Source organism: Astatotilapia calliptera, chromosome 9 (assembly GCF_900246225.1).
Source record: "Astatotilapia calliptera chromosome 9, fAstCal1.2, whole genome shotgun sequence".
Taxonomy (NCBI): domain Eukaryota; kingdom Metazoa; phylum Chordata; class Actinopteri; order Cichliformes; family Cichlidae; genus Astatotilapia; species Astatotilapia calliptera.
This window is the reverse complement of record NC_039310.1, coordinates 31,648,260-31,890,759: the sequence shown is the minus strand read 5'-3', so window position 1 is coordinate 31,890,759 and position 242,500 is coordinate 31,648,260. Positions and strand designations below refer to the sequence as shown.

The 242,500-nt window shown below is 43.6% G+C and overlaps 11 protein-coding genes and 2 long non-coding RNA genes across 23 annotated transcripts in view; 8 read left to right on the top strand and 5 right to left on the bottom strand.

Annotated features, from left to right (window-relative positions):
- dipk1c (divergent protein kinase domain 1C) overlaps positions 1-2,377 on the bottom strand; it is a 49,301-nt gene extending 46,924 nt beyond the window's left edge. Inside the window, exons 1-3 of one of the 2 annotated variants that reach the window (XM_026180518.1) lie at positions 2,020-2,377; positions 1,642-1,712; positions 1,294-1,550 (exon numbers count right to left, since the gene is read on the bottom strand). The gene's annotated coding sequence lies outside the window, so the exon portion shown is untranslated. Of the gene's footprint in view, positions 1-1,293; positions 1,551-1,597; positions 1,948-2,019 lie in introns of those variants that run through there. The other variant, XM_026180519.1, reaches the window with a different exon arrangement.
- A 2,442-nt stretch (positions 2,378-4,819) lies between these two features.
- tubb6 (tubulin, beta 6 class V) lies at positions 4,820-10,257 on the bottom strand. Its single transcript, XM_026180535.1, has 7 exons — positions 10,004-10,257; positions 9,760-9,923; positions 7,347-7,455; positions 7,131-7,241; positions 6,593-6,708; positions 5,848-5,976; positions 4,820-5,728 (listed from the first exon to the last, which is right to left on the bottom strand). The coding sequence occupies exons 2-7, from the start codon at positions 9,814-9,816 to the stop codon at positions 4,910-4,912; spliced, it is 1,341 nt and encodes a 446-aa protein (XP_026036320.1). The 5' UTR covers positions 9,817-9,923; positions 10,004-10,257; the 3' UTR covers positions 4,820-4,909.
- Positions 10,258-10,336: 79 nt separating this feature from the next.
- Positions 10,337-19,756, bottom strand: hus1 (HUS1 checkpoint clamp component). The gene is made up of 10 exons (XM_026180556.1): positions 19,537-19,756; positions 18,812-18,939; positions 18,526-18,702; positions 17,995-18,102; positions 17,846-17,920; positions 16,707-16,806; positions 16,353-16,487; positions 15,984-16,258; positions 14,446-15,848; positions 10,337-10,815 (listed from the first exon to the last, which is right to left on the bottom strand). The coding sequence occupies exons 1-8, from the start codon at positions 19,586-19,588 to the stop codon at positions 16,176-16,178; spliced, it is 858 nt and encodes a 285-aa protein (XP_026036341.1). The 5' UTR covers positions 19,589-19,756; the 3' UTR covers positions 10,337-10,815; positions 14,446-15,848; positions 15,984-16,175.
- A 6,018-nt stretch (positions 19,757-25,774) lies between these two features.
- Positions 25,775-32,438, top strand: cidea (cell death inducing DFFA like effector a). The gene is made up of 5 exons (XM_026180563.1): positions 25,775-25,934; positions 26,272-26,407; positions 29,632-29,784; positions 30,064-30,236; positions 31,411-32,438. The coding sequence occupies exons 1-5, from the start codon at positions 25,867-25,869 to the stop codon at positions 31,511-31,513; spliced, it is 633 nt and encodes a 210-aa protein (XP_026036348.1). The 5' UTR covers positions 25,775-25,866; the 3' UTR covers positions 31,514-32,438.
- A 19,249-nt stretch (positions 32,439-51,687) lies between these two features.
- LOC113029565 (uncharacterized) lies at positions 51,688-58,349 on the top strand. Its single transcript, XM_026180491.1, has 14 exons — positions 51,688-51,825; positions 52,415-52,620; positions 52,804-52,947; positions 53,520-53,658; positions 53,738-53,996; positions 54,340-54,481; positions 54,606-54,749; positions 54,832-54,894; positions 55,132-55,190; positions 56,213-56,403; positions 56,490-56,890; positions 57,164-57,263; positions 57,447-57,642; positions 57,735-58,349. Exons 1-14 carry the CDS (start codon positions 51,703-51,705, stop codon positions 57,875-57,877), a joined length of 2,310 nt encoding a protein of 769 aa, XP_026036276.1. The 5' UTR covers positions 51,688-51,702; the 3' UTR covers positions 57,878-58,349.
- Positions 58,350-68,091: 9,742 nt separating this feature from the next.
- LOC113029604 (uncharacterized) lies at positions 68,092-68,516 on the bottom strand. Its single transcript, XR_003273446.1, has 3 exons — positions 68,455-68,516; positions 68,319-68,384; positions 68,092-68,180 (listed from the first exon to the last, which is right to left on the bottom strand). It is a non-coding gene; the product is annotated as an uncharacterized LOC113029604 (long non-coding RNA).
- An 8,474-nt stretch (positions 68,517-76,990) lies between these two features.
- LOC113029603 (uncharacterized) lies at positions 76,991-77,996 on the top strand. The gene is made up of 3 exons (XR_003273445.1): positions 76,991-77,076; positions 77,649-77,787; positions 77,867-77,996. It is a non-coding gene; the product is annotated as an uncharacterized LOC113029603 (long non-coding RNA).
- Positions 77,997-78,033: 37 nt separating this feature from the next.
- Positions 78,034-82,152, top strand: LOC113028844 (ZP domain-containing protein-like). Its single transcript, XM_026179283.1, has 11 exons — positions 78,034-78,229; positions 78,273-78,497; positions 78,841-78,982; positions 79,107-79,250; positions 79,333-79,395; positions 79,633-79,691; positions 80,021-80,211; positions 80,298-80,698; positions 80,972-81,071; positions 81,255-81,450; positions 81,543-82,152. The coding sequence occupies exons 1-11, from the start codon at positions 78,034-78,036 to the stop codon at positions 81,677-81,679; spliced, it is 1,854 nt and encodes a 617-aa protein (XP_026035068.1). The 3' UTR covers positions 81,680-82,152.
- Positions 82,153-83,178: 1,026 nt separating this feature from the next.
- LOC113029590 (ribonuclease inhibitor-like) lies at positions 83,179-96,329 on the top strand. Of its 3 annotated transcripts, none has more exons than XM_026180557.1 (6): positions 83,179-83,245; positions 87,273-87,453; positions 93,375-93,548; positions 94,266-94,442; positions 95,128-95,295; positions 96,115-96,329. In XM_026180557.1, exons 2-6 carry the CDS (start codon positions 87,332-87,334, stop codon positions 96,299-96,301), a joined length of 828 nt encoding a protein of 275 aa, XP_026036342.1. In that variant the 5' UTR covers positions 83,179-83,245; positions 87,273-87,331; the 3' UTR covers positions 96,302-96,329. The 3 variants fall into 3 exon arrangements, with proteins under 3 accessions (XP_026036342.1, XP_026036343.1, XP_026036344.1); XM_026180558.1 differs by having other exon boundaries at positions 83,189-83,245; positions 87,270-87,453; XM_026180559.1 differs by lacking the exon at positions 83,179-83,245 and adding an exon at positions 84,794-84,817.
- A 3,695-nt stretch (positions 96,330-100,024) lies between these two features.
- Positions 100,025-161,583, top strand: LOC113029557 (NACHT, LRR and PYD domains-containing protein 12-like). Of its 4 annotated transcripts, XM_026180467.1 has the most exons (20): positions 100,025-100,045; positions 111,249-111,392; positions 112,023-112,130; positions 121,151-121,386; positions 121,755-123,546; positions 128,471-128,644; positions 131,174-131,347; positions 133,611-133,787; positions 135,470-135,649; positions 136,588-136,764; positions 138,937-139,113; positions 139,369-139,542; positions 140,617-140,654; positions 158,091-158,161; positions 158,526-158,581; positions 159,377-159,591; positions 159,801-160,060; positions 160,413-160,532; positions 160,640-160,769; positions 160,870-161,583. In XM_026180467.1, the coding sequence occupies exons 2-20, from the start codon at positions 111,268-111,270 to the stop codon at positions 161,241-161,243; spliced, it is 4,758 nt and encodes a 1,585-aa protein (XP_026036252.1). In that variant the 5' UTR covers positions 100,025-100,045; positions 111,249-111,267; the 3' UTR covers positions 161,244-161,583. The 4 variants fall into 4 exon arrangements, with proteins under 4 accessions (XP_026036252.1, XP_026036248.1, XP_026036249.1 ...); XM_026180463.1 differs by lacking the exons at positions 100,025-100,045; positions 133,611-133,787 and having other exon boundaries at positions 121,758-123,546; XM_026180464.1 differs by lacking the exons at positions 100,025-100,045; positions 133,611-133,787; positions 159,377-159,591; ... (2 more) ...; positions 160,640-160,769; positions 160,870-161,583 and adding an exon at positions 158,797-158,827 and having other exon boundaries at positions 111,253-111,392.
- A 5,424-nt stretch (positions 161,584-167,007) lies between these two features.
- Positions 167,008-187,320, top strand: LOC113029562 (NACHT, LRR and PYD domains-containing protein 14-like). Of its 3 annotated transcripts, XM_026180480.1 has the most exons (10): positions 170,242-170,490; positions 173,557-173,798; positions 173,903-175,688; positions 177,758-177,931; positions 178,924-179,100; positions 180,238-180,414; positions 181,360-181,533; positions 184,254-184,430; positions 184,768-184,935; positions 186,470-187,320. In XM_026180480.1, the coding sequence occupies exons 1-10, from the start codon at positions 170,375-170,377 to the stop codon at positions 186,477-186,479; spliced, it is 3,201 nt and encodes a 1,066-aa protein (XP_026036265.1). In that variant the 5' UTR covers positions 170,242-170,374; the 3' UTR covers positions 186,480-187,320. The 3 variants fall into 3 exon arrangements, with proteins under 3 accessions (XP_026036264.1, XP_026036263.1, XP_026036265.1); XM_026180479.1 differs by lacking the exons at positions 181,360-181,533; positions 184,254-184,430; positions 184,768-184,935; positions 186,470-187,320 and adding an exon at positions 167,008-167,143 and having other exon boundaries at positions 173,906-175,688; positions 180,238-180,462; XM_026180478.1 differs by lacking the exons at positions 181,360-181,533; positions 184,254-184,430; positions 184,768-184,935; positions 186,470-187,320 and adding an exon at positions 167,008-167,143 and having other exon boundaries at positions 180,238-180,462.
- A 1,423-nt stretch (positions 187,321-188,743) lies between these two features.
- Positions 188,744-228,663, bottom strand: LOC113029559 (melanoma receptor tyrosine-protein kinase-like). Its single transcript, XM_026180470.1, has 28 exons — positions 228,287-228,663; positions 207,564-207,715; positions 206,280-206,487; positions 203,365-203,499; positions 202,979-203,047; positions 202,768-202,886; positions 201,681-201,822; positions 201,415-201,528; positions 201,217-201,343; positions 200,908-200,981; positions 200,693-200,783; positions 200,092-200,291; positions 199,874-200,006; positions 198,975-199,065; positions 198,331-198,488; positions 198,190-198,222; positions 196,919-197,063; positions 196,642-196,764; positions 196,372-196,470; positions 195,937-196,122; positions 195,076-195,231; positions 194,856-194,931; positions 194,086-194,232; positions 193,699-193,796; positions 192,318-192,452; positions 191,949-192,039; positions 189,047-191,810; positions 188,744-188,967 (listed from the first exon to the last, which is right to left on the bottom strand). The coding sequence occupies exons 1-27, from the start codon at positions 228,366-228,368 to the stop codon at positions 191,467-191,469; spliced, it is 3,528 nt and encodes a 1,175-aa protein (XP_026036255.1). The 5' UTR covers positions 228,369-228,663; the 3' UTR covers positions 188,744-188,967; positions 189,047-191,466.
- Positions 228,664-241,475: 12,812 nt separating this feature from the next.
- Positions 241,476-242,500, top strand: part of LOC113029583 (tomoregulin-1-like) — a 15,486-nt gene continuing 14,461 nt past the window's right edge. The window contains exon 1 of one of the 3 annotated variants that reach the window (XM_026180543.1): positions 241,476-242,158. In XM_026180543.1, the coding sequence (XP_026036328.1) occupies positions 242,032-242,158 (127 nt within the window). In that variant the 5' untranslated portion in view covers positions 241,476-242,031. Of the gene's footprint in view, positions 242,159-242,191 lie in introns of those variants that run through there. The other 2 variants (XM_026180544.1, XM_026180545.1) reach the window with 2 other exon arrangements.

The window sequence follows — 242,500 nt, the reverse complement described above, 5'->3', positions numbered from 1 at the left end:
GGCCACGACCGTGGGAGGCTGCTGGAGCGCTGCTGGTGTTCAGAGGCCAGAACTATCTGTTATAAACTTAACAGAGCTGCAGCAGACTCAGCATCATCCCTGTGACTGGTCATCAAACTCTCACCTGCACCATAAGGAGCTGGTGACAGAGCTGACGTAGAAGTTAAATAGTCTTTTTATTCCATTTACACTTATTCATATTTTCCAGGTTCACTTCCTGCCCCGCTCAGAGCAAAGCGAGCGTCACTAACAGCAGGAGATCAGAAAGCATTAAAGGGGAGGTGGGTGGAGGTGGACGTGGTTGCAGAGCAGCAGCACCTGTATACAGGCTGAAGAAGGTTAAATAATCTGAGATTAGCAAACCTGAAACACACAATAAAGAAAGCTGAGCTGCTGTAAGACGGCACCGAGAGGCTCCGGTGATTTATGTTTCATATTTTTATAAAGCACAACCACCACTAACTGAGCTGTCCCTCTGAGTCCATCAGAGGGACAGCTCAGAGTCAGACAGGCTGAGATGGAGGAGGGAGGATGGTGAAGATGGAGCTGCCAGGCAGGAGGAAACATCTGAGATCATCTACTGGAAATGCTGTCAAACCTAAACGACGACTGTTCTCAGCGAGTGACAAAGTAAATCTGTGATGTTTGTGCTGTTGCTCCTTTAACTGAACCATCATATATCTCCTGAACTGAGTTTGCAAACTAACCTGAAGTGTTACTGAGATCTTCATCATTCCTTTAAATAATCGCTGATGCGCAATCTGAATGTGAGGAAGATCTGAGCTATTTAAACCAGGTGACACATTACATCAGGTAAATCCTCCAATCAGGACACAGAAAGCGTTCTGATATCAGACTGAATGATCGGCTCACTGCAGTCTGACTCAGAGGGGAGGCTTAAATGGGTCCTAGCAGTGTAAACTCACTACACTTCTATCAGAAACTGATGCTGAAAGCTGAAAATTGGTGCCAGGTGTGGAAAGTGCAGCTCGTCACGCTCAGAGGAAATCCGACAAAACAAAAACTAAACTTTGTCCCAACTAAACCTGCAGGAGAAGCCCAGCAGAGCTCCGCGTCGCTCTAATTGCCAATTAGACCTGCAGGCTGTGCAGCCTCTGGCACTCCATCTCAGCTGAGCCTCCTTAATAACTGCAGCAATTACCCGAGGCCTGCTCATTAGGCCCAGCTTCTTAACTCACAGGTACGTCCTCAAAAAGTTCATGTCTCAGCACATTTTAACCTTCAGGTTCAGGTTTTGTTTTGCAGGAGAGAAGAAAAAGAGAAAGTACCCACGCTGTTTAAACCAGGAGGGACGTGGAATAATCGGCTTCACCTCCTGCAGCCGCCCTTCAAACGCTCCCTGAATGCATCACTGAGATCATCTCCGTCTACACCTTGGACAGGTCGCCTGCTGATTACTGGAGATACAGATGTTGTGTTGCAGCACCTCCTATTGGTCAGATACGACAGTCACAGGGAGTCTGCGTCCATATTCAGAACGATTCTCCCAGTTCACCTAAAAATATCATCAAAGAGCTCGAAACCTTTCCCTGTGTGAGAGTGTCAGAATTAAAATGCTGTTTAATAATAAATAAACCTGTGATATGTCTGAACGCGGTGATTCACCCAGTGCTGGGTCACCTGAGCAGCAGTTTGTTCCTCAGGTGTGATTGGATCTTCGTCTGGAGAGGAGGAGGATCCTGCAGATGGACCTGAAATCTGCTGTCTGTTATAACCAGGCTAAACTTTAACCTGAAATGGTTGAAAGCACCTGAAATATCTAAAAATACTAGAAGATTCTGACCTTACAAAGCAAAAATACAAACAGATGAACGTCTTTTCTTAGCTGGATCATCCGTTTGCTCAGACTCTGGGTGTCTCCATCACTGTGAGTCAGCTGCTCTCACAGCCTGTTCTTATCATGAGAACTTATCCCAACAACCCCCCTCCTCCTCCTTCTCCTCCTCATGATTTAAAAGTAACAAAAACTAAACAAAACCAGCTCTTACATTCATTTACCTTCTGCAGGCAGTAACAGAGGAAACCGCTCAGCTTTTATAGATGAAGAAACCGCCGTCACTCTTATTTATTAGATCCCTCTGCTGGTGAAGGTCAGACTCATCACTGCTGCCAAACACCTGCACTGTTATTGGACCGGAGACGTCCTGTGACCACGTTTAAAGTTTCCACGTTAAACAAATAGAAAGAAAAAACTAAAGTGTTGGATTTCAGCTGCAGCAGCAGAAATATTCCACACGATCAAAGACCCACAAACAACACATCACGTTTACATTTACTCTCATTATAAACAAACACAGATGCAAAGGCACGTCTTTAAAAATGTTCATGAGAGAAATCAAAGTCCACGGAGGTGTGAGGAGCTCCTCCCCCTCACGGACAGGCACAGGTAGGTGGAGGAGGGCGGTCCCTACAGTCTCCTGGGTGATGTCATGATATGAATAACTGAGCAGAGCCAGGCTCAGTGCAAAACTGCTCACGGATGATCTGAGGACTCAGCACGCTGATGTTTCAGGTGACGCGCCGACTCTGCTGAAACCCGGTGCAGACAAAGAGCCGCAGATCCACAGACACGAAGCCTCTTTGTGCCCGAGCGCACACGGGCGCGGCGGCTCTGCGAGCACAAACAGAAGTGCTGGGAAATCAAGTCTCGCACACAGAGCGCCGGCCCCGGAGATTAAGCGGCTCATCGGTGTTTGTCTGCACGGCGAGGCCCGCTCAGGTCCTGAAACAGCGACGCGCACAGTTTTGGAAACAACAGCTGAGCGAACCATCGCTGATGCATTACAAGTCTCACACTTTAAAACAGGCACCGGCGCCGTTCTGCACTTCTTAAATCGACAAATGTTCATATTTTTATGTAGAAATGTGTAAAATGTCATTTTTTGGAGAAAAGATAAACTCTGAACGCCCTTCACTTCCCCCTGGGCCTGTTCAGGTTCAGCTCTGCTCCTGGATCCAGGACCTTCAGCAGAGAAGCCAACAGTGACGGGATTTGGGAGTCTTCGTTCTCGTTTAGCCACCACTAGTGAGCCCACTGAAACTATTAGAATTTAAAAATACGCTCATGTAAAGTGTTAAAAATAAGTCGTGTAAAATGGTGATTTGGTGCTTTATAAATATTTCAAATAGGACAAAATGCTGATTTTACAGCAGCAACATTATTGTATCTCTAAAGTTTAAACATTTAATAAACTTTGTGTCTGCACAGAGTGGATCAAACAAATTGAATCATCATAAATACTTCATTTTATATTGATTACTTTATTATTATAGCACCAGGAATACATGACAAGGGGAGTATTCTGATGCAAACTCGTGGCTGTAGTATAAACAGTATTCTGGAGATGGTACAAAACGATTACTCATAACATTGTGCTGTAAGGACACGAGGAGGAAACAGGAGCTGTGTGAGGCTGGATTAAAAAGAGCACAGGCCTCAGTGACACAGGTTGTGGCGTTGCAGAGGTGTTCAAGGATAACAACAACACAGCTACAATGTTCTAACATTTTTCTCTTATAACTTTATTATGGATTAGGTGCAAGAATTTTTAAGTGTGGATGATTAAATAATACTTTAACGCAACAGTAAACTGTGCCTTGTTCTCAGACGGGCAGCAAGTGGAGAGTGACAGATGAGATGAGGAGACGAAGGAGGAAGAGAGGCACAGAGTGAGGCACAGAGTGAGGCACAGGGTGAGGCACAGAGTGAGGCACAGAGTGAGGCACAGAGTGAGGCACAGAGTGAGGCACAGGGTGAGGCACAGAGTGAGTCACAGAGTGAGGCACAGAGTGAGTCACAGAGTGAGGCACAGGGTGAGGCACAGAGTGAGGCACAGGGTGAGGCACAGAGTGAGTCACAGGGTGAGGCACAGAGTGAGGCACAGAGTGAGGCACAGGGTGAGGCACAGAGTGAGTCACAGAGTGAGTCACAGAGTGAGGCACAGGGTGAGTCACAGGGTGAGTCACAGAGTGAGGCACAGAGTGAGGCACAGGCAGAGCCCAGTTTATTTTCTACAGTTTTTTGGTTTTTAAAATTGGTGAAACCACAAGGCAACAAATCTTTGCATTTTATTATTGTTCAATCAGCTCCTATTTTAATGTCTGCAGTCTCAGATCAGCACAGCCCCGCCCTGCAGCACCATCAGCAGCAGCAGCAACATTGTACCCATCAGGTGAAACACAGGCTCCGCCCACACTCGCCTGGATACGTCTGAAAACGCTCCGCGTCCACACTGGTGTTTTCAGTCGTTTTCACAGAGTTGTGCGTCCACGTCGCACTGCACTCTGTCCTCCTGCGACATAAAACTTTCATGAACTAAGATGAGCTTTAAACAACGGGGCTACGTGCGGTGATGCTAGCGTTAGCCACGTTACCTTCACAGGTGGTCAGGCAGGTGCACACTGGGAGGTCCAGCTCTACGTTTCACTGCACCTTCATTCTTCACATGTCCGCGTGGAGCCCAGTGTAAATCCCGGGGCTGAACGGCCTTTGTACAAACACAATGAGTGGAATCGCCCTTTTAAGTGCCAGAAACCATTTAACTCGTTTCTCTTTTCGTGTTTTAACAAACATCTGTTTTTAATATGTAATTCAAAAACGGTGTTTGAGACGAGGTTTTCAATGTTTAATTCTTCTTTTGTGAAATTCATTTTCAATTTGAAGTATTAATTAATGGATTAATAATTCATTTTAAAAATATATTTAAAAATAATGTTTTTATTTAAAATAAAATTATTAAATAAGAAATTACTTTAGTAATGTTGGAATAAATAATGTAAAAATGAATTCATGAATGAATTTACAAATGCAGAATTTATTGTACAATTCATTATTTAAGCACAGATTTCTTTATTTCGATACGTGTGGCTCTTGTGGTCCTCCATACTCTTACTCGTTGATCTCATCCTCCTCGTCCTCAAAGTTCTCCTCGCCGTCGTTGGCGGTGGCTTCCTGGTACTGCTGGTACTCGGACACCAGGTCGTTCATGTTGCTTTCCGCCTCCGTGAACTCCATCTCGTCCATGCCCTCGCCGGTGAACCAGTGCAGAAACGCCTTTCGGCGGAACATGGCCGAGAACTGCTCAGAGATCCGCTTGAACAGCTCCTGGATGGCGGTGCTGTTGCCGATGAAGGTGGCGGCCATCTTGAGCCCTCGGGGAGCGATGTCGCAGACGGCCACCTTCACGTTGTTGGGGATCCACTCCACAAAGTAGCTGCTGTTCTTGTTCTGGATATTCAGCATCTGCTCGTCCACCTCCTTCATGGACATGGGCCCCCGGAAGACGGTGGCCACGGTCAGATAGCGTCCGTGGCGAGGGTCGCAAGCCGCCATCATGTTCCTGGCGTCAAACATCTGCTGGGTGAGCTCGGGAACAGTGAGCGCTCGATACTGCTGGCTGCCCCGCGCTGTCAGAGGAGCAAACCCCGGCATGAAGAAGTGCAGCCTGGGGAAAGGAACCATGTTCACGGCCAGCTTGCGGAGATCTGCGTTGAGCTGTCCGGGGAAACGGAGCGAGGTCGTCACGCCGCTCATGGTGGCTGACACCAGGTGGTTGAGGTCGCCGTAGGTGGGGGTGGTGAGTTTAAGAGTGCGGAAGCAGATGTCGTAAAGGGCCTCGTTGTCGATGCAGTAGGTCTCATCTGTGTTTTCTACCAGCTGGTGCACCGACAGGGTGGCGTTGTAAGGCTCCACCACTGTGTCCGACACCTGACGGACCAAAGACAGACGGGACGTGAGAAGAGGCGAGTCGGTATTTATGTTTATTAAGCATCCGAACAAACACGTTGGGAAATGTGGGACAGACGGACAAAATTTCCTCCTCCTACCTTCGGTGAGGGCATGACGCTGAAGGTGTTCATGATCCGGTCGGGGTACTCCTCCCGGATCTTGCTGATCAGCAGGGTGCCCATCCCCGAGCCAGTGCCCCCTCCCAGAGAGTGAGTCAGCTGGAAGCCCTGCAAGAGAAGTTTCGTCTTACAGTAAACGGTGAGGAGACAGACAACCGGTGCAAGGATGGAGCTCAGTGTCATGAACAAACATGCTGTTCACAGTTTATCCTAAAGGCACCATCACTAGAAAACTGACATTCTTGAACAACCCCAGAAGTCAGTCCACGTTACCAAAATTTCACTAATGAGACAACGGATGGTGTCCTGGGGGGCGTCCTCGCAGATCAGAGCATCGCTGAACTCCTGCACAGTCTGAGGTGTGACCTGGCAGCGTTGCAACGACCGAAACATAACGTCCCAACGGTCTATACGTTATATTTATGATGAAGAACTGAGACTGGATAAAATATTTCCAACATCATACAACATGAGTCCAAATAGATTTGTTAGCATGTAGCGCTAACGTGAACTAAATTCAGCTGAAATTTGAGTCCAAATCATAAACGTGAATCTGCCGGTGAGGAAAAACACAGTCTCGAGAAAACTTTAATGATCCTGCATCTTGTTGTTCAATGAATCGTAAAAACTAAAGCAGGAACGCTGAAGAAGAAAAGGTTTAGCTCCACCCACTGAGGTTAAACTCAGCCAATAAGGCTGCGTCGGTCACATAAAGATGACTCACCTGGAGACAGTCGCAGTGCTCGCACTCCTTCCTCACTATGTCCAGGACAGAGTCCACAAGCTCCGCCCCTTCCGTGTAGTGACCTTTGGCCCAGTTGTTCCCTGCACCTGTCTGACCTGCAGACAGCCAATCAGAAAGGGGAAAATGCATCTGTGAAATGTAAACTGATCACTGCGACAGATGGACACACACACAGTTGCTGGTGGTGACCCATTTCTCAGCTAGTGGACAGTAGGAGTGTGTGTGTGTGTGTGTGTGTGTGTGTGTGTCTGAAACCTCTGCTTCATCTTCTGCTCAGACATAGTTTATATAAGAGACGCTGCAGACGTGTCAGTCTGTTTACTCGGACGATTTAATGCTGGAAAGTTTCGCTGCAGCTCGCCGAGCAGGAATTCTGTGCTCGGCCTCGTCAGGTGGGTCAAACACTGCTGCTAAATAAAGACCCGCAGCTCTGCAGGATCAGGATAAAGGATGAGACTAAACTACTTCATAAGTTTAGAGCTGATTGGCGTGTTCTGATCGTGTCTGCTGAGGTTACCAAAGATGAAGTTATCTGGTCTGAAGAGTTGTCCGAAGGCTCCCGAGCGCACGCTGTCCATGGTTCCCGGTTCCAGGTCGACCAGCACGGCCCGGGGGACGTATTTATGCGCTGCACACAGAGGGGAGTGGTTACCTTTGTGCACCAAAGTTGAGCAGGAGTCTAAGTGATCTCATCACCCTGAACGGAAGGTGACTCACTCTCCTCTGCACTTACAGGAGGCCTCGTTGTAGTAGACGTTGACTCTGTCCAGCTGCAGACTTGAGTCACCCACATAGTTCCCTGCGGGGTCGATGCCGTGCTCGTCACTGATCACTTCCCAGAACTGAGCGAGTCACAGAGAGAGAGAGAAGCATTGGTGATTCAGCAACTTCCTGCCTCTGTGGTGCGTTCACTGACTCACCGATGTCCAAGGTTAAATGTTTGCTCTAAAACCTTCACAGCTTCCTCCTGAAGGCCAAAAAGTTTAGTTTATAAGAACATAAAAGCTGTAAGAAACAGACTCTCCCACATTTTACTGAAGCCTGAATGCAGCACGCGTCACCCCCTGATTTTAACCATTTCTGTAAATTAAACGGACTTGATCTGACACCTCATACTGCAGCGTGTGAAAACCACCGCAGCTAACTCAGAGCTCTGTTCAATGGGAAGAGGGCGGCTAAAGATGTGTCAAGGACTTCAATTTAATTTATACAGCATCAAATCACAACAACAGTCGCCTCAAGGCGCTTTATATTGTAAGGTAGACCCTCCAATAATACATACAGAGAAAAACCCAACAATCATATGACCCCCTATGAGCAGCACTTTGGCGACAGTGGGAAGGAAAAACTCCCTTTTAACAGGAAGAAACCTCCGACAGAACCAGGCTCAGGGAGGGGCGGGGCCATCTGCTGTGATTGGTTAGGGTGAGAGAAGGAAGACAGGATAAAGACATGCTGTGGAAGAGAGACAGAGGTTAATAACAGATATGATTCAATGCAGAGAGGTCTGTTAACACATAGTGAGTGAAGAAGAAACACCCAGTGCATCATGGGAATCCCCAGCAGCCTACATCTATTGCAGCATAACTAAGGGAGGATTCAGGGTCAGCTGGTCCAGCACTAAAAAGGAAAGTTTGAGGCCTAATCTTGAAATTACAAATAAAATTAAAATAAATCTTTACTTATAAATGAGCACAGGCTGTGATACCTCTCACCTAATGAGCTTTGTTTAATCAGTCTGAGGTTCTTCGTAGGTTTTTTTTTAGCTTTCTATGCACTAAAAACCCAAAACAAAACAAAAGAAAGAAGAAAAACACTAAAAAAAACCCACTAACTCAATCTGAGGGACGAGTTAGTCCCTCAGATTGAGTTAGTGGGTCTGATGGAGATTCTGATGGAGGCTAAAAGCTCGGATGGCAACAGGGAAGGAAAGTGTGAGAAAATGAAAGAACAAGCCAGTAAATTCTAAGGAAACTGGGAGATTTTAGAGAGTTGAGTGGCTGCACTGAGGTGAGAGCCTCACGCCTTTAATCTGTTGTTTTCAGTGATTATTTTTGAAAGATTTTCTGAGGTTGCTGTCAGAGCTGCAATCGTTGAATTGAAACTAGTTCAGAGTGCTGTAATCCTGCTGTACTCCACTGGGTACCAATCCAACTGGGACAGTTTATCTTGTTCAAAGTGTCAGACACGTTCTAGCGTCTCCGACTCGATGAACGAAGCTGCCGTTCTTTGAGTTACAACCTAACCTGGACACCTTGTCAGTAAGCTTACACAGAGGTGGAGGCTTTGCTCCGTTATTGCACCAACACCACCCTGTTACACATCAGTGTCTGTGCTAACAGGAAGGAGGCACCGGCTTGTTGCAATAAACGAACAAAATCAACCAAGAAGAACCACAAAAACTCCACAATTTACCCTTCACAGTTTTAACGAACTCAAAAAGATTAACAATCTGTGCGTGTTCATCTCTGACTTCCAGCCGAGAGAAGAGTGTGTGTCTGTGTGTAAGTGTGTGTCTGTGTGTGTCTGTGGGTAAGTGTGTGTAAGTGTGTGTCTGTGTGTGTCTGTGGGTAAGTGTGTGTAAGTGTGTGTCTGTGTGTGTCTGTGTGTGTAAGTGTGTGTCTGTGTGTGTAAGTGTGTGTCTGTGTGTGTCTGTGTGTGTAAGTGTGTGTCTGTGTGTGTAAGTGTGTGTCTGTGTGTGTAAGTGTGTGTCTGTGTGTAAGTGTGTGTGTAAGTGTGTGTAAGTGTGTGTCTGTGTGTGGATTCCTTGAATAGTCTCTGGGTGGCTCACAGAGTTCACTTCTCTCTCCCTCACCACATGTACTCTAGATGAACTTTTATTATTCCCTCTGTATTCTACTCTGTACTCTACTCTGTACTCTACTCTGTACTCTACTCTGTACTCTACTCTGCACTCTACTGCAGCGGGTTCCAGAGGCGCATCCCACTCGCTGCTACGTTTGAAACATTTTACTTAAATAAAAAGTAACGAGTGTGATTCACGTCTCCTCTGCTGTTCCCGCACTAACCCCACGGTAGTGATAATGTACGTGAAGCCCTCGCGGTGTCTCTGATTGGTTTGTTCACAGTCGTTTCATGACGCCCCGCAGGTGCGAAGCTGTGAATCAGCGTGGCGCGGTCCCTACCTTGGTCCCGATCTGGTTCCCGCACTGTCCCGCTTGGATGTGAACGATCTCCCTCATGGTTCCTCCGCGTGTGTCCGCTGAAGCTCTGCTGTGAGTCTGCGGAGCGGGAGCGCGCGTCCTGCTTCATCTTCTCCTCCTGTCAGGCGCGTTCACGTCACCACGCCCTGGGGGGGAGGAGTGGGGGTCACGGTCCAGTTTGTCCCAGTCAGCATGAACCTGTGTCCAGCAATGAGCTCACACTCACAGCAGAGCCCACTGCGTTTAAAACACCACCTGTCAGGTAAAACACGCGGACGCTCTCGGGCAGGCTGTGATCACTGTGGACAGTCTGCGTGAAACAGCTGGAGTGACGGAGGCTCCTCGTGGTTGTTCAGAAGAACAGCTGATAAAGGGGAAAGAATTTAAACTTACTACGAAATAAATGGCAGGAATTTATTTTGAAAATCTGACACTTTAACGCATCCTTGCGCATCTCTGTAAACTGCGGCTTTTATTTTGTAACTCCTACAATCTGATCACGCCGGTGAAGTACGTGGAGGATTTCATCCGGATATCCTGACATTTAAAATCATTTTTTAAATTCTTTTTATTGTGAAACTCTGACACGGCTGCGCAGATGAATTATCGTATAATTATTTTGAAAATCTGATACATGTTCAACTTTAACATATATCAGGTTTTCAAAATAATTGCTTTGACAGTTAAAGCAAACACTCATGAGTAAACAGGTGTCCGCGGAGCTGGAAGCTGATTGAGCATGCGCAGACCGTCTCTCAGAGTGGGATGATGATGATGAAGCACGGTCAGCTGTTGCTGAGGCCAGCAGCAGTGTCAGTTTACAGCAAAGGCTGTAAAACAGGAGCTTTGCTCCGTGACCGATCCTCCTTCAGACACAGTGGCGGGGAGGAAGAGGAGGCGTGACCTACGTCACTCAGGAACCTGCAGCCGCATATGAAACAAAGAAAAGTGTCTGCACCACAGCCTCCACACATCCAACTCTGAAGGTCTCCTCCAGCCAACATGAAGCGCTGAGAGGTTTGGGTGTGCTGCCCCCTGCTGGAAGACTCGGAGAAACACAGGGAGCAGAATTAGCAACAGGAGACATTTTCTACATCCTGTCTGAAAAAACCAAAGTAAAGCTGTAAAAATGAACATAAAGCCAAGACAAAAACGGGAGTTCCTCTGATGTCCAGCAGAGGCAGCAGTGAGCCAGTCCTCAGACTGCCACGTTAAAACTTTACAGCAGAATTAAACATGTTTACAGCCTGATACACAAACTGTCCCCTTTTCAATTCAATTCAATTCAATCTTTATTGGCAGACTACATGTCCATAAAAACAAGACAAGAAACACACACACACACACAACTCCCCCCCCCCCCCCCCCAAACACAACACAAGGTATACCATTAAATATATATATATATATATATATATATATATATATATATATATATATATATATATATATATATATATATAAAGCATTTGTAAAAATATAAAACCATAATATACATAAAACACAATTACTTAAAATAAATCAATAAATACACAAACACTTTAACCAGTGCTTTCTGAAACTGGATGAGTAACGGGAACCACTCACTGTCGGATCTGTAAGTGCTAAAATTATACTGTTACTCGAACCATCCAGTCGTTCTCTAAAACTGAACATTAACTTTCTTAAAAGTGCTTTAAAAGTCCAGACACCCACAGCTACAAACATCTGGCTGGCACTACCACTTCTAGGTATCCTGCAAAGGATTCTCATCGCATCATTATATGCAACATGCAGCTTCTGCATGCTACATTGTTTGTAGGATGACCACGAGGGGGCAGTATATAGCGGTGTGCAATACGCTTTAAACAAAGCCACTTTAACTGGAAGTGAACAAAAGCTGAATTTGCGAGCAATAGTATTTGCCTGCACATAGAGCTTACATCGCTGTCTGTATATGTCATCATCATCATTCATTTGCTCAGTAATAAAGTGACCGAGGTATTTCACCTTTTTAAGAACTTCAAGAGTTTTTTGTGCCAGTTTAAACAAAGGGAAATTTAGCTGTTTATCCTGCTTGGTTCTACATATCAAAACAGCACTTTTAGCAGCATTGTACTCAATGTCATATTGCACACCATATTCAGTACAGACATTGAGAAGATCCTGTAACCCAGCACTGCTTGGACTAAAAACAACCAGGTCATCTGCATACATGAGATGATTTATCAGTGCTTTACCTAATATACACCCAGTGTTACAGGCTCTCAGCTGTATGGACAAATCATCGACATATAAATTAAATAAAATTGAAGACAAAATCCCACCCTGTCTGACACCATTGCTGACACCAAAGGGGGCAGAAATACTGCTTCCCCATTTAACCTGCATGTTCTGATGAGCGTACCAGTAAGAGAGAATCCTCACGATGTATTGAGGAACTCCCCGTGTCTTCAATTTATCAAAAAGTTTTCTGTGGTTCACTCGATCAAAAGCCTTAGAGGCATCAATGAAACACATGAGGACAGATGAATTTTTAGCCCTGTACAAACTGACTATTTCCTTGAGTGCATATATGCACATGTCAGTGCCGTGCTTTGAAGCCAAACTGATTATCCAGAGAAGAGATGAACACACTAACTCTATCAAACAAGATTCTAACGCCTTAGATAAAATACTGGCTAGTGCAATCGGCCTGTAATTATCCAAGCAGCTCACTTTTGCAGCTTTGTCCTTCATAACTGGTACCAGTAAAATACACAGCATTGAGTCTGGTAATATGCCATGAATCATAAACCCAGTGAAACAGAGTGCTAGAAGAGGAGCTAGCCTTAAACTAGCATGTTTTAAATGTTCTGCAGTGATGTGATCCAAACCAGAGGATTTATTATCAGACAACCTATGAATGGCTTCATATACTTCATGTGTCCTTACACTTATTGTGTCATTACTCATGTCAAGATTGTCCTCATATGGATCACTTTTTATACAGTTAAACAACGCACTGTAATGCTGTCTCCATAACGCTGCAATGTTATCTGCCCCAGAAACACCTTCAACAGTTGATGGTAGAGATGGTTTACAGTTATTAAGAGCTTTCACCTCTTTCCAAAAATCTGCCATATTATTACACAACATTTTCCTGGCCAAAGAATCTGCTCTCAGCATTTGCTCATTTTTAGTTATAAAGCGAACAGCGTACTTATATCTGGCATTCGCACATTTTTTCTGTTCAAATTCTGGGCCTTGTTTAGGTCTTCCAGCCATGGCCCAACATTTATAAGCTATGCGAGCTTCATCATGGTACATGGATACATGTTCTTTCCAGCCAGGTCTGATGTTAGGTTTCTTATGCTTATATTGTTTATCAAGCAGTGTACCACTTTCATGCAGAGCAGTCACTATATCATCATACATGGAGCAGAGTAAATGTTTATGCACAGCATTCTTACAGTTGACATCTTTGCACAAAATAGCTTCTTTGGGCAAAGAAATGTTGTTCAGATGTATATCGGTATTACTATGATAAGCTAAGAAATCATCTTCATTACAAGCTGACCAGTCTAATTTTACACTGGTAGCAATATTAGCAATATTGTTTCCAGTTGTTGCTGGCATTTGTTCCACATTCACAGTAAAACCAAAAGGTATATGATCTGACACAGTTACCTCATACCTAATAGTCATGTTTGCTAAAGCTGCATGTCCATCAGCTGTACAGATACAGTGGTCCAGCCATGATGTACTATGCCAGGCTTCACTTATGTATGTATAGCTGTCTGCAGGCAGTAACACTTTGGTAGACAAGATAAGATTATTAACTTGACAAAAACGAGTTAAGTGGTCAGCAAACTGAGAACTGCTGTCTGTGAGATCAGCATTAAAATCACCCAAAACATATATGCTGTAAGTATCGTTGTCTTGAATAAATGCATTAATAAAAGCCAACCTACTGAGGTATTCTTGCTCATTTTGACAAGATTCATAGGGAGTATAAATATTAAGAATGATAAAACTACTATTGTATACCAATACACCAGTCTACATCCAGTCTAATGGGCTTTATCACAGGGTCTATTTTTTTGTCCCAAAGCACAGCAACCCCTCCAGGTATTCTGCCTCTGACTATAGCTGTGCTGAGATCAGTTGTTGATTCCCCCACTCCCAAAAAACTTGCATTTAGACAGTTAAGTTTTCCCAGGTCCTGTTTGGACAACCATGTCTCCTGCAAGCATAAAATGTCACATTCTGCAAGCAGACTGTCCACAACAATCCGTCGAGCTTTGTCCCCTGCACTCTGTCCCAAACGTAGACCATGACAGTTGTAAGATAATACCCGAATAGACATCTTCATGTTGATACGTTGGTACCAAAAGGCGCAGTTATCTCCCCTGCTGGATCCACTGAGCTTGGCACCACCGTACCGGGCTTACGAGGTTCATAAAAACGCCGGACCAGAGCCCCTTCAGGCCAGAGTTCAGGATTGTACATTTCACCCACATCATTACATTCAGCAGTAACCTTGAAAGAGCTGAACCTGCTACGTTTACTAGCAATTTTTTGACAGGTCACATCTCTTTTAAGTTTCTCTCTCAAATACAGAGCAAGAGTTTCTGCATCTACATCCAGGGCAAATATAGTGGCAAACACGCTCACCAATTTAGTTTTCACAGTTCTGATTGTACTCACAGCTCCAGTGCCGATAATCGATACAGGTCCAGGCCTCTTATTGTGTCCAGTGGTAGCAGCATGCATTCCTGAACCTGAATTAACCTTCTCCAGCTTGAGACGAGGCTTGCCATTTTTCACAACTTTACTCCATTGTGGAGAGCATGTAGAAAGCACTGTCTCAACGGGATCCTCCGTTGTTGCTGTAGTTTCCATATTACGGCCTCGGGCTGTCGTCGGAGCCCGATCTTGACCACATAGCAACATCTCCGGACAAAACGCTGACACTGTGCTTGTTGTCCCAGTCCTTGAAGCAGCCAAAGCTCTGGCTTCCTGCCTTTCACGCGGGCCGCCTTTACTTCGACTCCCCCACCGCTCCTCTGCGTGTTTCCCCAGGGGAAAGTGGGAAGCGGTCCCCGACCCCTGAGCATTCAGCATAACAGGCTCAGCCGGTACCTCAGGCTGACACTCAAGAACAGTCACACGTTGGTCGACCTCCACAGCATTGGTCATAACTTGCTCGCAGACATCCGCCTGTAGTTTAACTACATGTTTTAAAGCACCCACCTCAGCACACAGCTGGTCCATTCGCCGTAGTAGACAACACACATCCATGCTGGAGTATGTAACAGGCGGCAGATCATCCAGGTGATGAGAGACAAATCTTGGGATATTCTCCCCACACTCATTCAGCACTTTAAGACAGAGTTTAATATTGTTGGCGTCTTTATGCTGTCCTTTATATCCAACGCACCGCTGTGAGGTAGTGGGGCAGAGCTCAAACAAAACTTTCTTGGAGGCTTCAATCCCCTCGGATTCAAATGTGTTCGTGGCCAACAACACAATTTCATCCTGACTTAAAGTTTTGATTTTTACAGCAAGGAAATTAAGTAGTTCATCCTCTACAATTACCCTTCCATCAGTTGTTTTATATATCTCTGGTTTTAATCGTGACCGTTTGAAAGTCGGAGCTACGTCTGCACCACCACCTGCTACATCCGCCATATTAATATTAAGCTGTTTGAGTTTTAGCCTAAGGTAAGAGAGGATACCCAGTTTGCGTGATTATCTTCTCATTAATTTGAACCTTTATAACACCTGTGCAGCACGAATGCTTTAATAACTCACCTGTTTCAATTGGAGTTTGCATTATTAGGGGCGTGGCAGCTTGATAACCAGGTTCACCAGTGTTGCCATCACCTCGGAGTCTTTGTGGAGGGTAAAGTTCTCCTTCTGAAATGCGTCTGGTGAGATTCGAGGCTCTGTGGACTTTGGAACAAACCTGATCAGGGACAAGCAGATTTCTCCTGGACCCACTGATACACTTAAAACAAGCCAAACTGTGACAGAATGATGGAGGGTGGTTTCAGAAACCGTCCCATCCATCACAGCTTCAGAGGGTTTCAGGACATCCAGACCTGCAGCTGCAGCAGACAAAATGTTTATACTTCAGTTTTTATTTTATTGTCACTTTTTAAAAAAGGAACTTACATATTCAAACGTTTTTATTTTCAAACACTTTTAATCAAAAACTGTCGAAACGTCTCACAAACACAGACTCTTTATCTCAGCGGTCCAAAGCTCCTCCGTCCTGCGTCGCCTCCAACACCATCACAGGTCAGAGAGGAGAGCTCCACTCTGAGCCTCCGTCAGACAGAGCACAGGCGCGCTCAGCTTTGTGTCCATGTGATGAAACACCTGAAACCGTTTAGTCCAGCTTTACTTCCTCAGACTGGCGCCGAGCAGAGCGTCTACGCCACGGCGGGGATAAAGTACTGCAGCGACATGTCTTCATGCAGCAGAATCAGGTGGAGGACGCTCTGATGGACGATGTCTGAGGAGGACGAGAGAGAAATGTGTTAAACTGTGACGTGGATTAGACCCCGGTGGGTTTTGTCCTGAGTGCGAACATGTGAGGGGAGACTCACTGCACATGGCCTTGCTGGGGTTGACCTGCTGCCCCACGAGGAACTGCTGCAGCCTCCTGATGTCCACCCTGGCCTCCACCATGCTCTCCGGGTCCCTGCTCTGAGACGGGCCGCCATCCTGGGAGGCGTCATCGCCTGGAGGGACGGAGGAGCAATGTATGAAAAGTATGGCCCACAGCTGATACACTGACAATCAGTAATTATTAAATATAAACGAGGCTCTCAGCAGCAGGTGGAGGGTGAGACTTTAGGCCCCGCCCCCCAGAATTAACTGGTTATCAGGGATGTGACGTGATGACTGAGCTCATCCGTCAGCAGGTCTGAGCTGCTCGTGGAGCTAAAGCGTGTTTTTACCCCACGGAGGGTTTCCCAGGTCTCTGAAGTGAGTCGTCACGGAAACAAGATCGGTCTCAATCTTCAGGTTCATCTCGCCGTTCAGGTTGGCTTCGATTACCTGACACACACACACACACACACGCACACACACAGACACACACACACACACACACACACACACACACACACACACACACACACACACACACACACACACACACACACACACACACACACACAGGAAGATTCAGACGTTAAGGTCTCTTTAAAGTTGATTTTTCATGTCTTTGAAGGTCATCCAGTTTTGGAAGAAAGAAAGTGACTCTGTTGATCTGATTGATTTGGTTTCATTCTATAATGATGGACTTAGTTTTCTATGAAGGTTTGAACTTTGTTTAAACAAGAGAGAAAATGTTGATGCCTGCTGGAGAAAAGTGTATAAAGTGTGCAGTGAAACATCTATAATAATTCACTGCTACTTCACGGATTTCACCTGTCACGGGTTATTTTTAGATCGTAACTCCCACGATAAACGAGGGGCTGCTGTATTTCACTAATTCAGCGCACAAACACTAGGTGGCAGTGTTTTCCTCTTGGAGTTGACTCAGTGTCAGAGTCACTGCTGGAGGTGTTTATGAAAGCTGAAATGAGGCTTCTTGAAAAGTTCCCATTGGTCACAGCGAGGATTTAACACAGAGCTGTAACGCCTGCTGACGTCTTAACACCTTCACTTCCTGTCCGACTGCAGGTAAAGAGATGAAAACGCTCCAAATATTTCAGCATATTTCATCTAAACATCTAAAGCGACATAAGGCTTCAGGTTCTGTGTGATCACCTGTCGCAGGTAACACGAGGTTTAAATATGTAATTATTTTCATCTGACATCTTGGCTTCTCGGGAAAAGATGACATAAACATCGTGTTCACATTCAGTTCAATATTTCTACATCGAGCCGGGCGGAGGGCTGACATACAGGAAGACGCCTTTTCACGTATTTCAAAATAAAGGAGTTTACCGTTATGCTAAAAACATGCCGGACAGTTTGTTACACAAACGCGGCGACAAACGTGACTGAAATGACCCAAATCCAGAGAAATAAAGCTGCAGCTCCTCTCTGCATGAGTCCGTGTTTGATCTGAACATGTTTAACCTCCTACCAGGAAGTTGGAGAGGTTCTTCATCCTGTCCACGATGTTCTTCATGGTCTTCAGGGGAGGGAGGTAGATGCTGACCTGCAGTGACACAACCGTGATGAAAAGGCAGCTCTCATAAAAAGGATGATTTGGTGTTCGGCAGCTTCACTTACATCAAAGTCCGGCATGCTCGGCTCTTTGAACTCGTGCCACAGTCTCCGGGGGATGACGTCAACGGGGACGTCGTGAGTGACGACTCGACTGACGCTGGACAGGGTGGGCTGGGCGGCACAGAGGAAGAGGGCTCAAGTTTCTCAGATTAAAGGTTCAAATGAGTTTTAAAAGCAGCTAAAGATGAGCCAGTATGAGCTGTCTTCAGCTCTGCTTTTGGCTTCTATATTTGACTCGTGTTTAGTTTCCTCTCAGGGTTTGGGCGACACCTCGGCTTTATTGTTTTCTGGCCTTGGTTCACACTGGAGTGCCACGTTTCTTCATGACTGAATGATTAATCTAACTTTGATAAACCTGTGGCTGGATTCTGGTTCGGAGAGCCGACTGTAGATGAATGTATCCCCAGACGCAGCGCATCTCCTGATGTTATGAATAATAGGCTAAAATTAAACGTATGATTCGAGCTGTGGCAGAGACAAAGACGTCTCAGGTGAACTTGTTGCTGACTGTGAGTTGTTCTCAGGTGCTCTCACCAGCTCGGCGGCGATGGTGAGGCAGGGGCAGTGCTTCTTGGTCAGTTTGACTTTGACCGCCTTGGCGTTCTGGACCGTCTTCAGGGCTCTGGACAGATTCTCCGGAGTCACCTCCAGACAGATCTCGTTGTCCTCGGAGGACACGCCCTCCATCTGGTACTCGTCGAAGAAGTTGGCCTGCGCGAGGAAGGACGGGATCAGGGTCATTTATTACGGTCCTGATCATCTCAGACTCGTTCCTGAGTTTATTTTCTTAGCAGCTGGAAGCCGAAGCGTCGGCTCTCACCTGTGACAGCTCACACCACATGCTGACGCCGCCGTTGGCCACTTTACCGGACAGAACGAAGAACAGGTTGTCCGGCGTCAGCCGCAGGACGCACATCTTTGTCAGCTTTGAGATGGTGGTGACGACTCCTGGTGAGAAAGATCAGAGGTGTGAATCGGGAGAAATATTTAATCAGTCACACGCAGACTCGGTTAGTTTTAATAATAGTTTACTTCAATCAGATCTCTGATCTGCACTTCTGAAAAACTTGATCGCGATAAACACACTAAAAACAATAAATCTACAGTTAATATTACAACTGTTGAAAACTAAGTAAAACTAAACATTTCAACAGTAAAACTGACTTTAAACAACAAAAATTAGCTGAAAACTTGAAGTGGAAAACTTTTTACAGAGCCGGTAAATAACAGATTACTCACGCAGCATAAACATATAGCTGATATTTTTGTGGTAATTAATCATGACTCATTAGGCCTGCACCAGACTCCATGTAGATTTTGTTAAATTTAGATAACAGTAACCAGTCTGCGGCTCTTTGAGCACATGCTGTAAGCCGAACTACAGACTTTTCCTATTATGTCAGAAACGCTAAAGAAAGCACAAAGTCCCGCATCGGGAACTTTTAATTAGATGTAATTTTATTTTTTACAGTTTGTGTGCAGCATTTGGAGGGAAGCTAACAGCTTAGCTTCGGCTCTCGGCACAAACAGATGTTTCACACTCACGGGTGAAGTGGTTCAAACAGGCGATGTCGATGATTTTCCCCCGAAACTTCATTTTTTCGTCCCGACAGCAGAATTTAATCTTCCGTTTTGACTTCAGGCGGGGAACTTTTTGATTTGTTTGGTCCGTCTGTGTCTACGGTCCGGCGGAAACAATAGCCACCTGGAAGCTGTTAATTGTTCCGCCCAACGAAAGAAGAAAACAACCAGCAGTGGCCCGGGGACCACAACAGGACCCCTTAAATGGTCTGTACAGAGGCAGAAAACTGTAGCAGAGTCACCGGTTCCTGGTGCGCTTTATATTTTTACTTACATACTGAAATCAGACATTTTACGCTGTTCATCATCTTTTTGTAACTGAGCTACAAAATAACTTCACAGGCATGTTTGGCAGCTTTCACTTAATTTCAGCTTTTTGGTGAAAACTTTCAGAATGTTTTTCACACAAAGATATGATGTCTCGTTTTTATATGTAACATTTATACACCCTCGTTGTAGACCAAATAAAACACAAAAAACCTTCAGAAATAGCAGCCTGTGCATGCTGCGGCTCCTTTTTACTTTGTGATGTAATATTAGGATCTTATCAAAAAATTATACTCAGACAATCCTGTAAAAAACAGGCTTTAGAAGTTTAGGTTCCAGAGAAAAAAGTCAACAACTTTTAAAAACCTTATTGTGGGCCAAAAAAACAAAACAAACATTATATATATATGGAGTGCTGCCAGACACTCCACGAGCGTCTGGCAGCACAAATGAACCAGCTGCTAGTTAACGAGAGACACCCGGAATGGCTAACCGAAGGTCGAACGGTCCTGATCCCCAAGGACCCCAAGAAGGGACCGGTCCCCTCCAACTACCGACCAATAACCTGCCTCAGTACTACATGGAAGCTCCTGTCAGGCATCATATCGGCTAAGATGAACAGGCACATGGGTCAATACATGAGCGGGACACAGAAAGGAATTGGCAAGAACACCAGAGGCGCAAAACACCAGCTACTGGTAGACAGAACAATCAGCCGAGACTGCAAGACCAGACTGACCAACCTGTGCACTGCCTGGATTGATTACAAGAAGGCCTATGACTCAATGCCCCACAGCTGGATACTGGAATGCCTAGAATTGTACAAGATCAATGGGACCCTAAGAGCCTTCATCAGGAACTCAATGGGGATGTGGCGGACAACACTAGAGGCCAACTCCAAGCCCATAGCACAAGTCACCATCAAGTGCGGGATCTACCAAGGAGATGCTCTGTCCCCACTGCTGTTCTGCATAGGCCTGAACCCCCTCAGTGAGATCATTAACAAGACTGGCTACGGATACCGACTACGGAACGGAGCAGTTGTCAGCCATAGGGATGGGTATCGAAAACCGGTTCTTGTTGAGAACCGGTTCCCACTGTTTCACTTCCTTGGAATTGTTTGCCATTTTTGCAAATGATTCCCTTATCGATTCCAGTCGCCCCGAATGACGTCACCACGTTGCGGAGCGTCATTTACCTGGCAGGAAACACGGCGCCTAAGCGGCTCAAACGCTCAAAAGTTTGGTTATACTTTACGAAATCGGATGACAACAGGGCAACTTGCAATACTTGCAAAGTAGATACTTCATTTAAGGGAGGAAACACTACGAATATGCAAAAGCATTCGCTCACAAAACGCGTGATAACCTTAAATGAATGTCGTGTTTTTAATTCCGCTCCGGACTCGTGAATCTCAACCCAGCAGCAGCGGTAACGTTTGCACGTCCTCTCCCGTTAATGCGGCAGGTAAATAAGATAAGATAGATAAGATAAGATAAGATAAGATAACCTTTATTAGTCCCACAGGTGGGAAATTTGTTTTGTCACAGCAGGAAGTGGACAGTGCAAAAGTTATGACGCAAAAATTAGAATACAATAAGAATAAATACAGTACACAGCTGTACAGAATAGAATAAAATAATATACTATATACAGTAGAATAAAATAGAATAAAAATATACAATAAGATAAAAATAGAATACGAATGCTATATACAACTGAGTAAAAATACAATGATGCCAGAAAGGATTATTGCACTTAGTGTTATTGCACATGTGTGGATGTGTGTGTTTGTTCAGTTAAAGTCTTTGTTGTGGAGTCTGACAGCAGTGGGGAGGAAAGACCTGCGAAATCTCTCCGTCCCACACCGTGGGTGCCGCAGTCTCCCACTGAAGGAGCTGCTCAGTGCTGTCACAGTCTGCTGCATGGGGTGGGAGATGTTGTCCAACAGGGATGACAGCTTAGCCGCCATTCTCCTGTCACTCACCACCTCCACTGGGTCCAGAGGGCATCCTAGAACACAGCTGGCCCTTCGGATCACCTAATCAACTAACAGTGCATATTATGTTAGCGCAATCTGCCTTATTACAAACCTGCCATTACTGTGCATTTAGTGACCATGATGAGAGAGGCAGACAGAGTCTGGCTCAGATGCTGGCAGTTCTCGCTGCAGTCTACCGTTAGCGTCTCCTTTCAGGCCAGGATAGACGAACGTCACCGAGCAGTGACTCAGTTTGTGGTAAAAGGCTTGAACCCATTTGCCACAGCAGATGCCCCCGATTTTAGGTAAGTGAATGTGTTAAATTGTAGGCAGGGAAATTACTGGATATTCTTGTGTAATTGCTACAGAATAATTTATGTTATACTTTGTTATTGCTACAGAAGAATATTTATTTTATTATTTTACATTTACAATGTTTTTTCCCGGGGACCCTGTGACACCCCATTGAAGAGCCGTAGGCTGGATCTCTTAAGATCTCACTGTTGGGTTTGTAAGGCCATGTTACTCCTAAATTTCTATCTTGTTCAAAGAGAAGATATAAAACAAAGTTCTAAGCTAATCGACCTTAGTGTTCTCCTTTTTTAAAAAGAATCGATAAAGAATCGAATCGTTAAACAGAATCGAAAATGGAATCGGAATCGTGAAAATCTTATCAATACCCATCCCTAGTCAGCCACCTCCTGTACATGGATGACATCAAGCTGTATGCCAAGAGTGAACGAGACATCGATTCACTGATCCACACTACCAGGCTATACAGCAATGACATTGGAATGTCGTTCGGACTGGAGAAGTGTAGTCGGATGGTAACAAAGAGAGGGAAGGTAGTCAGAACGGAGGGGATTGAACTACCAGAAGGCAACATTGCAGACATAGAGGACAGTTACAAGTACCTGGGGATCCCGCAGGCAAATGGGAACCATGAAGAGGCCGCTAGAAAGGCTGCAACCACCAAGTACCTGCAGAGGGTCAGGCAAGTCCTGAGGAGTCAACTGAACGGTAAGAACAAGATCCGGGCCATCAACACGTACGCCCTGCCCGTGATCAGGTACCCTGCTGGGGTAATAGGCTGGCCAAAGGAGGAGATAGAAGCCACTGACATAAAGACAAGAAAGCTCCTTACCATGCATGGAGGGTTTCACCCCAAGTCCAGCACCCTGAGGCTGTACGCTAAGCGGAAGGAAGGGGGCCGGGGACTGGTGAGTGTCAGCACCACAGTCCAGGATGAGACAACGAACATCCAAGAATACATTGGGAAGATGGCCCCAACTGACCGAGTGCTCAGTGAATACCTCAGGCAGCAGAAACCCAAGAAAGAGGAGGGAGACGAGGAACCATCATGGAAGGACAGGCCCCTGCATGGTATGTACCACCGGCAGATAGAGGAGGTGGCTGATATCCAGAAATCCTACCAGTGGCTGGACAAAGCTGGACTGAAAGATAGCACAGAGGCACTAATCATGGCAGCACAAGAACAAGCTCTGAGCACAAGATCCATAGAGGCTGGGGTCTATCACACCAGGCAAGACCCCAGGTGCAGGCTGTGTAAAGATGCCCCAGAGACAATCCAGCACATAACAGCAGGGTGCAAGATGAAAAAAAAAAAAAAAAATTGACAGCGTCTCTACCACCTCAGACGCTTGAGAGACTTCCAACTGCCCTCCAAGGTGCTCAGGAACTTTTACTCGTGCACCATAGAGAGCATCCTGGCGGGAAACATCTTAACCTGGTTCGGGAACAGCACCATGCAGGACAGACGAGCTCTACAGAGGGTTGTGCGGTCAGCTGAGCGCACCATCCGCTCCGAGCTCCCTGACCTGCACTCAATCTACAGCAGGCGGTGCTGGACCAAGGCCAGGAAGATGGTGAAGGACCTCAGCCATCCCAACAACAGACTGTTCTCTCTGTTGAGGTCAGGAAAGCGATTCCGCTCCCTGAAGACCAACACAGAGAGACTGAGGAGGAGCTTCTTCCCGCAGGCGATACGGTCTCTCAATCACACCACCACACAGTACTGACCCACACATATGGTTCTTACACACACACTGGACTTTCTGGACTTTGGTTTTGCACAACACTGGTCACTATATTCTTCATTTCCAGTTAATACTTGTACAGCTGCTGTTATTGTGTATATATTTATTTATATTTCTTCATACATTCTTATATAGTTCTGTATTGTGTATTTTGTTGTACAGTTATTTTATTTTCAACTTTAATTTATATATTTTATCTTATTCTTCCCAGTTAAATTTACCCTTCATTCTAATTTGTGTTGTACAGTTATTTCATTTTTAACCTTAATTTATATTTTATTCCTTCCTAGTTAAATTACCCTTTTTAATTTTTCATATTTATTTCCTATCTTATTCATAGCCTTTTCCTTTTTTGTTTTCTTTAGGTCACGAGCAGTTGTCCAAGCATTTCACTACATATCGTACTGTGTATGACTGTGTACATGACAAATAAAATTTGAATTTGAATTTGAATTTGATGCTAGCAGGCAAGGCATACATGGAACGCCATAACCAAGTGGCCGGCATAGTGTGCAGGAACATCTGTGCCGAGTATAACCTGGAAGTCCCGAGGTCAAAATGGGAGATGCCCCCAAGTGTGGTGGAGAATGACCGAGCTAAGATCCTGTGGGACTTCCAGATACAGACGGACAAAATGGTGGTGGCTAACCAACCGGACATAGTGGTGGTAGACAAACAGAAGAAGACGGCCGTAGTGATCGATGTAGTGGTTCCGAATGTTTCTAAAAATAAGCAACTAAAATATTTGTGTCTCTTTACCAGCTGAGAAAAAAACACCTCAGTCAATCACAGTCGGCTGCAAACACACTTCCTTCCTTCCGTCCTGTGTGTTTGCTGACCTTTCTTTGTGTCAAAGTTCATTTGTTTCTGTTAGAAAAATAAAGGCTTGATTCTTATTTATTCTCTCACCAAATTAAAACGATCTCCTGTAATCTGCAGGCTCATTTGTTGTGAAACAAAAGCATTCCAGCTCTACAAGCTGCTTACGGATCTGGATTGGAGTCAGTTTGGAGATTTTCTCTGAGCACAGACGCTGAGAGGGCAGAAGCACTTCAGGTCATCTCATAGAAGTGTGAATAAAACAACTGATTTTCACTCCAAATGTTGTTTAAATGAATCAGCAATTGAAGGGCCAACAGAGACAGCGATGCGTAATAGGAGGAAAACCCATCAGACTTGCATTTAAGAACTGGCTTCGTATTTTACACAGGTTGCTATTTGCCCTTTTTAAAAAACAAAACAAAGCTTTAACCCCGACTTGTCCCTTCCTCATCACTTTAGACCAATTTAAAAATTTCCTTTTATCTCCAAAATTTTAGAAAAAGTGTTGGCCAACCAGCTTCCAGTGTTTCTACCTGCTTACTGCATTTGAGATGAGTTTCTGTCAGTTACTCAAACAGCCCTGCTCAGAGTTTATGATCATAATTTAATTCACAGATATGCAGGTGAATATTTGGTTCTTGCTCTGTTGGGTCTTTCTGTTGTCTTTAAGCAATGGCTTGCGTATCTCTTGACCCATTTAAGGGGCCCAAGCCCCAGTTTAGGAACCCGCTGACTCTACATAAAGTACGTAAATCTTCTCTGAAATGTGGCTGAGGTTTCACAGTAACGTTCACACTTGATCTTGATTTGCATACCCTTGGTATGTTGTTCTTTGTTTGTAATTATGGGTCAGATGTGAAGCTAAAACCCTTCTTGTCTCATTGATATCAATTTTGTTTTGAGAATAAAGTTATTCCATCTGATCCCTGCTATTTATTCGTCTCTGTCTATCTTTTTTTTTACCCTTTTTAAATTATTTTTGCAGCATTCATTCGTTTTAATTGGATGCCTACATGATCCTTCATCCTATTGGCTCTCTGCTCTTTATTGGTGACCAATCACAGGCTGTCATTCTTCATGGATTCTCCGTAGTTCCTCTCAGCTGCCTCTGGCTGCAGCAGCTTTGCTTCAGCGTGCTGTCTGACTGTTTGAATCTTTGACTTCACGATGGCACCGCTGTCCATCCAGGCCGGAGTGAAATACGCCAAAACGCTGCTGCCAGAGACTCTGATGAGGTGAGTTTTTTAAATGTTATCAAAACTTAAAGTTGAGTTTTATAAATTCAGTTTAGTTATTGTAAATCTGGGGATTAGACAAATATTGGCAATTTCACTCAAACCAGCTGTGCGTCAAATTGTATCCAGGACATTTTTAGACTTTGCAGAGGAAGCTGTGTGTGTGCAGAACTGCAGAAGAACAATGGAAGCCACTCAGTAAATAGGATTGCTGAACCTTTGAAATAGTGAAAGCAGCTGAGAGGGTTTTTATAGATGTAAGTCTGAGGTTATTAAAACCTCCGACTTGACTATAAGATTTCAAACTGTAATGCAGTGAACTTTGAATGACCTGCAGGTCCGTGTCCACAGTCCAGACCATCTCTCGACACATGCTGCCCCTAAATCAGCCTCGCTGTTTCAGAGTGTGCACATACAGCCGGATGCGGCGGCGAAGTTTGACTGCGTCTTCTCTAGATGAGCTCCTGGAGCAGGTAAAAACAACCTGTAAACTCTCTTAGACAATAAGCAGTAGTGTGCATAAGTCTTGAGCCAGCTCTCATTTCTTCATATTTTGTTAAGAAAAGGAGAAACAGGTGCAAACATGGAAAAATATTAAATAAGGCAAAAACAGTTTGTACAATTTAAACACACTTTAAATTCAATATTTGGTATGATTACCTTTATTCGTCATTACAACCTGAACCCCTTTGGTCACCTTTTTAGTTTCTTTAAGCAGTCTTTAGGAACAGTGCAGCGTTCGATACTATTGACCTTAATATTTTACTACGGAGATTAAACAGGATGTAGGTATTAAAAGGTGTTTGAATAACTTTGATCATGAAAATCTTCTTCAAACACCAAAGTTATTTTTAACTTACACGCTTGGACCAGTTCTGTTCACATTATACATCCTTCCCTTGGGCACTATTATTAGAAGGCATAGCGTACATTCTCACTGCTATCCAGAAATATCCTGTCTCAGAGTGACGCGGAAAAACTAGTTCATGCATTTATTACTTCCAGGCTGGACGACTGTAATTCATTATTATCAGGAAGTCCTAAAAACTCCCTGAAAAGCCTTCAGCTGATCCAAAATGCTGCAGCAAGAGTCCTGACTAGAAACTAGAAACTAGGGACTAGAAACAGCAGATTTCTCCTGTAGTGGCTTCCCTTCATTGGCTTCCTGTTTATTAAAGAATAAAATTTAAAATCATTATTCTTACATACAAGGTCTTGAATAAGCAGGCCCTTGAACACCTCACAGCTTATTTATGAATCTGTACCATCAACATCGTCCTGATGCATGCTTTTTTTTTTTTTTTTTTGCCTGTCCCGTTTGGATCTTTAGCCGTCAGAATTGGTGTCTGAAGGCCAAGAAAGATGGCAAGCGGATTTACTTTACCAAGTGGATCATCATGGCCATATTGGTCCATTTGATTGACCTTTATTATAATTATGTATTTATTTTATTTTCATTTTTTAAAGACGGGACAGACATGACTGGGGGATAGGACAGGGAGAAAGAATGAAAGAAAGAGAGGGAGAGAAAGAAAAATAGAGGAGAGAGAAGAGACGGTGAGAAAGGGGGGAAGAAAGAAAAACAAACAAAACACCTGGATCACCTGTATGGAGAAAAAAACCCAGAAGAGAAAACAAACAACAAAGAGCAACATAATAAAAACAGCACCATCACAATAAACTAGCTAACAATAGATAACAGTAGATACTTTAATAATTTCACCTGTTGAGAAAGAAAAAAGAAAACAAGCAGAAGAGAACAAGAGTAATAGAATAAACAACATCACAATGATATATGGGAATATGACAGTAAATACTAAATGTTAAACATTATTGTGCAGCACATAAGATCAACAGAACACAGTGTGCTTTGAGGTAGGAGCCAAAAAGGGTGTAGTTTGTGGGTGTGATCACCCGTGTGTACACCTGTGAGCATGGACGCGCTTGTTTTTTTAAAAGGTTCCTTCATGTAATGATCTGCTAGAGGGTGTGGGGGGGCCACAGCCCCGTCCTCCAGTGGTTGTTGATCAGTGGTCATGAGAATTTGCATAATTAAGATTAAGGAACTGACCTCACAGCCCATTGTTCCTTCAGTGGGCTGGTTTCAGTCATTATGCAAATGTCCTGTTTATAAGAATGAAACCTGCAGTCAGCTGAGACTGAAGACGTCACCTGATGATGACAAAACGTTTCTCCCACTAAAAACGCTACGTCCAGATGAACAGATTTAATTTTTTGCGATACCATCAACATCTGTATAATGAGTGAATTGCTAAAAGAGATGACATACCATGCATCCAAAAGAGAAAGTGGGAGGGTAGGTAAGGGAATTTTGAGGACTTCAAATTCTACTACAAGGCATGAGTTCAGGTTGAAATGGCACTGGAATTATAGTGGAAAGCCTAATGATCAATGGTAACTTTATTTTTCTCAGTGGGAAACTTCAGTATGTCCACACAGCAAACAACATAAAGATTAAGAGCAGCCAAACCTTTAAACAGATCTGTTTACCCTAACCTCCTAACCCTAACACCTTCAGACAAATTACCATGTTATCATGTATTGTAGTGGCGTAATGGCAATGCAGATTGTTTATTTACTTGGGAGTTCACCTTGTAATCGGAAGGTTGCCGGTTCGAGCCCCGGCTCGGACAGTCTCGGTCGTTGTGCCCTTGGGCAAGACACTTCACCAGTTGCCTACTGGTGGTGGTCAGAGGGCCCGGTGGCGCCAGTGTCCAGCAGCCTCGCCTCTGTCAGTGCGCCCCAGGGTGGCTGTGGCTACAATGTAGCTCCATCACCAGTATGTGAATGTGTGGACGACTGGTTGTGTAAAGCGCTTTGGGGGTCTTTAGGGACTAGTAAAGCTATACAAATACAGGCCATTTACTTGTCTGGAGATTGAACAAGTAACACAAAAAATGATTCTGTCCTACACCTCCAGCCTCCAACATCTCCTTCTCATAATGGACGTGTGTCTTGATCTGGAAGAGAAGAGAAGACCCTACTTGACCCAGGGTTTTCAAATCAAGTGGTGGTCTAAGGAGCTTGGAAAGAAAAGTGTGAATACGTTTCACCTGTCATCCGAAAAGCTTCTTCAGTTCTGAAGATGCTTGAATTGAGGAAGCTGAAGAAGCTTCTGGAATGAGAGGTGAAACATCTTCAAGCAACTTAAAGAAGTTCAGACGCTTTTCTTTTCAAGCTCCTTAGACTGCGATGACCTGGATGACTGAAGACCTTCACAGACATATTAAGTGGTGGCAGTTACTAAGTATAAAGAGCAGCTTGTAAACATTGTCATTATAATAGAAGTGGGTAAGAATAAATCAGCAGAAGATATATGGAATGATGTGGTCACCCAGATTCATAAAGCCCTCCAAAGAACAAAACCAGGTAGAAAGTTTATGGACAAGCAAGGTAGTGAGTGACACTGAGAGAAGAACATAGCATTCCTGGAGACAGGAAATCATTCAACAAAGTGCCTCACGAACTCATCTGACCTGCACCTTGTCCCTGACATGTGTCACCATGCACCTGTTAATCAAAGTGGCCACAACCCTACTAATGGTAGCTTTAGGCCTTAATTGAATTTGAACAGGTGAATCATAAAAACATTGTCATCCTGTACAGTTGTTATGAAGAGACGAAGAAATCATCAGATTCTGACTCTTTGAATTGATTCTCCTGTTTTGTGTCCCAGGCAGCGAGGGTGTTCATGATGTCCTACCAGTTCCTGACTCTGGTCCTGGAGGAGGATGGGACTGTGGTGGACTCAGAGGAGTTCTTCCAGTCACTGCCCAATAGCACACTGCTGATGGTGCTGGAGAAGGGGGAGATGTGGACAGAGAGCAAGGTGAGAGCAGAGATGATGTTCATCACTGCGGCTGAGTGTCTGTGTGCATTTATGAAGTGAGATGATCTCTCTTCACTGAGCCCAGGAGGGAAGTTCACACACTTCAGCAGCATGAAGAACAGACAGGAAACAGACAGGAAATGGATCAGAACTTAAATAAATAATTCTTCTTAAATACGTGTTTTGTTGCCCAGAATAATGTAGCTTGTTTTTAAAAACACATAAAGTTAAAAAGCCGTTTACCCAAATCAAAATTTTCTGAACATGTTGGTGTTTCAGATTATTCCATGCTTTCGTCAGCCAAAGAAGAGTGGGATTGCCAAAGTGACCTTTGACCTCTACAAACTGCAGCCTAAAGACTTCCTGTGCTGCCTCGCCATCAGGGCCACAGTGTATGAGATGTACACACTCTCATACGACTTCAGATTCACCAGGATCAAACGCATCCTCAAGTAAGCCGAGCCTGATCACAGTAACAGTCTCAGCAGTGTTGTGCAAAGCCTGACTTTTTTCGTCTTTTCTAGTTATATGTAGTTCATATTTTCAGTTTCCAGTCTGAATTGTTCAAAGCTTTCAAATTCATAACTGGCTAAGTTAACTTCTTGTGTACGTTTATATTTCTTACCTTTTCTCCAATTTTGACACAGAACTTTATGAACACTTTGCAGAAACTATCCAGTTATTACGAGGTACTTGCAAATAAAATTTGACATGGAAAATGTTAGGGTGTGCAGAACTTCTAATCCAGCTCCAACACAGGAGAACAGTTAGTGTCAGCACCACCTCCACAAGTGACTGTGGAGGTCTATTGTGTGGGGTGGAAGTCCTCTGCATCGCTGCTGCAGATCAAGGAAGATGGTGGTTCCTTTTTCTTTGTTTATTGGCCCTCCTGACTCTTCTTAACTCGCTGGTCATGCCTGGTACATAGACTTAAACTAATAACGCACTCAGGAACAATCCAGAATGGCACTCTGGCAGCTTCAGTGCAGATAAATCTGTTTCATGCATATAACTATGCATGGAGTTCATGTTTAATGTGGTGCACTCTGGCGGTGCTTCCAGATACTTGCTGTGTAGCAACACAATAATGACTTCACACAGCTTGCGTGAAGTCAAAAAAAGCTGTGGTTACGGCACTTCAGCATGTAGCCAGTGATTTCAAATCCAACAATTCATAGAAAGATGTAAAAAAAGAGAACGAAAAGTAGATGAGTTAATTTTCAAAAGTAAGGACTGATCAGTCAGTGACATTTAATAAAGTGGAAATGTATCTTTAATATTGTCTTGAAAATTAATTAAAGTATAAATACTTCAATAAGTACTACATAGTTTAGTGCAGTCTACTTTAAGGTAAACTGGTCAGTGTGCAGTGATGTGTTAAAATATACAGTAATAAGCAATGTTGGACTGGTACAGAGCAGCTGTGGCGTTCATGGTCAGTGTTTGGTTACATCAAGGGTAGCAGACCTCACTTTAAATTTAAGGTGATGATGCTGATCAGAGTCACTGAATTCCAACTTTATGCTAGCTTTATTCAGTGTAGGCACTGGAAAACAGCCATAGTACCTCATGTAACATTGCTTATTATGAGTTTATTTGACTAAATTTTTCTGTCTCTATCTTCAGCTCGCTGTTGTGCTGCGTCACCTCTCTGACCAGACTAGCCGGACAACTGCTGCTCTGCACATCCTCCTCACTACTGCAGTTCACCGGAAATGCCTGCCGCTAAAGCCATGTCTCTTTGTGTTCAGCTGTTCATTCAGGCGGGTGTACTACAAAGGTGTTTAACACGCCCAGGCTTTCTTTGCGTTACCTCCCTCGACAAATCTTAGGGCCAAGACGCGGGGCAGCCCAAGCAGAGGAGCCTAGACATCCCTCTCTCCAGCCTCCAGTCTGGGGTGAGATTCAGGCATGTCCCCCAAGAAGGACATGCCTGGAATACCTCACTTAGGAGGTGCCCAGGAGGCATCCTAGTGAGATGTCCAAACCACCTCAATTGGATCCTTTCGTTGTGGTGAAGTAGCAGCTCTACTCAGAGCCCCCCCCCAGAATGACCGAAATCCTCTCCCTATCTCTAAGGCCTGCTATATTCAAAACATATTTTCCCAGAACAGAATCTAAAATGACTTTAAACATGTAAATAAAATAATCAGTGAAAATGTAGCCATCCAGCTGAATTTGAAACCAATGCTCTGAGCATAACCTGCTCCCAACCAGGGTACGTGTTCATCATCAGTTACCATGGTGATTTAGCCAGGTAAAAAAAGAGCCAATTTCATGACACAGGAAACTCTGACTTTTGAGCTCCAGATAGCTCAAAAGAACATTAATCTGGCTTTGTAGTACACCCCTCTGCTGAGGTGGGACTGACTGTAATAAATGATCAGACCCTCAGTTTGTGTGTTTGAGACAAACTAGAGAAAACTTGTGTTTGATTTCCTCTGCCTGAATAAAGATCATGTTTGAATTGTCTACATATGGATCACTTATGTGTGTGTTTCCATGGAAAGCTGAGAGCATTTCTAGTCTTTCTATCAGATCAGCGTTTTTTAAGAATGTTTCGTCTGATTTCAGCTGGAAAGATTTTTGTATTGAATGAGATTAAATTTGTTTTTGTAAATCAAATATCTGACTAATAAATCAACAACTCTGTGCCTGTTTGTGTTTTTCCATAGCACTTCATCCCCACAGACTGGAGTTCTGTATAGTGCCTCATCACTAAAGGGACAACTCCACTAGAGTTTAAATATCTGGGACGCTCCACTCTTTAATTTTAGAACTGAAGACGTTTCTTGGATGAAATCAACTGGTCCTAGCTAAAGATCCAACTGCTGTATTTCACAGGGAGGGAGAAGACGGAGTTCCTGTTCCCATTTAGAGGCAGAGTCGCCCTCTACAATGTACGCAACAGACAATAGAGACATTTTTTTATTTTCTATCTTTTTCTCTACTCTTGTTCTGCTTAACTGATTCAAGCTGAGTGCAAACAGGAGATGTATCACTGCTGTAACACCTGTAACATTCAGAAGTTGCCTCATTGTTCTGACACACACAACAAAACTATTAACTACACCACACACTAACTACACAAGATTTGCGCTAAACGTCGCAAATCTCTCACATCTCAAACACGCTGTCACTCCTAAAATTTCCCCCCATTTCTTAACAACTAGATGCCACGTTGCCATACCATTTTTTGATTGGTCGACATGGTACTTTTTTGGACGAATAGGAAAGGAAGAGGGGGGTGGGGGTTTGTTTTTGCTCACATACGGGGAGCGCTTTCGAGTCTTTATTTCTTATAAAACGCTGTTTTTACCGTTTCTTCCCACAGTAAATATAAACAACGACAGTATTCAGGAAGAAAACCAAATACTGCAGATATTTTTATCATAACTCTGGTTTTACGTGGCCGATCAACACAATTTAAAAACTGGTATAAATTCCACACTTTTTCCGTCAATTGTTCCGTCTGTCCTGCTCACATCTCCAGTGGTTGTACACGTTGTCATTAACGTGGCTTCACTCCACATCAGCCGCTTTGCTAGCTAAAACACCGGTGTCGGCACATAAGGACACTGTCATAGCCTGTCAATGACGTTGATTGGCTGCGTACACGAATGTGAATTGCATTTTTGGCTGGACTATGGGATAAGGTGGCATCGTTCTAATCCCATACGGGAGCAGCCAGTCACTCACTGAGTAACACTGCAGAACAGAATTGTTAAAGTATTAATTTTAATTTCAATTCAGGTTAGATTTTTTTTTGTGCGCAGAGACCTGCCAGCAGTGCGCATTTGCACACGTGCGCAGTTTAGAGGGAACATTGGTGACAAGGCGTCTGGTTTCGTGTTCCAGGACCCGGGCCTGTAGGTAATGGTTAGGTTAAACCGTGCAAAAAACAATGCCCACCTGGCCTGTCTGACGTTCAGGCGCTTAGCCGCTTGGAGGTAGGCCAGGTTCTTGTGGTCCATCCACACGACAACAGGATGTTCGCTCCCCTCCAACCAGTGCCGCCACGCCTCCAGCCCCAACTTGATGGCAAGAAGCTCCCGGTCGCCCACGTCATAATTCCTTTCGGCCTGAGTGAGACGATGGGAGAAAAAGGCACAGGGGTGTAATTTACATTCCTGGCGTTGAGAGAGAACCGCCCCAACTCCCGAATCAGAAGCGTCCACTTCCACCACGAATGGCAGGGCGAGGTCAGCCTGGGCCAGGATGGGGGCCGAGGCGAACAGGCTCTTGAGACGGTCGAATGCTTGCTGAGCTGCCGGAGACCACAGGTACACTGCAAAAACTCAAAATCTTACCAAGTATATTTGTCTTATTTCTAGTCAAAATTATCTCATTACACTTAAAATAAGACACAATCAGCTACAGGGCAACATTTCAGTAAGCTAAAGGAACTTGTTTCAAGACAGTGAATCTTGAAACTAGAGAAAAACTAGAGATTTTTCACTTGTTCCATTGGCAGATTTTTTCACTTAATACAAGATATTTTAGCTTAAAATAAGTGAAAAAATCTGCCAATGGAACAAGTGAAAAATCTCTAGTTTTTCTCTAGTTTCAAGATTCACTGTCTTGAAACAAGTTCCTTTAGCTTACTGAAATGTTGCCCTGTAGCTGATTGTGTCTTATTTTAAGTGTAATGAGATAATTTTGACTAGAAATAAGACAAATATACTTGGTAAGATTTTGAGTTTTTGCAGTGTACGGTTGTTTGGGCAATGTGAGTTGTGTGAGAGGCAATGCTACCTTATTGAAGTCCCGGATGAAACGTCTGCAGAAGTTGCTGAATCCCAGAAAACTTTGCAACTTCTTACGGGTGCCGGGAACAGGCCACTCCAACACAGCTTTGACCTTAGCCGGGTCCGCTCGCAACCGGCCCTGTTCAGTGATAAAACCCAGAAAAGAGACAGTTGAGGCATGAAATTCACATTTCTCCGCTTTACAAAACAGCCGATTCTCCAGCAGGCGGCGCAACACCAGTCTTACATGCTTAACATGCTCAGCTCTGGATCTGCAGAAAATCAGAATGTCGTCAAGATAAACAAACACGAAGTGGTTCAAAAAATCTCGTAGAACATCATTTACCAGGCCTTGGAAGACGGCAGGGGCGTTAGTGAGTCCAAACGGCATTACCAGGTACTCGAAGTGGCCCAGATGGGTGTTGAAGGCCGTCTTCCACTCGTCCCCCTCGCGGATGCGGACCAGGTGATAAGCATTGCGGAAATCAAGTTTGGTGAAATGGGTGGCCCCTTTAAGGAGTTCAAAAGCTGAGGCGTTCAGAGGTAGGGGATATTTGTTTTTGATAGTGATTTTGTTTAGTCCCCGATAGTCAATGCAGGGGCATAGGGTCTTATCCCTTTTTGTCAACAAAAAAGAAGCCTGCGCCCAAGGGAGCAGTGGAGGGGCGGATGATGCCAGCTGCCAGGGAGTCCGTAATGTAGCGCTCCATAGACTCGCACTCAGGTTTCGAGATACTATAGAGTCGGCTAGTGGGCAAGGGGGTGCCTGGGAGCAAATCAATCCCACAGTCGTACGGACGAGGGGGGGGGGGGGGGGGGGCAGCGATTGGGCCCCGTCTTTGCTAAAGACTTGTCCTAGATCGTGATATTCGGCGGGCACGGTTGACAAGTCGGGGTGAGTGGGCGGCCCCGCAGGATCGTCTGACATGCAACCCGGCACCGCAGAGCGTAAACACTGCTCATGGCAACGGGTGCTCCACCCCACGATACATCCCTTGGCCCAATCAATCTGTGGATTGTGTCGCTGGAGCTGGGGGAATCCCAAAACTAAGGGTGTGTCAGGTGCCTTGAAGAGAAACAGGAACATCTGCTCAGTGTGATTGCCGGAGAGAGTGAGTGTGATTTCTTGAGTGCGGTGAGTGAGAGCAGCTAAGGGTCTGCCATTAAGCACTGACACTTGGAGCGCTTCAGGGAGAAGAACAACAGGCAAACCCATTTTGTGGGCAAAGCCTCATCCAAAAAACTTTGTTCAGGTCCTGAGTCTATTAGTGCATCACAAGAACGGGTGTGGGAAAGAAACCGTAATTTAGCGGGGCAGCTGAGGTGGAGGAATGTATTAACCGGTGCACCCGTCAGTATCCCCACCTTTACTGACGGGCTGAGTCTTTTAGCTGTGAGGGACAGGCGTCCGCGAAATGCCCCTTCTTCCCGCACGCAAAACACTCACCCACCAGTTGTCTTCTGCTCTGGGTGAATTTAGTCCGTCCCAGCTGCGGTTCCTCCTCTCTCCACTCGAGAGACGGGAGTCCAGTCGGAACTCCTACGCCCCCTACTGACCATCGCCCATCTCCAGTCCGCCTGCCAAACTCCCGCATATGGTCGTCTAGACTGATACACATGTTAACCAGGGCGCTTAACAATTTAGGAAGCTCTTTAGTGGCCAACTCACGTTTGACATTCTCATTTAAGCTGTTTAGGAATGCTCCTCGGAGCGCCCTCTCCGCCCAGCCAGTCTCCTCGGCCAAGATCCAAAAGTAATAATAATAATATCCATCCATCCATTCGCTTCCGCTTATCCTTTTTCAGGGTCGCGGGGGGCGCTGGAGCCTATCCCAGCTGTCATAGGGCGAAAGGCGGGGTACACCCTGGACAGGTCGCCAGTCTGTCGCAGGGCTAACACATAGGGACAGACAACCATTCACACTCACATTCACACCTAGTGGCAATTTGGATTATCCAATTAACCTATCCCCACAAGCTGCATGTCTTTGGACATAATAATGGATTGGATTTATATAGCGCTTTTCAAGGCACCCAAAGCACTTTACAATTCCACTATTCATTCACTCTCACATTCACACACTGGTGGAGGCAGCTACAGTTGTAGCCACAGCTGCCCTGGGGCAGACTGACAGAAGCGAGGCTGCCATGTCGCGCCATCGGCTCCACTGGCCAACACCAGTAGGCGGTAGGTGAAGTGTCTTGCCCAAGGACACAACGACCAGTACAGAGAGCCCAGGGATCGAACCAGCGACCTTCCGGTTACAGATATGCTTCCCAACCCCTTGAGCCACGGTCGCCCAAAAAGTCCACAGAGAAGTCTGCCACGCTCCACCGGCCCTGCTTTAAAGTAAACATGCGATGAGCAGCGCTGTCAGGGTTAGATCCTTTGTCAAACACACACCAAAATTTGCTCAAAAAAATCACTATATGAGATGGAGGGCTGGGCACTCAGGGCTGCTTGAGCCCACAGCAGAGCTCGTCTGGTCATGAGCTCAACCATGAGGGTGATTTTGGCAATATCAGAGGCATAAGCTCGAGTCTGCTGCCTAAAAATCAGAGAGCATTGAGTCAAAAATCCCCGGCTTTTGTCCAAATCTCCACTGAATTTTTCAGGTACAGGTAATGTGTGTACCTACATTTAGAAGCTCTACTGGTGGTTGTGGTTGTGTAGGGGGCTCTGGTGGTTGAACGGGTGCTCTAGGTGTAGCAAGCAACATACCTTTCAGTTCAGATACCACTTGTAGTAGCGCGGACTGCTCCTCGGCAACATGCTGCAGCATCTTTTCATGTTGTTCCAACCGTACAGTTTGAAGCACGAGCTCGCGCTGGATGGGAATTGAGTCCGCTGAGTCCATTGCTGGCTGGATTGTTCTGTCACGGGTAATGGGAAAATACGGACTCAGTCACGGAGCTCTGGATGCGAAGCACACAGTGCGTTTATTTACAGTGCCCAAAAACAGTCTCAAAACACAAAGTGAAGTGCAAACTCCAACAGTGATCCTCTCCAAACTTCCAGTGGTGCGCAGGTGAGTTTCCAAAGTGATTATCCGAATGCGTGTCCTCCTCCGAGAGCTTAATTCCACGGGCTCCTCCTCTCCAACCTCCTGCTCTGTGTCTCTTCCTCCTATAAACGAGCGACAACAACATGTGAGAAGGCTAGCCAGCTAAAGCTAAGTTGCAAGTAACAAACACTTTTAACTACCGAGCTTCAAGTACAATCCAGCGTCAACTGCCGTCTGCACACACAGTTAAATGCCTCAGCCCACGACGAAGGATGATTAGTGACAGCTGGGTGGCAAATTAGGTGCAGGTGTGTCAGCCGCTGGGTGGAGACTGTCGTGTTATTCAATTATACGCGGGTCCACTGTACGATTGATAACCACACTTTATTTTCTTGTTCTTGCTCTGCCCCCACATAACATAACATTCTATACAAAAACACACTGGTCTCGCCCTCTAGCTGCCATCAGCCTAACTACACTGACCGGCTGCATTAACATCTACTGTACAATGCAATTACACCACATCTCCCCTTTCTAGAATCAATGGGTAGACTACCATTGACTCACCAGAACTTAGAGGGTTATTCTGCCTCTGTGGCTGGAAGGTCTGGTCCTGCGCTTACCTGTAAGGAATACTATATAACAAAAATCTTAACTCTAATTAACCCGTTAAGTAACACAAAGTCTTACATGCTAACACGTCACACCACCTGCATTTCCCAACTTCTGAACATGCATATTTGAAAATGACAACCTTTTAGCTTTTACACTTTTACCCATATTGTGCAAACAATACTACGAAAGAGGGGTATTCTTGTGTAAAACTGTCCTTTCCATCTTATCCGTCACAAGTCCAATCTGGTTGGTCTCACAACCACTCTTCCGGATCTGGTTCTGGGTGTAGATGGAAGCTCTGGAGAAACTGTCTCTGGCATGTCCGTGGAGCACTGCTCCCCGGCTTCTGCAGATTCTGGCTCCCCATTATTGCTCTCAGTTTGGTCTGGAGAGTGTTTCATGGGAACAAGATGCCGACGATTCCGCCTAATTGTCCCACGAGGTCCCTCCACGAGATATGATCGTGGTGTGGAGTGGCTGCCAATAACTGTGCCGCTGGCTCTCTGGTCTGTTATCCACACTTCTTGGCCTGGAGTGAGCCTATCGAGGCTGCGTGCGCGATGATGAAGGTTATATGACTGTGCCTCTTTAGTCCTCCTCTCCTTTTCCCTCCGGGCGACAACCACACTATCAGGAAGTGCGGGGTCAAGCAGAGATGGCAGTATTGGCACTGTGGTGCGAAGCCGTCTCCCCATCAAGAGTTGGGCTGGACTATAGTCATTCTGCAGTGGGGTGGCTCTGTAAGCGAGCAGAGCCAAGTGTGGATCAGCAGCTTTCCGCAATAGATTCTTGACAGTCTTAACTGCTCGTTCGGCTTCACCATTGCTTTGGGGATATTTCGGGCTGCTTGTGATGTGACGGAAGCCATACACTTTTGCAAATGTCTCAAAAGCTGCCCCCGAAAACTGTGGCCCATTATCTGTTACCAGCTGCTCGGGGATCCCGTGACGAGCAAAAATCCCTTTGAGATGATGGATCGCGTCCTCTGACCTTGAAGGTGTGAGAGGGGCAATCTCAACAAATCTTGAGGCATAATCCACGACAAGAAGGTAGGTTTTCCCTCTCAGCATAAACAGATCGGCTCCTAGCTTTTGCCACGGCCGCCCCGGATACTGTGATGGCATCAGCGGTTTTGTGTGGTTTTCTCTCACTTGGCAACATGTCCGACAGTTAAGGACAAGCTCATTTATCTGCTGGCTTAGCCCTGGCCACCAAACCGACTGTCGTGCTCGCTGTCTGCACTTAACCACTCCCTGGTGACCTTCGTGCAGTCTGGTGAGCACATCATTTCTCATAGTTGCAGGTATAACCAACCTGTCCCCTTTGATTAGCAGACCATCATGTACGATGAGGAATGCCCGTTCTGCCAAGTACAGTCTTAGCGCTGGTTCGCTGTTGAAATGTGTGGGCCATCCTTCCTCACACAGCTGCATCATGCGAGCACATACGCTGTCCCTCTTCAGCTCTTCTCTCAGCTGCTCCAAGAAATTGTTGCTAGCTGGCAGATTGTCCATCAACATGTCCACGTAAATATTTGTGCTCTCCAACAACTCCTTGTCTTGAAGTGTTTCTTTTGCTTTCACTGGAGATCGTGAGAGCGTGTCAGCTGTCCACAGGTGTTTGCCTGGTACATGCGAAATCGAGTAGGAATATCGCATGAGGCGCATCCTAAAGCGTTGAATTCTGGGAGGGAGCGCATCCAGAGTTTGTGCCCCCAGCAGACTTAGCAGCGGCTTATGGTCTGTCTCCATTTGAAAGTGTTTGCCAATAAGAAAGTTGCGGAACCGCTCACAAGCCCAGGTCAGACCTAAAGCCTCCTTTTCAACCTGGGCGTATCTCTGTTCTGTTGCAGTGAGGGAGCGTGACGCGTAGGCAACAGGTCTCCACTCCTCATCCCATCTTTGAAGCAACACACCCCCTAAGCCATACGATGATGCGTCTGCTGACACCTTGCAGTCACGGCTTGGGTCATACATGGCCAACACTGGCGGTGATGTGAGCGCATCTTTCAGGTTCTGAAATGCTCTAGCCTGGTCAATGTCCCATCTCCAGCAGTTTTTCTTAGACAGTAAGTCTCTTAGAGGTTTGTCTCTCTCTGCGAGCTGTGGGATAAACTTTCCAAGCTGGTTAACCATTCCCAGAAAGCTCCTTAACTCACTCACACTTTGTGGCTCCTTCATCTCCCTCACAGCCTGGGTCTTGCTTGGGTCAGGGCTGATACCGCTGGCTGAGAGAACATGCCCTAAAAACGTCACCTGCTGTTTCGCGATGTCGCACTTGTTATTGTTTAGGGTGATGCCAGCTTTTTGGATCCTGCCCAGCACAGCGTGTTGGCAAGAGTCATGCTCCTCCTGCGTTCTGCCCCAGACCAGCACGTCGTCCATGTGGCAAACTACCCCTTCCATACCATCTGTGACCTCTGTGACCATCCTGTTCTGGAAATGCTCCGGTGCTGAAGCAATCCCGAAGGGCAGTCTCTTGAAGTAATAACGCCCAAACGGTGTGATGAAAGTGGTGTATTTGGCTGAGCTTTCCATCAGAGGTATCTGCCAAAACCCCATGTTAGCGTCCAGCTTGCTGAATATGCTGGCACCAGCCAATCTGCCCAGTGTTTCGTCCATCGATGGCAGTATGTACTTCTCTCGACACACAGACTCATTGAGGTGTGTAAGGTCGACACATATGCGTACATCTTCTGTCTTCTTTGGTACCACCACCTGTCATGGTCCTGGGTCGGTGACCCAGCGCTTTTAGTTTGTTATCATTTTCTAGTTGATGATGATGGTTTGAGTTCTATGTTATATTCGGTCTGCCCTTGAGTCTGCGTCTGTGTCTCTGTCTGTCTATGATGTCACCCCGTCTGTTTGTGAAGCTGTCTGTTTAGTTCTGTGTCTTGTTTGGTTCCCCGTGTCTGAGTTTCCTGTTTTATTGTGAAGGTCTCTGTCTGATGTGAGTGTGTTCAGTTTACATTTCCCCTGTCCCGTCAGCTCTGATTCCTCCCAGCTGTGTTGCCCTCCTGTCTCTCATCCCCTGATTACTGGTGTGTGTATTTAAGCCCTGTGTGTTCTCCTGCCTGTTGCCGGTTCGTCTGTGTTACTTCGTGTCAGTCTGTGTCCCACAGTGTCCCACAGTGTCCCACAGTGTCCCACAGTGTCCCACAGTGTCCCACAGTGTCCCACAGTGTCCCACAGTGTCCCACAGTGTCCCACAGTGTCCCACAGTGTCCTGTTCCTCGTCTGCGTCTCTCTGCTTCTCATCCCCTTTGTCGTATGCTCCCAGGTCTGTTATTTTTTAGTTCTCCCAGTTTAGGTGTCTTCAGTTATTTGTTATGCCCCACTGCTTGTTTGCCACTACACCTCTGTAAATAAACCTCACCAGCATCTCATCCACTGCCTGCATCTTGGGCCCTTCTTCTAACTCCACACAGCTTGCCTCGGCAGCCGTGACAGTACAAACCGGCCAAACATGGACCCAGCGGCATTCGCACCTTCCAAGGAGCTTCGGGAGGAATTAATCGATTCAGTTTCAAGATGGACTAATCTGTGGCTAGAGCATGAGGGGGAGGAATTTCGTCATGCTCTGGAGGCCCGACTACAGCGGCTAGTTTCCAATCACCCCTGGCTGCTGGATTCAGTTCACCCACTCCTACAGGACTTCATCCTCAACACGCTTCACCTTAACCCCCCAACTGCGACAGCTGACCTGTCTGGCTTACCGGAAGATTCTCTCCCCAGTCCACCAGAGGACTCTCAGTCGGACAAAATGCCGCCCGATCAGTCGGCTTCTCCCTCCTTCCGGGCTAAACGGCGGTCACGCCGCCGTCATCCTTCGCTCGCCAAGCAAGCTCTCGGGGTCAGTGAGAGTGACGGTTTCATGTACATGCAGCCCCCCAGTGGCCAGCTCACACCAGCCCAGGCTTTTTACAAAGCACTGGGAATCATCCTCATTCCACCCAGCCCATCCACCCCACAGCAGGAGCAGCCACTTCAGAGCTGCCTCATATCACCGCCCGCTTCCCCTGCCGCTCTCGCCCCTTCTCCCAGGCGGAAGCGACGTCCACGCGGCCGGCAGTTACCGACAGATTCTGTGAGTCAGGAACGCAGTGTTTTTTCTGCTCCATCTGAGCCTGCATTCATGAACACTCTGTCAGTTATTCCTGAGTCTAGTAATTCAATGCCAGTTAACTCAGGGTTATTCAAATGTGAAAAGAGTAATTCAGAAACGGTTAATTATTTGTCAGATACTCCAAGGTCCGTTAACACCTGCTCTGAGGATTTAAAGGACTGCTTTCATTCTGCCTCTTCCAAGTCCTGTGTTATGCTAACCAGGGCTTTTAATCTGAAAGCCCTAGCCCTGCATTGTACAGTAGATGTTAATGCAGCCGGTCAGTGTAGTTAGGCTGATGGCAGCTAGAGGGCGAGACCGGTGTGTTTTTGTATAGAATGTTATGTTATGTGGGGGCAGAGACAACAAGGGTGGGGAGGAGGAGAGAGAGAGAAACACACACACAGGCAGGTCGCCCGGGAAGGACCGTCCGACCATGACACTATTTCTCCAGGCTAAATGATGAACTTCTAAATTTGTGGCACGCCATTTCCTCTCCAGCTTACGAGTCATCTGCTTTAGGCTACGTGTTTGAGAATTATACCACAGAGTCAGGTACTTCTGATTTGAGACCTTATTTTTCACAGGAGCTACAGTATCCAGAGTCGTACGTAGTGAGGAGGTGAAATTATTAACAAGACAATCGACCTCTGTTGGAGTAGCGTTCAGATAGCTGCTCTGCTCTGCGTTGGTACAGGGCATTGAAGATGATAACAGTGGGTGGATTATATTCTTAAACTTAGTTACAGCGCTTTCAGAAAGACATCTACTGTGATAAAGTCTACTCTCCACCGCTGTGTAATCAATTATTGTAAATGTAAATGTTATCAGGAAATGATCAGACAGGAGAGGGTTTTCAGGAAACACTGTTAAATGTTCAGGTTCGATGCCAGATGTTAAAACAAGATCTAGAGTGTGATTAAAGTGGTGGGTGGGTTCTTTTACATTTGAGAGAAGCCAATTGAGTCTAATAACAGATTAAATGCCATGTTGAGGCTGTCATTTTCAGCATCTACATGGATGTTAAAATCACCCACAATAATTATTTTATCTGAGCTCAGAACGAAATCAGATAAAAAGTCTGAGAAATCAGACAGAAACTCTGTGTAAGGCCCAGGTGGACGATAGATGATAACAAGTAAGACTGGTTTCTGAGTTTTACAGCTGGGGTGGACAATGTTAAGCATCAGGCTTTCAAATGAATTAAAAGTCTGTCTGGGTCTTTCATTAATTAATAGGCTGGTGTGAAAAATTGCTGCCACACCTCCCCCTCGGCCTGTGCTTCGAGGTTTCTGGTAGTTAGAATGACTCGGGGGTGTTGATTCATTTAAACTAACATAATCATCCTGCTGCAACCAGGTTTCTGTAAGGCAGAGTAAATCGATTTGTTGATCAATTATTAAGTCATGTACTAACAGAGACTTGGAGGAGAGAGACCTAATATTTAATAATCCACATTTCACTGTTTTACTCTTTGGTTCAGATGTGGATACTGTATTGTTCTTTCTTTGTAATTGTTTATATTTAAGTTGTTTGTTGCTGGTTTTTAGTTTGTTTTTTGTCTGTTTGGGAGCTGACACAGTCTCTGTGGAGATGTTTTGTTTTTTTTCGGGGGGGGGGGGGGGGGGTAGCAGGAGGAGAGAAGCTGCAGAGAGGCGTGTAAGACTGCAACTCTGCTTCCTGGTCCCAACTCTGGATAGTCATATTTTGGGGGGTTTAATAAATTTGTCCATATTTCTAGAAATGAGAGCTGCTCCATCCAAAGTGGGATGGATGCCGTCTCTCCTAGCAAGACCAGGTTTCCTCCAGAAGGTTTGCCAATTATCTATCACCACAAAGAGGTTGTGTGGCTACATCATCTTTCAGATATGGTCTATTTTTGGACACACCTTTGTTTCTTGCTCTATGTAGTTGTTTGTTTTATACCAAGCACAGTGAAGTATTTCAAAAAGCAGTTCAAACCAGTCATGCATCTCTGTCATGCTGCTGACTGTGGAAAATAACTACAGTCACGCTGGCAGCATGTTTGTACCATCTGCCTGCCAACTGACAGTCAACCGAGACATTAACAGTAATTAACAAAGGAAAGAACCAAGAAGAAGGCAAGATAGCAGACCTGCTGTAAATGATGTTAGAGATAAAATTTGCTGTAGAAAGAAAGAACGAGGAGGACTGTGAGACAAGCATCAACATTTTTGCATTAAAACTTCACACGCCACCTTAAAAACTCAAAGTGATCTGACCTAAATTTCTACTGAGTTCAAGATCTTTGAATGAGAACAGGGCTTACACCGATCACTTTACATAAAACTGCTGACAACTTGAGACTAAACCAACTCAGATCTTTATCAAGAGGTGCACATCTCATTATTCTAATTTGTTTTTTTACAAACTGATAATCTTACTTCATCATTAAAATAACATTTGTGGTCTCTGCTTCTCTTTTTAATCTATAATATACTTTTTAAATTATATTTCCAAAGATAAGAAAACATTTATTATTAGATGAAAGATAGACTCTTTCATTTTCGCTCTTTGCTATCTAAGCAGAAGCATTACTCGTCTTCACCCAGCCACACAGATGTTTTACATTTCTCATGTCTATCAAAAGACTAAATCACTGTTAAAGCATCAGTGGCATGTAAGCAAATAATTCTTTGTTGACACGTCTGTTGTTCTAAGTGTTCACTTCATCAGTGTCAGTGTTACCTGAGAATTTCCCATTTAAAGACTGAAAGAGCTTGGCCGACTTCGAATCTCTGTGATGAATGCACTGAAAAGAAACAAAGAAGTTTGTGCAGATATTGGTGTATGTCTTGATCCATGCTGCATCAGGTATGGAAAGGACTCTGTTCATGTTTTCAGTGGGAGAAATGTTTCGTCATCATCCTGGTGACTTCTTCAGTCTCAGCTGACTGCAGGTTTCCCCAACCTTATACACAGTACTTTTGCACAATGACTGAAACCAGCGCCACTGACTAACGATAAACTGTGAGCTCAGTTTCATCATCATTAATATTTAAATTTTTCATGGCCATTGATCAGTGGCCATGAGTACCATTCACACAGAGGTGAAGAATTGCTGCAATCACAGCATTGTAAGATCCAAGGTGTTCTGGAGAACACCTTGGATCTTATTGAGAAGGTGAGAGATTGGAACTGTGTCTTCATTCCACCTACTTCACATACAAGGGTCAGTACTACAGGCAGAAACATGGGTGTGCCATGGGCTCCCCAGTTTCACTCAATTTGTACATGGAAGAAGTGGAAAAGAATGCTTTGCTATCCTACCCTGGAACAACACCAAGTCATTGGTTCAGGTATGTGGATGACACCTGGGTGAAAATCAAATCTCAGGACGTGCCACATTTCACGGATCACATTAACTCAGTGGACCGACACATCAAATTCACCAGGGAGGATATGAACAGTGGCAGGTTAGCCTTCTTAGACCGTGAGATTGCCATCAGTAATGGGGGACATCTAAAAGCTGACGTGTACCGTAAACCTACACATACGGATCAGTATTTAAGGTTTGACTCTCATCATCCACTGGAGCACAAACTGGGTGTTATCAGGATGCTACAACACAGAGCGAACACCATCCCCACAGACACAGCGGCCAGGGAAGCATCCATCCATTTTCTGCTGTTTAACCAGGGCTGGGTCATGCAGTCAGCAGTTAAGGCAGACAAGCCCAGACGTCCCTCTTCCTGGCCATTTCCTACTGGGAGCACACCAGACGATTTACTCTATCTAGTGTGTCCTGTGTCTGCTCTGGAGCCTCTTCCCCTTTGGGACATGCTGAGAACACCTCAGCTTGGAGATACTCAGGAGAAATCCTGATCAGATGCCCAAACCGCCTCACCGGCTCCTAGTGATGCCCACGAGTAGCAGCTCAACAATGAGCCCCTCATGCTGTCAGCCCAGCCATGGTTTTTGTGAGGTTTCTGGTTATTTTATGAGAGTGTTTAGTTCTTGGCTTTCTACTGTCAGTGTAGAGCTTTAGTCTCATTATTGTTTCTATGATGTTTTTCCTGCCACTCTGAAGTCTCTTGAGTTTTTTCATGTTTTGATATTTATTAGTCTGGCCTCCTTAGTGTCCACTAAATATTGATTAATTATTCCACCAGGCATTCATTATTATTATTATTAGTAGTATTAGTATTATTATCATCAGTTTTTGTTTATTTAAAGACATTTATACCTTGTTCCCTGCTTTTTAGAAACTTGCTTCTATGAGCCTGGCCTGTATTATCTGATTTTAAACTGATCTACATGAATGCATATGAACAAAAACAAAAAAAGAGTAAACAATAGAAAATGAAACTATTCAATGCCACTGATCCAGACAGATGAACTCACAGCAACTGAAACAAACACACACAGGATAAGAGAGAAACAAAAAGTTAAATACCTGCTTTATTTGCACAGCACCATTATGTCATGAGAGCATTACACAATGTACAAAAAGAGCCGTGTTGTTTCCAAATACCATTTGACTGAAGGAACCAAATTGAGTTGTCGAGGGCAGTGAGAAGCTACAAATGCCTTGACCAGTGTTGTCTGCAGGTGGAACCTTTGGCCTGACTTGGTGGAGAGGAGAACAAAGACGAAGGGGGGGGGGGGCGGGTGAAAGAAGTCCAGGCCCTTGTAGCAGAGGTCAGGGGCACCTGAAGGGTGAGGTGCATGAGTTCAAAATTTACAGCAACTTCTTGGAAAAGCAAGACATTCTGGTAAGAGAAAGAGAGGATCAAAAAGCGAAATACCTCTGCTTTGTTTGCACGGCACCATTGTGCAATGAAGCGGTGCCAAAAAGAGCCGTGCTGTTTTTCTGAATGCCATTTGACTGAAGAAACAAAACTATTAAATGTCTGACAACTGATATCACAATAAAAAAAATCTAAAAACTGAAATAAAATCCCACAGTCCACATATTGTTTGAATGTTGGTGTATTGTCCAGTGATACATGGTTGAAGTCACCCGAGATCACAATAAAGGCACTCGGGTGCTGAGTCTGTAGCCGAGCTATGGCAGAGTGGATAGTGTCACATGCAGCTGTGGGGTTAGCAGAGGGGGGTACATAAACAGCCACCAAGATGACGTGAGAGAATTCCCTGGGTAAATAATACGGCCTGAGTCCAACAGCACACAGTTCAGTGTCGGGGCAACAAATCCTTTCTTTTATTGTTATGTTGGCAGGGTTACACCACCGGTTGTTAACTAAAACAGCAAGCCCACCTCCTTTACGCTTACCGCTAGCGATGCTGTCCCTGTCCGCCCGAACAGTGTGGAAGCCTTCCACGGAAGCATTCTCATCGGGAATGACCTGGTGCATCCATGATTCGGTGAAACACATCAGGCTACACTCTCGGTATTCCCTCTGACTCCGTACCAGTGCTGAGAGCTCGTCGATTTTACTTGCCAACGATCGCACATTTCCCATCACGATAGACGGCAGACACGGTTTAAACCTCCTCCTCGCTTTGAGCCTCCGCTGTCTCACCGTCACCTTTTTTCTTCTCTTCTGTCCTTGACCTCTGCATCCCCGATGTGTTTTCCTCCAAATTTCAGCTGGTACTTCTGCGGGCCTGGCCAGCGAGCCGGCCGGCATCAGGGCGATCAGCTGATCTCTGGAGTAAACAGTCCGTGCGTGTAGGAGATGTGCCGCGGTCCTTGATAAAAGTAAGAGTTCCACGGCCACCAGAAGAACAAAAACTCTCTCAATCCACATGATTGAGTAAGAGATAGAAAACGGAGGAAAATACAAGTCAGAAAAAAAAAGAATACGTAAGAAAAAAGAGCTAAACTAAGAGAAAAGCAGGAGCGACTGTAACAGGCTGCACGCTGGTTGGCGCATGCGCACTAACTCAAAGGAACTACTTCCTCTTCCGCCTTTCATAGTCATGTGCGAAATACGGCTGTGCAAATGTCTCGCAGCCCCTTGACGTGCGCACTCACAACAATGGCTGAATGTAATTGTGCAGACATATTTTACCTCCACAAACAGCTGAGACGTGGTTTGCGATACATGTGGCAAAAACGTGAGGTGTTGTAGCCATACTTGCCAACCTTGAGACATCAGAATTAGGGAGACATTAAAAAGGGCTGTTGGGGGGGGTGATAAATACATTTTACAGTGTTTATTTATCGGAAAAAATACGTTAAATGCCACCGTTATTATTGGCCGGCCCGGAAACAGCGGGGGTGTCCAAATTCAGAGGCTGCTTCCACCTGAGGACCCGGCCTTCACGGTCTAAAGAAAGCCGGGTAGTACGTCACAAGCTCCCTCAGTGGAGTGAAACTCTGCCGTCTGCTCCTTGCTATCTAAAATATAACAGGACACTGACGTAAACTCTCGACCGTCTCACACTTTGCTTAATTCATTTTCTGTTTGATATTTATTCAGCTGTGTGAATCCCTCGGGAACCCTCCCTCGGGATTAATAAAGTTAAATTTAATCTAATCTAATAACTTTAATCTCAGCCAAACAGATCTACTCAAGAACAAATAAAACACTGAAAAAGCCAAACAATAACATTTTTAAGTTATCAAAGTGGCTTATATATCATGTTTAACCCGAGTAGCGAAAGACTGCGGGGGTTTGAAGACGATGTGTCAGTGTCATGAATCGCTGTGCGGCAGGCAGGAGTTGGACCCAAAATGCAGGCACTCAGGTACAAGGTTTAAACACAACGAACTCAGCTTTAGTGCTGGCAGGGGAAAGTCATACAGAAGCAAACTAAAGTAAACTGGAAAATGCCAAACTAAACACACAGGGAGACCCAGACAGCATGAGAGACAACACTGACTCAGAGAAACGCAGGGTTTAAATACACTGGGAAGTAACGCGGGGAATGAGACACAGAAGGAGGGCACAGCTGGGAGAAATCAGGACTGACGAGACAAGGAAGCAAAGCAGGACACATTCACATAAGACACAGACCTTCAAAGTAAAACAGGAAGTATAACACAGAGACGCAAACTTGACTCGGTGGAGACAGCAACTAAGAAACACAGACATAAACCATAAGGCAGAGGACTCTAAGAACCAAAATACACAGAGGGAAATACTAAGCTTGGAACACAAGAAACTAGACTCGAGGGAGTAACAAAAGACCAACCATGAGAACATAATGCACAATACAGAGTGACAGAAAACAAGAAACTCAAACATGCAAAGACACAGACGTACACAGAACAGAGTGTACGTCTGTACAAAATACAAGAATCACAAAGAACTAAAAACGCTGGGTCAGGAGACCCAGGACCCTGACAGTCGGTCGGCTCAGATATTTGAAGTTCACACTTCAAACATTCTTCAAGCATTTTCACCTGAAAATATGTTAAAAGTTATTTTGCGACCCAGAAAGAGAAATAAGACTAATATTAAAACTAAGTAGCTGCCGCCATTGTTGGAAACTGGAATTGGTTGGGCCGCGCTATGAATTCTGCGATATGGTTTTTCAATTTTGTTGTCCAGGTGGAAATTCGGGAGAATGGTGGCTCCGGGATTCTCCCGGAAAAATCGGGAGGGTTGGCATGTATGGTTGTGGCAACATCACTAACCTTGTCAAAAACCTCAGAGTAAATCACATCACAGAATATGAGGCGCGTATGTTGACTGAAGAGGAGGGGGGATAGGTGCTGCTAGGGCGAGACAGACGTCTCTCACGGAGTCCTTTAGTGCTGCAGGCAGGCAAGGTGTTCAAATAATGCACAACTTCAGGTTTTTTTATTTCTATATGATGAACTCTGCATTATTAAGTGATAAGAACAAGAAACAAGAGAGACGATCAGCTGATCATTGATCAGTTTCATGATTGAAGTAGCAACAGGAGAGGGAGGGGAGAGAAGAAGAGGCAGCTGTTCAATGTAAAGACAGAATAACTCCAGCTTTGTGTCTTTTTCATTGTAGCTGAAGTCTGGGACGAATCGCGTTCCTTTCCCCCTCAATACGGATGTGTTGTAATTGGTCCAGCCCAGAGTTGATTGTGACCAACTGGCTAATCCACCACCTTTCATTGTTTATACCGTTACAAAGACAAACAAACATAAAAATGAAAAATCATCATCGGCCCACCGGGCAAATGTCCGGTATGCCCATCGGCAGGTCCAGCTATGCGGTCAGCTGGTGGGTAACAGGCATCTCCGAAAACGTCAGAGCACTTATGCAAATATGTGATGTCTTGATGAATCGAGCAGATACTTGAAGTTTACACAGCACCATTCTTGCATGAAAATATCTTTAAAGTTTATGTTGTGACCCAGACAGAGTAATATTTCAAACTCCGCCACTCTGTGTTCCTCTGCCACTGCCTCGTTTCGTCATTTCGAGCTGATTGGAGACCAAAACAGCCAATCAGATAATTTTGCATCCAGGTCTGTGATTGGCTGGTTTTGTGGCACAAATATAACAGTGTAGAGAAAGAGTTGAGTGCGCACGGGCAGAAATGTTGAGAGCGCGAGCAACATATTGCGAGCGCAAATGAAAAACTGAGCGAGAGGGGCTGCTGTTGTGTGTGTGGATAATAGCAAACACTGAAATAAATTTTTTGCACGCAGCAATGAATTTTTTTCACTCAAATTTAGCTTTTCTTCGCTCAAAATAAATTTCTCCTCAAAATACAACACTTGTACCTGCAAACTTTTTTTACGTGCGCTCAGAATAGTGGCACAAAAATAACACCATACGGGTCTAAGAGTCGTTTCGTTTGCGACCGACACATCACTAATAAGGACACTGTCATAGCCTGTCAACGACGTTGATTAGCTGCGTATATATGAATGTGAATCGCGTGATTGGCTGGACTATGGGATAAGGTGGCATCGTTCTAATCCCATACAGGAGCATCCAGTCACTCACTGACTGACACTGCAAAACAGAATTGTTAAAGTTTTAATGTTAATTTCAATTCAGGTTAGATTTTTTTTCTGTGCGCAGAGACCTGCCAGCAGCTTAGAGGGAACATTGCTGAGAACACATATGTATTTAACTTTACATCGTCAAACGAAAGGAGAACATTCAAGCTATGCAGAAGGACTCTGCCCAGATTCATGTACTGTGATCACTGTGGAAATTCTCTACATAGGAAATTCTGTAGTGTTAGAACAGATGTATTTGTGCTTTACTGAAACCTGGTGTCATGTGAAACTATCACATGGATTAAACTGGTTTTCAGGCGTAACCCTGTGTTTACGAGATAACAATAACACGGTCTGTGTGCCAGGAATCAGATAAGTTAGGTTTCATTTACTCATTTACAGTATCTATTTTTTTAAACAGGTGTGTTTTCCTGCTCAGACCAGTTTTGCAGCTCTTATTGTTCTCTCACATAGCGTGCATGCCACTAGACTTGGCAGGACTGTGCCCTGCTTCGTATATAAAGATGCTGCAGGTGGATGTGAGCAGCATCTCTGGAGACAGAGGTGGGTTTGGAGGATCATGGCGTCCACACTGATGCTCCTGCTTCAGCTGCTCCTGGTCTCACTGGTGTCTGCTTCTCATTTTTTTGGGGGAACCACGACCTACACCTACAAAGGAAGAAACCCTGATGGCTCTTTTAATGTGAGATACACAACGTTTAACTGTACTTAATAATAATGACAGATAATAAGTGAAGCTGTGACAGAACAGGAATCTCCTCTTTTCACACTGATTATTCTGACTTTTATTTCCTTCTGTGCACAGGTCTGATTATTCTGATAGAAGAAACAGAAAATGAAGTTAAAAATGTAAAAGGTGTCGCTTCTTAACTTATCCATTGAAACACATTATTATTTTTAAACGCACGAGTGCACACATGTTGTCTTTTATAAAAGTTTAAACAAATAGTTAACTTTTTAAAAAAACTGAATAAAACTAATAAAAGTCCGTTGTCACATAGTTGTTACTGAAAAATGTTCCTCAAAAATGTACTATAGTAGTAGTATTAGTAGTTGTAGTAGTTGTAGTAGTATGTCTCACTTTCTTCACCTCTAAATCCAGAGTGCTTTGACTAATCAATGGCTGCAGACGTGGCTTCCATGACCTACACTTGTTATTGATTGTGTTAAAATTGTGATCACATGATCAAACACAGATACAGAACCTTCTTCTTGCAGATAACATGGAGTGACAAACTAAAATCTGACTGAGTTGCTTGTATGTTTTAAAGGTGGAAATTCGGGACAGAGACACCTATGATGGATGTTACTACTCCCTCTACTGGTATTGTTCCAGTGGATACTGTGGCTACACCTCCACAAGTCAGAGAGGCACACTGGACAGCAGCACCAGTGCTCCACTCTATAACAGACAATGGTGTGAAACTGAAACCGTCACCACGCGGGTCGTCCAGAGCAACAGACCTTTTGAAATGCGGTGAGCATTTTTCATTTAAAGTATGAAGATGTTGTTGATGTGCTTTATTATGTGTGACTATTGGTTATTAATTTTTATTAATTATTATTCATCTAAAGCCACCACAGTCATTAAATCTGTCTGATATTATGATAACACAAGAGCTTGGTGGGTGGATGACTTTGTTATTTCCAAACAAACCAGGGCAGCCAGCTGCTGCTGGATCCCCACACGTACCTCTTACTGGGGCCATTATTGGTACTTGAACACTCTTGTGGATTTGGGAGAAAGATCCGACACTGGAAAACCAAACAGAGCACCAGAAGTTGCCATCCTACCTTTCCTCAGGTAAGCTTCCTGAAGTTTGATTTCTCTCACTGGGCCCACGTCCTCATTTCAGATTTGACAGCATTTTTAGTAGATAAAGGCGAAAACATGAGCTGAGCTGCGGTTTGGGGAAGGCCTCGAAGGGGACTGGTGGCGGCTACCAGGCCTGGCAGATCCCCGTGTACTAAGCAGAAGTGAAGAATGGAAAGAATTGAAAGAATTAAAAAAGGAGAGGTAGGGTGGGGCACAAAAACAAACATGCATTAGAACTGGAAGGGGTGTGTTTGGAGGCGAGGTCCAGCTCCTGAAATTCAGATAATTTATCTCCAATTAAACTATGAGCCTCTGAACAGCAGAATTTGAAAATGTCATCATGTGGTAAAACCTGCTTCTCTCAAAAAGGGAAACAAGAAGTTCTTGTTTTTTATCAACTAGCAGACAAATTAATTTTAGTTTTCATTCTATTGTCTACATATTTTTCTTTCTACCTTCTTGATCAGTTTTACAAGATAATACAAGATAATCATACCAGTGAATGGTTCATGTTACTGTGTGAGACACTGAGAGAGACTTTGCTAATGTGTTTATTGAAGAGTTCCTGAAAACTGCCCACGGACATACAAGCTGATGTCCTTTGATCCTGATGGAGACAAAGTCAGATGCAGATATGGAAATCCAGGAAGTGCAGAGTGCTACGGCTGCACCCAACATTCAGGCTTCCACTTACACCAGGTTAGCTGATGTTCTAATGCACTGTACAATAACTCACTTGTGGTTTTTCCCTTTTAACTCCAAAATGTCCCACTGTCAGGACTCCTGCACGTTACATTACCAATACACTAATGCTGACCCGTTAGTGAATTCATTTGAGTTGGTGGTGGAGGATTTCCCACAAGGACACATCAGTCTGAGATACTCCGATGGATCCCAGTCCTCCAGGTCTCCTCTGTCCGCTCCTACTACAACTACAACAGCCCGCACTACCACACCATGGTGGTGGACTACGGGCAGACCGCTGCAGGCGACCTCTCCTCCCCTCAGTAAACTACCGTTGCAGTTCTCTTTCCTTGGTAAGGCCCATTGTTGTCTCAGTGTTTGATGATGTGATGATGCAGCACACTCCGCTGTGCTCCGTTCTCAGCATGTTGCTGCTTTCATGACTCTGCACATGAAGACAGTGGCAACTGTGGTAGAAACAGCTGATTGCAGCAGACCTATTTACTCATGTGACGCACAGTTTATCTTAAAAACTTAATATTAGTTTTACCTGTTTGCACTGAATTCTTCAGCAGCCCAAGAACCAAACTCCACTTCACGTGTTTGTTTAAAGCCTTAAACTTTTGCTATGCAGACAGCTGCTCCTTCCTGTTTGGTAATGGATGCTTATTTGTTACTACTCTAACTGTACTCCAGTGGATCCACCTGCTCCTTCATGCCAGGAGGGACTATACTTGCCCCAGTTTGTGCACCCAACACCTGCACACGGACAGCGCATTCATGCAGAGGTCAACAAAGAGGTGGAGATCAGAATCAAAGCACAGGCTTCATATGCAGCGTGAGTGAGACAAAGCTTGATTAAGGAGGCCTGATGGCAGCGAAACATTATTATCACTTCAGCAGGAAAGCTCAGCTCAGCATTAATGAGCTAATCCTTGCTTCCTTCTGTGGTTTTCTTACAGAATACAAGATATCATCATGAGCGGGCCAATGAATATGACCAAGCACAGAACCACACATAATGAGTTTGTGCTTCGGTGGACGCCGTTCTCCAGCGATCTGGGAAATTATTTCCCAGTGTGCTTTGCTGTTGAATCGGCGACAGGGTTAGCCTCAGTTTCATTCCTTTAAACACAGAAATAGTTTGGGAGAGCAAAGTCATGATTGGACTCTTTGTGGGTTTTTCAGGTCAGCAGTGACCAGTTTTCCAGGCAATACCCACTCTCATAACCACGGCACCCCGACTTCACAGTAAGTGACTTTTTGTTGTTTTTAGTGCTTTAAAAAAATGGATTTTCTGTCTAGGTGTGAGAAGTTTAAATAAATGTGCTTTTGGAATAAATAATGCCACTATGAACAAATTATAAAATGAAGCTCTCCTCATTTGACCTTAAGCTTTACAATTTCAAGAGTATTTGAAGAAATAATAAAAAGGAAAATTATTTAAGTCACACATTAAGTCAACTTATCATTGTTCTGTCTCTTCAGGTCCGGCGTCTATCAGTCCGAGATGAGGTGTGTCATCTTGAAAGTTGGAACAGAGGAAAGTGAGTCTAAAGTTGTCTTTGATATCAAAATTAAAAAAAAAATAAAAAAAATAAAAAACAAATAAATAACTAAAAATAAAAATAGAAAATATGTCAACTTTTTGGACATATTCTCAATTTTCTATTGTCAATATTTTTTTTTTTAGACTTAACTCATTCTTTTTATAGTTAATATTCTAACTTTTTGACAATTGAAGTTGGAGAATTTTGACATATTTCTGGCAACATTAAAATAAACTGAAATTGTAAATCTTTAAATCTGTTGTGTTGGATTGCATTAGGTTTAGCTTAATGAAGTGTCATGGTCTGCGAGGGCAGACCGTGTGGAGTGAGTTGAGGACCCAAGAGCAGACAGAGGCGAGGAGACAAAACTGAACTTAACAAAAAGCGAGCCTTTATTTAGGGCCAAAAACTCACGGAAAAAACAACAAGAAAGTAACTGAGGGAAAACCTGAACATATACTAGGAAACTATGACTCTTACTGAGAATTTAGACTATGACTAAACAATATACAAACTATGACAAGGGGTAGGGGAGATACACAGACAACACAACGGCAAACAAAGGAAGACTGAGGACTTAAATACACACATGAGGTGATCAGGGGAAGTGGAGACACATGAGGACACAGCTGACTCGAATGAAACATAATGACAATACAGAGGAGAGCAACATTAACTACAATGAACAAAGGACACCAGACTCTTCCAAAATAAAACAGGAAACACGGAGACATAGACATGAACTTAACATAACCGACAAGAAACATGACACGTAGACGCAGGAACCAGGGAGACTGAGGACAGGGGGAGATGACAGAAACAACTAAGAAATAAGGACTAACCAGCAACCTAGAAATTAACTAGATCGAAAATGAATACAAAAATACCTAAAACTCAAACACTGGGTCACACGACCCAGTACCGTGACATGAAGAGTCCTTTGAATGGGTATCATAAGGTAAATTCTAAGTCTGTATGTTTTCTTACATCATATTTTATATGTTTTTAACTTGTTTCAGTTAAAACCAACGTGATCTGCACTGAGTCTGAAATGAGAGTCGAGGTGGAGAAATCGTCCCTCCGTGGACTCCGTGAGGATCACCTGCGTCTCAGTGAGCCCAGCAACACCCTCTGCAGCCTGGAGAGATACTCCAACAGCACTCACATCATCGGCGTCATCCCTCTCAATGCTTGTGGCACTCAGATCGAGGTAACCAGAGCTCCTTTGTATCTATTCTGTTGTTGTTGGTTTAGATACCAGAACGAGGACTGACAGAGTGATGTTTGACTCTGCAGGAGGACGAGGAACATCTCATTTTCAAGAATGAAATCACCACAGTGGATGACAGCGGAGCTCTGATCACCAGGAAACATAACCTGGAAGTAGAGTTCTACTGTCAGTACCCCAAAAAGGGGAACGTGTCACTGGGCTTCACAGCACACAGGACGATGGTGGAAGTGTTTGATAAAGGCTTCGGCACGTTCACCTACCAGTTTGAGTTTTACCCCGACAACCAGTTCAGAAGCATCATTGATCCCAGTTCGTACCCTCTGGAGTACGACGTAGGGCAGAAGATTTACATGGAGATAGATGCGTCCTCCATAGTCAACGACACCGAGATGTTTGTGGAGTCCTGCAGAGCCTCACCGTACGACAACCCCAATTCCCAGCCAACCTACTCCATCATTGAAGACGGGTACGCATGTGCTGATGGAAGTGAAGTGTATATTATTTAGGGCACATCAGTTACCTCAACATTTGATAATTTGGCCAAGTTTGATACGAAAACCCACCATTGGATCAATATATAAAAGAAAAGAAGGAAACCCAGAGTTTTACCAAAGTTTTCTCTTTTCTTTGATTCTGAAATGCTGTAGAAACCCTGTGATGTCTCTGCTTCTGTAGCAGCTTTGATTGTAAGACATGGAGTTACAGCAGCTGTGTCGTCTTTGTGCTCGGCTCTGATTAGGTGCCCCGTGGACCCAACTGTGATGATCCATGAGACCGACAACAAGAGACAGTTTAGATTCTGCATCGAGGCCTTCAAGTTCATCGGTTTGCACGATCAGGTAAAGATCTGTAGATATCTAGAAGCTACAATTTCTAAAAGCACTAATAAATATGCCCAATTTGTGTTTTCTCCTTGTCTGGGACGGAGAAGCAAAGGTTTGACTGCAGCTCTGCTCTTGTTCCACTAGAGGGGGCAACTGTACGTCTGCTGATATACTGACAGTGTGTCCTGTTTCACTCAGGTATACATCAGCTGTTCAGTAATGATGTGTGAAGCAGGGAATCCCAACAGCAGGTGCTCACAGGGATGCATCAACTCAAACAATCACCACCACTCCCACCGCCGAAAGAGGGACTCTGCCATCCAGACTGCAGCGCACTTCGTTTCCCAGGGTCCTCTGCGCTTGAAGAGGTCAGCAGACATCAGCATGAGTGCAGGTATGGAAACACAAAGTGCTTCTTAACATTAGCTTCTTTGTTTGACTTTCACTAAAGTGTGAACAATGCTGAGGTTCTATTGTGGTCTTCAGGGAACAACCTGAACCTGAACCTGAACCTGGTCTTCATCGCTGGATGTCTTCTTGCTGCTGTTGCCATGATCTGTGGAGTGCTCCTGTACAGGGCCAAAATGTCAAAGGTCAAATACCAGCGTTTGGCCTCGAGTGAAAATTAAGACAGCAGTGTAATCAGAATACCAGTTCCTGCATTACTTTTCAATGAACCTCATTTTGCTGTCAGAGTTTCGGTGTTTGTGTATCTGCTCATGTTTAAATCAATCATGAATTTAATTCTTTATAATTCAGCTTCATTTGTGTAGCGTGAACTCACAACAACAGTCACCTCAATTAGCTTTATGATGTAGGGCACAGTCCCAGCTGTTACAGCTGTGTTTGTGTTTGCCAGCTTTAAGAGAAAACAGACATAAAACAGACTTTGAAAGATGAATCTTTGGATTGTTGTTCAGTCGTGCAGCTTTACAACAGCTTTTCTTTTTATATGTTAGAGTGTGATTCACAGAAAGTGTTACTGTTGATGTGTGCTCCTCTATAATCATTTTTGCTTTGAATATCTATGGCTATCATTGGACTGGTTACTATACATCTTTGTTATTAATCAATAAAAACATACGTGTTAGTGCTTCCTCAGTCAAAGTGTTACTCTTCATCACATCATATGGCGCATATACAGTGCCTTGAAAAAGTATTCATACCCTTTAAACTTTGACACATTTTGTCACCTTACATCCACAAACTTTGATGTTTTTTATTGAGGTTTTCTGTGACAAACCAACACAAAGAGCACAAAATTGTGAAGTGGTACCAAAACGATACATGGTTTTCAAAATTTTAAGCAAATAAAAATTTGAAAAGTGTGGCGTGCAATTGCACTCAGATCCCCCTGCGTCAATATTTTCACTGCAATTCACTGCGAGTCTTTTGGGGTATGTCTCTACCAGCGTTGCAAATGTAGAGACCAAAGTTTTTGCCTATTTTTCGTTGCAAAATAGCTCAAGCTCAGCCAGATTGGATGCAGAGCGTCTGTGAATAGCAATTTTCGAGTCTTGCCACAGATGCTCAGTGGGATTTCTGGACTTTTAATGGGCCATTTTAACACATTAATATTCTTTATATTTCCACACCATGTTTCACAGTGGGAATTGTGTGTTCAGGGTGATGAGCAGTGTTACTTTCCCGCCTCATGTAGCGCTTGGCATTTAGGCTCAAAAGCTCAACTCTGGTCTTGTCTTACCAGAACATCTTCCACCTGATTGCTGTGTCCCCTTCATGGCTCCTGCCAAATTGCATGTGGCATACTTTTTCCATTTTTGGATGATGGATTGAACTAGTGATGGCCTGCTTGAAGCTTGAAGCTTCGTTCAGTGTGACTGTCCGACTGATATATTGTAGGAATGAGTTAGAGTGCAGAGTGGGATTGCAAACATGCTTACATACAAGGATAATGGTTAGAATAAGTCTCTGGGTCAGAGAGTCCCGAACATGATATTCTAAATCAACTTTGAATCACTAGAAGAACAATGGATAATAACATTAGATTATCAAGGCTAGGCAGGGAAGTGTTTTCCTTTTCTGTGTCTTACAGAGGAAGGGGCAGACACCAGACCCCTTGTGGGGGTTTGAAACAGCCGATTCCGCTTTCTTAATTCTTCGATAAGCCAGGGCCTAGCCAGCTCCAATCAGCAAGAACCCTGTTATCATGGTTCCGAATAGGTAGATATCTTCAGCGTCCTCGATCGACAGTCCCGCCAGGCACACGACCCTCCAGTTATACCACCCGTCCATCGTGTATCCGGCAGGGAAAGTACCTCCAGGACACTCAGGCTCTCCCGAGCCCAGACTTCTCATTAAGAAAAGGGTGTCAATTGCATTCAGAGACCAGTTGATCAAATCCATAATTCCTCTTTTAGGTTTTAGAGAACAGACTGTGAGAGAGTGTTCCAGGGAAAAGTACTACAAAAAAACCCCACGAGACTAGACAAGGACACAAGAGGCTAAGCAGGGAAACTAAGGGAGAGGAGGAGGAGGAGAGGAGCCAAGAGCCAGAACAGTAACAGTAGCAGAAACAGGAAAAGCACTCTCGTGACTCACCGAATTTCTCTGTAATCCCGGAAAAGGGCTGAGGAGAGGATTGGCGAGGGCGACGTTTCCTTCTGGAAGAGGGAACCAGTGGAGAAATGGAGTCGACCTCCTCATCCTCCGACCGCATAGCCGTTGGCGTGGTGAGAGACAGGGCAAGCTCACGTGCCCTGACCTGCCCCCTCCGAAGCAAACTGCTGAAGCCAGGGGCTGGTTTTCACCATTGCTTCCACTGTGCTCAGTCCCACAGACATAGCCCATAAGCTGTTGGACTGGGATATGCGGTCCAGCAATTTAACCAGTCCTTCCATCTCAGCGTCCAACTCTGAAGTGAAAAAGTGCGATCTTCTGTCATGTGAAGGCTGCGTGCAGGCAGGAGTGGTGAAATGGAGAACCCAAAGTGCAGACTCCGGAGACAAACATGAACTCAAACAGAACAAAACTAAGAATCCAAATAACTTAAAAGGGCACAGACCACACAGCATATATGAGGGTAGATCGCAACACTGACACAGAGAAACACAGGGCTTAAATACACAGAGGGAGCTATCAGGGAATGGGAAACAGGAGGGAAACACAGTTGGGACAAATCAGGGCTCACGAGACAAAGGAAGCAAAATCACACACATTAACATGAGACACAGACTTTTAAAGTAAAACAGGAAACATAACACAGAGACGCAGACTTGACAAGGGGAGACAGCAACTATGGATCATAGACAGAAAACCAGAACACTAAAACTCTAACAAAACCCACACAGAAAACCTAAGCTAAGAATAAACCTATAACCCATAAGGCACAGCTAGAATATAATGAAATAATCAAAATCAAAGAACCAAAAACACAAAACACTGGGTCGACGACCCAGGCACCATAACAACAGTGGAACAAATTCTCTTCTAAAATAAAAACAGGATGACCTTAAAGCTGCCTTTCCTTCACATTTCTCTGTTTATGTGTGTTTGTGTGCATTTTATTTTTACCTTTGTTGCGATCTTACGGACTCTTTCTCAAATCTCCACAAGACAGTCGGCCACAGTTTTCCAATGTAATTTTCATGTGCTCTCACATTATCAACAACAGCCTTCATTTCTCCTCCATGCTCCCACTTCTCACAGCTTCTGTCTCTCATTTGTACATGCTGCTGAACACTTTACGGTTTAAGGTTTAGGGCAGCGTTGCTGTCTGTTCACCTTGTTGACTCTTGAAGTCGACGCCGTTGCTCTCGAACAGCATTTTGTCTTCAGGGAGAGATTGATTGTCCTCGAAGCTTGTTCTTCATTGTGAGGTGTACATGAAGGTGAAGCTGTGAAATATTCAGCCAAAACACGGCTGGTGTGGTTCCAATTGTGTTAAGCTATCATTTTGTTGTGTGCTTGTGGAGGACGTTGATCCAGTTCCGTAGCCACCTGTACAAACACACTAAGACATATATTTGATATCATTTTCATCACTGCTCATTAACACTTTCCCTCTCTTATTCTTCTACATTGTAACACATCTCTTTCCATCACTCTTTGTTATACACACACCCACAGCACTTCTTACCAGAGGTGTGGACTCGAGTCATTAATTTTATGACTTTAGACTTGACTTGAAAAAATGTTGTAAGACTTGTGACTTGACTTGGACTTTTACACCAATGACTTGGGGCTTGAATTGGACTTGAACCTGTTTACATGAAAAGACTTGATATTTTACCCAAATCTAAAATTTAACGTACATATTTTATAAAAAGTGCGGACCATTAATTCATTTTATTCATTCATTCTTACCTCCATGTGTATGTGAGCGTGAGCTGTAGCACAGCCAATCAAATTAACCAGATTTTAAAAACAAAAAACAAAAACGCTCAAACCAAAAATGCTGCCAAGAGTAATTTCTTTCGGTACATAAACTATGAAGTAGTCAACAAAAAACGTGCAAGAAGAGAATCACAGACGGAGATGGAACAACTTCCAACTTTGTCCGACATTTGAAGTTGCATAAAGAACCGTAGGTGGTGCTTTTTTTTGCTACGATGACATAGCTGACTTAGCTAACTTCACCTTATTAGCAAATGTTCTCCGGGCTACGTTGATTAAACTGTTTGGCTTTAACGTGTATTATATTATTGTCAGGCTATTTTAAATCCGGTCCTGGCCCACCTTGGTGTGTAACTGAGTAGTCATGCTATACATGGCCTTTTTCTTCTGTCATTTATGTCCATACATCACATAAAATACTTTGATCTCATCTTATTAGCTGTTGTTTATTTGCAAAGGTCAGTTATTCTTAACGGGGATGCTAAACATTGCTTAATGGATCCAGTGTGTGCGTCTGATGCCCCAAAGCTGACTCAGAACCGTAACACCATCCACAGCTGCAGTATGGAACAGATGTGGGTGTGTCCTCATCTCCCAGAGGAGTCCAAATCGCCATCAAACAGCCCTACAGACACAAAAACATGTGAAAATATAAACAACCTCAGCAGACCTCTGTGAAAATCATTTACAGTATATATCACAGAATTCAAGGCCTTTATAATCACAGAATATACAGAGTACTGAATCAAATTCAGCTTTTGTTTTTCATGATGTATATCGTATTAATAATTAAATTTCATTATCTGTGTCTTTACCACACATTTGCCACACAGGTGTAGATACTGTGGGTTCAGTGAATGCTGAAATTGCACCGTTGCCAGTTCACAAAATGTAACACTGAACACTCCTTAACTGAAAATAAATTGTGTAATCTCTAATTATCCAGCCAGAGGCAAAGGCTTTATCACGTTGACCTGAACTTCCTGAAGTAAGTCATAGAACAAAGCAGATGAAAGAAGCACAGCATCGTCTCAGTCTCTTGGAATGAGGCACTCCCCATATCGTCGACTAATTACAGTTCCATTATTCAATAAAGAAAGTGGAAAATTATACATTATACAGGCATTGTTTTACATGAAACTGCCTTCAACGTGACACCAATTCAGATCTTTATAAAGAGGAATGTAGGTCGTTATGTGATTTTTTTTCTTACAGCCTGACCTTACTCTTAAATCTCATCTTACATCTTACACTGTGGTTCCTGCTTCCTCCTTTTTTAAAATGAATCCTTCTTTTTATCTTTTCATCTATCTTAATTTTAAATTATATTTCTAAACATAAGAAAACATGTATTATTAGATGAACGATAGACTCTTTCACTTTCCCTCTCTGGTGCTTAAGCAGAAGCACTCGGCCTCACCCAGCCTAACAGATGTTGAGATTTCTTGTGGCTTTCAAAACACACACTAAATCACTGTTAAAGCCACAGCGGTATGTAAGCAGATACTTCCTTGTTGACACATCTGACAGTGATGAAGTGAACACTTAGAACAACAGTGTTACCTGATGCTTTGTATTTAAAGGCTGAAAGAGCTCAGCAGACTTCAAATCTCCGTGATGAATGCACTGAAAAGAAACAAAGATCTTTTGTCAACGTAAAGACTTGTTCTTCATTTTCTCACAGGTTCAATGAAGCATCTAGTTTGTCTTGAATTTACCTTTAAACTCTGACCCAGACTCAAGAAATGAACAAAGAGAAAATGTGACTGTATTTCATCGATAAAATATATGTTAGAATTGTAAAAAAGCTAAAGAAAATTTGTTTTCATAGTCTTCACTACTTTCCAGAAAGGTACGCCATGCAGTGATAAACACAGATTTAACCAATAGCAAAGTTCATGCATAATCCTCAGCATTTTTTTCTGTATAGTACAAATAACACACCAGTACAGTGTGTACAGTTTTGCAGTACTTTACTTTGAAGTTTTTGATTTGAGGACAGTTCTCCTTCAAAATAACAACTTTTCACTTCAGAAATCATTCAGAGCTTCACAGACTGTCCTGTTTTCAAAGGTTGTTCTGCATGAAATCTAAACAATGAAAGCTATGACGTGTTTTTATTATGAAGCGATTCAGACGTCATACACAATTTTCAAGTCTTTTTCTTTCAGCTGTTCCCTTTATGCTGTTGTATTAGCCTGTGGTGGACTGGTCACATGCCCAGGGTCCACCCAGCCTATTGCTCTCTCACTGCTTTTATCTGAAACTACGTAGTGCCACTGCCCCAGCTGAACAAGTTGAAGTGAACTATAGCAATGGTTTAGAAAAACAAATAGTATTCTGGTAAGAGTAAGAGAGAAACGAAAAGTAAAACACCTCAGCTTTGTTTGCACAGCACCATTGTGCTGTAAAACTTTGACTGTTAACTGTTAAAATCTAGCTATTAACAGAATTAGATCAGTAATGTGCACAATGAAACGCGATGCACACATTTACCCACATGGTCCAACAGTAACTGGGACATCTGTGATCTGACGGTAAATAACATTTTGTGCACATTGTGCATGTCAGCTGTTCCACATGGAGTTCAGTTTTATACAGCAGAGCAGTTTGTAGTAACAGAGAGAGAATAATTTGAGCTGCTCTGAGCAGAACGCTGATTTTTACTAAAGTGAACCGACTGTGTTTTTGTAAATAAATGAAAGCGCCCTCTTAGTAGATCACCCTGTCATTGCAACATCACGATAATTTCCCCTGGTTAATAAATTGATATCATAGCCTATAAAATCCATCTTATTTAGGTAAAATTTCCTCCATCCATTACCCTTTCCAGCTGTCAACATTGATTCATGATAATCCTGAAGACTGCAATACAACAGTGAACCTTATAGATTTAATTATACAAACAAAAGCAAACTTCAATAACTGATGCAGATCATAATCTTTACATAAATCTGTGCTCTTCATGCAGCGACAACACTGATTCTCCTTTCTTTAGGATTTAGAATTTATTATGGCAGCCATGCAGGTACTTCACATCATGTCTCTCAGCGAAATGGAATATAGGAGCACGCTCTTTATCTCCCCAGAGTCCTTAGTCATGCCTGTTCCCTTCACATGTTTTTCCTTTTTCTGTAGTTCCTACCTCCCTGTGTTTCCCCCACGAGCTTCTATGTTTTATGGATTCTGTTTTCCCTTAAAAACAAGATCGCTTCATTGGACATCTGTCTGCACATGAGTCTGCATTCACTGTCCAACTGGACACAGTTTAAGATCTGTAACCTCCAGACTTTGATATCACATCATTTGAAGACCTGGGGCATAAATTCTGTCTGAATAGAAAACATTTACAAATATCAATTGTAAAAATGTAAAGTTTTGTAAAAGCATTGTAAACTACAGGAAGATTTAGGACATCATATGGCATTAATACAAGCTTTAAGTGATTGTAGTGATAAAACCTAACAGTTCTCTTCTGTTAAGATTCTGTCAGAATATGTTTGCATCTGAATATACTGAATGAATCTTAATACGATTCTTTGTTGTAAACATATACTGTTAATGTGAATTTAAGTACTGTGAGACTTCAAAACTGTCTTTAAAGGACTGTTTTTTCAGGTGTAACCTTACATTTAATGAATAATAATAATTCAATTAAATTCAATTTTATTTACACAGCGCCAAATCACAACCACAGTCGCCTCAAGGTGCTTTGTATTGTACAGTAGACCGTACAATAATAGATACAGAGAAAAACCCAACAATCATATGACCCCCTATGAGCAAGCACTTTGGCGACAGTGGGAAGGAAAAACTCCCTTTTAACAGGAAGAAACCTCCAGCAGAACCAGGCTCAGGGAGGGGCGGGGCCATCTGCTGTGATTGGTTGAGGTGAGAGAAGGAAGACAGGATAAAGACATGCTGTGGAAGAGAGACAGAGGTTAATAACAGATATGATTCAATGCAGAGAGGTCTGTTAACACTCAAATAATTCATTGGTTGAACATAATTTTATCCTCCCACTTATATTCCATCTAAGCAAATCATGTCATATTAATCCATCTTGATTTTGTTGCTTCAACATGATATATGTTTGTAAGTATAACATAATATTCACATTAACATTCAATTAATTTGACTTTTATTCAGTTAACATGTTTGTACCAATTCATGTTATATTGTTTGAACACTTTGGCACGTCAAAAGTCAGTCTTGATACATGAACTAGTAAATATTTGTTTGTTACACCAATGTTAATCTTGTTGAATTAACAAATGTAAAGTATGTCTGTGGTACTCACACCAATTGTGTTTCAGTTAGTGTTTGTATTGCTCATGGAAACATTACTTTTAACTCAATTAATGAAACGTACATAAACGATAACTTGCAAAACCAACTCTTTTATTTTGCTTGGACATTCTTAAAACAGTTGGCAGGATCTCAGCTCAGCCCAGCTTTCTCCCCTTCAACCGTCTCATACTAACCTTATTAGCTACCTTCATAGGAAGTTAAAAAAAAAAAAAAATGCGCCCACATTTGGAGTGGCTCAAAGCTAACAGATCACTGAGCTCACTAGCTGAGTAAATAACGGGTACATTTAGAATCATTCTTTAACAGAAACGCATGTAGGAGACCACAGAACAATCAAGACATGCTGACTGAAAGAAAAATAGTCTGTAGAATAGTTTGCCAACAAAGAATAATATCCCCAAAGCAACTCTGGTAAAATGTAGTAAAATATGCATTGCAAGCAAAAGCATGAATTTTAACACAATTTAACATTCAGCATTACTATGTTTCTTGCATACATCCATTAGTGCTCCATGTAATCAGGCTGTATCCATTAATGGTAACTTTAGTCTGTTTAACGTGTGGAGAAAACATTTAATAAGTTTGAGAACAACTGCTCCACTCAAACAATTTGGGAAAACCTGTGGGTACATTTCCTTTGTAACAATTGCCCATCTTGCACAAATCAGTGTTTAAACTGCAAGTGTATGAGACTTTAACTTATGAACTAACAATCTTTGTCTAATGTCCACTGAGCAAACCACAAAGTCCTTATGAACATTTTATAACTTACAATTTTGAACCCTAACCCTAAACACAAATTTGCATTGCAGAAATATGGAAAAATATCTGGCTTCCCTGAATCTGAAACCTCTGCCCATCCAGCTTCATGATAATCTTTTGCAAGACTTCAAAAATGCATTTGAGCTCCGGTGGGTAGCTTAGGTTCAGGCAGTATATCAGTCCAAATAAAAGAGCACAAGCAATTGCAATGCTCCTCAAACCAGTGAGAATCTCCACACCTCCAATCCTGACACCGATGTTCTCTGGGTCATCTCCAGGCTCCACACCCTCCTGCTGTAGGACATACACTCCCATCACAGTTTGTTCCATGGCTTCAGCGTAGCCTCAGTGTTCTGTGATGTGAAATATAATGAGTCTAGATATGCAAAAAAAAGAAAGGAAAAAAAATGCTGATATGTTTAAATTTGACATTAAACAAAACAATAATGACAATATTTAGCTTTTAGGCAGCAGTTCGAAAAAGGAATACTTTGTTTGGAAAGACCAAAAGGCAAGTACTCATCTATCTCAACAAAATCAGACACAAAATGAGGCAACCAAACAGGTTTGTCTCTTTATTTTGATCAAGATTAGCCATGCGACTTCATCAACTAATATAAGACTGACGCTTATATAATTTGTATAACTGTCACGGGGTGCCGAGGCAGGCCGTGTGGATTAATAACGGACCCAAGATGCAGACTGCTTAAGTGGAGGGTGAGCTTTATTAACAACAGGTGAAGTACAACAAAAAAGGGTGGCGAGAAACAGAACGGTAAAAACTCTAAACTGGGAAAACTAAAACTAAACACAAAGCCAGAACACGAACGAGGGTACCTTGCAGGGAGAATGCCCAGGAAGCCGGCGGAATAAACACAGAATGACGGAGGGGAATAACGCAGACGAACCAGCAACTAACAGAGGCAGACACGAGGTTAAAATACACAGAAGGATAACGAGGGGATGAGACACAAAAGGAGGGCACAGCTGGGAGTAATCCGACCTGATGAGACAGGGGAAAAGTAAACTGAACACACTGAGAACAGACACGGACCTTCAAAGTAAAATAGGAAACACATACACGTAATGACATAACACACCAACTTAACACAGACTGGGGGACACAGAACATAAGAACATGAACCATGAAACAGAAGAGTACAAACACCCAAGGTACCCAAAACCACAGAATACCAATGAACTAAACATAAACACGGAGTCACAGACTCCGGACCATGACAATAACAATATGAAAACAACTTAGGACTTTTGCCTACCATATGTATAGATATTTTTGCTCATAAAATTGGCATGTTATGGGCATAAAAAGTTCTTAAACACAGGTCTAACCATTTTAGCACACACCTTGGAGATGGTCCCCATGATGTGTCTCATTTTTCTTCCAGCCCTCCACCTTTGCCTCTAAAGATCTCCATCATCTAGCTCAGAAAAGAATGTGGATAGCAGCGGTACTGTCAATATGTGCAGGAGTTCCTTGTCAATCTGAAAAACATGAACATGATGCCAAAAACCAAAGAAAAAAACAGATTAATAATAACAACAACAATACTACTACTACTGCTAATAATAATAATAATAATAATAATAATAATAATAATAAGTCAAACATATGAAACTTACTGTTATTGTTGAGGAGGTGTAAGAATCTCAGAGCATGGGAATGTGGCTTTATTTTGCGACATATTTCTGAGGAGAGAAATTATTTAATTAAAATAAAATTATTACTCTTGATGAATTTGTGTTAATATCTACATACTGTGAAATGTGAAGACTGTTAGTCAGCCTTAATGAAGAGCACCAGAGAGCAGAGAAACTAGGACCCGAACAAAGATCCACCTGAATCATTCTGAATTCAAAACAAAAAGAAAATGCACATGCAATTATTGTGACAGTTTGGCTCCACACACTCCCTGATATATAAAGCTCCTCTAAGTTACCACACTACATGGGTAAAACATTTAACAAATAGTATTTATCTCTCACACTCCTAACCTAAATAAATATATGAAGAGATATGTGAGCAACTTACCTTACTGTCAAGTATACCAAAGGAGGAACTCCACGTGCGCTCGTTAGCGTCTCAACAGACTCATCTGGTGGGCGTGGAGCATGCGCAATGCATGACACTATCATAGTCGTTGGTTTGATGGACCTCATTCTCATTGGACTGCCATGAATGAATTTAACTCATCAGAATTTTCTTTGACTCATATTCAACAAAAAACAATGAATCATTTAATACCCATAAAAATGATTTCTTCATGCAATGTAAACATATTACTGCTTTGCTAATCAAACACATGCCCTAGTTGATTTTTTTTTTGAGTGCACATAGTGAGTGAGGAAGGTGACTGGAAAGGAAAAACTCAATGCATCATGGTAATCCACGGCAGCCTACGTCTATTGCAGCATAACTAAGGGAGGATTCAGGGTCACCTGGTCCAGCCCTAACTATATGCTTTAGCAAAAAGGAAAGTTTGAAGCCTAATCTTGAAAGTAGAGATAGTGTCTGTCTCCTGAATCCAAACTGGAAGCTGGTTCCACAGAAGAGGGGCCTGAAAACTGAAGGCTCTGCCTCCCATTCTACTTTTAAATACTCTAGGAACAACAAGTAGGCCTGCAGAGCGAGAGCGAAGTGCTCTAATAGGGTGATATGGTACTACAAGGTCATTAAGATAAGATGGGGTCTGATTATTTAAGACCTTGTATGTGAGGAGCAGGATTTTGAATCAATTCTGGATTTAACAGGAAGCCAAAACAGGAGAAATCTGCTCTCTTTCTAGTCCCTGTCAGGACTCTTGCTGCAGCATTTTGGATCAGCTGAAGGCTTTTCAGGGAGTTTTTAGGACTTCCTGATAATAATGAATTACAGTCGTCCAGCCTGGAAGTAATAAATGCATGAACTAGTTTTTCAGCGTCACTCTGAGACAGGATATTTCTCTCCCTTAGAGATAGGGTGAGAGTTTCTGCCATCCGGGAGGGGCTCAGAGTAGAGCCGCTGCTGCTCCACATCGAAAGGAGCCAGCTGAGGTGGTTCAGGCACAAGGATGCCCCCTGGGCGCCTCCTGGGTGAGGTGTTCCAGGCATGTCCCACCGGGAGGAGGCCCTGGGGCAGACCCAGGACACGCTGGAGAGATTATATCTCTCGGCTGGCCTGGGAACGCCTTGGTGTTCCCCCGGATAAGCTGGAGGAGGTGGCTGGGGAGAGGGAGGTCTGGACCTCTCTGCTTAGGCTGCTGCCCCCGCGACCCGACCCTGGATAAAGCAGAAGAAGACGGATGGATGGATGGAATGATAAAAAAGGAAACATCACAAAAAACACTTAAGGTCATGAAAATTTATTGTTTATTGAAAAGTATGGGTATTGGTACCAGCGATACTGGCCCGTATTTACTTGGTATTGGATCGATACCAAAATATGCAGTATCGCACTCCGCTACTGTTTGTGGTTCAAGCTGCAGCTGGAACATTTGGCTTGACTTGGAGGAGAGGAAAACGAGGACTGAAATGCACGCTTGTGGGGAGAATGAGAGAGGTCCAGGCCTTTGTAGCAGAGGTCAAGGGCACCTGAAGGGGAGGTGCATGAGTTCACCATTTATAGCAACTTCTTGGAAAAACATACGATATTCTAGTGAGACAAAGAGAGGAACAAAAAGCGAAATACCTCTGCTTTGTTTGCACGGCACCATTGTGCAATGAAGCGGTGCCAAAAAGAGCCGTGCTGTTTTTCTGAATGCCATTTGACTGAAGAAACAAAACTATTAAATGTCTGACAACTGATATCACAATAAAAAAAATCTAAAAACTGAAATAAAATCCCCACGGAGAACTTACAAACATAGAAAGGCGCTGCAGAGACTGAAATGCTGTGAGGCAGAGCTAATTACTGAGCCAGGATTCTACACCTATTATTATTACATCCACATGACTGTGAGTTAGTCACCTTCACAAAGCACAGTGTTTTATCCTGAGGTCATTGTCCATCTGGACTCGCTGATTCTTTATTCTGTTGTGTTTCTATGTAAAACACACAAAGATTCAGAGACCAAACTCTAAATGTAAAACATTTAATTTAAAATTGTAAAACAAAAGAGCAAACAGTTTAACAGTTTTTAAGAACCCATGAAAATGCAAATCAGAATAACTCTGACTATTATCCTCACACTGCAATAATGTGAGTTTGATACACATGAAATCCTGTCATCTAAAAATATAAGAATATGTACTGTGACACAATAAAAAAATAAGCTGTAGCAACACTGGCCAGTGCAATGGCAGTCTTCATATCCCTGTATGTGATGGTACAGTTAGTATACGACCTAGGCAGAGGAACAGGAAGTAGCTCAGACTGGAAGGAAAACCAGATGCAGTGTGTGACCTTTGCTGTGGGTGGCACTTGAACATGCTGTGTGGAACTGAGACGGTCCAACGGTTATAAGAATTTGCTGGCAAACCATGAATGATGAATAATGAAGTGGGTGAAGTAAGAGAATGGATGGAGACATGGAGCAGGTAAAAGTGAGAAGCCTAGACAGCTCCCGCATGAAGGCAGTAGACAGGACAAGCTGAGAAAATTAAACTGGGCAGAGCCTCTGTTCACATTAATTTTTGGTCCCAGCATTAAAAGTTATTAATGTATTAATGTACTAACTTAAACCAAACATTAAAACACTTTCTAAGGCATCTTAAATATTAATTATTAAATATTCCACCAGGTGTTTCTTTTATTTGCTAATTTTATCATTTCTTTTTACATTAAGACCCTGTTCCCTCTTTGTTTAGAAGCTGGGCTGTGCGCCACCCTGTATTTTGGTCATCTGATTTTAAACCGTTCTACATGTATGCATATGATTGAAAAATGAAACTAAAACTATGCAGTGCAACTGCAAACAAAAAGCAAAATACCTCTGCTTTGTTTGCACAGAGCATTGTGTGATCGAAAGAGTTGCAAAAAAAGAGCCGTGTTGTTTACCTGAAGGCCATTTGACTGATCAAACCAAATTATTAAATGTCTGAGAACGCACATGTCTTTAGCTTTACATTTTCAAGCACATGGAGAACATCCAAACTACACAGAAGGCCTCTGCAGCGCTAATAACTGAGCCAAAATACTGCACCTATTACTATTGAATTATGTAGTGTCAGTTTAATTCTGGGGTTATTGTTCTTTGTTCTCTCGTTTATTTATGTAAAAGAAACCAAAGAATGAGACAAAACTCTAAATTAAAATGAAAAAAAGAGCGAACCCACTCTGGACATGCTCTGAAAAGGAAAATATAAATCAGAATAGCTGATTTATTATCCTCACACTCCATTGATGTGAGTCTGTAATGTAAAAATACATGTATTTGTGCTGCACTAAAACCTGGTGTGATGTGAGAAAATTCTGAAAGTGAACTTTTCAACTTTTTCTTGAAAGAAGTGTTACGAATGAAATGCAGGCTTGCAGTTATATGTGTGATTTGACAGAATCTAAATATAATTCTTTGTTGTAAACATGTACTGTTTATGTGAATTTAAGTACGTGAATTTGCTACCCCCCCAAAAACCCATCTCCATAGAGACTGTGTCAGCTTCCAAAAAGACAAAAAACAAACTAAAAACCAGCAACAAACAACTTAAACATAAACAATCACAAAGAAAGAACAATACAGTATCCACATCTGAACCAAAGAGTAAAACAGTGAAATGTGGATTATTAAATATTAGGTCTCTCTCCTCCAAGTCTCTGTTAGTACATGACTTAATAATTGATCAACAAATTGATTTACTCTGCCTTACAGAAACCTGGTTGCAGCAGGATGATTATGTTAGTTTCAATGAATCAACACCCCCGAGTCATTCTAACTACCAGAAACCTCGAAGCACAGGCCGAGGGGGAGGTGTGGCAGCAATTTTTCACACCAGCCTGTTAATCAACGAAAGACCCAAGACAGACGTTTAATTCATTTGAAAGCCTGATGCTTAGCCTCGTCCACCCCAGCTGTGAAACTCAGAAACCAGTCTTACTTGTTATCATCTATCGCCCACCTGGGCCTTACACAGAGTTTCTGTCTGATTTCTCAGACTTTTTATCTGATTTAGTTCTGAGCTCAGATAAAATAATTATTGTGGGTGATTTCAACATCCATGTAGATGCTAAGAATGACAGCCTCAACATGGCATTTAATCTGTTATTAGACTCAATTGGTTTCTCTCAAAATGTAAAAGAACCCACCCACCACTTTAATCACACTCTAGATCTTGTGTTAACATATGGCATAGAAACTGAACATTTAACAGTGTTTCCTGAAAACCCTCTCCTGTCTGATCATTTCCTGATAACATTTACATTTACAATAATTGATTACACAGCGGTGGAGAGTAGACTTTATCAAAGTAGATGTCTTTCTGAAAGCGCTGTAACTAAGTTTAAGAATATAATCCACCCACTGTTATCATCTCCAATGCCCTGTACCAACACAGAGCAGAGCAGCTATCTGAACGCTACCACAACAGAGGTCGATCATCTTGTTAATAATTTCACCTCCTCACTACGTACGACTCTGGATACTGTAGCTCCTGTGAAAACTAAGGTCTCTAATCAGAAGTACCTGACTCCGTGGTATAATTCTCAAACACGTAGCCTAAAGCAGATGACTCGTAAGCTGGAGAGGAAATGGCGTGTCACAAATTTAGAGGATCATCATTTAGCCTGGAGAAATAGTTTGCTGCTTTATAAGAAAGCCCTCCGCAAAGCCAGAACATCTTACTATTCATCACTGATTGAAGAAAATAAGAACAACCCAGGTTTCTCTTCAGCACTGTAGCCAGGCTGACAAACAGTCAGAGCTCTTTTGAGCCAACAATCCCTTTAACGTTAACTAGTAATGACTTCATGAACTTCTTCAGAAATAAAATTTTTATCATTAGAGAAAAAAATACCAATAATCATCCCACAGATGTAATATTATCTACAGCTACTCTTAGTACCATTGATGTTAAGTTAGACTCTTTTTCTCCAATTGATCTTTCTGAGTTAACTTCAATAATTACTTCCTCCAAACCATCAACGTGTCTTTTAGACCCCATTCCTACAAAACTGCTCAAAGAAGTCCTGCCATTAATTAATGCTTCGATCTTAAATATGATCAACCTATCTCTAATGATCGGCTATGTACCACAGGCCTTCAAGCTGGCTGTAGTTAAACCTTTACTCAAAAAGCATCTCTAGACCCAGCAGTCTTAGCTAATTATAGGCCAATCTCCAACCTTCCTTTATATCAAACATCCTTGAAAGAGTAGTTGTCAAACAGCTAACAGATCATCTGCAGAGGTTTATTTGAAGAGTTTCAGTCAGGTTTCAGAGCTCATCACAGCACAGAAACAGCTTTAGTGAAGGTTACAAATGATCTTCTTATGGCCTCTGACAGTGGACTCATCTCTGTGCTTGTCCTGCTAGACCTTAGTGCAGCGTTCGATACTGTCGACCATAATATCCTATTAGAGCGATTAGAACATGCTGTAGGTATTACAGGTACTGCACTGCAGTGGTTTGTATCATATCTATCTAATAGACTCCAATGTGTACATGTAAATGGAGAGTCCTCTTCACACACTGAGGTTAATTATGGAGTTCCACAGGGTTCAGTGCTAGGACCAATTCTGTTTACATTATACATGCTTCCCTTAGGCAGCATCATTAGAAGACATAGCATACACTTTCACTGCTATGCTGATGACACCCAGCTCTATCTGTCCATGAAGCCAGATAACACACACCAATGAGTTAAACTGCAGGAATGTCTTAAAGACATAAAGACCTGGATGGCCGCTAACTTTCTGCTTCTTAATTCAGATAAAACTGAGGTTATTGTACTCGGCCCTGAAAAGCCTAGAAATATGGTATCTAACCAGATTCTTACTCTGGATGGCATTACCTTGGCCTCCAGTAACACTGTGAGGAACCTTGGAGTCATTTTTGACCAGGACATGTCCTTCAACGCACATATTAAACAAATATGTAAGACTGTTTTCTTCCATTTGTGCAACATCTCTAAAGTTAGAAATATCCTGTCTCAGAGTGACGCTGAAAAACTAGTTCATGCATTTATTACTTCCAGGCTGGACGACTGTAATTCATTATTATCAGGAAGTCCTAAAAACTCGCTGAAAAGCCTTCAGCTAATCCAAAATGCTGCAGCAAGAGTCCTGACAGGGACTAGAAAGAGAGAGCAGATTTCTCCTGTACCATATCACCCTATTAGAGCACTTGGCTCTCGCTCTGCAGGCCTACTTGTTGTTCCTAGAGTATTTAAAAGTAGAATGGGAGGCAGAGCCTTCAGTTTTCAGGCCCCTCTTCTGTGGAACCAGCTTCCAGTTTGGATTCAGGAGACAGACACTATCTCTACTTTTAAGATTAGGCTTCAAACTTTCCTTTTTGCTAAAACATATAGTTAGGGCTGGACCAGGTGACCCTGAATCCTCCCTTAGTTATGCTGCAATAGACGTAGGCTGCCGTGGATTCCCATGATGCATTGAGTTTTTCCTTTCCAGTCACCTTTCTCACTCACTATGTGTTAACAGACCTCTCTGCATTGATTCATATCTGTTATTAACCTCTGTCTCTCTTCCACAGCATGTCTTTATCCTGTCTTCCTTCTCTCACCCCAACCGGTCGCAGCAGATGGCCCCGCCCCTCCCTGAGCCTGGTTCTGCCGGAGGTTTCTTCCTGTTAAAAGGGAGTTTTTCCTTCCCACTGTCGCCAAAGTGCTGCTCATAGGGGGTCATATGATTGTTGGGTTTTTCTCTGTATCTATGAGGCGACTTTTGTTGTGATTTGGCGCTATATAAATAAAATTGAATTGAATTGAATTGAAGTACTGTCAGATTTTAAAACTGTCTTTAAAAGAATCAAAGTAGAAACTATCACGTGGATTAAACTGGTTTTCAGGCGTAACCCTGTGTTTACAGGATAACAATAACACGGTCTGTGTGCCAGGAATCAGATAAGTTAGGTTTCATTTACTCATTTACAGTATATATATTTTTTTAAACAGGTGTGTTTTCCTGCTCAGACCAGTTTTGCAGCTCCTATTGTTCTCTCACATAGCGTGCATGCCACTAGACTTGGCAGGACTGTGCCCTGCTTCGTATATAAAGATGCTGCAGGTGGATGTGAGCAGCATCTCTGGAGACAGAGTTGGGTTTGGAGGATCATGGCGTCCACACTGATGCTCCTGCTTCAGCTGCTCCTGGTCTCACTGGTGTCTGCTTCTCATTACTTTGGGGGAACCACGACCTACACCTACAAAGGAAGAAACCCTGATGGCTCTTTTAATGTGAGATACACAACGTTTAACTGTACTTAATGTTAATGACAGATAATAAGTGAAGCTGTTGTCCCGACTGTGGCAGGTCTGATTATTCTGATAGAATAAACTTTCACTTTTCAGCCTTTTCCTTGAATTCCTTAATTTTTGCTTCTTAACTTATGCATGCATTTTTAAACACTTTGTCTTTTATTAAAGTTTAAACAAATACTAAACTTTATTTTTTTAAACTATTGAGAACAACTAATAAATGTTCATCAATGAAAATATTATGAAAAACACAATAATAATAATAATTATGATGAAGATGAAGATGATTATTATTGTGTTTCACTTTCTTCACCTCTAAATCCAGAGTGCCTTGACTAATCAATGGCTGCAGACGTGGCTTCCATGACCTACATTTGTTATTGATTGTGTTAAAATTGTGATCACATGATCAAACACAGATACAGAACCTTCTTCATACTGATAACGTGGAGTAAAACTGAAATAACTGGTGAGAATCTGACTGAGTTGATTATATGATATTTGCTATAGGTTCAAATTCGGGACAGGGACACCTATGATGGATGTTACTACTCCCTCTACTGGTATTGTTCCAGTGGATACTGTGGCTACACCTCCACAAGTCAGAGAGGCACACTGGACAGCAGCACCAGTGCTCCACTCTATAACAGACAATGGTGTGAAACTGAAACCGTCACCACGCGGGTCGTCCAGAGCAACAGACCTTTTGAAATGCGGTGAGCATTTTTCATTTAAAGTATGAAGATACTGTTGATGTGCTTCATTGTGTGTAATTATTGGTTATTAATTTTTATTAATTATTATTCATCTAAAGCCACCACAGTCATTAAATCTGTCTGATATTATGATAACACAAGAGCTTGGTGGGTGGATGACTTTGTTATTTCCAAACAAACCAGGGCAGTGAGCTGCTGCTGGATATACAGACGTGACAACAATTATGATTGGTACTTGAACACTCTTGTGGATTTGGGAGAAAGATCCGACACTGGAAAACCAAACAGAGCACCAGAAGTTGCCATCCTACCTTTCCTCAGGTAAGCTTCCTGAAGTTTGATTTCTCTCACTGGGCCCACGTCCTCATTTCAGATTTGACAGCATTTTTAGTAGATAAAGGCGAAAACATGAGCTGAGCTGCGGTTTGGGGAAGGCCTCGAAGGGGACTGGTGGCGGCTACCAGGCCTGGCAGATCCCCGTGTACTAAGCAGAAGTGAAGAATGGAAAGAATTGAAAGAATTAAAAAAGGAGAGGTAGGGTGGGGCACAAAAACAAACATGCATTAGAACTGGAAGGGGTGTGTTTGGAGGCGAGGTCCAGCTCCTGAAATTCAGATAATTTATCTCCAATTAAACTATGAGCCTCTGAACAGCAGAATTTGAAAATGTCATCATGTGGTAAAACCTGCTTCTCTGAAAAAGGAAAACAAGAAGTTCTTGTTTTTTATCAACTAGCAGACAAATTAATTTTAGTTTTCATTCTATTGTCTACATATTTTTCTTTCTACCTTCTTGATCAGTTTTACAAGATAATACAAGATAATCATGCCAGTGCTTGACTCATGTTACTGTGTGAGACACTGAGAGAGACTTTGCTAATGTGTTTATTGAAGAGTTCCTGAAAACTGCCCACGGACATACAAGCTGATGTCCTTTGATCCTGATGGAGACAAAGTCAGATGCAGATATGGAAATCCAGGAAGTGCAGAGTGCTACGGCTGCACCCAACATTCAGGCTTCCACTTACACCAGGTTAGCTGATGTTCTAATGCACTGTACAATAACTCACTTGTGGTTTTTCCCTTTTAACTCCAAAATGTCCCACTGTCAGGACTCCTGCACGTTACATTACCAATACACTAATGCTGACCCCAGGGTGAATGCATTTGAGTTGGTGGTGGAGGATTTCCCACAAGGACACATCAGTCTGAGATACTCCGATGGATCCCAGTCCTCCAGGTCTCCTCTGTCTGCTCCTACTACAACTACAGCTGCACCATGGTGGTGGTGGGGGTCAACGACAGCAGCCCCCACTACCACATCATGGTGGTGGTGGACAACTACAGCCGCTCCTACTACAACTACAGCTGCACCCACTACAACTACAGCCGCTCCTACTACAACTACAGCCGCACCCACAACAACTACAGCCGCTCCTACTACAACTACAGCTGCACCCACTACAACTACAACAGCCGCTCCCACTACAACTACAACAGCCCCCACTACAACTACAGCTGCACCCACAACAACTACAGCCGTTCCTACTACAACTACAGCCGTTCCTACTACAACTACAGCCGTACCCACAACAACTACAGCCGCACCCACTACAACTACAGCTGCGCACACTACAACTACAACAGCCCGCACTACCACACCATGGTGGTGGACTACGGGCAGACCGCTGCAGGCGACCTCTCCTCCCCTCAGTAAACTACCGTTGCAGTTCTCTTTCCTTGGTAAGGCCCATTGTTGTCTCAGTGTTTGATGATGTGATGATGCAGCACACTCCGCTGTGCTCCGTTCTCAGCATGTTGCTGCTTTCATGACTCTGCACATGAAGACAGTGGCAACTGTGGTAGAAACAGCTGATTGCAGCAGACCTATTTACTCATGTGACCCACAGTTTATCTTAAAAACTTAATATTCATTTTACCTGTTTGCACTGAATTCTTCAGCAGCCCAAGAACCAAACTCCACTTCACGTGTTTGTTTAAAGCCTTAAACTTTTGCTATGCAGACAGCTGCTCCTTCCTGTTTGGTAATGGATGCTTATTTGTTACTACTCTAACTGTACTCCAGTGGATCCACCTGCTCCTTCATGCCAGGAGGGACTATACTTGCCCCAGTTTGTGCACCCAACACCTGCACACGGACAGCGCATTCATGCAGAGGTCAACAAAGAGGTGGAGATCAGAATCAAAGCACAGGCTTCATATGCAGCGTGAGTGAGACAAAGCTTGATTAAGGAGGCCTGATGGCAGCGAAACATTATTATCACTTCAGCAGGAAAGCTCAGCTCAGCATTAATGAGCTAATCCTTGTTTCCTTCTGTGGTTTTCTTACAGAATACAAGATATCATCATGAGCGGGCCAATGAATATGACCAAGCACAGAACCACACATAATGAGTTTGTGCTTCGGTGGACGCCGTTCTCCAGCGATCTGGGAGATTATTTCCCAGTGTGCTTTGCTGTTGAATCGGCGACAGGGTTAGCCTCGGTTTCATTCCTTTAAACACAGAAATAGTTTGGGAGAGCAAAGTCATGATTGGACTCTTTGTGGGTTTTTCAGGTCAGCAGTGACCAGTTTTCCAGGCAATACCCACTCTCATAACCACGGCACCCCGACTTCACAGTAAGTGACTTTTTGTTGTTTTTAGTGCTTTAAAAAAATGGATTTTCTGCCTAGGTGTGAGAAGTTTAAATAAATGTGCTTTTGGAATAAATAATGCCACTATGAACAAATTATAAAATGAAGCTCTCCTCATTTGACCTTAAGCTTTACAATTTCAAGAGTATTTGAAGAAATAATAAAAAGGAAAATTATTTAAGTCACACATTAAGTCAACTTATCATCGTTCTGTCTCTTCAGGTCCGGCGTCTATCAGTCCGAGATGAGGTGTGTCATCTTGAAAGTTGGAACAGAGGAAAGTGAGTCTAAAGTTGTCTTTGATACCAAAATGTGTGCATTTTATTTTATAAGGTGCTGTGTGTGTTCAAATATGTGACATATTTTCTATTTTCTTCACTGAATTCGTTTTATAGTTTTATAACTTTTTGACAATTGGAGTTGGAGGATTTTGACATATTTCTGGCAACATTAAAATAAACTGAAATTGTAAATCTTTAAATCTGTTGTGTTGGATTGCATTAGGTTTAGCTTAATGAAGAGTCCTTTGAATGGGTATCATAAGGTAAATTCTAAGTCTGTATGTTTTTTTACATCATAACATATTTTATATGTTTTTAACTTGTTTCAGTTAAAACCAACGTGATCTGCACTGAGTCTGAAATGAGAGTAGAGGTGGAGAAATCGTCCCTCCGTGGACTCCGTGAGGATCACCTGCGTCTCAGTGAGCCCAGCAACACCCTCTGCAGCCTGGAGAGATACTCCAACAGCACTCACATCATCGGCGTCATCCCTCTCAATGCTTGTGGCACTCAGATCGAGGTAACCAGAGCTCCTTTGTATCTATTCTGTTGTTGTTGGTTTAGATATCAGAACGAGGACTGACAGAGTGATGTTTGACTCTGCAGGAGGACGAGGAACATCTCATTTTCAAGAATGAAATCACCACAGTGGATGACAGCGGAGCTCTGATCACCAGGAAACATAACCTGGAAGTAGAGTTCTACTGTCAGTACCCCAAAAAGGGGAACGTGTCACTGGGCTTCACAGCACACAGGACGATTGTGGAAGTGTTTGATAAAGGCTTCGGCACGTTCACCTACCAGTTTGAGTTTTACCCCGACAACCAGTTCAGAAGCATCATTGATCCCAGTTCGTACCCTCTGGAGTACGACGTAGGGCAGAAGATTTACATGGAGATAGATGCGTCCTCCATAGTCAACGACACCGAGATGTTTGTGGAGTCCTGCAGAGCCTCACCGTACGACAACCCCAATTCCCAGCCAACCTACTCCATCATTGAAGACGGGTACGCATGTGCTGAAGAAAGTGAAGTGTATATTATTTAGGGCACATCAGTTACCTCAACATTTGATCATTTGGCCAAGTTTGATACAAAAACCCACCATTGGATCAATATATAAAAGAAAAGAAGGAAACCCAGAGTTTTACCAAAGTTTTCTCTTTTCTTTGATTCTGAAATGCTGTAGAAACCCTGTGATGTCTCTGCTTCTGTAGCAGCTTTGATTGTAAGACATGGAGTTACAGCAGCTGTGTCGTCTTTGTGCTCGGCTCTGATTAGGTGCCCCGTGGACCCAACTGTGATGATCCATGAGACCGACAACAAGAGACAGTTTAGATTCTGCATCGAGGCCTTCAAGTTCATCGGTTTGCACGATCAGGTAAAGATCTGTAGATATCTAGAAGCTACAATTTCTAAAAGCACTAATAAATATGCCCAATTTGTGTTTTCTCCTTGTCTGGGACGGAGAAGCAAAGGTTTGACTGCAGCTCTGCTCTTGTTCCACTAGAGGGGGCAACTGTACGTCTGCTGATATACTGACAGTGTGTCCTGTTTCACTCAGGTATACATCAGCTGTTCAGTAATGATGTGTGAAGCAGGGAATCCCAACAGCAGGTGCTCACAGGGATGCATCAACTCAAACAATCACCACCACTCCCACCGCCGAAAGAGGGACTCTGCCATCCAGACTGCAGCGCACTTCGTTTCCCAGGGTCCTCTGCGCTTGAAGAGGTCAGCAGACATCAGCATGAGTGCAGGTATGGAAACACAAAGTGCTTCTTAACATTAGCTTCTTTGTTTGACTTTCACTAAAGTGTGAACAATGCTGAGGTTCTATTGTGGTCTTCAGGGAACAACCTGAACCTGAACCTGGTCTTCATCGCTGGATGTCTTCTTGCTGCTGTTGCCATGATCTGTGGAGTGCTCCTGTACAGGGCCAAAATGTCAAAGGTCAAATACCAGCGTTTGGCCTCGAGTGAAAATTAAGACAGCAGTGTAATCAGAATACCAGTTCCTGCATTACTTTTCAATGAACCTCATTTTGCTGTCAGAGTTTCGGTGTTTGTGTATCTGCTCATGTTTAAATCAATCATGAATTTAATTCTTTATAATTCAGCTTCATTTGTGTAGCGTGAACTCACAACAACAGTCACCTCAATTAGCTTTATGATGTAGGGCACAGTCCCAGCTGTTACAGCTGTGTTTGTGTTTGCCAGCTTTAAGAGAAAACAGACATAAAACAGACTTTGAAAGATGAATCTTTGGATTGTTGTTCAGTCGTGCAGCTTTACAGCAGCTTTTCTTTTTATATGTTAGAGTGTGATTCACAGAAAGCGTGAATTAACCTGTGCTCCTCTATAATCATTTCTATGCACATTTGAATAAATTTGACACCAACATTAAAGCGGTTATTATGAACTTTTCTTCAATAAAAATCATTAAAGGCGCTCTCACGTGTTAGTGCTTTTCTTTCATTCTCTGCTCTACTGCATTTCATTAGCCTGCATGTTCACACGTGAATCGGCAATAAAGTTAAATTCTAATCAGTACTCTTCATCAGCTGGTTACCAGGCAACCTGAAATGCTCAAGAAGCCGTTTTTTGTGGCTCCCGCCCTGACATGTAAAATGAGGAAAACACTACATGTGTGTTAAAAAGTATAGTGTGCTGCATTTATGAAATCAATGGGCTGCTGCAGAGAAAACTACAATTTTCTGCGTGCAATAAAAACAAAAAGTTGAAGGTTGCGTTCAAATAAAACACATTTCTATTTGAGTCCTGCTGGTATTTATGAAGGAAACAGCCAAACTTAAATCGTGCAGCGTGCCGTCATCATGCTGTCGCAGGCGTGCAGTCGGCCTGAAGAAAAAAGAGAGTATTTCACTGAATGATGTAAAACATAAATGTGCTGAATGACAACCAACTGAAACATTTATTGTGCCTGGTTAATGTCAGCGTTGTTCCTGAACCTCAGCGCACATCGGTCAGACACCACCTTCATCTTTATTCTGGAAATCGATTTCAACCTTTAACTTTCTGTGTTTTGAGAGGTTCTCTCCTCATATTTGCCATCAAACGTTCAGTTTTCTTCAGGAACATTTTTTATTTCTTGGATTTGTCCTTGTTCAACCGAGGAAAAGCTCACAATCCTAATCTTCAAATTTTGAATGACATTTAAAACAAAACAAAACTGAAGAACTGAGATGAAAATGAATTGGAACAGCCGTTAGTCTCGGGGAGCAGCGGGAAGAAGGAGCCACACAGAAAGCTCGCTCCAGACAAAGACCTGCAGGTGAAGAGCTCACCTGTGAAACGTCACAGTGTCTCCCGCCCCGCGTGACTCCTGAACAGCTGCTGTCCGTGCAGATCGTTCAATAACCCAAGCGACTGTTTTCATAAACTGTACACGCTGAATATCAGTGACACACACACACAGACACACACTCCTGATTTACTGAGTTTGGAGAAGGGAGGGGCGATTCTGATCACGTGATTACACAAGCACAGGAAGGCGGAAGGAGCAGAGTTGGTGGTGCGCTGGAGGTGGAGGCGGGTGAGTGTTGGCACAGCGTGGTTGTAGCTTTGCTGTCGGAGTGTGTGCGTGTCTGTGGACTGCAGAGGGGAGAAGGACCGTCACGGTGAACTCTGTGATCAGTGACTCAAAGCCAGCTCAAAGAAAACTGTCTGCGCTGTTTCACTTCCGGGTTCGTCATCCATGCGACGCTGTAGGCGCTGCTGTTAAATGTGCGTTTAACGGAACCGCTGTGAATAACACGTTGGCTGTAACGTGTGAACATGTGTCAGGTGTGTCCCTCATCCTGAACCACTAACAGTGTCCGGCTAGGGTTGCCAACCGTCCCTTAAAAGACGGAATCGTCCCGTATTTAGAAACACAAGTACAAGTCCCGTATTGAGCTGATAAGGGACGCACTTTGTCCCGTAATACAGTGAGAATCAAAAGTAGTCTATAAATGTTAATGGATTTAACGCTTTGTTTGAAAACATAATTCCCAGCCCCTCTCCTGCTTTGTGACCAATGAGCTGACAGCACACTTATGACAATTCAGATTACCGCTCATCTCATTGGTCGAGGAAAGGTCGCTTACAGAGAAAATACCGGAAGACAACAGATGACCACAACAAGAAGCATGGCCAACAGGGAAACAAACGCCGACACTGCGGTGCAAGTCTCGGACGACAGTACACCTAAAGCTGGGCAAACACTGTGCGATTTTTTCAGTCACGTTATTCAGCTCCTGCTCAAACTGTACGATTGACTCGCAGGGGTTAGAAGTTGGTAGGTCACGATGCAGGTCTCACACTATACCGCCCGATGCTCTGATGCGACCTGAGTGCTCACACTGTGCCTCCATAACATGAAGGTTATAACAGAAAGTCTGTCGCTCGCTCTCTCTGTCTTTCACTCACACAGACACACACCACCACCATCAACTTTGCTAAATTGCTAAATAAAAACATGATCAGGCAGCTGTGAATGAGCAGCAGTGTAAATCCAACTGTTTTCACGGTTGTTGTGGTCGTGATAATTTTGTGAGGCCACATCGAAAAGGCTCGGATGAGCTTTCCAAAGTTCTACAAGTTGTGCCTCCATCGCTTGTGTCCAGATCACACGCTGCACAGCCGTGCTGCTCCGTCTTTTTCACCGACGTTTACGTGTTTGCGCATGAGCAGTGTGAGCGGCTGTGGTGACACGTCACGAGCGATTGATGATCGGGAGCTGGTCGTGAGGTATTAATCGCTTCTCGTTACCCCACGTATACTACACGACGCACGATGAAGGCCAAAATCGGGCTGATCACCAAAACGGTCGCACGACTCAAAAATCGGCTCAAAATGGGCCTAAAATCGCACAGTGTGAGCCCAGCATTAGAGCAGCAATGTTTGTTCCCCTCAGAGAAAGAAAAATAGGAGGACTGGGAAAAGGGAAACACCTGGCTGGGAAAGTGCACGATAACACCTATAAAGCGCACTGCACTGTGTGCCGGCGCACTTTTTCCATAGGCATGCTTCTAGTGGTGGGCACATGAAGAACATGAGGGGCGTGAAAGCTCGGGGAACCCTTAACCAATTTGTTGTCCACCAGGTCACGGCAGAAGCAGATATGGTATGTAAACACTGGTTTGTTGTTTAAACCCTCTGGTTAAGGTTAATATGGGCATGTGCGGTGAATATCAGCGCTATGTGGCCAGAAGTGTGATAATTTATTTTGTGTAATAAACAACTGCAAGGATAGATGATTACAACAAATAGATGACTAATACATAAAAGTAATACATAGATGAATAATGATGATGAGTTAAGATGCGTAATCATGTGAACAAGCGGGTTTACAAACAGGAGCAGCTGATTAGCATTAGAAAAGCTGAAATAATACCTCAACTGGAGCCAATTGTACTAAATGCACTAAATGTGCACAGTTACAAGAATATTTTTGTTCTATTGTTTTCTATTAATTTATATAATTTTAAGTTAAGCAGGACAGAGTTCTTTTAAAGAAAGATTTACTTATATTCTCAAAAGTTAAGCATGACAGGCTTCTGTTTAAGAAAGAGACCTGTTTTACTGTGTTAATGTTGTCATTTTGAGCTAAAAATAAACGGCTAAATGATCATTTGTTTCCCATACGGTCATATCACAAAGAATATGCATCTGCTTAAATCAAATTCAAGTCAAATGGTTAAAAAATAATTTTACACACAAAAAAGAGCTACCACACTGGGAAGGGTGAAGACAACTGGGTCGCCCGGCCCTGGCCACGAGGTGTCCCTTATTTATTTTTCAGGGAGTTGGCAACCCTACTTCGATAAATCCTGCAGTTTGAAAGTGTCTTTGACATGAAACATGTCGTCTTTGACAGGAGCAGGAAGGACAACAACACTGCACTTTTAGAAAGACTTTTAAACTAGTATACAGACTACGGTTGGGCGACGTTACTCAGTCCAGAAACCGACGACAGGTGATCTATTCGCGCAGGTGACTTTTTGATGGGCGGGACGATGCAATCATGCACGGACTGATTTGCGCGTTTAGAAAATCCCTCAGAACCAGCCAATAACTGCCTCCCTGAGCCTGGTCCTGGTGGATGTTTCTTCCTGTTTTTCTCTCCCACATTTCATTGTTTCTTTGGTCTGAAGGATCCAGATTGTTTGACTGATGAAGCGTCAACATCAATGATACCTGACACAGGTCACGTTAACAGCCAGTTTTCATCATGCCAAAGCTGATATGTTCCACAGGCTGTTAAAGCTGCAGCTGAACACTGAACAAAAACTGTTTCTAATCAGCTTGTTTCTTTGTGTGAAGCTGATTTGAATATAAAAACTCAGCTCACACAGTTCAGTTTGCATCCGTTCGGTCTGTCTGTGAGGAAATATGAGGACCTGATCTCATGTCACTTCATTACAGCCTCAGTAATGCAGAATGACCTGTTTGTAGTCCATCTGCAGGTGTGTGTAGTTTGGCTGCAGCGCGCCCACAGTGTCCTCCTTCCACCCTGCACAAACAGACGGGTTTCAGACTTTATTTGGAGGAACAAGTTTTTAAATTGAGTCCTTTTTTAAAATGGTCTGAGGTTATTAATAAATTCATTATTAAGGCTTTAAGTCTCTTAATAATTCATTTATTATGCAATAATTGGAGTATTTTAAAAAATGTTCAGATAGTTGTGACTTTGTCTTCATAAATTTCCCTTTGAACTGACAGCAGCTTATTAGCTTACAGACGTGATTTCTCCCCAGTGTAATGAGTCTGTTGTTTGTCATGTGAACATTCTTGATAAATTAAAAAGCAGAAGTTTCTGATAGTGTTGGAGCTCTGCTGTTAACACAGCTGTCTGTAATTTAATCCTCAGGGATATATTGGGCTCTTGTTACTGTTTAAATCCAGGACTTCCTCTGTGCTCTAACAAACAGTTTGGTGAATAATCTCGAGACGTTTCTAAAGAAAATCAAACTGGGATGTAAAATGTGTCAGGTCGAAGCTGAAGCTGCTGTTTTCTTCTCAGACTTGTCTGTGTTCACTCTAGGATGGAGCTGTGTGTTTGTCCCTGTAGAAGTCACCTCCATCCTACATGGACACAGCGTCAGTGTGCCGTGGGACAGGAAGCTGTAATGCTTAAATGGAGCCACTTTAAAGTTGTGCAGCCATCTCCTTAGAAATAACCGGCAATTTGCACAATTTCCTGCAGCATTAATCTCGTAGTATGTGCAGATTTGGATTTTGCGGTTATATTTTATAGTTTTTAATAGATTTTTATCACCATTTTATTACTGTCTGATAATCTCTCTGACTGGAGCAAGCAGATCTCACAGGGGTCACAGAAGAAGAGTCACATGACCTGTGACATGACGCTCATGTGAGTGCACTTGGGGTTTTAGGTTTTGTTTAGCTAACACAAAAAGAGCTTGGCTGTGTTGAACATTCTGGTCCTCCATAACTCCGAAGACAACTCTGTGAAGATTAAGACGTCACACAGAAAATCCTTTAAATGAATCGTGAGTCTCGTGTGTTCATCTGGTGAAAGTGCTTCCCTTTGATCTTTTGCTGTTCCTGTTCAGCAGATTAAAGCTGAACATCATCCCTGAGGCTGAAGCCGTCAGTGCTTCTCAACGGCAGAACTATGGACTACATGATGGACGAGGCGGAGGAGATCGTGGATGAGTTTGACATCGAGGACTACAACATAGCAGAGCAGGGACGACACAGAGTGATTGCACTTGTGAAGAGCTGCAAAAAGGCTCGGTGGGTCCAGATGTGCTAACAGTATTCACCTTAGTAGTTTCAGTTTCTTTTTTTCTTTTTTTTTGTCTGTCCCGTTTGGATCTTTAGCCGTCAGAATTGGTGTCTGAAGGCCAAGAAAGATGCCAAGTGGATTTATTTTACCAAGTAGATCATCATGGCCTTGCCATATGGGTCCATTTGATTGACCATTATTATTATTATGTATTTATTTGATTTGATTTTTTGGTCATTACAGACGGGACAGACATGACTGGGGGATAGGACAGGGAGACAAAATGAAAGAAAGAGAGGGAGAGAAAAAAACATGTTCTGCCCGGTGGTGTAGGGTCCTGATTACTCCAAGTTTGTGTTCCAGAGGGTGATGGGAGTCAAAGAGGAGGTACTGGTCCGTATGTGTGGGCTTCCGGTAAACTTCGATGTTGAGGTTGCCGTTCTCTTCAATGTGCACAGCGCAGTCCAGGAAACTGCGCTGCGCTACACCACCGGGCAGAACATGTTCCCTCTAAGCCTGAAGGGAAAAAGAAGGAACACACACATGTAAAGGAAGCACTCAAAACGTGCGGCTATCCTAAAAGGGCGTTCTTAAAGTCAGCAAAGAGGCACAGAAAAGAAGACCAGACACCAGCGAGGGAGGATAAGAAGGACAGACGCAACAACATTGTCATCCCCTATGTAGCCGGTGTATCAGAGAAACTCAGGAGAGTTTTCTCCAAGCATGACATCCCGGTGCATTTCAGACCCAGCAACACGCTCAGACACAAACTGGTTCACCCGAAAGACAAAACGCCAAAACACAGACTTAACAATGTGGTGTATGCTGTACAGTGCAGCGAGGAATGCCCAGACCTCTACATTGGAGAGACCAAACAGCCACTTCACAAGCGCATGGCACAACACAGAAGAGCCACCTCCACAGGACAAGACTCAGCAGTCCATCTGCATCTAAAGGTCAAAGGTCACTCTTTCGAGGATGCCAATGTTCACATTTTGGACAGAGAGGACAGATGGTTTGAAAGAGGAGTGAAAGAAGCCATCTATGTCCACTGTGAGCGACCATCTTTGAACAGAGGCGGGGTTTACGACACCAACTCTCTGCCATCTATAATCCAGTTTTGAGATCCCTCCCAGACGCCTTAACGCCCACTCACATCCTGGGCCATCTGACCTCAGGAATGCGCATGATAAGGTGGGGCCAGGTTTCACAATGAACACACCCGAAACTCTGGCTGATTGGAACCCACACCCAGTTTCCCACCTTGGCTCAGGCGATTAGAGGATCATCAGGGGGTCCTTTTGTCCCTCTGTGGGGGGAAACTCCCACTAGGTTTATATCTGGGACTCTCCACCATTTGACCTTAGAACTGAAGAAGCTTCTCGGATGAGAGGTGAAACGTCTTCAAGTAACTTAAAGAAGTCCAGACGCTTTTCTTTGCAAGCTCCTTTGACTACGATGACCTGGATGACTGAGAACCTTCACAGACACTTTGAGGTAGCAGCCAAGAAAGGTGTAGTTTGTGTATATTAATAATGGATTGCATTTACATAGCACTTTTCTAGAGACTCAAAGCGCTTTACAATTCCACTATTCCTTCATTCACACACTGGTGGAGGCAGCCACAGCTGCCCTGGGACAGGCTGATAGAAACGAGGCTGCCATATCGCGCCATCGGCCCCTCTGGCCAACACCAGCAGGCGGTAGGGTAAAGTGTCTTGCCCAGGGACAGACAGAGCTGGGGATCGAACTGGCAACCTTCCAGTTACAAGATGAGCTTCCCAACCCCCTGAACCACAGTCAGGGGGTTGGGAAGGGGGTAATATAAAATGAATCCACACTCATAAGTCATTGTGACCAGGACTGCACAGAGCTCCTCTGGTTATCACCCGTTTTTATTGCTCTGGTTGTTTGAAGATTTTAATGATTCGAAGAAAAAAGGAAAATCAGTTGACTGGTTTAATCATACATGAATGTAACACAGCTACTGCGTTTGTACAGAGGTGTAGAGCAGCTGCCTTCACCTTTTGGCTTATTTTATTTGAGTCTCACAGGTGGTGTCACAGAGAGTGTAGAGAGCTCCATGAACTGCCCCAGCCAAAAAAAACTCTAGACTCTCTTCTCCACCTTGTGGTACAGACTGGTACTACAGACTGTAGAATCAGAATCAGAAAGGGGTTTATTGCCAAATGTTGAGCAGGTTTACAACATTAGGAAATTGCTGCGGTGCTTCAGTGCAAACATAGTGTCATAAATAGCACTTAAATAGACATGAAAAATAAAGTAGGAAATAAGAATTAAAAGTGCTACGTAGAAAGAATATACATGATATATACATGAGTGGGTGTGATCAGTGCAAACATGAATATGCAAGTGAAAATAAGTATTTGGTCAATAACAAAAATACAACTCAATACTTTGTAACATAACCTTTGTTGGCAATAACAGAGGTCAAAGTTTACTATAGGTCTTTACCAGGTTTGCACACACAGTAGCTGGTATTTTGGCCCATTCCTCCATGCAGATCTTCTCGAGAGCAGTGATGTTTTGGGGCTGTCGCCGAGCAACATGGACTTTCAACTCCCGCCACAGATTTTCTATGGGGTTGAGGTCTGGAGACTGGCTAGGCCACTCCAGGACTTTCAAATGCTTCTTACGGAGCCACTCCTTTGTTGCCTGGGCGGTGTGTTTTGGATCATTGTCATGTTGGAAGACCCAGCCTCGTTTCATCTTCAAAGTTCTCACTGATGGAAGGAGGTTTTGGCTCAAAATCTCACGATACATGGCCCCATTCATTCTGTCCTTAACACAGATCAGTCGTCCTGTCCCCTTGGCAGAAAAACAGCCCCATAGCATGATGTTTCCACCCCCATGCTTCACAGTAGGTATGGTGTTCTTGGGATGCAACTCAGTATTCTTCTTCCTCCAAACACGACGAGTTGAGTTTATACCAAAAAGTTCTACTTTGGTTTCATCTGACCACATGACATTCTCCCAATCCTCTGCTGTATCATCCATGTGCTCTCTGGCAAACTTCAGACGGGCCTGGACATGCACTGGCTTCAGCAGCGGAACACGTCTGGCACTGCGGGATTTGATTCCCTGCCGTTGTAGTGTGTTACTGATGGTGACCTTTGTTACTTTGGTCCCAGCTCTGTGCAGGTCATTCACCAGGTCCCCCCGTGTGGTTCTGGGATCTTTGCTCACCGTTCTCATGATCATTTTGACCCCACGGGATGAGATCTTGCGTGGAGCCCCAGATCGAGGGAGATTATCAGTGGTCTTGTATGTCTTCCATTTTCTGATGATTGCTCCCACAGTTGATTTTTTCACACCAAGCTGCTTGCCTATTGTAGATTCACTCTTCCCAGTCTGGTGCAGGTCTACAATACTTTTCCTGGTGTCCTTCGAAAGCTCTTTGGTCTTGGCCATGGCGGAGTTTGGAGTCTGACTGTTTGAGGCTGTGGACAGGTGTCTTTTATACAGATGATGAGTTCCAAACAGGTGCCATTCATACAGGTAACGAGTGGGGGAACAGAAAGCTTCTTGCAGAAGACGTTACAGGTCTGTGAGAGCCAGAGATTTTCCTTGTTTGAGGTGACCAAATACTTATTTTCCACCCTGATTTACGAATAAATTCTTTACAAATCCTACCATGTGAATTCATGGATTTTTTTTTCACATTCTGTCTCTCACAGTTGAAGTGTACCTCTGGTGCAAATTACTGACCTCTGTCATCATTTTAAGTGGGGGAACTTGCACAATCGGTGGCTGACTAAATACTTTTTTGCCCCACTGTAAATAGCACTTAAATAGACATGAAAAAATAAAAGCAGGAATAAGAATTAAAAGTGCTACGTAGAAAGATATGTGCATGAGATATACATGAGATATATACATGAGAATAAGAATTAAGAGTGCTACGTAGAAAGATATATACATGAGTGCAGGTGGTGATCAGTGCCAAACATGGAATGATGCAGTGAACACAGCGTAGGGTCATGTGTTAGTGGCGGGTACAGTCATATGGTTATTGTTCATGTGTCCAACAGCAGAGGGGAAGAAACTGTTCTTATGGCGAGAGGTTCTGGTGTGAATGGACCGGAGCCTCCTGCCTGAGGGGAGCAGGTCAAACAGACTGTGTCCAGGGTGAGAAGGGTCAGCTGAGATCCGAGCTGCACGCCCCAGTGTCCTGGAGGTGTACAGGTCCTGCAGAGATGGGAGTCTGCAGCCAATCACCTTCTCAGCAGAGCACACAACACGCTGCAGTCTCTGTTTGCCCCTGATAGTGGCTCCAGCGTACCACACGGTGATGGAGGAGGTGAGGATGGACTCGATGATTGCAGTGTAGAACTGCATCATCGTCCGTGTTGGCAGGTTGAATTTCTTCAGCTGCCTCAGGAAGTACATCCTCTGCTGGGCTTTCTTGATGACGGAGGTGATGGTGGGCTCCCACTTCAGGTCCTGAGTGATCGTGGTACCCAGGAACCGGAACGAGTCCACAGAGGTGATGGGGGTGTCAGTCAGGATGATGGGGGGGAGTGGAGCTGTGTGCTTCCTGAAGTCCACAATAATCTCCACTGTCTTCTGGGCATTCAGCACCAGGTTGTTGTGGCTGCACCAGGACACCAGACGTTCAACCTCCCTCCTGTAGGCAGACTCATCCCCGTCAGAGATGAGTCCAATAACGGTGGTGTCATCTGCAAACTTGATTAGCTTGACAGACTGGTGGGTGGAGGTGCAGCAGTTGGTGTACAGGGAGAAGAGCAGAGGAGAAAGAACACAGCCCTGAGGGGAGCCGGTGCTGATGGTCCGGGAGTCCGAGACATTCTTTCCCAGCCTCACATGCTGCTTCCTGTCCGTCAGGAAGTCAGTGATCCACCGGCAGATGGGATCAGGCACATTCATCTGGGAAAGCTTGCCTCGGAGATGGTCTGGAAGGATGGTGTTGAAGGCAGAGCTGAAGTCCACAAACAGGATCCTGGCATAGGTTCCTGGGGAGTCCAGATGCTGCAGGATGAAGTGTAGGGCCATGTTGATGGCGTCGTCTACAGACCTGTTGGCTCTGTATGCAAACTGCAGGGGGTCCAGGAGGGGGGCCGTGAGGGTCTTGAGATGGGAGAGAACTAGGCGCTCAAATGACTTCATGACCACAGATGTCAGATGTAGCTGATTAAATTCACTTCATGGATGATTTGGATCACGTTATGTTAGAGTTTGTCGATCTTTCATAAACTGCTAAAAACACTGCTTTTTTTCTTTGAATTCGGGGACATCACTGACTTTAAAGCATGAACTAACACGCCGCTGTGAGTCCTCCCTAAAACTGTAAGTGATGTCACATTAATGTATCCGTGCGTCAGCCTCACACTGGAACTTCACCGAAAGCTTCTGGATTTATGCTCACTGAACAATTCCTCAAACCCATGTCGAGTAAAATCTGATGCTGTAGTGTGTAACACTATTTTTCATTTTCAAGACCTGGGTGGCTCCCAAATTATTACATTTTTAGAATAATTTCTGCTCCATCATCATCAAAAAATGTTATGGGCCAAAGTTTGAATGTACAGTATATAACGATTGCTGTTAATTTTAGCTTCATATGTCACATACCTTAATTAAATATGTGTTTTTGTTCTTTAAATAAAGGCATTTTTATGTAAAATCTGTGGCAATGGTTGATTAGCTCAGAAATTATGAAACATAAATTAAACAAAAAAAAAGTTGCAGTTCGTTTTCTTTTCTTTTTTTTTTTAACAATCAAAATAAACAAAGATCTATAATTTTGGGGCTGATAGATCAAAAATGTCTGCATATTGGGTCAATAAAATGTAAAAAAAAAAATTGAATCTCTCTTGTAAAGAAAAATGAAGAAAATGCTTTTTTCATGTAACTTTCTTGAAACCTTTCATATTTTCTCTGATCACAGACTGATCGGTTGTGGGCTCTCAGATACTGACTGTGAAGTTGTGGCCTCAGCTCTGATGTCCAACCCCTCCCATCTGACAGAGCTGGACATGAGTCTGAACAAACTGCAGGATTCAGCAGTGAAGCTTCTGTGTGCTGGACTGGAGAGTCCAAACTGTCAGCTGGAGACTCTGAGGTGGGTTCACTGACAGCAGCTGTTGTTGTTTTTCTATATTTCAGATCTGTGGTGTTTGATACTTTCTGGAGGAGACGTCTCTGATATGACCTCCTCTGGTAAATGGTTAACATGTCAGAGGTACACATAGAGCAACATCAAGCACATCATCGGATGTAACTGAAAGGAATTATTGAAATGTTCAAATATTTTCTAAAACACACAGGAGTCAGGTGAAGCCTCACTGGTATTACATAAACTCTTGATGATTATTCATGACGAGGAAAGACAACGCCACTGTACTCTGTAAAGTCTGTGTAAAGCAGTAATAAATGCTTGTCCTGAGTTTGTCAAACAACATTTAAATTATTATAAAATGACCACATGAATAAAATGATCTTTCCAAATAATCCAGAGAATTTGACCACCAAATATCTGCAAAGGGTCAGGCAAGTCCTGAGGAGTCCGCTGAATGGGAAGAACAAGATCTGGGCTATCAACACCTGGGGAGGAAGAGGGGAGGGGAGGAAGAAACGACCAAAGACAAAGCCATCAATAATAACTTGATTAAATGTAGAGTGGTGTATAAACACAAATAAGAGTAAAAAAAAAAAAAGTAAAAGCACAGAGGGTGTCTGTGTCCTGAATCCACTCCACTAAGTCTGACAGCTCAGCACACAGAGAAGAACTGATGTGTTCACAATTATGACTTTATCTCCATTTTTATTTTTTATTTAGATTGGAGCGCTGCTGGTTGTCAGATATCAGGGTATCTGATATGGGTTCAGCTCTGAAGTCCAACCCATCCCACCTTAAACATCTGGACCTGAGTCACAACATGAACCTGCAGGATTCAGGATTGAAGCAGCTGTGTGGTTTTCTGCAGGGTTCACTGTGTATACTGGAGACGCTGATGTAAGTCATCGTGCTTGATTTGTTCTGACATGAATATGATGTGAAAGTTGTCCTGACAATGAAGACGTAAAGCTGATATTATACTGATCCACAATGAGGATCTTCATGTTAAAGTTTGTTTTATTCTAAGGTTTAAACCAGGGGTGTTAAACATAAGGCCCAGGGGCCAGAATCAGCCTGGCAAAGACTCCAGTCCCACCCACTGGTCGTCTTTGGAGTGCATGAACCATAAATGTTGGACTTTTAAAAGTATTTTCATACGTTTACTGACAAGATACACAAAGTAAAAAAGGAAGCAACAAACACTGAGACCGGGACCAAGACTTGTAAACTGTACAGAACTAAACAGGGAACACGGAGACAGGACACAGAGAGACGGGGTCATGACTGACTTCCACTCTGGGGACGAGAGCCAGAACCATGCTGAACTCAAGACTAAATAATAGAGAGCTTGAACATAAAATTCCACATGAGACATAGAATGAGTCCAGAACGAAACACTGGGTCGAAGACCCAGGCTCATGACGTAGAAAGATGGAGGCCTTTTATTTATCAGTTTTATTTTGGGCTCATATTGAATCGACATCGTAACGACCGTCTTCAGCTCTGAACAGATTATGAAACACTGAATGATTTCAGGCAAAAACACTGTCTAATAAACCTGCATCTTTTATTCTTCATTCAGATTGGATGACTGCAGTTTGTCAGATATCAGTTCTCTCGCCATCGCTCTGAAGTCCAACCCCTCCCATCTTAAAGATCTGGGTCTGAGCTGGAACAGTCTACAGGATTCAGGAGTGAGAAAGCTGTGTGGTTTCCTAGAGAGGCCAGACTGTAAGCTGGAGTCTTTGAGGTCAGTCACCATGTTGTTCTTGTAGTGATATGAATATGATGTAAAAGCTGTGCTGACAGTAAACAGAAAGCTTTTAATAAAATGATGTGCAGTGAGGATTAGGCCAATGACTGTAGCAGAGCAACGTTCTCATTTCTGGATAATACACAGTAAATTTAACTCGTCCATCCTGATACGCTTGTTTTCTTCGGAAACATGTTTGTGTCCCCTCCCTCATGGACATGTTTCAGTGATTTACTAATCCAAGGCTGGTTATTGTGGAAAATAATTCCTGTTTTCAATGTAATCCCCATTTTCCCCAGAAAGAAGTAGAAATACACGACACACCTTGTGATTTAATGGTTGATGGTTTTTGTGACTGCACTTGGGGACACATTCAAAGTTTTAGTGATTTTCCTTAAAGAAATGATGGACTGTTGTTTTATTTTTACTTAGCTGATTGGTTCTAATATGAATTCTAACAGTTGTCAAATAGGGCTAACAGCTATGTACCAACCTGACTTCTGCACAACACAATTGATGGTCCCAAGCAATAAATGAGAAGGTGTGTCCAAACCTTTGACTGAAGTGTGGATGATCTAAGTGAGAACATGAGCCTTTAAAAAGTCCCAGTGGGAGCAGTCAAAGCAGTCCCTCAGTCCCAGTATAGAGTCTTTGGTCCAGACTGGAACAACTGTGTGCCCAGTTTGAGCTCTCTTCAGTCCTGTGACCTGACAGACCCAGAGGGGCCATCACATCACATTTAGAAGCTCCCCTAATGGAGCCACAACACATGTCCAACACTTAGTCTGTCTTGTTGGACTTTCATTCTTTATACAGATTGGAGGGCTGTGGTTTGTCAGAGATCAGCTGTGATTATCTGGCAGCAGCGCTGAAGTCCAACTCTTCTGCTATGAGAGAGCTGATCTTACGGGGAAACGATCTGCAGGAATCGGACATGAAGCGGCTGTTCGAGCTGGTGGAGAGTCCAGACTGCAGACTGGAGAAACTGAGGTCAGTAGAGTGATGGAGTGAGTGGGTGGTGCTGTCAGCAGTATTGTACTAAACACAGTCAGTATGAAACAAAGATCCAGTGTTTCCTGTAAAGCTGCAGCTTCTCAGTGAAGCTGTGAGAGGAGAACGGTGACAGGCTTCGGGATTGGACAGAGAAATTGATAACAGCCAATCAGAAGCTGACATGTTCAGTGTCCTCTGTATTTATTAGTCACACCCTCTAGCAGATCATTACATGAAGGAACCTTTTAAAAAACAAAAAACAAGCGCGTCCATGCTCACAGGTGTACACACGGGTGATCACACCCACAAACTACACCCTTTTTGGCTCCTACCTCAAAGCACACTGTGTTCTGTTGATCTTATGTGCTGCACAATAATGTTTAACATTTAGTATTTACTGTCATATTCCCATATATCATTGTGATGTTGTTTATTCTATTACTCTTGTTCTCTTCTGCTTGCTTTCTTTTTTCTTTCTCAGCAGGTGATCCAGGTGATTGATATATGCATTTTTTTTCTCTGCCCATTCTGTTGGTTTTTGTCTTTTGCCCTTCTCCCCCGTCCCTCTTCTCAGCTGTTTCTCTTTCCCTCTCTCTTTCTCCCCTTCTTTCCCCCAGTCAAGTCTGTCCCGTATTCAGTAAGTGAAAATAAAATAAACAATAAAAGGTGAATCAAATGGACCATTACGGCAAGGCTGGGATGGTCAATTTGGTAAAGTAAATCCGTTGGGCATCTTTCTTTGCCTTTAGACAACAATTCTGATGCAAAAGAGCCAAACGGGACAGGCAAAAAAAAAGAGAAAGAAAAAAAAATGGATGTTCTTCAACAACTCTGTGGTTTAGTGGAACAGCATGAAATCGTTCAGGTCTCTCAGCAGTTTATTTCTACTGTGAGCTGGATTGAAATCAAAGACAGAATTAATGATAAAAGACTGCAGGTGTGTGAGCTTCATGAGAGCTTACAGTCTCTGGAAACACTCGTTTATCTCCTCTGCTCTTCCTCCTTCTCTCTGCAGGTGGTGATGATGGTAAACAGGACGGTGTGTGTGCTGAGAGAGGAGCAGCTGTGTCCTGATGATCCAGAGAGGTTGAAGCAGCAGCAGCTTGTGTGTAGAGACGCTCTGACTGGGCCATGTTACTGGGAGGTGGAGAGGAGAGCTTCATCCAGCAGTGACTGACAGAGGAATGAAGTGCAGATGACTGTCAGTGCTGCAGAGTGAACTGCTCTGAGAACAGCTCCACTGTCAGACACAATGTAGAGTCCAGCATCAGCCCTGTGTGTCCCTCTGGATCTGACAGGATCATCAGTGTATCTGGACTGACACGTTGCACCGGATTGTTGGGAAAAAATATTTTGTGATGTAAAAAATGTTTCACGTGGAAATGTTCAGTGATTGTTTCGTGGTTAAACATAAACACATATACAGATAGATGCCTCTGCACTCCCGGCTGTCTAGTTTCTGTTCAGTACAGTTAACTCTACTGGAACTCTACTGCTCCTCATATTCCAGTCAGAGTCCTGTTGTCTGTTAGCGGATATAAAGAGAGTGGTCAAGGTGCAAGAGACATTTGTTTGTATTTTCTATTTCTATACTTTTGCCCTGTGTGGATTACACAACATCTAAATAAATTCCATCCTGTGCTGACCCAGTTATTAATTTTACAGTCATTAAAGCTCATGTCTGATCATTCAGCCTTGGAAAACAGCATCCAAGCCCATGATAACTGAACAGGTGCAACAGTGTAAAGTTTGGTAATCTCTTCATTGTGTTTACAATTTTTTTCTAGTTAGTTTCAAGCTGTTTAATTTTAAATAACCTTCTGAGAGTGATGAGCCTGCGGTCTGCTGCGTGTCACTGATGAAGCTGTGCCTCATCCTCTCTGCCTCAGGGTCTGCTAATGTTAACAGAGGATCTCAGGAACCGCTTGTTTGTTTAAAGGAATGAAAAAAAACATTCAACTTCAGTGAGAGATTGATGTTCCAGTTGGGACAAAGACAAGAGGCTTCCACCAAATCTGCAAACTTTTACAATTAGAAGCTTTAAATGTTAGGATGCAAGCGAACATCAGCACACAGTCAGTGAAACGGCTGGAGGAGTCACCATGGAAACTAAAGTGTGCAGACGTTTCATATTGAAACAGTACCGCCACGTCCTGCAGACTAAAGCTGCAACTTACATGATCGTATGAGCAAAGTCAGCTGTTTTAGAAAGGAGAAAATGATATATGCGAGTAGCTTTGTTTATCATGCGTGTGTGTTATTGATGTATGTAATTATCGATGTGACAGAGCCTGCTTTTCATGTCTCTGGACTTCTGCAGCACTCGAGTCATGTGAGTAACACCTGCTTTATCGAGGCGGTGCACGTTTGTAACTAAACGAGACTCCCGTTCAAAGAAACGTGTGTGATGCAGGAACTTTCACGTTAGTTGTTTAAAATAATAATTCTGAGCAGTTTATACAAATTGAAAGAAGCCAAATTTCAGCCATGGAAAAAGTACCAATTAAAACTGAAGTTTTAATATGAACTTGTGAAAATGCAATAATCTCTCGTATGTGGTATTTTCATGGTCTGATTTTATCTTTCAGTTTAAATTAAATTCTTATATTTACCCTTTTAAATCTTACTTTTTCAGTTTAAATGTTGGGGGCTTGCTTTCACTTGGTGAGTGTTGAAAAAAATAATATTAAAATAAAAAATACTACTAATCTGTTACTTTGTGATTTTTACCCGCAGATTAGAACTGTCAGTGGGAAGCTAACAGCAGTGATGAAGTGTTTATTGAGCTGTTTTGTCCGTCCGTGACTCTTATCACAACATTTTACATGTCTGCAGAGGGAGCTTGAAGTCTTTGTGGTGGGATTGGATCGTCAGCCTCTAAGAAACTGTCCCCACAGCAGCTGTGGACTCCACCTGTCCCACTGATGTTCCACACCTGCCACAGCTGCTAGTGTTGTTTCGCAGGTATACATGTTTTTGACTGATATCATTACTGCCAACTCCAACGTTAGTATCCAACAAAGCTGGGACACTAGAGAACATCTGGTCATGCTTTGCCTCTCCTGAAGTACCAGCAGGGGGCGATCGTCCTTTAAAGCCAGCAGCTCTGATCCACAGCGGTTTATGAAGACTGCAGCGCCATCAACAGAATCTATTCATCACACCAAACTGCATAATTGTAATATTTATTTCCTCCATATTGTGATGTTGTTGGGCATCAATGCAGTTAAAACAGAGCACGAATAAATAAAACGTCCTTGAACAGTCCTGTCATTCTAAGAGCATCCTGATAAATTTCAGCACTGCTTATGACGTGTCACAAAACATCTGACAGACCAAAAGAGTTCAGAAGCTACAACTGCATCCACCAACCACAACTAAAAACCAGTAATAAACACCATTAAACTGAGGCCTGCGATAATAAGGCGCTGTGCTGTCACAGAATCGAGTCCTCTCGCTGCTCAGACATTCAACAGCTTCAGAAACATGACGTCTCTGTGCTGACAAAAAACTACAGAAGTTTAGTTCCCGCTGTTACAGAGAAGCTCTCTGTTAGGTTTTCTCCAAACCTTTTAAGGCAAAGCGGTTACAGCTGTCACCTGAACGCTGCTTTTTCATGGTGTGCGGTTTCTGCCCGCGAGGGTTCACCCCGGGGTTACACAGCAGCATCGATTTCCTGCAGAGAGGAAGGTAAGAAGACTCGCAAGTTCGAGTCCGTTAGTTTGGAGAGAACAGAGGGAAGAGGCTGAGGCTGGTGAGTGTTCACGCAACGTGCTGCTTGTTTTGCTGTGTTTGTCTCCGTGTTTGACTGCGGAGACGCGAACAGCCGCTGTGCACCTGCTCTATGGCGAGAACATCCTCCCACAGAGCCCGCGGGCTGTGGAGTCATCCCTGCCAGCACAGACTTTACACCGAACGAAGGTTCCCGTGTTACAGGTTTTTATCTTTGATGAAGAAAGAGCGCAGAGCGCGTCAGAGCTGCTTGGGCCTGATTTATTCAGCAGTACGCGCACAAAGCTCCCAAACTCGGAGACTTTTCCTTCGTTTCCTCGGCTCCTCTCGCTCATCTTCTCTGGAACATCACGTTGATCTGAGATGATAAGTTTAGCACGTGTGACAGTGACGTCTCTCACTGGATGTCCCCCACAGACATCCGGTGTCCAGTTTGTTCGCGCTGCTGTGAGCTCGTAAAGATGCGCGTGACACATGCTGTGCGTCCTTAAACACATCAGCGAGTGAGCTTCAGGTGAGCTTCAGGTGAGCTTCAGGTGCACAGGGCTCGTTTTCTGACCCGTTCATCTGAACCCGGCGGCTCGCGCTCCTTTCTCAGCACATCAGTCGTCTGTGTTTCCGCTGTCTTGCTCGACAGCTGCCGTTTCCTGAGAAAACAGGTCATCCGAGCTGCGGTTGTTCTCTGGCGTTTATTAGATGCAGCAGCAGTGAAACACCTGCGCGCTCAGCAGATCTCAGACACTCAGGGACAGTCAAACATTCAGAGACTGGAACTGGGTCTAAAACTGACGATGAATGAGATGGATGAGAAGCCCTTAGAGCTGAGACTTTTTCAGAGAAATACTTTAAGAATTTATCACAAAGAGCAGGGGAGGCATCCCTATAAGTGATAGTGCAAGGGTTTATCACAGAGTTAAAAGTATTAAAAAGGTTGGGTGTGGCTATTAGTCATAATAATGATAGACTAAAGGCAGATTTGGCAGCTTTAACAGGGCTCTAGACTAACTTTTTGCCATGGGCGTACCGCCGTTAGGCGTACCGGCACAAAAGTTAGGCGCACACAAATTTTCTAATAATTGATATAATATAATGTGTTTTTCTGGATACACTGTGCTTTTTCAGCATTCAAAGATTGATGACACCGTGTCAGAGCTGGCTATGAATTTCAGAAGGATCAGGCCTTAACAGAAAAGTGATCAATAGTTCTTTTCCTATTACAGCTACATCCACTTCTGTCGTGCCTAGGCTGCTCATAGGGCTGGGTATCATCACTGATTTCTAAAATCCATTCGATTCCGGTTTTCAAAGTCCCGATTCGATTCAACTTAGCCAGAAGAGTCAGAAATATTATAATTCTGATCATTTATCAGCACTGACTTCATCAGAATTGTGAACATCACAGCAGATTCCTTTGTGTGAAAGTAGCTGAGAATAAAACAGAAAAACATGAAGGAGATTTTCCTGGTCTGGCTTTTTATAGCAGATAACCTTAAAAATATTCTACAATGTTCTGCATATCAAGTTCAAATTTCTTCAGTATTGAACAACAGAAAAAACAGGCTTTCTTGTCTGAGGTCATTTAAGTGAAAAAGAAAAAGACAGCAGCCGACAGCGCTGTAAACAGCGGTAGACTGGTGGGTAATAAGCCAATGAATAATACAGAAAACAGAGATTGGAGACGGAAACTGTTCTTGAAGCACAGAGAGAGAGAGAGAGAGCTAGCAGTGCATGAAGTGTGATTTTAATAGTCGTGGAAGCAAAACAGCAAAATTCATGACGACATTGATCAAATGTGAAGCGCAGTTTGCTGCTTCTTTTGCTGCTGGCTCCGTGAATTTTGGTTGGAGAGACAAAACCTGCAGCTCAGAATCAGCACAAAAAGACGTAAACACAGCGCGGACCGGACGCATCAGGACCGCTGAGCTCCGACAGCGTGTCCGTCTGCGGGCCGGCGGGTGAGAAAGCCGAGAAAGACAAAGCTGATTCTGATGCGTCGGGTCTGTGTTTACGTCTTTGTGTGGAGTCCGTGTACCTGCTCTCATTTGCTGTTTGGTTGTTGTTGAAATGGTTTTGTGAGCTTTAATCTGAGAATCTGGCGTTTCTGGCAAAACACAGTTATATTTAAAAGTCAGGATTTAATGAATTGATATCGCTTTATTCAAGCTACTCACCTCCCACTTCCACCTGCACTTTCAACTGGACCACGGCCAATCAGAGAGGTCCCGCCCCTGACTATCTCTGATTGGTTTAGTCCACGATAGGGGCAAAATGTGTGTCTGTTGTTGACCACAGGGAAGGTTGCAGATTTTTTTATTTTTTTTTTGCTACCCGAACAGTTGGTCGCACAGGTGCAACCAAATATTTTTTTTTAGTCGCACCATTGGTCGCACTCTAGAGCCCTGATTTAACTTTTGATACTTAGATAAACAATTATGAAGGATGTCCAGAGAGACGTGGAGTTTGTCTTTCTTCTGTTTTCTCTCAGCGCGACGACATTCACGCCTAAGGGCGCGAGTAGTATCATTTAGCCAGGGTTGTGAGGATTTGGCACGTTTAACCCTCAGAGGGAAAAGAGCAAGCTCGTCCGCTGATAAACCCCCGTTACAGCTAGCATCAGAGAGGGGAGAGTCAAGGAAACCATCAGTGAAGGGAGCGATTGACTGGGAGTTAATCGTGCGCGTTTGCCACACAGGACCATCACTGTTCAATTCCACATTACTCACTACACTGTAAACCCGAATAAGTTACCAGAACTCAAAAAATTGAGGCAATTGATTGCCTCAATTTTTTTGAGTTGATTAACTCAAAAGTCAAATTTTTCCAGAACATAAAAGTTTGGATTACATGGCACTTGTATCTTTTGAGAACAGTCAACTCAAATATTTGCAGTTAATATGACTTAAAGTTTCAAGTTTACAAATTCAAAGAAATAAGTTCACAGAACTTATAAAACATAAGTACACAACCACAACATTTTTATGTTAACAAAACTCAAATGTTTATTAGTTTGTGTTGTCATTATTTTAAGTACACGTTAGTCAAATATGTTGACTACTTGATACTTAAAAACATGTGACCCAAAACTTAAAATTTTTGAGGCAATTGATTCATCATGGTCACTAAATGCAACGCACAGTAATAGCAGGTTTTGTAATAAGGTAAATCGCGCTAACATAATATGCAATGCTAATTGATTAGTTACCTGCAGTATTAACGGGAGAGGACGTGGAAACGCTACCGCTGCTGCTGGGTTGAGCTTCGCTAGTCCGGAGCGGATCAAAAACACGACATTCGTTGAAAGCAATCGCGTGTTTTTTGAGCAAATGCTTTTGCATGTTCGTAGTGTTTCCTCCCTCTGATGAAATCTCTACTTTGCAAGTATTGCACGTTGCCCTGTTGTCATCCTTTCTCATAAGTTGTAACCAAACTTTTGATCGTTTGCGCCGCTCAGGCGCCGTGTTTCCTACTGGGTAAAAGACGCTACTCAACGTGATGACGTCATTCGGGGCGACTGGAATCGATAAGGGAATCGTTTTTAAAAGTGGCAAACGATTCCAAGGAATTGAAACAGTGGGAACCGGTTCTCAACAAGAACCGGTTTTCGATACCCATCCCTATTGAACAGTATCTTGCCTGCTCCCTTTTAGCACTATGTTGAAATTAAATACATTTAAAAAAATAAAAAATTAAATGAATTAAAAATAATTAACAAAAACCTTTATAAATTAAAATAAGTAGACCAAAATTTGTTTAGTCAGGAAAACTGTCAGAGTAATGAAAAATAATGCCAAATAATAATTAATAATATCAAAATGTGCTGTTGGCTCTCTGGCTAATATCTGAATAAGGCAACAGGGCAGCAATTTGAGTGGATTACAATGCTATTTGTTTTACATTAACCAGTATCAAACAGTGAAATTTAGGTCATCTTGCGCAGCCCACAATGTTTTGGAAATAGTATTACGAAAAACATTAAAACATACAAAACATTAGTGTTGCTTTGCATTATGTTAATGAGAACAAAGGCACGTTGTATAGTTTGGACCTATTGGCTGAACACCTGTAGAGTAATTCAATAACGTTTTGAGGCATTATTTAGATAAAAGGAGAGAACTTTGAACTAGCCTTTTATAATGCTTCACCCTGCATCCTTCTTTCAGATGAGTTCCTACATAGACACGTCATTCTTGAGGGTCTGTAACCTGGGTGACAGTTTACCACTTTCTAGACCAAGTAAAATCTTTTGAGTAAATTCTAAAGGTCAGGGCTTTGGGGTAGCTGAGGTGCATAGATCAGTCCAAACATTACCAGGAAGGCTTCACCAAATCTGGGGAGACTGAACACGGCATCACTTTCAATGACGACAGAGATTTTCACAGGTTGGTAGTAGGGCTGCCACAAACGATTATTTTGATAGTCGACTAGTCACCGATTATTTTTGCGATTAGTCGACTAATCAGATCATCATCCATTGGACATAAAACGTACAGCTTATTGCACCAGCAGCATCTGCTCTTATATAACTATCATTAGCTTACAGCTTTAAGTGTTTCAGGTCTGTGCTAACTAAAAATAAAGACAAGATGATAGTTTATTAAATTTGAATGAAATCTGCAGATTGTTTCGGTGAAGTTTAATAAACTCCTTGCTTTCTAAAATATAACAGGACACCGGAGTAAATTCTGGAGCATCTCACACTTCTGATAATCAGCTGTCTGCTTGACGTTTATTCAGCTGTGTAAAAACTATAACTTTAATCTCAGCCAAACCGATTTACTCAGGAACAAATAAAATACAAAAAAAGCCAAACAATAACAGTTTTAAGTTATCTAAGTGACTTATATATCATGTTTAACCTGAGCAGCGAAAGACGGCGGTGGGTTTGAAGACGATCTGCCGGGAGTCCGCTGTTCTCACGGCTCTAGTTAGCCTAGCCCCCGGCTAGCTATCGAGCTAGTGGGTAACAGACGTCTCCGAAAACGTCGGAGCGCTTTTGAAAATATGTGGTGTCCTGATAAACTGAGCAGATATTTGAGGTTTACACAGCTACATTCTCGCCTGAAAATATGTTAAACGTTTATTTTGTGACCCAGAAAGAATAATAAGAGTAATATTAAAACTAACTAGCTGCCGCCATTGTTGGAAACTGAGCTGGGCCGCGCTATGAATTCTGGGACACAGCTTCTTCTTCTTCTTCGGGGTTTAACGGCAGCTGACATCCTTGGACATGCAGTGCTGCCATCTTCTGTTTCAGTCTGTTATTACACTCTTAAATCCTGCTGCTTATTCCTGCGTCTTTTGGGATCTTACAAAGCTTCAAACGAGGCGTCGACTATTAAATCAGTCGTCGACGATTTTGATAGTCGACGTAATCGTGACTAGTCGACTAATCGTGGCAGCCCTAGTTGGTAGTGAACTGGACTTGTCGTGTCATGGTCACTGATGACAGTGAAGAGGGCCACTTCAACACCATCAAGCTCTAACTCATCAGATTCGTCCTGAATTAATGAAAAAGAGATACTAATCACAATCTAACCCAAGAAATACAACAGACGACATATAATTTCTCATTTTACCAACTCCCATTGAGATCCAATACCTCTTTTACAAGGGAGACCTGAGTCTCACTGTAAGAGGTGAAAAACAGAAGATCCATGTTCTGCACACATAAATCAGCTAATTCACCAGAGAATCAAGTGGTGTGAGATAGAGTGAAACTAAGCTAAAGGAAATACACAGGAAAATGTTTTACTAAACATCTTATCACTTTCAACAAAACACCAATTCAGTTCATTCGTAGTGAGGAGACAGAAAAGACCATATATGGAAACCGTATGGGTAGACTAAACAAAGGTAAGTCCAAACAGTGCATCAAAATACATGTTTGTACTTTGATGCACTGTTTATATACACAGTAGTATCTGTTAGATACTTAAGGACACTCACAGTGCAGGTTCTGAAAAATCCAGAGACATCCTCACGCAGATAGACAGGAAGGGCGTGGAGAACGGTAGTGCGCTTGGTGTGGATATCATGGATTTCCTATTTCCAGATAAAAACAGAATTGTATATACTGGTGAGTTTACTGAACAACAACAACAACAGTCAAATCAGAACATATGTCCACAAATAACCTGTTCACAGTCAGACAAATAGCAAACACAAAGTGGAGTAATAGCAAAATTCAAAAAGCTCATTTAAATCATTGAACCTGTCCAATGTTCCACTGGTTCAACCTATGAAATGTGTAACAATCTATTATTACCTGTTCATTGTGAATTCTTAGACTTTCAGCCAGGGCATCTGCTGTCTTCCCAGTTTTTGATGCCTTCTGTCTGAATAAGGTCATCAGTCGAGGAAGATGGCGGTCAAGTTCAGCGTAGAATGTATTGGGCAGGTTCTGATTTGTAATCCGCTGAAACTCTGCATACAACTACAGCAGAAGGACAATACAGTTCAATTTGAAGAATCTCGCACACCTTTATAAAGCAGCAAAAAGCTGCCACATGAGTAAGAATTACAATTTTCATTTTAAAGAGAGCTGATCCATATTACCTCAGACTCCATTTTTAGAGCAGGCCAGAGGTCCAAGAGCTCCTTCACTCCTTCACAACCCTAACCCTGCACATATAGTTTAAAATATAGCGTTTCTAACAAGCAAACGGCTTGAAAGCACTCTCACTGCAGACAGGCATCTCCGTTGTGTAACTGCAGGGACAACGGGCTTGTTTGGACCCAACTATTCTGAGTCATGAGAGGGGGTTTAAAAATTTAGAGAGATTAAAATACTTTGTTTCATACTAGGCGACCGGGCGCCACCTCTAGAGCAAGTAGTATCTAACTTTTTAAACAGCCTGCCACCCTCATTACAACAACTTAATGCTAGCTCTGCAAGCGCAAAGTTTCATTCAGGGAGAGCAGCAAAGCACATAAAAAACACGGACCCGACATTTCTGCTATTCTTTTCGACACGCACCCAAAATACAACTAAATATTCGTATTTTAACAATAAACTAATATCAACATTGAAAACTTACTGTAAGTCCAGTGATGGTAGTTGCTGCCGTTAGGTCCAACTTTCTCCAGTTGTCCATGTTGCCTCTTTGGTGCTGTTCCCGCCCATATACCTTTACTTCTTCTGTGTTTCGTATTAATGCTCATTAGCGCCGCCTTCCGCTTCTGAGGGTGAATCAGAAATTAACTCAGAATAAAAATTGATTCCTGCAGCTGCTCAACACTTACGGAAAAAATTAAAAATATATATGTAGGATACAGTGATAAAACAATGAATATTAAAATAAATACATTTTGTCTTCCACTAATGCATTTAAGACAATTTGATTTTACTTATTTGGTGAAACACTTTGAGATTTTATTGTATTTTAGCATGTGCTACATAAATTAAGTTTATTATTAAATCCTACCTACTTGAAACAACAAAAATAACAGGACTTTACCATTCTTATATGTCCTAACTTATCTGTGTTATGTTGTGCTTAAGTTATGATTTTAAGTGATGCTTACTTAATATAGAAATAGTTCAATTCAATCAAATATTATTAGTTTCATTTACTCAAAAAGAAGAACATGTTACACGAACTTGACATATTTAAGTTAACAGAACTTTTAAAGACTTTGAGTATACACTACTTAATCTATTTAATTACTTTGAACATTCGGGTTTACAGTGTACAGTATTAAACAAAACTGGGAAGTGATCTGAAATCTCAGAATCCTCAATGTCCGTGATGCAAATGTCCAGACCATAAGATCACGTATATGACCTTTTGTCTGAGTTGGTTTACACACAAGCCCTGCACCTCTGCCAGTGGTGGTATTATAAGACACCTCAATAGTTTTGATCTGCAGCCCACGACCCCCACGACCCCCACACAGGTTCAGCTCTCTCACCTCATTTTTAACCTACTGGACGTCAGGTCTTCTTAGACAACATTAACATCAAATCACTCGATCTGATCGTCTCTATCTAACTAATGTTTTCCACATTTATGATTTAATACAGGATTTAAACTTTAAAATCACATTTTCTTCTTTCCTGTAAAAGTGAAAACTCCATCACATGTGAACATTCAGTCACATATGATTACACTTCCTGTTTCATTTAGTGTATGTAACTCTCCTTCCATTAGATTTCATCAGCACATTTTCCCTATTAATCCAGTTATTTACAAGTACTTTGTTTTTCTCTTTAAAGCTCTCTTGATCACAGTTTACTCAAAACTGTTTATTTTTATTAAACAATAGATTTTATAAGTCAGACATTCAGAGATCAGTAGCTCCTGTGTGTTGCTCACTGCCTCCATCCAACAGTACATGACAAGTGTGACCCACGGTTCATTTACACCAAACATTCAAAGTGACTTAGTGCTAACTGCTATAATGAATGTCATATACAGACTAAACAACAAAATAAACCAACATAAAATGTATTTACTGTCATATAAACATATTATGTATATATATAAATATATATGATGTCACTGGATCACGACAGGAAAACATAAGAAAATAAGAGATTTGATTTGTTACAATATGGAATATATTTACTAAATGAGGAAAATCACTGCGATGCTGCAATCAAAGGTGATCTACTTTCATTTATACACAAAGATGCAGTTCAGTAAGAGCCTGTGTGAGCTCAGGTGTCCTGCATGAGTTTCTCTTTGAAAACGGAGGCTCTCCAGATAAAGGAAAGGTGCATGAATTAAAACCAATGTCCTTTTAATATATGAAATAACTCTGGTGACAGAAATCATCCAGCACTGAGAAAAAGGCTTCTGAACACTGAGACCTGCATTATCAGTTTCGGGGCTTTTGCAACATTCACAGCAGCTCAGGTGAAAAAATACAGTCACCACCCAGACAGGATGTGAACTTTAACACTTAAATACTCCAAGACAAGGCCGTGGGTGGCAATGTGTGGTTTGTTTAGAGCGCACTTCCAACTCAGTTCTCTGAAAAATACACGCTGTTTATTTCTTGTAAAAATATAAAACAAAAGTTAACCAAATATTTTCTTAGAACTAGACTCTCAGATGGAAATATTCACACATTTCATCAGACCAGCTTTAACATCACAAGTTCTTTTAACATCTTATATTTGCAAATGAAAACACAGCCACATAGAAGATATTTGTCTTTATTCATGTTGCTGCAGCCAAGTTGTAATTATTCTCTGATTTTATGGTCAAACTATGAGATTTTCCAAATGTGTGTGGAGTGACATGACCTTTCTCTGATGATCTAAATGTCGTGACCAAGAATCATTCAGGATGAACAACGTGAACAGTCTGCCTCATAGTTCTCACAGGTGAGCGTCAGAATTACAGACACATTCTCATGTCTGTGGTCTCTGGCTAACTTTTCATGCTCTCCATAAATGCAGGAATCTGCAGGTTTTATTAAAACTGTCACATCTCAACACTCAGTGCCAAAAACAGGGCTGATCCCTGTTTCATTTGATAACTGCTTCATGTTAACAAATCCCGTTTTTTAAACCGTGATGTAGAACATGATCTCTCTCACTCTCTCGTTCTCTAAATAAAACCCAGCAAACTGGCAATCACTTCTGAAAGATGGGAGTAGTTCACTCTTTATCAGCTGCAAGACCTTTAACCCTTGCTGCAATGTGTCCCTCTGAGGGCCTAGTGCAGTAGTAGTAGTAATAGTAGTAGTATTGTGCGACACACATGCACACAGGCTTAAAGAGACGTCACTCTTATGGCTTGAAAATTGTGAAAATTTTTCAGATACTCACATCACAGTCCTGCTGCGAATTAGAAACACTGAAAGGTCAAAGGTCATTATTAAAAGAGTTTACACTTGAGTTTCAGCCTAGACACAGACTTGAAAGTGAATCAGAGATATATTTGGGGGAAAAAAACAGAAAAATAAATAATTAGAAAGAATAGTGCACAAATAGAAAAGCCCAAAAACCAAACCTGTACAAGAGTGATTACTACTAATCTACAAATGGCTGCAATATGCAGAAAATACACTTAGACAATTTTGCATTGATGCAATACTTAAATTAAGGCCGTCTGCACTTCAGTTAACTCTCTTTTTTCTAAAAAAAAAAAAAAAGAAAATGTAATTGTGGGGACATGGAGGGAAAAAATGATATTAATGTGTTGTTGTGGTCCTGGGTCTTGGACCCCAAGACTTTTAAGTTCTGTCAAATATTTTCAGCTTAACTTTTGGGTTGTTTAGTTGTTTGTGGTGTTTTGAGTCTTGATTTCTTAGATGCTAATCCTCCTTTGGGTTGTCCATGTTTATGTTTTCAGGTTTTCTTAGTTCTAGTTTCATCACTTTTACTTCCCTTTACCTTTTTATCATTCAATTAGTTTCACTTGTTCCTTATTGTACTCCAGCTGTGTTCTTTCCCCCCCAGTAGCCTCCAGTATATTTAAAGCCTCCATTTGCATGCGTTCACTGTTGTGTTGCACTGCTTGTTTCCTGCATGCCTGTGAGCTTTTCCCCATTTGATGCCACTTGGTGGATGATTTTTTTTCTCTGTTATGTGACTCTGCATTTTGGGTTTCCACTTTCCACCAAACACAGGATATAAAGGCCTATCCACAAATTTGATCAAATCTATATAATAAATCATGTTGGCACACAGTATTTAGATTTCACATGAATTATTAGAAACCTGTATTATAAGTAAAGATGGGTGGGTTCAAATAGTCCCACCAACATAAATTGAATTGAATTGAAAGCCTTTATTGTCACTATACATAGTGCAACGAGATTAGAAACAGCTCTATAAAAGTGCACATGTGCTTATAGCACATTATAAAAACTATACAATAATGTAACTATGCATTTACTATAAATATAAATACATAGTACAGTGCTGACAGAGACAGACAGTCAGAGAATTGATGATATTTCAGATATTTTGAGTTGAGTATGGTGATGGCTTTTGGGGAGGAAGCTAAAGCGCCTGCCAGAGGGCAGTAGGTTGAAAAGATTGTAGCCGGGGTGGGTAGTGTCCTTTAAAATGTTTCTGGCCCTACTAAGACAACGGGAGTTGTAGACGGCAGACAAGGAGGGCAGCGGGCAGCCAATGATTTAAATGATAAAGCAGACAGTATGAGCATGTGGTGTGAAATATCAGTTTAATGTGGTCATGTCAGAGCTACAATACAAAGAAAATCCAAAACTCAATTACTGTGAACTCACTGCGTGTCTGTGCCTCTCAGACTGATTGAAGTCCATAAGATGATGATCGAGGAAGAGGAGGACAAAGCGAAGTCTGCAGGACTCTGCCGTCTGCCTGTGAAGAGTGACCGGTCCAAACAACAACCTACAGACTTCACCGATGAAGCTGGACCCTCAGACACAGAGTAAAATTACTGCTAGTAACTCGTCTCCAGGAATATCCAATCCATCCAGTTCTTAACTGCTCATCCAGTTTAGTCACAGATTGGCTGAGCCTCTATCAGCTGACTTGGATTTAAAAAATGAGCTATTCAGTGTGTTTCACAGAGCAGCTCATTGTTCTGCTTTATTTTAGCATAACTAATAATGCACGTTATCCATGTTATCATTTTAACTTCTACAGTATTTGAATTACTGAGATGTGTTGGGTATTGTGTTGTTTCTTGTTACATTTTGCTTATTAGTAGACTTCGCACTATATTATACCTTTACATTAATGTCACCTTTATGTAATGAATGATTGAAATAGTTTGTAAAATAAATAAAATTTAATCTTAAATGCTTGTATTTTTATATCTGATGTAGAACTGGTAAAAAGAGTTGACAATTAAAAACTTCACCTTTTCAAGAAATTACTTCTTTGCCATGAGCTATGCACACTGCCCCAGTGGTATCTAAAGTATTTTACTGGGTATTGGTATTAAGTTAAAAATTCAAGTATGGTGAGAACTGCAATTTAGACCAATTTAAATGACTTTCAACTGAGAATTTATTAATGTCTGATGACATATGAATAAACATATCTTTGTTTGCAGAAGTCAGAGGTCACAGGCTTCAGGGATCAACTTTCTGTCTCAGAAGAGTGACCGGTCCATTGGTAAACCCCCAGACTTCAGAGAAGAACCTGGACCACTACACACAAAGTAAGAACCTGACCTGAACATTTAATCAAATCTGTAGTGATGAAGAGGCATACATTATACTAATAGTAGCAATGCACTGATTGCAATTCCCATTTTCAGTTTTGTGTAAGTGTGACCTGCTGACATCAACTAACAAGTAAAAATCAAGGTTTGTTCATCCAGTAAGGGTTCCCAAAGCTAGTCCCCATCCCCCGGATTAACAAGGTCTGCATCAGCTGCCGCTCCTCGACTGTGCAAAATAGAGAGAGAAAAACATTATATACAGTAAGTAAGTAGATATATACAAAGAGGACATTATGCGCAATAAGTGAGTAAATTATATACATTAAGTTAAATAGAATAAAAAAATCTGGAAATTTACAGTTCAAAATGTACATTGTGTGAGTGGGGTGTTAAAGTGGCTTGTGCCGCAATGAAGTCAGAAGGATCAGGCATGAAATGGTCTTGCCAACGTTCAGCTGGAGGTGGTTGTCCTGGCACCACGATGCCAAATTCTTCACTTCATCCATGTAGGCCGCCTCATCGTTGGTGGAGATGGCACCCAACACCACTGTGTCGTCAGCAAACTTCACAATGGTGTTGGAGCCGTGGGTGGCCACACAGTCTGAAGTGTAGAGGGAGTAGAGCAGTGGCGAGAGGACAGAGCCCTGTGGCGCTCCCATGTTGATGGCGATGCTGTCAGAGACACACCTACCCACCCTCACCACCTGAGTTCTGCCAGTGAGGAAGTCCAACACCCATGCACACAGACGGCTGTTAAGTCCCAGATCCCTCAGCTTTGTGAACAGTCTGCAGGGCACTATTGTGTTAAACGCTGAACTGTAATCAACAAACAGCATTCGCACATAGTTACCCTGTTTCTTGTCCACGTGGCTGAGGGTGGTGTGCAGGATGTGGCGTCCTCCGTGGATTTGTTGGGTTGGTAGGCGAACTGGAGCAGATCTGTGGTGTCTGGGATGGAGGAGGAGATGATGTTCTTCAACAGCCTCTCGAACACCTTCATTACTACTGAGGTCAGTGCAACTGGCCGGTAGTCGTTCAGGCATGAGGGCTTGCTGTTCTTGGGCACAGGGATGATGGTGGATCTCTTGAAGCATATGGGGACCACAGACTTCGCCAGGGACTCGTTAAAAATCAAAGTGAACACACCTGCTAGCTGGTCAGCACAGCAGCGCAGCAGACGGCCGGTGATGCCATCTGGTCCTGCTGCTTTCCTTGCGCTCACTCTCCTCAGCACAGCTCTGACGTCATGCTCTGCGATGCTGATTGCTGGTCTCTATTGTCAGGCAGTTGTTAGCAATTGCGTAGCAATTGTCCAAGATTCTGTCTTCCCTCATCGGACACATGACATGTTGATAAAAGTTCGGCATGAGATGTCCAAGGTTTGCTTTATTAAAGTCTCCTGCGGGTCCTTGTTTTGAAACGCACTCAGCACATCATGTACTTCAGACAGAGCCATACCTGTGTTCACCTGGGGTGGGATGTAGACCACTGTGGCGATTAACGAGGTGAACTCGCGGGACAGGTAAAAAGGGCGACAGTTCATGCTCAGGTATTCCAGATGTGGCGAGCAGCCGCTGAAGAGAGTAGATATGCTCCTGACGTCGCACCACTTTCTGTTTACCATGAAACACACTTCTCCACCTTTGGTTTTGTTTGACTCTGCCGTTCTGTCCGCGCGGAGCACAGAGAGTGACTCCGATGGAATTTCTGCCCGATCCACCACGTTGGGGGTCAGCCATGTCTCAGTGAAGCACAGAATGTTGCAGTCCCTCATGTCTCGTTGGAAGGTGACTCTTGCCCTCAGATCATCTAGTTTGTTCTCCAACAATTCAACGTTAGCTAGCAGGATACTGGGCAGTGGTGCGCAGTGAGTAAATATGTCGATTTATTCATAGTTTCATGCAACTGTCAAATTCTGTTTCTTTGAAAAATATTAAAATGCCATCTGCTTGTCTGTTCCAGCAGTCTGGCTCTATTCCATTTGAATGCAATAGGGACATAGTCTCTAGACTCTGAAATATTAGATATGATTTAATGTCTTGCAACAGCGTCTGTGTTTCATAGTGCAACATGTGTTGCTATAGTGGACAATCAGGCATTTAGACAAGAAAAGCATGTAAGTTACTAAGAGAAAGTGTCACGATCTGGTACAGGGAGATCTGAGGCAGACGAGAAGGCAGGTCACCAACTAATCACAAATCACGAATATGAAGCACAAGAGCTGTGAGAACACTAACGTTAGGGGTACAATCATCCAGCGACGAGAGGATCTGTGTTCCAGCCTCAAATAGTGCTCCCGGTGATGATGGGTGAGTGTTGTCAGGTGTGTGCGTGGGCCAAGGGCAGGAGCCCACAGTGAGCTCCGCCCAGGCAGAGAGGGAGAGAACAGAAACAGCAATTGTAGCCTTGTGGGGCCGACCGGGCAGGCACGGAGACCATGACAGTACCCCCCCCTCAACGGGAGCCTCCCGGTGACCCACCAGGCTTACCTGGATGCCTGCGGTGGAAGTCCCGGAGCATGGCCCCATCCAGGACAGCAGCTCGAGGCACCCAGGAGCGTTCCTCTATCCCGTAGCCCTCCCAGTCAACCAGGTACTGAAAACCCCGACCCCGGCGCCGGGAGTCCATGATGCGGGTGATATTGTAGACCAGCTGACCATCCACGAGCCGGGGGGGTGGCGGGGCCCTGGAGGGAGGGCACAACGGGCTGGAGAGCACCGGCTTGACCTGAGACACATGGAAGACATTGTGAATGCGCATGTTGCGCGGCAGCTTGAGGCGGACAGACACAGGGTTCACAACGGTTTCCACGGGAAAAGGGCCAATAAACTGAGGAGACAGCTTCTTTGACTCAGTCCGTAGCGGCACAAAACGGGTAGCCAGCCATACCTGTTGACCGATGGTGTACACGGGGGCCGGTGTCCGGCGACGGTCAGCGAGGGTCTTGTTCCGCTCCTTAGTACGGAGTAGGGCAGCCCGAGTCGCCCGCCAGGCACGACGGCACCCGCGGAGGTGAGCCTGTACAGAAGGAACGGAGTGCTCACCTTCGATGGCCGGGAGCAAAGGCGGTTGATAGCCCAGGGACGCTTCGAAGGGAGACTTGCCCGTGGCGGAGGACGTGTGGCTGTTGTGGGCGTATTCGATCCATGGAAGCTGTTCACTCCAGGTCGATTGGTTGTGCGAAGCGACACAGCGGAGGGCAGCTTCCAGCTCCTGGTTGGCCCGCTCCGATTGCCCGTTACTCTGTGGATGGAAACCGGAAGACAGACTGACCTTGGCCCCCAGTGCGGAGCAGAACTCCCTCCAAACACGGGACGTGAATTGCGGCCCTCTATCCGAGACGATGTCCTCGGGGATCCCGTGAAGACGGAACACATGGGAGGTGAGGAGCCGGGCCATCTCCAAGGCAGAGGGGAGCTTCGGGAGGGCGACGAAGTGTGCAGCTTTGGAGAAACGATCGATAATGGTAAGTATGGCGGTGTTACCAGCGGAGGGCGGCAGCCCCGTGACAAAGTCCAAAGAAACATGGGACCACGGTCGGGCTGGTGTAGGGAGAGGCTGCAGAAGACCCAGTGGAGGGCGGTTCGAAAGCTTATTCCGGGCGCAGGTCGAACAGGCCGCTACGTACTCCTTGGCATCCCTAGCCATAGCAGGCCACCAGAAGTAACGTCGGAGGAACGAGCAGGTGCGGAGGACCCCAGGATGGCATGAAAAGCGGGCGGTGTGAGCCCACTGGAGAACCTGAGAGCGGACGGCTGAAGGAACGAAGAGGCGACCAGGTGGACCAGTGCCAGGATCCGGTTCGGTCTCCTGCGCCTCTTGGATGAGCCCCTCGATCTCCCAGGAGATGGCTCCAATTACGCAGGCGGCCGGGAGGACAGGCTCAGGGTCCGAGTCCTCCCCAGTGATGGAGAATTGCCTGGACAGGGCGTCTGGCTTTACGTTCCGTGTTCCTGGCCTGTAGGTGATAGTGAAGTCAAAACGAGCAAAAAACAGCGCCCACCTGGCTTGCCGGGAATTGAGACGTCTAGCCGAGCGCAGGTACTCCAGATTCTTGTGATCCGTCCAGACGATGAATGGTTAATGATAATAATGATAATAATGGATTGGATTTATATAGCGCTTTTCAAGGCACCCAAAGCGCTTTACAATACCACTATTCATTCACTCTCACATTCATACACTGGTGGAAGCAAGCTACAGTTGTAGCCACAGCTGCCCTGGGGCAGACTGACAGAAGCGAGGCTGCCATATCGCGCCATCGGCCCCTCTGGCCAACACCAGTAGGCAAGTAGGGTAAAGTGTCTTGCCCAGGGACACAACGACCAGGACAGAGAGCCCAGGGATCGAACCGGCGACCTTCCGGTTACAGATGCGATTCCCAACCCCCTGAGCCACGGTCGCCCCACGGTCTGCCGCTCCCTCCAACCAATGTCTCCACTCCTCCAGGGCCAGCTTGACGGCCAGAAGCTCCTGGTCCCCGATGTCATAGTTACACTCTGCTGGGGAGAGACGGCGAGAATAAAAGGCACACGGGTGCAGCTTACCGTCCAGCTGTTGAGACAGAACTGCCCCAACCCCGGAGTCCGACGCGTCCACCTCCACAACGAACTGCCGTGTAAGGTCCGGTTGCCGGAGTATGGGAGCAGTGGTGAACCTGTCCTTGAGCAGGGCGAAGGCTCGCTGAGCGGCAGAATCCCACTGGAAGGGAACTTTGGGAGAGGTGAGTTTAGTGAGAGGGAGAGCGATTCTGCTGAAATCGCGAATGAACCGTCTGTAAAAGTTGGCGAATCCCAAAAAACGTTGCACTTGGCGGCGATCAGGAGGAGTAGGCCATTCCACCACAGCCCGCACTTTCTCCGGATCAGTCCGCAAGTCCCCCTTCTCGATAATGTGGCCCAGAAAACTCACTGACGCCATGTGGAAATCGCACTTCTCCCCCTTCACAAAGAGCCGGTTCTCCAGAAGGCGTAGCAGGACCTGCCGGACATGGACCTTGTGCTCCTCGAATGTCTTAGAAAAGATCAAGATGTCATCCAAGTACACAAATACACAACGGTTAACAAAATCACGAAGGACATCATTAACCATCGCCTGAAACACTGCGGGGGCGTTAGTCAGCCCAAACGGCATCACGAGATACTCAAAGTGGCCCCGATGCGTATTGAACGCAGTCTTCCACTCATCCCCCTCTCTGATGCGCACCAGGTGGTAAGCGTTGCGCAGATCCAGCTTGGTAAAGTTGGTCATGCCTTGAAGCAGTTCAAAGGCGGAGGAAAGCAACGGCAAAGGGTATTTGCTCTTAACAGTGATCTGATTAAGGCCCCGAAAGTCAATACACGGCCGCAGCGAACCATCCTTCTTATCCACGAAAAAAAACCCAGCCGCGACAGGGGAAGAGGAGGGGCGAATCAACCCTGCCGCCAGCGACTCCGAGATGTAGCGCTCCATAGCATCCCTCTCAGGCCGGGAGAGGCTGTACAGGCGGCTAGATGGCAGCGGAGCTCCAGGAAGAAGATCGACGGCACAATCGTACGGGCGGTGCGGGGGAAGGGACCGCGCCCGATCCTTACAAAAAACATCCTGCAGATCATGATAAACCCGCGGAACCATCGAGAGGTCCGGGGCGTCCGACGGCGAGGCCGTGGGTGGGAGCGAAACAGGGGAAGCCGCAGCCCGGAGGCAGTTCATATGGCAGGCCACACTCCAACCTAGTACGGCACCCTTCTCCCAGTCGATATGCGGGTTGTGGAGGACAAGCCAGGGGTGACCCAGAACCAGCGGAGTGAGAGGAGCCTTAAACGAAAAAAAACAAATCCTTTCTGCGTGATTGCCAGAGAGAGATAATGAAAGGAATTCAGAAACATGAGTGATGTCAGGCAGGCGCTGGCCCGACAGTGCGTGAATGCGGAGGGGGCGTGACAGAGGCTCCAAGGCGATGTTCAGTTTGGCGGCGAGTGAGGTGTCAATAAAGTTCTGCTCAGCCCCAGAGTCAATGAGAACGGAGAGAGAATGAGAAACAGTCCGAACACGCAGAGTAGCCGGCAAAAGAAGTCTGGGGAGAGGGCTTTCACTCGACAGATCGCCCACCAGCACCCTCACGATCACTGGTGAGCGCGCCCTTTTGCCAGCGTTGGGCAGGAGGAGACAGAGTGGCCTTTACGGCTGCAATAAACGCACTCACCGGAGGCAAGACGGCGCTGGCGCTCCGCGGGCGACAGCCGTGAGCGCCCAAGCTGCATGGGCTCTTCCCCATCCCCGGTGTCGGCGTCACACGACCCATGGGCTGCAGTAGGGGTCCCACAAAAGTCCAGCGGGGCATGCCCCGAACGCGCGCGTGCGCTCCGATGTGCGCGCACCTGATCGTCCACCCGCGTACACAAAACCAGAAGCGCATCCAGGGAGGAAGGCAGTTCACGGAGCATTAGTTCATTCTTTATTTCCTCATTATTAGTGAGCAATGCACTTTTAAGGGCCTCTTCCCCCCATTTCGCCTGTTCAGCCAAGGTAGAAAAGTCAATAGAAAAATCAGCCATGCTGCGTTTACCTTGTTTAAGCGCAAGCAAGCGCTGGCCGGCGGTGGCAGTTGTGGCTTTCCTGTCAAACACACCTTTAAACTTAGTAAGAAAGTCAGAAAAGGTGATGTCCGGCTCCGCCTGAAGCGCAGCTTGAGCCCAGGTTAGAGCACGGTCCTGGAGTAACTGGACGATATAAGCGATTTTCGCACCATCAGTAGAAAAGGCTTGCGGTTGCTGGCGAAACTGAAGGGCACACTGAGTGAGGAAACCAGCACATTTATCAATCTCTCCCGTGAAAGCCCTGGGAGTGGGGAGGAATCTGTCAACGTGAACAGGTGGCGCGACACTTACAGCTGGAGCTGGCGCCTCCGACGGAGGAGCGGCGACCAGTGGAGCGGCTGGTAGCAGTGTTAGCCGGGCCACGGCCTGTGTGAGGTTCGCGAGCTCTGCTCGAAGGTGAATGAACATCTGCTCGTGGCGTGCCAGCATCGCGGCCAAAGTGGCGAGGGTGGGAGTCGAGACCGCTGGATCTGCTGAATCCATTTCCGTGGCTGGATGATTCTGTCATGATCTGGTACAGGGATTCAAACGCAGAGCGATAAGGTATCTCCAAGGTGTAGTTTATTTACAGTGCCAGTGCAATATATGTACAGTGAAGGGATCCAAAACTCCGGGGGAATCACAGGGTAACTCGCTCACGTCTTCTTCGCTCACACTCACACACGTTCCCGCAGCAGGGAGGTCGCAGGTCCCGGGGGGGGGGGGGAGATCTGAGGCAGACGAGAAGGCAGGTCACCAACTAATCACAAATCACGAATATGAAGCACAAGAGCTGTGAGAACACTAACGTTAGGGGTACAATCATCCAGCGACGAGAGGATCTGTGTTCCAGCCTCAAATAGTGCTCCCGGTGATGATGGGTGAGTGTTGTCAGGTGTGTGTGTGGGCCAAGGGCAGGAGCCCACAGTGAGCTCTGCCCAGGCAGAGAGGGAGAGAACAGAAACAGCAATTGTAGCCTTGTGGGGCCGACCGGGCAGGCACGGAGATCATGACAGAAAGAGACCGGCCCAGTCTAGACCCAGTCTAGACTGTATGGATAAGTGGGTTGGGGGGTGGGAGCTGTAGTGATTATGTATTTATCAAATCTGTCCATTGAGAAAATCCAACAGTTATGTCTTTGTCCCAACTGCCCACCATGGTGTCTGCTGAGAGGTTTCCCCCCTCCTGCACCATTATTTTCTATAATAGCAACAGCTGTGTTCATGTATTGCTTGTTCAGTCCATTACTTTTCCTTAAAGCTTTCTTGAGATAGTTCTTGTAGTTTAAGATATTTTTACTTTGCAATGGTTGTCTGTGGTTGGTTATTATTATGCTTTAATACTAAACAGTCTGTGCAGTAGAATGTGAAGTTTACGGTTTTTGTAGGTAGTTTAAGCTGAGTAGTTATGTGGAGTTCTTCCATTGGGGCAATTCTAGCCTTGAGTAAGTCTGCTTTTTATGGAAGAGATTTCTTAACAAAAATGGAATAGAAGATTTTTCCAGGATGGAGCAGGAGTAGCAGATTATAAAATGCTCTGTTTAAAACAAGGCAAGGCAAGGCAAATTTATTTGTATAGCACAATTCAACAACAAGGTGATTCAAAGTGCTTTACAGAGACATTAGAAACAAAAACAAATAAAAAGCATGATTTAAAATTGATTAAAACAAGCAAACAAACAAACTAACTAAACACACACATAACTGTGCCACTCTATCTATGACAAATCTCTTTAAATGTCTTCATGGTCTTCTACTGGTGATCCCCACCAGTTTTGGTGGCCTAATGACAGGAAGTAAGAGAACTGCTACTATCAGGTACTATTAGGCGAACTAAAATGTATATGTAAAACAGTAAAGACTATATACTGAATTCAAAATCCTGCTCCTCACATACAAGGTCTTAAATAATCAGGCCCCATCTTATCTTAATGACCTTGTAGTACCATATCACCCTATTAGAGCACTTCGCTCTCGCTCTGCAGGCCTACTTGTTGTTCCTAGAGTATTTAAAAGTAGAATGGGAGGCAGAGCCTTCAGTTTTCAGGACCCTCTTCTGTGGAACCAGCTTCCAGTTTGGATTCAGGAGACAGACACTATCTCTACTTTTAAGATTAGCCTTCAAACTTTCCTTTTTGCTAAAGCATATAGTTAGGGCTGGACCAGGTGACCCTGAATCCTCCCTTAGTTATGCTGCAATAGGTGTAGACTGCCGGGGGATTCCCATGATGCATTGAGTTTCTTCTTCAGTCACCTTTCTCACTCACTATGTGTTAACAGACCTCTCTGCACTGAATCATACTTGTTATTAATCTCTGTCTCTTTTCCACAGCATGTCTTTATCCTGTCTTGGCACTGTATAACCAAAAATCAGCTTGATGAATACTCTGTTGTGAAAAGTAGCTCAATTTTTATTATTCTCTGTGACCATAATTTTAGTGATAAAGAAATGTGTTCACAGAGAGAGGAAGAGGAGCGGTGTTTGTGAGGAGGAGCAGCTGTCCTGCTGTGCTTTGTGTCAGGACGTCCTGAAGGATCCAGTCTCTACCAGCTGTGGACACTGGTTCTGCAGACAGTGCATCTCCTCATACTGGGACCAGTCTGCTTCATCAGGAGACTCGTCCTGTCCCCAGTGTGGAGAAAGATCCAGAACCAGAGCTGGACTGCAGACAGCCAGTCAGAGCAGCTGTGTACAAAGTAAGACTGAACATCTGTCTGCTGTTTCCCTTTCCTTCTCTCACCCCAACCAATCACAGCAGATGGCCCCGCCCCTCCCTGAGCCTGGTTCTGTCGGAGGTTTCTTCCTGTTAAAAGGGAGTTTTTCCTTCCCACTGTCGCCAAAGCGCTTGCTCATAAGGGGTCATATGGTGTTGGGTTTTTCTCTGTATCTATTATTGCAGGATCTACTGTACAATATAAAGCGCCTTGAGGTGACTGTTGTTGGGATTTGGCGCTGTATAAATAAAATAAAATTTAATTGAATTGATGAACTCAATTCTGAAAACTGGACTTCTGGTTGTTGTTCAGACATTGAAGAGTTTTCTTTCTGTTTTTCTTTCTGTCAGCAGATGTTGGTCTGCAGGAGGTTTTAGATGAACATAAGATCAGTCTGAGGAGGAGATGTGAACGTGTGACTGAAGGAAGTGATGAAACAGGAAGTAGAACTCTCCTCAACAGGATCTACACTGAGCTCTACATCACAGAGGGACAGAGTGAAGAGGTTCATACCCAACATGAGGTGAGGCAGCTGGAGACAGCTTCCAAGATGGACGCCCTCCATGACGCTCCAATCAGGTGCCAGGACATCTTTAAAGCCTTACCTGACCAACAGAGACCCATCAGAGTGGTTCTGACCAACGGCGTGGCTGGTGTTGGAAAAACCTTCTCAGTGCAGAAGTTCACTCTGGACTGGGCAGAGGGCTTGGAGAACCAACATGTCAGTGTGGTGGTTCTGCTTTCATTCAGGGAGCTGAACCTGATCAGAGATGAGCAGTACAGTCTTCTGGAGCTGCTCCATGTTTTCCATCCAACATTACAGAAGGTCTCAGCAGAGACGCTGGCTGTCTCTCAGCTTTTGTTCATCTTTGACGGCCTGGATGAAAGCAGACTTTCATTGGATTTCACCAACAGGAAGCTGCTGTCTGATGTCACACAGAAGTCATCAGTCAGCCAGCTGCTGACAAACCTCATCCACGGGAATCTGCTTCCCTCGGCTCTCGTCTGGATAACTTCCCGACCCGCAGCAGCCAATCAGATCCCTCCTACATGTGTTGACAGGCTAACAGAAGTACGAGGCTTCACTGACGCCCAGAAGGAGGAGTACTTCAGGAAGAGATTCAGTGATGAAGAGCTGTCCAGCAGAATCATCTCCCACATGAAGACATCCAGGAGCCTCCACATCATGTGTAGAATCCCAGTCTTCTGCTGGATCACTGCTACAGTTCTGGAGCACATGTTGACTACAGAGCAGAGAGGAGAGCTGCCCAAGACCCTGACTGACATGTACTCACACTTCCTGCTGGTTCAGACAAAGAGGAAGAAGAACAAGTACCATGAGGGACATGAGACGAGTCCACAGGAGCTGACGGAGGCTGACAGGGAAGTTCTTCTGAAGCTGGGGAGGCTGGCGTTTGAACATCTGGAGAAAGGAAACATCATGTTCTACCAAGAAGACCTGGAGCAGTGTGGTCTTGATGTCACGGAGGCCTCTGTGTACTCAGGAGTTTGTACAGAGATCTTCAAAAGAGACTGTGTGATCTTCCAGAAACCAGTCTACTGCTTTGTTCATCTGAGCATTCAGGAGTTTCTGGCTGCAGTATACATGTTCCACTGTTTCACCAACAGGAAGACAGAGGTGCTGGAAGCCTTCCTTGGAGAAAAGTACAGTGGGTCATCTCTGGATGATTTCCTTAAACGAGCCATGGAAAAATCCCTCCAGAGTAAAAATGGCCACCTGGACCTGTTTGTCCGCTTCCTTCATGGCCTCTCTCTGGAGTCCAACCAGAGACTCTTAGGAGGTCTGCTGGGTCAGACAGAGAGCAGTCCAGGAACCATTCAGAGAGTCATTAACAATCTTAAGGAGATGAACAGTGATGAAATTTCTCCTGACAGAAGCATCAACATCTTCCACTGTCTGGTAGAGATGAACGACCTCTCAGTACATCAGGAGATCCAAGTATTCTTGAAGTCAGCTAACAGATCAGAAAAGAGACTCTCTGAGATCCACTGCTCAGCTCTGGCCTTCATGCTGCAGATGTCAGAGGAGGTTCTGGATGAGTTAGACCTAAACAAGTTCAAAGCATCATTGGATGGGCGACTGAGACTTTTTCCAGTTGTGAGGAATTGCAGAAAGGCTCGGTGAGACCAAGTCATTATTCAGTATTATTCTTCATTGTTGATTTGTGGTTTTAGTTTTTCATGTAACACGAAATTATTCTTCTTATTATTTTTAGCTTTGTATTTTAGATATTGGTCATTAATTATTTTATATACTTTTGTATTTGGACACTGAAAAAGTTCTATCACGCCATTTAAAAAACAATGGGGTCAGAGTTATGGAACACTACAACTAGACCTACTACACCTTGTACCTTGGTAATGGAAATTAATGATGGCTGTGCTGCTCAGTTTACAGGAGATAATTTTAACTTAAATGCAAAAGTTTCCATAAGCTCTGCCTGTAGACTAAATATCCATCCATCCATCCATCCATTCATTTTCTTCCGCTTATCCAGGGTCGGGTCGCGGGGGCAGCAGCCCAAGCAGAGAAGCCCAGACCTCCCTCTCCCCAGCCACCTCCTCCAGCTTATCCAGGGGAACACCAAGGCGTTCCTAGGCCAGCCGAGAGACATAATCTCTCCAGCGTGTCCTGGGTCTGCCCCAGGGCCTCCTCCCGGTGGGACATGCCCGGAAATCATCGCCCAAGAGGTGGCCAGGAGGCATCCTTGTCAGATGCCCGAACCACCTCAACTGGCTCCTTTCGATGTGGAGGAGCAGTGGCTCTACTCTGAGCCCCTCCCGAATGGCTGAACTTCTCACCCTATCTCTAAGGGAGAGGCCAGCCACCCTTCGGAGGAAGCCCATTTCCGTCGCTTGTATTCGCGATCTCGTTCTTTCGGTCACTACCCACAGCTCGTGGTCATGGGTGAGGGTAGGGACGTAGATAGACCGGTAAATTGAGAGCTCTGCTTTTACACCCAGCTCTCTCTTCACCACAGCGTCCGCATCACTGCAGCTGCTGCACCAATCCGTCTGTCAATCTCCTGCTCCCTTCTCCCGTCACTTGTGAACAAGACCCCGAGATACTTAAACTCCTCCACTTGGGGCAGGGTCTCGTCCTTGACCCGGAGTGGGCACTCCAACCTTTTCTGGCTGAGGACCATGGCCTCAGATTTGGAGGTGCTGATTCTCGTTCCCACCGCTTCACACTCGGCTGTGAACCGTTTCAAGGCGAGCTGGAGGCCATCACCTGATGAAGCCAACAGGACCACATCATCTGCAAAAAGCAGAGAAGTGAAAGTCTTCCGCCACTTGGCTATGCCTAGAAAGTCTGTCCATACAAATTATGAACAGAATCGGTGACAAAGGGCAGCCCTGGCGGAGCCCATCACCCACCAGGAACAAGTCCGACTTATTGCCGGCTATGCAGACCAAGCTCTTGCAAAGGTCGTATAAGGACTGAATGGCCCGTAGCAATGGGCCAGACACCCCATGCTCCCAGAGCACCCCCCCACAGGACCCCCCGAATGCTTTCTCCAAGTTCACAAAGCACACGTAGACTGGTTGGGCAAACTCCCATGCAGACTAAATACCTGATGATTAATTTCTGCTAGTTTTTTTTTTTGATCCACCAATTGCCATTTGCTAGATGTGTACATTCTATCACCATTTGCTAGTTCATAAAAATATGCCCATAATTTTAAAAAAAAAGCCTTCCTTTAGCTTCACAAATCAACAAATGAATGAAACATCTTTACTGACACCGCACATGTTATAGCTTTACCATCTCAAAGACTAATTGCAGACACACACTAAGGGATGACTGACATGTATGTGTTTAATACTTTAGTGCTCTTGAAGTGCAACTTTTCATGTGCTAGCCAATCGAGTGATGTTGTACAATAAATTATTCCAGGAGAGTTGGAAAGTTCAGCATCAAAATAAAGATGAGTTTTTCTTTTTAGTGATATACATGAACAAGCTAGTAACATGCACTAGCTTGAACCTCACTTGAGATAGCTTGGTTCATGTCAGTCGACTTAATTGTAAGTAAGTAATTGGTTGACCCAATATTCTCAAAGACAGTGAACGGTTATTAAATTTCTACTGACAGAAGCATTAACATATTGCACTGTCCGGTGGAGATGAACAAATTCTAAGTGTATTTGGAGAGTCAAGTGTTCTTGAAATCAGCTAACAGATCAGAGAAGAAACTCTCTGAGATCCACTCCTTACAGTTTGTGGATCACAATATGATAGCTAATATTATTTATCATAAAATTAGTTCATAGCCAGAGCTTGTGCCTGTATGTATGTATGCCTTGAAAAGCGCTATATAAATCCAATCCATTATTATTATTATTATTATTATTATTATTATTATTATTATTATTATTATACTATATTGCCAAAAGTATTCACTTCAAATGCATATGAACTTGACTGGCATCCTTAACCCATAGCGTTTAATATAATGTCAGCAAGACCTTTGCAGGTATAATTGCTTTAACTCTTCTAAGAAGGCTTTCCACAAGGCTTAGCAGTGTGTTTATGGGAATTTTTGACCATTCTTCCACAGAAGCACATTTGTTAGACACTGATGTTGGACAAGAAGGCCTGGCTCCCAGTCTGCACTCTAATTCATCCCAAACATGTTCTTTAAGGTTAAGGTCAGAAATTTGTGCAGGCCAGTCAATGTCTTCCATACCAAACTTGCTCATTCATGTCTTTATGGACCTTACTTTGTGCACTGGCGTGCACTGTGAGTACAGAATGGGGCCATTACCAAACTGTTCCCACAATGCTGGAAGAATGAAATTCTCCAAAATGTCTTGGCATGCTTAAGCTTACTGGAACTAAGGCTCTGAGCCCATAACCCCCCTCCACCAAACTTTAAACTTGGCACATTGTAGTCAGACAAGTACTGTTTACCTGGCAACCACCAAACCCAGACTTATCCATTGGACTGCCGGATGGATACGCGTGATTCGTCTATATTGCTTGAGAGTCCAATAGCAGAGTACTTTACAACACTGCATCTTAGATGCATTTGCTCAGCCATGAAAAACAATTCCATGAAGCTCTCTTAGCTGTGTTTTTGAGCTATTTTGAAGGCCACATGAAGTTTGGAGGTCTGCAGTGATTGACTGCAGAAAGTTGGCGACCTGCACTATGCGTTTCAGCATTCCTTAACCCTGCTCTTGGATTTTATGTAGTCTATACTCTGTGACTGATTTGACTACATTCCCAAATGCTTTCACTTAGTGAGAAATTTTCACAATTGGACTTGCTCATCAGGTGGCATTCAATCACCACACATTGGAATTATAATCACAATACCTGGAATTCACAGAGCTCCTGAGAAGAACCTATTCTTTCACAAATATTTGTAGTAGCAGTACGCATGCCTGGGTGCTGGACTTTATACACCTGTGGCCATTAGTGATGGGTCAGTCGTGAACGAAATGGCTCTTAGAACCGGCTCTTTGACGTGAACAACGCGAGCTGGCTCCTTATCGCGTCACATTAGAAAGGTATAGTAATCATCCACAACTATTTTCAGTTGTGGATGATAAAGGATTCAGAAAGTTTATTCATGCAGGTCCATATGACAGAGAATATGCATGTTCTTTTTGTTTTCATATTATAATTTTTATTTAATTGTGTTGTGGTTTGCAGTGTTTTGTGTTGTTTCACTTTAAATTTGTAAAAGGAAAAAGCTGAAAATTTAAATAGTTAAAAGTTGAAATATGAATAGTTGATTTTTGTATTATATGATTTATTTATTACATTTTATGTGGAGTGAATAAATAAAAGTATATTTACAGTGGCCCCTACAGACAAAGCACATACAAACTTCGAAGCACGTAAAAACACGTAAAAACTCCAAAACACGTAAAAACTCCAAAACACGTAAAAACACGTGCAAACTCCGAAGCACGCACAAACTCCAAAACACGTGAAAACTCAGAATCACATAAAAACTCAAAACACGTACAAAAGACAACAGAAGTGCTCCAGGATGCTAGGGGGCAGTGTTGAACTTTTGTTACCTAGTGGCTACACAAGTCAGCAAGTACCAATGACCGGATTTGGTGTGTGGTAATAACGGGTAAATGAACGAAAAATTTTTTTAAATTATTTGACTATATATGAATGCTTGTGTATATATACACAAACAATACACATATGCTTTCATGCTTTCAATTGTGTAATTTAAGTGATCTAGGTAGCTCTGTTTTGGAAGTTCAGTTCATGCTAGAAATGTGTTTTGGAGTTTGTATGTGCTTTTTGGAGTTTGTACGTGTTTTGTCTCTAGGGGCCACCGCATATATTTATATATAAACATATATAAATAAAACCACTTTTTTGTTACATTAGTAATTCCTTTTGTGCATAATTTTATATTGTTGTTAATAATAAATAAATTAAAGCAACAAAACAACCTGAAGAGCCGGTTCGGAGCCGAAAGAGCCGGCTCTTTTTAGTGAGCCGAGCCGAAAGAGCCAGTTCTCTAAAAAGAGCCGGAAATCCCATCACTAGTGGCCATGGAAGTAATTGGAATACTTGAAGTCAATGATTTGGATGGATGAGTGAATACTTTTAGCAATATGGTGTATGTTAAATTATCTTCTGCTTTGAAATTTGTGTATTTACAACTTTGTGTGGAAAGAAAATGCACTGTACTTACAGAGAGATAGTAGTGTTTATGCATTTAACCAGGACAGCTAAGCACAAATAGTACCAGCATCGGAATAGCAGTCATGATATACCGATCTGCTGAAAAAGAAAGGGAGTTGAATTCAATGTACCCTTACTTATTCCTGAACTAACTGGCAGTGAGCAAACTCTGAAAACATTAGACAATATTGGACTCTTGCTTTGTATAAACATTAGAAAATAACAGAATCATTCTTGTGTCTCGTGTCAAACACCTGAACATGATCAGAGTTGAACCATAGATGTAAAGAGCAGATGTTCATTAGATTATGGTGGCAGAAAGTTTTGTTGTCATATGTCTTGTGCGTTTACAATAACTCATTTATATATTCTCTAATCACAGACTGACTCATTGTGTACTCTCAGACGCTCACTGTGAGGTTGTGGCCTCAGCTCTGAAGTCTAACCCCTCTCATCTAACAGAGCTGGACATGAGTAAAAACAACCTGGAGGATTCAGGGGTGAAACTGCTCTCAGCTGGACTGGAGAGTCCAAACTGTCAGCTGAAGACTCTGAGGTCAGTTCACTGACTTCAGCTGTTTTTTGTTTGTTTGTATATTTCAGATAATATGAAACAATATTTATTTTTAAAATGTTCATGATTTTCCGTAACACAAATCTGAAGACATTTCAGTGCATCTAAAAAATTTTATGTCTTTCTTAGTGACCAAACATATGTTTTTCCTTTTGGCTCCAAGTAGAACTTAAAGATATGAAAAGAGATTAACTAACCACTGACACAAGTTGAAATGTTTGACGGGACAGTTTTTAAGCCTCCAAAGGTTTATGTTGTGCTCCATCAGTTAGTGAAGATGAAGTCAGGATGTGAATGAGGCTTTTGACAATCTAATGATAGCAGATAAAGGCAGGCTGCTTAGACTGCGCATCTGTATAAATATATATTTAGAGACATGGCTCAAATAGAATGTAAAAAAGATGAATGCAAAAGCTAATAAAGGTACAGTTAGGAGCTCTTTCTCAGATGACTGTGTTTGAGTTGTGAAATTGTGCATATATTGCATGAAGAAATATTTGATGAGTAAGAAATATGAAAGTTTAAACAGCACCGCAAACATATACAGTGGGGCAAAAAAGTATTTAGTCAGCCACCGATTGTGCAAGTTCCCCCACTTAAAATGATGACAGAGGTCAGTAATTTGCACCAGAGGTACACTTCAACTGTGAGAGACAGAATGTGAAAAAAAAAAATCCATGAATTCACATGGTAGGATTTGTAAAGAATTTATTCGTAAATCAGGGTGGAAAATAAGTATTTGGTCACCTCAAACATGGAAAATCTCTGGCTCTCACAGACCTGTAACGTCTTCTGTAAGAAGCTTTTCTGTCCCCCACTCGTTACCTGTATGAATGGCACCTGTTTGAACTCATCATCTGTATAAAAGACACCTGTCCACAGCCTCAAACAGTCAGACTCCAAACTCCGCCATGGCCAAGCCCAAAGAGCTTTCGAAGGACACCAGGAAAAGTATTGTAGACCTGCACCAGACTGGGAAGAGTGAATCTACAATAGGCAAGCAGCTTGGTGTGAAAAAATCAACTGTGGGAGCAATCATCAGAAAATGGAAGACATACAAGACCACTGATAATCTCCCTCGATCTGGGGCTCCACGCAAGATCTCATCCCGTGGGGTCAAAATGATCATGAGAACGGTGAGCAAAGATCCCAGAACCACACGGGGGGACCTGGTGAATGACCTGCAGAGAGCTGGGACCAAAGTAACAAAGGTCACCATCAGTAACACACTACAACGGCAGGGAATCAAATCCCGCAGTGCCAGACGTGTTCCGCTGCTGAAGCCAGTGCATGTCCAGGCCCGTCTGAAGTTTGCCAGAGAGCACATGGATGATACAGCAGAGGATTGGGAGAATGTCATGTGGTCAGATGAAACCAAAGTAGAACTTTTTGGTATAAACTCAACTCGTCGTGTTTGGAGGAAGAAGAATACTGAGTTGCATCCCAAGAACACCATACCTACTGTGAAGCATGGGGGTGGAAACATCATGCTATGGGGCTGTTTTTCTGCCAAGGGGACAGGACGACTGATCCGTGTTAAGGACAGAATGAATGGGGCCATGTATCGTGAGATTTTGAGCCAAAACCTCCTTCCATCAGTGAGAACTTTGAAGATGAAACGAGACTGGGTCTTCCAACATGACAATGATCCAAAACACACCGCCCGGGCAACAAAGGAGTGGCTCCGTAAGAAGCATTTGAAAGTCCTGGAGTGGCCTAACCAGTCTCCAGACCTCAACCCCATAGAAAATCTGTGGCGGGAGTTGAAAGTCCGTGTTGCTCGGCGACAGCCCCAAAACATCACTGCTCTCGAGAAGATCTGCATGGAGGAATGGGCCAAGATACCAGCTACTGTGTGTGCAAACCTGGTAAAGACCTATAGTAAACGTTTGACCTCTGTTATTGCCAACAAAGGTTATGTTACAAAGTATTGAGTTGTATTTTTGTTATTGACCAAATACTTATTTGCCACCCTGATTTACGAATAAATTCTTTACAAATCCTACCATGTGGATTCATGGATTTTTTTTTCACATTCTGTCTCTCACAGTTGACGTGTACCTCTGGTGCAAATTACTGACCTCTGTCATCATTTTAAGTGGGGGAACTTGCACAATTGGTGGCTGACTAAATACTTTTTTGCCCCACTGTATATATGTTGTGTTACTGCTGCTCATTTAAAACTGACAAGATGTACAAGTCATTTACAAAGCCAGCAGGCTCTGACAACAAAGATTTGAGAAAGTCAAGTATTAAATCAAATATGACTGAAAGTACTCATTGAGATGTTCAAATGTATTGTAAATGTATTGTATCTATAACTAGTGAGTCCTGGCAGTCTGACCTACCTGCTGTTTGTGTCTAAGAAGGAGACAAGTGGAATGGTGATTGGTAATAGCAGAATGATTTACGATGCGTGCATTGTTTGTTGGAAATAATAAGAACATTTGATAAGAACATATAAGAATGAATCACAAATTATTTTGTCTATATGTTTTGTTCTTTATTCAGATTGAAGGACTGCTGGTTGTCAGTTAACAGCTGTGAGTCTCTGCTGTCTGCTCTGGATTCCAGTCCTTCCCATCTGAGAGAACTTGACCTGAGTAAAAACCATCTGCATGATTTACATGTGAAACAACTGTGTGGTTTTCTGGAGAGTCCACACTGTAGACTGGAGACTCTGAGGTTAATCACCATGTTTAACTTTTTGTGCTAGGATGAATATAATGTGAAAGCTGTGGTCACACTAAATTCAAAATCCACCCTGGGGATCTTCATGTTAAAGTCCATTCTCTTCTTTAGTTGTTTAGTTCATTCACTGAAGCAAAAACCTAAAATAATTGTTCTCAACTTATGACCCAACTTAGCCTGCTATGGCTCCTGAACTTTATTAATTCAGAGAGGGCTCCCTGATTAACTGTATACTGTTCTTTCAGTTCTAAGTGCATAACAGGTTTGACATTAACCACTGAATTATTCATTGTATAGTTCATATAATTATGATTGACAGAAAACTATTTTGAATAGTTAAAGATTTTGATTATTTTCAGCAAAGAAAATACGAAAAATGCCATTGGCTTAAGCTTCAGTTTGAAAATATGTTATGTTGGTATCTTAATTGAACAGTAAACTCCATATCTTTGGCTTTGGAGAGATGGCCATGCAAAACAGCACATTTAAGGCAAGAGGACAGACAAAAAAACACCTGTTCTGTGAATTCAGCTATCAAGGTTAAGTCACAGAGTATTTCTCCTAGCTTATTTCTTCCACTGAGGAAGCTATCAGTCTGAGCACTGCAACATGCTTTAAACAGAGAGGTTGGAGCTTATATAACATAAGACACTGACATAATTTTTTTAATTCGGTTTGGATTTATTTAGCATCATGAGATATGTAAAACAACAAAACAGAATCCTCTTTATCATCTACAATACAAAGCTGTTCTGACATGAAATAGTAAATATATTATAAATATACAATAAATATAAAACAGCGGGGAAGAGGAACAGTGATGAAGGGCAAAAAACAAAAACCAACAAAAGCAGACAATAAATACATATATCAATCACCTGGATCACCTGTTGAGAAAGAAAAAAGAGAAAACAACCAAAAAAGACAGAACAATACAATAAAGAACGTCATTGCAATGATCTATGTGAATATAACAGTAAATACTAAATGTTAAACATTGTTGTGCAACACGTAAGATCGACAGAACACAGTGTGCTTTGAGGTAGCAGCCAAAAAGGGTGTAGTTTGTGTCTGTGAGCAACCGTGTGTAACCTGTGAGCATGAGCGCCCTTGTATTTAAAAGGTTCCTTCATGTAACGATCTCTTAGAGGGTGTGTGTGTGTGTGGGGGGGGGGGGGGGGGGGGCATAGCCCCGTCCTCCAGGGCATGAAGCAGGTATGGAGGAGATCCAGGCTCCAGACATCCAGAGGCCCTCAGAGCACAAGAGAACAAGGAAGACCAATGGACGGGCAACCTTGCCACTCTCCCGGAAAGAGCTGAGGAGAGCCCCAGATGAGGGGTTACTCAGCATCCCCGGAGCAGAAGCCAGGGGGGGTTGCAGTGACGCGCCCGTGAGCTTCGCCGGCAGCCAGCTGTGCCTGAGTGACCGAGCTCCAGGCAGAGAGGCTGAGGGCACCCCACCTCCGAAGGGGCCCGAGCGAGCCCCAGGTTCCAGGCCCTGATAAGCAGCCACCAGGAGTGAGCCGGTGCGTACCCGGACACCCATCCCTGGACACAAAGAACCACCAATGCACTCATGTCTGAGACCCTGTACACACAATCACACTCCCCAAGCGTACTCTATACCCCAGGTCTAGGTACCCTTGCCCCTGGAGGGGGAAACTGCACCCAGACCCAGGTAGTGTTACCCTCTTCCCTGGGGTGGAGAAAAGCAGACTGCCCCGACTCCGCAGCAGCAGGGAGGCCCCACATTTCAGACCCTAATCGGACGTCCAACTCCTCCTCCCAGCCCCCCCGCCCCAACAGGCAACAGAGAATGTGGGTGTGTGAAGACTCCAAAGGAAGCTAACAAACTCTTAAATTATTATTAGACTCATTATTAGACTCAGTTGTCTTCTCTCAAACTGTAACATATCACAGAAACTGAAGAATTAACATTATTTAATTTAAGAACCCCTCCTTTGTCTGTATAACAGCTTAGTCCAGCTGTTATACAGCTGCACTGTCATTCTTCCATGCTCAGCCCACTTTCCTGTCTGCTTTTCACACCTCCCTATCAGTAAAGGCAGAAATGCAGAAAAATCTCAGACAGTTTTTTTTCCCTGTATAATGTTATTAAAATTAAAAACATGTTGTCTGAGAGTTTGAGTGCTTCTGACAGAATCGTCTTGGTTTTATTTATTTATTTATTTATTTTACTAAACCTCTTCTTACACAGAAAAATGTTCTGCATAATGAATTGTTTGTTTTTATTCAGACTGGGAGGCTGCCGTTTGTCAGAGAGCAACTGTACCTCTCTAGTGTCAGCGCTGAAATCCAACCCCTCACATCTAAGAGAACTAGACCTGAGCACTAATGACAACATGCAGGATTCAGGTGTGGAGCTGCTGTGTGGTTTTCTGGAGAATCCACACTGTCGACTGGAGACTCTGAGGTCAGACAAAGTGTTTTAGTTTTGTGCCAAGATGAATATGATGTGAAAATTGTGCTGACACTAAACTAAAATGATAGGGCTGATATTATACTGATCCATACTGAGCATCTGGAGCATATGGTGTATGGACGATCTGATATCCTCGTGTTGGCGTTGTTCCCTCGTCATCAATACAACAATAATGTTGTTCCAGGTTCAACATTACAAGTGACCAATCACCTTCTCCTGACATCATCTGCGACCTCGAAAAAAACAAACACCTTCAAAAAATCTACTTCACTTGCGAGAAGAGAAACCGCCTCTGTAAGGACAATATGTATAATGCTTACCGTTTATTAAAGAAAAGTATCCTGAAATTCAAAGAAATCAAGTTCCTGTATCGGCGGACAGAAGCGGTTGTGAATTAGATTTTTTTAAGGTGGTATTTTTCAAAGGCACAAAAGGGGGACGTCACAACAATGTGATTGGTCACTTGCAATGTTGAACCTGGAACAACATTTATTATGATGATGTGGGAACAACACCGACACGAGGATATCAGATCATCCTATGGGGACATAGTTGTTAGGTTTTGTATTGTTGATTGTCATTTATGCTTAGAAATATCTGCTCATATATGCTTAGAGTTTTATAATTAGTTGTAGATTGGTAGAGGATCCTTGATAGTCTGCAAACTTTGTGCGCATTAGAGAGCACTCTGGGAGCATGGGAGAGGTCGTACCTTCTCTTATTGTTTTATGGTAGGATAAACGTGGCTATATCTGTTTTAGGCTAAGTGCCTTTTGTTTAGATGAACCGCTGGACTTCCAGACCAGCAGGTTTAGGGAAGTCATTTATGGGGTCACACTCTGACCCCACCCACCCACACACACACACACACACACACACACACACACACACACTTACACAATGCACAGACAAGGTACTCTTTGTTTGTATGTAGACGTCATATGTTAATGAAGCTATGTATATTCATGTAACCTCAATAAAAGAGCAGTGTTACGGGGGAGTGGACGAGAGCAACTGGGGTCAAGCAAAGGAACGGCGTTTGTCCGGTTCTCTCCCGTGCATGAGAAACATGAAGAACTTTGCCTACTTCGTGTCTTGCTTGCTGTGTAATTATATTGTCTTCAACGTTCCAGCGAATAGGTTCAAGCTACAAACCTATCAATAGTCTTCTATTATTTATTGCAGCAGAACAATGTTGAGATTTGAAAAGTTAAAACAATGATACTCTTGATAACTTGTGGCTCACAGTGTGTATCCAGCCTGCCAAAGGGTTCTAACTTGCCTGCTGACCGTTCCCATCTCAGAGAGAGTTGACATTGATTGATTGTGCATTGTTTTTACTCACAGTTAGCATAAGACATTGCAGCATAACTCTTCATAAAATGTACTTTGTGACAAAGCCAGACTTCAGGAACATGAGGGTAAATAAGTAGGATGGTAACCTTCCATAAAAATCTTCTATGGATAATACTTGGTAAATATCCAGAAAACTTCACTTAACATTTAAATCTATCGGACATTTAAATAAAACCAAAAATCATGTTTAACAAGAAAACATTCCGTATTACAACAGCTGTTTGGGGTTTCTGCTCTCTAATCTTCTGCATCAAGGTTATCAAAGACTGAACGATTTCAAGAACTTTAACTAATAATATATATTTTTCTTTTTTCAGATTAAAGAACTGCAGGTTGTCAAAGATCAGCTGTTCTTATCTGGTCTCAGCTCTTGCTAAGTCCAACTCCTCCCATCTGAGAGAGCTTGATGTGAGCCACAACAACACACTATTGGATTCAGGAGTGAAGCAGCTGTGTGGTTTTCTAGGGAGTCCACACTGTAGACTGGAAACTTTGAGGTCAGTCACCATGTTTTAGCTGTGCTGAGACAAATATGTGAAAGCTGTGCTGACATTAAACTGCAGACATGTGGCTGACGTTATACTGAATCACAGTAAGAATCACAGCATGTGTAATAATTGCACATTTTCATTACCTTTATGCTTCTAAAAGGCATGCTGGGTAGCTACAGCTGTGAGAGGCGCAATTGCCACAGAACTCTCAAGAAAGGAAACATGGAAAGGAGGGTCAAGAAAAGAGGCCGGAACTAAGCTCAACTGCAACAGAGGAACCGTCCTCTAGACATTTTTTGTTTTTAAACCTCATATTCTCAGATAGGATTGTATTGGAATATTCCTGAGAATTACAAAAGAAACTGAAAGTCTGGTACAAAATAGAAAACTTCCAAAAATTCCTGAACTGAAGTCAGGGCTTTAAAAAAATGCCTAATTTTACTTAGTTTAAAATTAGTTTTACTAATTTATTACTGATAGTTATTTATTTTACTCGATAAAAAATGCAACGCTCCCATACCCACCCGTCTGACAACGAGCCAGCTATAACAACAGCTGGCTATAAGCTAATGCTGTGCCAGACAATGCTCAACTTCAGTGTTCTAAAAACACACACCCACCAATAAACAGTTTGATTGCATTCTCACATCATATGAGTGTTTATTTGCTAATTCTCTTGTCCAAAATGTTTCATTCTGTAAATTCTCTTCCAAATTCAACCAGAAGGTTGGAAACTTGGAGATTTATGATACAACCAGTTTCTAAAGATGTAACAAGTGGTGGAGCTGCAGACTTTTTTGGTTTGACTGTTTCAACCTGCATCCTTTTGGTTTGAGTTGTTTGAAGTTTCTGTTTTCTGAATTTTTACATTTTGTAACGTCTTCAGCCCCGAAAAGATCCCAAAGCTTTGTCTGATAAACGTACCTATTTTATTCTTTACCCAGACTGGGGAACTGTGGTTTGTCAGAAATCAGCTGTGATTATCTGGCCTCAACTCTAAAGTCCAGACCCTCTCATCTAAGAGAACTTGACCTAAGTGGCAATAAAAATCTGCAGGATTCTGGAGTAGAGCAGCTGTGTGGTTTTCTGGAGAGCCCACACTGTCGACTGGAGACTTTGAGGTCAGACACAGTTGTGATGCAACATAATATCCAATATTATAAGGGTAAAGCCAAGGATCTTCAGTCACTGTAGCATGTTGATGCTTTAAATCAGATTCAGACAATGCTGTTGACATTGATGTACTTTCTGTACCTTTCTAGCTACAGTTTTAGATAACATCTGTCTCTGTTTGGAGTTCAAAGATGATGAGGACAAGGGGGTGTCCAAATTCATGGGCTGCATCCTCTTGAGGCCGCATTTGTAGGCCGATTATGTCACAGCGACGCGACGAAGGCTGTCCAAATTCTTGGCTCCGACAAATGCAGCCAACAAATGCATCCTCCTTTCCCCCGAATTTAAAGGATGGGTCGGGTGTGTCCTTCGTGGCCCACCATATCCCAGAATTCATAGCGTGGCCCAGCCAAACTCCAGTTTCCAACAATGGCGGCTGCTACTAAGTTTTAAAATTACTCTTATTAATCTTTCTTTTTTTTTTTTTCTTTTTTTTTGGCCTGTCCCGTTTGGCTCTTTTGCATCAGAATTGTTGTCTAAAGGCAAAGAAAGATGCCCAACGGATTTACTTTACCAAACTGACCATCCCAGCCTTGCCGTAATGGTCCATTTGATTCACCTTTTATTGTTTATTTTATTTTCACTTACTGAATACGGGACAGACTTGACTGGGGGAAAGAAGGGGAGAAAGAAAGAGGGAAAGAGAAACAGCTGAGAAGAGGGACGGGGGAGAAGGGCAAAAAACAAAAACCAACAGAACGGGCAGAGAAAAAAAATGCATATATCAATCACCTGGATCACCTGCTGAGAAAGAAAAAAAGAAAACAAGCAGAAGAGAACAAGAGTAATAGAATAAACAACATCACAATGATATATGGGAATATGACAGTAAAGTCAGGACACTGGAGTTTACTCCAGTGTCCTGTTATATTTTAGATTGCAAGGAGCAGACGGCCGAGTTTATTAAACTCCACCGAGACAGCGGTGACGCAAATCTGAAGGCTGGACTGTCCCATTGCACTGCAGTTTACTTTCAGCCTACCCAACCTTCTGAGGACCCAGCCTTCGCGGTCTACGTGGGCCGGGTCCTCAGGAGGACGCAGCCTATGAATTTGGACACCCCTTAACCTTAGTTACTCTAGGCCAGAATAATAGTCTACAGTGGTCTATTAATGCAAACACAAAAGAATAATAAACTGAGACGTGGGATGAACAAAAGATACCAGAAATGAACCAAAAATGTTTTTGTTCAAGAGGTGTGTCATAACTACTGGACAGACTCACGCGCAGACAGAGTTCTTTGCAAACAAAAGAAGACAATTTATTTACAACAGGGAACACACCCTTTAGCGCTATACTTTGAGTCGGATCCAGGGCTCCAGGGAGAGGGGGCAATCCACACACACGCTTCCTCTTCAGCACAGTCACCGCCAGAGCACCTCCACACACACTTACTCACTCCTTTTCAGCCGCACTAGCTCCAAAACTCCACTCATGCAGGGTCCGTAATCTGGTCCAGAAGGGGGATATCTACACACAGAATACAACAGTTAGTTCCACAGGCAAACATACACAAGGCGCTCTTTTGATCAAGCCAAGAGCACAAACTCAGGAGATTCCACATTCCAGCGGCGAGCTACTCTGTGCCACTGCCTTAAATAGCAGCTGGGGAACTCAGCCAGATCAGCAGCAGGTGGTGACAATCACACGGGTGTGTGGGCCAAGAGCGAGAGCCCGTAACGAGCTCCGCCCAGGCAGGAGGAAAAACAACAACAACACCTGTAGCCAGCATGAGCCAGCCAGAGAAACAAGGGGACCGTGACAAGATGTCTGTTCAAGAGATGTCTGTTGTTTCTAGACTCCTGAAATGTGTATGAGCTACAATAAAGCTATGAAATGACACATTGTGCAACAACAATAATAATAGTAACATCAAGTTAGTACAACTTATGAAAAAGAAATATTAATGGACAAAAACACTGACTTCATCTACAATAAATTCTTTCAAAAACAATGGTTAAGGATTTGAAATTAATGACTTATTAGTTTTATCTGACAGATATTCATTTGCAGTTGTTTTCATTTAATAACCATTTTTCTGTTCTCCCTCTGAATGATGAAAAACTGAACGATTTCAAGCAGAAACTTTTGAGCTTACAAATGTGTTTTGTTTTATTCAGACTGGAGGACTGCAGCTTGTCTGAACACAGCTGCAGATTTCTGGTGTCAGCTCTGAAGTCCAACCCCTCCTTTCTTAGAGAGCTGGACCTGAGCTCCAACTACAAACTGCAGGATTTAGGAGTGGAGCGTTTGTGTGGTTTTCTGGAGAGTCCACAGTGCAGACTGGAAACTCTGAGGTCAGTCACCATGTTTTCAAGTTTTGTTTTCCACTGACCTGCAGACATAAGACTGATATACTGACCCACACTGTGGTTCTTCATAATGGAGTCTTAATTGTTAAAGTTGGAGATAAAAAGGTTGGCTCTAAAAGGATAAAAACATGTCAATCTGTCGCCACAGGCATGTTTAATAAAAGTAAACAATAAACAATAACTATATGATTTCAAGAATAAGTTTGTACAATAACCTTAAATCTTTTGCTTTTTACTCAGACTGGAGTACTGTGGTCTGTCAGAGATCAGCTGTGAGTATCTGGCTTCAGCACTAAAGTCCAGCCCGTCCTATCTGAGCGAGCTGCGCCTGAGAGGAAACAACCTGCAGGAATCGGATCTGAAGCAGCTGTCTGAGCTTGTGGAGAATCCACAGTGGAGACTGGAGACTCTGGGGTCAGTAGAGGGTCGCAGTTTTTTTTAGTTAAATAACACTAAGCTGAAAGTAGATGTAAAAAATGTTTGACTAAAATAAAAATAAAAAGTTGACTTTAGAAAAAAACTCATTGAGATGATATTGTTTAATACATTACCTGAAATTAAGAAAAACAAGCACAGAAAATGAGTTTAGTTTTTCTCATAGTTGGCTGTGTGGCAGGCAAGCAGAAGTGGTGGACCCAAAATTGCAGGACTCTTAGAGATGGGAATAAACTGAAAACGCAGCTTTATTGCTGGAGGAATGATTCATGAAATAAAACTTACAAAAACAAAACTCTAAACCGAGGTGCTGGAGGACAGGACATTACAAACAGACAGCAAGTTGAGGGTACGACACGACACTGACACAGAGAAACACAGGGCTTAAATACACAGATGGCAGTAATCAAGGGATGAGAGACAGGAGGGGAACACACCTGGGAGAAATCACAGCTGACAAGACAGGGGAAACGTAAACTGGCACACTCACATACGACACAGACCTTCACAATAAAACAGGAAACTCAGACACATGGAACCAGAAAAGACATTGAACTAACCAGACAGATTCACAAACAGACGTGGTGACACCATAGACAGACAGATACAGACGCAGACTCAGAGGCAGACCGAATAGAACACGTAGAACTCAAACAATAATAATAATAATCATGATAATAAATTGGAAAATGTTAACAATAAACTTAAAGCGCTGGGTCACCGACCCAGGACCATGACAGTTTTAGTATTTTGTCAGTCTGGTCAGATCTGACAAATCAAGCTTCAAGTCCATATTTTTAAGTTCAGCTGAACCAATTTAAAAAATGTGTTTAATAAATATTCACTATTTTTTGTTGTTGCTGTGTTTAGATAAAGATCCTATAAAATTGTAGAGCAACCCAACAAACCAAAGATCTCCTTTGTGCAGAACTTTCTGACTGAAGAGGAAAAAATAAATTTTTAAATGTAATTTTTAAAAAATTAATAAAGCTGAGCTGAAGCTTCAAGCAAAGATGGATTATTCTACTCAAATTCTTCTGTTTGTATCTGCAGGGTTGACAGGATGATTGAACCTTCCAATGAAAACGTCTGTGAGTACTGACATGATGTCTCCTATTCACCAATATTTTATTAACAGCATCAAATATGTATATGACTGTGTGCTTATTTTAACATAGAAATCCTATAAATAATGTTGTATGGAGGTGTGGAAAATATTTGGAAAATGTATTTCAAACATGCTAAAATGCCACAAGGTCTAAATAAAAAGGCCATAAAACATTTTAACATCTTAAACATCTTAAAATTCAAAATTGCAATTTGATGATGAACAGGTTTATTTCATGTTTTAGAAATCATAATAGTTAGAAGGTTACTACTTGGAACTCCTGAACTCCTCCTAGATATCTTTTCTTAGCCGGCTGCACTCAAACGCTGGACGTGGAGAAGCTCATAGCTGATGTCAGACACTAACCCAGCAGCTTCACTGCATCAGAACCTTTTGACACTTCCACTCTCATATTTCGAGTTCAGCGCATAAACTTTGAAACAGCCTTCCTGCATCATCCCGTGAGGTCGACTGAGTATTCAGGCTGTTTCTTGCACACCCCATCATTGGATCACAGCAAATGTTTCTATGCAAATATTTATTGAGAATGCACGATTGCATCTTTGTTGGGATATGCACAGCTCTTTAATGTGTTTTCAACCAACCTGTGAATCCCCTTTGTGACTGTGCGCTTCGAAGAGTGCTCTCCTTATAGAGTTATTGTTATCTTTTAAAAATAGATGAGTGAGACGCACGTTCAGCTACAGAGGGCAGTACAACTGCCTGCTCTAATTAAATGGTTCAAGGTTCTTTATTTGTCACATGCATAGTTATACAAGTATAACACACAGTGAAATGTAACATGACACGCTCCTCGACATGTGCAAGAATGGAGGGGGGGGGGGGGGGTATATATATATATATATATATACACTCAACAAAAATATAAACGCAACACCTTTGTTACTGCTCCCATTCCCCATGGGATGGACGTAGAGACCTAAAATTCATTCCAGATACACAATATAACCATCCCTCCCAAACAGTGGTCACAAATCAGTCCAAATGTGTGGTAGTGGGCACATCTGCCATATTGAGATAATCCATCCCACCTCACAGGTGTGCCACATCAGGAGGCTGATCTGACATCATGAGTAGTGCACAGGTGTACCTCAGACTGCCCACAACAAAAGGCCACCCTGGAATGTGCAGTTTTGTCTCACAGCAAAATGCCACAGATGCCACAAGCAATGAGGGAGCGTGCAATTGGCATGCTGACAGCAGGAATGTCAACCAGATCTGTCGCCCGTGCATTGAATGTTCATTTCTCAACCATAAGCCGTCTCCACAGGCGTTTCAGAGAATATGGCAGCACAATGTTAAGATTCAATATTGAGGAAGGGTACAAGAGGTGATCGAAGAATAACCACACCAATCCGGCCGGGTGAAGTCAAACGATGATTTTAATGAATACACGCGTGGGAAGACAACTCTGTACGCAGACAGGAAGTAGTCTTCGACTTAATCAAAGCATGAACAGATATTTTATAGCATCAGGGTTTGTTTACTGACGCCCCTTCATGCGTCACCGGTACATTTTATACATAGATCAGATCAACATCATCATGACTTTTCACCTAGAAAATCATCTTCTATTTTCATGGCTAGCCCTTCCTGTCTACCTTTCAGTTCTTGTCTTGTTCCTCTTTCTTGCCGAGACACCAAGAAACGGTTCCTCTTTTACCAAGACAATTTTGCAGTTACAGCCAAACATAACTAACCTCTTCCTCTAAATAAATCTAATTTAAAGTGTGTGTGTGTGTGTTGACCTCACATGCTCTTTGTGTCACCTCTTCACCTACTGTCTGTGTCTCGTCCTCAAATGCTCTTTCTCAATTCACCTGTTGCACTTCTGACCTTTTACCAGACCAGAAGCTCACTGAAACTATGTGTATGTCTTCTACTAAATAAATGTTTTAACCAAGAACCTCTACTAAAACCTTAATATAAAATGACCTGATATAAGTGTTTTGTAAGCATGTATTGCGATTCCTTCTATGGCTCCAAGTCACTTGCACAATAGATTGTCCGAACATCGCGCCGAACAAAGCTTCCGACCCCCAATTAATTGACCGAGCTCCAACTCTTTAATAAGCACAGATATGCATTGTGTATAAAATAGTCATAGCTGCTTAAGGCCTTCTTAAAGCTATCTGTTACATTGTTAAAGCCTCGTCTTAGCCCGCGGCTCAAAATAACTTCCTGCTTTCACTTCTGCATACAACTTCCTGTCAGCCTGCAACTCAGTCTTTCTGAAAGAGACACTGTTTAAACCTCTGAATCAAGAACCTCCAGATTTTATTATTAATGCAATGGTAATGATGACAATTATTTAACAATAGCAGTAAAATAATTTCCCTCCTCGACACTCCCTCTTTTGACCTCTGGAACACCAGAGGTCACAATACATTGTGTCCTCACGCAGACCCTTCTCTGGTGGTCTCGAACCTCGAGATCTCCAGGATCCTCGCCCCTCCTGTGGTCGCCGAGATCTTCTGCAAAGGAAACAAAACACCTTTTCTTGCATCTCCCTAACTTATCCTATCTGGGACTCTTTAATCAAAAGCCTGATCCTAATTATCTTCTTAACTTATTGACTTGTATTTATGTATACTCTTCAACGTTACTCATCCCTTTAGAACTCTTTAAGCCCTGCTTTCACGTCCAGTTGCTCGCTCTATTTTTCCCTTATCTGATCATCAACATCCTGTGCACAAATTGTCACTACTACAAGTTCCTCCACTCTAAAAGAAAACAACCACTTTAATCAATTAAGTTTAAGCATATAAGCAATTACTCCTGTATACATTTCATCATAGCTAAATGCTGCCTTGAAACAACTCCTATGTGTTAACACTAACTTCATTTTAAAACCTCACATTTCCTATGTTATCACCTGTTTTGGTATAGCCTTTTTATTTCATTTTGCTCCCTTTAATGTAACAATACCTCCTAATTCTAGTTTATCAGACTTAACCAAAATATCTGCTTTCCTTCCTCTTTGGTCCTTCTTTAAGTTCAGTTAAAAGCTAAATGAATTTAAGGCCTTTTGCCTGGAATCAATACTGTCATGTGTGTTTCTTAACTCTGTGTCTGTAAGCGTGTGCAATCCTTCATGAACTCATATTATCCTCACAGTAGATTGGCTAATCATAGCGCTAGCCAAAGGCTCGTGACCCTCCAGAGACAAATTTGAGCCACAACTCCTTTAAAAGCACAAAATGCAATATGTATAAAAATCATTTCTATTTATAAGCTCCCCCTTTTATCCTAAAAATACCTCCTATGTAATATCTGTATGTGTAAGCCTACATTATAACCACTACTTCTAGAAATCAAAAAGAAATCAAAGCTGTTCTACCCCTTCAACCCTCACTAATTTTCCCTCTAAGAATTATTCACAGCTTTGAAAAACCGGCATTGTATCTTCTAAACAGGATTCAGTTCTGTCATGGTCCTGGGCCATGTTGGCCCAGTATTCTTGGTTCCTTGTATTTTCGCTCCTTATTTAGGCCAGGTTTTCTGAGGTGTCCTGTTGTGGTGTTCCCTAAGTGTTTTCTCTCCTCCTGTCTGAACCTCTGTGTACTTCCTGTTTTACTTTGACAGTCTCTCGTCAGTATGCGTAATGTTGTGTTCACTCCTGCCCTGTCTCGTTATGTTTATCAGTGTCGCCTGTGTTCCCCACCTGTGTGTAATCTCCCTGTGTTCTCTGGGTGTATTTAAGTTGTGTCTTCTGTTATTCTAGTTGCTGGTTCGTCTGTGTTGTTTCCCCTCGGTCTCCCTGCGTCTCTTGTGTATTTCCCCGGATCTCCCTGCATCCTCGTTTCTGGTTTGTGTTATTAGCTTACCCAGTTTAGGTTGTTTTTTCCACCAGTGCTGTTTTGTGCCCACCGTTGTAAATAAATATTCACCTGCACCAGAGCTGCCGCCTTTTGGGTCCTTTTCTACAACTCCACACGGCTTGGCCCGCAAACCGTGACAAGTTCACTTTTAATCCTTTAACCTTAACTTAAAAATAACAGTTTCAGTTTTACCATATCCAAATGATCAAAAACCCAAAAGGTCCTGAAATGATCCTAAATTATTAAACAATTAAATTATTAAACCCTAAACCCCCCTTTATCTTGATACATTTCATGTGTCAAGATACTATACAAAACTTAAAACTGCTCAGTTTTCCCCACTCATGATCCAATCTATGTCATAAAAATAAACTTAAAACAGAACAGTTATCAGTCATGTGTTTCTACAATTAATGGTAACTAAGTTACATCAAAAATATTTCCCCTTTAGCATTTGGCCTTCTCCCAACAATATACTATAATCTCATAATCTAACCCCACCTAATAAAACAAAACAGAAATTTTCTCTGGTAAAAGCAAATTGTTTATCCACATTAATTCATCCTCACTCACATACAGTCTCACATTCACTCACATGCAGTCACACCATGTATTTGCTGATAGTGGAGCCTCCCGCACGATCAAATACTCCACCCTCAGCAAAATGAGCTCCGTCATTTTTATTTTCCATAGGAAAATATTTCTTTATGCTTTTGGACTGGATTGACTCGCATAAAATCCTTTTTACAGGGACTTACGACCTTGATCAGTCCCCACAGGTAGCTCTCCTCAGCCAATTGTAATCTGGAAAGCCGCCTTATATTTGCTCTTCCCGACAACTTTCAGCGCCGTTATTCACTGTTGCAGGCCTGCTTAAAACAGAAATGAAAAATAGAGCTGATTGTTAGCTCATAAAAACAAAACAAAATCACCTGACAGGTTTTCTTTAAGTGCACTGTTACAAAATAATGGGCCCAATTTTAGACATGTCCATGTTTCCTAAAACTCCCTCTATTAAAAACAAAAATAACAACAACAACCTACCTGACAGAATCAACCCATCACCACAACAACCTTAAACACACAAATCTTGCCACCACATAATTTCACCTCCTCAATACACCAAAAGTCTCATTAAAACCACTCAATTTGCACACAAAAATCACCCCCTTATACTCTTAAATTCAGCATAAGACCCCTTACGACATCATATAATCACTAAACTATAAATTCCCTACCCCAATCTGCACTTCTCGTCTCTGCTATGCTTCCTCTTCCTGAAAGTCACAGTCACACACACTCCAGCTAATTTGCATACTGAGTCATCTCTCAAGAAGCTGTAACAACAGAAACATATGTTTAAACATTCCCAACTCATTAAATCATTTTATTTCTTCCAACAGTGATCACTAGTGTTGATCACTCAGTACGAGAGCACTCCTAAGTCACTCTTTTTTTAAAACTACTTTAATCCCTTTTTCGTTTTCATAACTCCCTTTGTCATATGGCTTCTTCTATTCCTCAATTACAAACTCAAATGTATTTTATTAAACATTCACACCCTTGTATCATTCATACAAAATAGCAAGCTGTTCTTCATTGCCTATGTTTGTGTTCTTAGCCAGGTTTAATCAGTGTCTATGCATTAAACTCCATGAGCTTGTCTTGTCTTTATAAGTTTAATGCATTTTCTGTTTGTGTGTGTGAATTTGCATATGGTGCTTTTACAGTGTGTCAGACTCCTTCATAATTTTGCCTTTAAACAGTCAATTTTCTCCTCCCCAAATTTACTAACCCAAATTCTGATTTCCTACCTTAAATAGCAGCATTCCTTGTCCTCAGCCAGAAGGTAGGGCTCCACTTGCCACTTTCCACCTCCACCCTAGCCCAGCGGCCTTACCCGTCAGGACCCGTCTTCTTACTGAAGCCGAGAGTAATCGTGACTGTGCCTGCCTTAGGTTGTCCCAGGGTTTCGAGGTGGGATCTTACCCGTCATGGGCTATCCAGCCTTCCATACTCGCCTGATACGGGGCCCAAGTGGGCAGGGGAGGGAACACACTGGCTCTGGGAATTAAAGGAATGTAAGCTGCTTCCTTCATTGCATCTTATGTTAAACTATCTCTATAATAAGCTATCTCAATTCTGACTCCTTCCTAGAATAATTTCACATATGGCACTTTGTGTATGTGTGTTTTCTATTCATTAATGTAATTGTCAGTTATTTGCTCTCCCGGTCAGGGAACCACATTATTTTCTCTCTTCATTTTACCTTCTTTTGTTTGTTTGTGACGTTCTACTTTAGCTCTACTAAACCTTGATGTAAAAACAATACTCCCTTATTTCACGCACACACTCTGCCTTTTGCCTACACACACACTTCTCTCTCAGACTTCCTCTGTTCACACATCACCTTATATGGGCATGCAAACTTCCTGTCACCCACACCATTTCCTGTTACACACACACACCGCACGCAGCTGCTCAGAGCAGCTCAAACTGCTTTGCTGTTTCTCCAGGCTAATCAAACTTATTTTGTATTTACAATCTACAAACCCTCTGTAATTCTACTAACTTTTGACCTAAAATGTAGCATCATTCACACAATGATTTCATAATCCTCTCACACACACCTTTTAAATAAACTAAACTCTTATAACATCACTCATGCCTCTCTCAAATTAAAAACACTTTCCTAAGAGTCTTTTAGACATGCTTGTCATAATCAAAAAAGCAAGTAAAAAACAAACAAACAAAAAATTGAAACCTCCATTAATTCTCACCGCACACACAAGAAATTGAAAAAATAAAACCCACCAGCAGCTAATGCTGGAGAACAGTTACTACTGAAAGTCATGTGTTAGTCTTAAGTATATACAGTGCACTCAATATATTTATATATCTACATCCAAACTCAGTCAATTACTATACATCCACTACGGCAACTCAAAACTTTATTTATAGTCCTCTAATAAACATAAATGGCATTTTAAACACACACTCTACAATGTTTGCAGCAGTATTTGTAAAACCAACTGTGGCTTAAACAGTTCACTGCTTACTCATTTGCATTTTCACTCACACACACCGTCTAAAAATAGCAGCAGCATTGCCTCAGACTCCTTTCACACAGAGATCTCTTATTACAAAGACGTCTTATATTTACAACTGCACAGATTTTAAACCTTTTAACACCTATCGAATTTCGACAAATTTAACATAACAGTTTAACCGATAAACTCCCTGAGTTTTTTGCGATCAATTAACCAGTATCAAGACTTTAACTGTTTCTGGCCTCATTTCTAAAATCCCTAACTCAATTTAAAAGCATCAACCAACCCAAACTTTGAAGTTTTAGGTTAAAGTTACACGCCCGAAGTCCACTTCTGCTGGCCAAAAAAGCGCAGATACCGTTCCAAACGGTAAGGAGACTCTAACTCCTAGTTATTCTGGAGTGCCCCAAGCTCCACAGTGACCAACTGACTATCCCTCTTCGAGGACAATGTCTAAGCGTCCTTGACATTGGCAAGCGTTACCTCTGAGCACTGCGCTTCCTAGCAGACTCTAACTGCCGTTCTAGAATAATTTATAATACTTTGAAACAACAGTAAAACACCCAAAACAAGTGTATAACTGAGGCAGATCGACCCTGATGGACAATGGGGACTCTAACCCACAAATTGACCCACAGAGGTCTGACCTAATGACCAACCGGGACTTTAACCCACAAAATGACCAAATACCCTACCAAACTACTTGAGACTCTAACTCAATTTCTTTGGGACTTCAACCCATTATTTAAACTTTTCTTATCAGACTCTTAACTACTTTCATTTCTTCTTAGCAGAACTCTAACTGCTTCAACTCATGAGATTTTCATCAAAATCAAAACAGACACCCACCAGTAACTTCAGTGAGTAGACTTAAATTTTATCATATCCAATTTGGCACACTTTGGAAATAATTCAACAGGTAGTGCCTTACCTTTTGGATAAGCCGGCTTATGCCCACTCACTTAGACCACTGGAATTCATGTCTGCCCGTCAGACCACCCAAGACCCCGGATTTCTCCGTCCAAACCTCCAACTCTCCCTCCTCAATAACCGGACGAAGCCCCCAAATGTTAAGATTCAATATTGAGGAAGGGTACAAGAGGTGATCGAAGAATAACCACACCAATCCGGCCGGGTGAAGTCAAACGATGATTTTAATGAATACACGCGTGGGAAGACAACTCTGTACGCAGACAGCCAGTAGTCTTCGACTTAATCAAAGCATGAACAGATATTTTATAGCATCAGGGTTTGTTTACTGACGCCCCTTCATGCGTCACCGGTACATTTTATACATAGATCAGATCAACATCATCATGACTTTTCACCCAGAAAATCATCTTCTATTTTCATGGCTAGCCCTTCCTGTCTACCTTTCAGTTCTTGTCTTGTTCCTCTTTCTTGCCGAGACACCAAGAAACGGTTCCTCTTTTACCAAGACAATTTTGCAGTTACAGCCAAACATAACTAACCTCTTCCTCTAAATAAATCTAATTTAAAGTGTGTGTGTGTGTGTTGACCTCACATGCTCTTTGTGTCACCTCTTCACCTACTGTCTGTGTCTCGTCCTCAAATGCTCTTTCTCAATTCACCTGTTGCACTTCTGACCTTTTACCAGACCAGAAGCTCACTGAAACTATGTGTATGTCTTCTACTAAATAAATGTTTTAACCAAGAACCTCTACTAAAACCTTAATATAAAATGACCTGATATAAGTGTTTTGTAAGCATGTATTGCGATTCCTTCTATGGCTCCAAGTCACTTGCACAATAGATTGTCCGAACATCGCGCCGAACAAAGCTTCCGACCCCCAATTAATTGACCGAGCTCCAACTCTTTAATAAGCACAGATATGCATTGTGTATAAAATAGTCATAGCTGCTTAAGGCCTTCTTAAAGCTATCTGTTACATTGTTAAAGCCTCGTCTTAGCCCGCGGCTCAAAATAACTTCCTGCTTTCACTTCTGCATACAACTTCCTGTCAGCCTGCAACTCAGTCTTTCTGAAAGAGACACACACTGTTCTACCCCTGAATCAAGAACCTCCAGATTTTATTATTAATGCAATGGTAATGATGACAATTATTTAACTATAGCAGTAAAATAATTTCCTTTCTCGACAACATCCAACCGGCCTCACAACCGCAGACCTCGTGTAACCACACCAGCCCAGGACCTCCACATCCAGCAGGTTCACCTCCAAGATCGTCTGAGACCAGCCACCCAGACAGCTGCTGGAACAATTGGTTTGCACAACCAAACAATTTCTGCACAAACTGTCAGAAACCGTCTCAGGGACGCTCAACTGCATGCCCGTCGTCCTCATCGGGGTCTTGACCTGACTCCAGCTCGTCGCCGTAACAGACTTGTGTGGGCAAATGCTCACATTCGATGGCGTCTGGCACGTTGGAGAGGTGTGCGCTTCACGGATGAATCATGGTTCACATTGTTCAGGGCAGATGGCAGCTGAGAATGTCCCAGTTCTTGCATGGCCAGCATACTCACCGGACATGTCACCCATTGAGCATGTTCGGGATGTGCTTGACCGGCGTATACGACAGCGTGTACCAGTTCCCACGAATATCCAACAACCTCACACAGCCATTGAAGTGGAGTGGACCAACATTCCACAGGCCACAATTGACAATCTGATAGACTCCATGCGACGATGTGTTGCACTGCATGAGGCAAATGGTGGTCACACCAGATACTGACCGGTTCTGGGTCCCCAGACCCCCAATAGCGCAAAAAACTGCACATTCCAGGGTGGCCTTTTTTTGTGGGCAGTCTGAGGTACACCTGTGCACTACTCATGATGTCAGATCAGCATCCTGATGTGGCACACCTGTGAGGTGGGATGGATTATCTCAATATAGCAGATGTGCCCACTACCACACATTTGGACTGATTTGTGACCACTGTTTGGGAGGGATGGTTATATTGTGTATCTGGAATGAATTTTAGGTCTCTACGTCCATCCCATGGGGAATGGGAGCAGTAACAAAGGTGTTGCGTTTATATTTTTGTTGAGTGTATGTATATATATATATATATATATATATATATATATATATAAAAACACCCAGCACGCCCCTGCGGGCGGTTTATCCTTCAAGCTCGGGTCCTCTACCAGAGGCCTGGGAGCTTGAGGGTCCTGCACAGTATCTTAGCTGTTCCCAGGACTGCGCTCTTCTGGACAGAGATCTCCGATGTTATTCCCGGGATCTGCTGGAGCCACTCGCCTATCTTGGGAGTCACCGCACCTAGTGCTCTGATTACCACGGGGACCACCGTTACCTTCACCCTCCACATCCTCTCGAGCTCTTCTCTGAGCCCTTGGTATTTCTCCAGCTTCTCGTGTTCCTTCTTCCTGATATTGCTGTCATTCGGAACCGCTACATCGATCACTACGGCCGTCTTCTTCTGTTTGTCTACCACCACTATGTCCGGTTGGTTAGCCACCACCATTTTGTCCGTCTGTATCTGGAAGTCCCACAGGATCTTAGCTCGGTCATTCTCCACCACCCTTGGGGGCATCTCCCATTTTGACCTCGGGACTTCTAGGTTATACTCGGCACAGATGTTCCTGTACACTATGCCGGCCACTTGGTTATGGCGTTCCATGTATGCCTTGCCTGCTAGCATCTTGCACCCTGCTGTTATGTGCTGGATTGTCTCTGGGGCATCTTTACACAGCCTGCACCTGGGGTCTTGCCTGGTGTGATAGACCCCAGCCTTTATGGATCTTGTACTCAGAGCTTGTTCTTGTGCTGCCATGATTAGTGCCTCTGTGCTGTCTTTCAGTCCAGCTTTGTCCAGCCACTGGTAGGATTTCTGGATATCAGCCACCTCCTCTATCTGCCGGTGGTACATACCGTGCAGGGCCCTGTCCTTCCATGATAGTTCCTCGTCTCCCTCCTCTTTCTTGGGTTTCTGCTGCCTGAGGTATTCACTGAGCACTCGGTCAGTTGGGGCCATCTTCCCAATGTATTCTTGGATGTTCCTTGTCTCATCCTGGACTGGACATACATACATATATATATATATATATATATATATATATATATATATATATATATATATATATATATATATATATATATATATATATATATATATATATTAGGGGTGCAACGATATTCGTATCGATATTGAACCGTTCGATACAGTGCTTTCGGTTCGGTACGCATATGTATCGAACAATACAACATTTGTAATTTATTTTATCAATTTTCCTTCTGACGATGCTGTCTGTGTTGAGCGCTCAGTGAATCTGTGTTCGACTACTCTGCCTAGGGTCGACAGTGCAGCCTAGGCGGAGTAGTCGAACGCAGATTCACTGAGCGCTCAACACAGACAGCATCGTCAGAAGGAAGAGCGCAGGGCAAGCTAGCGAGACAGAAGTTAAGCTCTCCTTACAACATAGACCTCCCCCACCCTCATTCAAATCTGGCGTTTGGAATTATTTTGGTTTTCATGTGACGTATGACCATGAAGGTAAGCGCGTCATGGACTAAAGTAAAACAGTATGTTGGATGTGCCATGCAATGCTCAATTACATGGGTGGGAACTAGTGTGTTAGCGCAGTTAGCTTGTTAACGTGTTGGCCGTCTAGCCCCATGCACGGGGCGATCGGCGGTAGCTCATTAACGGAGATTTGCCGTGTTGTGGCGTTAAGGTCATTTCAACGAGATTAACCTGAAAGCACTAGTGGGAACACAACGAATATGACTGCACATTTACGCCGACATCATCCTAGTGCAAAGACAAGTGGAAGCAGACAAAAAAAAGCAAGCATGCTACTAACTTTAGCCGAGTCATTTAGACAGCTGTTTAATATGCTGCTGAGAATATAGCCCAGAAGAAGCGGATAGTATAGCTTTTATTTTGGAAAGAGACATTTCTCTGTAATAAACTCTCTTTTCCAAAGATGAGTGATTCCTCAATCAGATACAGGGCTCGCAATATCGCTAGCCCGACGTCCTGGAGCTAGCGATTTTTTTAGTCGGGCTACCAAAATCTATCTCTGCCCTGCCCGTCAGGCTATCGTAGGAAGGAAAAATATATGTCAATGCTTTTGCATTCTTTCGGAAATGTAGCTGGGTAATTATGTCATTGGCATCGGTGAGCCACTGTCAATATGTGATATATTGAAGTCGCGTTTGAATTTGCGCTTGTTTTTTGCTTTCACTTTGCAATCGTGTGAACTGTGTATAGAGAGCGACAGCACTGATCTGTGAGTGATGATAATTTGTGCACCAATTCCTCTGACATCGTCTTATTAATCGTTAGCTTACTACGCAAACATGACAAGTGAAATCTCCCGCAGCTTAAACATGTGAGAGGTTGATCGCGCAGAGAATCGCTGAGCTTATGTGAGTGCGTGTGTAAAAGCAGCAGGATTTATATTTGACTACGATGACCTGGATGACTGAGAACCTTCACAGACAGATATATATTTTAGTTCTGCTGAGCCAAATAAGACAGGTCAGGGTGAAGAAGTGACAGCCAAAGAAAAGCTTACCACAAAACGGAGAAGTTATGACAAATGAGACTATAAGGCAAAAAGAAAGTGCAGCTTTATGGTTTCATGGACAAAAGAATTTCTGTGGCTGCAAAATGACGAGCTAAATAACCAGGGCTGCACATAAGTGGTCCGCAGGTGCATATTCGCTGTCAAAATAAAAAACACGCACAAGGGTTAGGGTTAAATTTAAAAACTGTACTTTTGAGTTAAAATATTTATTTATAATTTTAATAAATGACAAATTAAAAAGGCATGAACATTTTTTTTGTATCGAAAAAATATCGAACCGTGACACCAAAGTATGGCAGCACGGTGGCACGGTGGTTAGCACTGTTGCCGCACAGCAAAGTATCGAACCGAACCGAACCGTGAATTTTGTGTATCGTTGCACCCCTAATATATATATATATATATATATATATATATATATATATATATATATATATATATATATATATATATATATATATATATATATATATCATGTATTGACCCATGTATTGACCCATGTGCCTGTTCATCTTAGTAAGATGAACAGGCACATGGGTCAATACATGAGCGGGACACAGAAAGGAATTGGCAAGGATACCAGAGGTGCAAAACACCAGCTACTGGTAGACAGAACAATCAGCCGAGACTGCAAGACCAGACTGACCAACCTGTGCACTGCCTGGATTGATTACAAGAAGGCCTATGACTCAATGCCCCACAGCTGGATACTGGAATGCCTAGAATTGTACAAGATCAATGGGACCCTAAGAGCCTTCATCAAGAACTCAATGGGGATGTGGCATACAACACTAGAGGCCAACTCCAAGCCCAAGTCACCATCAAGTGCGGGATCTACCAAGGAGATGCTCTGTCCCCACTGCTGTTCTGCATAGGCCTGAACCCCCTCAGTGAGATCATTAACAAGACTGGCTACGGATACCGACTACGGAACGGAGCAGTTGTCAGCCACCTCCTGTACATGGATGACATCAAGCTGTATGCCAAGAGTGAACGAGACATCGATTCACTGATCCACACTACCAGGCTATACAGCAATGACATTGGAATGTCGTTCGGACTGGAGAAGTGTAGTCGGATGGTAACAAAGAGAGGGAAGGTAGTCAGAACTGAGGGGATTGAACTACCAGAAGGCAACATTGCAGACATAGAGGACAGTTACAAGTACCTGGGGATCCCGCAGGCAAATGGGAACCATGAAGAGGCCGCTAGAAAAGCTGCAACCACCAAGTGCCTGCAGAGGGTCAGCTGAATGGTAAGAACAAGATCCGGGCCATCAACACCTACGCCCTGCCCGTGATCAGGTACCCTGCTGGGGTAATAGGTAGGGCTGCCACAAACGATTATTTTGATAGTCGACTAGTCACCGATTATTTTTGCGATTAGTCGACTAATCAGATCATCATCCATTAGACGTAAAACTACAGCTTATTGCACCAGCAGCATCTGCTCTTATATAACTATCATTAGCTTACAGCTTTAAGTGTTTAAGGTCTGTGCTAACTAAAAATAAAGACAAGATGATAGTTTATTGAATTTTAATGAAATTTGCAGATTGTTTCGGTGAAGATTAATAAACTCCTTGCTATCTAAAATTTAACAGGACACTGGAGTATATTCTGGAGCATCTCACACTTCTGATAATCAGCTGTCTGCTTGACGTTTATTCAGCTGTGTAAAAACTATAACTTTAATCTCAGCCAAACAGATTTACTCAGGAACAAATAAAATACTAAAAAAAAAAAGCCAAACAATAACATTTTAAGTTATCTAAGTGACTTATATATATTTAACCTGAGTAGCGAAAGACGGCGGTGGGTTTGAAAACGATTTGCGGGGAGTCCGGTGTTCTCACGGCGCTAGTGAGCCTAGCCCCCAGCTCGCTAACGAGCTAGTGGGTAACAGATGTCTCCGAAAACGTCGGAGCGCTTTTGAAAATATGTAGTGTCCTGATAAACTGAGCAGATATTTGAGGTTTACACAGCTACATTCTCGCCTGAAAATATGTTAAACGTTTATTTTGTGACCCAGAAAGAATAATAAGAGTAATATTAAAACTAACTAGCTGCCGCCATTGTTGGAAACTGCGCTGGGCCGCGCTATGAATTCTGGGACACAGCTGCTTCTTCTTCTTCTTCTTCTTCTTCTTCAGGGTTTAACGGTAGCTGACATCCTTGTACATGCAATGCTGCCATCTTCTGTTTCAGTCCGTTATTACACTCTTAAATCCTGCTACTTATTCCTGCGTCTTTTGTGATCTTACAAAGTTTCAAACGACGCGTCGACTATTAAATCAGTCGTCGACGATTTTGATAGTCGACAAATCGTGGCAGCCCTAGTAATAGGCTGGCCAAAGGAGGAGATAGAAGCCACTGACATAAAGACAAGAAAGCTCCTTACCATGCATGGAGGGTTTCACCCCAAGTCCAGCACCCTGAGGCTGTACGCTAAGCGGAAGGAAGGGGGCCGGGGACTGGTGAGTGTCAGCACCACAGTCCAGGATGAGACAAGGAACATCCAAGAATACATTGGGAAGATGGCCCCAACTGACCGAGTGCTCAGTGAATACCTCAGGCAGCAGAAACCCAAGAAAGAGGAGGGAGACGAGGAACCATCATGGAAGGACAGGCCCCTGCACGGTATGTACCACCGGCAGATAGAGGGGGTGGCTGATATCCAGAAATCCTACCAGTGGCTGGACAAAGCTGGACTTAAAGATAGCACAGAGGCACTAATCATGGCAGCACAAGAACAAGCTCTGAGTACAAGATCCATAGAGGCTGGGGTCTATCACACCAGGCAAGACCCCAGGTGCAGGCTGTGTAAAGATGCCCCAGAGACAATCCAGCACATAACAGCAGGGTGCAAGATGCTAGCAGGCAAGGCATACATGGAACGCCATAACCAAGTGGCCGGCATAGTGTACAGGAACATCTGTGCCGAGTATAACCTGGAAGTCTCGAGGTCAAAATGGGAGATACCCCCAAGGGTGGTGGAGAATGACCGAGCTAAGATCCTGTGGGACTTCCAGATACAGACGGACAAAATGGTGGTGGCTAACCAACCGGACATAGTGGTGGTAGACAAACAGAAGAAGACGGCCGTAGTGATCGATGTAGCGGTTCCGAATGACAGCAATATCAGGAAGAAGGAACACGAGAAGCTGGAGAAATACCAAGGGCTCAGAGAAGAGCTCGAGAGGATGTGGAGGGTGAAAGTAACGGTGGTCCCCGTGGTAATCGGAGCACTAGGTGCGGTGACTCCCAAGCTAGGCGAGTGGCTCCAGCAGATCCCGGGAATAACATCGGAGATCTCTGTCCAGAAGAGCGCAGTCCTGGGAACAGCTAAGATACTGCGCAGGACCCTCAAGCTCCCAGGCCTCTGGTAGAGGACCCGAGCTTGAAGGATAAACCGCCCGCAGGGGCGTGCTGGGTGTTTTTATATATATATATATATATATATACATATATACACATATATATACATATATACACATATATATACATATATATATATATATATATATATATATATATATATATATATATAAAATAAGGTGAAGACATTAGGTGAATGTGCAGTAGTAGCAGCTAGCAGGTGAATTCTGTACATTAATATGAATAGACATCTGACTATTTTACAGGATAGACAATATAAACATATTTAAAATTAAAGGAATTGAAATGTACATTGTGCCTTGGTTTAGTGTCTGGAAGAGTCCTGTCTCAGTCAATTATAGATGATGTGAGAGGGCGGGTGTGTGTGTTTAGGGCACGGATGGCTTGGGGATAGAAGCTCCTCTTGAGTCTCTCTGTCCTTGCCCAGAAGATGCGGAACCTTCTACCAGATTGCAGAGGTTGGAACAGTTTGTTGCCTGGATGGGACGGGTCCTTCAGTATCTGCGCTGCTCTAGTCCGGCATCTCCTGGTGTAGGTGTCCTGAAGCGGGGGGAGAGCAATCCTGCAGCAGCGTTCTGCTGTACGGATCACTCTCTGGAGAGCTTTTTGGTCCTTCACACAGCTGTTCCCGAACCACGATGTCATGTTCTGTGTGAGGATGCTCTCCACAGCGCCTGTATAGAAAATCCTGAGGATCTTTGGAGAGACCCTGAACTTCCTCAGTTGTCGTAGGTGGTACAGGCGCTGCCTAGCCTTTTTGGTCTGGACCTGAATGTGGGCAGTCCATGTCAGGTCTGAGGAGATGTGGACACCAAGATACTTGAAGGACTGCACCCTCTCCACTGGAGCTCCATTGATGATAATGGGCTTGTAGTCTCTGTGCTGACCCCTTCTGAAGTCCACCACCACCTCCTTCGTCTTGCCGACGTTCAGCTGGAGGTGGTTGTCCTGGCACCATGATGCAAGATTCTTCACTTCATCCATGTAGGCCGCCTCATCGTTGTTGGAGATGGCACCCAACACCACTGTGTCGTCAGCAAACTTCACAATGGTGTTGGAGCCATGGGTGGCCACACAGTCTGAAGTGTGGGTTGCCAACTCGCAGTAAAACAAAAGAAGATGAAGAAGAAATTACATAATAGTCATGCTGTGAGACGATACAGCGTGTAATATTAATAGATAAATATCTGAAAAGAAAAAGTAGGCAGTCTGACCACATGAAAGCCCTAGCATGATTAGTGGTCAGAAGCAAAAAGGTGTACTGGGGACAAACCAAGCGGATTCCACTATAACTGGTGCACAGGGAAAAACTATCAATATGCTTTTTGTGACATTTTTGTTTGTGATTTCTTTCTAATGTGAAATATGTGCTGTGGCTCCGAAAGGTTGGGAAACATTGCTCTATAAAAGTTTATCTGTGGTGCAGCTGAAAATGGTAGCATGTTTTCAGATCTGGATTAAATTATTCAGACACAAATCAGCTTTGATTTCTAGCAAAATATTTCTGAGTGTACACTTTGGACGTCTGCAGTCAGCTCTGACGAAAAGTGTTCCAGGGAATCCTGAACTATTCTGCTGTCTGTCTCTCATCAGGTGACTCTGAACAAACATTGGATATAAACCCTTTAGCTGATTTATCTGAGGATGACATAGAGCCAATTAAGGTGAGACAAAAGCAAGCGGATTCTTATCACTTACACATGTAATGACTGTTAATCTCGGCACTTTTTCATAGTAGTAGTCTAAACTTTGTCTGATGGAACAAAGAAGGAGGCTTCAGGACAGAAACTAACTCCACGTGTTGAATTTACCTGCACTGCAACACTGATTAATTGTACGTTATCAGGATGCTTTAAGCTTTATCCTGCATGGCTCCATGTTTTCATTGTTTTTAGTCCCACTATTTTACTGCCAGTTTTGAAAGTACGTACATATAACTGCTGATGTGTATGTTGTGTAGTTTGTAGTTTCTTCACTGCTTACTGGTTTGTTGCTGCTTTAAACAGCTGGTGTTGTTCTGATTTCCAGCCTCCATCAAGCTTCACACCTGAAGTACAACCTGAATCCACACAAATCTCCCACAGGTGATACTAAAACCACAGCTGTCACTGCTTTCACCTCCACATTAGAATGATGTCACACATGCTCTGATGTGACCTGATTTGTATTGCACACCTGGAGGTGTGACATAGTAAATTACCTCCTCCTCTCCATCGATGTCTAATATATGAGACGTTGTGTGTATTTGTGTACTTTGCTTTTCTCTCCCTCTGTGTTTTCCTTTGTCCATCTCACTCAGACATCATTTCCCCTGAAAGATCATCTGGAGCGTCAGTTTCTGATGGGAGCAGCACAGTTGCATCTCAGTTATTCAGCTCTAGTTTGCACTATCAGTGATGAAGGAACTGATCAGACAGTTGACGTCCCTCACCTCAGTGACAGACAGAGATGATGTCAGACTTCAGGCAGGACCTTCACTTGGCCCTCCAGCTCCAGTAACAGCTGCCTCCACAGATGCCTGTCTGTGTTAGAGATGACAGGGTTCATCTGGGTTCTGTGTGATTTGAGGTGTTCTGATAATATAAAACTCAAATACAGCGATGGCAGGTTACTATCAGTGCAGAAAGAGGCTGAAGCCTCCGGGATGACTAACCACAACCGTGTTCTAATTATGTGACATGTGAGTCAAACCCTGAGATATCCCAAACCACAAGTAGAATTAATAACCTGCTTTGGCTTTAGAGCCAAAGCAGCAGAGTTACAGATGTAGCATCCCCTCACTTTGGTGGATGTGACAGTTTGGACTCAAACAGAAGCTTCAGATGTTCTCGTTGGTTTCTTTCTTTTAGATTCTAGTTTAACCGTTTCATCTTCTATAGGTTCAGGTGTCCTGGTCCAGGTGTGTTCCAGTGTACTCTGACCAGACTGGTGTTTGTTATGGCTCAGGAGGCGGAGCTGCTGTACTGGAATGTCCAATGGGATGAGAGCCTCCTTCAACAAGCTGGAAAAACAGCTGCAGGGCCGCTGTTTAACATCACGTGCTCTGAGGACGCAGTCCGTCAGCTCCACCTGCCACACTGTGAAACAAAGGAGGGTGAGCACCGTGCTGCGATGATGAGATGAATTGTGTTCAGTATCAAAACAAGCACTTTATTATGATTGTTGTTGCACACATTAATAAATGGGTAGCATCTAACTTGTAGATAACAGTGATTAGTTTGAACTACCTGAAGTGTTGAAAAGTAAATGGTGCAGGATGAATCCCTGAGCAGGAAATAGTGCAGCAGCTCTTTGCCTTCACAGCGTTGTGTGTTGATGGCCTGCTGTCTGTCGCGCACGTCTTTGATGATGGGATAAGCATCTTGAAACCGATGAGGATCACCGACACGCATGTGATTGTGAACGTCTCCCACCTCTCTGCCTTTGGTCTTATCTGGAATTTTGTTAAAAAGTCCTTTAAAATCCCAGAAGCAGGCCAGGTTCTGCTGTTCCTGCGATTTAAAGACACAGTGCCTCTAAAAATCAACGTGTTTCTCCTGCATGAAAGAATCCATCTGTCAGAGGTAAGCATAGAGCACTCAGGCGGTCTCACTCTGCAGATTTCTGATGCTTCCAGTAGGGGGCAGACACCCTGGGCTTTATTCATTGGTTAGTAGAAGCACAGAGTCAAGCTTCTCAGACTGCAGACTCTCACTCTCACTGACCAATCACAGCGCTTTATTCTTGACTTCAGTAACGATCCAGAGTTGATTGCATAGTTATCTCTCCCCCTACTGACAAAGTAAACCTGGGTTTACTGACTACACTGGATCATTTGTTCCACACTTTAGTCGACACTTGATAATTATAAATGATTTCTATAGATAAACAGATCAACATATGAACATTAACGTAATTTTATATCCTACCACTGAGGTTAAAAAGCAACAAGGCAATGATGCTACATACATTGAGACGTCTTCAGACTGCGTGCTTCACATCGGTCAGCGTTACAGTGTCCACTGTGAACCCGAGGGCCTGAAGATACAGCCGAACGTGAGCCAACTGTCGTGAATAAAATGCCCCTGAAAATAAAGTCAGATATAAAATAAGCAGTTTTCTATCAGTCCCTATTAAAACCGCAGATTCTTGTTGGTTTTCAGCACGCAGAGTTTTGGAAAAAGCTTGGACCGAATTACTATCCAACATTTGAGGTTTTCCTGACTGCAAACCTGGAGGTTGTGACTCTGATAGTCAAGGACCAAGATGGAAATGAAGCCTGGCGTCGTGATGGTAAAAGTTCCACTGTAGCAGCAGAAATGACTGTATAAATTTCTGCTACAAGGATATTTTATAAACGTTCAACTGAAATCATATTTAAGTCTCTTTTTAGTGTTTGTCCCAGAAAAGGACCGAGTCTCACCAGAGGACAGCGCACACCACAAAACAAAAATAGATGAGGATAAGCTGCTGCTAATCCGCTCAGAGTTTATTGAAAGAGTGTCTGCAGAGGGTTTAAACAAAATTGTAGATAAACTCCTCGAGCGTCATATTATAATTGATGTAGAGATGGAGTCTGGGACATGTGAGAAAAAAAGCAGAGCAAATAAAGTGCGATGCATAATCGACACCGTGCGACGAAAAGGAAATGACGCCTGCAGACATCTGCTCGATGTTCTCAAAGAGGTGGACCCAACCCTTTTCAGAGTGATCGTGCCAAACGAAGCCAAAAAAACCTCCAAAGAAGCTCATGAGCTGTGGTGCTAAAGTCTCACGTTACTCAGTGAAATCTTGAAATGACCAGTTTTTGTAATCACTCTGAAAGTGATTCTCTTGAACCAACTTGGACTTGTTTGAATGGATGCTGAGCAGAAAACCAGATGGAGTTGTTAACAATCTCAGACTGCTTCATAATGTTAAAGGTGTTTCCGTAAAGTTTAGTCATTCCAGCTTTCGCTCACTAGATGGCGACAGAAGATTGGTGATAGAGGCTGTACCTCACACATATAGACAGGAAATGTGCACGTTAACATGATGTTTATCAGTTTTAAACTGATAGAAATGATATTTTTAAGTTTTACTCAAACTATTTTTAAATAATCCCAGATTAAATGGTAAATGGACTGATTCTTATATAGTCAAGTACTCAGATTAACAATAACAATTTCAAGGTGCTTTATTTTGGAAGGGAAAGACTTGGTCTTCAAACTTTGGTGGTTTGAAGGATTCTGGATCAACGCTGCAAGTTTATTTTTTTCAGTCTTGATCATCTGAATCAATCAAATTAATGTTACTGTGAAATTATTCTAATTATTTTGTACAAATTTTGGCTGTTATGTGTTTACTTTGCATTAGTATTAGTAACCATCTGTCTTAACTGTTCCTTATGTGATTAAAATCACCACAGTTTGGTAATCACACAGATTCACGTTTCCTTCCTCTCTGCTAATAAATGAAGCCATTAAATTTCCTCTAAAAGTCTTCAGTCAGTTTCCTCTGACTTCCTGTATCACACATACAAAAGTTGACAGGGAAGAGCATGTGTGACACAAAAGACCAGGGCCCGTATCCCTAAAGATTCTGAGAATCCTCTCAGAGAGCTCCTAACTTAACCTAAAAATTCCTTGCCAGGAGTTTTAGCTTAGAAGTGATTCCAGAACATTTTCAGTGAACTCTGAGCAAGGAATGGATGGGAAATCCTATCTTAGTGAGGAGGTGTGGTTGACCCCGTTGCTAGGTATGAGTCATCATTTCAAAAGCCGTGATTGGTTGATCCTACAAGTTTGATGGAAATGAGCTTTTGGTGATAATGAGCAAAGGATGTACCCTCAAATCAATAAACATAATTATACACTCTAATCTTATGCTGACTGTAATTGTAAATAATATTTCACATTCAAGAAAATATCTGGAAAATGAAGCTGTAGGGGTTATAGCCATTAGAATCTAAAATATGTGAAAACTTAAACTCATTACACCCTGTTCAAATAATGATTCGTGTCTTATTTGCTCATATAAATATCCTAGCTGACATATTTTGTACTTTCACTCCCATATGGACCCCGTTGAAAACAAGATGGCCTATCTCAAGAGGCTGTCCTTAATGAAGTAGAAATCACAACGTTACAAGTCCAGTGTGGTCTTAACGAGGGTAACACGGCTCAGCTTTTAGCAATGTCTGTGATTGCAGACCCAAGTCATCACTGCTGCATTGTTGCATTTTCCCGGTTGCCAAATACCTCGGGGTTGTGATTACTTTCGTCTCCGGTGTAATAGTGTTGTGGCGTCGAGTTGGTGAAGTAATTGCATCTCTAAGGAGATCCACCACAAACATGATTCCTGCACGATCCAATCTGTAGCGTCTCAATAATTCCCTGTCATCCAGTGTTTGCAGGACATCTCTCCTGCCTCTTCTGTTGGCCATTTTGTGCAGCTGCTTAGGGGAACTCCTAAGCCACTAAAAGTCCTCTTCCCTGCTTGTAGCAGATCTTGCCTTAGGAGCCCTTTTAAGCGCTAGGAATCTTGAGGAATAGCTTTTATATTAACTGGGATTGTCGTGTCACTTTTAGGGGAAATTCTAAGAAAACGTCATGACTCTGAGAATTTTCTTAGAATTTGGCCGCTAGGAGCCACTTTTTGCACAAAGATTCTTTAGGGATACGGGCCCAGAGGTCTGTAGCATGAAGATGGCTTTTGTTTTATCCCAGTAGCTTCAGGGCAGGTGGGTGGCATTTCTGTTAATATCTGCTAATATTGTAAATAATTACTGTTGAGCGTGTGAGAGATGTGAATGAGGTTGATGATAGCAGATAAAAATAAGCTGCAGTGAGAGACGACTCTTTCATCTCTGTGTCATGAAAAGAAAGATATGGATGTAAAAGCTAATAAAGGTGAAGTTAGGAGGTGTGAAAACAAACCAGGAGTCAGACTGTGGGAGGACTTCAGACAGAAGTTGTTAAATACAGAGAGAAGAGTTGGAAATATGACAGAACATGTGAGACATTTAGAACAATAAACTATGTATAGCAATGTAAATGTGGGAGGGGGCACTGAAGGTGCTGATTGTCAGCTTTCCCTATCCAGAGTACTGCTGCAGCTTCATTAGCCTCTGCTAACACTACATACCTCAGCCTGCCACCCAACTGTGGCGATGCAAATGACAGGAAACAGGAATAAATGCCGGACACAAGAGACACCCAGAAGGTTTATGTAAGGCTGCCAGTGCATACTTTGACAGAGAGTCTGTGAGGCAAACGACCCGGGCGAGGAAAAGCCCCAGAAATCAGCCTAAACATCTTCCAGGCGCACACTACAGCTCATGCTGTGAAACTGGCCTGTTTCTGTGGGGCAGGTCACTCAGGAAGTGAAGAGGACTATAAACTAAGAAAGGTTCGACTGTAATAAAAGCTCTCTCATCACAACTCGCTCACATTTTAAACATGTTTACCTTCACAGATGATCTGACCACTGCCACGACACGCGAGAACGACATGACGGTGATGAAAATGAGACAAAGTTACAGATAAGAGGAAGTGAAAATGTGGAAAGTACAGAGGATTACAAAATAAGACAGGACATGACTTGAAATAGAAACTCAAAGTAAAGATGGGGAAATGTACCTTTCAGGTTTGGACACGAAGGATGGGTGAGATAAAACACTGTGTGTGGATCCTTTCCACGCATTTAATGTCATACACACCTTTAAAGTAACTTTAAACATACAGCCTGCTGATGTTCGTCTGTACTATCATTATCATCGCGACTCTGTGTTTGTGATGCATTTTTCACGCTGGTTCAGCACTGATGCTTTAGGTTGAAGTAAAACCAGTAAAAACCTGCGTGACAGGAGCTTTGAATCCCGTGTTGAAGTTTGTTTGCAGGATTTAAATTTCTTTAAAAAATATCTTCAGACTTGGGGGGGAAATGTTTCTTGTGCAGAAGTTTTTAAAGTTCCCGTATATCTCTCACACACGCCTGCCGAAATCCAGCTGATTTCCTGTAAACGGAGGGGGAGGAGAAAGCAGCCGCTGACGGGGCAGTGTGAGGGCGCAGGAAGCAGAAACGTCGAGCCTGGAGCAGGGTGAGTGTTACTTCAGCTTTCTCCTGCGCTTCTTATCACAGTGTTTTATTCCGTCTTTTAAACCTGCGTGACTCGGTGAAGGGTGGGTGAAACAGATCAGAGTGAGCCCAAAACTGTGTTTGACTTGTTGAAAAGATTCTGTTTTTTAAACACTGCGTGTTTTAATCACTTCCTGGGGGGGTGAGCGGGATTTGTGGGACACGGCTCCTGTATCGATATCTAAACTGGTGATCTCATATCGTCGTAGTAAAACATAAACATAGTAAATGTTGTTGCAGGATCAACATTGCAAGTGATCAATCACGTTGTTGTGACGTTATTCTTTGGTGCGCCGAGACATTCGTGCATTTATGAAGTTCCAGTGTTGCAAGGACAACATCAGTTCTGCTCAGCGTTTATTAAAGGGTCAGGGTCCGTTGATCGGCGGACAGAGGCGGTTTCTTGCAGCTTAAGTACAGTTTTTTGTTTTACGGCGGTTTTTCCCGAAGTCGCAAAGGCATTACGTCACAACATTCTGATTGGTCACTTGCAGTGTTGATCCTGGAACAACACCAACACGATGATATCAGATCGTGCGGTCGGTGACACTGGTTTACAGCTGGAGTCTGTTTATCTGACTCCATCACCATAGCAACCGCCCAGGAGGCTCGTCTCTCGGGTGTAAACTGGTCGCGCTACACAGAACGATGTTCACCTTGTTTCCACGTAAGGACCGCTTAGCACATGGCCGTGTCTTCTCCACGTACACCGGCTCCTATAAAAGCATAAACACGCCGGCTATTTCCGGTTTGATAATCTGACTTGTGTTTTCGTTTGTGGCATGTGAAAGCGCCTCCGGTTAGCCCCACTTACCGCTTTCGAATCACCAAGTTCACGCCGGCTACCCTGGAAATATTTTTGCGCACCTATATGGTTATTTACGATTCACGGTGCTTTTAGGTGCACCTCGGGTTGTTTAAAGGGCCTTCTGGGGTTATTTCCCATGGTGGGATAAACTGATGTGACTTTAGATTTAAAAAGGCTTCACAGACAGCAGATCCTGTCATTGCTTCTGCTCGTCTTTGGATGTTGGTGCCTTTTGTTCCATTCTCTGTGAGCGCACGTGAAAACGATCACAGATGTAGTTGAGGACATTTAATAAGAACGTGGCGGTGCTGGTAGAAAACAAGCCTTTCTAACAACCACACAGGTGCACAAATTACTTTCGAGTGTAGCTGGAGATGGAAGGAAAAGAGGTCTTTGGTTCGAGGCACTTTTGACATCTCTAACCAAGTCGTTTTCTTATTGTTGGACAGTTACAAACATGAATTTCGACTCAACACTGAAAGCATGTGACGCACACTTCTTTGAACTTTAATATATCACAGCGATAAAAACTATGCTACTGGATCTCTAATGCAACACTGCAACAAGATGAGGTGCAAATTACTAAAATGCTCCATAGCAAAGTATTAAAATGGGACTCGGCCGAAGAAAAATCTGCCTTCTGGCTCCATCACCAGCTATAGTCCCTCAAAGCATCCTTCAGCCCATGGGAGTATCCAGAAGTCTGTGTCTTTGACGGATGTCCTCCAGGATCAGTCTGCAGGCATCAGCGTGTGTCTCAGTCTTTTCGAAACATTGAAAAACATTTGCCATAAAAAGAATTTTGCATATACATTTTAGGAAAACTGTTATTTTTTTTGATCTATTTTAATCCACATGATAAGGGGAAGAAAAAATAAATACGTTTGCAACATCATCATTATACAGAAAGAAACCAAAGACTCATTTCAAATGGCTAAAGCAATCCTCACCCACACTGCAGTGAAGACCAATAACTGCATTTTACAGACATGTAAACTATTCGAATTAGTCTTAAAACCTTTCCATAATCCTGACAGAGAGGAACAAAATGCACATTTCTTTATTAACTCTGAAAATAAACAAATATTCACCTGTTAGTGAAGCATGACAGGAATAAGGTGATTCTCTACATGTCTGTGTGAGACAGCTAATATGTATCAGAGCAAACCGGTCAAACCTGACTTTAGATAGAAAAACGTGCACAGACATGCAGTGTGTTTATTATGGATGACTGACACATGAATTCAGGGATTAATAAGGTATTCTGATTCTGATATTAGCAGCACGGTGGTTAGCACTGTTGCCGCACAGCAAGAAGGTCCTGAGTTCAATTCCACCATCAGGTCTTTCTGTGTGGAGTTTGCATGTTCTCCCCGTGTTTGCGTGGGTTCCCTCCGGGTACTCCGGCTTCCTCCCACCGTCCAAAGACATGCAGCTTGTGGGGATAGGTTAATTGGATAATCCAAATTGTCACTAGATGTGAATGTGAGTGTGAATGGTTGTCTGTCCCTGTGTGTTAGCCCTGCGACAGACTGGCGACCTGTCCAGGGTGTACCCCGCCTCTCGCCCTATGACAGCTGGGATAGGCTCAAGCGCCCCCCGCGACCCTGAAAAGGATAAGCGGAAGCGAATGGATGGATGGATGATTCTGATATTATGCCTGAAAAATGCTCGGGACAGTACGGCACCTAAAGCAAAGCAGAAGTCCCCCTGCATGAATGTGGCGTGGTGACAGCTCCAGGTATCTAAGCTTGGCACAGAAAAGTAAGGAAATGTATATTTGGTGTATCTGTTTTTCTTTGTTGTTGTCTGTTACCTTTTTCTGCCACTGACATGCTGGATGTTGTGTCAGACCTGAACACACCAACATGTGTTTCAAGTTTCACTTATTTCTAATGTTCAGCTGTTAGTTTAACAGCAGCACAAGCAGTACAGTATAGTGGGAGAAATAATTATTAGATCTGCAGCTGATTTTGTACTTACAAAGAAATGAACAGTTTCTAATTTGTGTGGAAGTTTCATTTCAACGGAGAGAGACAGGATATCGACCAAAAATCCAGAAAAACTCCCTCCCATCTGTTACAACGTAGTGTGGTTCCTCCACGACACAACGACTTGCACGGAGCTCCAGACCGAGGTCCATTGATGGTCACTATATTTTTTCCATTTCAGAATAATGGCACCAACAGTTGTCCCCTTCTCACCGAGGGTCTTACTGATGGTTTTGTAGCCCATCCCAGCCTTGTGCAGGTCTACAGCCTTGTCCCTGACCTCCTTTGATGGCTTTTTGGTCTTGTCCTTGGTGGTGGAGAGGAAAGAAATTGAATCTGTGGACAGGTCTGCTTTATGTACAGTGTCAATCTGCAGAAGCCAAAATTCTGGGAAGTAGTAGGTCATGTTTTGTTGGTGGACGAAATATTTATTTCAATCAGAGAAATGCAAATCAGTTTAAATCTTTTGTGTATTTTCGTCTCTCGCCCATTAAAATAAAACTTCCATAAACGTCTGACCTGTTCGTTTCTTAGTGAGCAAACATACAAATTCAGCAGAGGATCAAATCATTTTTTGATCCTTCACTGTAAAGTACTGCTGTGATGATCGTGAATTCACAAGATGAATGATCTTTGGCAGCATTACTTTTACTTCCTGTCTCGTTGCTCTCAGCTTATTTGCAGCACTGGTGTTATAGTTATAGTTTTATATTGTAATTGCTCTTCATGGGTCTCTATGACCTGTTCCTCAGATAATGTGTGTGGAGGAGCTCAGTTGATCCATTTGGTTTAGAAGAGTTTGCCATACGTTATTATAGAAATCACTGTTATTTGATAAATAAAAAATAATCAAACTAATTTTTATGAAGCTTTGAATTATTTGTCATTTCGTGATTGGTCATAGATTGAAAGGGGGCACTGCTCCAGCAGGTTGTCTGTGTCTGCCAGTTGTCAGGTTTTTTTTAACTTTATTGCTTTTTTAGTTACGTTGTTGTCTGATTTTGAGCCCGAGGAAATCCTTAAGCATCGGCTTGTGCTCTGTGGAATGTGTTTTTTTTTATTGGCAATCCTGACAGTTGTTCGAAGTCTTTGTCATTCACAAACAATTACATACTCACGGGAGTTTCTTCTGGATCTTCAGTGGAATCGCCCGTCTCTGGATTCTTTTCACCCTTCAGTGTTTAACAGCCCTGGATTATCCAGTAATCACAGGAGCACTTTAGATTTTAATAAAGTCAAAATAAGGAAGTGGTGTAAGAAGGGAGGTCTACACAGCGATTGAGAAAGCGAATACGATACAGTCGTTTTCCTTTTGCCATCAATAATCCTGGCTAATGTGCAGTCTCTGAGGAGTAAACTGGATGAACTGCATTTGAATGTCATGCATTTACGTGTCCACAGGGATACATGTCTAATGGTATTCACAGAGACTTTGCTCAGGGATTCTGACCCTAATTCTCTGGAATTAAATGGCTTCGGGTTTCCCATACGTTTGGATCGGGACCCCGGAGTTACCCAGAAATCTCACGGAGGAGGAGTGTGTTTATATATTAATCAGAAATGGTGTGAAAAGAGATCTAACCCTAATAACAAACATGGTCTTCGAGAGCTCTTATAAGGCTGATTTATGAAAGAAAAAAAGCTTTTATTAAAGCTTTGTCCTTTGATGAAAGATGGGTGGGAAATCTTTTTGAAACAATTATGACTAATAAAAGTCCAGCGCCTGATAATATGTGCTACAAAATGTGTGCTGAGCAATTATGCGGCATCTTTTCGTACATCTTTCTTTTATCATGTCAGCAACAGAAGGGTCCAGAAAAACTCAATTATTTCTCCAGCTGCAAAAACACAAAACCTACATCATTAAATTATTTTAGGCCTGTTGCCATCTTTAGTGATGAAGTCCTTTGAAAGACTTATAAGGAAGGAGATTCTGCACCAGGTAGAAAAGCTTATCAATCAACTACAATTTGCACACAGGCCTCGTAGAGGTGTTGATGATGCAGTGACTACTTTATTAAATTTCTTATATCACCATCTGGATGGGGCCAAAGCTCATGCTCGGCTCTTATTTATTGATTGTTCTTCAGCTTTTAATACTATCCAGCCACACCTCTTAGCCGATAAATTTCTTAATCAATTTAAACTTGATTTTAATCGCGTTAGTTTGATTTGAGACTTTTTAAATTTCTCTACTGGTTCACCACAGGGTTGTTGTCTCCCTCCTCTACTACTTGGTATGGTAATTTGTCTTTGATCAATAAGACTAGACTTAGTAACCTGGTTAAAGTGGCTGGTCAGATTTCAGGGAGGTCTAAGGTCCAGCTTGTGGACTTTTATAACAGGCAGGTGCTGTGGAAGACAACCTCTGTTGTATTATGTTCAGACCGTCCTCTGAGCATTACACGATAGCGGACATACCGCAAATCAATTTCCCACTGGGGACAATAAAGTTACCATTGACCATGGGTGTTCCTATGCTGGAGATGTCGTGAATATTTGAATGAAGATGAGTGCAATAGCTTTGAATGACACTGTGTTCTGTCATTATTTGTTCACATATTGAAATATAGTCATTCAATTATTTGGAGCAACATTTTGAAATGTAGGACAAATGTCTCAGAATTTAGTGTTTGAATGTGTCTCATATTAAAAGAATCAGTCTCTCTAACATCTAAATGGTTCTTTTCTCCCTTCCTGTGATTTAAGAAAAACCCTCACATTCGCGTCCTCCTGAGACCCTGCCCATTCATTTGTTTCATTTATGTAGTGGACACACACAAAAGTTAAACTGACAGATGCTTTTTTCACGCTATTGCACTGATCACTGCTTTTTTCATTATTTCAGGGTGACCACTGGCCTGAACCACCTCTGATCAGCTTTTCTGGAACTGAAAACTCGATGTTTCCCCTCAGCTCAGAGTTTGGGGTCAAACAAAGGCCCTGAGCTCACAGTCACCTCTCATACTAAAGTGTAGAAAATGAATAATTGTGTGGAAAATGAGAAGGACGGCGCCGACTCTTCACAATGTAACAGTAAGCAGTCCAAAGCAGATCCACTGGCCTTCAGTAATGAACCCAGAGCCTTGGACACAAAGTAAGAGAACTGCCACTGACTTATTTTTAATCTCTTTATCCCAGAGATGCCATATTATATATACAACAGTGTAAATTAAGTAGATCCTGTTTCTGCTTTAAAATGTAGTGTAACTTTCTTAAGGTGGATTCTGGAGAGAGTATGATAAGCTGGAAATATGGAGTGTATTTCTGTGTTTCAGATATTTGCTGCAAATGATTTCTAGTTGAGAGAGAGAAGAATTAACTTGGGAGATTATCCTGCCTGATTCTTAATTTGTGGTTGTTGTTTTTTTAAAAAGAAAAAAGAAGAAGAAAAGAAGAAAATAATGTTATGATCACAAACATCATATGAAAGACTCACATGATCAATAGTGTGTCTCACTGTGAGACTGTGCCTCACCCTATCACGTTACTTATTTAGGTCACCTGTCCTGCTCTTCTGCGTCGTGCCATGCATTTATAAAGATATAAGCATTCCACACTGCACTGGACAGCATATACTACATCCTTAAGTTTGTGTTTGGGAGTTTTGCCTTTGGGATGAACCAGTTTTTCCCTGAGGGAGTGGCTGGGTCGGAAGTACACTGGGATCCAGTGCAATGTGTCAATCCCTGGCTACCAAAACTAGTGACTTGGGTCATGGAATGTCACCTCTCTGATGGGGAAGGAGCATGAGTTAGTGCATGAGGTTGAGATATATTGACTAGGTATAGTGGGGCTCACTTCAATGCATGGCTTGGGCTCTGGAGCCAAACTCCTGGTGAGGGTCTGGTCTCAGTCTGAAGTTGTGCCCTTGATGAGAGGCAGCGGGCTGGGATGCGTGTCCTAGTATCCCCTCAGCTTGCTGCCTGCATGTTGCGGTTTCTCCCGGTGGACGAGAGGGTTTGTTCTCTGCAGCTTTGGGTTAGGGAATGGGTGCTGACTGTCACCTGTGCTTATGCGCTAAATGACAGTTCAGAGTACCCAACCTTCTTGGAGTACCTAGGCAGGGTGCTTGAGGGTGCTAAATCTGGGGACTCATACGGGGAGACTTCAACGCTCATCTGGGCAATGATAGTGAGACCTGGAGGGGCGTAATTAGGAGGAATGGCCTGCCAGATCTGAACCTGAGCAGAGTTTTGTTATTGGACTTCTGTGGACCATAGTTTGTCCATAACGGACACCATGTTCGAACATAAGGGTGTCCATAAGTGCACATGGCACCAGGGTGGTTGGTACCTGTCATGGTAAAAACCCCCGAACCAAATGGTGGACACCAGAGGTGAAAGGAGCCACCAGAAGGAGTCCTATCGGGCTTGGTTAGCCTATGGGATATCAGAAGCAGCTGAAAGGTGCTGACAGGCCAAGCGGAATGTAGCTCGGGCAGTGGCTGAAGCAAAAAGTTGGGTGTAGGAGAAGTTTGAAGAGGCCATGGAAATAACCTTTGGACTGTCTCGAAGAGATTCTGACAATCTCTCAGGTGACTCAGGAGGGAAAGGCAGTGCTCTACTCGCACTGTGTATAGTGCGGGTGGAGAACTGCTAGTTTCGACTGAGAACATTGTCGGGCAGTAGAAGGAATATTTCAGTGGAGGAAGCAGAGTCTGGGGAATAGAGGATTATGGATCAGATTTGATAGACTCATCTATCAAACCCACATAGCAGACAGGTCTGGCCTGGATCTGGTATCAAGCTGGCACTGCTGGCTGACTTCTGGCATGGTAAGTGGTATGTCATCCAGATATGGGCCAGGCCTGGCAAGATGGCACTGTTTATGTGATGGCATGCCACATCTGGCCCGATTGTGGTTTGGGTTATGTGGCCCAGGCTCATAGAAAACAGGTCTGGCCCGGATTCGTCATCAAGCTGGCACTTCTGACTGACTGATATCACGGTATGGTGTATGTCAACCAGATGTGGGCCAGGTCTGACAATGATGGCACTATTTATGTTCCTATTTTCCTATTTTAGTTAGAAGACCCAAAATGCCATGTTGCAATACTATACTGCTATGGTAGCTAATGTTTCAAATAGAGGTTTGACAGGTTTCTGAGTGTACACTTTATCCAAAACCTAGTGACGGTTTACTCAGGTTTACCACTCAGTGGCTGTAGCTCAGGAGGTAGAGCAGGTCACCTACTGATTGGAAGGTTAGCGTTTCCATCCCTGGCTCCTCCAGTCTGCATGTCAAGAGTATGAATGTGTATGAATGTAGTTAGAAAGCACTCAATTTAGAAAAAGTGTCTGATTGGGTGAATGTGGCATTTTGTATAGAGCACTTTGAGTAATCCGGGAGAGTAGAGAAGCGCTATATAAGAATCAGTCCATTCACTATCTGAACAGAGTTTCATGTTACTTTTGCACTATTATGTTCCGGCACATGTTGTTATTACATGGCTTGATTAAGGTACACATTAGGCTGACATCTGGGGCCAGAGCTGAAACTGTTCTGGGCCAGCACAGGGCCAGCAGTGTGTGTGCAACTGGCCCGTGGCTGCGCACAACTTAGACATGGCCCACATAGCGCAAAGAATGACTGCCCTTTGGTGGCCCTGATCTGGGCCACCAAAGGGCAGTCATTCTTACGTATGTGGGCCATATGTAAGCACATTGTGTGGGCCAGATCCGGGCCATGCCAATTTTGCTATGTGGGAAGGGGATGAGAGGCTTCTCGGCTTAGGCTGCTGCCCCTGCGACCCAGCCCCGGGTAAGCGGAAGAAGAAGAAACTGGATGGATGGATGGATGGATGGATGGATGGATGGATGGATGGGTTTCGAGGTGATTTAGTTTGTGAGGGAGAGATGTTTCGAGTCATATCGAAATGTTATGAATTCTGAACTAAATCTGTTGTTTTAATCCTTTATGTTAAAAAAAGAGACAAGGGGGCTCATTAAAATATGAATTTGATACTTTTGGATGCCAGTAGCTTAAAGTAGAGCATGTCTTTAAAAGGTCTAAAGGAAGCATAAATTTAATTCAAGTCTTGAATTAAAACAGGAAAGTAGCTGCACACTAACCCTTCACAGTGACTGTCCAGGATTTTACATGTTTTGTCAGATCTAGATCTTTTTCACTTACACCAAATGATGAAAACATTTGTTCACAGAGAGAGGAGAAGTAATAGGAGTGGTGTTTGTGAGGAGGAGCAGCCGTCCTGCTGTGCTTTGTGTCAGGACATCCTGAAGGATCCAGTCTCTACCAGCTGTGGACACTGGTTCTGCAGACAGTGCATCTCCTCATACTGGGACCAGTCTGCTTCATCAGGAGACTCGTCTTGTCCCCAGTGTGGAAAAAGATCCAGAACCAGAGCTGGACTGCAGACAGCCAGTCAGAGCAGCTGTGTACAAAGTAAGACTGAACATCTGTCTGCTGATGGACCCATTTCTGAAAACTGGACTACTTCTTGTTGTTCAGACATTGAAGAGTTTTCTTTCTGTTTTTCTTTCTTTCAGCAGATGTTGGTCTGCAGGAGGTTTTAGATGAACATAAGATCAGTCTGAGGAGGAGATGTGAACGTGTGACTGAAGGAAGTGATGAAACAGGAAGTAAAACCCTTCTCAACACCATCTACACTGAGCTCTACATCACAGAGGGACAGAGTGAAGAGGTTCATACCCAACATGAGGTGAGGCAGCTGGAGACAACTTCAAAAAAGACTTTTGATGACGCTCCAATCAGGTGCCAGGACATCTTTAAAGCCTTACCTGACCAACAGAGACCCATCAGAGTGGTTCTGACCAACGGCGTGGCTGGTGTTGGAAAAACCTTCTCAGTGCAGAAGTTCACTCTGGACTGGGCAGAGGGCTTGGAGAACCAACATGTCAGTGTGGTGGTTCTGCTTTCATTCAGGGAGCTGAACCTGATCAGAGATGAGCAGTACAGTCTTCTGGAGCTGCTCCATGTTTTCCATCCAACATTACAGAAGGTCACAGCTGAGAAGCTGGCTGTCTCTCAGCTTTTGTTCATCTTTGACGGCCTGGATGAAAGCAGACTTTCATTGGATTTCACCAACAGGAAGCTGCTGTCTGATGTCACACAGAAGTCATCAGTCAGCCAGCTGCTGACAAACCTCATCCAGGGGAATCTGCTTCCCTCGGCTCTCGTCTGGATAACTTCCCGACCCGCAGCAGCCAATCAGATCCCTCCTACATGTGTTGACAGGCTAACAGAAGTACGAGGCTTCACTGACGCCCAGAAGGAGGAGTACTTCAGGAAGAGATTCAGTAATGAAGACCTGCCTAAAAAAATCCTCTCTCACTTGAAGACATCCAGGAGCCTCCACATCATGTGTAGTATCCCAGTCTTTTGCTGGATCACTGCTACAGTTCTGGAGCACATGTTGACTACAGAGCAGACAGGAGAGCTGCCCAAGACCCTGACTGACATGTACTCACACTTCCTGCTGGTTCAGACAAAGAGGAAGAAGAACAAGTACCATGATGGACATGAGACGAGTCCACAGGAGCTGACGGAGGCTGACAGGGAAGTTCTTCTGAAGCTGGGGAGGCTGGCGTTTGAACATCTGGAGAAAGGAAACATCATGTTCTACCAAGAAGACCTAGAGCAGTGTGGTCTGGATGTCACAGAGGCCTTGGTGTACGCAGGAGTTTGTACAGAGATCTTCAAAAGAGAGTTTGTAATCTTCCAGAAACCAGTCTACTGCTTTGTTCATCTGAGCATCCAGGAGTTTCTGGCTGCAGTCTACATGTTCCACTGTTTCACCAACAGGAAGACAGAGGTGTTGGAGGACTTCCTGGGACAAAAGTACAGTGGGTCAGCTCTGGATGCTTTCCTTAAACAAGCCATGGAAAAGTCCCTCCAGAGTAAAAATGGCCACCTGGACCTGTTTGTCCGCTTCCTTCATGGCCTCTCTCTGGAGTCCAACCAGAGACTCTTAGAAGGTTTGCTGGGTCAGACAGAGAACAGTCCAGAAACCATCCAGAGAGTCATCAACAACCTGAAGAAGATGAACAGTGATAAAATCTCTCCTGACAGAAGCATCAACATCTTCCACTGTCTGATGGAGATGAACGACCTCTCAGTACATCAGGAGATCCAAAAGTTCCTGAAGTCAGAGAACAGATCTGAGAGACTCTCTGAGATCCACTGCTCAGCTATGGCCCACATATTGCAGATGTCAGAGGAGGTTCTGGATGAGTTGGACCTAAAGAAGTACAACACATCATTGGAGGGACGACGCAGACTTATTCCGGTTGTGAGGAACTGCAGAAAAGCTCGGTGAGTCCAGATCTGATCATTAGCATTATTGATCAGTGCTAATTAGTAGTTTAGTTAGTCTCAGGTTTCATGTTTCACCTCTCAGAGGGGAAGTCCAGATGCTTTTCTATCCAAGATCCTTAGACAACTACAGATGAACTATGAAGTGAGCATTGAAAACTGAATTTCTCCGTAAATGTTCTGCAAAGTCAAAATTTATTGATACTTCAGTCTTTAATAATTTAATTTCAGGGCCTCTTTAGTACCAGGTTTTAGTACTCAATTCTACTCAGAAAAATAATTAGAAGTTTGCATCTCCAGCCTCTACCAAACCAAATAAATAATAATTACTGCTAGAGTTGCAGTGCTGAAAACAAACATATTCCAAGCCCGAGATGTGGATCTTTTACATGCCCTCTCCTTTAGAATCTTTGATCATCATCCACAAAGAGAACAAATGAGGGCCATAACGATCAATAGCACTGGCTAAAAGTTGATAAAAAAGTTGGAACAATAACACCTGTCCATTGTTGGCCTGTAGCCCATGGCCAGGTCTGACTGCATTCAGTCTTGATCTTCCAGTAGCTACAGGTCCCAGTAAATCCCCCCAGTACTCTATCTGTAGGCTGATCAGCTCCAAGTCCCCAACATTTCACCAATGCCAGGTTATGACTGTTATCATTGGCAGGCCAATCATTTGAAATAGTAAACAAGCTATAACCCATTGTTTCCAGGTGGCTAATTTTTGAGGCATAGATGATAAAGTTAAATTTAAAAGGTATAAATCTCCTGATCCATCCACCTGTTCCAAATATGCACTCACTCCTCGTTTCAATTAAATTAACACTTTTGGTGTTACAGCAGCACAGCTGACTATGTGGTTTGCATCCATGAAACACTTGTTAGATTTTCTCTGCCAATGCCAAACAGCTTGCTCTGGTATTTACTTTTTCCGCTGTCATTTCCTGGATTGAATGTTTGAAGAAACAATTGGCCCATTTCGGGGAAATTTAAAGCTCATTAGCATGCAGAAGAACCAAACACAGGCACAACAGCCTGGCTCCACCTTATCCTGGTCACCAATTTGGTCACACACTAGTGTGGCATAGCATTTGTTACAAGTCAGCCAATGTGGTTGTATTGGTTACTGGCATGGACAGCACAACCAAGCTGATTCCACATGTGTGCAATGAGGTTAAGGTTAGGACTGCGGACAGGTCTTCCTCTCCACTCCCAAACGTAGTCGCTGATAAACCCCACTCTGTGCGTGCAAGTGTTGTCATCTGGAGGATAAGTCCAGGCCCAGACTGTGGAGATATGGGATTGCCACTGGTTACAGTATCTCAGTATCTCTCTGCATTGAGATTTCCTCCAATAATGCAAAGCCTTATTTTTCCAGTGAGTAAGATTCTGCCCCACACTATCACACTGCTTCCACCGAAAGCTGTTACCCGATTGGTGCAGCAGTCAGCATAGTTTCTCCTTAACCAAATCATTTAAATATGGTATACTTGGAGCAGACATCAACTGACCACCGTAGCAGGGTTCATGCTCACAGGCACCAATCAAGAACCTGATTAGCAGCACCTGGGCTACTAGAAGCTCAAAAGAAGAGTCAATAACAGAATAAGCTGTTTGGCACTGGCATAGAAGATTTGGCAAGATTTTTTCATGGTTGCAACCGACATACTCAAATCTGCTGCTCTACCCACAAATGGATTGTTCTTCATTTCCTAAGAAATGGGCCACATTTAGGGAAAGATAGTCAGGATTTTCATGGTATAAGATCTATTGCCAAGAAGCAGTTATAGCAAAGGAATATTCTACCAACACAAATTTCCTTTTCTTTTGTGCTAAGTTTATATCCCATGTGTTACTTTTTCTTTAGTCGGACATTTGTAATAAAGTGCTATTTTGTATTTTATCAGAATTTTAGAGCTCAGTCGTCAAATTGTTCACACACCATCACAGATGAGATGTTTGCATATTATGATGTTACCCTCTTTTACCTTCATATACATTCAGTCTGTGTTTATAATGGAGAGTTTCTGCTTTTATACTAACATATTTAATATTTTCTCAAACTGAAGACTGAATTCTTGTGGTCTCTCAGAGACTCACTGTGAAGTTGTGGCCTCAGCTCTCAAGTCAAACCCCTTCCATCTGATAGAGCTTGACATGAGTTACAATGACCTGCCGTGTCCAGGAGTGAAGGTTCTGTGTGCTGGTCTGGAGAGTCCAAACTGTCGACTGGAGACTCTGAGGTGAGTACACTGACTGCAGCTGTTATTTTTCTATAGTTCAGATATTTGGTGGAAAGTTTGAAACTTATTTCTGTTCATATATGTTCAGGATGTTCAGGATGTGTCTGCTTTGAAATTTTTCCTTACCAAAAGTAACTACGACCTGCAGAATCCAAAAGACCAAGCAACTGTTTTTTTCTTTTGACTTATTGTCAGACTGTAGCAGGATTCATTTAATTACTGAGAGTCTTTAAAATCAGGTTTCTAAATCATCCTCACACACATCTTGAACCTCAGACTAAGGTACGGATTAGGATTGAGCCTGTAGTATAGATAGCTTTAGTAAATGCTATTGTGTGGAAAAATATGTGATGATAATGGTAAATGGCCTGTATTTATATAGCGCTTTACTAGTCCCTAAGGACCCCAAAGCGCTTTACATATCCAGTCATCCACCCATTCACACACCGGTGATGGCAAGCTACATTGTAGCCACAGCCACCCTGGGGCGCACTGACAGAGGCGAGGCTGCCGGACACTGGCTCCACCGGGCCCTCTGACCACCACCAGTAGGCCACGGGTGAAGTGTCTTGCCCAAGGACACAACGACCGAGACTGTCCAAGCCGGGGCTCGAACCGGCAACCTTCCGATTACAAGGCGAACTCCCAACTCTTGAGCCACGATCACCCCATATGTTACAGATAATGTTACAGATACTTGAAAGAATAGCATCGCTAATTAGATTTTAATTTACATGATTTATTCTTTCAAATTTACTCAAACTGCTTTGGTTGTTACATTTGAGACAAAGTGAAACACATTCAGATAACTGTAATATTTATGATTTTAGTGTTCTGCACTTACAAAGATGAAGTCATATATTGCAGTTGCTTGAGGTGTGGTTAGTGTCTGACCTGCATGGTGTTTGAGAAAATCACATTGATGAGAACAAATCTTAATAGCTAATCGATGATTTACTAGTGTGTGTGTGTTTTTTTTTCTCTTCACTCAGACTGAAGGACTGCTGGTTGTCAGAGATCAGCTGTGCTACTCTGCTGTCAGCTCTGATGTCGAACCCCTCCCATCTGAAGCATCTGGACCTGAGTGACAATATCAGCCTGCAAGATTCAGGAGTGAAGCTTCTGTGTGCTTTTCTGGAGAGTCCACACTGTCAACTGGAAACTCTGAGGTCAGACACCAAATTTTAGTTGGGTGCTAAGATGCATATGATTTGGAAGTTGTAGTGACACTAAACTGCAGATATAAAACAATGATCAGTATACAATGAAAGTATGTCTCATGCGTGTTTTCAAAAAGACAAGCATCATTGTCAATTCAGTTCTGGATTTAACAGGGAGCCAATAAAGGGAAGCCAATATAGGAGAAATCTGCTCTCTCGTTCTAGTCCCTGTCAGTACTCTTGATGCAGCATTTTGGATTAGCTGAAGGCTTTTCAGGGAGTTTTTAGGACATCCTGATAATAATGAATTACAGTCGTCCAGCCTGGAAGTAATAAATGCATGAACTAGTTTTTCAGCGTCACTCTGAGACAGGATATTTCTAATTTTAGAGATGTTGCACAAATGGAAGAACGCAGTCTTACATATTTGTTTAATATGTGCGTTGAAGGACATGTCCGGGTCAAAAATGACTCCAAGGTTCCTCACAGTGTTACTGGAGGCCTAGGTAATGCCATCCAGAGTAAGAATCTGGTTAGATACCATATTTCTAAGATTTTCAGGGCCGAGTACAATAACCTCAGTTTGATCTGAATTAAGAAGCAGAAAGTTAGCAGCCATCCAGGTCTTTATGTCTTTAAGACATTCCTGCAGTTTAACTAATAGGGGTGTGTTATCTGGCTTCATGGACAGAGTTGGGTATCATCAGCATAGCAGTGAAAATGTATGCTATGTACAGTACCTGGTACAAGTGATTCCAAAAACTGTACAGTTTTGATTACTGGTTGAACCTCTATCCATCTGTTTAACTTTTCATTAATACTGAGTCAGGTTAAACTTTATTAATCCCAAACTGTCAAAAATCCTGTGTTCCTTAAATTTAAGATAAAAACAAACTCATTCGAATACCTCTGTAAAGTTCATACTCCAATTATTGGTCACCTCAGAGAGATGAGGTCATGTGGTCAGGTTTGTTTGGAGTCTGACCTTCTTCCTGTTTGTGTCTAAAGTTTGATTCAATCTTAATGTTAACAGAAGGCTTGATGATAATTCATGATAATAAGTCTGTTGATTAAAAAAAATAACCTCACTGATGAGGACATCAAAAAATGAAACTTAAATATCTACATCTTTTTTTCTTCATTCAGAATGACAAATTGCAGATTGTCAGAGGTCAGCTGTGATTACCTGAACTCAGCTCTGAAGTCCAACCCCTCCCATCTGAGAGAGCTGGACCTGAGCAGCAACTACGACCTGCAGGATTCAGGACTGAAGCAGTTGTGTGTGTTTTTGGAGAGTCCACACTGTATACTGGAGACTTTAAGGTCAGCACCATGTTTTAGTTGTGCTGAGATAAACATGTGAAGAAGAAGAAGTCCAAATTAAGTTTGTTTCAAAGCTGAACATCTGAGCTTCAATGAGGTTTGAATTTCAGTGTGTGTTTATGGGTCTTTAACATAATTTAATGGATTCTCATAAATTTAGTATTTGTAATTCAGATAATTCTTGCAAAGAATTACTGCAATCTAAGAATGGCCAGAAACTGCAGATTTCTTTCTGCATCTTATTTCTAACTTTAATTCAAATCTTCATTAGCTCACTTTCACTTGACACTATACACAGTACAATTGTGCATCATTTAATTTAATACAGTGGTACTGTGTCATGTTTAACCGCCAATCAGAGCCAAGGATCAGACACTGACAGCCGCTGACAGGTTTAGCAGGTTTCTTAAACAGGTAGACAGTCCTCTGCTTGTTCTCCATGCGCCAATTCTTATCTACCAATCTGAGAAACACAGCCTTTATCTATTTCCAGGCACAATGCCAGTGTCGCAGATGGGACCACTTCACCATCTTGACTGGACATTACAGTCAAGATGGTAATTTAAAGAAACTTCAAATGTAAATAAACTGTTAGCAGAAGAGCTGAGGGTGTTGTGTGCATACTCAATCCAAGTTAGATGGGAGCTCAAGGTGACTGAGTTTGAAGATACTTCACATCGTAAGACTGTTTCTAAGTACTGGTTTGGCCAAGACTCACTCCAACAATTTATTTACCAGGATGCAAACCTGACGTTAAGCTCAGCTTTGCCCCTAAAGCTTCACATGTCAAACACAGTAAGAGAAGCTGAAACACAGATGTGAGGAGCAGATGTTCATCAGATTATGATGTCACTCTATTTTATCTTCATATACATTCAGTCTTGTGTTTCTAATGCAGATTTTCTGCTGTTATAAAAACACATTTTATATTTTCTCCAATCACAGACTGGCTGATTGTCGTCTGTCAGAAACTCACTGTGAAGTTGTGGTCTCAGCACTGAAGTCCAAGTCCTCCCATCTGAAAGAGCTGGACATGAGTTACAATAAGCTGCATGATTCTGGAGTGAAGTGTTTGTCTGCTGGACTGGAGAGTCCAAACTGTCGACTGGGGACTCTGAGGTCAGTTCACTGACTGGTTTTTACTATATTTCAAATCTTTATGTTTGAAACTTTTTTTACATGTTTTATTCTTAAATTGACTTGGCTGTCTCTGACCACTACTGTGTGTTTTTTAACATCGCCGGTTTTATTCAGCGGGAGACCTCGGTGCAAACTGTGAGGAGGCGCTATCTAACCTCTGAAGTGGCTGCAAATTTTACCAGGGTTTTAGACGAATGCTACCCTGTGATTTTACCTGCACCCTGTGATTAGATTTTTAATCATTTTAACAGAAAACTGAAGAAAAGCCTTGACTCCGTTGCTCCACTCACCACCAAAAAGATTAATGTAAAACATGCATCACCCTGGAGAAACAAAGAAGTCAAAAAACTCAAAAGAAATTGCAGGGCAGCAGAAAGGAGATGGAGGAAAAATAAAAATACTATCAACCATCAAATATTTTGCGAGCAACTTAAAATGTACAATAATACATTAGGGAATTCAAGAAATTCATACTTCGCCAAAATAATCAATAATAACAAAAATAATCCCAAGGTCCTCTTTTCCACCATAGATCATTTATTTAACCCTGATTTTAAAAGCCCCCAAAGAACCCCCACAGACTCGCTCTGTGAGCAGTTTGCAGACCACTTCAGGGGAAACGTCAGCGCCATCAGATCTGATATTTTATCTTATCCCGATATGATTTTAAACACATCTGAGGGCTCGATTGTACCTGAGGAGACACTGGACAGCTTTGTCCTGGTTAATGCTGAGAACCTTAAGAAAGTTTTCTCCACAGTGAGACCCACCACATGTCTTTTAGATCCAATCCCTTCTTCACTCTTTAAAACACTTTATGGATTTTTTGAGGCTGAGCTTTTATACATGATGAATTGCTCTCTTCAGTTGGGTGTCTTCCCTGTTGCCTATAAAACGGCGGTGGTGAGGCCCCTTCTGAAGAAGAGCAATTTGGATTGTAATGATTTTAATAACTACAGACCTGTATCCAACTCACCATTTTTAAGTAAAATCTTAGAAAAACTTGTTTTTACTCAGATTACTGATTTTCTCAATGATAGACAGATCCTGGAGATACTCCAGTCTGGATTTAGGGTGAACCACAGCACAGAGACGGCTCTCCTAAAGGTTTTAAATGATCTTAGATATAACTGGGACTCCCAAAAGCTCTCAGTCCTGGTGCTGCTGGATCTAAGCGCAGCCTTTGATACAGTAGACCACGCTGTTCTTTTAAACAGACTAAAACACATGGTGGGCCTCTCTGGTGCTGTACACAACTGGTTCACTTCCTGTCTCTCTGACAGAACTTTTATGGTGAGTATGGACACATGCTCCTCTAAGATCCATAAAATGACATGTGTTAACTGTATTTTAGATATAAGATCTTGGATGGCAGAAAACTTTTTACAGCTTAACCAGGACAAAACTGAAGTTTTAATCGTCGGTCCCGAGGCTCAGAGAGAGAAACTCTTGTCTAAATTAGAGGCATTTTCACTATGTCCTTCGCTACAAGTGAAAAACCTGGGTGTTATTTTTGACTCTGAGCTTGGTTTTATCCCACATATTAAACATGTAACCAAAATTGGATTTTATCATCTAAAAAATATAGCCAGAGTCCGCCCAATTCTCTCTCGGGCAAACACGGAGATGCTGATGCATGCTTTTATTACCAGTCGCATTGATTACTGTAATGCCCTGCTCTCTGGTCTTCCTAAAAATAATATTTCAACTTTACAACTTTTACAAAACTCGGCAGCTCGTGTGCTGACGAAGACCAGAGGGCGGGCCCACATTACACCGGTTTTAGAATCGCTGCACTGGCTCCCCGTGTGTTTCAGGATCGATTTTAAAGTTCTTTTATTGGTTTTTAAATGTCTTAATGGTCTTGGGCCTTCTTATCTCTCAGATCTGCTTTTACCATACGAACCCTCGCGGACCCTGAGGTCCTCTGGTGCTGGCCTTTTAATTGTCCCTAAAGTCAGGACACATACTCACGGAGAGGCAGCTTTTCAGTGGTATGGTCCTCATCTGTGGAACAGCCTGCCGGAGGAGCTCAGGGCCGCAGAGAACGTACATGTTTTTAAGAACAGGCTCAAGACCCACCTTTTTAATTTAGCTTTTATTTAACGTTTATTTATTTTGTGCTTATTTATTCTATCCGGTTATTCTATTATTAATTTAGGCTTTACCTAATATTTATTGATTTTATTCTTATTCATTTTTTAATCTTCTTACTCTATTTATATTTATATTGTATCCCGTTCTTATTTATTTTATCATTTTACCCTGTATATATCCTATTGTGTCATATCTCCAGTGTTTCCTCGGAGGGCGCTCTCTGCACCGGGGCTGTGATCGACCGTGGCTGCTGGGGCTCTGGGGGTCCTCTCAGCCTGGCTGGGGGGCTTCTTTGCCTCCCTCCTGCTGTGTGCCCAGCCTGGTGGCTGCGGTCTGTGACCGGCTTCCGGTGCAGACGGCTCCCTGTTATAGTGTTTCCTCACTTGGCTCATGCGTACCCAGCCCAATTTTCCTCTTTAAGTGTGTGTGTGTGTGGGGGGGGGGATATGCGTGTATTCACATCGTTTATGTTAATGAGAGTGTGGCGACTGAGTTGGAGGGTGGGGTGGGCTGCTTTTAACCATGTAAAGCACTTTGTGCTACATTCTTTTTTGTATGAAAAGTGCTTTATAAATAAAGATTGATTGATTGATTGAAATTAGATTGGAGTACTGCTGGTTGTCAGAGGTCAGCTGTGCTTCTCTAGTCTCAGCCTTAAAGTCCAGCCTGTCCCATCTGAAACATCTGGACCTGAGTAACAACACTGATGTGCAGGATTCAGGAGTGAAGCATCTGTGTGGTTTTCTGGAGAGTCCAGGATGTGGACTTGAAACTCTGAGGTCAGTCAGCATGTTTTAGTGTTGCTGAGATGAATATGATGTGAACGTTGTGCTGACACTAAACTGCAGACATCAGGCTGATATTATACTGATCCACACTGAGGATCCATACTCCATAGATACTCCATTCTACCTTAAAATCTAGCTGACATTTAAATAAAAAGCAAAATCTTTTGTACAAAATCTGAGTCAAACAAATAAAAGTTCAGTAGTATGGCATCGTGTGAAGATTATATAGTTCTAGATTTTTAACCTTCCTCGTCTTTCAACAGATAATGAAACACTGAATGACTTCAAGCTGAAACTTACTAATGAACTAATTCTTTTTCTTCTTCAGATTGGAAAACTGTGGTTTGTCAAAGATTGCCTGTGATTATCTGGTATCAGCTTTGAAATCCTCCTATCTGAGACAACTGTACATGAGAAGAAACAACCTTCAGGATTCAGATGTGAAGCAGCTGTCTGATCTGGTGGAGAGCCCACACTGTAGACTGGAGACTCTGAGGTAAATAAATTGTTGGAGTGAGTCCATGGTACTTTCAGCAGTACTATAATTAACACAGTGAAGAATTAAAGAAAAACTCCAGTGTTTCCTGTAAATTTACAGCTTTCTCAGTACCTCTTTTCTCAGTGAAGCCTATGAGACAAGAACACAAAGAGAACAATGACTGTTTTTATTGTGTTCATGTCTACATGAAATACATTTGAAATCCAACTGACATTACAGATTTATAGAGACGTTGGTCCTCACTCATCAAACTGTGGGAGGATTAAATCTGATCTCAGACTTTGTTTTCTCATTTCAAAACTAAACACCTGGTCAGTTTCATTTTTGTCATAGCCCTGAAATCAGAGAACTGTCATTAAATTTATTATCCATGTGACATTTACAGACCAGAAGCTCCGACATCCACGAATCACATTTGTACATGTGTCTTTCTTTCAGTACATTCGGTCATGTTTATTAGTCCAATGATATTTCAGAAACAGATGACCATCTTAAGTCTTTGTCTTTATCTGATGAGCATTAGTAAAAATCATAGTCTTATGTCCTGTTACATATCACAGAGGCAGCGACTGAAAACTGTGATATTAATCTAATAGAATAATAATTACACTGCCATGACTTGATGATAAAGACATGATACTGAGTTAAATGTTGATTTACACAGTTAACATTTCAGCCAGAATTTTTCCAGCTTCAAATAGGCTGGACTTGAATGATGAAGGCTGGAATCTGGGGTAGATTTTTAAGCTAATACTCCAAAAGAAGTCAGGTTAAGTAAAGAGAGATAATGGAAAAATATCCTGGGTATGCTGAACTTAATTCATAGTGCAAACCTGAGCCACCTTGTTGCCCTGAATGGGACTAAAGTCCCTGCTGCTCTTTATACTGGATGTAACTCCCTCCAAGTAGAATGACAGACACAAGGTGTTCTTGACTCCTACTGGCATTTATTAGATGCCATGAGAACTGTACAAAACTGTACAAAGCAACATAAAATAATCAATTTTCACATTAAGGCGTTGTCATAGCGAGTAAACATTAAAACATATTATTCACCAACACAAAACATCCACAATCAGTTCATTTGACCTTTACAAAATGACAACTGTATTACACATAAATAACATAAACTCGACAGGTCTGTCACAAATAAACATCTTATTTTCATACCAGCACATAAAATACTAATTACATGCTCCATTGGCCGCATTAACTTGAAGAGGTTAATAAAAACACCCTCTGTACCCAAACCTTGCTGCACACATCCCCAAATGTCTATCCACAGACTGAGAAAGGGAAGATGCTGCCCTCTACCGAGTGTGGCATGTAAAATATTGTCAAACCTAAACAACAGATTGAACATTGGTTCCATCCTGGACACATTATGTAGAACCTTTAAATGCGTGTTTAAAAACAACAATGGATTTATTAAACATAAATTATTTTAAATTGTAAGTCAAAACCATGAAATTAACTTAAAGTGCATAACTGCCACTTGTTGTCCCCTCTGCTCTTTCTCTTCTCTCTGCAGGTGGAAATGATAAATAAGGTGGTGCATGTGCAGAGTGAGGATGGGCAGTGTCCTGATGGTGCAGAGAGGCTGAATCAGCTGCAGCATGTGTATAGAAACACTCTGGACTGGGCCAGGTGTCTAAGAGGTGGAGTAGAGACGAGAGTGATTAGAGCAGCTTTTAGTCTGTGTTTAATGACGCTAACAGAGATAAAGAGTCAGGCTGAAGAGAGCTGTTAAATTCACAAACCCTCCAATCTCACTGTACTGTTGGGGGGAGGTGACTGTTATCACTGCACTTTCGTGGTCTCACTGAGGTCTTGGTTCATTTCTGTCTCACTGTTCTAGAGTTTTTCAGGTTTTGTTTGTGAACCTTTGGTTTCCTGTTGTTATTTCTTGTATTATTTTCATATATTGTGAGAAGTAGTTAATGTGATTTGGGGTCTATAATAACGATAATGTGATCATTTTATATTATGGGTATTCTAATGATTGTCCAGTTCTGTAACCTAGTGTTTTGGTTCATGTGTTGTCTTTTATTATTGCTCCCTCTTTGATGTTGCTGCTTGTATTCTGTGTAGTTTCCAAGCTGTTCAGTTGGATCTCCATTCAGCAGGTTTTTTGCTATGCCTTTTAATCTCTATGAAACAAATTTGACTTTGAACAGAATATTTCATCAGTCATCATCATCACACTGTAATGATCATAGTGTTTGTATGTTCCCTGTCTCTTCCACAGATGAGTGGATCAAACTTTGCCTAGGGCTCCGTGCCTGCAAATATCTATATTTAGTATACAAATATTTTATACAAACCCCACAATCACGTGTGTGTATGTATGTGAGCACTGAATAAAGTCTAACACTTTATGTTCTTTTTACTTGAGTTTTGCTCTTTAAAGAAAGAAGACTGAACTTTGAGCAGGTTACAGTTTCTTTCTTTGATTCCCGTCAAAAGTTCCTTGGAGGATATTGAAGCTGGACTTCAGTGAAGTTTAATGCGAGATGGAACGACTTCAGAGAGAACAGTGACCCCACACATAATAATAATAATAACGGCACATGAGATTCTTTGCTTTTTGCGGATGATGTGGTTCTGTTGGCTTCATCGGGTGAGGGCCTCCAGCTCGCACTGGAACGGTTCGCAGCCGAGTGTGAAGCAGCGGGAATGAGGATCAGCACCTCCAAATCTGAGGCCGTGGTTCTCAGCCGGAAAAGGGTGGAGTGCCCACTCCGGGTCGGGGATGAGTTCCTGCCCCAAGTGGAGGAGTTTAAGTATCTCGGGGTCTTGTTCGCGAGTGATGGGAGAAGGAAGCAGCGTAAATAAGCTTCCTCCGAAGGGTGGCTGGCCTCTCCCTTAGAGATAGGGTGAGAAGTTCGGCCATCCGGGAGGGGCTCAGAGTAGAGCAGCTGCTGCTCCACATCGAAAGGAGCCAGCTGAGGTGGTTCGGGCATCTGATGAGGATGCCCCCTGGGCGAGGTGTTCCAGGCATGTCCCACCGGGAGGAGGCCCCGGGGCAGACCCAGGACACGCTGGAGAGATTATATCTCTCGGCTGGCCTGGGAACGCCTTGGTGTTCCCCCGGATAAGCTGGAGGAGGTGGCTGGGGAGAGGGAGGTCTGGGCCTCTCTGCTTAGGCTGCTGCCCCAGCGACCCGGCCTCGGATAAAGCGGATGAAGATGGATGGATGGAGATTCTTTGATGAATACATATGACAGCACAGATCCAGTTTCACTCAAGTTTTCTTTTTGCTCAAACATCCTTTATTGTTTTTACAGTTAGATTGTAGCAGTGTTGAATATTTTAGTATTAGCTAATTTCATCTTGCTGATCATTATCATGGGCCTACTTTGAGCGAGTGTCCACATGTTCTTCAGTGTCTCATTATTTTGAGACCCTAGGTGTCAAACTTATAGTACCATATCACCCATTAGAGCTCTTCTTTCTCACACTGCCAACTTACTTGTAGTTATTAGACGTTTTAGAGCTTTCAGACACCGCTCATGTGGAACGAGCTGCCAGGATGGATTCAGGGGATGGTTAGAGATTCGACTTTAAACTTTCTTTCAGGATGAGTGATAACACAAAATAATTATTTTCCAAACGCATGCAGTTGGTGGGGTTAGGTTCACTGGTGGTTCTTGCCCATAGCTGTGAATGGTTAGCCCTGCATCAGAGTGACGACCTGTCCAGGATGTACCTGCCTCTCACCCTGTGGAAGCTGTGATGTCTTCACTCAGGAAGCCATTGAAGAGGTGCGGGCCACTCAGGACAAGGCAAAATGACAGACACGGCGTTCACAGTCACAAGGCTTTTATTTCTCACAACAAAGCTACTCAAATAAGGTTTGATCATTGCAGGAGAGAATCCTTCTGCCACTGTTTCTTTTTACTCACAGGGAGAGGATCCCTGAAGACCAGGATACAAAGGAAGTGTGTTCCAGAAGGAAGAGGACCAGCTCTGAGGAAGCAGGTAAGCTGTAAAGGTGAGTAACTCCCTCCTCAGGTAGGGGAGGTGATGCTGGGAACAGGGAGACAAAAGCATTAGCAGGAGCAGACTATCAGGTTTAGACTGGATGCTCGAGCTGGTCCTTAACTACCTGTGTTTAATGAGGATGATGAAGGGCGGGAATCATGACTCCACCCCTGGATGATGGAGGAAAAGCTTGCTCTGGACTCAGAGGGGGTCACAGAATCCACAACAAACCAGCACAGAACACAACAGAGACAAGGTCCCCATTCATCAGCCGGATCATTTACATGGTTCATGCAGGGACATGTGCCAGTGTCTCTGAAGTGAAAATAATATAACTGATAATCGAGTGACTGTTAGAGTGGAGACACAACATGGCAGCTGTCATCACACTCCATAAATGATCAAAAACTAAAATCAATGTCACGAAAAGCTCATATTTTACATGTAGGTCTTTTCGATGTATTAAATAAAGTTTTAGTTTACATTTTTTATGAAAACCCAGCAATGTTTACTCAGTGAACCCTGATCTGCGAGAGGCAAAGAACACCACTCACTCAATATTGGCTGAAATAGCAGTGAGGTTAATCACATAGAAGCAACATGTACATGAATGGTTTGGTTTCTGTTCTCATGATCTTTTAGTTTGAAGTTTTCTCAGAGTCTTTCCTGTCCATCCATCATATTCATCATGGTTACATTCCTCCATCCATCCACTTTCCACTGCTTGTCAGCATCCAGATGTTGGGGCAGCAGTCTCAGCAGACATGCCCAGACCTTCCTCTCCATTTCCACCACTTCCAGCTCTTCCACAGGAATAATGTTATATTCCTAATCCAGCCAAGAGACTCCCCACTGCTTCCTGGGTATAAACAGTCAGATGACACAAGCACGTCTGGATCCTTCCAATATGGAGTAGTAGCTGCTCAGGTTGTTATTTTATCTCTTAAGTGGTGAACATACTCTGAAACTTCGAGATGGACACAACACAACATGTGTGCACAGTCACAGAGCTGGCAGGCATGAGGATATCCACTCAGATCCATAAGTCACTTGGACTTCAGGAGACTCTGGCAGATGTTGGGGAAACTAACACCCACATTAGGCTGAGCTCGACTCCCTTATTATTGTGATACCCACAGTTTATGCCCATAGGTGAGGGCAGGAATATATTTATATCATCTCTTTGTATTAAGGTCTCAACCTTACACTACAAAACACCTCCCACCTGAGGCAACACCTTATTCTGACATCACACTGAGCATTCCCACGTTTTCCACCTACGAACTCTAAAAGATTGGTGCTGACATTTGTGGAATTTTGCTCTAAATAAACCTTAGATAAATATCCTGCAGATATTTAACTTCATTCAGTGTCAAACAAGAAAACAGTGAATGTAACCTGTTAGCAGGTCAGCTAAAGAAAACTGAATTCACACCCGAGTTCACATCTAACCACAGTTAAAGCCAAACCGAGTCACATCACATATACAGACATTCAGTGTGGTTCTCTATGGAGGCTGAAGGCTGTCAAAGGTCATAATTTACATGATATGTCTCCAAATGAGTTCAAGCACAGAGAAATTAGCTGATTAATTCTAAACACTACTGCCTTAAAAAGCAGCAGTTGTTTTTTTAACTCAAAGCCTTCTACGCTACAAGACACATTCATGTAGTACTTTATGCTTTCCACCACTACAGCCAGCTTACACCTATGTCACAGAGAGGCTCCAGCCAAACAGGGACTCGAACGTCAAGCCATCATCTATGAGGGGCCCTCAGTAACCGATGCACCACAACAATGACAATAACTCAGCATTGTCGATAAAACTTGGGTTGATTTTTTGGAATATTCAAACTAAAAACAACCCGTTCAGCACTGTGAGCTGTAAAAGTTGGATCTAAATTTGATAGATTGAAAAGTTTTTCTGTCTGGACGCTCGAGACTCACTCCAAACTGCTCCCACTCTGGTCAGATGCTCTTTATTGTTCGTTGTTGGGCACATCTTCATCATCCATGTTCCTCTAACACATTAAAGTCCTGATCATCATCGTTTCTATAAATATGAAAACTATTCTCTTGAAAAGGAAAAGCTGACAAAGGTTCAGTACCTGCAGACAGCCTCTCAACTTCCATAAATTTACACTATCAACAGTGATACACAGACACGAGCAGTAGTGGTTAACAGGAAATCATGATTTGGCTCATTCTTGTCAAGTAAAGCAAAGAATTCATAACTTTATACACTTTATACAATAAAAGTTCATTCAGAGTATTTCAAGTCAAACAGAAGGTTTTAGTCAGACTGAGACTGTTAAAGAAACTCGTTCAGGAGCTGCAGAGCTTAAACCAAGTCCTTTGGTCCTACCAGTCAAGCAAACTTGCAAACATCAATTGTGAGTCTGAGGCTGTCGGTCTGGATGAAGTGCTGCCTCTGCTCAAGTCAGTGTTTCCTGAAGAACTGACTGTAAAACAATTAATTCCTGTGGGCAGCTTGAATGAAAGTAGAGCACAGCTTCAGTCTGACAGCCCGAGTGCTGATGTCCCCTAGCGGACAGGAGCATGTAGAGCGCCGCCCACACCCAGATACTCGAGGTTCTCTGCTGCTGGGAGGAACAGATGGTTCTCCGCTAACGTTGCATCTTTAATGGTCTGAGGCAGGAAGTCAGCCTGGTAGTCTGGATTATCAAGGCTGTGACTGGTCACCAGAGGGCGCAGTTTGAAGGACGCGTTCAGGTATTCAGGTCCATAGGGCACTTGGGAGGTGTTCAGATCCTCCAGCGGGTGGGGAAGTGGGCCCCAGCCCAGGCTCAGGTCCTCATAATTAGGGTTTAAAACCTTGGAGAGCCGGCTGCTCTGGCTGGTCTCACTCACACTCTGGTTCATGTACTCTGGAAGACAGAGCAGGAAAATGCTGTTTAGGTATTAATTAATTTTCTGTCATGAAGACAGTTTGCTGTCTGGCTATTAATTGATTTACATCTCCTAATTATTTGTCACTGGTCTGAGTTATGTTTGATGATGGATACCGTGGTCGATGAAGTCCTTTTCCAGTGCGCTGTCAGTGGGATCGGTGATGTACCGCAGGGCGAGGCTGTTCTCTCCGGCCGGATGACCATTCTGACACGAACGAAGAGAATCAATGAAACACCTCTGTTTCATCAAAGCACGTTCATTAGAATGAAACACAGAGGAAATAAATAGCTGTACTTCTGGCCACTTATGGCGAGTGGAAGTAGACTGTTTACATTTACTTGGGTCACCAGGGGGCGCCGAACACTTTCTTAAGCACAATGTTTTTTCATGTAACACTTACTAAAATGTTTGATAAAACATATAGACATGTAACAATGTGTCTTTAGACTAGATTAGACTACAATAGGTGTGTGTGTCCATACCATGGGCCGGTCCTTATGGTTACCCATTCCTCTGTAGGGCAGCAGGTATTCGTCCGGGTCAATAACGTCCTCGGTGTCGTCGGTGCTCAGCAGACGAGAGTAAAACCTGCTGTCTGACGGACTTGGCAGGTCCCCCTGACAAAAATAATTAATGTAGTCGAGTTTATGCTATGTAACAGTTTTTTTCTTTAAAGACGATCATTATTGCTCGTTCATTTTTATTATAATGATCATCTTCTGGATTGAAACCAAAGAGAAACAGCTTTGCATTTATTGGAAGTTTGTTTGAAATCATTTTCTCGTGTTTCTTTTGAACCGCTTCTTTCTACACACCGAAACTTTACATTCCCTGTTAGTTCTGTGCAGTTAATAAATACTAATATTATTTCATTTTAACAGTTTACTCATCTATATTCACCGTGTGAGTATGAGTTAGAACACACGTTGATCCCAAACTGCTTAATTCTCTAATAAACAGGAAGTAAAGAGATGAACTGATGATATGATGTTTGTCGGGTCTAATAATTCAACTATGTTCATGTGGTTTCATAAAAAAAATCTCAGCTGTAGATATTTCTAAAATACTTTTTCTCCTGGATTAAATTTATTCCTGTTTTGTGTCTGAATGATCCAGATCGTGACATATTCTCCACGTGCACCCCGTACTGTGATCAGAATTTGGTTCTTTACATTTAAAAAATTAATTGTATCATACTTTAATTCATCATATGCCAGCGCATTCAAGAGGAAACAAAAAGAAAAGACGATGGACGGTTTTCCATATGAAAACAAAATTGTTTTATTTTTCTAATATCTTCATTTTCAAAACAGGAAAAACTGAGTTAAATGTGATCATTAGAAGTAGAAATGCTTTATCTTTTTCTAATCAGTTAACTTATTAATTAGGTTAATTAGGTTAAGTGTCAGCTTCCTTCTTTCATTTTCAGTAAGAAGGTTTTGGTTTATTCCTGTAGTTTTTTGATTACTATAAAAGTAGATTATTGTTAAGGTTAAAATGTAAATATTTTTGGATTGTTAATAATAGAACTGATTGCTGACCAAGTGATTTAGCTCCATACAGAAACACTGAGTCCTATGAGCGTAAATGATTTCTCACAAATGTCACAAATATTCGACCGATCAGACCATTAGCTTGTTTAACAACAGTCCCCCTGATGTGTGTGGTGAGTCAAGAGTTCACGTTCAGCACAGCTTTTGAATGAACAAATGTCTGAGAAATAAGACAATATTAATATTATTACATGTAGAAAAGATCTGGACAGTCAGACGGTAAAGGATCTCCATATTACCAACCCTCAGTGAAGAAAATCTTTTTATAAGTGTTATTATACAAGTAAATGACATGAAATCCCTGGTTTACCTGTATGACCAGGTATCTGGACGGGTCGCTGGCCATCTTGGAGAACTCCACCATCAGCTCTTTGAACCTGGGCCGACTGGACGGGTCGATCATCCAGCCTGCAGAAGCAAAGTGGATGATTTTCAGTCTTCTGTACAGCTGAGCTGCTCCAGGCTATATTCGTGTTCGTCATACCAAAGAACTTTTAGTACTTGATGTAGAATTTTTTTGTCTGACTTCATGAAATTTAGACCGTAGCCTGGAGCCATTGTAAGACAAACAGACGCCCGATTTGGAGACATGATGAGTTTTTTGTGAAAAAGCGCCATAACTATTTAAAAGTTTGACACCTTCATGTTCCCATCAAGGCGCAATTTTTCTACCAGCACCACCTGCGTCTCGTCTTACATTTGACCATGATCATGTAGACATCGATGGTGCAGATGGGGGGCTGAGGCAGCCGCTCGCCTCTCCCCAGCACCGTGGCGATCTCGCTGGCCGGGATGCCGTCGTATGGCTTGGAGCCGAACGTCATGATCTCCCACACCGTCACACCTGCAGACCATCGACTGTTAGAGCAGACTCAGTGCTCGGTAAAACCTCCGTCACACAACAACAGACACGATGAAGTAAACAACATGAGTTCAAGGAGGGTTTGTTCCTGATGAGAATTTTAATGATAATGATCATTTTTATTTGCATGTATATAAAAGACAGAAATATGTTCTGGGGTCCGAACGGTGAATCAGTAAGTAAGCATCTTGAACCTGAACCGTTTTTCTTTCAAATGCCCAGGAGGGGGCAGTCCTGTCAGACTGAAATCTATGAGAAGATCACTCTAATGCTCACTGGATCTATGACATCAGAGAGCATTTTAGGAGTTTATGGTCGACCTCTTGTGTCAGGTCATACACAAGACAACAGCATGTTAATGGTTTCAATTTTAATGTTTCCATTCGAAGTAAAATAGACAATAAAGCAGACGATTCTTTATGGAGGGCTACCTCATGATACTTTATGCTTCCACTTATCAAATTCAGTGTCGTGGGTGGAGCCTATCCCAGCTGTGATAGAACAGCTGTCTTTTTATGTCACAGTAAGAAAATAACTTTTTCAGGTGTAGTGAAACAAGTACCCAGTGGGCCTTGTGCAGGCTAGAGAGCCACAGATTGACCCACCATAACTCCAGACATCACTCTGATGGGTGTAAGTCCACTGGAGGATCGACTCTAATGCCATCCACTTAATGGGAACCTGCGTTAAACAGAGGAAGACAAACACACACAGACAGGTGAGGAACATTTTAACAACATCAACATCCTGTCTGATTTAGTCTTTTGTGGTTTTGTCCTGATAGAAATCAGCTCGTCTCCGAGTGCCATCCACATGAAAACACACCTTTCCTCCATCAGCGTGATATTCCTTCTCATCTGCCGTCAGAAGCTTGGCAAGGCCGAAGTCGGTGATCTTGACGTGGTTAGGACTCTTCAAAAGGACGTTCCTTGCAGCCAGGTCACGATGCACCAGGTGACGCTCCTCCAGGTAGTTCATCCCCTGCACACAAACGTCATGCATGCACACAAGTTTTCAGTATGAGTAAAACCAGCTGTGTGATAACTGGCTGGGCTGCAGCACCAGTATCTCTGCAAAAGAAATGAAGTCCAGAAACTGCAGGTGATGCTGACTCCAACAATCGTTCAGTGTCCACAGATCCACGTGTAAAAATGTCAAAAGTTACAGCAGAAATAAACATGTTTACAGCCTCATACAAAAATGTGTAAATGACTGTAACTCATCTGTGTAAATTGTTTGTTTTTGTTTAACTTCTTCAGGCTGCTGCCTTTAGGGGGCGCCAGAGCAGCTCATCTGCCCCCATCTCCCCCTCTCCCAGCATCCTCATCTGTCACACCAGCTTTTTGCACGTCCTCCTTCACTGCATCCATGAACTATCTCTGAGGTTTTCCCGTTTTTCTCCTGCCATCAGCTCCATATTCAGCACCCACGATCCCATCAGCACACTTTATGAATGGAGACTGCTCTCATCAGGTTTCACTGTGAGCCTCTGACCTTGTACCTTGTGATTTTCCCAGCACTTAAAAATCCAAATCAGACTTAAAACGGACTAAACAGATTAGCACACGGTTTCTTGTGTTTGCATTAATGGGCCTCAGCAGGCTTAAAGAGAGCTGCACACTGAGCTGGCGCCTCAGGCAGGAGAGTTTCTCCTTAGAGGAGGTCTTGCTGACCTCATTTACTCACCTTAGCAATCTGGACACACCAGTTGAGCAGCCACTGCGCCCCAATGCTATCCCTGTGGTGCCGGACATAGTCCAGCAAGCAGCCGTACGGCATCAGCTGAGTAACCAGCTGGACTGATGATGTCAGGCAGATTCCCAGCAGGCGGCACACATGAGGGTGATCCACACTCGCCATCACATACGCTTCCTACACAGACAGCAGTGTTACTGAGAAACATCCACGGGAAAGTCTGAGCTACAGATGCAGCTGTGGAGCATTTTTAACTTCAGTGCGCCCTTTAATCAGCTCAAGATTAAGATCCAACTTTTTTAAACCCCTTAAATGTAAGAAGATATTTGGTGGAGCGACTTAAAATTCAAGACACAAAATACTTAACAGTCACTAACAATGTGTTTGTATAGCAGGAAAAAGAAGAAGCACACAGAGGAGTCTTACATCCAGGACTTCTTGGTTGGCTTTTGGTGACGTGGCCTCTCTGAGAACTTTGATGGCTACTGGGATCTTCACATTCTCGCCTTCAGGGATCCACAAACCCTAAACAAACAAACACTTTATTCTGTCCAACTAGCAGGAGTGCGACTGGGCTGTGGTGCGTTCAAGTCTCAAGTGTTGGATGACAGCAGCATTTCCTCTGCTGCACTCACATGACTAAACATTTAAAGTACCACCATGAGGGGATCATTCTCTTGTATCAAACATATTTACCTTGTACACCGTCCCAAAGGCGCCGGAGCCGAGCACCCTGACCTTCTTAAACTCTGTCTCCTTCAGGATCCTCAGCAGTGCCTGGTTAGGTGCCTGACCACTGGGGGTCAGCGGCTCCACCAGCTAAATGACAAAAGTCATCCAATAGCATCATATGTAGAGAGACTTCAGTTCATATTTTAGAGCTACCAACCAAATCAAACCCAGGTTCATCATTAATGCATTCATTTTACTATCGATCACGTTTTAAATGCAGAATGAAAAGCTGAGTCTTCACCTCTCTCTCCTGCAGCAGGCGGCGTACAGTTCGCTTCCTCTTAATTTGCATTCGTCGTAGCAACACAAAGATGATCAGCGACACAATGACGAGAAGCAGGAGCCCTCCAATCACACTGGCCGCCAGTGTAGAGTGTGCAAGAGAGCTGTGAAGAGAGAGCGTTAAATGATGCTGACAGCATGCAGAGTCATAGAGTCCTGTTCAAACTGGAGATGGCACGATACCACTTTTTTATTCCCTATACCAATATCATAAATTTGAATATTGGCCGATACTGATATAAATCTGATACAGTGCATTTTATAATCGGTAAAACTTTTTTTAAAATATCTTTCTGCATTTTGTATAAGTTCATACTCAAGTAAAAAAATATTCTGTTATACCTGTATGCAAAAAAATACACTGCACCCAAAATATTTCATAGTTCAGCAAAACTGATCAATCTAATAAACTTAAACCTGCTCCATCCTCCCTATTCTGGTATTTTAAAGAGTACTTAGCAGAAATATTAAATAACCAAACTAATGGGGTTGCAAACTCCCAGCAAAATAAAAAAGGGAACCACCCCCCACCTCATCATGATTAATCGACGTAATCAACTTTAATTTAATGTGCGTGTAAAAAATGCACAGAAATCAATTATTTTTCTACAATAATTAAATAGATTCAACATCTTTCTTCAACAGAATTGCAGACTGCACAGATGGTTCCCAAAGGAAAAAGTACTACAGCTTACTAGGGTATATTAGACTTAACAGTTACTATATACAGTAATGGACTTCTATACATTTTACATCACATGAAAACTTTGGTTGTAAGATTCAGATAATTATTTATTAAAAGCTCCACATTTTAAATGAGAATAAGAAAGAAAAGTATGTCTTTGTGCCCCCTTTTCCCTGTTCATGCCCTATCGGCCCCCCTGGCTAAACTTTGCTAGCTCCGCCCCTGCACAGTTACCAGCGTCAGCTAGAAAAAGATCCTCGAGTAGAAAGTAATATTAAATACATTCTAACAACAGCTGATCAAGCTTAAACGTGCTGCTGTTGTTCAGCCGCTGGTTTCCTCTTTCTGGTGCAAAGTGGGCCAAAAACAAAGGAGAGAGACGATCAGCTGATCACTGATCAGTTTCATGATTGAAGTAGCAGCAGGAGAGAGAGAATGAGAGACAGACGCCCCATATATATATATTGTTGAAATGCAAAAGTTTATTTGGCATCATCTTTTCTGTGTTGATTTCAGTTAAGATACAACCAAAGATATATTTTTACCCATTGCATCCAGACAATCCAGGACCAGAACACCTGCAGACACACAGACACAAAACATCTTAAATCCAATGTTAGACGCTCTGTTTAATATCAGCTGCTCTGCCGACACCCTCAGCGGGGATTCAGCAGCATGCGCCTCACCCCTCGCTGCAGTTCTGGTGGCAGGACTGGCACTGGCCCATTCTGTCGGCGTATTTCCAGACCAACTTGCCTCCCTCTCCCTGCACACCATGAGGGCAGTGTGGCACGCAGTGGGGGCCGTCTTTAACATGGGCACACTGGGAACACTTGTCAGGGCCCTGCAGGTGGGGATGATGATGGGGATGTTCATTTTCTAAACCACGATTTATGATTTTTGTCTTTGTACAAGGACCAAAATATTTACAGAAAAACAAAATGTGCCAAAAAATGTTTCATTCTCAAAGCGAAATCTACAGATTCCTCATGTTTCCTGTCCCGTTGTTAACACGCTTGCTCCTGTATTTTTCTGCAGGATTAATTTAACATCTACTGATCATGCCCTTTTTACCTTAATTTTTGATATAAATCTCAAAAAGAACTAAAAATATGTTTTTAATACACAAAATCTTAAAGATCTGCTTTGAAAAACCTTAAAAAGTTTGAACTTTCAGGTTCAGACATGACTTGAAGAAGAGTACGAAGTATTAATTAGAAAAATCAGCAGCTGTTACAGTTGCTTGTATGCTTTGACTGTCCGATGCTATTTCATACTGTACACTCCTCCTAGCAACAATGGCAACAATAGCAGTAGAAGCTGCACTGACCGGTCCGGAGCAGGTCAGCGACCCGGTTTGCAGCAGACACTCTGGGTGACACTGGACACAGCTGCCATTTACCTCCACCTCTCTGGGTTCCCTGCAGGAGGACACAGAGAAAGATCCAGAGTCAGTGTGCAGAAGCTCACCGGGGGAACAAGAGCTCGGTTTTCTGCACTGATGGAAATTATGGATTTCCTCCAATAGCCACTTAAGGCTGTATCCAGCAGGGGGTCCAGCCCCACAGACTCACATGTTACAATGAATTAATTCATAATTAACTAACCTTCTAAACAACTGTTCAGGGGTGACTTGTTGTGCAGCTATTTTCAAGTATTTCCTCCAGTTTTGATGAGTGAAATTCAGCTTTTTTTATTTGTTTCGGAGCAACCTGCACTCATCTGAATTACTGGTATTTATGTTGGGAGTGTAGTGACTGCAGGGACAATGACGACTTTTACCTGGATGTGTGTGTGCTGTAGAACAAGTTTATTTGATTTTAGATGTTTGTGTATCATCTGTGTTTGTGACATTAATTGTGTAGAGTGTGAATATTGAGAGACTAGGTAGCAGCTAAGGTAGCAGCCAAATTTAGCAGCAGCACCAGGTTAGCTTGGGGTTATGCCTGTAACCTCCGTTCTCTGAGTGTTGGGTGTAGTGATTCTGTAAATTTAGTATTAAATAAAAATATATGTAGAACCTAAAATATTTTCAGCACGTATACATGTCTGTGTATCTACAAAGTTTATGGTTGAGCTAGCTAATCAAGCTAGCTAATCTTAGCTGATTACTTTATTCAGCTTCTGGCTGAATATAAACAGACAGCAGAAAGCCTGTTTTGAAGCCTGACAAAAGGCTTCACAGAGACACAGCAACTGCTTCACTAATGTTTAAAGTCTATAACTCACCCTTGCAGCAGGTTGCACGACACCACACAGCGGCCCTTGCGGTTGAATTGCCGGCAGGACAAACACATGGTGGGCCCTGGACCCCAGCAGCCTAAATCTGTACACTCCGTGTCACAGGTTTGATTGTTCCTCTCTGTGTCGCAGAGACAAGAATATTGTCTTATTTCTCAGACATTCGTTCATTCAATAGCTGTGCTGAACGTGAACTCTTGACTCACCACACACATCAGGGGGACTGTTGTTCAACAAGCTAATGGTCTGGTCGGTTGATCTGAATAGGTGGGCCCACTGGTCTTTCCAAACATAACATAACTCGGGGTTATTCTTCACTGCCACTACTCCGGCACTGACCTCCTTCAGAGAGCGCAAACCCAGCCACCGCAGGTGCTTCAAGCTCACCACGGCCAAACTGTGTTTCCTGAAGAGCAAGAGTCCATAAGAGGGGGGTACATAAACAATACAGAGCCACCATCAGCACTCTTGCTGGTCCAACAACCATCCATCCATCCATCCAACATCCATCCACCAACCTTCTTCCGCTTACCAAATCATGTCATGCTGACACTGATACTGAGTAAAGTCTGAAGTCAAACGAAACACAGACCAAATATCTACATATGAAACCAGTGTTGAGCTACACTTCCATTTGTCAGAGTGCAAAAGAAACCACCCATTATGCAAGCAGATTTATGGGCCCAGAATAGCTCAGAGGTTTAGTTGTCATAGTTCCTTTATAACCTCGGTGTAAACTGTTATCAGTTTGGAAAGAAAACCCACATATTTCACATATTTCTGGTATTTCTGGACAGTGAGACTCACGAGAATGTCGTTCTTCCTCTGATGATCTCCAGGTTCTCAAACACAGACAGAGATGTCAGATTCTTGGGCCAGAACTGAATCACCAGGTAACCTGGACGACACAAACACTGGTTGTTGCTGCAATCTTCAAAACTTTAACAACTCCATGAATCAGAGGGCAACGAACTACAGATTCAGTTAGTGTGACTCCCATTGCTCTCAGGCTGTAGACCTACCAGTGATTTCCTTCACTGTCTTGAAGTTCTCCAGCTTCTCGGGCTCCATGGGTGGGATGTTGTAATGTGGATCCCTGGAATGGCAAATCAGCACAAGTCATTGACACAGAGGACGGCCTACTCAGCTGACTGCACCGAACATGTTTAAGTCATTTATTTCTGTCAGGCTAACTTAATGAAGCCTGTGTTTCATGACAGGCGAGCGTTGGCGATGTGCTGAGGTGTGGCTGTGGGTATGATGCTGTTAGCATCCAGCTACCGTGAAGTCGCAGTGTAACACTGTGATGTTTAGTGGGAGGAGCTCCTCACCCAGTGAAGGAGGATTCAAGGATGACGACGTCGCCGTTGATTTTGGTGCAGTCCTTAAACAAGTCAATGTTGGAGGCGTTGATAGCGATGGTGTTGATCAGAGTGCCAAACCTGACCCCGTCACATGCTGCAGGAGAGAAAGAGCTGGTCAGGTGATTTGATTGATTCTCAGGTGTCTCTCACTCGCGCGCTCTCTACCTTTAGGACAGGGTCCGTCACAGTCTTTGCAGCGTTGGATTCCATTCTCCTTCACCTCGTACATCCTGTTGCTACAGGAACGAACACACGAGCCTTCAGTCACCACGTAGTTATCTACACCCAACCAGAAGCAAACAGAGCTCATTAAGGACAAAGACCATGTTTAGGTCTCTAGCTGGAAGCTACATTGTTTTCAACCCTGTCACACTGAGGCTTCCAGGGACACCACCACAGGTGGATGATGTGACTTATGTGTAAGTCCGTACGTGGGCAGGCTTTGACGCAGGTCGCTCCAAAGGTGAATTTGGCGTTGGGGTTTTCGACCACCTGATGAAGTATGGAGTCATAGCGTTTCAAAGGTGGACACGCGTCTTTACAGATTCCGTCATCGTTGAAAGCCCTGCAGGCCTGGAGAGCACGAGGACAGACAGAGAAAACAGCCTGTATTTAGTCTTTTAATAAGATGTTTTTTAGCCCGAGTTTTTTAAAACATCAATTCTGAAAAAGTTGTGACACGACACAGTTGTAACATAGAACGCATATCAAATCTTTAAACTGAGAAAATAAGAAAAATATGAGCTCATTTTAAATTTGATGGCAGGAACACATCTGTAAGGTAGAACAGGTCTATGTAAAGGTCTGTGAGCTGAGGCCAGCAGCTGTCCTGCTCTGATGAAGGATTCCAGCTGCTCAGCAGTCCTGGCTTTGTTCATCCTGTTTCTGGTTCTGTGATGTTCCAGATGTTCTCAGCTGGCCCAAGGTCTAGACTGTAGGCAGGCCAGTTCAGCAGCCACACAGCAGGCTGGGCCCAGGTGATGCTAGTCCAGCTGAACTTTCTAAAAATGTGTTTAATTACAGTTTATGAATTAACGAGGCGGAAGAAACTACTTTTTCCCGGGTAAGTTTGGATACCTTTTTTTATTTTAACATTAAAGTCTGTGTGATGATCTGAAACATGAAAGTGTGAAAAATATGCAGAATTAAAAAATCAGCTGTTTTATGTCATGTTCACATCTGGAGCTTCTTCTCTGCATGATGGCGCTCTGATCTGCAGATGTGGAGCTGAGCTGTGAAACCTGTCACTGATCTCCATCACACAATCACACCTGCTATTAATGCAGTGCTGTCTGAGTCCCCGAAGTTCACGTCTATCCAGTACTGATTTTTACTGATCGCTCCAGATTCTCGGAATCTTTTAATGATCTTATGTATATGTAGATAATGAAATATTCAGAGTCTTGTAAATGTGTCTTTGCTGATTGGTGAACACCTGCCCGTCTTGTCCTGTAAAAATCTTTGTCCCAGACATGCAAACTGTAACTGCAGCAGTGCTGTGTGAGGATTAACACTGACCAGGCAGTCGGTGGCCCGAGGTCCAGTGCAGCCCGCAGCACAGTGCTCGTTACAGCAGTCGACGGGTTTGGGCCCCCGACACCTCCAGCTGCACTGCTCTGCACACAGCAGCTTGGTGACTGACAGAAACAGACAGAGAGAGAGACAATCGACACGTACCATCATGTGACTTTGAACGACTGTGTGAGAGCAGGAAGGAGTGTGTGCTTACATCTCTGACAGTGATCCTGTCCTGCTGCCCAGCACGAGCTGTTATGACAGCTGGGGTCACACGTCTGACCTGGACACACGCACACACACACACACACACACACAAGCACGCACACGCACACACACACACACGCACGCACACGCACACACACGCACACACACACGCACAAGCACGCACACGCACACGCACACACACACACACGCACACGCACACACACACACACGCACACGCACACACACACACACGCACGCACACGCACACACACGCACACACACACGCACACACACACGCACACACACACGCACACACACACACAGAATTATGAAACCCTTCAGATCACAGCTCAGTGAGCAAAGGCTGAAAATCTGAATCTCTGCTCTGCGCACATTTCTTTGGAAAGTCGTCCTTGGTGAACACCACGCTGTAATTGCTGGCCTTGTCCACGATGTCCCACCAATCGATGGTCTCTATGTTGCACAGCAAAGGATTGCGGGTCACCTTTACACCTCCTTTCAGGATCTCTGTGAGGATAATGAAGCAGACATAGGCCAGCACGTCAAAACATTTTCCAACATCCTCCAACACGTCGCCTCTATAAACTATCTGTGAATAGGGATGGTTATCGAAACCCGGTTCTTGTTGAGAACCGGTTCCCACTGTTTCAATTCCTTGGAATTGTTTGCCATTTTTGTTTGCCATCAATAAGGAAATCGTTTGCCATTTTTGCAAACGATTCCCTTATTGATTCCAGTCGCCTCGAACGACGTCACCACGTTGCGGAGCGTCATTTACCTGGCAGGAAACACGGCGCCCAAGCAGCTCAAACGCTCAAAAGTTTGGTTATACTTTACGAGAACGGATGACAACAGGGCAACTTGCAATACTTGCAAAGCAGATATTTCATTTAAGGGAGGAAACACTACGAATATGCAAAAGCATTTGCTCACAAAACACGCGATGACCTTAAATGAATGTCATGTTTTTAATTCCGCTCCGGACTCGTGAATCTCAACCCAGCAGCAGCGGTAACGTTTGCACGTCCTCTCCCGTTAATGCGGCAGGTAAATAATCAACTAACAGTGCATATTATGTTAGCGTGATCTGCCTTATTACAAACCTGCCATTACTGTGCGTTTAGTGACCATGATGAGAGAGACAGAGTCTGGCTCAGATGCTGGCAGTTCTCGCTGCAGTCTACCGGCAGCGTCTCCTTTCAGGCCAGGATAGACGAATGTCACCGAGCAGTGACTCAGTTTGTGGTCAAAGGCTTGCAGCCGTTTGCCACAGAAGATGATTTTCAGTAAGTGAATGTGTTTAATTGTAGGCAGGGACATTACTGGATATTCTTGTGTAATTACTACAGAATAATTTATGTTATGCTTTGTTATTGCTACAGAAGAATATTTATTTTATTATTTTACATTTACAATTTTTTTTCCTGGGGACCCTGTGACACCCCATTGAAGAGCCGTAGGCTGGATCTCTTAAGATCTCACTGTTGGGTTTGTAAGGCCATGTTACTCCTAAATTTCTATCTTGTTCAAAGAGAAGATATAAAACAAAGTTCTAAGCTAATTGAACTTAGTGTTCTCCTTTTTTAAAAAGAATCGATAAAGAATCGAATCGTTAAACAGAATCGAAAATGGAATCGGAATCGTGAAAATCTCATCAATACCCATCCCTACCGTTGACCACAGAAACTTTTATCTGTTTTTATAAGCAGAAAGGATCAAACTCTACAGCGCAGACATCATTTTCCATCGTGAGACACTGACAGCGATAATAACATTCATACGACTTATGTTGTATGAACAGATATGAAGGTCTTTGTCAGCAGGATATTGATGCCCTTCTTCACATTTTCCATCCTGTGACCCAAACTGAAATCTTTATTGGACCGATTCTGGTCCCTGGGCCTTATGTTTGACATGCCAGCTCTAGAGGTTTAATCATCTTCATCTTGATTATCTAACATCTGAAATTGTGATGTTGCAGCAATAAAATTTTCAACATATTTTTTGATTTGAGGAATTTTTGGAGGAAGACGCAAAGTATTGAAATCATCAAAGATATTTATTTTTTAAATATAGTCCACTGAAATCCAACAAAGCATCTCTGTGAGAGCTCTCTCCACAGCACAGACTTTAAGTTTCACTTAATGCTGAGTCCACAGTTCAGCCGAAGCAGCGAGTGATGGCCAGGGTGTGGTCTGTTTCCTGCTGCTGGAGCACAATCAGGCGTTGACTGAAGAGTTTTAAATGGTGTGTCCACCCAGCTCAGCATGGGTGTCATCACCTCTTCTCAGCAGAATGAAGCAGAAAACAAAGAGCTGACCAAAAATAAAAAGTGAAGGTGCACAGGAACTCCTCCTGCCAGCACACAGCTGCACTTGTGACAGGCAGGACATCAGCATGTAAAGTGTGGGTTACACACTCAGGCTCAGTTTGAAAACAGTGTCAAGTCGTTTTCTTTTAGCTCGTGTCTCTACAAACAGTTCATGTCTGAATACTTTTAGCTGCAGTTCTTGTTGAGAATCAGGATCTCCAAGTCAGGAGCCATTGTTCTCAGAAAGAACAGGGTGGAGCGCCCACTCTGGGTGTAGCAGTGTCTCAGGGTCCTGCAGCCACCGGCTGCAAAGTTCCTCCACTCAAATCACACTTGTAGCGTTTCATAACGCAGTTTTTGTTGTTAAAGAGTAAAAACACAGTTGTTGTTGGCTGTTCCAAAATCTGAGTGTCCTTGAACTACTCACCAGCTCTGAATTATCTGGGAAGCTTGTGTGTGTGTGTGTGTTTGTGTGCGCGTGTGTACGTGCGTGTGTGTCTGTGTGCGTGTGTACGTGTGTGTCTGCGTGTGTCTGTGTGTGTCTGTGTGTGTCTGTGTGCGCGTGCCTGTGTGTGTCTGTGTGTGTCTGTGTGTGTCTGTGTGTGCCTGTGTGCGCGTGCCTGTGTGTGTCTGCGTGTGTGTCTGTGTGTGTCTGTGTGTGTCTGTGTGTGTCTGCGTGTGTGTCTGTGTGTGTCTGTGTGTGTCTGTGTGTGCCTGTGTGTGTCTGTGTGCGTGTGCCTGTGTGTGTCTGTGTGTCTGTGTGTCTGTGTGTGCCTGTGTGCGCGTGCCTGTGTGTGTCTGCGTGTGTGTGTGTGTGTGTCTGCGTGTGTGTCTGTGTGTGTGTGTGTGTGTGTGTGTGTGTGTGTGTCTGCGTGTGTGTCTGTGTGTCTGCGTGTGTGTCTGTGTGTCTGTGTGTGTGTGTGTGTCTGCGTGTGTGTCTGTGTGTCTGTGTGTGTCTGTGTGTCTGTGTGTGTACCGGTCAGGCTGCTGAGCTGCAGCTGTTTCAGGCCGCTGGTGTAGTTGATGGTTGCAGATGAGGCGTTCTTGTGATAGTTAGACATCACCAGCAGAGCGAACCGGCCTTCGTACAGGTTCTGTCCCCGGATCAGTCTCAGGTTGACCAATGGGATGGTCGCCACATCGTTCATAGCGATCAGAACATAACCGCCTACTTCCTGGATGGACTAAAGCAAAGAGGAGGATAAATGAGTCCAAATAAAGTCAGTCATTATTGTCAAAGTAGCCTTTAACAACACTCTTATTGATTGGTTTGATTAACATCATTTTGAAACACTTTGCTCGCTGCCCTGTTTCTGTGTTTATGTATGAATGTGTTGCTGAAACCTGCCCTTCATCTTTCTTTCAGTGTTCAGTCACTTTTATGTGCAGGCATGGTCACATGACCAGCTGCCTGAGCGCGACGGATCTGACTCCCACACGGTGCTTCTCAAAGTGTTCCCCTTCTCTTATTTTTTAACATCTGGGTTTGATTTCCCAAAAGCAGAGCTCCTCAAGGCAACCTGATAACAGAGGCTCCTTGAATGCAGCACAGACACAGTTGTGTTTGTGTGAGGGAAGATAAAACAGTAAAAACACAGATGAGTCCACCGAGGTGCTCGGCATCCACCAAACGTTTCCTCAGGCAGCGAGGCGTTCACAGACCAGTGTAACCTCAGGTGGGCCCAACCAGAGCAACAGGAAGTCTCTTCAGTGTAAAGTTCACCTGATAAACGTTCTGAGAAACCTTTACAAAAATGAGTGATTTTAACATCGTATTTTAGGTTTTCCTCCCTGTTTCAAACTTGTTTTCAGGCTGGAGTGATGTTTGAGGCTCAGAGGAGTGAGGCGTTCCCACCGTCACAGCTGACGTGTGAATCGCACAGAAACATCCACGCTGTTTGGCCTCGCCATGTCTCTGCTGTTTGCTCTCACAGTGAGTCAGACTTATGAGAACTGGTCTTTAATGATAATTCAGCTGAAGCTGGTTTCCTGTTATTGTGCCAAAGACGATCCTTCATTCAAAATGATGCTGAAATAAAGTCCGTTAATTTTTATTCCAATAAAAACTAACAGAGAAACTCCAGACTGTAGTTTCTCTGTTAGTTTGTCTGTTGCTGGTTTTATTGATTTTATTTATGGACTTTTCTTTCACTTTATTATTTGCTTTGGTTCATTTATAACCCTAACCTCTAATTATTGATTTACAATCATTCATTTTATTTGTACACTGGTTTGTTGATGCTGAGGGACGGTGGCTCACCTGCAGGAAGGACAGGTCGTGGTGCTCCTGCGTGTAGGTGATCTCCAGGTTCTCCAGCACCACGGAGCAGTTGGAGTACATCCTCACCATGCTGTCGTAGTGCTGCTCGTACGTCCCCAACAGCGACAGGTGGTTGCTCATTCCCTGACACACTGAGAGAGAAAGAGAGGAGTGCACAACATCAGCTGCAGTTCCTCTAAAGGCCACTGGATGATGCAGTTTCCTGGTCTTTTGCCCTGAAGGGAACAGTAACCACTCTGAAGTGGACCTGTTTTGGCTTTTTCTGTTTTTTCGACTCTTGGATCTGTGTGATCTCATGGCTGCCGCATGTGCAGAAGCCCCGCCCACCTGCTCATCAGCTCATTAGAGATTTCTAATAAAAAAATTCAAAAATAATCTGTCATTTAGATATTTTTCTTTAAATATGTAACCAAAAGTCCTAAATATAATTTTAGACGCCTATATTTAGAGTTTCTTCACCACAGACACTCAGTCCTTTGGTGTCTCAAACAGGAGGGGATGTTTCAGAGTTCACAGGTAATGAAACTTAGTCATCAGGTCATTGTGTGATGTGTTCAGGGAAGCCCCGGACCAAAGCAGGAAGGTGTAATGCAGCTTTGAACCGTAAAAACGAGAATCGAACGAGTTGGGCGGCAGCTGTGGAGCCTGTGACGGTGTGAGGAATGAAGTCCGGCAGGTTAAAGATCAGCCACTTCCTGCTGAAACTAACACATCAGAGCTCAGGTTGCACTCAGAACTTCACCTGAAAGTCAGTGGAGGAGATCTGAGTGCAAAAGCAACCCGGTCACACGAGAAGCTCAGACTGTACCGACAGATTTTAAACTTCACATCACAGAGTGAGTTCAAACATCTAGTATGGTGATGGCCTCGGGCCTTTCTCACCTGTCCTGCAGGTTTTCCTCACACCTGATCTAAACACTGCAGTTCAGAGCACTAAGCTCCTGATGGTCTTTCACTCCAGTAACAGGTACAGGAACACGGTGCAGAGCAGCTGTGACCTGTCTCACCTCCACCTGTTGCCTCCACTCTCCTCAGACTTTAAGCAAACAGCGAACCGAGGACCTCTGAACATGTCTGGCTGCACACCGATTGGCTGTTCGCCCACTGTGACATCACAAAGATAACACAGCTGCTCTTCATCTGAAGGAAAGCGACCCATTGGTCAGGGCCGCGCAGAAAAGTTCAGACATGTGCTGTTACTGTACATGTGATGCAATAAAGTTAGCTAATGCCTGTTTCCTTCTATCCTATCTTCTTTCCTTCATTTATCAATTTATCCATCTCTCCTTCCTTTCTTCACTCCTTCTTTCTTTCTTTGTATCCTTCTTTTCCACTTTTTCTTTCATCCTTCCTTCCTTCCTCAACCATTTCCTCAGTCCTTTCCTTCTATTCCTATTTATACTCTTCCCTACATAGCAAAATGGGTATGGCCCACACAATGTGCTAACACATGGCCCACACACTGCAAAGAATGACGGCCCTTTGGTGGCCCAGATCTGGTTTGCCAGAGGTGGCCCACACATGGGCCAGCACAAGGCCAGCTGCAGACTCACTGCTGGACCTGTGCTGGCCCAGATGTCAGCCTAATGTGTACCTTAATCAAGCCATGTAATAACAACATGTACTGGAACATAATAGTGCAAAAGTAACATGATGAAACTCTGTTCAGAGAGTGAATGGACTGATTCTTATATAGCACTTCTCTACTCTCCCAGATTACTCAAAGTGCTCTATACAACATGCCACATTCACCCAATCAGACACTTTCTCTAAACTGAGTGCTTTCTAACTACATTCATATTCCTGACATGCTGACTGAAGGAATCAGGGATCAAACCCCTAACCTTCAGATCAGTAGGTGACCTGCTCTTCCTCCTGAGCTACAGCCACCGAGTGGTGAACCTGAGTAAACCCTCACTAGGTTTGGATAAAGTGTACACTCACAAACCTGTCAAACCTGCATTTGAAACCTTAGCTACCATAGCAGTATAGTATTGCAACATGGCATTTGGGTCTTCTGACTAAAATAGGAAAATAGGAACATAAATAGTGCCTCATTGCCAGACCTGGCGCACATCTGGCTGACATACACCCTGCCATGACACCAGTCAGTCAGAAGTGCCAGCTTGATGCCAGATCCGGGCCAGACCTGGTTTCTATGAGCCTGGACCACATACACCAAACCACAATCGGGTCAGATATGGCATGCCATCACATAGACAGTGCCATCTTGCCAGGCCTGGCCCACATCTGGATGAAATACCACCTAACACGCCAGAAGTCAGCCAGCAGTGCCAGCTTGATACCAGATCCAGCCCAGACCTGTCTGCTATGTGGGTTATTCTTCTTTTTTTATTTTAATTTTTTCCCACTTTTCTTTCTTCCGATCTTTCCTTGTGTTGTCTCCTCCCACTCACCCCCCCAATGTCCTCATCCTCATCTGTCCTCTCCCACTCATTAATCCCCATCTCTCCTCCAGCACTCCATCCTTTTCTGTGTTCCCAACATTCCCTTTTTTCCCTCCTTTCCTCAATTTCTTCTCTGTTTTCACAGTTTTATCACTAAACTCATCCTTTCTCGCGCCTCCCTTCCTTCCTTTCATGTTTTCATTCCAGTTAAAGCGCGATGACATTCACGACAACAAGACAACATGAATGTTTGGATTTCTTTGGATTCAAACACATTTTTGTTAACTTTAGAGGAAGCTCGGAAGTCTCATCTTGATAGAGGAAACCGACACTGAGGTCATCTCCTGTGTCTCTGTGAGTCCATCTTCAGACAAACCTTCTGATAATTTGGCACCTTTAGAGGATGTAAACAGGAAGTGTAATATAGTCATAGAGTCGGGAAGTTATCTGAACTGCAGGCGTGTTTGTTGGAAATTTAACTGCTCATATTTTGGCAAAATGACAAACGCAGCTAAACTGACTGTTTGCAGGGCTCCCATGCATGTGCAGACATGCAGCTGTCACCGGAGCGCTGACCTACTGGAGCATGAAGTCTTTGATGTGCACGCAGGTTTAAGGACAGCTGTCAGAAGCAAAAGCCAAAGATTTCTTCTAAAAGTGTAAATAAAGTGAATGTGAAGGAAAACGTAACATCCAGGACAGCGGCGTGTCGCGGTCGCTGCTGCAGCGCCGAGGTTATGTGGAGCTCGTGATAAGTGATAAAGAACGTTAAGGTATTAAAATATGACATCTCATAGTGATGGCATGCATCTGTACACACACACACTTACACACACACACCCACAGAACTGTTTGTACAGAAACTGGTCTGAGCTGTCAGATTTTTGGACGTCATCCTCGACTGCTGCACGGTACACTGCATGTTAAAGTCCCTCCTCTGTGTACATATGTGTGTGTGTGTGTGTGTGTGTGTGTGTGTGTGTGTGTGTGTGTGTGTGTGTGTGTGTGTGTGTGTGTGTGTGCGCGCGCATTTTTCTTGGAAAGCCACAGAGTGCTCAGAACACACAGTTTCCCAGTAGCAGCTGTGCACTCAGCTCCTGTCAGTGTGTTTAACACCAAAACTCTGCAGGCATCTTCATGTTTCTGAAGATCAGCTGACTTCATGATGGATGGAAACTGAATTGAATCCACCTCAACAGCTAATCTAAGTCTCAGTCGCTCTGGATTCTCCACTCAGGAGGAAGCTCCTGTGAACAAACTCAACCACGAGCCCAAAGCGTTTGCTCAGCCTCCAAACTCCACAGATTCCTGAATAATCAGCTGGACACGCTGAAACACGCCTGGTCCTCTAAAGCTCCGCCCACAGGCCTCAGGACCCTCAGAATCCACTGTGGGGACATCCAGAGTTCATCACAGGTCAGAGCTCAAATATAAGGATTTAGATTTAGGTGGATTAAACTGTCCAGCTGTGCACAGCTCCCACTCACACACGTTACCTGAGCAGGCTGCTCAGGTGTGCTAACAGCTGCCTAAGTTTGGCGGGAACTTGTTTTTTTTCCAGCCCACATCTTTCCCAGGCAGCAGCCCATGAGTCAGAGAGGTGGACCGGAGCTGTGGAGGGTGATCCTCCTGCCTCAGGCTGCAGGCCGGAGGCTCCACAGCCTGCAGCAGGTTGTTGTTGGGTCCTTAGCTCACAATAAATTAATGGTAAATAATATTGAACTGAATGTGTAGAGCCAACTGTGTCGGTTAAGCAGATTTTTCCAGATCATATTTTTCCTCAAATTTTTTCACACAGGAAGTGAAAACGTCAAAAATCTCGCTAGCTGAGCTCGAACGTTTTCCCGTTGAGGTGAGGAGGTAAATCTCTGCGGCCATGACACACAGGAGCAAATAGTGCGTTACTTTCAGCGGCGGATTGATCGATGTGTGCGTGCTGAAGCAGACCTGCGGAGGCTGCACGTCGCCCCGTGGTTCGTGCACGTCAGCGATCGTCGCGCCGCCTTCTCGCAACTCAGATAAATCACGCGTGAATCAGAGTCAGACATGAAGAAACTGGATCAGTTAAATCCTCTTTATCCTCTCGTCTTCCTCCTCTGCCTCCGTGCTGACTCAGCACAGCGCCGGCAGGAGGAGAGACGGAGCGTTACTCTGAGAGGGAAAGTTTCTAAATCCCCTGATCCTGTAAAGCAGCAGCACTGTGTGTCTGTGTGTGTCTGTGTGTGTCTGTGTGCTGTGATTAGACAAACTGTTCGGTCAGGGTCAGGGTGCCACATTTATCTCTGTCAGCACGTCGTCTACCTCTTGTTTCTTCATGCTAGATTAGCGCAAAGACTGGGAACAGCAGGAAACTGTTAGCCTAGCACCACAGATATGAAACTTCTATGTGACTAGAAAATCACAATGGTTCCATTTTTATTTGATTCACGGTGTAACAGCTCGTACTGGGACTGCCTCACAGATGCTTTAGACATAAAAAAAACCTTAAAACATGATTTATAGATCATATTTTGGGGATTTTAAGTAATTCAGACATTAATTTATGAAACATTTTTATAGTTTTTTCCAAAAACTGAAGCTTTTAAATAGCTGCACAATAGAAACAATGGTGTTGACTTAAATATGAAGCCTTTTTAAAAAAAACAACACAATATCTCAGCCTCATGATCAGTAATCCACTGATGTGATACGAACAATATGCAGATTGTTCAGGTACAGCAGGCTTACCTGTACTATTAAATATACTGAAAACAATCTTTACAAATAAATGTACAATACAGCACAATATGTGGCAGGCTAACAGTTTACAAGGCTAATGATTATAATATGAAATGACGAAGATAATGAAAGGAAACATTTTTAATGGAGCTCTATTTCTACATTTCTCACACATACTGCATAACTACCTCTGATTCTCATCAATAAAGCTGAGCTGAAGTTTCTCGTCTGTAAAGGAAACGTAAAAAAATGATTGCGTAGTCAGTTAAACGATTGATTTATATCACTGAAGCATGTGGAGAATATAATAGTGCACAAGTGTTTTGACAGTCAGATGAAAACACCGCAGAAAAAAATATGTTGTTGCTTTTGTGCTGCAGGTTTGTGATCAGTGGGAGTTTGACCTTTACTTCAAGGTTGGCAAACACAGATGTGTGCATGGACAGGACGCACGCTCAGTCGCACGTCAGCCAGCAAATCGCAGAATCCTGCTTTCACGTTTCCCTTTTCTTCATCGAACAGAAACAAACACTGATCGAGTCCAACACGCGGACGTAAAGAAAGGCAGCGAGGCCTGCTCAGTGCCGCCCGCTGTCACACCTTCCCAGAGTGTTTGAGCGGACAGGAAGTGGTTAAAAGCCTGGTTGTGTTGGGGAAGGTCGGGTTTGCTAGAGCGAGTCATTTCAGATAAGGCGAGTTTATCAGCCTGTTCTCATCATCAGAGTCAGCGGCGACGTGAATGTCTCCGCAAGCCGTGTCGAGCTTCAAGCCACAGTTTTCTCCCTTTACCTGCTAAATCACCATGGTAACAGGTGCCGAACACCTCACCTGGTCCGGTCATGTTTTACTTCAGTGTTCGGAGTAGTGATGATTTTATGACTGCCGCTTTACTGAAGCTGCCTGAACGTTCATTTGATGATTTGACTGTGATCTGCTGCTGGAAACACAATAAACACGTTTCCTCCTCTGTGATTGGTCACCAGATTAAAGACTCTGTTACTGTATATTTTCTAAATGTTACTGCTTTTTAAGCTCTTTATAGATTTGAATCATCATTTTATCATCTTCATCTGATAACATCTCTGACTCATTTTGTGCAGAACAGTCAGCCAACACTGGAAATACCCTTTCTTATGTGAGCACGCTCGGAGCCCGGGTTAACAGAGAACGTTAATAACCACCGTCTGACACCAGCCACCTCCAGCTCCGCCGGGCGGGTCACACGTCTCAGGGTGTCCTATCAGAACGTCGTTAGACGGCTGTTTTGTCTGCGTGCTGCAGGTTACTGACACTGCCCCCTGGTTTTCCTACGCACATCTGCAGCCAGATGTCCATGTCTTTACTACAAACCCAGCTCGCTGTGAGCAGGATAGGCGATCACATGACGTCCATCCAGGCTTTAATCTTCACGCTCACGGCATCTGAACACTCAGCGGTGCGACTGATGTTACAAAGGAAGATTAAACCATAATATTAAAGAAATATGAAGAAGGTAACGTTTTAAGTGACGAGGTGAATAAAACTGGAAAAAAATTAAGGCTTTAATAAAACTGATCATATTTGAAGCCGTGACTCATATCACAGCTCTGTCATTACAACAGGAGAGACTCTGATTGAGCACTTTTTTAAATGAATGCTTAAATGTGTGTAAACAGTTTTAGTCTTTTATTTCAAGGGCCTGAGAGGAAAGAATGAAAGCTGAATCCAAACACAGGTTTAAGCCACATTCAAATTTAACACGAGTTCAGCAGGTTGGAATAAATTAGCTGCTGTGGTTTAAGATACTCGTGCTTGTAGAACAACAGGATTGTTTTAAACTGCTGTCAGCCAGCAGGAAAAACACAAGCAGGAATAAAGTTGCTGCATTTCTGTCTGTCACTGAGCTCTGAGGTTCCAGGAACGGTGACGCTGTTGCTGAAGAATTGATTGGTATGTAGGCGAGATGTCATAGCTGCTGATCTCTAACCTGGAACAGGTTACCATGGTGATTTATCCCAGTCAGAAGTTACAACCTTTACAAAACCGAAAACTCAGGATTAAGCCTGAAGTTAGCCGGATAAACTCAGGCTTCATAGTTCAGACCTCAGGCAGGTTCATGTTGTTTAACCAGTCGTGACTGTTTACTCCGTACTCTGAGACAACAAACCGCATTTCACCGATATGACTGTTTTATTCATGTTTCTATAGATATTGGAAGAATTTGCCGACAATAACTGCACAGCGAGAATCTGCACAGCCCTCATTAGCACCGTGTACCTGCACACAGGTGGGTCACCTGCCTGCCGTCAGCCGCCACTCTGCTTTCAGATCACAATCACAGCAGCAGCCAATCACAGCTCAGAGACGAGCAAAGAATTTATTCGTTTCACAAAAGATGGAGAGTCAGATAACGCACACGCACACACACACACACGCACACGCACACACGCACACGCACACACGCACACACACACACACACAGCAGTGCTTTTTCCTGTCTCATTGCAACATTCAAGGTTTTTCAGGACTTTCTGTCAGAGGAATGAAATGAGGTCACTGAGACGTATCAGTGTGTGTGTGTGTGTGTGTGTGTGTACATGTTTAGACACCTTTGTGAGGACAGAAGAGTGCAATGCTACTATACTTATGGGGACAAGATGTCGTCCACACGGGTTTGAAGGCATGTTTGAGGCTCACGATGTGGTGTTAGTGTCGGGGTTACCGTTGGGTTAGGTCAGGGCTCAGGGTTAGTGTAGGAGGCCAGGGACAGCATTATGTCAATGAGATGTCCTCATTAAGATATAAAAACGAGCGTGTGTGTGTGTCAGTATTGAATTAGCTGTAATGAGTGAAGTGCTGCTGACTCGTCTCTAACCACCTTCAGCATTCAGCACAATCAGGGTCAGTCACTCAGCACTGAGACCGTTTGTCCTCTTGTTGACGGTCTGAATCGACCAATCAGCTGCCAGAACACTCGTTACAAATCTGAACCCAAACTAAGTCAACAAGTCTGTGACGAGCATACACTTAATCTGATAATCTGATAGCTTATGGTGTAAGGAACACAAACAACTGAGGGTTTGGCTTAAACTGAATAAGAATGCTTCCTGCTGAAGGTTATCAGCGGTCATAATTAACAGCAGACAATGAAGAGTGAAAAGACCTGTCGGTCCACCTCCGCCTGCCAGCGTTCTCCTGCAGTCTGAGCAGCATCGGCCTGCAGAGCTGTGTGTCGTACTTTCAGCTACACAAACACGGCGACACAGCCGTTGCTATAAATCTGACAACGCTGAACCGTTGAAGGCGATCCCGTTCACTGAGCTCGGTGCCAGAGCTTTGTTCACAGCCGAGCTCGCTGCTAATGTTTCAGGTGAAACGAATCCAAACACGGTGATGAAGTTTATGTGGAGCTTCAGCGGGAGGATCAGCGATGTGTCTCATGTTGTTCTCACGTCCATCGCTCCTCCAATGAACTGTGAGTGTTTTCTGCTGATTCTAGGAACCCCGCCATTCTTCTCTGCTAACTCTTCTCCTGCTTTCTTTTCTTGGCATCTTTATTTATGCAGCTCATTGAAGCAGCTGAGCCCTCCAGCAGGAAAGACAACGCTCGGCGTTAAACAAAGTCAGAGCGGTCGGCGTCCTCGCTGTGAGGTGGCAGCTTCTTCACTGAGGACAGAAATCTGTCTTCATAAAAGATCAAAGACCAGCAGAGAGGAAAAGAGAGGAGCCGAAGATGGAGAGCCATCCTCGCTGTGACCTTCAGTTTCCCTCTCAGACACAAACACAGACAAAGAGACGAAAACAGAGTTCAGCCGAATTCACAAAACACCCGAGAGACGAGCTGGGTTTGTGATCAGGACGAACGAACACACACGCGCGCGCGCGCGCACACAGACACGCACACACTCACACACAGACACGCACACACTCACACACAGACACGCGCGCGCGCACACACTCACACACAGACACACGCGCACGCACACAGACACGCACACACGCACGCACACACACAGATAAATAAAGAGATGTAGAATTCTACAGATATGTTCGTGGATGCGATCCTGTCGTTGTTGTTCTTAGTAAATCGTTCCTTCACGTCTTCAAACTCCCAAACTCGTCGCATGTTTGCTGTGTTACTCACGGTGGTGTCACTGAAGCATGTTCAGGTTTCTGTGATGGAGAAATATTAGAAACATGCGTCACAGCTGCTTCACATCACTGTTTTTTCATATTTGCTTACAATAAGTCGTTTGACTGTCGCTCTCCTGATCCACTGAACTGCTTCAGTGATCCTACAGAGCTGAGCACAGGAAGCAGCCTGCAGCACACAAACAGCCGTTTCACTCGCAGTTAACACCAATCATCCACCTCACAGTGATCCAGCCTCACCCAGCGACGAGCGCACGAGCTCCATGTGGATATCTGAACAGCAGCGTCTGTTCCTAAAGCTCAGAGTGAACGATGAAACCCGAGCCCGTCCTGTTTCATCAGTTCTGATGGTTTTGGATTGACAGACGTTTCTGTTTTTATCCGACAGTTTATTTAAGCAGAAGCGGGCTGCGCTGCCAGGATGGAAATCATTATTCACTCCCAACAATAAAGAGCTCAAACCAATAAAAGCTCACGGTGAAACAAAGAGAATGAGATGGAAATCAATGGTCACCTTCCCTGCAGCAGAAATCAATGACAGCTTCCCATCGCTCTGCCTCGTCTGAGCTTAAACTGCTGTTAAGTGCTTTCATCGATCTTTTTAAAAACCCACCACAGAAACACGTGAACATCGATCGAGAGCTGCACGGGTCCAGCCCGGCGAGCACCGAGGGCCGTCACCGTGATGCCTTTGCTTGTTTTTATGACTCTTATGTTTGCATTCAAACTGTGACGTGGCCTCGTCCTTTTAAAAAGGTCCAAGTGGAAGTAAAGACGGCGTGATGTTTAAAACTGCGCGGTGAGGCGTTACCAGTCTGTCTGCTGAAGAGTGCAAAAGTGTTCGTATCAGCACCGAGATCCAAACTTCACACCGCAGGGTGGAGACGCCCAATTTACCCAATCACCACCTGCAATGTGTGTGTGTGTGTGTGTGTGTGTGTGTGTGTGTGTGTGTGTGTGTGTGTGTGTGGCACAGATGTTTGTTCATATCAGACTTCATCCTGTCATGTTTACGGGAAACAAGACTGAAACTCAGAGAAGAGAGACAAACATAATGATGTCCTGCAAAATGCCACAACAGGAACACACACACACACACACACACACACACACGCACACACACACGCACACACACACGCACACACACACACACACACACACACACACACACACACACACACACACACACACACACACACACACACACACTGTCTTCAGGAATGTCTCAGCCAGCTGAGAGGGGCCGTCCTGCTAAACGCAGCCTCAGCAGGTCTGAGCTCAGCTGAGAAAATCTTCTTTCTGTTTCCTCATAAAATCATTTCCAGGCTCTGAACTTGTGACTTCAGAAACATTAAGTGTGATCCGTCAAACCGGTCCATCGCTGTCTCACTGTGATGATGTCATGACAAAAGCACATATAGAATGTGTGTAACAGCAGTTTGTGCAAACTGGATTAAGTAAGTGTTGCAATTGTGTTGTGTGCAGCTCTGGAGGCAGACCCGGGAACCGCGGGCTGCAGGTCAAAGCTTTCTGCACGACTTGCTTCATTTGTTGCCTCCAAATCTTTTCTTCCTCTGTTCACGTGTGTGTGCGCACCAGCTGCATGCACAGACACACAATCCTGTCCACCAGTGGAACCTCGTGAACACACCAACATCAGAAACTAATCGTTAGATCTGCAGGGTGTGTGTGTGCGTGTGTGTGTCTGTGAGGGTGTGTGTCCTGCCTGCAGCAGTGTTCGCAGGTCAGAGCGAGACTGTGCTTGTCTGCGAGATGGAAGCTGCTTCACTCTGACTCTGTTTCAGGAAAATTCCAGAAGGGCCCAACGAGTTTTGCCTCTCTGACAGGCAGCATGTGCTCCGACCTTTGGTACGCTGCTCCCAGCCACACAGATAACCTCTCTCTTGGGTTGGCACAGAGTAACCTGAGAGTTTCACCTAAAAAGCCTCTGATAGGCGCAGGCTGTGCGGCCCTGCAGCCTGACAGGAAGCTCTAAGCGAGCGAACTCTGCAAAGACCATCAGTTGTTTCAAAGAATTAATCAGTTAAATCTGATGATATTTGACTGAAAAACATTTACTTTCAGTCAGCGACACCAACAGTCATCAGCTCCATGTCATGTCTTTGTCCTGTCTTCCGTCCCCGTCGCAGCAGATGGCCCCGCCCCTCCCTGAGCCTGGTTCTGCCGGAGGTTTCTTCCTGTTAAAAGGGAGTTTTTCCTTCCCACTGTCGCCAAAGCGCTTGCTCATACAAGTGCTGGGGTTTCCTCTGTTGTATTGTTGTAGGGTCCACCTTACAACATAAAGCACCCTGAGGCGACTGTTGTTGTTATGCTGCATAAATAAAGCTGAACTGAATCCACACTCAAAAAAAGAAATTGGGTGGTTGTTACATGTACAAGATTCAAACTTTGAACTAAATAATTTCTATGGTGAACGTAATTAAATCATGTAGCATCTGCATGAACTTCAGCAACTTAATTTGTTCTTGTTGAGATGACCTGATACAATCTAGTAAGAGCGGTTATTTGCTGGTCTCACGCAATTCACAAGATCACATTAGATGTCAAACTGCAGGAAAATCACTGGAGTTTTAAGAGGCAGACAGCTACACCCACACCACGTGTATGCTCTCGCTATTTATTGTGGTTTAACCTGTCAAGGACAAAAACGTACAGAGAAGTCTGCATCAAGCCTTGAAATCACAGCTTTCCTAGTTTTAAGCCTGGAGTGACAGCTTGGTGGTGTGATGGTCAGTGCTGGTGCCTCACAGCAAGAAGGGCCTGGGTTCAAATCCACAATCTGGCCAGTTTGCAGTGTGTAATTAGAGTTCGGTTAGTTGGTAATTCTAAACTACCCATGAGTGCAAATGGTTGTTTGTCTCTATGAAATCATCAACCCCCACATTGGTTCATTAAGCACGACTAGCAGTAATCGCCTTGATTAGCAAAGTAATTCTTCAAACAACAAGATTTCATTGAGTTCTCCTGAAGTTTTTAACTTGTGTAGAATCAATTAAAACAGATTTCACTCTACATACTTAAATAAATCACTTTAAGTCAATATAAGCATACTACGTTGATCCAACGTAATCCGATTACATTTAACCACCAAATGCCAAATGTGTTGGTCTGACATGGTCAAAAATGGGTTTTTGTACTCGGTTAAATCTTGTGGGAAAAGGTGCCGTGATTAAATTGTGTTCATCCAACAACAGATTTTTTTGAGTGAATGCACCACAGTGGGTTTTAAATCAGTCAATCAAAATGTGACTGAAGTGCTGACTGTCAGCTTTAACTCAAGGGGTTTAATAAAAACACTGCACAGCTGTGCAGACTCTCACACTTTCACAGGCTCAGAACCAGCTGGACAGGTGAGACCTGCTCCCTCGTTGTTGGAGCCAAGTCCAGGCCGATATTTTACTCAGTTACATCATGCCATATTTAAGTATTTGTCATGATCTTTAAGTTTCTATTATGATCTTGATCATTTTATTGTTATTTATTGTTATAATGTAATAGGCTGTGCTCCATAAATTAATCCTGCTTTGTTAGTCTGTTGTTGTTGTAAAGTGTTGGTGGATGTCGTAAAGGGGGTGTGTATTTGGCCCACATGCGGAGGGGTGTGGGTAAAAAAGGTTAAGTAAGCAAGCAGGACGTGGAGCAACAGTTTTCTGACCGTCGCCGTTTTAATGTTATTTTTGTTATAACATAAAGGAAATATAAACGGAGCTCCCACCAGAGGCATTTGTTTTGTACCTTTCGATTTGTATGGAAAATAAATGTTTTGCCCCTTTTTTCCTTCGCCTCGTTTTTTGCTACCGGAAGGCATCCAAGCGACTTAACAAGAGCGCGAGTCAGAAACTTTACGTTCTGCAAAGAAGGACCGAAGGTTGCCGCTATACTCGTTGTTCCCTGAGCCACGAGAAGGATCTGGATTTAATCCCATCCAACTTTCCTGAAAGGGTCAATACAGGCTCCAAACAGACTCGGATGCTGAGGGACGTCCTAAACTGTGTCACTGTACAAAACCTCATGGACCTGACTGCATGTCAGGAAACCGTTCTAAATGATTTCACTGAGGGATGCTTCAGACCAGTTAGCATCCATGTGGTCACCTCACCCTCAACCAGCAACGTCTCAGTCACCTCCTCCTCCAGCCACGGGGACAAAGACGCATTTCTGAGCCAGCTGAGACACTGAAACTCTCCCAATATCCTGAGTCTGCCCTGCAGCTCCTTCCAGGAGGACATACATCTCAACTAGGAGCCTCCAGGTGAGTCAGGTACCTGTCTCAGTGTAGAAGAGCAGCGGCTCTCCTCTGAGCCCCTCACCCAGTCTCTAAGGTGGAGTCCAGAGACCTTTGAGGGGAGGCTCGTTCCTGCTGCCGTGTCATTACATGCAGTTTGTGACAATCATCAACTGTTTATCTTCCATGCAGATACCTGCAGGCTGCAGGTGTGAAGCCCGATGAGGGCTGCGTGTGAGCTCCAACCTTCAGAGCCCGACCAACAGAGACAGCAGGTCGTAAGAAAAGCCTCTAAAGCACCGAGTGGGGTTTGTGTGATGGCGTGCGGGCACGCAGGTACACGAGTGGCCTGTATAATCCGGCGAGCACTTTCTCAGCTCCATTATTGACATTTTTCACATTCCTGCTCTGAAAATCCCACAGGCTGCTCTTGACGGGCGTTAGCCGCCGCCGCTGGGAAACCTACCACACACAGCGTCTCTCAGTCATTACAACAGCAACAAGGACTTAACTCGCCAACGCAGTTAGATTCAAGTTCTCGTTCCCACCTGCAGCTCCCAGCAGTCTGGAGCGAGTCCCATCGGTGACTCAGCGCTGGTGAAAATGACATTTCAGCGTGACAGCTGATATCTGTGTGAATACCTCAGTGAAACTGACACAAGCCAAAAACAGCTGCGACTCACTCAACCACCTAAACACAGGTTTACACACCTGTGGAAACACCTGAGTGTTTACATGTGGTGGAAACGACCACAAAGACGCAGAAACCCAAAACAAAGCATCATCACGTTCATCTACACACACACACACACACACACACACACACACACACACACACACACACACACACACACACACACACACACACACACACCTGCATCAGTGTGATACGTGTACTAAAGTTCACCTTCACCTCGTTGTGCTGGTGGCTTCTTCCTGCTGTCGCTGCTCACAGGGAGTCAGTGATTGTTGGGGTTCAGTGATGACAGTGTGGAGTCGTTACAGTAACTTAAAGTAATTTAACTGACTGCACAGCATTAGGGTGGTGGTGTGGTGGTTAGCATCATCGCCTCTCAGTACGCAGGCCTGTCTATACTCTGGCTTCCTCCCACAGTCCAAACACGTGATGTGAGTGTGGACGGTTGTGTGTCTGTGTGTGGCCCTGTGATAGGCTGGAAGCCTGTCCAACGTGTACCCCGCCTCTTACCCCACGCCAGCTGGGATAGACACCAGTGACCATGATCTGGAGGAGAAGAAGAAGGATGTGCGGGCGGAGAGCATCGCCGCTCTGACACGATGCTGGCACGTTCAGCTACCATCACATCAGACGTCCTCACACACGCACACAAAAGCTCAATCATCAGTGTGTGGTTCGCTTTGATTCATGAGGAAAAGCTCAGCGTGTCCGGCCCCTCCTAAACCAGCAGCCAATCAAAACTCTTGAATCGAGGCAGGACTCGGAGAGCTTTGGGAGTTACACCGCTGACCTCGGCTCAGTTTTTGGGGTGTTTTTCAGTCGGGCCGATTGTTGTCGTACTTTTTTTAGTCAGTGCAGCTCGGCTGGGTATGTTAACAGCATTACCATGGTTACCGCCAGGCTCCAACGTCTTCTTTATTATTGGAGTCGAGTTTCACTTACACACACAGCCAAGGTCTTTCCAAAAAGTCAAACTCAATGGGAACTCTCACACACACACACACACACACAGATGCTCTGTGCAGCCACAACAATCAGTGTTTGATGATTTACTGCAGCTGAAGCTGGATCAGAAACACAGAAAGCGAGCAGCTGCTCTCTCCCAGCACACACAATCAGCAGAGAGTGCAGCCAATCAGAGCAGCTGGTGTCATCAGAGAGACACGCTTAAAGTCTCCAAACAGCTCAGTGTAGAAATCTGATTGTTTTTGTGTTCAAACTTAAAAACTGAGAGGACGTTGGTGTGTGTGTGTGTGTGTGTGTGTGTGTGTGTGTGTGTGTGTGTGTGTGTGTGTGTGTGTGTGTGTGTGTGTGTGTGTGTGTGTGTGTGTGTGTTTGGGACAGAGACTGGGTCAGTGTGAGACTTTAGTTTGTTAACTGGTAATTATGTGACAGTGCAATCAGCTCATTTACACAGTAACATGAAATTAATGCAGCCAGTTACTTTCTCTGGCAAGTAATTAAGTCATCTACACCATTACTTTTAAGGGAAGTAACTTGTAATATGTAACAGATTACTTCTTTGCTGGTTTGTGGCGATACAGTCCATGAAATAATCACATACAATCTTTCTTTTCTTTTCGTGCTTGAGGTCATGAATATGTCAGCGCTGCATTTCACAGGACAAATTTCCTGAGGTGTGTTTCTAGTAAAGAGAGCGTCACCATGGCAACCAGGAAAACAAAGATGGAAAAAAGACATGGCAGCCATTTTTCTCAACCCAACTAGCACATCGTCATGACAAAGCGACACATTTGTACCTGCTTTTATATTTAAAGTGAATACAAACTCTGAAACACACAGTGTGTGTCTGAAACACACACACAGCTTTTTGCTGTTTAACGAGCACATGTGAGGCTGCACTGATGAACTGTTGTGTTCAGAGACACCAAATAATGTTGCGGAGCGTGAATCAAAATACAAATTGTTTTCTGGTAAAACAAGACAAGGTCGTGATTATCTCACCAACTGCCATGAGACTGGGTTGACTTGTTTGGTCGCCATCTTTGGTTTAATGACATGAGAGAATTTAACCCTCAGTCTTGGCCTGCAGGCACTCTGCAGTGAAACAACAGCCCATTCTCAACAATGACAGTCACACAAATACACTCAGACTCACTCAAATCCTCCTGCTAATCAAATTGTGTTTGAAACAAAGATGGAACACAGTCAGCTGTTTTCACTTATTACACACACACACACACACACACACACACACACACACACACACACACACACACACACACACATACACACATACACACACACACACACACACACACACACACACACACACACACACACACAAAACTCTAATCTCAGCAGAGCAGCCTGAATGGTCTGACATACACTGAAATCTCCCATAATGCCCTGCAATCCAACCAGAAACTGTCAAAATAAAAGGTTAACCTGAGAAATTCTCAAAAATACAACATTCATTTATCAGCCGTGTCATTTCCTGTTCTTTCTGAGGCGCAGGTTAAGCTTCCCGAGGAAACACCGGGGCTGATGGGAACTGTGGCACTGTGGGATCAATGACAATGATCGATAGGTTTTACAGGCTGCATTTAATCCTGGATGAAGTTTTTTCTAACGCTCCTTCCTGTTTACATCCTGCCTGCTGCTGTAGTTTATGATGCGTTCAAAGAAACGTCGTATTTTTAAAATGTATTTATTTCTAATGTGAAGCCCCTCCCCTTCCTGCTGAGGGTTTCCTCCTCTTGTTAATAAACTAATAACTGACATCACATCCTGCCTTATCTCTGGGATCTGTGCCCAAGACCTCGCGACATGTTTTTCCAAACTGGGTTTAAAAGTGAACGTCCAGCACGTTCATGGATGCAGTGCAGGAGGACATGCAGAGGCTGGTGTGGCAAGAGGGCTGGGGCAGGAGGAGATGGAGGCGGATGACTTCTGAAAGGAGCAGAAAGAGGAAGAAGATCGGCTGTGTCTTCTCTAAAATCTAACTTGCATGTTATTTATGATGCTGAGCCTCGTGTGCTCTTTCCACTCTGAGCTGTGAGTGGGGATTTCTTCTCTTCGATTAAGTTACATTATCGCCTCGGTAGTTCCCACAGCACATGTGGTGTGGGATGTGGTAAACCCACAGTGCTTTTCCAGGCTGTACAACCTGCATTCACTATTTCACACACACACTCAGTGCTACAGGTCTGCACAGAGCCCAAAGGATGCTGAAGGACCTCAGTCACATCCTGTTCTCTAACCACCTGCTGCCGTACGTCACACCTCACAGCAGCTTGTCTGCTCACTGAGACACTGTGGACTCGTCCTGCACACGTCACAACTTCTCACAACCAAGATATACAGACTCGTGTGTTTATGGGTCAGTAATAAGAACTAAACCACCATGAGCCCGGAGCTCTCTGCTCTGAGCATCCCCACACTCATCTAATCAGACCCCACACTGACCCACTCCACCCAGGATGTGAACTCATTCTCGTCCTCCTCTCTGATGAGGTTATCGTTCCCTGTGGGACGTCTGTCTCATGGAGAATGTGGGAGGAGCAGAGACAGTTTAAGCCTCACAGCATGGACGCAGGCTGAAGCCATCAATCACCGATCAGTCAGAGAAACGAGCTCCTGCAGGTTTCTGATGGAGATCAATGAGCGAGAAAAGAAGGAGAAAACTACAACATGTACTCAAAGTACTACAATACGAGGAGAATGCACATTACATAAGGAGCTGAGAGCATCAGGGATGGAACTGTGGTGGAGTTTACGTATATATGGACTGTAATGTTCTCTTTATGATCTGCTGTTGTGTACGTTTGTGTCTGTGCAGAATAACGTGTTTGTGTTGCTGTGAACCTCGGGTGTTTCACTCAAATTACAACAACAATAATCACACAATGGTTGATAAAAGCTCCGCCCCTATTGTTGTGGCCGAGCGTGTGACACAATCACTGATTTCGGTAAAGACCACCGACAGTTACGACTCGGCGTAGGAGAACACCATCACAGAGCAGAGCAGGCATCAGTAACAAAAGAAGGAGCTGGGTGGAGGTGGGCTGCAAAGCAGCTTGCAGATGAGCAGCAAACATTAACTATATGTGAATGAAAGTCCCAAATGTGACCAGAGGAGCCTGTTAGACCCACAGCAGAGAGCAGAGCGAGTGCCCTCCACCAGAGTCAATGCTTTGTCTGACAGTCTTAATGAAAGTCACATGGGCTTCTTCTTTGCTCCACCTTTCTGCAAACTTTCATTCAGCCTGATGCTTGTATGCATTGTGAGTCATGCAGACAGACTAATCGCACTGATCACTGCTCCAAATCCAAACAGAAACGCAGGCATTACACAAATGCAGCTGTGGAGCTGAGATCCTCACGCTGCAACATTTTCCACCTTTCACTTACAGTTTTTTACAGACGCTAGGACACATGTCTCAATACTTAGGTCACTTTTGCAAAACTCTTCACACAATCCTCCTAACTGACCGTCAGCTTGGCAAAGCAGTTCATTTCACATTCAAAATGCACTACAACTACCAAAACACTTCATTCAGGTCTCAAATAAACTCATTCTTCCAGAACACTAGCAAAGGTTGACAGCCGACAAACACACTTTGTCACCCACAAAACAATGACCTAAAAACACTAACAACATGTAGCATTACAGTGTTTTCTTGTGTAAAACAAGGACACATCTCTGTTTATAATTTCAATATATGTTACTGGAATGAATCAGACATCATGCAGAATTCGTTAATATTTGTTTATGTATTTTTATGTTTCTGCACTAAGTAATCCCAAAATACAAGAATTTGTATACACACCATCCACTGATACACATACAATAGTAATGCTAATCTACTCGGTCTTCTCCATTTGGCCACAGGTTCTCATCCACATCACATCTTATGTCATCTATGGCAACACACCTAGGAAAGAATCTTCTGGCTGCCAGAATTGAAGGAGTTGAAAAATTGAAGGAGTAACACCTGTGCAGATGTTCATCTACAATGAGAATCAGCTGTGGCTGGTTAAACTGCATTTTTAGATTTAAAATATGTTTCACTAAAATATTGCTGTTGAATTTTGCTGTCTTTTTAAGTTTTGCATTGTGTTATTGTTTTGGCCATAAGTTTAACAGTTTTGAAAACAGTATGTAAGCACATGCAAAATGTCCTGTACGTACAAAGATTTTTGGCAGTTGTTGTGTCTGAGTGAGAAGATAATTCATGAAATTTGAGAGATGTAGTCATTGGATGCATTTTGTGCCAAAACAATGATAACTGGTCCTCAGTTTAGCCCACATAGACTTCTGTTGTGCTCACTGTGTGAGGAGTTTTGCAAACGTGACCTAAGTATTGAGACATGTGTCCTAGCGTCTGTAAGAAACTGTAAACAACTGTAAAGCCTGATTATCATTTAAAACACGTCAGCCTCTCACATGTCACGTGTCTCATTATTAGGAGTATTACAGATGAACTGCACTCTGATGTCCCTGTGCTGTTTGGGAGACGCATGTTCTCTGTGGGGGAGACGCGAGCTTTGGCTCAGATGCAAAGCAAACACGAGAGGAAATGAAGGTTTAATTGGCGATGAGCGTCAGTGTGTGTGAGTTTAAACGTCTTCAGCCGCGAGCTTCCACAAACTTTCTCCACGCATGGCTCCATCTCTGGCTCAGACACACCGCCTCTGACATTCACTTTTTACTGTTTATTACAGGTGTGTTAAACCTGCGATCAGTCCTCCACGCTCACCCGCGGAGCTGAGTGGACAGCAGAGTGACCTGCTGTCCGCACACGGTCACCTTTAAAGGCACACCTGATTTGTGTCTGTTCGAGCTTCTTCATGCATCTGTTTTTAACTGTGTTTATTCGCTCTGCTTTTAATTTGATTCCGGTGCAAACATTCCTCTCACACTTCTTTCATTTCTGTATCCGTCCTCCTCCCTCCCTCTCCCGGGTCACATCCCTCCGACCCCTCTGTGAGATGTAATCTGCCCGCGGGCCTCCTGTGAGTGGCGGAAGCACCTCCTGGGGAGAAGCGGAGCCTCCTCGGCTGTGTCTGAACCCGCAGAGCAGTCTGACCTGTTAATTCCAGTTAACTCCAATTTAGAGGCTCGTACTTCCTCCTGTGAGGGATCCGATCGGCGGAATCACTCTGATGTTACATTCATTTGATATCACGGAGGAAAAGGTCACTTCCTCAGCATGTACAGTAACTTTAAAGGTTTAACATTTAAGACCGCGTATAGATCTGAGTCGTGACTCTGATGTTCGAACACGCGTGTTTTCCTCTGTGGAATACTGCCCCGGACCTTCTGATCCTGAATCAGCTGTAATGATCATTTCTGCAGGCTGTCTCACTCTGACTCTGAAACCACTTTGCTCCAGTTTCTGTACTTTTACACGAGCTCTGAGACCCCAGGTCACATGTGTGATCCCGACGCCCGCGGAGCGGCTGAGCCGCAGCGGTGCCCTCAGCGGGGACACACCAACTTTTTAACCCACCCCGGAGCAACGTCCCCGGTTCCTACCTCTCCTGTCGGGAGTGGTGCAGCAGCAGCGGCCGAGCAGCAGCAGCAGCAGCGCCGCTCCTCCTCCGCAGAGAAGCTTCATGTCCGCGGTTCGATCCTAACTCTGGTACTCGGAGTGTGCGTGAAGTGCGTGGACGGACTCCTCCATGAGCAGCAGGTACAGCAGAGACTGATCTCCAGAGCGTCCTGCAGCTGAATGACGGCTCCGAGCTCGGAGCGGGGAAGTCCACACCTCCTCCACCTCCACCCACACCTCCTTTTCAAATCCATTTAGCTTTATTGACATGACACCCAAACCCGCGTGTCCGTGCGCACAGGAACACAAAGGATCGACTTTCATTAAGCTGTAAAACTGAAGTAAGATCAGCGGAAATGCGAAGATAATAAGACACCAACTTCTCACTTTATGAACGGGAAATTGTGGAAATGTGGAACAACACGCACTGTGGGCTTTATCCACTAATGACTGAACACTGTGACAGAGGGGTCGCAGCCCGGTGTCGTCCGTGACTCTGACACTGACTCACATCGTGTTCTTTATTCAAACATTTTGATATCATTGTTATTAAAACTCCGAATCTCACTGATTTACTTTAATCCTGAACAGAAAATCAGTTTCACTGTTGAATTTTGTTCCTGGTTCATTTGTTTCTCAGATTAGTAAAAACATCTTTTCAGTTTGTTATTTGCGTCTTACACAAAAATACAACTTTTAGCTGTAATGAATTCTTTTTCTAAATGTCTAAAATACTTTTGTTTCCTTGTTTTCTGGCAGGTGCTCCGGTAACTGAGCTCTGACTTCTTATTTCTAAAACGCTCGTTGAGTTTTTCTGCTTCTGTGTTTTGCCTGTTTTATCCCGCAGGTGTACGAACATCTCCAAACATCTTCACAATATTTTGCAAACACACAAACAGGAGGGACCCGAAACTCAAACAGTTCTCATTGTGAGTCTGATTTAGACTCACAATAAAGAAAGTGTATTTTTCTTTCCTCTTTGGGTCCCCCTGGTGGCCACGAGCAGCGTGGCGTGTGGATGTTTGAGACGAACAGGTGAGTGAAAGTGAGCCACAGATGAGCTGGTTTCATGATCCTCTCTGCATCTGACAGTTTGGGTAAAACTAAAATCTGGTAACTTTAGACTCATGTTGAATTATGAAGCATTTCTTCAGAGAACATGGAATAAATGCAGTTTGAGTCAGGTGGGTCGCTCAGCACTGTGGCCTCACAGGCTGCAGGTTCCTGGTTCGAACCCTGGCTGAGTTTCCGTGTTGTCCTGTGCCCATGTGGCTCTCTCCAGCCTTCTCAGCTGGACTTGAGTGCAAATGTCTGTCACTCTCACTGGTTAGCACTGTGATTGCCTGCTGACCGGCCCACAGTGGGCCATTACCCAGCCGGAACAGGCTCCAGCTCCTGTGACCCTGAACTGGATGAACAGGAAGAATGGATGCATTGATAATTATTTCTGACTTGAATTGTTTTTGTGGGGTTTGCACCACCAGGGATGCGGTCCATCAACACGTGATGCTTTTTTGACCTTTACATTAAACTTTCCATTGATTCCAGCGCAGGGATTTAGACACAATGATTGTTAAAATCAGACCCGTCAGACCTGCTGCTCCCTTTGCAGAGGAAAAAAACATGACATGCAGACACAAACAAACTGAAAACAAAAGAGCGCTCATGCGTGCTGCTGGATGACACAGATCACAGATGACACAGCGATGACACAGATCCAGATAACAGATCCAGATAACATCACATGATCAGCCTGAAACGATGAAGAAACAACAAACACCTGCACCGAGTGTGGAGCGCACACAGTTTTTAATCAGACACTAAGAAAAAAAGCACAGAGTACCATCCATCCACGGCAAATGGACTGATTCTTAGTGCTTTTCTACTCCGGGAGTACTCAAAGCGCTCCATACAACATGCCTCATTCACTGTCTTCTATGCTTTTAAGTGCTTATTAACTAGCACTCCAATCCATCCATCCATCCCTCTTCACTAATTCACAGTCACATGAAATATTTTAATATGATTCACATTCAGCGCAAAGCACTTCTACAAAATTTTGGGGTGTAACTGTCACCAACCCATCATCAGCGCTGAAATACATGAGAAAAACAAAAAAAAGCCAATAGCTGAGTCACACAGGTGTACATGTTCTGAGCAGCACTTCCCATTTGGGTTCATGGACGGATATTTCACTGCATGTTTCTGCTGTTCTCTCCGTTCTCTGCTTGTTTCCATCACCCAGAGGCTTAAAGGATAAACATGTGACACAGAGGAGATTCTGAGTGTTTTCATCTTAAGTTTAATGATGAGAAATGTATTGTTGGGTTTGGTCAGCAAACAACCGAAACTTGTCCCTCAGCTGTAATCTTAAATTCCTTCAGAGCTTAGAGTGTGCAGCTCTGTGGACTCACACTTGACAACATTCATGTGCATTTACATTATTTATGTTCACACTGCTGCTTTTCACACTTTTAGACCTGAACAACAAAATTCTGGACTCTGCAGTTTCATGAAAATGCTGTTTACTGATAGATGAAGGAGTTAAACACTGTAGAGGCCACTTCAAACTTCAGCCTTCTTCCTGTAGAATTTGGGAAGTTAAGTTTGTCGAGGTTGATGAAAACCGTTCATTACATAGTTCATAAGTTGTTCTAAATGTTGAGCTCGGTGTTGTTTGAGTTGGATTTCCAGAAATGATTGGGCTTTGTGGTGTAAAGATGGTGGCACCATATTTAGTCACATTGCCGGTGTTCTGACGAAACGTCCTACTTTGTCAAAACATCCTACTGTAGTGAAATTTATATTCATGTCTATCAATCCGTGCTACCTTATCAGAATATACCACCTTACATGGTTTATGCCTCCATCGTACGATGGACGTTCTGATGGCCAAATCAGCTGTCAAAACATGCTCCCTGCTTGTATTTATTTAGGTAGGATATGGTTTACACCGTATGCCAGTTTATAGAAGTTTAGAAGTACTAAATCGAGACTAGAAATACGACTTCAATTGAGACTCCAAGTTGGAGTATTTTTGCACAAAAAAACAAAACACATGTTAGTAAAACGTAATACTAACCCTTTTTCACACGTACGAGATCGAGGTAGGATCCAATAATAGACGTGTACTATTAACACTGAAAACATGGGCGTTTTGAGTTGTGCGCATGCGCAGTAACAACTAGGACAGCTTGACAGGTAGAGTGTTTTTCAGAACACCGATCACCTGAAACTAGCACGAGTGACTGTAAGTTCATTTTCAGACATGTGCCAGATTCACCTGAGACATGAAAAGTCATTTCTGTAGACGGTCTCCTCTGGAGGATTACTGACACGATAGATTTCTACATTAAAAACTGTCATATTTTCTGTACAGTTGTTTTTCTTTCTAATCACTTCATGAAATGAAAGCAGGCTGTGAAGTTGTGTCACTCTGTGACCTGATTTAAGACCAGTGCTGTTTAACATGTGCGTTCATGCCAACGGGGTCAGTGACTTCGCTCACAGTGCAACATTTGCTGGATTCATAATTAATAACTCGTCTCTGCTTCGTGTGGATTTTTCTGTTTGCCTAAAACGTGGTCGCTCACTTTTTGCCAACAAAGCATCTGCAGAAAAATCAACACTTTAATGGATTTTCATGCTCTTTTGCGTCTAATAAAAGCTGACGGCAAGCTGCCAGGCAGAATCTACCCAGATGTGGTGTCACAGTGTGGCTGAGTAGCCGACTGTGGGACGTATGGACCCAAGTGCAGACAAAATGGAACATGGAACATAATTTGAGATAACAAAAAGTGATCCATTTAATAAGGATGATAAACAAGGTTCAAACAAAAGGCAAGACAACTGATGCAAAGCAAAACATTAACCCAAACTTGGAGAAGTAAGTAAAATGTATTTATATAGCACTTTTCACAGATAAAAAAAAAACCCACAAAGTGCTTTACAATACAAGAAATGGAAATATAAAACAATATATATACAAATATTGGGGAGCTTGACCATGTAGGGCCCTAAAGGTTAGAACTAAAATTTTAAAATGAAACCTAAAACTTACAGGAAACCAGTGAAGGGAGGCCAAGACTGAAGTGATATGAGATCTTCTCTTGGAGCCTGTTAAGAGTCGTGCTGCAGCATTCTGCACCGTCTGAAGACGATTTAAGGCTGATTTGTTAAAAGAAGTAAAAAGTTACAGTAGTCTAAATGGGAGGAAATAAAAGCTTGAATAATCATCTCCAGTTCAGGCTTTGACACCATTAGTCTGAGTTTTGAAATATTCCTTAGATGATAAAAACAGTTTCGGACCAGCTGCTCGAGTGACATCGAGCTGTCAAACATGGCACCGAGGTTTCTGAGGCTCGATTTTACAGAAGGGTTTAAGAAGCTGATACGGTGGAGCAATAATTAGAGTTTCTGTCTTATCAGAGTTTAGTTGGAGGAAATTGTCATTCAACCATTAGTTGATTTCTGTCAGGCAATGACTTAAATGAGACAATTTATAAAACTCAGAAATCCTGAAGGAACGGTACAGTTGAATGTCATCAGCATAAAGATGATAGGAGATATTTTTATAGCGCTTAATAATTTGGCCTAGGGGGAATACATAAAGTAGAAAGAGAATTGGACCCAGGACAGATCCCTGAGGTACCCCACACGGTAAAACTGTTGATTCTGACATCACATGATTCATGCAAACAGTAAAAGATCTCTCAGACAAATATGACAAACCATTTTTAAACAACACCAGTAATCCTGAACAAGTTCTTGTCTGTTTATTATGATGCTGTGATCTACAGTGTCAAAAGCAGAGCTGAGATCCAGCAGGACCAGCACTGTGTCCTCTCCAGAGTCTGCTGCCATCAAGATGTCACTGGATACTCTAAGTAAGGCCGTTTCAGTGGAATGCAATGTACGAAAACCAGACTGGAAAGTGTCCATAACAGCATTTTTATCCAGGAAATAGTTACGTTGTTCTACTACTACTTTTTCTAAAATCTTCGCTATGAAAGGCAATTTGGATATTGGCCTATAACTGTTAGGAAGAGATGGATCCAGCTGAGGTTTCTTTAATATTGGCTCAACAACAGCTTGTTTAAAGAAGCTGGAAACTGAGCCAGTATGAAGAGAAATATTTATCATTTCCACAACACAGGGGCCAATGGAATCAAACACACTAGTGAAAAGTGACGAGGGAAGGACATCAAGGGGGCTTGAAGTCTGTTTTATATGACAAAGCAGGACTCTGATGTCTCGTAATGTAACAGGAGTAAAAGAGGACCAAGTATCAGAATCAGTTCTGATGACGGAGCAGCCAGTCGGACAAATTTCCTTCAGATGTATATAATCCATGTTTTGTTGCCACGTGTCAGTTAAACACATGAAGTTGAGAGATTCCTTCATAAAAAGATTGTTTAAAATAAACGATTTGTTTGTGATTGAGCGAGTGTTGAGCAGGGCAAACCTGATCGATGACGTTTGGTTGGTGCACTCAACAGCTGACTGCAGTGGCACTCGAATTAAACACCTGTGCGCACCTCTACACCTGTTGCACCGGGTGGGGACTTCAGGGCTAACTGAAGCTAATATCCATGGTAGTACATCACCTCCACCATCAAAACGGCGGTCAGAGAACTAAAAAAACAAGATGAAGAACCCAGACGTGAACCTGAACGAACCTGGACATGCCGACATGGCAAGAAACAACAGACAACCTGATGACGAATGAAAGAAAACACACACACACACACACACACACACACAAACATGCACACACACACACGCACGCACACACACATACAAAACATGCACACATACACACGCACGCACACACACACACACACACAAACATGCACACACACACACACACACACAAACATGCACACACACGCACACACACACACACAAACATGCACACACACACACAAAAACATGCACACACACACACACACACACACACACACACACACACACACAAACATGCACACACACACACACACACACACACACAAACATGCACACACACGCACACACACACACACACAAACATGCACACACACACACAAAAACATGCACACACACACACACACACACACACACACACAAACATGCACACACACACACACACACACACACACACAAACATGCACACACACGCACACACACACACACACACAAACATGCACACACACACACAAAAACATGCACACACACACACACACACACACACACACACAAACATGCACACACACACCCACACACAAAAACATGCACACACACACACACACACAAACATGCACACACACACACACACACACACACAAACATGCGCACACACACGCGCACGCACACAAACATGCACAAACATGCACACACACGCACACACACACACACACAAACATGCACACACACACACACACACACAAACATGCACACATACACACACACACACAAACATGCACACATACACACACACACACAAACATGCACACATACACACACGCACGCACACATACACACACACACACAAACATGCACACACACACACACACACAAGCCAGCCCTAATAATCCGACCAAAAACAACACTGTTGCTCATTAAGATCGAGCTGAGTCCTCACAAAGTCTGACGACACTGGCATTTAAAGCAGTTAAAGTCCATATAAGGACACAAAGACAGACACACTCAACAGCTATACACACAAAGAGGCAGCTTGTGTTTCCGGATCTCGTCTTATCTGTTAGGGTGACCGTTAGCGTCTCAGCATGCCTTCTCAAACAGGTCACAACACTTACACACAGACACATGAAACCTGGGTGCTTTGTCCAAACGGCTGTCGGCTCTGCCACACTCTGTCAGCACTGAGCTCAGCCTCGGCTGCTACGAGCAGTCAGGATTCAGATGAGATAAACCTGCAGGACTGACAGAGCTGCAGGTGAAGAATGAGTTAGTGAGTGGACTTCCAGCCTTTGTTCTGCTGCCTCTACAGCGACGGGATACTGTCATTGCCTACCCCTAACCTCGTAGAGGAGTTTAAATGTGCAAAAGTGAGGTTTGAGATGTCACTCCCGGGACCCCATAGTGAGAGGCGCTGCTCCCACCCTAGCAATGGGGAGGAAGTGGACCCCAGCCACATCTGTGCTACAGGCCATCGTGACGTGGTGGGTCACGTCCAACTGGGCGGAGGAGGATTTGGTCTTGGCGCAGTAACACCTTGGTGGCAACAGGCATCTGTAACCGAACGTCGGAAAATGGTGGAGGAGGTGGTGCGACGACAGGAGGAAAGAGCCAGACATGCCAGAGCCGTGGCGCTGGCCAAACAGGGTTGCTGGGTGAATTGGGAGAGTGCTAAAAAAAGGAAACTCTCATGGAGTGAAATCTGGGGAATGGAGGCTAATAGACTAAGTTTAGTCATCCGAGCGACATACGATGTGCTGCCTTCCCCAATAAATCTGCAGCTGTGATTTGGAAAGGACCCATCCTGCCCCCTGTGTACAGTCCCAGCCACTCTCAAGCACATCTTGGTTGGTTGTAGGACTAGCCTTACTCAGGGCAGATATACACGGAGACAAAACCAGGTTCTCAGGTGTCTAGTTGAGAAAGCTGAGTGCAAAAGAAAGGTGCAAGCGGACTTGGATCAGAGGCTAATTTTTCCCAGAGATCGTAACAACAACTCTGCGACCAGACCTCGTCCTTTGGTCTAACTCCTGCAAACTTGCGTACGTCATTGAGCTGATGGTACCATGGGAGGAAGCAATTGAGGAAACATTTGAGCGTAAGAAGCTGCGGTATGCCAACTTGGCAGCTGAGGCAGAGGACAGAGGCTGGAAGATCAAGGTGGTGGAAGTGGGGTTTAGGGGCTTTGTTGCCAGTACAACAGCAAAACTGCTTAGAGAGATCGGGATCAGAGGACAGGCACAACGGCAGGCTACAAGAGAATTAGCTAACACTGCTGAGAGGACCTGAGCTGCTGGCAAAGTTTCTGGGCTGCCTTTCCTCATAACAGCCATCCCTCAAGAGTCTCTACATTTAAAGCAATGCATTATCAGGGTCCTTTACTGAACCAGTTCTATTTGTGTTGGGATGGAGACACTGACACAGTGACACCAAATATCCATATCTTATTTTTAAACAAATAAAAAGCAAGAAGGCTCATCTCATACATCCTGAGACGGCATTAGCTGAGCCCAGTGCTGGACATGCTGACAAAATGTAATAAACTGCAACACATGCAATACTTCTGCATTGGCAAAACACAGTAATATCCTGTAGTGAGTCAAGTATTGTGATAATTTCTTTTGGTGGGGTGTCTGATTGTGTGCAGTCTTCTATTGTAAGCTATTACATTAGCTGACAGCGGCGCTCAGTTCATCATTCAAAGACAGTAACACTAACACATCCTTCAAACAGCAGAGAGAGGATTTGAGCTGCCACGATAACCTTTCATGATGCATATGATGTAACTAAAGAGCTTCTTCCAATAATATTTGACCTGTTGGTGAAATCTGTGATATGTTAGCCTGTAAGAAAACATTGTGGAGGAGAGTTTCTCAAATATGAGTTCAACAGCTTTCCGCTGTAAAGAAACCGAGTCTGCATGTGGACATAATAAGACCCACGACGGGGTGCAAATAACAGAGTCCATGTTCAGTCAGGGTGAAGAAACAGATCTTTATTTCATATAGATTCATCAGGTATTGATGAGCAATACAACATCCGGTGACAGCAACAGGTCCATGCACAGGCCCAGGGACCCAAACAACAACAGAGTGCAGCCCAGGGCAACACCCCACCCATGGGCCTGTACTGGCTCACTCTCAGGGTGGATTAAATAGAGGGGAAAGAATAAACTCACAAAAGAAATCACACAAAACACAAAAACAACACAAGGGTGTGTGGATCTGCAGGGAAACTACTAAACATGTTACTGCTACACCAGAACTCCTGGAACACCCATCTATGTCCTCACTGACTGCAGACGCCTCCACAGCTCTGAAATGTATACATACATGTATATATAGCACCTGCACAGGTGCCTGGAGTGAGGTGTGTCCTGGTCCCCTCACAGCTGATTGCATATATACACATATGTGCTGTAACAAAGGCTCCTCCCCCTTTTTCCTTGAATCCCGGCTGCCTCGCTTGTTTTGCTGCTCGCTGCTCTCGGGCGGTTCAAACATGATTAAAGATGACGAGTTTTTTCCTTTTTGCCGTGGCCTCTGTTTGCAGGTGCAATCAGGTTAATCGACTGAGAGCTTTCAGCGGAAAATAATGGATGAGGGAGGGCGGCGAGGTAAAAGCAGGAGGCTGTCACATTAAGCATTCAAGCATTCGTTTTATAAGAACTGTTTACCAGACAAGCTTTGACTGATCTGACTGCAGCTAAACCGTCAGCAGGTTACTGGGAACCAAAGTTAAACCCAGTTTGATCAGATAACTAAAACATCTGCAGCCAACTGAACCGTCCTGCCGCACATCTGTAACTGAATATCAGAATAACACAGAATCACAGGCTGTGAGGTCAGTCAGCTCTCACAGATGGTCACAGCCTGATCCATAAACTGTACAGGAGCTCACCTGTTTCAATTCATGATTAGGGGCGTGTCCTATGACCTTGTCAGTGGTTAATAACAGAAAATCCTAGAGTACATTTGAGGATTCTGATTGGACGTCCTGAGCACTGATTATATTCTGTGTATCTGCGTGGCGCTGCTGTATCTGTGCAGATAACCGAGCTAGCATTAACTGATACTCCAGCTTCTTTTCTCTCCTGCAGACGAAACGCTGAGGCTGTAAAACGCAGACTTCATCTTTTATCTACAGGTGTGACCCGTCCACATCAGTGATGTAATCAAAGTGCGCCTCCCGCGACTCCTTCAGTCATTCAGGGTTTGTGTTTTCACTTCTGGCCACCAGATGAATATCTGTATACACTCACAGCTACTTTATTAGGTACGCTGGTACTGGTGCTGGAAACATTTCTCAGCGCTCCATGTTGACAGGATGACATCATCACACAGCATCCATGATGAGAATCTCACGTTCGGTCCCAAAGCTGCCGTTGGACTGAGACCTGTGACTGTGGAGTTCAATGATGATGAAGCCCAAAGTGTGCTCAGAAAATCTTCCCACAGCATCACACCAGCAGCAGCGTGGACACTGATACTGGCAGGATGGATCCTCACTAAGCTGAGAGCTTTTTCCACCTTCTCTTGTCCAGTTTTGTGAGTCTGTGTAGCCTCAGTTTCAGGAGTGGCACTCCGTGGTCTTTTTGGAGCGTTCTCCTCACCCCAGCTTTACCTTTGCTTGTTTCGGTACATGCTCATGTATGAAGGATGAAATAATTATATGATGAATGAATGTTTACGCAGGGTCAAAGGGCACAGCATCACTCTGTTAGTTTCTCTTCAAAGAGAGTTTAACTTCAAATCACTAAGGGAGGAAGGGAAACACAGGAAGCAGAGAGGAGGCTGGGAATGGAGGAGGAGCATGGAGGGTAAACTAATGAGCCCAGATGGCTTAGAGAAAACATGCCGACCTGAGGAGGAGGATTAAATGTACTCTGTACAGCGTGTGAAAGCATGTGTCCTCGGGCTAAACGCCGAGCTCACACTCGGAGAAAAGCTGCACTTTGTCATGTTAATGAGCTGAAGATCAGTCCGTGTGTGTCTGCGAGCCTCCGTCTAACGCTCACACTCCCAGCCTGCCTACTGAGGAGCGTCTCGGGTCAGTGCTGCCAGCGTCTCGTTCACTTTACTGATGTTCCAGCGTGTTCTCGGCACAGGCTCTGAACACAAGGTGTCTCTGGAGATGACGCCCCGTTTTAAGCCCTGCAGAGTCCCGTGTGAGGAGGGGCCCGTGGGTTAGCTCCAGTCTGCTCTCGTCAGGAAGGTTCGGCTGGGGTGAAGCTGCACTGACCACAGCTTTCACACCTCAGAAGAAGATTTATGGTGCTGCACAAATCATTTCTAAAGACCTGCGTGTTCCTCATCACGCACAATAAGACAAACTGCCCACAAAGCGAGGCCGTGCAGGGCTGCTGGCTCTGACCAAGAGCCCGACGACAGCAGAACATCTGCAGCTGTGCAGCCACCGAGCGCTGTGAGAGAGAGCCAGATTATAGAAACAGTAGAAACAGTAGAAACACTTCATTCAGTCTCACAGGAGCAGGCTGATCCCACAGTCCTCCACCATCCACAGTGACACACTGAAGCTGTGTACACCAGTGGATCTGTCACACTACTACTGCTGATAATAATAATAGGAGCTATTATTACTTACTTATTACTATTTTTAGAGTTTTTACATCAGTCGTAGCCAAAAATGTTCATAATAAATAACAATACGATTTTAAGTCACATGTTAAATAAACAAAAAAGTGAAAATCCGACTTTGTTCTCGCAGACGTTGTTTCCTCTTTAAAACGATGCTTCACGTGGACTTTCATTGGGCCTGCACGACACCGTGTAAATGCAATTTTAAGTAGAACTTGTTCTTTGTTCTGCCCGCACTGCGGTTTTATTGTGAAGCACTTTGATCTACACTAGTCTCTTAAATGTGCTTTATAAATAAACGTCAGTCACTTACAGCCTCCTTCAGTCAAAGTAAAGCCTTCGGTTTGACCCTCTGTCGTTTTAAACAGGATCATTATTTATGTCTGAAGGAGCAGGTCTGTCTCGTTCTGCAGGCGGCAGCGCCCCCTGCTGTTGTGAAGGTTACACCATGATCATGAGCCCTGCAGTCAATATTCAGAGTTAGGGAACCTGAGAGGACACAGAGGTGGTTCTGTTCATTCACTTTTCCAGCATCGTTACCTCTGAAGAAGATCATTCAGCTGCTGTAAGTTTCTCTCTAAACTTCAGTCACAGGCTGAAGCTCTGATCCTTCAAACATTTACAGGAACTCCTTCAGAACCAGAAGTTTTTAATCAAAGCTCCCAGTCTGTAGCAAAGAACACACGCTGCTGTTCCACATTTCAAAGCTAACAGCCACAAAATGATTTTGGAAGAAGGACACTCAGCTGGAAGTCAAAGGTAGTCATCATGTCCCACCTGCTGGCATGAGCCTTGAATGTTTACCCAGAATGCATTTTTTGGAGTTTCCTGCAGTGATTTATCAGAAACAGATCACACATGCAGAGTGCTGATGCTGTTTCTGCTCCTCTGCCTCACAGATACGAACCTGCTGCTCGGGCAGAGACTCGGTCCTTAGGCTGGGACTCTCAGACGAGGCATAAACAGATTTGTTCGTAGTTTTGATCCAAGCTTAAATGTGTTTTTTAGCCCTGTAACTTTGATCTGGACCCTTTCTGTCAGTGGAAACGAGCTCAGGTTCAGTCCCTGCGATATCCCAGTGGAAGGAGGGCAGCTCAGCTGTATGTGTTACTGCGTCAGCACTGCTCTAAAAGATAAACACAAAATTACAGAAACACTTTGTTGGCACTTTAGAGAGAATGTTTTGGTGAATAAACATTTGTTTATTTGTTTATTTATTTTACTGTGGACACGTTAAAAAGAAGGAACTTCTGTTACTTTTACTATGGAAGCCTGTGGGGGTCTTCATCAGCAGGACGAGCTGTAAAGTTGATAAAAATACAGGTAAAAGTGCGTCTGCTGGGCCGATTCTGGCGCCTGGGCCATATGTTGGACACCCCTGTGCTCACCTGATTCTGTATACGGACCGTACCTTGCTCAAGGGCACCTCAGAGGAACCGTTCGGTGGATTTGAACCCCCGACCTTCCGATCATGGGGAAAAGACTCCACCTACCGAGCAATCTCTGCCCTCACACACCTGAGGAAGCTGCTGCTGTGGGTTGATCTCCCCTATAATGTGCAGCGCCACCATCAGGTCAGCATGTGAACGCGCTCAATGCTGTGATTTATGGTGGGGGTGGGAGGGGGTATCAGCGGACATGAAGACACTTCCACTCAGTCATAAAGCGGCTGTGACGCAGTTATTATTATTATTATTATTATTATTGTTATTGTTATTATTATTATTATTATTATTATTATTATTATTATTATTATTATTGTCGGTGAGATTAGGTCAGCTGCAAAGCATGCAGGGATACCTCTGTGTGTGTGTGTGTGTGTGTGTGTGTGTGTGTGTGTGTGTGTGTGTGTGTGTGTGTGTGTGTGTGTGTGAGGGAGTGAGTGAGTGGGAGTGGTCTCCTGCAGGTCACGTGACGCAGGCCTTTGTTAATGTGTGATTCCGTGGAGAAAGACCAGGAGGACAAAAAAAGTCGCGACCGATCGAGCCGCCGAACCACCCTCATCCGTCCACGCTCCACCCTCTCTGCGCCCCGGCCTGGATGCTGCTCAGAGGCCGCTGGCACTTCTACCTGGATTCGTGTGTCCGCGGCTCTCCCCGCCGGTTTGAGTGCGAGGCAGCGGGGCTGGGGGATGGAGGCAGAGTCCGGGCTGTAGGGGTGGAGGAGGTGTGGGGGTCGGCTGTGAAGCCCCAGGTCCTGCTCGGCTTTGTTATCCCGGGATCGAGCTGCAGCCCTGCTCCGTATTTCTGAGAGCCGAGGTGAGGAGCACATGGACGGAATCTGTGAGCTGTGCGTGGATCAGAACCCGCTGCGTGGATTTGTGCTGTGAGGACTTAGTGAAGGAGGACCCAGAAAAACACGACAGATTCTTTTACTCCAGTTTGTGTCTCTTTGTGTTCATCCACCTCCCTGCGCGCACACCAGCCTCCCCCGTTATCCCCCCTCCGTCCTCCATCATGGCTTCAGAGCTCCGGGTCTCCTGCTTCTGCTGCCTGCTGGTGCTGCTGGTTCTCCCCGCCGTCCGGAGCTCGTTCCACCGCAGCGGTGTGGACTGCGGCCCCGGGAGGGCCGAAGACTGCCCAGGTGAGCTCGCTCACAGCCTGCTTACACTTGAAGGGCTCTGTGGAGGGTCAGAGGTCGGAGCAGTGCGACCCAGCCTTTCTCGTATTTGTGTTTCCGTCGGTGTGTCAGTACCTGTAGTACACCTGAGCTGTGATGTAATGATGCTGAACAGATGTTTCACCTGCTGAAGCTGCAGCCATGTTGCTCTCCTGTGTGTGTGTGTGTGTGTGTGTGTGTGTGTGTGTGTGTGTGTGTGTGTGTGTGACCACTCCTCACTTTAACCAGGTTCTATTTCAGGGTTAATTACAGGGTGGAGCAGGGCGAGGCTCAGTGATGGAGCTGGGTTGTGTAGCTGCTCCGTTT

Coding starts and splice junctions, on each gene's coding strand:
- tubb6 (XM_026180535.1), bottom strand. CDS start 9,816: ATGAGGGAGATCGTTCACATCCAAGCGGGACAGTGCGGGAACCAGATC. Junction 7,242..7,346: donor CTACTACAACGAGGCCTCCT/GTAAGTGCAGAG, acceptor CTCTGTGTGCAG/CGCATAAATACGTCCCCCGG. Junction 5,977..6,592: donor AGCACTGCGACTGTCTCCAG/GTGAGTCATCTT, acceptor CTTCTCTTGCAG/GGCTTCCAGCTGACTCACTC.
- hus1 (XM_026180556.1), bottom strand. CDS start 19,588: ATGAAGTTTCGGGGGAAAATCATCGACATCGCCTGTTTGAACCACTTC. Junction 18,940..19,536: donor CTGTTTGAACCACTTCACCC/GTGAGTGTGAAA, acceptor CTTTCTCACCAG/GAGTCGTCACCACCATCTCA. Junction 16,488..16,706: donor CCTGGGAAACCCTCCGTGGG/GTAAAAACACGC, acceptor CCGTCCCTCCAG/GCGATGACGCCTCCCAGGAT.
- cidea (XM_026180563.1), top strand. CDS start 25,867: ATGGCACCGCTGTCCATCCAGGCCGGAGTGAAATACGCCAAAACGCTG. Junction 26,408..29,631: donor TAGATGAGCTCCTGGAGCAG/GTAAAAACAACC, acceptor TTTGTGTCCCAG/GCAGCGAGGGTGTTCATGAT. Junction 30,237..31,410: donor AGGATCAAACGCATCCTCAA/GTAAGCCGAGCC, acceptor CTCTATCTTCAG/CTCGCTGTTGTGCTGCGTCA.
- LOC113029565 (XM_026180491.1), top strand. CDS start 51,703: ATGGCGTCCACACTGATGCTCCTGCTTCAGCTGCTCCTGGTCTCACTG. Junction 52,621..52,803: donor AACAGACCTTTTGAAATGCG/GTGAGCATTTTT, acceptor CAAACAAACCAG/GGCAGCCAGCTGCTGCTGGA. Junction 57,264..57,446: donor TCATCGGTTTGCACGATCAG/GTAAAGATCTGT, acceptor TGTTTCACTCAG/GTATACATCAGCTGTTCAGT.
- LOC113028844 (XM_026179283.1), top strand. CDS start 78,034: ATGGTGGTGGTGGGGGTCAACGACAGCAGCCCCCACTACCACATCATG. Junction 78,230..78,272: donor CACCCACTACAACTACAACA/GCCGCTCCCACT, acceptor CTACAACTACAG/CTGCACCCACAACAACTACA. Junction 81,451..81,542: donor AGACATCAGCATGAGTGCAG/GTATGGAAACAC, acceptor TGTGGTCTTCAG/GGAACAACCTGAACCTGAAC.
- LOC113029590 (XM_026180557.1), top strand. CDS start 87,332: ATGGACTACATGATGGACGAGGCGGAGGAGATCGTGGATGAGTTTGAC. Junction 93,549..94,265: donor TGTCAGCTGGAGACTCTGAG/GTGGGTTCACTG, acceptor TTTTTTATTTAG/ATTGGAGCGCTGCTGGTTGT. Junction 95,296..96,114: donor TGTAAGCTGGAGTCTTTGAG/GTCAGTCACCAT, acceptor TTCTTTATACAG/ATTGGAGGGCTGTGGTTTGT.
- LOC113029557 (XM_026180467.1), top strand. CDS start 111,268: ATGATGATCGAGGAAGAGGAGGACAAAGCGAAGTCTGCAGGACTCTGC. Junction 123,547..128,470: donor AGGAATTGCAGAAAGGCTCG/GTGAGACCAAGT, acceptor CTCTAATCACAG/ACTGACTCATTGTGTACTCT. Junction 131,348..133,610: donor TGTAGACTGGAGACTCTGAG/GTTAATCACCAT, acceptor GTTTTTATTCAG/ACTGGGAGGCTGCCGTTTGT.
- LOC113029562 (XM_026180480.1), top strand. CDS start 170,375: ATGAATAATTGTGTGGAAAATGAGAAGGACGGCGCCGACTCTTCACAA. Junction 173,799..173,902: donor TCAGAGCAGCTGTGTACAAA/GTAAGACTGAAC, acceptor TCTTTCTTTCAG/CAGATGTTGGTCTGCAGGAG. Junction 184,431..184,767: donor TGTGGACTTGAAACTCTGAG/GTCAGTCAGCAT, acceptor TTTCTTCTTCAG/ATTGGAAAACTGTGGTTTGT.
- LOC113029559 (XM_026180470.1), bottom strand. CDS start 228,368: ATGAAGCTTCTCTGCGGAGGAGGAGCGGCGCTGCTGCTGCTGCTGCTC. Junction 200,982..201,216: donor CTTGAATCCTCCTTCACTGG/GTGAGGAGCTCC, acceptor TTGCCATTCCAG/GGATCCACATTACAACATCC. Junction 194,932..195,075: donor ATCACGCTGATGGAGGAAAG/GTGTGTTTTCAT, acceptor TGTTTAACGCAG/GTTCCCATTAAGTGGATGGC.